The 288,358-nt window shown below is 37.7% G+C and overlaps 1 protein-coding gene and 1 long non-coding RNA gene across 2 annotated transcripts; one reads left to right on the plus strand and one right to left on the minus strand.

The window, feature by feature from the left end:
• Nucleotides 1-47,300: 47,300 nt before the first annotated feature.
• On the plus strand, nucleotides 47,301-214,754 carry COL28A1 (collagen type XXVIII alpha 1 chain). Its single transcript, XM_081286546.1, has 37 exons — nucleotides 47,301-47,431; nucleotides 50,255-50,415; nucleotides 51,264-51,817; nucleotides 57,489-57,509; nucleotides 59,091-59,147; nucleotides 60,600-60,653; nucleotides 62,457-62,498; nucleotides 66,133-66,159; nucleotides 69,563-69,607; nucleotides 71,782-71,826; nucleotides 72,812-72,865; nucleotides 85,971-86,039; nucleotides 87,141-87,209; nucleotides 99,032-99,100; nucleotides 101,814-101,882; nucleotides 105,484-105,552; nucleotides 110,842-110,910; nucleotides 111,975-112,043; nucleotides 117,299-117,370; nucleotides 118,102-118,170; nucleotides 121,374-121,445; nucleotides 124,885-124,953; nucleotides 125,585-125,653; nucleotides 129,617-129,685; nucleotides 130,034-130,102; nucleotides 148,920-148,988; nucleotides 151,982-152,050; nucleotides 180,869-180,937; nucleotides 181,463-181,543; nucleotides 181,629-181,664; nucleotides 187,436-187,472; nucleotides 189,068-189,616; nucleotides 191,153-191,310; nucleotides 210,265-210,297; nucleotides 211,019-211,208; nucleotides 212,729-212,901; nucleotides 213,968-214,754. The coding sequence occupies exons 2-36, from the start codon at nucleotides 50,292-50,294 to the stop codon at nucleotides 212,899-212,901; spliced, it is 3,459 nt and encodes a 1,152-aa protein (XP_081142672.1). The 5' UTR covers nucleotides 47,301-47,431; nucleotides 50,255-50,291; the 3' UTR covers nucleotides 213,968-214,754.
• On the minus strand, nucleotides 122,317-134,632 carry LOC308644859. The gene is made up of 3 exons (XR_014021096.1): nucleotides 134,508-134,632; nucleotides 122,993-123,172; nucleotides 122,317-122,405 (listed from the first exon to the last, which is right to left on the minus strand). It is a non-coding gene; the product is annotated as an uncharacterized lncRNA (long non-coding RNA).
• Nucleotides 214,755-288,358: the final 73,604 nt, after the last annotated feature.

The raw sequence follows: 288,358 nt of genomic DNA on the forward strand, positions 1-288,358 counted from the left end.
TCACAAGTTTTAATTTCAGAGTAGTGTGATGAAATGTTCCAGGTCCTATTCAGTGCCTTCCAGAACGTGAATCATTATTTGTCCAGGGTCCCTAACTGTTTAGGCTGTCATTATTCATCTATTAGCTTTCTGGGTTTATCAGATTGACCGTGGGTGCTTATGTTCAAATGACCCTCATGTAATTAATCTAACATCACATCACAATGCCCAAATCATTTGCAGAGAGAAGAAAGATACAGCAGGACTCATCGCTTCAGCACCATCTTGTTGAATCTTCTCAGTGATTTGGGTCTTGACCCCAAGTCTCCCCACACCATCTCAGATCAATACAAATGTCTGACTTATCCACTCCTGCCATACATAACTGAGGAAACCTGTCCCCTTAATCTCGGGAGATGACTTTGCCTCCTCTGTCAGAAAGGAGGGGGAAAAATTATTAGGTAGGAATCCCCACAGCCTCCTCCTACTTCTTTCCCTCCTCCAACATCTTCCTTCACTTCCATTTGTATCTTCTTTTAGCTGCCAAAGAGAAAGGAAAGGAGCCCTATATATTTCTCCTTTTCTGAGACCTGGTAACATTTGCTTTCTCCTCTCGCATATATATGCAACCTCTTAATTTCTACTGGTTCTTTACCTTCATGTGCTCACTCCCATGTTCCCCTCAAGAGAGGACCATACTTGCTTTCTCTAATTCCATTTTCTTGTGTATTCCCAGAATTCATTCTCCTCAATTTTTTAGAGTTGCCATGCCATTTGTAAAGGTCACAGTGACCTTTGTGCTGCCAGTTCCAATGGCCAAAGTTTCATCCTTGCAGCTTTTAACACTGGAATACTTGCTCCCTCTTGAAATAGTTTCTTGACTTGGTTCCGTTTCATTAGCTTCTTTTTGTTTGTCTTCTGTGATTGGACTGTTTCTTGAACTTGGCAAGTGTACTCTTGCCTTAGCACCTCTGCACTGCTGTTCCCTCTGCCTAGGTGCTTTTTAGCAGAAATCTGCATGACTTATATTCTCCCTTTATTTAAGACACTGCTCACTTGTCACAGAATACATATAAATGGGCTCCTCTCAGCCATAATTTCCTTGGTAATACTTACCACAATTTCATATACACAGTCATCTCTTTCCTTACCCATAGTTGTCTTCTTTCAGAATTATATGCCCATGTGCCTAGTTTTCATTGTTTTTTTTTTCTTTTTCGTAAGAGGATATACCTATACCTGCAAGTTTTAGCAGTGCACTTGGTGACCCAGTTAAAAAAGAGATTTCTTGGGTCTCCCCTTCAGCTACGTGTGTGTGTGTGTGTGTGTGTGTGTGTGTATACACATACACACATATATAAAATTGTGGCCACTGAGATGCCAGTAGAACTGGATCATGTCCCTTAAAATGGAAATTTCTTGCCATCCATTTCCTCTTCTCACTTTCCTGCTGTCTGGCAAGTGGTAAAAAGAAATACTGATTAGAAATGGGAGCCATCTAGTAAGGGAGGAAAAGCTGAGCCATTAGCCTAAGTCCCTGTATATTTGGGGAAGCTGACGTACCTCCTCCCTTGAATCAACTACAAGCTTCTGGGACCATTCCAAAAAGAAAATAAATGTTGTTCTTTTAAAATTATCGGTTTGGGCCTGTTTTAGGGGCTTAGAATATTCCCTAGTACAGAGACCTTTATTTTCTACTTAGTTATCAGGGTCTAAAACAGTGAATAGCACAGAATATGTACTCAATAAATATTTGTTGAATACATCTTAAAACGATCTTTTTGTATTCTACACATCTTCCCCCAGTACATTCCTTTTCTCTCCTTCCTTATTCGTCCAAGATTTGCAAAAGTGTATTCTTTCCATGTTGTCCTCAGTTACTTGCACTGGAAAGCCCCTTATAGGGAAAAGTGACACTTTCATTCTTCTTGGAAATTGACTCCCATTCTCCACATTCTTCAAGGGCAGCAACCTTTTAGTGCATCACTTTTGGTTTCCTGTAGCACCTGCTGCATAATATGTTTTCAAAAATACTGAGTGGGAGAGAGCATTTTTATATTTGTCAGAAAGCTTAAACTGTATTAGAGAATTTTCTTTTTGATACTGGGGATTGAACTCAGGGGTGCTCTACCATTGATCTATATACCCATACCCAGGCCTTTTTTATTTTTTTATATTTTGAGGCAAGGTGTTGCTAAGTTGCAGAGACTGTCCTTAAACTTGCCATCCTCCTGCCTCAGCCTCCTGAACTGCTGGGACAAGATATCAGAGAATTTGACAGATTGGTCTGAGGATATACTACTAGTTTGGCTTTACAAAATATGAAATTTTTAGGGGGGGTACCAGTGATTGAACTTAGAAGCACTTGACCACTGAGCCACATCCCCAGCCCTATTTTGTATTTTATTTAGAGACAGAGTCTCACTGAGTTGCTTAGTGCCATGCTTTTGCTGACACTGGCTTGGAACTCGTGATCCTCCTGCCTCAGCCTCCCAAGCCGATGGAATTACAGGCATGCACCACTGTGCCTGGCCAAAACATGCATGTTTACAATGGATCCCTGAATTGCTATAATTCAGTTTCAATATTTTCTTTTTAAACTTAAATTTTTTGTGTCCCAAACAAGCTGTTTAAGCATCTTCATTTTTGTTGTGGTGATCCAGAATGTGGTTTTGTTCTGGTTAATAAAACAAAACTTTTTCTCATGTGGCTGCCTTATCCCATTCCTTTTATTTCCACATGCATAAAATTAGTCCTGTACCTGATAATAGTATTTACTCTTAGATTGAGGCTGAGGGGGCATTAAGCTGAAATTAAGGTCCTGTAAACATATGACCTGGCTTAGGCAATCTTTAATGTTTTCACCAAGGTTGAGGAAAAAAAAAAAACATCTAAAAGTTTATATTACTTTAACTTAAAATAGTGATCTTCAAAAAAATTTCTCACATACTCCAAATAAATTTTCTGGATCAATGCACTTCTTTACATATCCTTGGCATAACAAATGATACATAAATTTATGTACTTACCAAGGTTATGATTTCTAATACATTTTAAATATTTATATTGCAAGTAATATTTAAAATGTAATCCAAAGAGATTTAAATACCGAGTAAAAGATTTTATTATTCTTTTAAAATTTTTGTGAATAAACTGTTCTTTAATTTTAGGAAATTTTATGTTATTTTATTTTTTTTCCTCCTTAAGCGTACATTTCCATACTATTTTCTCCCACTGCATTGTTTGTTTAACAAACAATTACACAGCATCTGGACATGCCAGATATTCTACCATGTAGGCTTATTTAAGATGCTATTTGAAACTGGGTTTCCTGGGAAACAGATTTCAAGATGAAGGTTAGGATGTAGGATATTTTGGAGTGATTACTTGTGGAATCAACACCTATTGATAGGAATAAGGAGGAACAGAACTTTATAGAGGGAAAAACTAACCTGTGATGAAATAGCAACAAAGACTTCAGCCAACCCACAGGAGACTCTAGAACTGGATAAATCCTTCAGAATCATCCTGAGTTGGGGCCAAGGACCCAGGTCTTTCTAATACCCCATTGATGTGAATGTATCATTGGATGTGAGCTGCCCCATGAAAAAGAAGTGATTTTGAATGGGGCAGTTTCCTCAGGCAAGGCAATTCCCAAAGAAGGCTGACAAATGAGGGCTATCTACTGGCAGAACTCTCAGCTGTTGAAGGAATAAGTCATTCATGTCTGATGAAGGATCTGGAGATACATCTCAGAGTCGACCTCATCTTCATCAAGGCTTGTGTGGAAGATATTATTATTTTTCCTATTTTATGGATGAGGAAAAATAGTACAGAAGGGCTAAATGAGTTACATAAGCTCATCCATTTTAAATGGTGAAGTGAGGACACAAACCTAGACAATCTGGGTCCAATATCGCACTCATAAACACTGGCCCATCTGCTATAAAATGAGATAACTATTTGAGCTAATTCTGTGGAGTTAGCAAACATATTTGGTAAAAGGCCAATAGTAAATGTTGTCATCTTAGCAGTCTATAACACTTCTGTCACAGCCATTCAGTTTTGCTGTGGTAATGAAGAAGGACTGTGGTGAGTGTTCATAGGTGTGTTACAGTAAACTTCATTTACAGAAACAGGTGATGAGTTGGTCTGGTTTGTTACTCCTGTAAAAGAAAAAATATTTAAAGATAAAGGAAATAGGTGGTTTCAAAATGGTGTAATAGAGAAGGTTGCTTTGCTGGCTGCTCCATGGTGTAAAATCAAGAAAGCAGATAGGCAGCTTATCAGCAAAGTGAGCAGACAAAAAGGAAAAACCAGGGGGACTTTATTGGTATTTAATATTGGACATGCAAAGCAGACCAGGGACTCAAAAGTGGGCTATAATAAAATAAGGAAGAAATCCCCAGCCCCACAGCCACTGCCATGGCCAGAGGTACCAGCCAGAGTGGTCCCTCTGCAAGCAAAATGGAGGCCTGAAGCATGTCTGGGTATGGAAAGTTTAGAGGTCAAAGACATTGCTAGATTAAGCTGAAAGGCATGCTGCAGAATATCTTTGTGTGTGTCTGGGTGTGTGTGGCGGGGCACATCTCTCCCAGCTGCCTGCGCAGGACAGAGGAAGGAACCATTTAGCCCTGAAGCATGGGGGCCAGCAGCTGGTGGAGCTGATTCCTGGCAATCCAAGTTTGGTCCAAAATACAGGCAGGCAAATCTACACTGCATGGTATAGAGTGTGCCTAGTGACCAAGAGAAAATCAAATGTGGAGAGGGATTTACACAGGGGAATATTAGTCACTGGTGGTAGAAACTTACTTCACACCACAACCCCCAATCTAGTTGCTTGGAGGACCAGCTGGGAAAGGTTGAATTTGGAGACTGAACCAGAGACTAAGAAGCATGGGGTTCACAGGTGACATAGTAACTTAGAATTGGCTCCTGCACTTCATGAATAGAACCCAGGGGAGATACCTGGGGTGCAGTCTTCCAATGTGGACTAGCAATTAATGGACCCTGGAGGTACATTGACTTAAAATCTCCGGAACAAATGGCATTCATTGAAGAACCTGGAGCCTACCTAAGCCTAAACCCCAACTCTAGAAGTTCCACCTATTCAATAACCTCTCTCATTCCAGCAACTCCATCACACTACAGACAACCCCACCTAACACTGCTGAAAAGGACAGCTGAGAATCTTTTGAATTCCAATGGAAACAATTCTTGAACTTTTCATTGAGATATTTTTCTTTTCTTTTCTCTGTTTGATTGTGATTTTAATTGTTCATTGATATTTACACATATTCACATTTGTTTTTTTTTTTTCTCATTTCCAGCATTGTTCAAGAGTTACTTTTCATGGATAAGTATTTTGAGATCTAGGATGTTTATTAGTATATTTCAGTTTTGTTTTGTATTCTTTTATTTTTATTTTTAACTTAAAAAATTTTTACTTTATGTATATTTTATTCTTTCACATATCTCTTTCCTTGATTCTCTTTCTCTCTTTTATTCTGCTAACAGGTAAACTCTATTGTACTTTCACTCTTCCTTTAATTTTCTACTTCTATCTTCTCTCCTCCTCTATTATAATCATCATATCCTATATCACTTCTGTTCTCTCCTTGTCTACCATTCAAAATTGTAAAACTTTTTACAAATGTAAGTTTGTATTATATTTTAAGCAATAACTGATTATACTATTTGTATCTATTGTAAGAATTACATTGTAGACATCATAACAATAACTTTTGGTTTAATGCTGTATACTGTTTGCATTGGTTGTTGTCTCCCCCTAAATGGTGAGGTACTGGAAACCTGCAGGGACACTATAATTCATAGGGTAGAAACTCTACCACCTCAGATCCATACTGATAGATGGGTAGACACACAAACAACATGAAAAAGCAAGGGCTAACAAATTGCCTCAAACAAAACAAGATATATCAGTAATAGAATCTATCAACACTACAGTGGAAGAAATGTCACAGAAGGATTTTAGAATGTACATAGTTACACTACACTGTGAGTTAAAGAACAATCTGAGGAGTGTAAACAGAAAGCAAATACAGGAAGTGAAAATCACTTTAATAAAGAAAGAGAGATTCAGAAAACCAAGCAGAAATCCTCAAAATGGAGGAATCAATAAGCCAAATTAAAAACTCAATGGTGAGACACTGAGTTTGAGCCTCAGCACCACATAAAAAATTAAATAAATAAAGATATTGTATCCATCTACAACTAAAAAAAAATTAATAATTCAATGGAAAGCATTACCAACAGACTAGACCAATTGGAAGACAGAATTTTTGGCAATGAAGACAAAATATATAATTTTGAAAATATATTAGACTATGGAAAAAAGATGTTAAGAGACCATGAACAGAATTTCTAAGAAATATTCAATAAAATGAAAAGACCAAATTTAAGATTTATTTGGTTAAATGAAGGCTTAGGGATACAAACCAAAGGAATGAACAATCTTTTTAACGAAATAATATCAGAAAAATTTCCAAACTTAAAGAATAAATAGAAAATAAAATACAAAAGGCTTACCAGACCCAAAATATACAAAATCACAACAGAACCACATCAAGGCACATTATCATGAAAATGCCTAACATACAGAATAAAGCTAGAGTATTAAAGGCTGCCAGAGAAAAACAAAGGTCACATTCAGAGGGATACCAAGCCAGACCTCAGCTGATTTATCAAATCAAACTGTCATAGGTAGGAGGTCTTGGAATAATATATACCAAGCTCTGAAAGAAAAATGGATGCCAGCAAAGAATACCATAGCCAGCAAAATTAAGCTTCAGAACTGGCAATGAAATGAAAACCTTCCATGATAAACAAAAGAATTCACAACCATAAACCCTGCCCTACAGAAAATTCTCTACAAAATAACTCATGAAGAAGAAATGAAAAATAAATGTAAAAACTAGAAAAGGGTGGAAATACACTAGAAGAATAGTCAATCAAAAAAGAAACTAATTCAAAGTAAAAACCAGAACTAATTCAAAATGACAGGGAATAAAAATAATTTTTGAATAATAACATTGGATGTAAATGGCCTAAACTCATTGATAAAATGGCATAGACTGGAAAACTGTATTAAAAAACTAGACCCAACAATACACTGTCTCCAAGAAACTCAGCTCATAGGCAAAGGCATCCACAGACTGAAGGTAAAAGGATGGAGAAAACATCATTCATATGGATCTTATAAATAAGAAGGGGTTTCTATACTCATATCAGGTAAAGTGAACTTTAAGCTAAAGTTAATCAGAGGGACAAAGAAAGACATTTCATACTGCTTAAAGGATTTATATATCAACAGGAAATATAATCATAAATATTTATACCCCCCCAAAATGGAGCATCTATGTACATCAAACAAACCCTTCTTAATTTCAAGAATCAAATAGGCAATAACACAACAATACTGGGTCATTTTAATACACCTCTCTCACAACTGGATAGATCCTCCAAACAAAAACTAAATTAAGAACCTACAGAACTAAAAAATACAATTAATAATTTAGACTTAACAGACATGTATAGAATATTTCATCCTTCAATGACTGAATACACTTTCTTCTCAGCAGCACATGGATCCTTCTCTAAAATAGACCTATCTTATGCCATGAAACAACTTTTAGCAAATACCAAAAATTAGAGATAATATCTTGCATTCTATCAGATCATAATGGAATGAAATTAGAAATCAACAATAAAATAAAAAATAGAAGCTACTCTAACACCTGGAAACTAAACAATGTGCTATTGAGTGACCAGTAGATAGTGAAAGAAATCAGAAAAGAAACAAAAAGTACTTAATTCTAAATGAGAATATCAATGCAACGTATCAAAATCTCTAGGACACTATGAAGGCAGTGGTAAGAGGAAAGTTCATTGCATTGAGCTCAATCATTAAAAGGATAGAAATTCACCAAATAAATACCCCCAATATTACATCTCAAAGTTCTAGAAAAAGAACAAATCAACACTAAAAGCAGTAAAAGACAGGAAATAATTAAAATCAGATTTGAAATCAATGATATTGAAACAAAAAATTTTTAAATAGATGAAACAAAAGTTCATTCTTTGAAAAAAATTAATAAAATTGATAAACCCTTAGCCATACTAACAAAAAGAAAATTCAAATTACTAAAATTAGCAAAGAAAAAGGAAATTTACTGGGATGCAAGGCTGGTTCAACATACAGAAATCAATAAATGTAATCCACCACATCAATAGACTTAAAGATAAGAACTATATGATCATCTCGATAGACGCAGAAAAAGCATTCGACAAAATACAGCATCCCTTTATGTTCAAAACACTAGAAAAACTAGAGGTACCAGCAACTTACCTCAACATTGTAAAAGCTATCTATGCTAAGCCTCATGCCAGCATCATTCTAAATGGAGAAAAATTGAAGGCATTCCCTCTAAAATCTGGAACAAGATAGGGATGCCCTCTCTCACACTTCTATTCAACATAGTTCTTGAAACACTAGCCAGAGCAATTAGACAGATGAAAGAAATTAAAGGCATAAATATAGGAAAAGAAGAACTTAAACTAGCACTATTTGCTGATGATATGATCCTATACCTAGCAGATCCAAAAAGTTCCACCAAGAAACTTCTTGAACTAGTAAATGAATTCAGCAAAGTGGCAGGATACAAAATCAACACACATAAATCAAAGGCTTTCCTGTATATCAGTGACAAATCCTCTGAAATGGAAATGAGGAAAACTACCCCATTCACAATATCCTCAAAAAAATAAAATAAAATACTTGGGAATCAACTTAACAAAAGAGGTGAAAGATCTATACAATGAAAACTATAAAACCCTAAAGAGAGAAATAGAAGAAGACCTTAGAAGATGGAAAGATATACCTTGCTCATGGATAGGCAGAATTAATATTATTAAAATGGTCATATTACCAAAAGCACTCTACAGATTCAATGCAATTCTGATCAAAATTCCAACAGCATTCCTCACAGAAATAGAAAAAGCAATTATGAAATTCATCTGGAAAAATAAGAGATCCAGAATAGCTAAAGCACTTCTAAGCAGGAAGAGTGAAACAGGTGGTATAGCTATACAAGATCTTAAATTATACTACAGAGCAATAGTAACAAAAACAGCATGGTACTGGCACCAAAACAGGCTGGTAGACCAATGGTACAGAATAGAGGACACAGAGAGCAATCCACAAAATTATAACTACCTTATATTAGACAAAGGTGCTAAAAGCATGCAATGGAGAAAGGATAGAATCGTCAACAAATGGTGCTGGGAGAACTGGAAATCCATATTCAACAAAATGAAACTGAATCCCTTTCTCTCACCATGCACAAAAGTTAACTCAAAATGGATCAAAGATCTAGGAATCAAACCAGAGACTCTGCGTCTAATAGAAAAAAAGTTGGCCCTAATCTCCATCTCGTGGAGTCGGGCTCAAATTCCTTAATAGGACACCGATAGCACAAGAGTTAAAATCAAGAATCAACAAATGGGACGTATTCAATCTAAAAAGTTTTTTCTCAGCAAGAGAAATAATAAGAGAGGTAAATAGGGAGCCTACATCCTGGGAACAAATTTTTACCCCTCACACTTCAGATAGAGCACTAATCTCTAGGATATACAAAGAACTCAAAAACTTAAACAACAACAACAAAAAAAAAAAAACAAATAACCCAATCAACAAATGGGCCAAGGACCTGAACAGACACTTCTCAGAAGAGGATATACAGGGCTGGGAATGTGGCTCAGCGGTAGCGCGCTCGCCTGGCATGCGTGCGGCCCGGGTTCGATCCTCAGCACCACATACCAACAAAGATGTTGTGTCCGCCGAGAACTAAAAATAAATAAATAAATATTAAAAATTCTCTCTCTCTCTCTCTCTCTCTCTCTCTCTCTCTCTCACTCTCTCTTTAAAAAAAAAAAAAAAAAAAAAGAAGAGGATATACAATCAATTAACAAATACACGAAAAAATGCTCACCATCGCTAGCAATCAGAGAAATGCAAATTAAAACTACTCTAAGATATCATCTCACTCCAGTAAGAATGGCAGCCATTATGAAGTCAAACAACAACAAGTGCTGGCAAGGATTCAGGAAAAATGTACACTCATATATTGTTGGTGGGGCTGCAAATTGATGCAGCCAATTTAGAGGGCACTACGGAGATTCCTCGGAAAGCTGGGAACGGAACCACCATTTGACCCAGCTATTTCCCTTCTTGGACTATATCCAAAAGACCTAAAAAGAGCATACTACAGGGACACAGCTACATCAATGTTCATAGCAGCAGCACAATTCACAATAGCTAGACTGTGGAGCCAACCTAGATGCCCTTCAATAGATGAATGGATAAAAAAAAATGTGGCATTTACATACAATGGAATATTACTCAGCACTAAAAAATAATTAGATAATGGAATTTGCAGGGAAATGAATGGCATTAGAGCAGATTATGCTAAGTGAAGTTAGCCAATCCCTAAAAAACAAATGCCGAATGTCTTCTCTGATATAAGGGAGGTGACTCAAAACAGAGTAGGGAGGAAGAGCATGAGAAGAAGAGTACCACTAAACAGGGAAGAGAGGTGGGAGAGAATGGGAGGGAGAAGGGGAATTACAGAAGATGAAAGGAGACCCTCATCATTATACAAAATACGTATATGATGGTGTGAGGGTGAAGGGAAAAAAAGACAGAGAGAGAAATGTGTCACAGTAGATTGGGTAGAGAGAGGCAATGGGAGGGGAGGGGAGGGCAGGGGGGATAGGAAGGGCAGCAGAATACAACAGACTCTAGTATTGCTGTATGTATATACGTGGCTGTATAACCAATGTGATCCTGCAATCTGTACACTTGGAAAAATGAGAATTCATACCCCATTTTATCAAAATGTATGATATGTCAAGATCATTGTATTGTCTTGAGCAGAACTAATAATAAATAAAGAAAGAAAAGAAAAAAAAAGGAAATTCACAATGGACACTAATGAAATACAGTTGATAATTAGAAACTATTTTGAAATTTTATACTCTAATAAAATAGAAAATCTTGAGACATTGATAAATTTCTAGAGACATATGACCAACCCAAATTGAATCAGGAGGCCATAGAATCTTTGAACAGAGGAATTTCAAGCAATTAAATTGAAAAAGCCATCAAAAGCCTACCAAGAAAGAAAAGCCCCAGGACCAGACAGATCCTCAGCTAAGTTCTACCAGACTTTCAAAGAAAAACTTATACCAGTCCTCCTCAAATTATTCCAAGAAATAGAAAAGGAGGGAAACCTTCCAAACTCGTTCTATGAAGCTAGTATCACCCTGATACCAAAACCAGACAAAGACACATCGAGGAAAGAAAACATCAGACTGGGGGGAATCCAAGATGGCAGTCCAGAGGGAGGCAATATGCTGTGTTGCTTCGTGACCTGGGACTCAAGAAATGGAATACTGCTTCTTTGTGAGCAATATTCCTGTTTTCCACACAGGAATCATGACCACTGTGCTCATCTATGGTTCCAGGCCTCGGTGTCAGAGTAGGTCTTTCAAGCCCTCGCCCACACAGAACTACCGGGTGCCAAGTAGGACCATCAGAATTAGCACCTGCACAAAATCTTTGGCCACTCAATTGAGCAGAAATCCCAGATGCAGCTCCCATTCAGGACACTTGGCAGCTACCCGCACACAGTAACTCCAGCCACCACTACTGTGTAGATCTCCCATCAACTAATGTGGGGTTCTCCTGGTCGCCTCCATCTTGGGACTCTGCAGCAATGGAGATAGTCCCCTATGTGCTGTAGCCCTCCTGCACCAGGGAACTACTCACAGGCTTTGAAGACAGCCACAGCCACACGCTGCACACTACAGACCCAGTCTCTGAATTCATCGTTTAATGCCACTGCCTGGTTCCCCTCACTGGACCTGAAACCCCATCAATGAAAGCAAACACCTCCATCTTGGGTCACCTTCATCACCATCTTTAGTGGGGGCAACTCCCAGTTTGGAACTCTGGCTGAACAGGTGCCCAGTTTCTAACTCCCCCGTCACCTCAGCAGCTGCTAACCCTGCACAGTGACTGTCAACACAATACAGCTCTCACTGGGGCAGGTGCAGAGCACGCCCAAAGCACCACACACAACAGCCCTGGAGAGAAAGGTCACTTATTAGGAAGCAGAAGGGAGAGGGTGAGAGTGATACAGTTTAGAGATTAACACAGAGACCAGGAACTTGGAGGTCTTCAGGTGAGATAAGACCAGGCACTCACATCACAGGAGCAGGCCCAAAAAGAGATCCCAGAGGTTCAGTCTCCTTCGGGGACTTGCAGGTGCCACACCCCACTTCTAGGTGCCCTCTACCCAGGAACAACCCTCCCTCCCTGGTTACCTTCACCAACGTGAGGGCGGAGATACCAGCTAACAATAGACAACCCCACTTATTGGATGAGATGGGAAGCAGGAAAGATACTGATCTCCAACTGAAACAATCCTTGGTTCTTTCTTCAAGATTTTTTTTTTCATTTTTCTCTCTCTGTATTCTCCTTCCCTCTCATTCCCAACATATGTGAAACCAAGTACTTTACATAAATTAGGATATTGAGATTTGAGACAACAGAATAGTATATTACAGTTGTATTGTATATTCTCTTTTTTCTCCAATTTTTACTATTTTAACATTTTTTATTTTTCTTAATATATATGTGTTTGTTTTATGTACTCTACTGTCTTCCCTCTAACTTGTCTACCCCAAATTACTTCCTCTCTATTCTCCTGCTACTAACATTCTTCTTTAGATTTCTCTTTCACACTTTCTAAGATATAATAACTCTAAATCCTCACCTCCTACCTCCTCAGCATATATTCCTATACCTCACCCTCGGTTCTTTGTCCACCATCAGAAATTGTAAACACTTTACAAACCTACAGAGTACATTGTAGATAATAATTGAGTTCACCATTTCTATAAATGTCTATTAGCAACTATGTGTTTTTAGGTGGTACCTTGTTTATATTGGGATCTATTAACATTGTCCTAACCCTCAAAGTAGAGGTTTTGGAACCCTGCAGGGGCACTATAAACCTATAGGGTAAAAATGATAACACCTTGGATCCACAGTGCTAGAAGGGAAGACACACAACCAATATGAAAAAGCAAGGGAAGAAAACAAATCAAGAAACCATATTATTAGAATCCATGGACAGCACAGCAGATGAAATTACAGAGAAGGAGTTCAGGATGCACATAACTAAAGTGTCCTGTGAATTAAAGACTGATACAGAGGAGCAAATACAGGCAGTAAAAGATCATTTGACAAAGAGCTACATAAACAAATACAGTAAACAAAAGATTACTTCAATGGGGAGATAGAGGTTCTGAGGAAAAACCAAACAGAAATCCTTGAAATGAAAGAAACAATATACAAATTAAAAGTTCAATTGAAAAAATCACCAACAGATTAGACCACTTGCAAGACAGGACCTCAGACGATGAAGATGAAATATATAATCTCAAAAAGTATGTAGACCACACAATGAAAATGATAAGAAACCATGAGTAGAACATTCAAGAAATATGGGATAGAATAAAAAGACCAAATTTAAAAGTTATTGGTATAGAGGAAGGCAAAGGAATGAACAATCTATTCAATGAAATGATATCATAAAACTTTCCAAACATGAGGAACAAATTGGAAAACCAAATACAAGAGGTTTACAGGATGCTAAATGTACAAAATCACAAGAGATCCGCACTGAGGCACATTATAATGAAAATACCTAACATATAGAGTAAGGAGAGAATATTAAAAGCCATGAGAGAAAGGAATCAGATTACATATAGGGGGAAACCAATTAGGTTATGTGCAGATTTTTCAACACAGACCCTGAAAGCCAGAAGATCCTGAAACAACATATATCAAGCTTTGAAAGAAAATGAATTCCTACTAAGAATGTTCTATCCAGCAAAATTAAGAATTATATTTGATGATAAAATAAAAACCTTCCATGATAAACAAAAGTTAAAAGAATTTACAGCTAGAAAACCTGCACTACAGAATATCCTTGGCAAAATATTCTATGAAGAGGAAATAAAAAAACAACAAGGAAAATCAGCAGAGGGAGGTATTACAATATAGGGAAAACAAAGCAAAGGAGAAACCAAGTCGAGTTCAGTAACAAAACAAAAAAGAAAAGAAAGAAACAAAAATGGCTGGGAATACAAATCATGTCTCAACAATAACCCTGAATATTAATGAACTCAACTCATAAATCAAAAGACATAGGCTAGGCTGATTGGATTAAAAACAACAACAACAACAATAATAATACGCTGCCTCCAGAAGACTCATCTCATAGGAAAAGGCATCCACAGACTGAAGGTGAAAGGCTGGGAAAAATCATACCACTCACATGGAGTGCAGAAGCAAGCAGGGGCTTCCATCCTTGTATCAAATAAAGTAGACTTTAAGGCATACTTAATCAAAAGGGATAAAGATGGACATTTCATACTGCTCAACGGAGCCCACACTAACAAGACATAATAATTATAAATATATATGCCCCAAACAATGGAGCATCTATTAAATATATAGAATATTTCATCCATTAACGAACTAATACAATTTCTTCTCAGCAGCACGTGGGTTATTCTCTAAAATAGACCATATGTCATGCCAAAAAAAGTAACTCTTAACAAATACAAAAAAGTAGAGATACTACCCTGCATTCTATCTGATCACATTGGAGTGAAATTAGAAATCAATGATAAGATAAAAAATAAAAACTACTTCAACACCTGGAGACTAAATAATATGCTACTAAATGAACAATGGGTTGCAAAAGACATCAAGAAGGAGATTAAAAATTCTTAGATGTGAATGAGAACACTGATACAACATATCAAAATCTCTGGGACACTATGAAGGCAGTTCTAAGAGGAAAGTTGATTGCATGGAGTTCATTCCTGAAAAGAAGAAAAAGTCAATAAATAAATGACTTAACATTACATCTCAAAGCCCTAGAAAGATCCACACCAAAAGCAGTAGAAAGCAAGAAATAATTAAAATCAGAGCTAAAATCAATGGAATTGAAAAAATTGACAAGACAAAAAGTTGGTTCTTTAAAAAAATAAATAAAATTGACAAACCCTTAGCCATGCTAACAAAGAGAAGGAGAGAGTAAACTCATATCACTAACATATGTGATGAAAATGAAAATATCACAACAGACACTACAGAAATACAGAAGATCATTAGAGATTATTTTGAAAACTTGTACTCCAATAAAATAGAGAATATCAAAGGCATCAACAAATTTCTAGAGGCATATAATTTGCCCAAATTAAATCCAGATGATATATGCAATTTAAACAGATCACTTTCAAGCAGTGACATAGAAGAAGCCTACCAACCAAGAAAAGCCCAGGACCTACTGGATATACAGCTGAATTCTACAAGACCCTTAAAGAAGAACTAATAACTCTACTCTTCATATTCATTCATGATAGAAATAGAGGGAACACTTCCAAGCTCATTTTATGAGGCCAATATCATCCTGATTCCAAAAACAGGCAAAGACTCATCAAAGAAAAAAAAAATCTTTGGACCAATATCTCTGGTGAACATAGATGAAAAAATTCTCAATAAAATTCTGGCAAACCAAATACAAAAACACTAAAAAGATGGTGCACCACAATCAAGTAGGATTCATCCCAGGGATGCAAGGTTGTTTCAACTATGGAAATCAATAAATGTAATTTATCACATCAATACACTTAAAGATAAGAATTATATGATAATCTCAACAGATGCAGAAAAAGCATTTGACAAAATACAGCACCCCTTTATGTTCAAAACACTAGAAAAAAACTAGGGATAATAGGAACATATCTCAACATTTTAAAAGCTATCTATGCTAAGCCCCAGGCCAACATCATTCTAAATGGAGAAAAATTGAAAGCATTCCCTCTAAAAACTGGAACAAGACAGTTCTATTTAACATAATTTTTGAAACACTAGCCAGAACAACTAGACAGATGAATTAAAGGGATATGGATGGGAAAAGAAGAACTCAAATTAGCACTATTTGCCAATGATATGATTCTATACCTAGAAGACCCAAAAAATTCCACCAGGAAACTTCTAGAACTAGTAAACGAATTCATCAAAATAACGGGATACAAAACTAACACTCATAAATCAAAGGCATCTCTGTATCAGTGACAAATCCTCTGAAAGGGAAACAAGGAAAACTACCCCGTTTACAATAGCCTCAAAAAATAAAATAAAATAAAATACTTGGGAATCAACTTAATGAATGAAGTGAAAGACCCCTACAATGAAAACTATGAAATGCTAAAGAAAGAAATTAAAAAGACCTTAGAAGATGGAAAGATCTACTTAGTTCTTGGATAGGCTGAATCAATATTGCCCAAATGACCATACTACCAAAAGCACTATACATATTTAATGCAATTCCAATAAAATCCCAATGGCATTCCTCATAGAATTAGAAAAAGCAGTCATGAAATTCATCTGGAAAAATAGGAGACCCAGAAGAGCTAAAGCAATCCTTAGCAAGAAGAGTGGAGCAGGTGGTATCACTAAACCTGACCTTAAACTACACTGCAGAGCAATAGTAACAAAACACCATGGTATTGGCACCAAAATAGACTGGTAGACCAATGGTACAGAATAGAGGACACAGAGACTAACCTACATAATTACAGTTATCTTATATTAGACAACGGCACCAAACACATACATTAGAGAAAAGAGAGCCTCTTCAACAGATGGTGTTGGGAAAACTGGAAATTCATATACAACAAAATGAAATTAAACCCCTATCTCTCTCCATGCACAAAACTCAACTCAAAGTGGATCAGGACCTAGGAATTAAACCAGAGACCCTTCGCCTATTAGAAGAAAAAGTAGGCTGAAATCTCCATCATGTTGGATTAGGCCCCAACTTCCTTAATAAGACTATAGAGCAAGAATTAAAACCAAGAATCAATAAATGTGATGGATCCAATCTAAAAAGCTTCTTCTCAGCAAAAGAAACAATCATAAGGTGAGGTAAATAGAGAGCCTACATTTTGGGAGCAAATTGTTACCACATGCACATCAGATAGAGCACTAATCTCTAGGGTATATAAAGAACTCAAAAAGCTAAGCACCAAAACAAAAACAAAAACAAAATAACAACAACAACAACAAAACCCAAATAGCCCAATCAATAAATGGCCCATGGAACTGAACAGACACGTCTCAGAATATGATGTACAATCAATCAACAAATATATGAAAAAATGTCAACATCTCTAGCCATTAGAGAAGTGCAAATCAAAAGTACTCTAAGATTTCATCTCACTCCAGTCAGAATGGCAGCTATTAAGAACACAAACAACAATAAGTGTTGGTGAGGATGTGGGGGAAAATGCACACTCATACATTGCTGGTGGGACTGCAAATTGATGCAGCCAATATGGAAAGCAGTATGGTGATTACTTGGAAAGCTGAGAAGGGAACCACCTGGCTATCCTACTCCTTGGTCTATACCCAACGGACTTAAAAACAAAGTGCTTCGGGGACACATCCACATCAATGTTTATAGCAGCACAATTCACAATAGCTATACTGTGGAATGAACCTAGATGCCCTTCAGTAGATGAATGGATAAAGAAAATGTGGTGTATATACTCAATGGAATATTACTCAGCAATAAAAGAGAATAAAATCTTGGCATTTGTAGGTAAATGGATGGAGTTGGAATATATAATGCTAAATGAAGTTAGCCAATCACAAAAAACCAAATGCCTAATATTTTGTCTGATATAAGGAGGCTGATTCATAATGGGGTTGGGATGGGAAGCATGGGAGGATTAGACAAACTCTAGATAGGGCAAAGGAGTGGGAGGGAAAAGAAGGGGCATGATGGTAAAAAAGATGGTGAAATGAGGTGGATATCATTATCCTAAGGACATGTATGAAGACACAAATATTGTGTATATACTTTGTAAATAACCAGAGATATGAAAAATTGTGCTATATATGTGTAATATGAATTGTAATCATTCTTCTGTCATATACAACAAATTAGAATAAAAAATTTAAAAAAATTCAGACTAATATTCCTGATGAACATACATACAAAACTTCTTAATAAAATACTGACTAATTGCATTAAAATATATTAAAGAGATAGTGCACTATGATCAAGTGGGGTTTATCCCAGGGTTACAAAGTTGGTTTAACATATGGAAATCAATAAACATAATTCTTTACATCAATAGACTTAAGGACAAGAATCACACGATTATCTCAATAGGTTCAGAAAAAGCATTTAACAAAATACAACATCCATTCATGGTTCATGTTCAAAACACTAGAAAAACTAGGGATAGTAGGAACATACCTCAATATTGTAAAAGCTGTATATGCTACATCCCAGGGCAACATCATTCTAAATTGAGAAAAATTTAAAGCATTCTCTCTAAAAACTAGAACAGGACAGGGATGTCATCTTTCACCACTTCTATCCAACATAGTCCTTGAAACTCTCTTTATCAAGAGCAATTAGAAAAAGGAAAGAAATTAAAGGGATACTAATAGAAAAAGAAGAATTTAAACTATCCATATTTGCCAATGACATGATTCTATTTTTAGAAGACCCAAAAAACTCTACCAGCAAACTTCTAGAAAAATAAATGAATTCAGCAAAATATCAGGATATAAAATTAACACTCACAAATCAATTGCATTCCTATATATTAGTGATGAATCAACTGAAAGAGAAATCAGGAAACTATCCAATTCATAATAGCCTCAAAACATAAAATAAAATAAAATGAATCTAAAAAAAGTGGCAAAAGACCTCTACAATGAAAACTACAAAACACTAAAGAAAGAAATTGAAGAGAAAATCATAAGATGGAAAGACCTCTTGCAAACAGAGAAACGCAAATCAAAACTACTCTAAGATTTCATCTCACTCCAGACAGAATGGCAATTATCAAGAATACAAGCAATAAGTGTTGGCGAGGATGTGAGGGGAAATTTACACTGATATATTGCTGGTGGGTTAGCAAATTTATGCAACTGCTATGGAAAGCAATATGGAGGTACCTCAGAAAACTTGGAATGGAACCACCATTTGACCCAGTTATCCCATTCCTCAGTTTATACACAAAGGAATTAAAATCAGCATACTACAGTGAGGCAGCCACATCAATGTTTATAGCAGCTCAATTCACAATACCTAAACTATGGAACCAACTTATAGGCCCTTCAACAGATGAATGGATAAAAAAAAAAATGTCTTACATATACACAATGGACTTTTACTCAGACTTAAAGAAAAATAAAATTATGGCATTTGCATTTAAATGATGGAATTAGAGAATATCATGCTAAGTGAAATAAGCCAATCCCCAAACACCCCAAACTGAATGTTTTCTCTGATAAGCAGATGCTGATCTATAGTGGCACAGGGAGGTAGGGAAGAAAGAGGGAACTTTGGTTTGTATAGACGGAGGGAAGTGACAGGAGTGGTGGGGCTGTGGGGATGGGAAGGACAGTAGAATGAGACAGACTTTAATACCCTATTTCATGTATGATTACAATACTGGAGTGACTTTGCACCATGTACAACCAGAGGAAAGAGAAGTTGTGCTCCATTTGTGTACAATATGTCAAAATGCATTCTACTCTCATGTATAACTAATTAAAACAAATAAAAAAAGGAAGTAAAGAAAGATTTCTCATGTTCCTGAATAGGCAGAATTAATATTGTCAAAATGGCCATACTACCAAAAGCACTTTATAGATTTAATGTAATTCCTATTAAAATTCCAATAACATTCTTCACAGAAATAGAAAAACAGTCATGAAATTCATTTGGAAAAATAAGAGGGCCAGAATAGCCAAAGCGTTCCTTAGCAAGAAAAATGAAGCAAGAGGCATTAAAATACAGGACCTTAAATTATACTACAGAGCTATAATAACAAAAACAGTACTGCATCGGCACCAAAACAGACATGAAGACCAATGGTACAAAGTAGAAGATACAAAGACAAACCCACATAAATTCAGTTATTTCATAATAGACAAAGCTGCCATAAACATACATTATAGAAATAAGAGCCTCTTCAGCAAATCGTGCTGGGAAAACTGGAAAGCCATATGCAGCAAAATGAAACTAAATCCCTATCTCACCCTGCACAAAACTCAACTCAAAGTGGATTAAGGACCTAAGAATTAGACCAGAGACCCAGCACCTACTAGAAGAAAAAGTAGGCCCAAATTTACATCATGTTAGCATTAGCTTAGAAACCAACTTCCTCAACAAGACTCCTAAAGTGCAAGAAGTAAAATCAAGAATCAGTAAGTGGAATGATATCAAACTAAAAAGCTTTTTCATAGCAAACAGTCAAGAATGTGAAGAGAGAGCCTACAGAATTGAAGAAAATCTATGCCACCTGCACCGCAGAGCATTAATCTGTAAGATATATAAAAAATTCAAAAAACTTAGCATCACAAAAACAAATAACCCAATCAATAAATGGGCAAAGGAACTGAATAGACTCTTCATAGAAGTATAAATATTATTGGCCAACAAATATATAAAAAAATGTTCAACATCACTAGCAATTAAAACTACACTGAGGTTCCATCTCACTCCAATCAGAATGGCAATTATCAAGAATGCAAGCAACAATAAATATTGGCAGGGATGTCGGAAAAAAGGTTTGCTTATACATTGCTGGTGGGACTGTACATTGGTGCAACCACTTTCAAAAGCAATTTTTCTTCAGAAAACTTGGAATGGAACCACCATTTGACCCAGTTATCTCATTCCTGGGTATACAGCCAAAGGACTTAAAATCAGCATAGTAGAGTTACATGGCCACATCAATGTTTACAGCAATTCAATTTACAATACCTAAGCTATGGAACCAATCAAAGTGCCCTTCAACAGATGAATGGATAAAGAAACTGTGGTATATACTGTGGAGTCTTATTAAGCCATAAAGAAGAATTACATTATGACATTTCATGGTAAATGGGTGGATCTGGAGGCTATCATGCTAATTGAAATAAGCAAATCCTAGAAAAACAAAGGCTAACTATTCTCTCTGATATGTGGATACTAATACACACTGGAGGTCGGGGGAAGAATAGAAGTTCATTGGATTATACAAAAAGGAATGAAGAAAAGGGATGGGGGATGGGAATAGGAAAGACAGCGGAATGAATCAGACATACTTTTCTATGTTCCTATATGTACACACAACCAGTGTAACTCCACATCATGTATAACCACAAGAATGGGAAGTTATACTGTATGTCTGTATAATGTATGAAAATACACTCTACTGACAGGGATATTATAATATTATAAACATGCTTGTGATTTACCCTCATTTTAACAGGTGCCATTTTAATGGTAGATTTTTCTGTGTCTTACATTTACATATCATTTTCATTTTCTTCATCATACACTTTGTGTCTTCTACAATAAATATGTATTTTTTGTTTATGTGAATGTATAATGAGAAAAAATAAAAGCTATTGTAAGATTTCAGTTGGAGAGATTGTTAAATTCTATAATGATAGATATATCATAATCCTGCACCTCCAAAGTTCAGGAGAAAATAAGGTGAAAAATTGGGTGCCTTATTAATAGGTGCAGTGTTAGGATGACCATCGTGACACAAATGAAGCTTACATTTTCTGCTTTGCTTATTGTTCTCACCAGGTCTCTGTTTAATTTGTGGTAATTTGGCTCATCTCTTCTGATGAGCTCAGAAGCACTAAAGTAGTAGTTTTCCAAATTAATGTCAAATTGAAACATTATTCCAGTGAAATTACAGCAGTCTTACTACACGCTCTTTACCCCGTATTGCACAGGATTGGAGTAAATGACATTTACTCAGTGGAGAGATGATGTGGCTGCCAGCTTCTGCTCCCATCACTACTGCCCAGGTTTAGGTCTTAAATACTCCTCAACCAGTCTAATGTCTCCCCCATGGTCTCTGATTCCCATTAGTCTCGTCTATCTCCTATGTGTGGCCAGATTGATCTTTCTGAAGCACACCTCCAGTGTTTATTTACTTAGAACTTTTCATTGGTTTGCATTTCCTATAGGTCAACATTTAAATTCCTCAGCCTGGACTTACCGTGTTAGTTAGTATTATAAGTCATGATGGTTGATGAGAAAGAAAATTTGTAAGCTCAATGAATCAAATGAACTATAGAATAATCTAAACCAGACAAAGTCCAAAGAAATTGTACATGTAGTCTTATGTTGGTAGTAAAGTGAAAAAAAAAAGATTCCAAGAAACAGCTAGAAGGTAGAAAAAAATCAACCTGAAGATACAACATTCAGAATCATCATCCTTTTGAGAAAAAGATTAGATCCCATCAAAATCAAATCACATCTATTTGGCTTGAGTCAATCATTTGGGCTATTCCTGATGTAATATACAAGATATAAGAAGAAAACTTTCAAATGGATAATGGACTTGACTCAAGGCAATAATGACATGGAAACAAATTTAACTCCAAGCTTCAGCCTCCTTTTTGTCACTTTTGTACCAGGCAGTTTTATAATCATTGCTCTGTTGGGTGTATTTTATTTTCTTTTGAAAAACATTTAAAAGAATTTGGAACTTTAATATTGAGAGGGGGATTCGGTTTTCAACTATGTGTAAGAGTTTGGGTAATTCTGACTTATTAAGTTAGTAGATTTTTAATGTGTTAGTTGTATAAATGAGGTATATATACATATATTTATTATTTGAAGATTAATAAGTCACATATATTGGTGAATATTCCTTTCTATGTAACATGCACAAATGTTTTTGGTATATATTTTAAAAGTTATCAATATGAAACTGTCTCCATTCTGGTCCAACATATTTTTCCCAGTTGATGCCTGAAACCATACTAGCTCCAGCCCAATTACTTTTCCATAGCACTTTTCTTATAACAAGCCTTTGCTCCATTCCCCTCCCACCACCCGCTGAAATACCCTCCTTCAAGATTAAGAAAAATTAAATTCTGTCATCTCTCAAGATATATCCTTCCAGCCCCTCCTTGAAGGGTTTGGCTGCTAGAAGTAATGTTCATCCAGCTGGACTCTTTAGCATTTTGTTGCACTTCCCTTAGACTCTTAGTCTCTACACACACACACACACACACACACACACACACACACACTCAAACTGTCTTATAATACTACTATCTTATAGCTGTATTGGAAATTCTGAATGTGAGGTACATGTTCCATTCATCACCATTCTCATTATCTCTTGAATCAAATTCATGAATGTATGATGAATAATTGTCAAAACATATAAATGTGTCCATTCCAACTGGAAACATTAAAAAATATTGTTGTTAAAATGATATTAAGAGGCATGTCTTAAAATTAAGGTATTTCTACCCTGCATAATTGTTTTCATTTTTCTGTATCTCTTTCAGGATTTATCCATGCTTATACCACATATTGTTTATATAACTGGATATTAAAAATAGGATTTGCTGTCTGTAGGTTTGGGTAAAGCCCCATTAGACTGGAACAGAACTATAGGTAGTGAACATTTGTACATTCTAAAATGAGATGCTTCCATCTATGCAGAGATGGACAAGATTTTGCAATATTAAGATAAACCCTCTTAAAGATATGAAGGGCTTGCAACTGAAGAGTATAGGAGAGGTTTTTTTTTTTTTTTTTTGTTTGTTTGTTTGTTTTGAGAAATTCTTTCCTGTGAGTCTCATAGCAATCTCCTAGGAGAGGTCTGGGGTGCTGTTCTCAGTGGAACAGTTAAGACACGTGTCTTAAAAAAGGGAGGTGGGTAGGAAGTCGGATGGCTGCTATTGGGAGTGGGGGGAAGTATTATGGCTGGCTAGTTCTGAAGGGCAAAAAGTGAGAGGTAGAGGTGTGTTCACTAGAAACAACCTTCATTCCCAGAGTTTGTCAGGATAGAGGATACATGAACATACCCAATGAACCTGATGGGATCACAAGAGTGAGAGAATCAGTCCGGAAGAGTCAATAGGACTTTTTGGCAGGAATAAGTTTTCTGTAGCAGAGAGATGTTAGAGGTATTCCAGTGGGAACAGGATGATATGAGGTGGAGATTATATTTGATAGCCACAAGGAAAGAGGCCTCGCACATTACAGTTGGTATAAAGGAGAATTTAGATGAGAGAATACCAGTGAAGCAAAGTCTCTAAAGAACGCACAAGAGTTCCGTCATGACAAAAGATCACCCAAATACTTTTCCAAATCAAAGCAAGACAATAACCAGTTAAGTAGGTCTTTTCTTTTTACCAGGAAGGGCCTGAAACTGCTATTCATGAGTTTGGGGAAGGCAGAGAGGCACAGAATGGGAAGGTAAAAGACTTGACGATTGTCCCTTTCCTATTGCCCACTTCCAGTGTGAAGTAAGCCTGAGCTGAGAAACCTCAAGCTCTATTTTGGCTATTACATGGAGCAAAAATTCTAATTATGAGAATGAAATGGTTTTTATGACAAAAAAATAAATTATTTTTATATCAAAGACCGATTCAAAGACTTATAACTCCTGACTGTGATTTCATCCAAGTGGCAAGGAAAATCTGCCCCCTAAAAATAGAAAGGGATAACTATATTTAGTGGGATAAACTAAAGTTGTATTATGATGCTCTTTCAATGAAAGGGTAATACCCGCTGTAATCAGGGTGAACAAACATTTTTATGCAAATAAAAATTTAAATCTTCAAAAATATAATACAAATAAAAATATAATAATAAATACATGAAACAATTTTCCAACTCCACACAAAGACCTTAATTGCATAAAATGTGTGATGTTACCAAGGGCAGAGACCCATAGTTCTGCAGGTTGCAGATTCAATGCCTCCAGGAGGGACATTACATCATCATCCCTCTGATAGTTGCCATGTAGCAAGTTTTAAGAAAGAGGCACTTTTCCAATTTGGGGGAGTAAAGGGAATGGTGCTGTGTACCATGAAGGACATTCACACATGGTGTATAAATTAAACAAATGCTCAGACTATGAACAATATTATTATATGATGGATGTTTATGTAGTAGATTCAAAAATAACCTCTCCAGAAAGCAGTTTAGTGTCTATTAATGTAAAAAAATAAAATAAAATAAAAAGCATCTCTGTAATGGTTTATTTAGTGCCTTAAAATTTAATTCCAATCTGTATTTGTTTTTAACATGTCGGCCAAGGACATACATATTTATCATATTGTTTCTTTGTAATGATGCCAAAAATAAGTGCATTAAGCATAAACTGAAGAGCCCCAAGAGATTGAATTAAACTGTGAGAGTCTTTTTTTCCCCCATAAGAGACTTTCAAAAAAGGAAGATAGTCAACAATGTTCTGTGAAGAAATTTAAGCTATTTTTATTTTTTTCATTATTTGGGAACAAGGTAAGTTCATATTTAGAATAGAAAGTGCTCTTTTTTTTGGTGCATGAGTTTTTACTGTGTACATTTTTGCATTCCAATTTCTTTGTCCCCAAATACATGTTAATTCTACATGTTTGATTGAAGAACTAAGGCATTCTCCATTTACATAGAAATAACTCTTTGTATTAATACCTATAAATATTAGAATTGCATTTAGTGAATGTCTATTGCCAAGACTTTTTTGTACTTGTAATTTTATATGAATGTATGGGAAATAAGACTCCTATTCAATAGCTCATAAAAGAGACTGATGTATCAATGATTGCCTTGACATTATTGGATATAAGTAAAACCTATCCTGACTGTTAAAAAGAATTAGATAAAATTACTTATTTTAATAAAAACATTGACTCCAGAAGCTTTTGTGGTTGAAGTTAACATTGTAGTTTTTACAAGCTCTTTAAAATTTTAGTCACCAAAAATTATTCCTTTTACCCTGGTTTTCTCTGATTTGTATTTATTTTACAAGGTAGAGGTTGGAGAGAAGAGTGCATGGCGAATGAAATAATATGTAGTCATTTTAAGCTACATATATACACAGGGAAACGGGTGTTAAGAATGATAATTATTCATAATATTCTTCCTCTGGGTTTATATTTAATTGAGAAATATAAATAGCACCACAGTCAGAGACATAAAGATCAAAATATCAGTGTTTTTATCAGTAGCGCTGAATGTGGCTTAGGTTTCGGATTCAAATCTAGTCTCCTGGCCCATGTACATGTATTTAGACTTTGGGCTTTCTGTAGTACTTTTTCTAGAGTACTACAGCTGCAAAGGGTGTCACTTGCTGTCTCCCATCCTTAAATCTGAATAATAAGTATGAAAATGATAAAGTCATATATGCACAGGACTTTTCACATATTAATTTGTCCAGTTCAAGCAAAATGAAACAATGAATATTAGACTCTCATCCCTGTTATTCCAGATAAATCTAACTCCTTCCATGGGGAGGAATAAAGAAGGGACAGAGAGATGCCAAAATTTATACACTAGCAGAAGTACCATAGAAATATGAAGGCAGTGGCATAGGGTTCCTATGAAATATTTTGAGGAATTTTTCACGTTTGTTGTCACAATCTTTAGAAAGGTAAATCTATTTAGAAGATGGCCACAGAAGACACAATAATTTCAAATAGTTATTCATTCTACAACTGCTATTGATGAATGACCATTTGTACATCATCATGGATATCATAAGATGAGAAAAATAACAAAAATATTTACATCTCTGTGTCAAACACAATAAGTATTATTAGATGAGTGGTACCATAAATATTGCTGGAAGGATTCAGAATAGGGAGTAATCTCTATGGGCTGCATACCAGTTAAGAGTTTAGGGATAGAACGAGCTTTAAGTTTACTTTGATTTAGTGGATGAATGATATTAATAAGGACCATGTTTCTTTTTCTTTTCTCCTGCTCTGATTAGCTTCATTAAAAGACTGACTTTCTATTATTAAAAAGGTTACCCTTAAATGCACGAACTTCTTTTTTGTGAAAGATCATTTCTGAAAGCTATCTCAGAAGAGCAAGAAAGCTTCATTCCTAGAAATCATCAGCAAACAGCTGTATGATCTCATTGGCCTGAACTGGGTATTGTGTCTACCTCTTAATGAGTTACTTTAGCTAGGCCATTGGATTATGTTGATTTGTTTAATCTGAACTGCATGCGTATGAGTCAAACGTATATCAGTTGTCTGGTTAATACCTGAACAAACGTCTGAGTAATAATCAAGAGATGGGTTAGTGTTAGGGTTGTTAGATTTAGGGAAAAAAATACAGACCATCAAGTAAAATTTAAATTTCAGATATGGAACGAATATTTTTTATAAGTATGTCCTAAGTATTGTACGGGACATACTCACACTAAAAATTATTCATTGTTTATCTAAAATTCACAATCGACTGGATGCTCTTCATGTTATCTAGCAAGAAGTCAAGGTGAATGATTATTAGGAAGATAATCACAAGAAAAGTTGGGGAGGCTGTCATGGAGATGAGACACATATGGGATTTAAAGCATGAGTAAGATGTAGGTAGGAAGAACAGATTGAGAGAATATTTAGAAGGGGAGCCCAGTATGAAGGTGGGTTCTAGTGTGGTAGAAATAGAGAATGTTTGACTAGAGCAGGATCCACTTTGGCTTGCAGGGAATTTAGATTAGGATTTAGAGAAGGGCAGATGGAATGTTTTTAGAGATTATAAATAGTTTTAAATGTCAGTATAAATAGTTCCAATGTTGTCTTGAAGATCAGGAGTTGGCAACCTTTTCCTGTAAAGAGAGTAAGTATTTTAGATTTGAGGGACTATTTGGTCCCTGTTGCAATTATTTATTTCTGCTAGAAAACAGTCACCAAATGGGCATAGTTGAGTTACAATAAGCCTTTACCTACAAAACAGCTAGTTGGCAGATTCGGCCCACACTGGGGAAGTTTGCTGGCATCTCTTGTAGAAGATGGGAACATCTACATTGTTGACCCCAATTATAGATAATCTTATTTTTGTCTGAAAGGAACCTTTCTTTCTTCTGGGAACCATCCGGTTGGGTATAGTTTTGATAAGGCTATTAGCATCACTACCTCTAACAAAGACAGACAGTGATCTACAACTGGCCAATCACAGAACAGCATTCATCTGGCGGTGGGGATTGGATCAGAAAAAACACATGATCCTGGGACTCTTGCACTATAGGTCTCAAGAGAAATGGTCTCTTCTCTTTCATGGGATGGTCCTAGTGCTGGAGTGATGGGAATGGGGCTGTCAGTGGATAGTGCCTCTGAACTTGGAGGAAGCTTGTTTGTAGTTAGACTAAGCACATCAACACAAGAAAGCAAAACTGAGAGATGGACAAGAAGAAAGTGCTGACCAAATTAGTTATCACCTAGATTCAGTTATCTAAAGCTGTGTTTGCCCTGGGATCAACAGTATTTGTATTACCTTTGGGCATAGAGTATCTCAGGCCAACTTTCAGTCTTTACCAAAAAGAATCTGCATTTTAACAAGATTGTACAACTTTTATGGTTTTGCTTTTGTTTAACTTATTTTGAATTGTCCATCTGTTACTGAGTTGAAAGTGTTCTGGGTAGAGCCTAATGTCTTCAAATCTATACAATTTAATTTAAGACTTGCTTAGAGTTGTGTGTCAATTATATTTCGCATCCAGGATGGATTATGGAGGGCTTGGGGTGAGGAAGATGAGACAAGAAATCCTACGAAGAAGCATGAAAATCTAATGGGAGTTAGAACCTAAACCATGTTCCTTACTGAGGCTTCTACTGTCCTGGGTTGACTAGTGAGTTGATTGGATCCTTCTAATAGAAGTCCATATACTCTCATTTATTTATTCTACAAATAGGTATTAATGTTTTTGAAATGTGTGAGATATACACTATTTTCTGGGAGTTGTGATGTGGAGTAGAAATTAGAAAACTATAGCCCATTGGCCGAATCTGTCCTGCTGCCTGTTTTTTTAAATAGAGTTTTACGGGAATACAGACATGCTCATTTGTCTGCATATCATCTAAGGCTGATTTGTACTCCATTGGTACAGTTAGGTACTTAAGATAGAGGTCATATGATCTACAAAGTTGAACTATTTGATGACTGGACCCTTAACTGAAAAAATTTACCAGTCCTTGAATTAGACTGATGAAATTCCTGTTTCCTAGAAGCTACATTGTAGTGTAAGAATATAAAAATAAAGAGGTACACAAAATTATTTTAGTTCATGAGATGAGGAAATATGATTAAAAGATAATCGGCAGGAGAAGATGCCAGTAGATGAGGAAGGCCTCTCTGAGGTCATGAGATGTGAATGATAAGGAGCCCACCATGCAAAGATCTGCAGGTGAAGCCTTCTGGGCAGAGAAATCTGTAAGAACAAAAGCTCGGAGGTGGAAATAGAGTTTGGGGTTAAGAACATAAATATAAAAGTGGGCTGGGCAGTAGAGAGAAAAAGGGTGGACAATTTGGAGAGATGCCAGCTCATGTGGAACCTTGCGTAGGATACCATGGTTGGGGAACACCCTTTTATTTATTTATTATTTTATTTATTTATTTTTATTGGTTGTTCACAACATTACAAAGCTCTTGACATATCATATTTCATACATTAGATTGAAGTGGGTTATGAACCCCCAATTTTACCCCAAATGCAGATTGCAGAATCACGTCGGTTACACATCCACAATTTTACATAATGCCCTATTAGTACCCCTTTATCTTTTGCTCTTGTATTTAGAACCTCTGCATCACAGACTAGGCGTGGTAACTTCTTTGCAGGTCTCTCTCCCTTTTCTAACATTTTGTTACGAACATTTTCAAATATACAGAAAAGTTAATACAATTACACAACAAACTTACTACCCACCAAATTGACATTGAATTTGCCGTAAACATTTGCTCTATCACATACCTATCCATTTACTCATTCTTCTATCCAATCTTTTTTATTTAATTTAATTTTTTAATTTTTTATTTGTTGTTTTTAAATAGTGTGTATTTTGACATATTATACATATTATACATGGAGTACAGTCTATTCCAATTAAAATCCCATTCTTGTGGTTGTACATGATGTGGAGTTAAACTGGTCATGTATTCATTTATGAGCAAAGCAAAGTTATATCCAATTAATTCTACTGTCTTTCCTCTTCCCATCTCCTCTTCTTTCCCCTTTGTCTAATCCAATGAACTTCTATTCTTCCCCTCCCTCCATTCCCTTGTTGTGGGTTAGCATCCACATATCAGAGAGAACGATCCGTCTTTGTTTTTGGGGGGATTGACTTATTTCACTTAGCATGATAGTTTCTAGTTCCATACATTTACAGGCAAATGCCATAATTTCATTCCTCTTTATGGCTGAGTAATATTTCATTGTGTATATATATACCACATTTTCTCTATCCATTCATCTGTTGAAGGGCACCTTGGTTGGTTCCATAGCTTAATTATTCACAATGATTCAGCTGCCATAAACATTGATGTGGCTATGTCACTAGAGTATGCTGTTTTTTTGTTTTGTTTTGTTTTTTGTTTGTACCAGGGATTGAACTCAGGGGCACTCGACCACTGAGTCACATCCCCACCCCCACCCCCCTTTTTTTGTATTTTTTAAATTTAGAGACAGAGTCTCACTGAGTTGCTTAGTGCCTTGCTTTTGCTTTTGCTGGCTTTAAACTCTTGATCCTCCTGCCTCAGTTCCTCTTGCTTCGAGATTACAGGTGGTGCCACCGCGCCCTGCTAGTATGCTGATTTTAAGTCTTTTGGGTATAGACTGAAGAGTGGGGTAACTGGGTCAAAAGTGGTTCCATTCTAAGTTTTCCAAGGAATTTTCAGACTGCTTTCCAGAGTGATTGCACAAATTTGCAGTCCCACCAACAATGTATGATATTTCCTTTTTCACACATCCTTGCCAACATTTATTGTTACCTGTATTCTTGATAATTGGAGGTGCAGGATTTTTTTATGATGCATTTTAAAGTAAGTTGCAGACCAGCATACTTTAATTCCAAACACTTTGGCATGGTATAAGTAACTAGAATTATAATTCGCTTGCTTTTCAAATTTTTTTTGAAAGAAATTATAAGACTTGAGGACACAGGAATGCTAGCTATTTGATCATTGTGCATTATATACATGTATTGGATTATCACACTATAGACTATAAGTGTATTCAATTTTTTAAAATTCAGATAAAATTTTCCATTGCCTGTTTACTTGCCTATTGTCTCTTCTTGATTGATGCAATGGTGTATTATGTTTGTTTTCGATCAGTACCTCATGAATAGAAGGAATTAAATTAATGAATTTTGTATATAATTTCTGTTTTTGACTTATTCAGTAGCTACTTATTGAGCATGTAATATCAGCAACTTTTCAAGGACTTGAATACTATTGTGAACAAAATTGACAAATTCCATGCTTTCGTTAGCCTTACATGGTGTGATACAATAGAAAAAAACATACTCAGGAAATTACATGGTATATTCTCAATGGGTAAATACTGTGGAAATATATATGCATATATATGTATATAAATTACACAAGGGCAGAATTGAGGAAGCTTCTGGTGTGGAGGAAACACTTTTGAGTCTAATCTTCTGGTGAATCCTCAGGTGATGGTGGTATGTAGATGATTGGTGGTATCTTCTCTGGCAAAGGGAGCTTGTATAGGCTTCTTTCCTGTGTGACTTCTCTCCTGGACCCTCAGGTTGGTTTTGTGGATGATGTATGTGAAAGGTTATTCCATGGTGTAAATCATCTGGTGCACCTGTAGATCTGATGCTTAGAAGTGTTTTGACACTCAATACAAACAAATGGCCTCTCATTCCTGTGTCTTCTCTGGTGGGCTAAAAAGTAACAAGGATACCTAAAGACGTTGGGACATTCCTCACATTTCTATGATTTGGGGGCTTATGCAATATTTTTTTGATGTCCCTCACACATGGAGTTTTTCTTATTGCTCTGGTGGGTAGGGAGAAACTCAGAGGAGGACTGGTCTGGTCTGAGGAGAAACCCTGGTTGCATCCCCACAGAGACATTTTGATAAGAAAGTCCCTTCCTGGGAATTAAAAGTCTTGACCCTTGCTCTTTCTGAAGTTGTATTGATTCTCACAAGAAGCATCTTCCTCTTCAGACCTAAGACAGTTCTCTTCCTGAATAAGGAGTAGGGAAGAAATTTGAGTTCTTTGAGTAGAAATGTTGTAATTTATTATTTTTCCAGGAATGGTTGTATCCATCTTTTTTATCTTCATTTCCTTGTCTTGTCTCCAAGGGAATATTTTGAGGAGTTGGGAAGGATATCCCTATGTCCTCTCCAGTTATGGTTTCTGCTGACAACTACTTTTTTTTAGATGAACAATGACTTCTTTGAAGTCATTTGAAAATCAGAAATGATCTCTCCTTTCTGGACAGCCAAGCTTTGAGTTGGTCTAAATTCTATATTTTCTAATTCAAGATCCTTCTGGGGCATTTCACACTGAAATGGGTTGAGATCTAAAACCATTCTTCCCAAAAGTTCCAGAAAGTCTCAACTTTGGTGATTCAGCCTCTGAAGATCCGTTTCAACAATTATGGATGCTTAAAGGTTGTAAGCCCCTTCTCAGATGAACTTTAAATGGGGGTAATCCTGGGTTGTACTCTGAGCTGATCTGAATTTCTGACTTCATCAGATGTTACTTTAGAGAGGTTCTTCATCATATATAAAAGTAGTTTTACCACTGTTTTGATTCATCCTCTTGTTCCTCTGTCCAGAGAATTTGTAGAAAGTAATTTACACTCCACCTGGTTATCATTGTAGGCCACTAATAATTTTGATCTGTTGATGGTAGGAGACAAGCTGACTCTCACACTGTCTTTCTACAAAGCTCCACAAGGTGGTGCCCAAATATCTTTTTTTCAAACAATAGTCCCTCCTGACTGATCAGTCCTAATTTATGTTAGTATTTGACATTTCTGAAGTTTCTATTTCTAGCAAAATAGAAAATGTATAATGAACTAAAAGTTACTTATAGTAAATAAAACTATCGTGTAATTTTATAATATATAGTTCTGGATATAAACAATGAATAATGATTATAGTAAATACCTTTTTGTGTAGAGTTTAACTTTAAGTTTTTATATTTTAAAGTTCCCAAATATTAATTCACCTTGATTTCACTGTAAACTTTGTCTACAAATAATTTACACTTAGTACAGAGTTCAAAAGAACAAAAGAAACAAACTATATTGTATAGGAAGAACTACATAATTTATATGTAACTAAAAAATAGAGGTGACCTTATTACCTTAATTAAGGGCAATGTTGTATAAAACATCATTTTAATGGGTTCACAATATGGGATAATAATTTACTTAATGTTATTAAAACATTTTTGTCCCAGGAATTTGATGATTATTTGAAAACTTCCTTTTGCTAGATATTCTTATTAAATCTCAAATACGCTAATCACAAACTCAAGTTGGTGGTGAGTTTCTGCAACTTATTATCCATATGATGATATTTACCTATGTATCTGGCTGAATTTTGGTAAGGGATCAATAGCATGGACCACAGGCATGGGAACTGGTGTGAAAATTCAGGCAAAACTGTCAAAACCTTGAAGAGACAGTTCTTGGTTCCAAGAAGGGTTATTCATCACATTTGATAGTCCAGGAATTTAGATTTATACACAGTGAGATATTAGACATATCATAATGTGCTGAAACTTAGCACATGATGATTCTTTTCCTGAGTCATTTGTCACTGAAGTTAACCCCACATTTTCCAAACATACATTGTCGACTGTATAGCCTCCTTTTTCTCCTGCTCTGACATTAGACTGAACGATAAAAAGCCCTACAAACCTCCTGCAGTATTTAGGGAATAAGAAAGATGCCAGTTGATGCACAAAGGTCTAAACTTCCTTTCCTCGCTCATGCAGGTTTGACCTTTGGGTCTTAACACTTGTCCTCTATTTTATCAAGTATGAAATGGAAAGATTAAATAAATATCATCTCTATATTAAGTTTTGAGATTCAATGCTATGGTTTGTTCCCAGTACAAGGAAAGTTTAAATACCAACCAGTGGGGAATTGAAGAATTCAACAAGATATAGGACAACACTGTCTGACCCCAGAAAATAAAATTAGCTAACTGAAAATAGCAAGTGTTTTCTCCGTTAAAAGCCAGGATTAATCATGATGTGATAGATCTGATCGTTCTCTTTTGTTGAGTGTCATGCAAAAAAGCTAAGGCTGTTTTACCTGCTGAGTGACAGAAACAATTAAAGAAAAAAAATTGAACATTTAACCCTTTGAGATACCTAGACCAATCTACTTTCTGATATTTATTAGAAAGGAAAATTGTAGATTTATCCTAGTGAGTTTCCTGATTTTTTTTTTGGGGGGGGTGTAACATAATTGCTCCTAGGAACAAACAATATGGAAAGAAGAAATATTAATATCAGAGGAACATTTTAGAGAAAAGAACATTTTTGTAGTCATAATGTTAACACAATGGGAACTTATTCTATGACTGTGGTCTAGGAGACAATATGTGTCAACTATGTGACCCAATTTTTCAAGCTGGGGACCAAATAACAGATAATGAAACAAAATATATTATGACTATATATAAACAATGTAAACAATAATGGAGTGAATATTGCTGTAAATCTAAACTTATTCTAAAAATAATTTATTAAATAAGAATAACAATAATATAAAATACAGGGTACGTTGGAAGGGTCAACTCAATCAGAATCTGGCGAGGGGCAAGGGGCATGGAGTCCCACTGTTCCAGAACTTACCAAAGTCACATTTCCTAAATTTTATTATTAATGATCATTTTGGTTCCCTATTGCCTTTGAATGCTTTAAATCTTTCCCTTTGCTGATAAATAGGACCAAACTATTTTGATATTCTTCTAATATACTGAAAGATATGAGAACATGTCCAAGTCATACTCTTGGGACCAAGGAAAAATAATGAATTCCAGAAGTTTCAGAGCTTTGGAGCAAGAGTTGGAAATTCTACTATATCAAAATTTTATATTGGAGGAAAAAAAAAGCCCCCCCAAACACAGAAAGGTACTTCTAGCACCAAATTCTCCAAATTGGGTAGGTAAGAAAGTCATTCACTGAGTGCACCCTTCACTTTGATACGTTTCAGCTGTTTTTGGCCAGCGTGCGTGCGTGCGTGTGAGTGTGTGTGTGTGTGTGTGTGTGTGTGTGTGTGTGTGTGTTTATGACTTCATGCAGATAAAACTTTCTGAGACATGTAAGTCATTACCATCTTTGATTTCTTTTTAATGATCATAGGATCCCAAAATACCATCTCACTACTGAAATGACGGTTTTTGGCACTGATGCCCAAACAAATGAAGTCAATATAGATAATGCCGTGGTAGAGTATTTGGAGAAAATGAAAAAAAATTGAAAAAAGATTTTCAAACTAATAGTGCTCTAGCAGACAGCAATCTGTGTTATCATAGTCCTTAGGTGATTAATGAACACTAAAATATCACTTCTAATAGCTATTTGTTCAACTCAATACTATTGAGTGCTTACTCTATGCCATATATACATATATAGTAGCAATAATAAAAAAAATAGTGTGCTTTTTTTTTCTATAAAGACTATAGAACAACTCTTAGAAGGGCATGGGTTCCAGGTTGTCTGTTCCCAGGCTACACAATTATCCACACTATCTTATTTGGCCTGGTATATGTCTGATTATGTACTAATTCAAGACCATCAGCTGGGATTAAGGTTAGAGTCTTCAGCTAAAGCACATTGTTTTTCAGGGTGCAAAGTCAACTGCTCTAATTGACAGAACTCAGGATTTTCTTTGGAGTCATCTACCCAGTGCTGATAGATAAAGTTTGGGTTTGGGTTATCCTATTTGACATTGTTAGATTGGAGGAAATGCTAAACAGAATTCTAATCTCTCACCCACTTCAATAAGAACAGCTCCAAAGCACCAAGACTTTAGTCCGTTTGTTTCTCCCCTCCATGAATTACTGGTTTGCCTTTTAGAGGTATTATTATTCTGCATATTGTGAATTAACGCCAAGAATAAGAGAGTTGACCTGAAAACAAATACCACTTCCTATGCCTTGAACCATGTCTCATGAAGTGAAAAATGTGGCTAACAATCACAGGACAACAAGTAAATACATGGTTGTTCCCTGGGAACTTACATTGTTACTTAAGGCCTCAAGAAACTTCTGTAGGCTGGGCGCAGTTGTGCACACCTGTAATCCCAGTGGCTCAGGAGGCAGAGGCTGGAGGATCTCAAGTTCAAAGCCAGCCTCAGCAATTTATCGAGGTGCTAAGCAACTCAGTGAGACCCTGTCTCTAATAAAATACAAAATAGGGCAAGGGATATGCCCCGTCCGGCGAATGGACCGAGTCTGGCGAGAGACGTCGGGGTTAAAAGAGTTCACAGGACACCAAGGTTCTTCATCCAGGGAAGAGAGAGTTTATTATCTCAGCTCATACTTATATATTTCTTGCAGATAGAATGGAAAATTACTGGTAGGCGGGAGCAAGGACGGAGGGGAACAAATGGTTCTTGTCGACTCATACTAAGCCTTCAACCAGGAACCTTATCAGACCCAAGCAGGTCAGGACGTTCCCACATGACCGTTATAGGCTGAAATATGAAAACAGAAACCACAAGTTTTTCAAGGTCTTGTGAGCTGGCCTCTTTGGCGTGCACACAAGAAACCAGGGCTGGGCCCAAGCCCTGGGGGCCAGGGGGAATCTGAGCCAGCAGTTCCCCCTCTTTTGTTTGTTGCACGTCAAAGGGAATCAAGTAGCCCCTGTCTTAGGTCGTTCACTGCCCTTACAGTGCTTACCCGTCTCTGGGGAGGCCCCATTCCCCTGTCTTAGGTTGCAGTGCAAGCGTGAAAGTTGCCCGTCTCTGGGTACTACAAGATCAGCTCGTTCTTACCAAGACATTTAGTGGTAGCGATCCAGCCAGTCATTATTAGGTCTTTAATTGGTTCCGGTTCTATAAGGCATAGAGTCAGAGGAGAGGAATAATAAAAATAAAGAAGAAAAAAGGGGGTAAAAGGAGGAAGGCATGAAGCAGGGATCATTGTAGAAAAGTCATCTTCGAATTGGTCGGAGACAAACTTCAGCAAGATCATCCTTGGTTTGTAGGTGTTGATAATGGACCTGTATTGGCTTAGAAGTCAGAATGTTAATTTGGTCTTTAATAAATTGTGTCATTCTCTTGACAAGGCAGGGGCCTACAGCAACTATAAGGAGGAGACCGAAAAGCGGTCCCATTACAGTGGATATCAAAGGGGTTACCCATGGGGTATTTTTAAACCATTGTTCAAACCATCCTTGTTGTGCTTCAAACTCCTTTTGTCTTTTAGCCAATCTTTCCGTGACCTTTTCCATAGTTTCATGGACTACCCCAGTGTGATCTGCATAAAAACAACACTGTTCCTTTAAAGCTATACATAGTCCTCCTTCCCTTAGAAACAATAAATCTAGTCCCCTCCTATTTTGTAACACAACTTCTGAGAGGGAGGTGAGGGACTTTTCCAAGGCGGTAATTGACTTAGCCATGGCTGTTAAATCTTCATTCATAGCCATTTGTAGGCTTAGTAATTGACCTCCCTGGACATAGGCGGCTGTCCCGGTTCCTATTCCAGTTGCTATTCCGCCTATGCCCAATAGGAGGGCAATAGTCATAGTTATGGGTTCTCTGGGGAACCGAGTATGTCCCTCAAGGTGTCCCAGGACGTAGTCTGACCCATGATAAGATATCCTCGGCCATAGTTGTACCAGCACACAGAAATCAGTAGTTGTATTTAGGACTGCCATGGAAACACAGGGAGTTAACCCAGTATTGCAAGCAAAATAGGATCCTTTGGGACCCCACAAATAGTCAGTTTGGGATTGATTTATAGGTCGGGTAATGTTGCAGAGATGTTGGCGTGAAAGCGGTACCTTTCCCAAGCAAACCCCTTGTCCCATGACCTCCGTGATAGTTAACTTATAACTGGGCAAAGAATAACATTTAGGATCTGCGGTGGTATTAAAGGATAAATTAGACAGCATTGCTACCCCTTCATAATAGGGCGGCCTGGAGGTCAAGCATAGCCAGCAATCTTGGGTCCTGTTAGGATTAGTGGCATTGAGAGCGAAAAAAGGCTCCTCGGACCAAATTAAGAAGGCGATCTCCAGTTCCAGGGTGTATGGGCTCAGGGGTATAATCAAAGGTTTGATAGCCCATAGTTGTTGCTTGACCGTTGGGGGAAGGTTTTACTGTTGGGGCCATGGGCTGCTTGGGTCCGGATGGGGCCTTTTGGTCTCCAAGCACCTGATTGGGTCCTATTAAACTTCCAGTAGGCTGTTCTATGGTCAGTTTGAGCCGAAAAAGCAGGCCAGGATTGTACTGTCTGGGGGTATAAATACGCAGCCCCCAGAGATATCCTTGAGTCCAATTTGGTTGTTGTTTTCCATTGGAAGTGAACTGAATAGTAGTTTTTGATTCTCCCTCTATTGTTTGCCAGAAGTGGGCATAGTCATTCCTGGGTGAATTCTTAAGCCAATACCCATTACTAGAGGTTTCACATCCCCACGAGGCACAGTAATAGGCCTCAGGTCCTCCACACTTCCAGGTACGTCGTCGTCCCGGGCATATATACCATGATTGGAACTGACAAGGGGGGTAGGAATCCTCCTTGGTTTTTTCTGTATCTGGCCATGAATCTTGGGCGAGGTGGCATAGGTCAAAAGTAATATTCGGCCACCATCCTGGTGAGGGATAATGTCCGGTACCCTGGGCCAAAACTGCAATTTTTCCCGTTTCCACATTTTGTATAGTCCATTTCAGATTCCTAAGAATATGGGGACTTGTTTGAAGATTTGTGCCTACTGGGAGGCCGCCATGGACTAACTCACCCAGAGGGAACATCACCAACAGAATCCATCTCACGGTTCGGAAGATCGGCGGCAACGGCGGGCTCAGGCGTCTGGGGGTCTTCATCCGGAGCCTCATGTTTGTCGTTCACCGGTCTTATGCAGCGTTCCGGGACCCAAATGGGCTTTTCTGCTCCTGGAGGGAAAACACATACAGCTCCTCTCACTCTCGCTAAGATTGGAGCCAAAGGCTGCCACCTTCCGGTGGATAGATCTTTCCACCATACTTGAGCATTTTGTGCAGTGGGAGGGGAGAAGTGGCGTTGTGCAGCCGTCCGTCCCCTAGCATCGGTCAGCAAAAAATTCAAAGTAAACAAAGTTATGGATAATAGCATTTGTGGTCCCTGGCAGCATCTATATATTTCCCCCTCCTTTATTTTTTGTAGATAAATTTTTAAATGTTGATGGGCTCGTTCCACAATTGCTTGTCCCTGGGGGTTATAAGGAATTCCTGTTTTGTGTTCAATCTCCCATTGGGTGCAGAACCGTTGAACTGTTTGGCTTATATATGCGGGTCCATTGTCTGTTTTGAGACAGCGTGGACTGCCCATGCAAGAGAAAGCTTTTAAGAGATGTCCAATAACATCTTTGGCCTTTTCCCCAGTGTGTAATGTAGCAAAGATATAGCCAGAATATGTATCAATAGAAACATGTACAAAAGACAGCTTACCAAAACTAGGGAAGTGGGTAACATCAGTTTGCCAGATATCATTGGGGTGTAAGCCTCTAGGGTTAACACCTAAACTGGGAAAATGAAGAAATGGAGCACATACTGGGCATAGGGAAACAATTTGTAAAGCCTGATCACGCGAGCATCCTGTGCGGAAGCGTAAAGATTGTGCATTTAGATGAAATTTAGCATGGAGTTGTGAGGCCTCATCATATTTGGTTATGGTGTATACTAGGCCCATATAGTGAGTGGCGGTGTCTGCTTTAGCATTACCCTCCGCCAGAGGCCCAGGAAGCTCCGAATGTCCTCGGATATGTCCAATGAATAAAGGATCTCGTCTAGCACAAACAAGGAGCTGAACCGTTTGTAATTGTTCCATGATAGTAGATTGCCTGCCAATATAAGGGGCTGTTTCAATAACTAAGGCTAAATTGGCAACATAGAGACTATCAGTGTACACATTAAGTGGGATGGAATTGTATAGTTTAAGGGCCATAATTAGAGCCTCAACTTCTGATCTTTGGGCAGACAGCTTAGGTACAGGGTGTCGGATTACTTGAGATCCGTCAAAAACAACAGCAAACCCCCCTTTTGCTCCGTCTGTATAAACAGTCTGAGCTCCCGGGATAGGTTCCCCTTTAATAATTTTAGGAAAAATAATAGGACATTTTTTAAGGCCTTCTAGAAGTTTATGTCGGGGAAAGTGATTATCAATTTGACCTTTGAAATTACAAAGGAAAAGACACCAAAGATCATGTTCTTGTTGTAATTTTAAAATCATATCCTGGGTATAAGTTTGAATGAGAATGTCAAAAGTTTTCCCAAACAGTGCATCACCCAAATATTTGGCTTTCCAGATCAGATTTATCACTAGTTCATAAAAGGGAGTTATTACCCGAGAGTTAGTAGCGGGTAAATGGACCCAATAGATGGGACCTGTTTGCCAAAACACTCCAGTAGGAGTTAATTTTGATGGCAGGATTACAAATGATAGGGGTGTAGAATAATCTATCTGAGTAACCTGCATGTCTTGTAGGGCCTTCTCTATCAGTTTTAGTGATTGTAAAGCCTCAGGTGTGGGTTTCCTGACTGAGGTAGGGGAAGGGTCCCCTTGGAGGAGATCATACAGAGGCTTAAGCTCCCCTGTAGTAATATGGAAAGATGGACGTAGCCACTGTATTTCTCCCAAGAAAGTTTGCCATTGGTGCAAAGTCTTGAGGTGATGTATTTGGAATTGAGGCTTCTGGGGATAGATCCCGATATGATTGATAACGTATCCCAAATAGTGAAAAGGGTGTTGGAACTGAACCTTTTCAGGGGCTATGATCAATCCTGCTCCCTGTAGAAGAGATTGGAGGGTCTCATAAGCCCGAAGGAGTGAGTCTCTCTGCGGCCCTGCTAATAAAATGTCATCCATATAATGAATAAGATACAGCTGAGAGAATTGGCCCCGAAAAGGTTGTAAAACTTCGGCTACAAAATATTGGCACATTGTGGGACTACTAGACATTCCTTGGGGTAGGACGGTCCACTCAAACCGTGGTATGGTTCCTTAAAATTTATGGATGGTAGGGAGAAGGCAAAGCGTTTTCGGTCTTCTGGGTGTAAAGGAATAGAGAAAAAGCAATCTTTTAAGTCTATGACAATAAGGTGCTAATCCTTAGGGATCGCAGTCGGGTATGGCAGTCCTGGTTGTAAGGGCCCCATGGGCTGCATAGTTTTATTAATCGCCCTTAGGTCCTGTAATAATCTCCATTTTCCTGATCCCTTTTTTATGACAAAAATAGGAGTATTCCAAGGGGAAGTGGAGGGTGCCAAATGTCCCAGGTTGAGTTGTTCCTGAACTAGTAAAGAAGCGGCCTGTAATTTTTGTTTTGTCAGGGGCCACTGTTCTACCCACACTGGATTGTTCGATAGCCATGTAATGGCTAATGGGGGTAGCCGCTCCTCAGTGGCCCCTAAGAAAAATTTCCCAGTCCTCGTCGGTCCTTTCCTTTTCTAATGACTCGACCCATTGGGTCTATGGGAGAAGTTCTGCCCTCATTTCCCTTTCCTAAGCCCTGTCCAGGCAGCCATCCCATGTCCAGCATTACATTATTAACAAAATGGTTGTTTTCTTTCAAGGTCCGGGTAGTAAGGATAGCCCCCATCTGTTGGAGTAGGTCTCTTCCCCAAAGATTTGTGGGAAGCCCAGCCACCACATAAGGTTGGAAGAAACCACTGTGACCTTCATTATCTTCCCACTTTAAGAAGGATGCACTCCTTTGTGGTCTAGTTTGACCTATCCCCTGTAGGACAGCAGAAGGACTCTGGAGGGGCCAGGCGCGAGGCCACTGTCTATTGGAGATGACGGAAACATCCGCCCCCGTGTCCAATATTCCCTCAAAAGTTTTATTTTGTATCTTTAATGTAAATTTGGGGCGTGAATCCAAGTGAGCCACCCAGTAGGTTTTGGGAATCCCGGTGGAGCCAAATGCCCCCCCTTTTCGGGATCTAAGAAGATTAGGTCCAGGGACAGATACCAAGGGCAGAAGCACCAATTGGCCTATACGCTCTCCCGGGTGGATGACAACAAGTCCCTGTGTAGCCTCTACCAGAATCTTTATTTCTCCCTGGTAATCAGAATCAACAACTCCAGTAAGGACTCTCAATCCCCGCTGAGCAGCGCTACCTCGCCCCAGTGCTAATGCCACTGTCCCTTCAGGAAGGGGTCCAAACACTCCAGTAGGTAATATCTGGGGTCCCATCTGTGGGGTTAGTACCGCTCGGGAGGTGGAACTGAGGTCCAATCCTGCACTTCCTGGGGTTCCCCGGGGGAGTTGGCTGATAGAAAGGGGTTGGTTACTGGGAGGCGGCGGAGACGCCTGATCCCTAAGGTTTGACTCTGTCTCGGCATTGCCCCGTACACTTTGGTTTCGGGGGCCCAGGGCGGGCCCCTGTTCCCGTTTCCCGACGGTATGGGGTTTCCATCAACGTCCCATTTGGACTGGCAATCACTACTCCAGTGTCTGCCTTTACGGCAGCGGGGACAAAGTCCAGGTTTTCCTCCACCAAGATTTTTATGAAATTCCGGGCAATCTCTTTGTATGTGACCCTTCTTGCCACATTTAAAGCACCCCTTTGGGTTAGTCCCTTGATTGTGAGATTTTTGAAAACCAGTTTTAAGGGCCGCGGCTAGGACTTGACCGGTGATATGGGGCCCATCTATATCCTTACATGCCCTAATCATATCATCAACACTTTTAGCTCGTGAGGACTTTATAGCATTTTGGCAGTAGGTATTAGCGTTTTCATAAGCCAATTGTTTAATCAAAGGCATAGCCTGTTCTAGGTTTGGGAATATTTTACCCGCTGCCTGCATTAGGCGGGCTATAAAGTCTGAATATGGCTTGGAAGGTCCTTGAGAAATTTTTGAAATTTTTGTCTCTGTTTTGGAGACAGGTAGGGCCTTCCAAGCATGCACAGCAGCTGAGGCAATCTGAGCGTAAACTCCTGGATCAAAATTTATCTGTTGATCAATGGTGGCATATTGCCCAGTCCCCGTCAACATTTCTGTATTTCTCCGTGGATGGCCTGCATTCAAATTAATTTGGGCCAACTCACGGCATCTCTCATGGTACTCACTTTTCCATAACAAAAAATCTCCTCCTGATAAAACAGCCCTACAGAGTTGTTGCCAGTCACTAGGAACCAATTGATTAGCTGAGAAGGACTCAAAGAGTGTTAACGTAAAGAGAGCATGAGGCCCATAATTAATAACTGCCTCCTTAAGTTGTTTGATATCTTTAAAGGCTAAAGGGACGTGGGCCCGGGTCGGTTGTCCATCAGTGTCAACGTTCTCTATCACAGGAAAAGTTTGAGCTATTTTAGGGTTCCAATGGACCCCAGCCCTCCTGATTGGGGTGTCTCCGTTTCCGTCCCAATAAGGATTATAAAGAGGAGGAGGGACAGGTGGGGGTGCACTAGGCGCTTTTGAGATAATTCTTTTTAAGCGGCCCTCCATTTCTTGAATTTCCTTTTCTAATTCTTCTTCCTCTTCAGAGAGGCAACAAGCATCTTCAATGTCCTTCTCTAAATTAACCTGAAGGTGTCTCTTATTTTTCCCAGTAGGGACTTCAGGAGGGTCCTCCTCCTTAAGAGAGGCTGCCATCTGTTCTTCCTTTAACGTCGGGGTTAAAAGAGTTCACAGGACACCAAGGTTCTTCATCCAGGGAAGAGAGAGTTTATTATCTCAGCTCATACTTATATATTTCTTGCAGATAGAATGGAAAATTACTGGTAGGCGGGAGCAAGGACGGAGGGGAACAAATGGTTCTTGTCGACTCATACTAAACCTTCAACCAGGAACCTTATCAGACCCAAGCAGGTCAGGACGTTCCCACATGACCGTTATAGGCTGAAATATGAAAACAGAAACCACAAGTTTTTCAAGGTCTTGTGAGCTGGCCTCTTTGGCGTGCACACAAGAAACCAGGGCTGGGCCCAAGCCCTGGGGGCCAGGGGGAATCTGAGCCAGCAGGGATATGGCTCAGTGGTTGAGTGCCCCTGAGTTCAATCCCTGGTACAACCCCCCCCCCCCCCCCCCGCCAAAGAAAAGAAACTTGTGCAGTTCTTTCTTTTTTTTAAAGAGAGAGTGAGAAAGGAGAGAGAGAATTTTTAATATTTATTTTATTTTTTTTTGTAGTTCTCGGCGGACACAACATCTTTGTTGGTATGTGGTGCTGAGGATCGAACCCGGGCCGCACGCATGCCAGGCAAGCGCGCTACCGCTTGAGCCACATCCCCAACCCCACTTGTGCAGTTCTCAAAAGCTTCAGTTTGATGATGAAGTAGTTGTAGGTGAAACTCAAAGGTCAGGTTGGCCTGAGTTAAAGTCTCATTCTGGCATTTGTTGTTGTTGTTATGGGGGATTGAACCAAGGAGTGCTTTACTACCGAACTCCTTCCTCCATCTTTTTTCTTTTTCTTTTGAAATGGGGTTTCATTAAGTTGCTGAGGGTCTCACTAAATTGCCAAGTCTGGCCTTGAACTTGTGATCCTACTACCTCAGATTCTTGAGTCGCCTTAGCAACTCAGGCATGTACTACTGTGCCCAACAAACATAAATTCTTAAAAAACAAACAAGCATTTTTTTTTCTTTGAAAGCACTTATTTCATGCTAATTTAAATTTTTTTTAAATTTTGAGATATCTGTAGATTCATAAGCTGTTGTAAAAAGTAATACAGAGATACTCTGCTCTTAGCTTAGTTTCCCCCAGTGATTAGCACCCTGCAGGACTGCAGTATAATATCTGAACTGGGGTGTTGACAGTGATAGTCAAGATACAGACTGTTTCCCTTATCACAAAGATCCCTCATGTTGCCCTTCAAAAACACACGTGATTTCTTCCCTCTACCTGTCTGCTCCTTAATCCCTTCTCCCCACTCCATTCCTATGTTCTCCGTTCCTAAGATGCTCAAATGTGTACTTGTAGAGGATGAAATGACAAGAAGAGTGAGAGGCTTCACACTTAATAAACTATCATGAAGCGGAGGCTATTATTGTTATAATAAGGAAATCCATAAATGTGAAAATGCCTTCCTAAGAATGCTGATTTTAAACAATTATAACACAAACACTTCTATTACTTTCTTCAATAACCATGCTATTCTCTATCTCAGAGGCAATCCATAGAGAAGTCAGCCTGCCTGTTGTCCAGGGGTCAGGTGGCTTCTGAGGGTACATCTGGCACTGATAAACACTGACATGCTTCTGTAACCACAAGGTAGAAAACAGGAAGAAAGACAACGGAACAACTGCTGTGATATCCTTTCCTGGATGGAGACCTCAGAATACTGACCACTGTAAAACTACAACCACAAACTGATGTTTGGTTTTCACCAGTGACTCAAGGCCAAACTGTTGGGGGCAAGGAAAAAATTTACTTGGAAAGGTAGCAAACCAGAGAAGATGGAGGCCATTGCTAACAAAGACCGTCTTGCTGAGGGGTTGCAGGTGTAAGGCTTATGAAGGGAGTTTTGAGCCTACCAGGTGGGAAGCAGGGTAGTTACAAATTCCAGGGTAGTCTGGAACAAATTTCAGGTGGTCTGCTTTTCTGGCGCTTGGGCTGCTGTTATCTATAGGTCACCACATGTTCTGGGTTCAATAAATCTAAAGAAAAGTTACTGATTAGAAAGTTTTGTAACTGTCTTCTTAGTTCTGTTTTACAGAAATAGCTAAGACTGCAGTTAATCATTAGTATACAAAAGGCATTTTTCATCAGAGAACAGGGTAGGGCAGCAAAAGCTAACGATGCCCTGGAGAACAGGGGAAGATAATTGAAAGACCCTGTTGCAGGTCAAGGTAGTGCAATGCAAATCTATTCAGAGAACAGTTTTAGCTGGTTGGGAGGCTTCAGTCAGAGCTGTCACCTACAGAGAAGCTAGTGGAAGACTGTATCCTCCCTAAAGAGAAGGGATACAGTAAAACACCCTGTCCCTGAATGCCCCCTTTCTGATCCCCCAAACCTAGACAAGTTGAGGGAAGAATGAGAGCAAGTCCAGGCAGGAAAATCCAGATACATGTGATCTTGAAGGACACTGGCTTTCTCTTATCCACACGGGGAACTAGGACAAGTTAGTGTTATTTATAGGAAGCTATTTTCTTGAATATGTGCCAGGACAGTTGCTCCTTTGGATGCAGATGGAATAAAAGAAGTGAACAAAATTATGCTGACAATATCACTGCTTCTGCAACCTAACATGTACAATCCCTTTCTTAGTGGAGATGGGAGCAGAACTGAGGGGACTATGGAAAGGATATACATCACTCATTCAGTCAGCCACCACTGGACAAAATGTTATGAGAGAAAGAAGGAACTGCTTGTTGAAGCACTGTGAGAGATGGAGGTGCCACCTATTTAGCTTATTGTCACCAGGCTCTTCTTGTAATACTTTCTGATCTCTTCTAAGCATTCACATTTCCCATGATGTTTCTGGGCACTTTCTTTGGCTTTATTGCAACCTACCCCACAGCTCTAGCACAACTGGGCTGAGACTTATAATATTTTGCTTAGCTGCATGACCTCCAAATTAGACAAAGACTATCATTATATCGCCTAGCTGCATGACCTCCAAAATTAGTGGTTTTTTTAAAATCAACTAAAAGAGAGTGGAATTAGAGTGTTTATTTAGGCTTTAACTCACTTACAAAACTGCCTCTCTTATAGTTTGAAAGGATCTTAATGAATAAATCGCTCATTTCCTAAGTGGAAAACTAAGGCTCTCATTGAAGCTAGGGCCAGAACCAGGACTAAAGTCAGACCCCTCTTTCACTAGCACTATATATATTTTTTATTATGAAAAATTTAAAAAGTCATAGAAGTAGAATGATTAGAATAATGAACTTCTATATGCTCATCGTTCAACTTCCATAATTATCAATGTGTGATCTCTCTTGAAAAGCAATATCTTATCATATCCAATCCCCCTCCCTAAAAAAAGAAAGAAAAGAATTAAAAGAGAAGGCAGAGCAAGAGAAACAAAGATTGTCAATGAATGCCTGAAATGTAGAAAATTTGTTTTGAGTTGTTTTTATAATAGTCTGAAAAACAGATTTATTCTGAAAGGACACTGTTCCTTTAACTTGCTTACTGATCCCACCCAGACTTTGCACCCTGGCCAAATGCCTGACCACTCTTGCTTTAACTGAGTCTAATAAGCATGAATAAAAGATTACAAAAGATCCAAAAGCAAAGACAATTTTTATTTCCTACAGAACAGATCAGTATCAAATAAGCTACCTCCATCCCTAACAGTAGTCCTTGCTGTGGACATTCAACCAGTCTTTAATTTTTATTTGACAAACTTTATAAGGTAAGACATAACAACTTTGTTTTAATCACTTAACTCAGATAGGACCATCTAGGAACTGTGGAAAATTAAATGGTTTACATATTTATTATATGAAGAAAGCTTTTCAAAATTTTTCATCTTCTGCTATTACTTGAAATAAATTATTAGATAAATATAACTAATTGTTAAAATGCATAAGTTTAAACTTTATTTTAAAGTTATTTTAAAATGTATTTTTAATTTAGTCTACTAAATTGCATTAGAATAATGTTAATGTCTTTTGGAACAAAAATTCTATAATTCAGGATTAATTATAGAATACGTTCTGTATCTAATAAGCTAGTTTGGCAATTTGAACAAGGACTTATGCAATCATTTTATCTTCATGCAGAAATCAATGAGAGGCAAACACTATGAATAAAATCAGCAAACTCTACTGAAAGATGATTTTTGTATCTGAAACATTATAAAATATAAAGTCTCTGTAATTTATTGATTCTGCTATTTATATGAAATAATTTTTCGGCCAAAAGCAAAAAAGTAACATTTGACTAAAGACCATCCTTGTTTATGCATTTATAAATGTAACCTATAATAAACATATGGATTTACATTTCTTTCATTTAACTAATGACATTTTTCATTCCTGAAACCTATTTTGCTTGTACATGGCATCTAAAAGAAAGAAAGTTGAGAATTATTAAAAAAAAAAAAAGAGCAGAAAAACACAGCAAAAGAGATTAGATGTGAGTGGGATTCCACAAAGCCAAACTAAGAGGAAGAAAGAGAATTCAGGAAGGCAGTAAAACTAAAAAATTAGAGGAAGAAAAGTAGAAGAAAGTATACCTTGTACTCCAGGAAAATGAAAAGGAATAGGAAAACTTTGGTTTGAAAGGGCTGGATAAAAACTTTCAGAGCAAATAATAATAAAATGTGAGGTAGTGTGGTTATTGCTATTGAATAAATTGTGTAGAATGTCATATATATAGGGGTTGGTATGAATTTATGATTATATGTCAATAAAACTGTATAATAATGTGCTTATTTGGGAGAAAACATAAGTCTTGAGTTAAAGTCAGTATGTCTAATTGAGCCCTGTGCATGAGAAGACTTTTCAAATTCTTAGTATCATGCATGGGATTCATCTTCTTTATGTCTTTGATGTATTGTTTGATAAAATAGCTTATAAAATCTCTTATTCTCAATGAAATTTAGTTCTCAGTCTCTTATTTCCAGAAATTCTGAGATGTTCTTTATGGTATGGACTCAATCAAAGAGAAAAATCATAGGTGACACAAGACACATAATGTTATTCCTTTACCCCTTTGTAAATGCAAAAATAGCTATGTTTATCTATACAGGCTTATCTTTACACTAATCTTCAGAATCTAAGTTGTACATACTTTATATTCTTCTCCTTGGTTAACCAGAAGATTCCTGGAGGAGGACTATCCTTTGTGTGTTCTATTTCCTTAGCACACTTCTTATTTTTTCCCAAATACCTAGTTATCTTCAATCTTGGCATACCTGGTCTGATCAGCTGGCATTTGGCCAATTGCACTTGACGCACCTGCCAGCAGAGGTGCTTGGTTATGTGGGAGCGAGGTTCTCTTAATGACCTTCCTACAGGATAATCTTATGTGAAGAGCAGACAATGGAATGGAGCCAAATATTGCTCTGTCTTCAACCCACCAGCTTTGCTTCTCTGGGGTTTGTCCATCTGGCAGTTATGAAAGAAATCAGTGTCCTGTCTCACTCCTCACTACCACTGTGTGTATTTCCAGGCTCTATTCAGAGCCTGGAAATATCATGCTCACGATTTCCCAGTTCACATTCCTTGAAGGCAAGGTGCCAAAGAAGGAAAATGTGATTCCTTTTCCAGAACTTTTGAAGTCAATATAGTTTAAGCAGGCAAACATTTCAAAACCATGTTGAATATTTGTTCCAAATAAGCTTTCTTGTTCTCATACTCTTGGGTACACTGAGCTAGCAACATATCAGCCTTTTCTTGTCAGGGAATTCTGCAGGCTAAAAAGTCACTCGATGTGTAAATGGGCATATTGACTGATGATGACTGAACAACAGAATTATAATTTTTCTTTGTTAATCTATCTAGAAAAATGGTTTCACAGGGTTGTTCATAGCGGGATACTTCCTGACTGCAAACCTGTTTCAGTTCATTAGTTCTTCCAGCTAACTTTAGTTCTTCCAGCTATCATTGGAAGCTTTAAAGTAACTCTGTTGATTGGCTCTCATACTCTTTTAATTCATTGGCTCCAACCCTGGTGGAGACAAAGTTTCCAAAGTGAGAGTAGAAAAGGGAAGTGGGGTTCTATAAAAACCGAAGGGTAGATTAATTTTTGACTTGACCTCTGGAACAACTGAAGTTATGTGTATAATATTAGGACTGAAATGGAGGTAGTGTTCTCCAATCCTGCAAAATGTTGGATTGGAGAACAGTTACAATAAAAATGAGTGAATCTGAATTCACTCAGAAGAATCTGGGAATGTCAAAGCAGATGCTGTGATTGAACCATGTCCACCATGAGGGGCCGGGCTGAAATGTCTTCAGTTGCTCTTCTCACATCCTGCTCCTCATAATATAATGGGAAATTAAGACTTCTTGAATATATAGAAATATTTATTAATAAATATTTGGTTATGGGTGCCATGATTTACTTGGGTTAGAAACTTAAAATCTCAATGTGAATATTTTTTCTAGAAATGCGTATGAGAAACCCTTTCTCCAGTAACATGCCAGTTTTTGACTCTATAAGCTTGAAATTAAAAAATAGCAAACCTTATTTTTATTGAAGTATTTATAACTAATTTCTCTGTTTCAAGGTGCTACCAGGCAGATGAGTTTTCACCGTCTACCATAATGTGGAGCAGATATTTTGCCTTCTGTCTCTTGCTTTTGCCAATTTTTATGAGTCAAACAGTATACGGACAAAGAAAGAAAGGAGCAAAGTCAAATTTACTTGCAAGGAAAAATGACCTCCAGGGTAAAAACAAGTTTGCTTATGTTCTTAATTATTAATTTCAGCTGGCTAAAACACTGATTTCACATTTTCTAAATAACATTTAAGGTAAATAATAGTACATCACATATATGTATATACATGACATTCTACTTGGATATAATTATGACAGTAATACATCTTACACACTTAGAGCACATCGAAGTTTTTAGAGCACTTGTGCATTTGTTATCTCATTTGAGCCTCACATGTAAAATAGGCAGGACAGAGACTGTCACTTTCATGTTATAGAGAAGTTGAGACTCAGAGAAATTAAATGGCACATTTAAGGCACAGGCAAACTAGTAAGAAACAGAGCTGGGATTCAAAGTTCTCTGTTTTCAAAATAAGTTTATTTCTCCCTTGCTGTTGATGAGTACAGTCATTTTGTCCCTTAGTTTCAACAAAGTTGATGACAAAAATCAAAACCAAATGGGGACTCACTGATATGACACACAACCTAAGAAACAACCTAAGAAATAAAGCATTGTGGTTTTTTTTTTTTTTAACTTCGAGAAAACCTCACTTGTTGAATTTTAAAAATGTGCCCTCCTTTCCTCTTACTTTAAGTTGGTTTAACATTGAGAATATGCTGTGAATATATGATCTTTTGTTTACTTGTTTGCTCTTCATTTGCATGATCCTACAAGGGGAAAGTCTTGGAAAGAGATTTAGATCTTTACAAGTTAAGCCTTATCTCCAACGTGATCTTTCATATCTACTTCACTCCCTTCTCAAAACCAAATACAACAGCCACCTTCGGGGGCTCCTATACAATTCAGTTTGATGAGTTAGAACAATTAAGTTGCCTAATCTTTTTTGTTCTATTTCAGACTCTGTTTGCTTCATAGATGTGCTCTTCATTGTGGACAGCTCTGAAAGTTCTAAACTTGTCCTCTTTGATAAACAGAAAAATTTTGTGGATAGCTTGAGTGACAAGATCTTCCAATTGACCCCGGGTCACTCTTTGAAATATGACATCAAACTGGCAGCCCTTCAGTTCAGCAGCTCAGTCCAGATCGATCCACCTTTCTCTTCTTGGAAGGACCTGCAGACGTTTAAGCAGAGGGTTAAGTCTATGAATTTCATTGGACAAGGCACCTTCTCTTATTATGCCATTTCCAATGCCACTTGGCTACTTAAGAGAGAAGGACGTAAAGATGGTGTGAAAGTGGTTTTGCTAATGACTGATGGCATGGACCATCCAAAGAATCCAGATGTTCAAAGTATTTCTGAAAGTGCTAGAAATGCAGGAATATCATTTATCACCATTGGACTTCTCACTGTCAATAAAACCAAACTTCATTTGATATCTGGGGATGCACCCAGTGAACCTATTCTACTGTTGAGTGATCCAACCATTGTAGATAAAATTCGGGATCGCCTGGTAGGTACCAAATGGATATGCTAAGTATTTTGCACCATAATGTTGATATCTTGGTTATAAATTCTGTAAGGGTTGATACTGGGAAAGAAACATGAAAAAAGTATATACACAAATTTCTTTGGAATTTTCTTTCTATAAGAAAAATCTGAAGTCTCTCTTCATTTCCTTATACCAAGTAAGCTGGGAAAGTACAAGGCTCATTCCCTGAAATTGCATTCCTAACTTTATTATTAGTCCAGACTGAGGATTTGGGAGGATTACTTTCCAATCATACACCTCAGGCTTCTGTTTATATATCCTAAGATTGTGAATGCTGCTTACATATATTAATTTTGTGGTCAACTTGTGGTCTGCTGTATTTATATCAAGTTTGTCTTTTCCCGGTTCCACATCTGCAGAAATATTTTTGGCTCTATTTCACCTATTGCCACATTATACTACTTAAGCAAAATAGAATTTTATAGTAGTAGAACTCCAATTTTGAAAATTATTTCTGTTTCTTAGATAAATTAAATAGGCCCATTTAATTTATAATCACCTGAAGTCAACCAACAATTTCTCCATCAAATCAATGAATCCCACTTGATGGGTCTGGTTAGATGCCTCATTGCTTCTCTGTATTTTTTGCTTAGCTATGTGTGAAAGTCTCTCCTTGCTGCTTTGGAAAACATGAGGCATAGCAATCAAAAAGAAATCCCTCTTGACAACATTTCTCAAAAAGAAAACTCCTGAAGATGAATTGGTTGATTTTTTAAATGTTTTAAAAAAATCTATTTCCTTAAAAATACTGATTTCTTTGATTTTCTAAGAAGGCAAGACAGCCTAGTCCTTTAGGCACTGAGCATGTGGATATCTTCTCTATGATGCAAAGAAAAGTCAGGTCCTACTCTGAAGATCGTTTTGATCCTTTTGTCCTTCCTCCAATGCTTTTCCTAATGTTACTCTTATCTTTTTAGTGTCAATTGTTTTCAGCATGAGACCTGAGTTTTTTTTATCTGAGTAATATCACATATTGTATCTAAGTAATATCTAAGTGATATTGTAATACCATATATTGCCAGTTTTTATGAGTCAAACAGTATACAGACAAAGAAAGAAAGGAGGAAAGTTGAATTTACTTGCAAGGAAAAATGACCTCCAGGATAAAAACAAGTTTGCTTATGTTCTTAATTATTAATTTCATCTAGTTAAAACACAGATTTGAAATTTTCTAAATTGAGGTAAATAGTAGTACATCATACACACACACACACACACACACGACATTCTACTTGGATATAATTACATATTAGGTGTGTATTTTACTTTATTCTGTGTTTGCCAAAATCTTATGATATGGGTACTGTTATTATTTCTATTTTATGGTTGAAAATTTAAGGTCAGTCAAAACCCCAAAGTGTGCATGCTTAACTCTATAAAGGTGTATTCAGAGAGGAAATAATAACTGTTTAAAAGTATTTTTTTTCAATCAGAAATGTCCTGAAACAGGTAAACAACATCTCTACTATTATTTTTAGTCTTTGCTCCTTGGGGATTGAGGATATATGGGAAGGGTTCTGCCTAGACTTGAGAGAGAGATGACACCTAGCTCCCTAGTGCTTGGGGTGAGTGTGCATCCTGAACAGTTCTTTCACATGAGAGGGAACCTTGCCATGGTGCTGGGATAACATTGAACCCTGACTGTACCCATGGCCCAAGGTGTCCTTACCACTTAAGACAATTCTGGCATGTGCAGAAGAGAATCCTGGGACTGTAAACATGAGTGTCCTGCTGCTACTTCCCTGTCATTATCCTGTGAGAAGAGTTGAATATAGAAGATGTGGGGCAGGCAAGTCCTTGTTTGGCCAGATGTGCAGGCTCAGGATATTCATACTTCCTCTTGACATTCCTCTTGTTGAGAAATTCTACCTCAAAGGGCACACAGGCTCTTGCCAGGAGACTGGAGGCAGGACTGTTGGTCTGTTTCTAGGGAAATCAGAAAATGACCAACAGTGTTGCTATTCCTTAGCATCCTGTGATTTCAGCTTGTTTGTTCAGATGGAAGCTTAATGAATAAGACTGTTCTTAGAAGAGGTCCTGCTCCCCAACCATTTCCTGGGTCCAGAGCAGAAGTCATTTTTTTTTTTTTTTTTTTTTTGTACTGGTAATTGAACCCGAAGGTGCTTTACCATTGAACTACAACCCCAGTCCTTTTTATTTATTTATTTTTCCCACATTTTTTATGGGTGTGTTATAAGTGTGCATAAGGATGGGATTTGTTACATAATCTTTAATGCACACAATATAACAATATACTTTGGACAATATCATCCTTTTATCTTGATTTTGAGATTGGGTCTCAGTAAGTTGCTGAGGTTGGCCTTGAACTTGCCATCCATCTGTTTTAGATTCCTGAGTCACTGGGATTGCACATGAATGCCACCACACCCAACCCTCCCGAGTGTTTATTTAAGCTCTTTAAAGAACAATACTCCAGGATTTATGTTTCTATTTCACCATCTATGAAGTAGAATTTGACTCCTGATCAGGTTATTGGAAACATTCCTCATTTAATCTATTTGTATTATATCTTTAATTGAATTTTTACCACTTTATTTTGAAATGATTTCATAACTATGAATTTCATAAAAACTATTTCATAAATATCATAAAAATGTTAGGTATAGTTTAACTACAAAACTGCATCTACTTAAAGTATATAACATATGAGTTTTAAAAATGTATACATCCATGAAACCATCAATGCAATTGGAATACAGAACATTTCCACCACCCAGCTTCTTCCTTACACCTTTGGGATACTTGCCTTAATACTGATATGACTTTTGTTGCTCTAGGTTAGTGTACATTTTCTAGAATTTTATAAGTAAACTCATACAGTGTGTGCTCTGTTTGTGGCAAACTTTTTTTACCCAGCCTAATGATTTTGAAATTAGTCAGAGTTGTTTCTTTGGATTAGCAGTGTATTCCATTTTATTGCAGAGTAAACTTAAGTTGAATTTAATTGACACAATTGTCCAGAATAAGTCAACTCTGCAGGAGTCAAGATGAATTGCAGAGTCAGTGTATATGCCTTGATATCTCTAGTAGACAGTTTCATGAAAGAATCTCATGAAAACATTTTAATTCTGAATTACCCACGAGGGATGTGGTGATTCCGAATTGAAGGGGATAAGTGAAATATTTTTATTGTTAGTTTATTATGGTTCATATAGTAGTGTTGAAACCTAAGAAACAAATTCAACCAATGTCCCATATATATTACTTGGTCCTTTAGAAGAGTAAAAAAAGAATATGTGAAAACAATTTTTTTCCTCTATCACTTTTAATGTAAATATTTAAAAAGCCTTTATGAGAATAAAAGTTGTGACAAATTGGTCTCTTTTAATGAATATCATCAGAAAGAACATAAACTTTAGGTATTCCCTCCTTCACATAAATAATCATTTTGGTAATTTCCATATCATCTTCAGAATTATATGCTTTATTTTTAAATAATGATCCACTTCTCTTTTTCTCAGGGATTCCCTTGCTTGGAGTCTTATTTCTGCTCTAATGTATTTCAGATTTTGTTAGCAATTTTACTATTATGTTAAGCTGTAAGTTTTGTGCTTTGTTACAGTGTTCGTCATCCTTGCCTACTGAGTGCTTTAGTCTCATCCCATTTGCTATGATGCTAATAACGTTGTCCATCCCTCACATTTCCTCTGTCTCCTTCTGGTAGCATTGACCTTGTAACTCTTCTCTGTAAAATAGGCACTTCCCTCTCACCCTCTTCTTTGACATATACATATATCATCATAAAAATCCAGATCTATTAATAAAACGTAGGCCTTAGCTCTAGTGAGGGTCTCTATTATTTATCCTTTATATTGAAACTCAAATTCCACCTAGACTGTAATTGATGTGACTTTCCCTCTGGCTTTGACCACGGGCCTCAGCTGTTCTCACACAATGCTTCTCTGCCCACTTGGAAGCCCTCGATACTTCCCAAGGCATCCAGTTGTGTTCACGTGGGCCCTTCCATCCACTCTGGTTAAATGTCCCTCCTCACTGCTTCCTTTGTCTTATTGCCCACACTCGTCTTTATGACTTTTTTCCTCTTAAACTTTGACATATAGCATGGCATGCCATCAACAAGTTGGTCCTTTGCATTCCTCTCTTCGAAATCATCCAGAAACCCCACCTATTCCAAGAAACCATCTCGTTCCTGCCCTTCTCCCTGACCCCCTGCACTGTTGGCTGTGTGTTGTCCTCTGTCCCTGGGGCCTATAGACTATAAGTGAGTGCCCTTAGGGACGAGGCTTTGTTCTTTGTTTGAAACAGTCTTTTCTATTCTAAAGTTTTGTATTCATTTTTGTTTCCATAGCAATATAAATTCCAGCAAACACATAATCAAATGAATTCCAAAAATAGTTACTTGTGTTGTTATGATTTTAAGCTTTATGGCACATATTTTCAAAGAACAATACAGCAAGACAGAAATTGAATTTTCTAAAGAAGAGCTGATGTGTAGAATTTCACATCAGGCACACTAACAGCTAAATTCATGAATTGGAAAACTGACAACGATATTGCTTATTGTTAAAAAGGTTGTAAAGTGACAAAACTTTGAGTTTTTCTTTAGTAGTTGTTTTAAAATTTTATAATTTGGCTTAAATTATCAGGGTTTTAAAAATTGTCTCTCAGGAGCTCCTTTTGAATTTTTTTTCCTCTCACTTTCCCAGAGGACACCAAGCTTCTAATGTGTGTTTTGAATATTTTATAATTTGGATTATATTGTACATATCCATTTGCAAAACGCTTTTTCACCTGATGTTTTTGGAAACTTAACTATGTTGAATTACATACATCCAATGCATTTGTTTTAACTGCTGAATTTCACTTATTAACCCATTCTACTATGTTTTTTTTTTTTTTTTTTTTTTTTTTTTTTTTTTTGGTACCAGGGATTGAACTCAGGGACACTCAATCACTGAGCCACATCCCCAGCCCTGTTTATTTTATTTAGAGACAGGGTCTCACTGAGCTGCTTAGAGCTTGCTTTTGCTGAGGCTGGCTTTGAACTCATGATCCTGACCGGTGGATTTTCTTAATGCATATGTCCAATGTCTCCCCTTCATTGTCCTTTCCTCTGCCCACCTGTTCATTATTCACTAAGCTAACTAACAACTATCTAAAGCCCACTTACATTTCACAAAATTATGACTTTAAAATGAATGTTTTGATGCCAAAGAATAAATTCACACATGTATAAGGCTGGAAAAAATGGCAGAAAGGAAAATACACAATTATGTATTCTGCCTTAGTCTTTGTAAGTAAAAGTAAGGACATTCTCATTATGACTGATTAAGTTTGTAGCTAAATTATAGAGAGTATAATGCTGATCAAAGAAACAAAAGATAAAGCACAGAATGCAAAAGGGTAAAGATCCTAGGAAAGCATAGAATAATTTTTAATGTTAGTGCCCTTCATGTCTCCTATTATTACATGGCTGAGAGTGCTCCTTGGGTGGTTGGCTGGCAGGCTTTATTGCTTTTACAAGGTTAAAAAGGCTCAATTGCTATTCTACTTGGAAATTGCATATCCCATAGGGAATAATTAAGACTAATAAGAAGCTGGAAGCAGAACCATTAATTGAGTTAATGTTTCATTCTTTTTTCCCTCCTAGGATATTTTATTTGAAAAGAAGGTAAGCACCACATACTTTGATTACTATGAATGACTCTGAAAGCTTGCATTATCAGATCAGCATTATAATTCACATTAGAAGCTTAGGTGTGACTAAACAAAAATGCTTAATTCTTTTCGAACCACTCTCTTTTGAAATAGTCATCTGATTTTTCTGCTACTCTACCCACTGTAGGTTGAAAATTTTAGGAAAAGTAGGGACTATTTAATATGATTAAAAATAATTTTAGAAATCAGTGATAACCAAATGGCATAGTTTTTGCTTACTTTGACATGGCTTCTTTTATTCTAAACTCATCTCTGACATCAGCTACTCATGGAGTTCCTGTACTTGGGGAGATGTTCCCAGTATTGGCTAGCTTATGGTTAGTGCTAAGAGAAAAGAGCTTAGAATCATCCCCTGCTGCTGGTTGGTTGACTATAAGCTCATTGTCTTTCCTATTGTAGAGAAAATTGAGGATCATGATGGCAACTAGGGCATAGGACAATGGAAGCTGGCCAACAGCAATAGATTGGATAGGATATTGCACAAGAGATATTATGAGTTTGCTGAGGATTCCTGAACAACGTGGGTATTTCTTAAAAGAAAGAGTTTGGAACATTTGAACTTTTTTCAATAAACTGTTTAACATCAGGACATTTACAGTTATCATTGCATAAGATAATAGAAGTCAACCAAACCTTGTAAAATATCAGGTTTCATTGAATTATGCACAGATACAACATCATTTTATGTCCCATCAATAAAGGAAACATCTTTGCCCATTAAACAGTGATACAAATGCCTTCTCATCAATTGCAACTTTTATTTTACATTTATGGAAAGAATCCTTTTACATTTATTTAGATACAGACTTTTAAATCCTGTATTACTTTTGTGCATATATATGGAGAAAAATATAAGCAAAATAAATTGTGTTTTTTTTTCCCTAAAACTTCACCTCAGTGTCTAAATCTTGAGTCAATGCCCTTGTTTTTCCACATAATCCTGGCCTCCACCATCAAAACCATTGTCAATGAAGCATGTTTTTTGGTGTTCTCTGGCATTTTCTTTCATTTCATTCTGTAAGTCTTGAAGTGCATGTGCAGAAAACAAATACTGTGTCATATTTGACTTGTTAGCTATGCTGAGACTCATTTTGATTTCAGAGGTGTTAATATGAGGAAAAATGTGCTTCTTAGGATTGACAAAATGTGGTATACGTTAAATGTTTTCTTTTGCTGAGTAAAGGAGAACTTAATATTTCTCTATAATGAAGCCGTCATGTGTTATATAGAAGAGTAGAGCAGATATTCCAAAAGTCCACTGAAAATGTTTATTTTCCTATTTTAATTGGCATCTATAAATCTTTGACAGAATATCTATTTTATTTAACCATAGCAAAGTTTAATAATACTTTAGTAGTTGGCTCTTAATCGACCTGAGTTTGCCTGGAATAATTTAATAGAGCAAAATCTCCATGAATTTGCAAGGTCAGCTTTCTCTAACGGAGTGTTCCAGTTGTGTATTGGATAATATTTGAAATGCTATCCTAACTATATTTCACTGTGTGCTTAATACTGTGTTTCATTATTGATTTAGTGTGAACGCAAGATCTGTGAATGTGAGAAGGGGGATCCAGGCGAACCAGGGCCTCCTGTGAGTATACTATTACTTCAGACTTGAGGCTGATGAAGACGGTGATGGCACAGTGATGAAACTGCTTTCAGAAAGGGCTTTTCAGTGTCATTGCTTATTGGATAATGGGGGCCCATGATTTCTGAATAATGAAGTGAAAATACAGAAAACGATAATACAGGTCATCAGTACTTTAGGAAAGCTTTGTTTTACTAGAAGCAAGGACACAGTCCTCTTGGGAAGCTCTTACCTTCATAGCAATGCAGCAACAACTTAGTGTGGTCTCCTGGAGAGGCCAGTAGGGCATTTTGGGAGATTAGGTAAATTCTGTCAAATGGAAGCAATCACTGGGCAACCAAAGATAAATGGCGGGATTTAGTATGACGATTCGATATCTGATACCATCGTCCATTCTAGCCTAGGATCAAAAGTGCCATCTGTGTAGCTGGAAACCATTTGAAATGACATTAAGACTGCTAGAGATGCTGAATATTTTTCTGACTGATATCAGAAAGCATCCAAGCTGCTTAACACGCATTTCATTTATTGATGGGATTGCAAACTTTATCCTTAGAGTTCAGAAGCCTGGGGAGATGTTTCACAAAATACATGGATTCGATTTTGAACTAATGCTCCTATTTAGGGGTGGGGAGGGGAATGCATTTTGTGAATATCTGAGAATATGACACATTTTACCTTGAGACTTGGTTCCAAAGCTTGTTCCTTTTCAAATCAGTCTTACCACTGAAGGTGTTAAGAAATGAACTTGTTTGTCCCCACAACCCCAATAAAAAGTTGCCAGAGGAAAGGATATTCTATTATGTTTTAAAATGAACAGTGCGAGTAAGAAAGTTTACAGTTGCTAAACTAAGCTGACAATTTCAGCCACTTATGTTTTAATAGGGGTAAACCATAGAGCTATGCTGTTTAATATTTATTAAACTCCCCCAAAACAGTTTTCAGAAAAGCAACGTTTTGGGTGGCTTGAGCCTAGTAAAACAAAGTGCTTTTCTGGAACAGGATTGGGGAGCTCCCTTCTCCTATCTTTTGAGGTTGTCCCCTATTAGAACCTCTGTGACCAAAGACAAGCAAGCTGGTCTGGTTGTTTAAAAAGTGACTCAGAGGTGGGGGACTATAGTGGTCCACAATTAAGTGAGGATAGGAATAATTCCTATATTTTTGCCTGTTAAGTCATTCCTTTTAATCTTTGAGTTTGATTTTGTTTACAAGCAACTGAAAAGTAATTATTTGGGGAAGAAGTAATTGTTGGGAAGAAAGAGATATTATGCTTTTAAACAATTGCAGAATTTGTTCATCTGAGATAGTACAGTAGTAAAAGGGATGAAAGAGTTGAATCTCTGTGAAGGTTTTATAATCTTCCTTTGTTTTGTGGGATGTGGCAGATCATAAATTATGATAAAGAAAACTAATAGAATACTTGCTCAAAATAATTTTTTCTCTCTTTGCCTTCAGGGTAGACATGGAAACCCAGGTATTAAAGGTGAGCGAGGACCAAAAGGAAATCCGGTAAATGAATAGACTGCTTTCTTTTAAATCAGTGTATATCTGTCTAGACTTATTTAAAGAATAAACATAAAGAAAATAAAGAGCATTGCAATATATGGCAAGAATCTGATGAGTTTTAAGAAGAATATAGGACATTGACTTCCTGTATTATCTATCTTGTTTTTGTTTGCTTGCTTTTACAAATTCTAAATAGAATATGAAAGTTTTAGACTGTAAGTTTAGAAAATCTAGGGACATTAGCTAAGCAGAATTTGTTACTTGAATAATAATGGCCCAAATTAATTAGGACAATGTTTCATGAACCACTAATACATGTGCCATATCAGATTCACATTGGCACTTGTGTTTTTTATGGATCTGCATTATGGATAACTGACCTATACCAGATGTTTTCTCTGTCCTAGAACATCATCTGTCATTTCTCTAATTCTTTTTTTTTAAATGTGTATACCTATCCAAAAAATCACAGATTAAAAAAAATTACCTATTTATATTACTGTTGGGACAAAGTGTTCTAAATTCAAGAAAGACTGAAGGAATCACAAAGAGAGAGAATAGAAAATATAACTATGTGAAAACTTAAGGCAAAATTCTGTACAGTGAAAAATAATAGTTAAAATGTGAAGACACCGAATACAAGGGACATTGGGTTAACTTCTATAGTACATAAAAACTTGTAAAACTGATGAGAAAATATAAAGTTTTTAATAATTGAGTGAGCAAAGGACACAATTTTCAAGAGAGGACATAAAACCAATAAAGAAAAAAAATAGAAAAAAATTTAATTTTATTAGGTAATGAAAGAAACTGAAATAAAGACAATGAGATATCCTTTAACACTAATAATTCACATTTTAAAAACTTGGAATCCAGAGGCTCATTAGAAGTAGTTTTCTAGTTCACCTAGTTTGTTTTTTGGGTGTTTTGAATTTTAAGAACATTTCTTTTCTTATAGCAACTAACATGGCGATTTTAAAGTAATAACTAACGATAGTGATATGGTAGTGAAGCCGGTTTGCTCTTCATTGCAAAGATAACTTGGCACAGATATTTTGGAATAAATTGGGCAATAAAGAGGAGACATTCAAATACTTGAAATTTTGACTCAATCCTATTTCTGAGAATACTTTTAGGAAAGTATGAAAAATATAATGTTATATGCATGAAAGTATTTTTGGCAATTGCTTGCTTGCCAAGGAAAGGGAATGTATAGCGTCTTTGGTTCATTCTAAATCACACACACACACACACACACACACACACACACACACACACACCCTATATTCACTCATATTATGTAGGCTTGAATTGATGCCATCATGCTGTTTGTTGTTGTTTTAAATACCTGTTATAAGTTAATGTGTACCAGTCATGTATTTAGTTTGTAATTTCTTGCTCCATAATTTATTTTCCTAAATCTTGCTGACATCAACCAATCACTCCTAAATACATTTTGAAAAACATTCCATAGCCCCTTGGAGAAAAGCAAGGGTGTACGGCTCAGAGCAAATACAACGCTCTATTTGAGAAAAAAATGACCATGTTGTGAAACTGGGATGTGTCCTAAGCTGCAAAAATGTATCTGAATCCTGTATATTTAGCTTTATTCTCAAAGGGCAAAGTTTATCTGAGCTGCTGTTTTCTTCCTTATATTGTATATGATAGTGCCAATAGTAGTCTTAAGATTTTTCCTAACTGGGTTAACCTATTAGTCTGAGACTTCTGAATTGAATGCATTCATTCAACTGAGCAATAATCACTCTGCAAGCCTGTGGAATTTTGACTGATTTTTGTTTGTTGTAGGGTGATGCTCAAAAAGGAGAAACTGGAGAAAGAGGTCCTGGGGTATGTACACAACTGGAATGCCTTCCTGTGGAAGTGATCTCGGGATGCTAACCTTCTGGGATTGACCATTTTGATCCCCTCAGGAGGGGACTTTCACCTACCTGTGCTCTGATGACTCAGGCAGGCAATCAGACATATATGACCTTGGGAAATGGAAATGTGAGGAGAACATACTTTGATGGAACCAGGGGTTTTCAATCCTATGACAGTCCCTGAAGCTTAACTGGACAATTGTGAAAGGCTCAAATGACAAAAGCATTTTGATTTATTTCTTGTGTCCTTTTTCATGATGAAGAATAAGTTGAGTTTCAATGTTATAATAATTACATGGTCTAAACTATGCTGTTGTCAATACAATCTACAAACAAAATAACATTTATCATTTTAGTTGATTTCTTATCTCCCAAATTAAAAGATAACAAAGATTGCTTGACAAATAATATAGTGCATGTCTTATTTTTCATTTTCCTGAGCATTTTGGTAAGGGTAGCAAATAGCAGAGAAAGTGAAAAAAAGGAGGCCTTGTTGTGTGGTGCCTCTCTGCTTGTCCCCTTGGGTATAAGCCCTGGACTCAGACCAAGAGATTTAAGTACTGTTCTCTTGGTATTTTTAATTAACTTTGTGAAAGAATCTGATAGAAACTCTGACAGTCTCATTAAGCAAGCATTCATTCAGAAATTTGTGTTATTTTACTCAGGAAACATTTCTTAGGATTCTTATAGATAGATGCAGACTAGTAATAAAAATAAAAGTATATTTTTTAAAAGCTTATTGTGTCTTAGGAGAGATAAGATATTCCAAATAGCTACAGTTTGAAACAGAATATCAAAATATTGTTAAAAGGTCATGAACAGGTACTGAGAGGAAACTGGAGTCATCCAGGTATATTTTACAGAATGATTCCTGAAGATACAAGGCTGCGACAGGCGAAGATAGGACAAGTTGGGGAAAAGACAGGCAGATGGAGAGAAAGCCATGAACACCAATCTGAGGGAGGATACTGATGGGGAATGGTGAGATGGGTTACTTGTCAGACTCAGTGTGAAGGGTGGATTGGACAAAATGCCCAATCCTGCTGCAAGGTCTGGGGTCTACTAGGTGATGAGAAGCCCCTGAAATTTTAATGAGGTACAATGACCCAAAAGCTGTGTAATGGGGTGATTAATCTAATGAGACTCTAAAAAGGAGAAGGAGAAGCACTTAGAAGAAGGTCTGCTACTGTAGTGGACATTTGGCTCAATCTGCTCTGGCCAGTATGAAAACCACCAATCAAATGTGGCTATCGAGCCCTTGACACATGGCTACTCTGAATTGAGGTGTGCTGTAGGAGTAAAATATACATTGCATTTTAGAGCCTTAGTTCAAAAAATTATCTCATTGGTAATTTAATTTAATATTAAAATGACAGTACTTTAAACCTGTTGGTATAAACAAAATATAATATTAATTCCACCTCCTTATTTTTACATTTAAAATGTGACTATTAGGACATTTAATATTATATATGTAGTTCACATTTTTGGCTTGCATTACATTAAACAATATCAGGTTACAGCAAGGACAAAATAGAAAAGAAGAATATTGTGAGAATCCATGAAGTCGTGGAAATGACCACATGTGTTGACTAACTCTAACTCAAATATTCAACAAATATTTATTGAGTACTTGCTATATGCCAGGCACTCTGTTAAGTGCTGGGGATTCAGGCGTGAGTAAGACAGTCCCTGTCTTAGCAAGTGTTTCAGTGAGGTAAACAAGAAATACCCATAAAAATAGATAATTTCAGCCAGAGAAGTACTATGAAAATATAAAACAAGGTAAGGAAAGTAGTCTAAGAAGAAGGAGCAGAGACAAAGGCCCAGAGATAGGAACATGCTTGGTAGACTCAAGAAATGGAAAGAACCCCAGAACATGTTAACGAGTGATGGGCGACAAGGCCTCAGAGATAGGCAGGGGCTAATCATATAGGACCTTGCAGGCCAGGATCAGAAGAGTGGGTTTAAAGTACAGCAGGAAGCGGTTACAGAATTTTGAACAGGTTGGATTAAAGGGATATAATGGTAAAACAAGGAGAGAAAAAACAAATGATTATAAAATTTTGATTCTGTGTGATTTGAAATGTGATGGTATCATTACTAGAAATAGGAAAATGAGAAAATTTGCAGTTTGGGTGCCATTTTGGATATTATAAATTTGACTATATAAAAACTAGCAATTAAGATGCCCTGAATAAAAGAAGTTAAAAAGAAGAGCTAATATAACAACCAAACAGTAAATTGACCATGATTTTCAGAAAGAAAACAGGAGGAGAAAGAAAGAGAGAAAGAAAGAAAGACAAGACTACTTAAAAGCAATATTTCTTTATTTTGTAAGGCTATATGGCTCCTTCCAAAATATAATCTTAATTCTTTTAATATAAAGTGATGACAGAATTATAAATATGGATATGTGTTATAATGGGTGGAGAGTGCCCTAAGGTTCCTGAGATTAGAAGAACAGGCTTTTTTAGCATGAATGGTTTTAATAGGAATTCCATTATAGGTGGTTATCTATAATATGACCTTTAATTTTAAGCACACTCCTAAAAATTAAACAACATGAACAAATAAATATTTCTAAACTGGATTAAATTGTAGTTTCATCATGTCTTCCACTAATTCTACTTTTATGTTCTATTCCTCAGGGACCACTCATTTGGAAAGAAGGTTTATTTCCTTAATGAAGTTTCCTTTTGTTAAAAAGTCATAACAGGACAAAATGTTGTAGTCTGACTCACATGTAACAGCAATAATAGCTTGTTTACGCCATTGGTTTCTCCAGCTTGATTTAAATATGCCATATAATTTTGTTTCTGTGCTTGAAAAATATAGTTGTATGAAAGAGGTGTGAAATCCAATTTGGAAAAGATTAATTTTGCTTAGAGTGGATAGCTTCCTGGTTCATTTAATATTCAATACTGCATCACTTAAAGGGCTTATGGGTAGAGTCACAGTGGAGAAGGCTGTATGGGATTTCCAGGACTGACTCAGAAGACAGCAGAGGTGCTGGCCCCGTGTCCAGCTTGATATAAAAGACAATAACTTAAAAGGCCACTGTCTCATCATGTTGATAGAGGAACCATTCATTTTCTCAATGTTATATATTTGAAACTAAATTTGAAAGGAGGGCCATAATAGATACAGATATTTACCTATATTCCAAAGGCCATTATCTCAGCTCATTTTCAAAGACAATTTCTCTAATGGCCTCTGAGAGACATTCTCAGCTGCCATAGTTCACAGTTTAAAAGTAAATATAACAATTTTGAAAGAACTGTTATGGGTCATCACTTTTACAATGACTTTCAGTATAGCTTCTCTCCTTCAGTTTGACGCCAAAGGGTAAGAGATTAGGGTTGGAAAAAAATGTTTGAAATAGAATAGAAATAGTAGGGAAACATAGGTTCTTTCCTTCTCAATAAATGCGTGCTTCCCAAGCATAAAGTAAAATAGTTCACATGTGTATTATCTTATTTTCTAAGACTGCATAGATATGTATAGGTATGTTTTTATTATACCTTATATATGAAAAACATCTAACTCTTCCTCTAATTCTGCTTTATAATGGTTTACTTTTTTATTTATTTTTTAACTAGGGAATTCCTGGATACAAGGGTGACAAGGTAAGAATTGTCTATGGGTTCCATTTGACCTCCCCACTTCCCACAGAGTCTGCAGGGTGAAAAGACTGCTCCTCTTCTAGATCGTATTTTGAGTAACCGATACCCCAGAAATTCCTGCAAAATGGCCCAAACCTGCTTGGAGGGCACACATAAACATTACATAAAATCATTCCTGTATTCTATTTTCTTCCCAAGCCTGAGAGGGAAACAAGTGGTGGCTGTTTCTAGGGTCAGGAGGAATCAAGATATGTACTTAGTATCTATAAGTCCTTGAACAACTCAAGATCTCTGGTAATACAGTCCTGTCTAATTTGCAGGGTGGTTGGAGAATAAATGGAATAATGGGTGTGATAATGTATTGTAAAGTGCTTGCAAGACTATAAATGTAAGGTTCAATTATGAAGAGGCAAGGAAAAATCTTAACATAGGAAAGTTGAAATTTTTTATAATTATAAAATTATAAATTTATCCTATATACAGCTGAGTAAAATATGAATTCCCCCATCTTGACTGAAACAATGAGGTAGTTATCAACACCAGAAAGCTCTACACATGCACGTGCACGTGCACACACACCCACATATATTTAAAGATTCATATAACCTTCTGGAGAGTTTTAGATTCACTGAAAGAGTTCTCACTTGGAAAATACAGTTTTTCAGAGAAAAGTGACCCTGAACCTTCGACATTCAAACCAGAATTTCACTAGGAGAAGTAGCATCAGAAATCCAAGGCTAGGAACAGAGCTAATCTGTTTATAGTTTTCTGAAGTACTTGCTCCCTAGAACTATATAATTGTGACCATTCCACAGGGACTAATGATCCTACCAAAAAAAGAAAATGCCTTTCTGAGGCAAATTACATGAATACAATATTTTCATTGATGGGAATCTGCCCCCAAAACAAATGCTGTTCCTCAGGACCCTAGAGCTAACAAATTTGTCTGGACAAATGGAATGTGAATTCTAGCCAAAAGGATTTTTGAATGTATTTTTGGTACTTTTCTGTTTTATATTTTAGTGGTTGACTCATTTTGTTTCCATCTAACATTACTAAATTAATTGCTTTCTAATTGGGTCTTTGAGAATGATTTTCTATTTACATTCAGAAGTTAATGTTCAACTTGTTCTGAGTGAAGACTCAATTTTCCCTGAGTTAGTCATGTTCAGCAAGAGGAAGGAGAATTTGTGGTCCATTTGTGTGCCATGTGTCAAAATGCATTCTACTGTCATAGAAAACTAATTAAAACAAATTAAAAAATAAAATAAAAAAACAAAAGTTGAAAAAAAATGATGTAGAGAGAAAGCAGATTGCTTTTTAACAGATAGCTGACTCAAAGAATTACACCGTTTTCTTTTATGCTCCTGATGTCAGTGAAACTCCAGGTTGACCTTGGGTAGAAATGCCAGGTCAATGGAAATAACTTATATCCCATGATAAGGTGCCCTGTTTGGCTATGGTGACTGATACATGAATCTGGAAGTCTTACGGACTCAAGTCTGTGATTATAGGCAAAGAATTTAATCTTTCTGAGTTTCATATTCCTTATATATGATTGGATATATGAATATATGTGGATATATACATATATCTTATATATGTACATTATGTACTGTGCAAGGTGATATACTTATGGAGATAGCAATCATGTAAAGGCTTTGGCACACACTTCGCATCCATAATTGGTGATTACAATTGTTATTTCCTTCCTTAGGGGAGTGCTATTCTACATGTGGTCTTCAGGCTGGCTGCCAGTCTTGTTACTGTTTGCTGGTAGCAATGAGAAAAAGCTTAAACCAGAATATAAGTTTACTGTATTACTATCAACACTGTTAAATTCAGCTAACAGTTATTTCCCATGACACAACTTCCTTGATGAAGGAAGCAATGCATTGAATTACATTCTGGTGCAATTTCCTTATGTTAATAGTGACACACCAAGTAGCATGTCGTAGAACAGCACATAGATAACAAAATTGCAGCAGAAGCAGAAATTAATATTGAAGGCACTGGGTTAGGAGATATAGGCTAGCATGTATGTGTAAGTAAAACTTTTAATCTCTCCAATTGTTCCTTTTTCTTAAAAATAAGAATTTATTTGAGACTCAGAGTAAATATATATGAAAGCATTTGAAAATGCTAACATTTTATAAGTAAGAGATTATTTATTATGATTATGAAAGTTTAGTCATTTTTCTAATTGGATGTGACTTTTTACTTTTAACTCCTAGAAGTCTTCAAAGTCTGATATGATGAGTTAGTATTCAGAGATCCTAATTCTCATCTGGGCAAACCACTTAACCTTTTTTAAAATAAATATTTACTTTTATTTTAAAATAATTTTGATTGACAAACATTTTATAGTTTGTAAAATACAATATGTTGTTTTGAAATATGTATGCATTGTGAAATGGTTAGATTGAACTAATGAACTTATGTGTTACCTAACATAGTTACCATTTGTGTGTGTGTGTGTGTGTGTGTGTGTGTGTGTAATGAGAACACTTAAAAATGCGCTCTTCTAATGCTTTTCAAGAACACAAGATGCTGTTACTAATTACAGTCACCATGTTGTTCAATGGGTCTTTTGTACTTATTGCTCCTCTCTAATTGAAATTTTATATCCTTTGAGCAATTTCTCCCAAACTCCAACCTGTTACCCCTGGTAACCACCATTCTACTCTCTGCCTCCGTGAGTTCAACCTTTTTAGGTTCCCCATAGAAGTGAAATCATGAAGCAGTTTTCTTTCTGTGTGGCTTATTTCATTTAACTTATGTCCCCTAGTTTCATCCATATTATCATGAATGATAGGATTTCCATTTTGCAGGCTAAGTAGTGTTCCATTAAGTATATAGACCACATTTTCCGAATCTTTTTGAATTGCAATTTTTCAGTCTGTAAAACTGGATTAATAATATCTATATCAGACAGGTAATGTCATAAATGTCTGTTAAAACCATTAATAATTTCTAAAGCATAATTTCAATGTTAGTTTTTTTAATCAACATTCTAGAGAAGAGAGTAGAGTAGAGCATAATAGTGGAAAATATGTAGCATGCTCACTGCTATGCCCCTGTCTCTCAGCTGACCTTGCTCACTTATCATGGTACCCCTCTAATACATGGTGGATGATCAGTTACTTTCCTTTTAATTTCATTCCTCTAACAATATGTCACAACTCATTAGGTGGCATCACTGGTTTGATCCTGTCAAGTTAAGGACAACTGATGGAGAAAGGTTTTCAGAGTTCAACGCCCATGCAAATCTCAGTATTGAGGATAAAATTGTAGAGAATTTTCGTGGAGCGCTCATGTCATAAGATTTTGCTGGGAATCTTAAGAAAAATCCTACTCTTGACTGTCTGTAAATGTCCTCTTATTCACTTTATGCATTTATTTTTAGGGTGAACCTGGAGAATGTGGTAAACCAGGAATAAAAGGTGACAAAGTAAGGAGGATGTTTTATAAATATTAACAGCTGTGATACCTTTTGGTCTGTTTTCTTAAGAGGAAATTCCTGGGGTGAATTATGTGGCTCTAAAAGAGATGGAGAATCAATGGATCAATTTTCACATATGTGGATCATGAAGTAGCAAACAAAAGGAGGCCTAACCTAGGGAATGAAGGCCCAATGCCTTTCTTATAGGGCATTAAGACTTTGTTCTGCAATACCTTAACATTTGAGGTCAGATCTACACAAAGTCATGGTGGGAAGAATGAGATAACCAGTAAAGTCAATTCAAACTCCAACACTGCATTTTAATCTATTTTCTCTCTAGATGTAAACACTGAGATCAGACACTTTCCAAAGAGTGAAGAACTCTGTTAAATTAGAGAAATACTTAAAAACAGTTTGGAAGAACTAAGCATGGATAGTGGCTTGAAATTTTGAATTTATTTTAGCTAAAATAAAAACACCGATGAAGAATTTAAACTAGAGACAGTATTCAGTATGTTAAAAAGTTTCTTAATAGAACAAGAATATAGAAAATATTTAAAAACATAACGATAAAAGATCCAAGAAAGTACAGAGTAAAACTAAATAGCTTTCATTATCGCTAAGAACTATTAACAATAGGTCCCCAAGATACTAACTTTTAAAATATCTTTAATTATGGGAGGAAGATAAGGAGAAAAAGTAAAGCAGAAAGTTAAAAGAAGAGGATAGAGTAATGACACCGGTCCATGGAATTAAACACTTGAAATAGCTTGAGACTCTCTGGAAGCTTTTAAACTACTATAGAGTTAAAGGTCAGGTGGATCTGCAAAGTGTAGGCTTAGTAATTATCTCTGGGCAAAATGAAAAGTTTAATGATGAAGAGGTTCTTCCTAGAGGACAACTGAAAAATGTGAGATGAACATGGGGTCATGGAAATACAGAAGAAAGGACACTCAGGACAAAAACCAAAGTCAAACATTACCTGGAAAAACATGAACTAAAAATGGTGGACAAATAATTAATATATTTTCATTGAGTAAGATGCCAGATATTATGTATTTCATTGTTTTCTGTACCAAAAAGAAAGAAAATACTGCCAATCTGATGTGATTGTATAAATATATGATGTGATTGACTAAGAATCTCCAATGTTAGAGACACAAAAATATGAAAAAAATGTGTCTTATGTTCAATGAAATAGGGTCCTTGATACAAAGAGTTCACACAAATTTATAAGAAAATTTATAAGAAAAATATATGAAGAGCATGAAGAGATACAGAAGAGAAATGAGAAAAATGTCCAAGCATAGTAGCTTTCAGATAAATGAAATTAAGACATTAAAATATTATTTCACAAATCAGATTAGCAAACACTGAACTAGTATATGATATTCAGTCTTCATGGATATTCTATAAGATAAAGATGTGCTTTCTATATTCAGGTGATAGGAATGGACAACAAACTTCACAGAGGAAGTTTCTTTCTATATGTGGTAGGAGAGGCAAGGGAGAGTGATGCAGAACCCTAAATGTGTTTCTAGTCTCTGCCTCAGTTTATCTTCTTCTAGGAAACTATTCTTAGGAATGAATCAGAAGTCGGACAAAAATTTGTACACAGAGATGGTTGTTATACTACTACTTAAAATAGCAATCATAAATACTTCAATGTCAAAATGAGGCAGATGAGTAAGTAAATTGATAGTTCTCTATTCATAACAAATGGGAATCTGGGAAAGGAGAAATTAGATATTATTCGTATAATATCTAAAATAACAGTATTTTGCTAAGTTCCATGTCTTGAAGAGGGACAAAAGAGCAATCTAGATACAATGATAACTCACTAAATTGTTAACTAGTGACATTCCTTATTGGAAGGAAACTATCCTACCAAGCATGCTGCTTTCTAAAGGATTTTGTGAAGTAATTGCTTTACTCTGATCAAAATGTCAATGTGTAGGCTAAAAACTGACATGTACAATTGGATTTTCATGGAATTTGTTTATTAAGACAAAGTCTGACCTGAGGTCTCTTGTTAAATAATCATTTCAACTTGTTGGCTTTGGTGTTTGGATAACCAGGGAAGACTGGCTGTTGCCACATGACATTCCCTTTCCTCCCACCTAAAATAACTGCCCTTAGGAGATAGATATTTATAGATACTTACGATTAATTTTATTACACAGGGATCTCCAGGGCCATCTGGACCAAAAGGACCAAAAGGACTTCAGGTAAGGTTACTAAAACCAGATCTAGGTTTGGATTAGAATCACCTGGGAAACTTTTTTTTAAAAATCCCTTTACCCACTTGTACCCTCTTCCAATTAAATCAGAATGTCTGCAGATTGGAACCAGATATCAATATTTTTAAAGATCCCTAGATGATTCCAATTTTTCAGCAAAGTTTGAAAACAACTTTCCTAATGTTTTGATTAGCTAACTCAGGCTCCCTAAAGACAGGTACTGGCCAGCAAATCTACTTACTGAGCACCTTAAGGAGATGAAAATAATTCAGAGTATTTTTGCATTGCTGCTATAATTGGAAGAGTTGTGCTTTTCTCTAAATTATAATATTTGTATTTTTCCATTACTATAAGTACTTAGTCCTCTATAACATGGAATGATCATTTAAGGAATTTGTTTAATTTAGACAAATTACATGGATTTCAGAAAATAATCTGAATTTGTTTTTCCAGCCTAGGGACTTGTCTCTTCTAAAGTTACACTTTAGAAAAGTTAAACTTTTCAGAAAGTTTTCTGAAAGTTGTTCTTTTACCAAAGATTTCCTACATAGAATCTAGTTAGCCAACAACTTCTTTGCTTTGGCCTGAAATCGTCAGAGCAAGCCAGTATTTCTGGTTATTGGAAATGATTAATTTCAATTATATGGCTTAGGTACTAAAAAAAAATTGCTTAATAGGAAAGAAAATTTTTTTTTTCAAAGTCTGGCATTGGAATAAGTTTAGAAACACAGGTTTAGGTAACAAATACCTCATTAATAAGATGCTGAGAGCAGCATATGTGCTATTTTAGAAGCTGTTCATTCAACTCAGAATTTTACGTCATTCAGTTTCTTGACTGAATCTGATGCCAATGTAACTCTGAGCTATATGGTCTGACTTCTAACTCCAGGATATCTAGGAACCTTAAAGAAAGGCTCATTCTTGGTTAGCCTTTTGTATACAGAACTAATTCTTTGTTTTCATCTTGGAGCAGGGCATTGGTGGACCTCCAGGAGATCCAGGCCCAAAGGGATTTCAGGGCAATAAGGTAATCTTACCCTGTGATTAGAGACAGGCAGAGTGCCTTCCACCCCATGGCTTTATGGTAATGCATGTTTTTATTAGACTGACATCAATGGACTCTTTGAGGAAGCATCTTTGGAAATACTTAATAACCTGCAGGTGTACACACAGAATCAATCAAGTAAATGCAGGAAGCCAGTGGCATAGCTTTATCATTTATTAGTCTATTACTCAAGGGGGACATTGTTAAACATAAACCATTATCTAGATTCTTCACCGTATTGTTTTCCTACTCCTGTCCTTTAGTCATTTTATGGCTCACTAGAAACTAAAAAACACTACAAAATAACACAATTCAAATATTCTCTTGTCCACATACAATGCCATCTTAGTATACAGTTTATTAAGGAATGGAGCTTATAACTGTTATACCAACAGAGATTAAGCAACCACAACTATCAGTACCCTGCTTGTAATGTCACCCATTGATCATAAGGCAAGACAGACAGGGAGGGGTTTAGTGAGAACTAAATACAAAGTGAGGATGCCAAGAGGGGTCTATAAAAGACCTGTTATAAGATTCCCTTTCCCAAAAGAGTGACTTTGATTTGTTAAAAACAATCCTTTTGGTTTCTTTTTAACTGTTCTCAATGCTTAGTACATTTCACAGATGTAGTAAATATTCCAATAAATGGTATTGGCTTCGTGACTGAAGTTGTGTGGAATTTGTAGCGATTGTTAGCTACAGAAGCTGCTCTCCCAACTGACCCTAGAAAAAGCTAATCTTTTAAGGGTGCAATATTGGATTTAAGTTGTAGGAGCAGTTGGGCAATTTAAGTGTTAACTTTTCAGAGAGAAGAAAGGGAGTGACAAGTATAGTATTTTAATGAGATAATGACAGTTTGAGATTTCCCAGGCCACTTTTAATTGGCAAATTAAAATAGAATGGGCTTCTCAGAGGGAGCAGGCTCAAGCTTCATCTGGGGAGATTGTCTTTTCCAGTGCTTGCCCCTGATTAATTTTCTCTGGGGGAAAGAAATGCCTTGTTGAATACTGAGTAGAAGTTCTCATGAAATTGCTTTGACTATAGGTGAAATCCCACAACAAGCAAAAGATCTATATTTTGATAGCACGTGCATGTTTCTAGAATTCATTGGTTACCTAAGATGATAATGTTCATGTTTGTGAAATAGAGGCTTAAAATCCGGGATCAGAGCAGGAGATTGTAACAGCGATAGAATTATAGAATGTTTGAGCCATAAATGATTTTAGAGATCATACCAGCCCAATACTTTTATTTTGGAAATAAGAAATAAAGCCTGGAGATCAAAGGCTTGCCTTAGAAGCACAGGCCACTCCATCAGCTCCTGAGGGCTCTGGGAGGTGCTGGGCTGGGAGCAGTGTGTGTGTGTGGTAATGGTGACTGTGCAACAGTGGTGATGAGGACAGGTCCACAGAAAGCTGGCATCATGTGATTATATCTCTTTGTGTTTAGTTGACTTACTTACTACTTAGGTGGTTTTTTAAAAATATTTTTTTAGTTGTAGATGGGTACAATATTTTCATTTTATTTATTTATTTTTATGTGGTGCTGGGGATTGAACCCAGTGTCTTATGCATGTGAGGCAAGTGCTCTACCACTGAGCTACAACCCCAGCCCCAGTTTTTTTTTTAAGAACAATTTATCTGAATAAAATTTGGTTTTTAATTCAGACAATGCATTAGTTCTTAATAAATAATGAGTCAAGTGGGTTTTTCAGGGAAGGAGGAGTGGCTATGATTTTTCTGACATAATAGCACTTTGTGTTTGAGTTTTATAGCATAGGCATAAAAGAAGTAATTTTTTCCAAAAGTATTGGAAGAGTTCGTCTGTTTCCTAAGGGCATCTCTTTAAATTGAAATTTTAATTGTAATAAAATATACGTGACATAAAATTAACACTCAGGTTTGAATCACAAAGTTCACTGCCAAGTGAACACAGAAGATCATTGCCAATTGAAAAGGTGTCATTTCTAGGCAATGTCGGGAGTTGTTAGGAGGCTGGAAGGAGGGCATGTGAGCTTCCCTGTCTCCCTCTAGTGCTATTTCTGGTTTAAGGTCACAAGTGTAGATAGAGGTCTCTCAACTCTTCCTTTCTTAGAATATTACTGCTTTCTATATGATTTCTACTACACTTTGGATCCATTAGCTAGAGATCCATGTCACGTTGATCATTAGTGGACCCTTATTTTGCATTTCATACATTTATTAGTGTGTTGTCTTAAAAGTCAGCTTTCAGGGAATGATTTCATCTTGCATCCCAGAAAGTACTTCTACATTTTGAAGGCATAATAAACAAATCCGTTCCTTGGCCTGTAAACAATGTTGTATTAGATAGTGGCTTCTTTATTTTCACCCATTATCATTTTATTAGAAAATGTTTTCAAGAAACTGATATTGTAATTTATGTAAATAATCTCTAAAATCCAGTAATTGTGCATTTTAAAAATATATTTATTTTTTAGTTATAGGTGGACCCAGTATATTTATTTTATTTTTATGTGGTACCAAGAATTGAACCCAGGGTCTCACACATTCGAGGTGAGCGCTTTCTCTTGGAGCCACAATCCCAGCCCATAATTATGCATTTTCTAATGAGCATAGGGAGGATTATTTATTTTGTAATTTCTGTAATACTTGTTGATATCTTACAAATTAGGCTACCAAGGCACAAGGAGTTTAAGGAAAGGGTCCAAGTCTATGAAATTAGTAAGGGACAGAATCAGAATTCAAACCCAGAAGTATGTTCTTAACTACCCTGTGCTATTTATCCCTTTACAAAAAATGGCTGAATTTCCTGAATATTTGTTCTGAGATAAATGCTTTACTTTTGAACAGTATGGAAGTTGCATATTTTCTCTTCTAGTATATTCTGGCTGAGCACAACACTCTGTTGAAAGGTGCATTTCTACTTGACTATATTGTTCATCTGAAAGTAACAGGAAAAGAAGGAAGGGGATCACTTGGGGAAAAGAAAACAGCAATTCTAATTTTGCATTTTCAAATACTGTATTTCTTATGAGACCTTAAAATAGAAACCTTAGGCTTGTAACATTTGCAGATTCTGTGAGTTTCTAGATGGTATATGCCCATATTTTTGAATTTATGAATGGTCTCTCATCAACTACAGTCACTTTCTGTTGCTCTGGGAGTAGAATGTTCTTCATCAAAGGGTTTTTCAGAAAAGGTGGCCAAAGGACAAAAGGAAAAAACAACATGGGTTAAATCAAGGGAATATATGCTTCTGGCCATTTTACAAATCATTTCTGTCATTAATACTTTCCACATGTAAAGTAGCTCCTATTCTGCACTGAATGCCCTTGTTGCCTTAGCAACAAAACATAGATGTTTCTCAGAATGACACATTGGCTCAGAGGCCACCTCAACTTCTTTCGCACATAAGGCTCACGTGGAGGTATTCATGAGAAGAATATCCCAGTAGTCTGTATGTGAAATAAATTGGAATTATAATCACATCGGTGGTCAAGAAGCTTTATACCTAGGACCAAACTGAAATGTAACTCAGGAGACAGCGCTCTCTGGGCTCTGAGGAAAGACTGGAGTCCCTGTGAACCCAAGACTACCAACTTCCATGGGGCTGCAGTGGCAGCCCAGGATGCAATCACATCTGGCTGCCAAAGGAGCTCTCATAAATAGAAAAAAAAATGTCTCACTGCGTAGACCTTTCAAATCACAGAGAACAAGTTACCAAAATTAATTGTGAACAAATAAACCCAGTGGAACATTGGGTGGGTCCAACCCAAATTAGGTCATTTTTGCCATTTCTTGATGTCTTTCTGAGGTTATTTCTGAAGCATACTTTCTTCACAAGCCTCATGCAAATCTGCTCTTTCCAAGATAGCCTTTGTGTTCCTGGGAGCTAGGGATGGACTGTGGCATGGATAGAAGCAGCTGTGACACTCAGAGGTATCCTAGCGTTAAAGCTGTAGAATTAGGGCCAAAAGAGCATAAGGAGATATCCCTGAAGTCTTTTCCCAAGATGAAGTACCTTATGTAAATCCTCAAATAGTTAAAAATACTGTGATATTGTATTATTTATCAATTGATCTTTATAGATAAATTGCCTTCTTCTTCCCCTTCCATTGTGCTATTTTAGAATGTTCATATTTCCTGTAAGTTTTTTTTCCTGTTTTCTTCTTCTGCCTTCAAGACTTGAAGTCCTCTTACATATGAAATTGGGTCTTGCTTTATGTTCAATTTAGCTTCTTCAATGTTAAGAAAACCCATAGAGAAATTGGAATATGGCGGTGGAATCAGAGGGAGGGAGGTAGCACTCAGGGATGTTGACCATTTTCCCATCCTATTTGGGTAATACAGAGTAAGTGAAGCGCTGATGTGACCCATTAAAAGCTTTTCATGCATTAATAACATAATAATTATTAATAATAACATAATAATATTAATAACACATAATAACCTAATGTGTTATTTCTACTTGTACTTTCTTCTAAAAGTGTCATAAAGACTTGGGATTTTTTTTTTGTTTTGCCTATATAATTAGTCACTTTTTCATAGTTACTATTTTCACTAGAGCAGAAGAATCACTACTGAAGATTTGGTTGTTTTAAAGACACATTTCTGTTTTGATAATTACTTAAAAACTTAAGTTGGTCCAAAGTTTAGCTTAGTAGCTTTAGTAGGTTAACCTATTAAATATCACTAATATTTCCAAATTGTGGTTTGGAAATAGCTCAACACCACAAATTCGAATACCTATACAGAATTTTAAACTTTCTCCTCAAACAGGCATCTTGTATAGATTTATTTCAGCTCTCATATAACTCAAATACCTAACAATCTCCTAATATCATGATGTTGCTTTCAACCAGTTAAAAAATCAGGATTTGTTACAGGATATTTAATTCCTCATAATGTGAGGTGGAGTAAATAAGGTGAAACATATGTAGTACCTGTAGTTTCTAGTAAAGAATAATTAATCAAACAGAAAGATCTTGAGTTCACAACTCTGAGCAGAATTGACTACCTGCAAACCATTTTTAAAAACAGGGTTGGGGCTGGGGATGTGGCTCAAGCGGTAGCGCGCTCGCCTGGCATGCGTGCAGCCCGGGTTCGATCCTCAGCGCCACATACAAACAATGATGTTGTATCTGCTGATAACTAAAAAATAAATATATTTTTAAAAAATTCTCTCTCTCTCTCCCTCTATCACTCTCTCTTTAAAAAAAAAAACAGGGTCCTTGAACGTGTCAGCTTTTCTAGTTATCAAAACAATAAGGCTTTCTGGTCCTTCTGACAGGCTAACAACTTTGAACAGAGTTGTGACTGTTCAATCTACAGGAAGAATCCTTTTATAACTGTAATTATAAGTATCCATTAAAGGAAGATCATAGCCAAATTACGTGAATGTTTTTCCTTCAGAGATGTCAAAGTCTAAATGCTATTTCTGTACTGGGCCTAATTAAAAGGAAAGAGTCATTAGTAATCTAGCAATTCTTATTGTGGAGAGTGCTGTGACCTGTACACACATCTGCCCACCAGGACTCTAAATGAGCTTATTAACTCATTTGACATGAGACAACTGATACAGTGACAACGAGAAGTGGCTGCCAGAACATGTGGAATGTCAGCCAGTAGCTTCAAGGTAGATGATTTCCATGCAAATCTCTGATACATATGGTCCTTAGCAGCTGGGCTATGATGTGTGTGTGTGTGTGTGTGTGTGTGTGTGTGTGTGTGTGTGAGAGAGAGAGAGAGAGAGAGAGAGAGAGAGAGAGAGAAGGTAGACATATGTACCTGAAATGCAAGTGAGTACGTTTGTATAGATCATGTTTCATCTTGGCTCATATTTTTCCTTTTAGAGAATCTTTGTCTTCATATGATGGGCCTTCAGTTATAAATAGATTACAACTATCTGGTTTTGTAGTTTTCATCCAATTCCAAAGAAATGAGTTTAGTCTGTAATGAAATTATTTTCGAAATTCTTTAAGAATAGAATGGAAAAGTCTCAAGAGGCAGTTTGTCATTGTTTTAAAGCCAAACTGCTGGGATGGAAACCAGGCCTTGGCTTTATTAACGCTGTGATTTGGGCAAGTTCCTTGACTTTCCTATGACTCCATTTTCTTGTCCATGTGGCAAGTTGATAACAGCACCCAGCTCTTACAGTTGTGAGGATCAGATGAGTTAAAACACAAGATACTCTTTCCTGGGAGTTAGGGATGGACTGTGGCATGGATGGACCATCTGTTAGCGTTAGAGCTGTGGAGTTAGGGCCAAAGAGCATAAGGAGATATCCCTGAAGTCTTTTCCCAAGGTGAAGTACCTTATTTAAATCCTCAAGTAGTTAAAAACACTGTGATATTGTATTATGTATTAATTGATCTTTATAGATAAATTGCCTTCTTCTTCCACCTTCCCTTGTGCTATTTTAGAACATATAACACTGAGCACCTGTCTCATAGTGAGAACCTTGTGTGTGGGTAATTTTTATGAAGCAGTTAATTCGACAATATATATTATTTTACAATAATGTAGACCAAGTTTATTCTGATGTTTTCTGAAAATAGCCTTTTATTACACACACTTCCTCTGAAACGAGAAATTAGGTACAAAAATGGAGCCTGACTTAAGAAGTACTTGATAAATATTATCTTCTTATCCCCTGTTCACATGCTCACTCACTAGCTCGCTCACTCCCTTCCTTCCTTCTTTCTGAAAAGGGACTTTTCTGATTTTTCCTCCAAAGCCTCTGTATGTACCCATGACTTCATGGAGTTTCAGCTGAGGATGGAACCTGGCTGTGCTCAAGCCACTCTGCACTTACAAAAATACTGTCCCTCACTTTCTTCCCTTTGGAATGCATGAGCATCAGGGCCACAAGACTTAGCATACAGTACAGCTGGTGTCATCCATATCTGAGAAATGGTTTGAATATATCTTTATCATAATGTTAAAAAGATCCCAAGGAATGATTAAATTATTCATAATTGTATTATCCAAGAAAAGGTAAATTTCTCTTCTTAAACAACTCAGTATTTCAATAAATTGGATAACCATTTATTGTCTTAGAAAAAAAGAAGATTGCTTTGGTTACAGCTAGTTCCAGGAATGGGGGGGATTGGGTTTTCTTTTGCCTAACTGTTCTTTAACCTTAAGCTATTTTGTGATTTTGTTACTTTTTCAGCTGGAAAAGAGACTAATTTTATCTTAGGTGAGTTTGTAGAAGAAACTGTTTAATAGGCCCTTGATATCATTATGTAATTTATGTACAACTGCTCCTGATTGAAACTTATATGACCCTAAAGAAGCATTTACAGACACAACTTCTCCTGGTTTAGACCAAGTTTTCCTTTTGTTTGTCTTAGACAGCTAGCATGATCCTTACTCCCTAGCTGATGTTCAGTAAATGTTTAACGCATGAGTGGTTGAGTGAGTGACAGTAGTTAGCTTTGCATTGAAAATGCAAAGCAAAGTGAAATTACGTGCATCCTGCCTATAGTCTAGTGGAAAGGCTTTTAACACACTTAGAAATGCAAAAGCTCCAGGCTCTTTAATTTCTATGAAACCGTCTAACAAAGTAGCCACATATAACTACTGGGCAAAGTTGCCAATGTAGTGTGTATACAGAAAAAGAGAAAAATGGTGCTATTTATACTGTAGTGTCTACAATAGAGATTTCACCTGATCAGAAAAACCCTCCTTCAAGCCATGGTTCTTAAATTAGTATAAGAAAGATGAGAAAGAATAACCAGATAAGAGGGAGGTAAGAGCATCCCAGACAGAGTGTCATGTGCAAATATCCTGTGGCAGGAGGGAGTAAGTCAAGGGCAAGGAACCAAAGAGACAGTATGATCATACCATGTAAATAGCTCTGTTTATATCCTATGAGCAAAGGAAAAAGCCTTGAAAGGTTTTGTTCAGACTAAAATTAAAAGATTTATCTGATAGCAAAGGAGGGAACAAACTGGAGTGTGCAGGTAAGATATTATAAGGACATTGATGGTGTTTGAACAAAAGGTGTTTTGATTTTGGTGTAGACTATAGAGATGTAGATGGAGAAGGGGATAGTTTGAGACACATTTAGGAAGCATACTGACATGTACTTGGGATATAATCATTACACATGGTGGGAGGAAGAGAGGAAGAATAGTCCCCTCAATTCTGGTTTGACACAGGAGAGATTGTGAACCCCTTCCTTAGGTAGAAGAGACTGGAGGATGACCAAGTCTGTGAGTGAAAGGTACTACGTCTGTCTTTAGAAATGACTTTTGAAATGCTCCTTTCCTCTAGCCTCCTGCAAGATGTCTTGCTAGAACTTCCATGTTTCCTCCACCTAAATGTTGTTACTGTCCATGATTCTGACCCGATGCTCCAGGCTCTTTAATTTCTATGAAACTGTCTAACAAAGTAGCCACATGTAGCTACTGAGCATTTGAAATGTGGCTCATCCAAACTGAGATTGCTGTCAGAATAAGACTGGGTTTCCAAGGACTTAGTATTAAGACTAGTGAAAAATATAAGCATCAATGCTTTTAAAATATTGATTCCATGTTGAAATAATAACATTTTAGATATTTTAAGTGAAATATATTTATTAATTATAGTCCACCTGTTTCTTTTTATCTTCTTAATAAGACTATTGAAAAATTTAATCTACATACATAGTCACTGTGTATTTCCACTGGACAGTGCAGCTCCAGATAGTGACCCAGTTGTCACTCTGTTTCTGGCTCCTTGTACTTACTTTCTGCAGAACATTTCATGTCATTTTATGCCTCACAGTTTCCTCTCTTTGAACTTTTGCTCCTTTTCTTTCCCACCAGGTTCACTATGATTGCTACCTCTTCATTCAGCTCAAGTATTCCCTCATTATCATGAAACTTTCTCAGTTCCTTGAGGCAGAATTAAATATTTCTGTCTCAGAGACTTGTATGCTCTGTTAATATCTTTATTATAGATAATTTACATGCTTGTATTTTGTTTCATATTCATTTGTATCTCCAGCCAGATTGTACACTTCTGCAAAGTGCAGGCGCAATCTGATTTATGTCTCTAATTATGCAAACTGGTACTCAATTATAGGTATAGATTTTTATTCACCAGACCTTTTATTGAGCACAAAACCTGGCGTCAGCTTGGTCAACAAAGACATGGTGAATAACAATTGAATCTACATATATTAAACAGCTATTTTACACACAATATCTTGAATCCTCTCAACCACCCTGCAAGGCAGATATAATCATCATCATTTTTCATTTGGGGATCTTGCAAAAGTTCAAATTATTAGTAAGTGATAGAACCAGGGATAATTCCAAAGCCATACCTCCCACATCCCATAGATTCCCTGCATGCTGAAAAGTCAATTAAAAAATAAAGATTATATTCCTACAGTATAAATGGAATCAAACCCTATTTTCTAGGATTATCATAAGATTAAAAGAGATAATGAAATAGTTGGTCTCATTAAACATGGGCTTCCTCTGCTCTTGAGGTCCATAGAAGTAGGGGTGTTCTTAGTTTCTGAGGAGGATTAAGGTGGTCTCATTGCTCCCATACCTGTTCACAGTCACATTCATGTATATTCACAATCACAGATATTATGAAACAAGACTTTCTTTGGGGTTATTTTAACCCACTCCTCTTTGTTATCTTCACCTGTTGACCCTGGTCATCAAAGAAAGTGAAGTCAAGAAATAAGTACAGTTGGTACTGTAGGTATTGTGGGTATGCAATCTCTCTCTCTCTCTCTCTCTCTCTCTCTCTCTCTCTCTCTCTGTGTGTGTGTGTGTGTGTGTGTGTGTTGGTGAGGGTTGGGGGCAGGAATAATAGCAGGAAAGGAATCAAGCCTATAGTATTACCCAGGGTGTGTTGTTAGTAAATTTCCAGAAAACTATTCCAAGTAGAGTGCTGCCTCTCCTACCATGCTTGGTCTCGTCTCAACATCATCTTTTACAATGAGGATCATCTCCATTACTACCACAAGAGTTTTTATAGGAAAGGTCAAGGGAAAACAATAATTATGTTGGTCAGTGGGTCCTACATTGAGATTTTAGGCTCCTGAGAAATCAATATAAGCAAAGGAAATGTGAAGATATGTTTCTGAGGACTGTGTTCAAGTAAGGGAAAGCCTTCACTCTAAAATCTTTGGATCCCTGTATTTCCCTTGAAAAAAGTAATAATAAAAAATTTCTCAGTTGCTTTTGGTACTTGGCCAAGCCTAAGGGGAACCCATAGACTCAGGAGTAACAGAGTTGCTTCTCTTGATTTCTTGGTTCACACATTTAATATAACAACCAAACCATGCCTTGAAAGTAGTCAGAAGAAACTTTGTCACAGACCTGTGCTGTTGGTTTGTTTCTGATCAAACCTGTAGTTAAGTACTGAGTAGGGAAGAGCTCCCACTAATCAAAAATCCTCAAGCTCACTACCAGATGCATAGTTTAAATACCTTATCACCTCTTACAAAACCAAAAGTACATATAGGAAGTATAGAAAAGAAAATAAATGAACTTAGGGTTTAAAATTATTATTGCAGTTTTTTGATGGTGCATCTCTTGAGCCAGTTCTCTAAGTTTAGGAACTGTATTCTCTAAGTTTAGGAACTGTATTCTCAGTATTTACTTCCTAACCTTCCACAGAACAAGTAGTTGTGTTGACTTGCAGAGTGATGGCAACAGGCCCTCATGTGGGACTTCTACAATTTACAAGGAGATTTCAACTTGAGTGGAGAGCACAGAAGTTGTAAAAGAAAGAAAGAAGAAATAAAGGTTCCTTGAAGCAAAAAATTTGCTCTAGAAAGTTGAATAATTTCTAGCATTTACTTTTACTTTGATGTTAAGAAATCAGCTTCAAATTTATTGCAAATTTTTATGTCTGATATTATAAAAAGAGAGAAGAACATGTAAAATAAGAATGGCTGTGGTGTGTCCACTCTAGATTTAAACTACACAGAAAATCAAGTACAACCCAAGGATTTTTTTAAAAAGTAAATTCTAGTTGATTTATCAGCCAGATTGACTTGTCCTAAATAGCATGATCAGTAAATACATTTATATCAAACCACTTATTTGCCAAAAAATCAAAAATTCTGGCAACTGATTTTTTTTTTTGATACCAGGGAATGAACCAAGGGACATTTAACCACTGAGCCACATCCCGAGCCCTTTTTAAATATTTTATTTAGAGACAGGGTCTCATTGAGTTGCTTAGTATCTTGCTTTTGTTGAGGCTGGCTTTAATTTGCAATCCTTCTCCTGTTTCAGTCTCCTGAGCCACTGGGATTATGGTTGTGCACCACTGTGCCTATCTCAGGCAACTTATTTTAAGACATATTTCTTTTGTTTTAATTTATCTTGAGTTTGGGTATATATTTTGGGGAGTTGATTTCTTCTTGTCCCTTCTCATTCTCCTTTGCAATGCTCAAAGTTAACAACTGCTCTAAAATAATTCCCTTACTAACAGCATATTGCTCTGATTGTTAAGTGTCCCCTGCAAAATCACAAGTCTCCAGGGCAAAGGGAGATTTTAACATTAATGAAAAGTTTTTTATTTCCCTTAATCTGAGAGAAGGCTAGTCTCAATTTATGTTCCACTTTTCTGTTTGCATGCACAAAGAGATAAATCTTTGGTTTTATGAAAATTTTATTTTTTGTTGAATGAAATTTTCAATAGCAAGTATTCATTAACTCAAACACAAGAGTATTCAGAACTCTTCCTTAGCATAAATTAAAGATTCATGTGTATTTACAAAAACTAGAAAGAAACACACAAAAAATTAATAGGAATTATAGATAAGTAATTTAAAAATTTCTTTAAATGTATGCTTTTTAATACATGACAGGTCTTCTACAATGACAATATATTATTTTAATAAGTGAAAAAAACTTAGCAGTATTAAAAAGGACAATTGAAATCAATAGCAATTGGAATCCTTTTTCCTATCATCATGTTATAGGGCCAGATGCCTGAGAGACTGGAAAAGTCCTATCTGTAAGTGATGTTGAGGTGTGAATTGGGACAGACCAGGTAACTGTCTGGACTCAGGTTCACCATCTGGGAAATGGAGAGGGTTGAGTGTCGTGGTCCCATCTAGTTCTGAGATGCCTGAGTTCTATTACGGGCCTGCCCCATGGTAGTCTGAATTAATTAAAAATGTTTTGGCTTTGAGTTACAACATCTTGACTAAGAGTGGCTTAAATCAGAAAAACTGTCACTGTTGAGTGAAGAGAATGTTTGCAGTAGGTAGTCCGGGACAGGACTGGCTGCTCAGCAAGGTTATCCAGCAGTCAGGCTCTTCTCCATGTGCTCTGTGTGGTCCTCTTCTGCTCTTGGCTCCTATAGTAGAGATTGTTTTATCATGGATACAAGACATTACCACATCTCCATGTAGGAAAGAAAAGACAGAGGCAAAAGGTTTTTCCTTTACATCCAGCAAGGTCCCTCCCATCTCATTTGTCAGAACTGAGTCACGTGACCAACCTAGACTAATGGGTAGCAATGGGAAAGGGGATCCCAGGCTTGAGTTAGATTACTTATCATTCATCCCATACCTGTGAGAGCAAAGAGCAGCTGCCCTTGTCATGAGCAGATCAGGGTTCTTCTACCAGCAGGCAGGAGACAGGGAGAGAGGGTAGCCATTGGAGTCTGCCAAAGCACCGAACAAAAATATTAATGAATGAGTGAGGGCTACACTGCGGCTTTCATATTTCCTAAAAACGTTTGCCTTAGAGGATCACTTCATCCAGGAAAAAATATTTTAAAATGTATGACTGAGTTGATATAAAGATAAATACAAGCCAGGCTCAATTCATTATTACATATTCATTATTATGATATTGATTTTTGTAATAATCTAAAAATTTAAAATGGAAATATGTTCACAGGTTCCTACAAGTATTGTGGGCCCTAGAGACTGTGCCCACTGAGCCTAGTAGGTAATTCAACTCTGGGACTCAGTTGTCTTTCCAAATGGATTTTAGATGATTGAGGGTAGAGGCTGTGTCCTAGGTTCCACTGTTACCCCCCAAACCCCTATCACAACACTATACATCTCAGAGCTGCTCAATGACTACTACTAAGTTGACCTAACATAGCACTCTTTCTCCCTGCAGGGTGAGCCAGGTCCTCCTGGCCCGTATGGTCCTCCAGGAGCCCCTGGTATTGGACAACAGGGTATTAAGGTAAAGATGATTGTTTCTTTGTCTATTGATGACTATTGAATTTATTGTAAAACCTGGGGGAGTGTGATTTGAACCCAATTCAGCCTAATCGTAGTAAACATGAGGAGATTCCCTGCAGAAGTTACTGACATTTGCATCCTTGGACACGGCAATGCTCTGACCAGGGGCAGTTGTCACAAGAATAATCAATTAATCATATTTTGATTGAAATGAAAAATTTGCTTATCTCTAAATATCCACTCACTCATAAAATATGTGTAGCTCTTTTGAGTTTCCACACTTTAAACATTAACATACAAATATGTAATTGTGAAGTGAAATATCTTAACACATCAACTACCACTTGCTCACATTAAATAAGCATAGATGGGCAGGAACCAGAGAAACTAGGACACTGAATAAATAATTGTTGACAGAAAGGTTTGCAGGGAAATAGAAAGTAAGAAACAGCCCTCCTGGGATGCTCTGTACCATACTGGATATAATGGAGTGGAAGTGCTTATTTTAAATGACTCTTCTATGTGTTTGAGACAATAAGGCCTTGATGCAGTAGTAAAATAAGACTTTGATGCAGCACTAAAACTGTACTCTGAATGTAATCAAGTGTCAGCATAGGTAACATTTCAACAATAAGTACATTGAGACTCCAGGGAAAGCAGGGTTTCTATGGGCAGAGTTATTGGAGAAGCATTCTACAGGAGATCAAGTATGAAACAGAGTTTAAGGGAGAGGGGGAAGGGACAGAGTAGGGACAAGGGATGAATACATTCCAGGATCATGGCCAGGAATAGCACAACTATCATTAGTTTGTCCCATTGGTGTCCAAAATGAATTGCCAAGCCATTCATCTTACCATTACTATGGGATAGATTGTGAAAGAGGAAAGTGCTGTATTACATTTAAAGAAGAGATGATAAACATTTGAGGGTAATTTGTTTACTTAAATTTACTTAAATTCAAATTAAATTCATTTTTCTCTCTCTAGATTTTAAACACGTTTATGGATATTAAAAGTTTGGCTATTTTGTATTTATCCTTTTTGAAATCTCCAGATTATTTTATGCTATGTTTTATTTTAAAGTGCCCACTGTACTTTTTCAGGGAGAAAGAGGTCAAGAAGGAAGAACAGGAGCTCCGGGACCCATTGGAGTTGGTCAGCCAGGACAGCCGGTAAGTAGCAAACATACAAGATGGAACAAACAAAAAAAAAAGAGCCACATTATTTTCATGTGTTCTTTTGGGTCAGAAAAAATGATTAAAGCTATAATAACAAAAATAGCATGGCATTGACCAAAATAGGCAAGAAGACCAATGGAACGGAATAGAAGACACAGAGACAAACCCACATAAGTACAGTCACCTCATACTAGACAAAGACCCCATAAACATGTATTAGAGAAAAGATAGTCTCTTCAACAAATGGTGTTGGGGAAATTGGAAATCCATATGTAATAGAGTCAAAGTTCACTCCTATCTCTCACCCTGCACAAGAATCAACTCTAAGTGGATCAAAGACCTAGGAATTAGACCAGAAATCATGCACTTGCTAGAAGAAAATGTAGGCCCAGAACTTCAACATATTGGCTCAGTTACGAACTTTCGTAAAAAGACTCCAAAAGCACAAGAAATAAAATTAAAAATCAATTAATGGGATGGCATCAAACTAAAAAGCTTCTTCACAGCAAAGGAAATAATCAAGAACATGATGAGACAGCCTTCAGAATGGGAGAAAATATTTGCTACCTGCCCCTCAGATAGGGTGTTAATTTCCAGGATATACAAAGATCAAAAAGCTTAACACCAACAAAAAACAAACAAACAAAAACAAAATAACCAAATCAATAAATGGACAAAGGAACTGAACAGACCCTTTTCAAAAGTAGAAATACAACTGGTCAATGAATATATAAAAAATGTTCAATATTTCCAGCAATTAGAGAAATGCAAATTAAAACTATACTGAGTTTTCCTCTTACTCTAGTCAGAATGGCAACTATCAAGAATACAAATAACAATAAATGTTGGTGAGGATGTGGGGAGAAGGGAACACTCCTACATTGCTGGAGGGACTGCAAATTGGTGCAATCACTCTGGAAAGCAGTATGGAGATTAAAAGGAAAGTGACCACAACACTCAGAGCAACCAAGAGATCTTTATTGCAGCAGTGCAACAGAGGAGAAAAGAGAGAAAGAGAAGAGAGAGAGGGGGGGGAGAGAGAGAGAGAGAGAGAGAGAGAGAGAGAGAGAGAGAGAGAGAGAGAGAGCAAGCACAAGAGAGAGACAGAGAAAGCAAGAGAGATAGCAAGAGAGAGAGGGGCCCAGCAGGAGGGAGTTTTTATAGCTCAAATCTAATGAGGTCTCTGGGTCTGCAAGCTGCCTTGTTGGCACAAGGGGGGTTACGTGTTTGGCCTTGAGCAGGGGGTTGAGTGTTCAGCCTTGAGCGTGAGCTTGGGCATTTGGGCTTGAAGCAAATAGTTGATAAAGAACCAGACAGAGGGTTTGAGAGGCCAGGTCATCCTGCAGCTAACTTTGTTTGGCATGCCCTGAAGACAGCTTACTCAGCCTGTCCTGAACCTAACAGATTCCTCAAAAAACTAAGAATGGAACCACCATTTGATCCCATTATCTCACTGCTCAGCATATACATCCAAAGGATTTAAAATCAGCATACTACAGTGATGCAGCCACATCCATGTTTATAGCAGCTCAATTCACAATAACTAAGCTATGGAATAATCTAGCTGCCATTCAACTGATGAATAAAGAAAATATGGTAAATATACACAATGGAGCTTTTTTTAGCCATAAAGAAGAATGACAATGACATTTTCCAGCAAATGGATGGACCTGGAGACTATCATGCTACGTGAAATAAGCCAATCCCCAAAACTCAAAGTTTGAATGTGTTTGCTGATATATGGAAACTAAACCACAATAAAGGGGCTGGGGGAGGGGAATAAGAGAAGTTCAGTAGATTAAACAAAGGGGAATGAAAGGAAGGGAGGGGGGAAAGAATTAGGAAAGAATGTAGAGTGAGTCTAACTCTAAGTGAATCCCACCAGCCTGTCCACTCACAAGAATGGGGTCCTAGGCAGGGTATGGTGGCTCACACCTGTAATCACAGCAGCTTGGGAGACTGAGGTAGGAGGATCACGAGTTCAAAGCCAACCTCAGCAAAAGTGAGACATTAAGCAACTCAGTGGGACCCTGTCTCTAAATAAAATACGAAAAAATAGGGCTGTGGATATGGTGCAGTGGTCAAGTGCCCCTGAGTTCAATCCCCAGTACCAAAAAAATGGGGTTCTAATTAGAATAAGATATATTCCATACTTGTATAATATTATAAAAATGGGTTCTCCTGCCATCTATAACTAAGAAGAACCAACAAAAAAAATTTTAAAAAAGAATGAATAGTTAAATGAATCCACCTTGTATCTTTTTTTTTTTTTAACTTTTCCTAGGTGAATTTTATTTCTTTTTTTTTCTTTTTTTTTAAATTGGTTGTTCACAACATTACAAAGCTCTTGACATATCATATTTCATACATTATATTGAAGTGGGTTATGAACCCCCAATTTTACCCCAAATGCAGATTGCAGAATCACGTCGGTTACACATCCACAATTTTACATAATGACCTATTAGTAATTGTTGTATTCTGCTACCTTTCTTGTATCTTTTTGGATAAAAAGAAAATATGTATGCAAGGACCAGATCCAAGCATTATTTTTTCATATACTTGAAGTGGGGTTATATATATTATCTATCTATATAACATATACAAATATATATATATATATATATATATATATATATATATACACACACACACACACACATACATGTGAACACACCCATATATATGTGTATATGATACTTACATCTGTCTCTTACTATAATCTCTTAAAAATGAATCAGCTTGTTTAAGAAGAAGAGATCTTATATGTCAACATTTCCTAGGAGTTGATAGATGTGGATTAAAGCTTAATATCCATACATTTGTAATGAACTTTCCTATAATCATGAGAAAAATTCCTGAGACTAAGGATATTATTATCAAATCCATGTGTGTGATTTAAAGCTAGGATGGATGATTGTAGAAAGATAAAACCTGTTTTATTCACTTCTGCCTGTGTAGCTTTGAAGTTTGTTACTGTTGGATAATAGAACACAGGTTATCAAAACAGATCTGAAGAGAAAGTGAATGAAACCCAACTATTCTGGTATAAGAAGCTTCTTAACTTCTCAGGTAACCATTATTTTCCTAGAAAATAACCGTAGCTGACTTACTGAGTAGTAAAAACAACCAATTGTGGATACTTGTTGTCCCAACTTGGTTTTGCATGGTATAGTTACTCACATGTAAATAGTATCAGGATCATACGCTTCTTCCTTGCTTTACTCTGAGTGAAATGGCAGCATGTTATTTGTGCGCCTGAGTTTTCACCAATGCCTGGATATGCTAATTTAAGAAAAAAAACTTAATGTGGAGGAAAAATACATAGGATGAAAGTTTTGAAAATAAGTGATGTAGTCTTAATTTCCATTAAATATTGCTCTTAAAAGTGAACCACTAACTTCTTTGAGTATCCAATTTGGTAATGCATTACTGTTTAACAAATCATCTTAAGATTTAATGCTTTAGAACAATAAATAGTTATTTCTCATGATAATGTGGGTGGACTTGGGAGTTTCATATAGTGGGAAGTTAGTTGGAATGGGTGAAGCTGGGTTTGCCCAGAGACCTCAGTTCTCCTCAGTTTGCCTCTACATGTGGTCTCTGGGCTTCCTCACAACATGGTAGCTTAGATAAAAGCAGGAATGTTCCAGCAAGCAGAAACCACTTGTCATGTAAAACTCAGTATCAGAAATCACCTGGTATCATTTCTGTGATGCAGTTGGCTAAAACAAGCATAGAATCAGCTCAGATGTGAGTGGAATAGAGATTCTTCCTCCCTATGAAGATAGAAAACTCATGGATATTTTAATACACCATAGTCTCACATTTTAACTTTTGTAAAATTAAAATATTAATATTGTTAATTTTATGGTTTTTAGAGTTTGAAATATTGAAGAAAGTTCTGTAAATGTTGGGAAAGCAGTTCAGAACTTTTTATTCTTTAAGTTGATGGATATTTTTCTCAAAGAACTGTATTAAGACTTTTCACACTCAGTAATAAACTTAAAAATTTATTTCACTTATTCATTCTAGCATTGAAAACATTTTTATTTTTAAGCAATGAAATATCTTAAGCATATTTAAAAAGAAAAAAAATGATTTAGCAAACCTCCAACAAGACAAAACTACCTATCCTTGATTTAAATTATCTTTAAACCGTAAAATATTGTGGATGGCAGTAAAACTTTCATGACCTCTTCCAGAAAATAAAGATGAGGAAAGAACATTTACCAACTTATTTTATGAAGCCAGTTTTTCCTGACACCAAAACAAAATAGTAACAATACATAAGAATAAAACTACAGACCAATATCCCTCACGAATATCGATATAAGAATCTTTAGCAAAGTATCGTCAAACAGATTTCAACAACATATAAAAATAATTATACAGCTTCACAAAATAGAGTTTATTCAGTGGATGCAGGGCTAGCTTAATAATTGAAAATCAATGTAATATATCATATTAATTCACTAGAGAAAAAAATCTCATAATCATATCCAAAGATATTAAAAAGCATCTGACAAAATTAAATCCCTCCAAGACCCTAATAAAACTTTGACAACACCTCTCAGAAAACTGCTATAAAACTTTCAGCTAATATTATATTTAGTGACTAAAAACTAATCATGCTGTATAATCTTTTTAATGTGATGTTGAATTTGGTTGAAAAGTATTTTATTGAGGATTTTTGCATCTAGGTTCATCAAGGATATTAGTCTGCAATTTTTGGGGGGTTTTTTTGTGTGTGTTGTGTGTGTGTGTGTGTGTGTGTGTGTGTTCTTATCTGATTTGGGTATGAGGGTGATACTTGCTTCGTAGAATGAGTTTGGAAGCATTACTTCCCTTTCCATTTCATGGACTAGTTTGATGAACATTTATATTGGTTCTTCTTTAAAGATCTGGTAAAATTCAGCAGTGGATATATTTGCTCCTGAGCTTTTCTGTGCTGGAAGACTTTTTATTACTGCTTCAGTTTCATTGCTTGTTATTGATCTGTTTAGGTTTTATATCCTTTTGGTTCAATTTTGGCAGATTGTATGTGTAAGTTTTCAAAATAGTTTTTAATGATCCTTTGGATTTCAGTGGTATCTGTCGTAATATACACATAGACAAGTGGAATAGAAAAGAGGATAGAGGCAAACCTATAAAGCGATAGCCATTTGATTCTTACCAAAAAAGGTGCCAAAAACATGCACTGGAGAGAAAAAAATGGTGCTAGGAAAGCTAGATATTCATATGTAAAGAATTGAAACTATCGCTCACCCTGTATAAAACATCAACTCAAAATGGGTCAAAGACGTAAATGTAAGACCTGAAACTTTGAAATTGCTAGGACAAAACATAGAGGAACCACTTCAAGACACAGGCACAGGCAACAACAACTTCCTGAATAAGACTCCAATAGATCAGGGAATAATAGTGAGATTCGGCAAGTGGGAAGGCATCAAATTAAAAAGTTTCTGCATACCAAAGGAAACAACAGTGTGAAGAGACAGCGTATAGGATGGGAGAAAATCTTTTCCAGCTACTCTTTGGGAGAAGATTAATATCCAGAATACATAAAGAATTCAAAAAATCTTCACACTGAAGAAACAAACAACCCAATCAATAAATGGGCAAATGAATTGGAAAGACACAATTTGTATAAGACTACAAAACATTGGTGAAAGAAATTAAAGACTATTTAATAAATTGAGAAGACATGCCATTTTCATAGATTGAAAGATTCAACATCATAAAGATGTACATTCTCCCTAAAGGTTTAATGGAAGTCTTTTCATTATACCAGCAAGATTTTTTGTAGATATGAATAGAATAATTAAAATTTACATGCAAAGACAAAAGAGCTAGAATAGTTAAAACAATTTTGAGAAAGAATACACTTGAAGAAATCACACTTCTTGGATTAAGACTTAATATTTAGCTACAGTAATCAAGAATGTGTGGTATTGGTAATGATCAATGGAATAGAATACAGAACCCAGATATGAACCCACAGAAATATAGTCAATGATTTTTTGATTAAAAAAAATGCAAAACTGATCCAATGGAGTAGCATAGTCTTTTCAACAAATGGTGCTGGAGAAATTGAATATCTATGAGGAAAAAAAAAATCCAAACCACCTCAAGTTAAGTCTCACATCTTATACAAAAATTTACCCAAAGTGAACCATGCATTTAAATATACAATGTAAAAACTATCAAGCTTTACAAATAAAATGTAGGGAAAAATCTTTGGGACTCAGTGCTTGATGAAGATTTCTTAGACATGTCACCAAAACCATGATTCAAAAAAGAAAAAGGTAGATTAACTGGACTTCATCAAAATGGAAAATATTTTTTCCTGTTAAAGATCGTTAACAGGCTAAAAAGACAAGCTACTTACTGGGAGATGATATTAGCAAACCACATATGTGGCAAAGGATTTGTATCTCGAACATACCAAGAACACTCAAAACTCAATGATAAAACAAAGATCTAATTAGGAAATGGCAAAAATATCAAATATTTATTAAGAATATACACATATATGTATGAAGTTACATGGTATGTATATGACTACATAGGTATGTATATTTTTATTTCTTAAGTGGTCTCTGGACTTGTCATGTATTATAAGTTAACAAGTTTGAAATGTCATCAGTAGTACTACCCATTCCTGAAAACACACTGACCACAGAAGGATTTTACTCCAATCATCTCTTCTACCTTCAAAGTATTATTTTCTGTTAGCTTTGTTCTACCTTATTTTATCCCACCTAACTTATTATTTTTTACCAGTATTTAATTTAGTTTTACCCACATATTTGCCAATTTTTTGCTCAACATAGTTTTATCAGTTTCCCTCTTTTCTTTTTTTTTTAAGGACTATATTTCTTAGTTGTTTCCAATCAGATTATGTGTAAACTCTTTCGGTTTTTAGCTGAAATATCATTCTTTTTTTTTAATGATAATGGTTTGGCTGGTGTGAAAATCTTAGCTGTGTACTAATTCCACTGTCTACTGACAACAGTGGTTCATGTTGATTTGTTTGCAGTTCGTTTATAATTTCTTAGTAATTTGCCTTTTATCTTAGGCTGCTTTTGTAATTTTTCTTATTAATATTTTTTCTTAAAGTCATTATGATACATGTAAATATGGATAAATTTACAATTATATGACTTTAGATGCACTGTTCTATGAATCTGAGGATTTGACAATTTTTAAATTTCTTAGCTATTATCTCTTCAAATGCTCACCCTGCCCTCGTTCTATTTATTTTGAAATCCTATTGGACATTTTGAAGCATTTGGGGTAATTTCTTTAAATGTAACTTGTAATGTATAACTTTAACTTCATTAGGTTAATCAGGTTATAAAATGTCTTAACTCATCCATTAAATTTTTAGTTTAATGAGTATTTTCAAAATCTATCTATCATCTATCTATCTATCTATCATCTATCTTTCTATCCAAACTTTTTACCACACTAGACTCTGATTCTTGTGTTTTTTACTCTTTTTAAGACATTAAACATTAAAGTACACATTTAAAAAATTTTTTTAGTTGTAGATAGACACAATACTTTAGTTTATTTATATGTGGTGCTGGGGATTGAACCCAGTGCCTCACACATGCTAGGCAAGCACTCTACCACTGAGCCCCAAGCCCCAGCCCTAAAGTATACATTTTGTCTCCTATTATTTGTCAGTTTGGGGGGATTTTATGTTATCTTGGTTCACTTTTATTCGTTGTGAATTATTTTCTATTATGTTCTGAACATTGGAATCTGAACTGATTTTCAGCAGGCCTTTAGTTGTGAAAACCCCAAGTGTCCTGTGTGAAGGGTGTTTGAGAGGAGTTTGTGTTTGCACCTCTTATGTAGTTCAGGAGTTTTCTTGATGATGAAGCGTTGACAGAAGTGTTCAGAGACTGCTGAGGTGGTGTCAATAGAAGTTGCAAACCCAAACACAGCACAAGTCTAGTTTGGGACTTTCCAGTCATTCAGAGGCCTCGCCAAGGCAGACACAATTCTTGTTGCCCACACCCCTGTGTCAATGTAAATGACTATTTGCTAATGTCCCTTTCATTAAGTTTCACAACTTTGAAGGTCTTCACTTTTTGTGGGATGTCAGCACTGATTTGCTCCTCATTTTCCATTGTCTGAGCCAAAGTCTCTGCTACTGTTTTTTGCTCTAGGCTTCCTTGACTTCTTTCTACCCCACAAATGTTGTTTTCTTTTTCCCCCCTCCCCAGCACAGCCACAGCAGCATCTTAGATGCATACACAGTTTTCATCTCTGTTGTTGAGCCCTACTTTATTTTCTCTGGGCTCATCTATATCTTTATAACTCATTTTGGAAAAAAAAATCATATTCCATATCTTTCTGTCTGGAGCCAGAGTTTTCACAGTATTCTCAGAACAGGAAATTCTTGTTTGTTGGCTTGTTTTCTAAGCCACAATTACACCAATGAGAGTGATGCTGTGAAGTTCTGACTTATTTGGAAACAAAATACTAACAAAGATGAGAAGAATCCCAAATAAAGTGTCAAACTATTGCAACAAAAATGTCATAATAAAAAAAATCAACAAAGTGAGTTTTTTTTTTAATTATTTAGAAGTGACATAAAGAGTTACCTGAGGATTGACAGAGATTCTGCTGAAAATCCTTTACTTTGTTCCTTTGCCCCAATCATTTCAAATAGTTTTAGGTCTAGGGCTACTCTTGCTAATGCCGCAGTAATGTAAATCTACCAATAGATGGAATTAATATTCTTACTCTAAGGCCTGCCTTTGAATAGTTAGCTATCATTTTTGTGTATTACTTGTTTTGTGCTGATCTGATAAATATAGCTGATTTATAAAAAGTAAATCAACTGAGACTCTCAAAGTGATCTACTTTTTATGCAAGGTCATTCAGAGTACTCTCAGGGGAAAAAAGATATCCCCTGAAGTAGAACTCTAATTACTTTGAAGTTAAAAATAAAATAGATGACACTGTTTGAATATAATGGGCAATTTTTATTATTATTTCACATATTTATCTTTAACACTTGCAGAGTATTCTGAAACCATTTTTAAGGTTATTAACACTGTTGATCTTATTAAGGAAAGTAATAAGATAAATACAATGTGCAATCATATTTTAATTTCATTGCTAATGTTTCAATAAAGCATTTCACTGATTAGACTGTGTCAACTGGTAATTGGGATTAAAGTATAAATGGAGGAACCCAATTATATAACTAATATATATCTCTAATAATTAAATATTAATCTATTATATCTAATGATATGTTAAAATATATAGGAATCATTATATAAACAAATATATAATGATTATATATAAATTTATAAAAATATATAAATAAATATATTTTAGAGATGTTTGTTAAAAAACAAACAAATATGCCATAGTTCTAACTGGTTCTCATGGCTTTGAAAAGGGCACTGACATTTTTATAGAAGCATTTATTCTTTTTTAAATGACATACAATTATTATCTGTCAATAAAAATATTTTTTAAAAATGATCCTCTGGTCTTTCCTGACTACTAAATTAAAAGTATGGTTCATCTAACCCAAGTACCTGCTACTTCTCTTCTCTGGTTAATAATCATCTTCTATCCTGACTCTTTAACTGGAAAACTTGAGAACATACTGATGGTATGGAATATTTCTCTGACAGTTCACAGTAATTAAACCTTGGATCACTGATTTTTTAATTCCCCTAAGTGCTGGCCCATGAGCCTTAACTCCATTCTCAACAGCCTTGAACGCAGGATTCCTTAACTCCTCCATTACTTTCACTTTCACCTTCATTGCTGTATTCTACAAGTGCAGAGGAGAAGGGAAGAAAATTCATTTATTCTGTGCAGCCAGAATAAATGTCTGTCACCACTTTGCCTAATGTAGACCAACCTCTGAGATTTCCTTATTTCTAAACACTCCACAAAGGACATTTGTAACAATGGTGGAGCTGAAGTAAAATTAGGTCTGATAATTGCAGCAGGCATGTAGTCATATGTAAGAGCTCTAAATGTCTGTGAATCTTTACAATAATACTAGTGGCTGAGGTAGTACTGTCATCATTCTGAGGATGATGCTGAGCTTTGGAGAGATTGAATTATCTGATCAAGGTGACATTGCTAATACATAGCAAAAGTCAGACTTGAACCTTGGTTTAAAAGACACCAAAATCTCCTTTTAACTAGCATGCAAGACTAAATTCCATGAGACAAGGAGATCTGTCTGCTATTCCTAGTACAATTCCTTCCACTTCTTGGGTGTTTGATAAGTATTTGTTGAATGAATGAAAAAAAAAACTGAGCTGGAAAAAATTCATTATGTTTAATATAAAAAGTTTCATTTTCATTAGTCCTAGCATTAGGGAAGAAGAAAAATTTGCTGTTCTTTGAGAATGTGTATGATTTTAACTTGGCACTTTTCAGTTTAGTTTGCAATCCAGTTTCATGCTCCTTTTTATTTCCTCCCTAGCTGACTGCTCTACCATTAGAGTAAGCTGTCATGGATATTAGTGCTTTGATTAAGATTTTGGATTGTTAAAGGTCACAAGCATTACAATTTAAATTCAATTAGATGTTAGCTTTTTCTTTTAATTAAAGTCTTTACTGAATAGTAAAAAAAGACTGTCTTTTAAAATATGCAATATCAGGGCAAAGCACAAAGAAGTTAAACACTGGGATACAGTTAGTTTTCTTTCTTAAATACAAATTCATAATGGGTCTGCTACTGCTGAACATAATGCTGCAACCTTGTTCTGCCACCAGTCTAATGCATCTCTTAGGTAATCCTGGATTAGTGTACCTAGAGCCCAACGACTTGCAGCCTGCAGTGTGCTGGCTTTCGGCCTTGAGGGAAATTCATTAGACTGTTCCAGGACTTCCCTAGTTAGCTAATCTGAATCATCTGAAGATCATTAGAGGAAATTCTCTGGTTTTTGCTTTTAAGAGGTTTGTTGTTAGTTCCTTTTCAACCTTTTGGACAAGAAGAAAAGGGGAAAATTCGTAGTTTTTAAGTTTTTTTTTCTAGTTTAAATGAAAACCTTGCTATTGTTTTATGTTTTCCAAGTAGGGTGTTTTCTGCCAGTCCATTTCAAAGCCTAGGACCGAGAAGTCCTCTCCTCTTCTAGTGCCTTTAGAAGTGCTCCTCTTCTGAGCAATAGTTATCCAGAGTTAATTTTAATCATCAATATGGAAAACCATGTTTCCCTTCAGTGATCTATCAAGATATCAGCTTATGCATAGAACTGCCAGTGGAGTCAATGGGTTCCTGTAATAATTCAAGTTTTAGTCCAAGTATATCAGGACAGAAATCAAAACACATGTAAGTAGTATCCAATGCTTTGCAACAGCTGTGCAGTGATTTCTTCAATGGGCTCCCTTAAAACTTAACCAAATTTTAAAATAACACTGCATCCTTCTCCAGATCACACCGTCTTGAATTTTTAGCCTTTCCTCATAGGATTTATTTCCTAATCCTTATTCGGAAGCATCACTTCATTTCCATTTTCCTCTAATTTGAGGATCCTAGAAGTGCTTATGCCAATCAAACAGAATAAGTATTTGAATACAAGATGAATTTCTTCTTTACAACTCTACAATTCTGCTGATCAGTGTAAATGGTTTTCCAAAATACTTTGGGAGCTTACTAGAAAGACACTCAGGAAAAACTTAGGAGGACTATATCACCGCCATATCCTTGTGAACTGAAATATAACTATTCTCTTTCTTCCCTCTTCTTCCTTTTCTCTTGCTGCCTTTCTTTCTTGCTCTCTCACCTCCTGTTCCTCATTCCCTCCTACCCTATCCAGGGTCCCCGTGGTCCTGAGGGAGCACCAGGAGAGAGGGGCTTACCTGGAGAAGGATTTCCAGGACCTAAGGTAATAAAAGCTTCTGAACTAGGAAAAAAAAAACCCACAGCACTTTGTCCTGCATAGTCATGAATCACAGATTTTTTAAAACACTGATTATTAGAACTTAAGTATTTCCTGACTATTTGCACTGTATTGTGTGAAGGAATTTGTCAATTTTCTTTTAATGTAAAAGTATGGTGAAATATTTAATTATAAAATAAGTCATCAACAGATTTCTATTTCATGTAATTACCACATATGAAATTAGAAACTCTTAGTTTGCAGTCATTAACGCTCCAGTGATAAATAGCATATCGATGCCCAGAAGTCAAGTTATTCAGTGTAGCTATGGCAACACTGCTCACAGCTTTGTTTTATGAAACACAGATAGGATACAGAAATCTAATACATCAATTTATACTGCCATCAAAATCATAAGAAAACTGATTTTTTACTACAAGGACCAAACTATTATGAATTCAAACTTTCCTACTGCTTCCCACATATAATTCTTGGAGCTCAAGTTCCTCTGCACCAGGGCACGTCAAACTTCTGTAAAGGGCTGGATAGCAAATATTTTAGGCTTTGTAAGACATATGGTATCAGTTGCAATGACTCAACTGTGCTGTTGCTGCATGGAAATAGCCATAAAAACGTATCAATGAATGAATCTGGCTGCTGCAACAAAACTGTGTTTACAAAAAGCCGGCTATGGGATTTGGCCAGTGGGCTGTAGTTTGCTTTCCTGTTGTCTAGGTGGTTTACCCATATCTATAACACATCTGCCAAACACCACATAGGAAATGGTTCTCCAAAATACGTTGGGCACTATTAAAAAAATTTCACAGCAAACAATAATGTATTTCTGGGTTGTTGCTTCATTTCTAAAGTCTTCCCCGCCCCCCACATAGACACACACCCACACAGCCCAGAGAACCATATGTTGCTTTCTCAGACCCTGCACAACAGTTATTCTGTCAGGTCACTCAGATCTGACCTTCTCAATATGGCCTCATACTCTAAAATTGTATCTCATTCTCAGATTCTTTCATTATGATCAATACTCAGTTGTCTCTGAGAAACCCAAATCTCAAAAGAGGAAAAGCAATTGCTGTAACAAATAATTCATACTATGTTGTGAGCTGAATTTTGAAGAGGACCTTGTTAAGACATTAAAGTTGCCACAATAATGTTAGTAATATTTTGGATAAATATAATATCTCATAACTAAAGTATCATTCTTAGAAAACAGGTCAAAGACTTAGAACTACATTTTAGAAAGTTTTATGATACATAGTTTCATTAAATTTTTGGCACATTATAAATGTCTTTTTTTATGTGCAGCCCAAACAATCCGGAAAATTCAAATTGTGAAAATTATTTATCTTTATAATGTCTGTGTGTTTGTGTTAAAGATAAAGAAACAAATGAGGGCTGGGTGTGGTGCTGAACACCTGTAATCCCAGTGCCTCGGGAGGCTGAGACAGGAGGATCACAAATTCAAAGCCAGCCTCAGCAAAAAGCAAGGTGTTAAGCAACTCAGTTAGACTCTTATCTCTAAATAAAATGCAAAATAGGGTTGGGGATGTGGCTCAGTGGTCAAGTGGCCCTGAGTTCAATCTCTAGTACAAAAACAAAACAAAAACCCCACAAACCTCAAAAAACAAAACAAAAGAAAACAACAACAACAACAAAAACAAACAAACAAAAAAAAAACAAATAAGAAATGAATATGTGAAACACTGAGAAGTATATTCCAGGGAATGCCTTAGTGACATGTTCAACATACTTTTATGTTAAATGAAGTATGATGTGATGATACAATCTTTATAATAACCCCAGGCTCTACGTTGGCCTCTGTTTCAACAAGGAAAGAACACATGGTTTTCAGTGTTTCCTTAGGGTCAAGTACATGGGACTTTGCTCTGTGGTAATGATCAGAAGAACCCACCAGTCAGAGCACTTCATTCCCCAGCCAGGCAGACCTGTTGACTCAGTCGATTGTGGTTAATTTGTAGCGAGTAAGTGAATAAATTATGGATAGAAATATATAGCTATATTTTCCTTTTTCTTAGGTTTCTTAAAAATGTTCTTTGATTTTATTCTTGGTTCTAATGAACTTATTAAATGAATGTTGTTTCTGATTGACATATATAACAAAGGCATGAAGTGCTATGACTTCATAGATATAGTAAGAACAGCTGTTCACAGAGATCATTTGATCATAGAAGCAAATACAAGGTTTCCCACGAAGCCTTCTAAACCTAGATTTTCAATGAATGTCTCTGTAAGTTCAGATATAAAACATTTAATAAGTAATCCAATCTTGCGAGTATTGGTTCACATATATGAGAGACAAATTTTCTTGTACCATGGATCCAAGTGTAGCCATGTTAAGGACTAGGAGGCTTGATCCAGGTAGTTGTACCTCATGATTAATTGATTAGGTTCCTGGTTTCAGTATTTCTATTGAGATTGGAAATTGAGCTCTTTTCCAATTTCAGCAATGCTATATATGTATTCTGCTGGGACAGACTCCTTCCTGTGAAAATGATATGACTAATTTTTTTTTGCAAATTGCAAATCTTAGAGTCAGTTAGAATTACTCATTCACAGTGGGCAGTGAATTTGGATACTTGATTGAAAAAATCAATTTGAAGTATAATTCATAGTAACTTTAATGTAAATCTTGTAAAATAATTTTTACCAATGCGCTGATATCCCTTCCATGCACTTTCAGGGTGAAAAGGGTTCTGAAGGACCAATTGGCCCACAAGGGTTACAAGGCCTGTCAATCAAAGGGGACAAGGTACTGTATACAAGGTGTATAATGGAAACAATGCCAGTAAAATTATTTTTGTCATTGCTTTTAATGAGTGTACACTTTAAAACCAAATATAACATGACAATCATGACACATAGGTATTCAATTAATTATAAATCTTGTCTATGCAAGGTATATTTATTATATTGGATGAATTATGATCTGGGAAGTCCCATTATTTAGAGTAATGTGTCACTTATTTGGTTTCTAACTTCCTGTGACTTCAGTCATCAGGAAAGCATCTTTGAAGACAGACATTAGCAAAAAAACACCTGTCCTTAGTGTAATAGAAAATAGTTGTTAAAAACATTTTGGCCTCATTACAGTCCATCTCTACCTTCAGGCATTCATTCAAAAATATTAAAATAATAGAACTCATTTAAGAAAACTAGTGTTGATACCCTATAGCAAGAAACAATAGGAGTCCACCTTTAGTTAAACAAAGGTTTACTGACTCATTGCAACATGGAAACCGTAAACCCTGGGGGACCAACTGCAACTAGGAAGGAAGAAGAAGAGATTTTTTATAGAACTTGGGTTTGTGTTGGGTAACTTTTGGGACCTTTCAAGATAGCATAGGTTGCTTTGCATTGAATGCTACCAGAAAGTGGGAATAATTTTAAGGTTGAGTATTTTAATGAGTCTCATCTAGAAATTGGGAAAAATGGTGTTAGGTTGAGATGTAATAGTCAAAGAAGTAGCAGCAACTCGTTTCAGCTAGTGCAGGAGGATGTTTGGCCATTTCTAGGGATTTGGACAGTGTTTGTGGTTTGTCTGTCTCAGACATGAGTACAGAGCAGTCTTGCTTTTGTCTTGGTCTGTCGCTTTGATGAACTTGTTTATGTTCAGCACTGCAGCCCAGCTGCCAGGGTCAGGTCAGCTCCAGGCCATCAGACGTTGCTTTACTCTTTAGCATTAGTTACTCATTTTCTTTAAAATATCTGAAGATCATGACCCTAATTAGAAGGGGTGGTGAGGCTGGTGACAGAAGTTACTGCAAGCTGCTCAGATTCTAAAGAGCAGTGGGAAGTGAAAGTTGTCAAGGGGAGGAGACAGAAGATATGTGCAAAAACCAGAGACCTCATATCAATTTGGAGTCATTTATATGCCAACCATTAAGCACACATTATATTATTTATTAAATTAGAGTAATAACTGATACTCATGATTATCCTCAATCTTGAAATGACTCATTCCTTTTATTTTCTGGTAGTTATTTCTTCTGGTTGTCTGTATTTGAATAGCAGAGATAATGATAAGTAATGGATCATATAAATTTTAGATGCAATACAATTCTTGCTTCAAAGAGCTCAGCTCTGGTTGTAACTGCGGTTCCAAAATACTTCTAAAATACGTAAGATGTTCTTTTTCCTTTGGAGGCAGTGAGAACTAAGTACAATAGAACCATTGTTTTGTGAGTTCAGTAAATTAACTTTTTCAAGGGTTGTTGTGACATGGCATTTGTGTTTTTACATCTGGAGCTCATGCAAAGAAAATGTTTTGCATAAAAAGCTTTTATTTGCTATCCCCTTCCTAAATCAATACTGTCTTCTCTTTCCTTTCCCCTTTTCTTCCTCTCCTACTCTTTTAGGTGCAGCATCAGATTCAAAGACTTTGGTGTGATTCAAGCGATGACATAAACACCCTGTGACAAGGGCTCACAAATACATATATTTGGAACAAAACAAAAAATTAGTTATGACACAGACTTTAATTGTAAAAAAAACCTGTACAAAAGGATATAATTTTCATGTGTTTATTGAATACATGCAGAATAGTGGTTATGAGTTGGGTTGAGGAGTGAGACAGAGTGTAGATTTGAATCTCATGTCTGCCACTTAATAGGTATGTGACCTGGAGCAAATTACTTAAGGTCATTTGGAAAATGGTGATGCCCACCATAGAGAGTTATTGGGAGGATTAGTGAGAAAAATTATGAAAAGCATTTATCACAGTGACTCTTGCATCATGAACAATCAAGTACTGAATCAGAATAATCGGGTTCTGGATCAGAACTTGAGTCCATAATATTTTCCTTATTTATTTAGACCAAGGTAGAAAATATACTAAGAAGTATATTCCAGAGTGTATCTTGGCACAAGTTTAATACAGTTCAACATTATTTGTATAAAGTATGAGTAGTATTTACTTTTGTTCATAAAAACATATTGACACAGCCTCAGCTGCCTGTCTGTCTGTCTAGGACAACATTATTGGAACACAAGCATACCTGCTGCTTTGTGTATTGTTTATGGCTGATTTCATACTCTCAAAGCAGCATTGATTAGTTACAAAAGAGACCTAATTTTTGTCCTCAGGCCCCAAACATTATTATCCTACTGTTTAAGAAAAAGTTTGCTGACCTGAAGTTGTCTAAATATAGTTGCCATTGAAATAAGTGGTCAGTTCAGTTGTCATTTGACTTGACCTATCAGTACCCTTTCTTGCTCCCTCACCTTCTTGAAACCCTCTCTTTGCTTGGTCTCTCTGGGTGCTCCTTCTCAGTCTCTACTGCTGTTTCTGGTTCATTCCTCTGACCTCTAATGACTGGAGAGATTAAAGGACTCAGTCTTTGGACCTTCTCTTTTTTCCAACTCTTGGTGAAGTCACCCAGTCACACCGCTCAGAGAAGAGCAAGAACAAGTACCATTGTCTCACAGGACTTATTGATCCTTCTGCCTGGCCGCTGCCATGTATCACCTACCACTCCCCATCTCCACCCTTGCCGTTTCTGAAAAGTACAGGGATCATCCTTACGCTGGCTGTGTGCTCTGCCTGGAATGCTCTTTCTCCAGGTTTCTACCTGGCTCATTCCTTGTCATCAGTGAGGCCATCTGGGTTCATTTTCCAATTGTTACTGCCACACCATTTTCTCAATTAGTTTTTCCCCTACAGACTGATCATTATTCAATGTGGCATTTATTTTATCTACTTGTCTTGCTTGTTGTCTTCTGTTTCCTTTACTAATATTGTAAGCTCTGTTAAGGACAGAATTTATTTCATGGGAGTAGAAGGTAGGGTTCTTTAATTTTGTAGGCTTCACCTTAGATTTTTCTTAATTTCAAAATTGAAATACTAAGAAGTACATTCCAGAGTGCGTCTTCGCACAAGTTTAATATAGTTCAATATTATATAAAGTATGAGTAGTATTTACTTTTGTTCTTTTAATAAGATTTGGAGAGGAAAGTTACTTAGAAAAATTTAAAATATCTTCTTCCATTTATCTTTCAAATTCCAGTTTTCTTATACCCCAAGAATTTTAAACTCTTAAATATTTATGTTATGGTCCTAACAGGAAGTTTTTATATTATTATGATAACTATTCAGAAATTCTGGTTGTGAGAAACATGTTTTCTTAATATAAACCCATGCACATACCAACCAGTTTAGACAAAATAGTGAAAATGTCATTCACTGTTTTGGCAAATTTGTTCTAGAGATCTTCAAAAGCAATGAGGTCTTATGATTTTACTTGTTGAATTTTTTGAAGTATAAATATAGATTTTAATCAAGCCTAAATTCAGATTGGAAAGCATAAAAGAAGGAGGTTTTATTTATTGTTGTACTTCTGACATTTTCTATACAGGGAGATTTGGGACCTGTGGGACCTCAAGGACCAATGGGCATCCCGGGCACTGGGAGTCAAGGAGAACAGGTAACTGATGCTTGTTTTCATTCTCATGGTACCAAGCATTCCAACCCAATCCTGGTGTTCACTGAAGGCCAATCCTGCAAACATCTATGAGTACATTTGATAGTCAAATTGCAATGAAATATATGTTAAGAAATGAATGTACAAGGACAGTTTCATGGAAACATTTTTGTTTTACAACTTTCCAAGACTCAAATATAAATTTTATGTTTCTTGGCGCTTTGACTTTTATCACTAAAACCTAATTAACCAGGGTCTGAGTTTGGAGATAACATTTTATATTTTTAGTTCCCCTTGGGAGAGCAGTCGTCTACTTATGTGTCAGTTTGTATGTTATTTCCCCTCAAAACTTTGTGATTATGTCCCACTCGGTCCCAATGCCAGGGGAGTTCTTCCCACCCCTTATCTACACACCAAACTAAAAATGGTATTAAACTTAAAATAGGGACCAGAATTGGAAGTGATCAATTTATTTAAGTGTTATTCTTCCTGGATATAAGCAAACTACAAGTAGGATTTTATAAAAGTCACCTGGCCCCTTTTGGTCAGAAGAAAGGAAAGACCTTCTAAGATCTGATAACTTTTGGAAAAACTGGATAATTGTCTAAATAATGTGAAAATAGTATAACAGTAACTTTACTATTATTATTTACCATACACTTTGAAAATTAAAAAAATAGTGCGTTATATGTTATAGTGGGGTTCATTTTGACATACTGATAAATGCATGTCACACAGTTTACCATATGCATTTATCTACATATCTCATTTAATAAAACGTCAGCAGCAAATACAGATTTATCATCCAGGTTAGAAAGTGACAAGTTGGTTTGATGAAAATTTATAGTTAAGGTTTGGATTATCCTGTGGCCTAGAGCATGAATACTGCTTCCTTTATCGAGGGTATTAAGGAAAGAAGAAAACTTTGGGACAATTCCAAATCTCACTAGACATTTAGCTGTGAGTTTGTTTCTAACCATCTGCTAACTTGTTATTATTATTACATATTTTTGTCATCCCAGGCAACAGTGAAGTTGGCTATTGCTCCTCTTTCCATTTCCTTAATCTTGGCTGTGTTAAGAGGATTAGGGCACAGAAGAAGCCAAGATAAATCTGTAAATAAATATTTAGATAATAATTAAGAGTTGGGTGTTTTGACTCTTGAAGGATCCTGGATTGACTCTTCCACCAGGCCTTCTCAGGATTTCTAGTGTATTTTCTGGTTTCATCAGGGCTCACATTCTGGTCTTGAAAGCTGCTACATGGCACTGCCACATCCTGTGTCTTATGCTGAGTTACCACTCTGGTGGAGAATGAGGTTCAAAGAGAGACGGGTCTGTCCAGATGGCCAGTGGATCCCAGCCCGCCCACCTGTGACTTCCTGTTTCCTTTAATGCTGGTCCTTGATGGAGTTTGTTGCAGCTTAAAAAGCAAACAAACAAACAAATAAACAAAAAACCCCAAACCTCCTCGACTTCCTTCATTTTCTTCTCCAAGAGAAAAAACCAATTTTTGAGTAAAATTGTCCTTATAGAACAGACCCCTAATGGATAGGAAAGCAAATGGAATGTATTCTTTGTAAACTGCTTTAAACAAGAATTTATTTACCCCATTAAGATAAATGACATAAATTCTACTTAAATTTAACCTGTGTATGCAGTTATTCAATTTTCTTCTTATCCTTAATTTAACAAGTTTATCCATTGAATTATTGTGATTATTATTTCTTCCAATGTCACTTATAGAAATGAGTTTTCCTACTCATCTGTTTATGAGTGAACTTCTGTTTCCATCATCATGTTTACAGTTTTTTTAAATGACCTCCAGATTTTCACTAAATATTTGGAGGCTTGATAGCTTCAGATGTTTTACAAAATAAAGTGGAATATAAATAACCACATACACACATGTACATCTACATATGGCACATCCTGTAATTTTTTTGTCCTATTTGTATGCAACTTGTGGACTCCTGTAAAAGTCAGAAAGGGTTATGTTTTGTAACCAGTCAATATTGACAGTGCAACAACCTTAACTTCCCTAAATTGTTTGGGCTGCTTACCTTTGTCAACCAGAGAACAAGGGACTAGCATTTGTATTTTTTTTTTAATTATTTTATTGTTGGTTGTTCATAACATTACATAGTTCTTAACATACCATATTTCACAGATTGATTCAAGTGGGTTATGAACTCCCATTTTTACCCCGTATACAGATTGCTGTGTCACATCAGTTACATTTCCATTGATTTACAAATTGCCTTTCTAGTGACTGATGTATTCTGCTGTCTATCCCCTTCTCCACTGTCCCCTCACCCCTCCCCTCCCCTCCCCTCCCCTACTCTCTCTCCATCCCCTCTACTATAAATCGTTTCTTCCACTTATATAATTTTCCTCCTACTCCTCCTTTCCTCTTATATGTAATTGTGTATAACCCTGAGGCTCACCTTCCAGTTCCATGCAATTTCCCTTAACTCTCACTTTCCCTCCCGCCTATCATCCCTGTTTAATGTTAATCTTCCTCAAGCTCTTCGTCTCTACCCTGTCCTTGGTTACTCCCCTTATATCAAAGAAGACATTTGACATTTGTTTTTTAAGGATTGGCTAGCTTCACTTAGCATAATCTGCTCTAATGCCATCCATTTCCCTCCAAATTCTATGATTTTGTCATTTCTTATTGCAGAGTAATACTCCATTGTGTATAAATGCCACATTTTTTTAATCCATTCATCTATTGAAGGGCTTCTAGGTTGGTTCCACAGTCTTGCTATCGTGAATTGTGCTGCTATGAACATCGATATAGCAGTGTCCCTGTAGCATGCTCTTGTTAGGTCTTTAGGGAATAGACCGAGGAGGGGAATAGCTGGGTCAAATGGTGGTTCCATTCCCAACTTTCCAAGAAATCTCCATACTGCTTTCCAAATTGGCTGCACCATTTTGCAGTCCCACCAACAATGAACAAGTGTACCCATTTCCCCACATCCTCGCCAGCACTTGTTGTTGTTGGATTTTTTAATGGCTGCCAATCTTACTGGAGTGAGATGGTATCTTAGGGTGGTTTTGATTTGCATTTCTCTGACTGCTAGCGATGTTGAGCATTTTTTCATGTACTTGTTGATTGATTGTATGTCCTCCTCTGAGAAGTGTCTGTTCAGGTCCTTGGCCCATTTGTTGATTGGGTTATTTGTTATCTTATTATCTAATTTTTTGAGTTCTTTGTATACTCTGGATATTAGGGCTCTATCTGAAGTGTGTGGGGTAAAGATTTGTTCCCAGGATGTAGGCTCCCTGTTTATCTCTCTTATTGTTTCTTTTGTTGAGAGAAAACTTTTTAGTTTGAGTAAGTCCCATTTGTTGATTCTAGTTGTTAACTCTTGCGCTATGGGTGTCCTATTGAGGAATTTGGGGCCTGACCCCACAGTATGTAGATCATAGCCGACTTTTTCTTCTAAAGCAGTGGTATCATCTAAGGGAAAAAGGGGATAACATCTATTACATTATAACTGTATAAAATAAACATTATTTGCGGGATATAAGCAAAACAGATTTTTTTTTCTCTATATTCATCCTTTAATGTATTTTTCCCCCCTATGGGAGACTCTTTTTCTGTCTTGAAAGAATTTCCAACAGACTATAGACTTTAAAAAACAAACAAATCACTTTTTTTAAAAATTGCTTTTATTTTTTAAATACACGACAGCAGAATGCATCACAATTCTTATTACACACATAGAACACAATTTTTCATATCTCTGTTTGTATATAAAATATGCTCACACCAATTCATGTCTTCATACATGTAAAGCTGCTTTTTCCTTTTTTTTGATAGAATGCTAGAATTCAATCTATATTAAGAAAAATCTGGATTACAGAGGTAACTTCATCCTCTTAAATCAATAACTTATCATTATTTTTTTTGTTGGTCGTTCAAAACATTACATAGTTCTTGATATATCATATTTCACAGTTTGATTCAAGTGGGTTATGAACTCCCATTTTTACCCCGTATACAGATTGCTGAATCACATCATTTACACTTCCATTGAATACAACAAATCACTTTTAAGTAATAGAAAATTGTAGGGTCATTGCAAGTTACCAGTCTCAGATTTAATTCTGTAACAAAAAGTGTTCAGTCAATATGTTAACTTTGCTTTTAGTCTTCATTATCTGGCACCGTCTGTAGGGAGGGAGTATTTCTCAATTCTCTGGGGCTGAGCCAGGGAAGAGGCTGGGTGTGAGGGCCTGAGGACTCTTTCTTGTTTGGTGCTATAGCAGGTGGTTTTGGGCACTCAGAGCTTTGCAGATGTGTGAAGCTGACCTCTTCCTTGTGGGGCTCCTTCATGGGTCTCTTTGACTGTCCCTTCTAGGGTGTGATGAAGAGTCCCTTCCTACAGCTGCTCCTCCCTCTCTGCCTCTGCTTTACTGGGGACTTTCTCTGTTGGAGTTCTGTGATCCTTCCATGTCTCTTGGGCAAGACTGATAATAGTTCCAGGCCAACTCTGTCTTACACTTAGCATACAATTTCTTTGCAGGGACATCTCATGAGACTTTTGCCCTGGTAGACTCTGGATCCACAGACGGCCCCTGGCTTCTTTTGGCTACCACAGGCCATCTTAGCTTTCTCAAGCTTGAGTTGGACTCTGGCCCCTTGGTTCCCCAAAACAAAAATCAAACTGTACAAGTAAGAAATATCCACTGAAGTCCTCTTTCTAGACCAGTATAAAGAGAGAAGTAACTCAAACCCCTTCCATTTTCTAAAAACAAACAAACAAACAAACAAAAACCCTCCTTATAATCTAGACTACTGGAGAACTTTACAAGTCCTCTCTTCCTCCCATCTGCAGTGTGAGGGAGAGAATCAGTCTGGTCATTCTTCAGTTTGGGGTCTGCTGGCTTGTTGCTTCTTAGAGCCCAGATCAAACCTTCAATTTAACATCTCAATATACAATCGGTCCAAGTAGGGGTATAGGGTTTGCTTGCATGTGACAGAGATATGAATTGGGTCAACAATTTGATGAAATTATACTTTTCTTATTTAAAATTCCAAGCTGGCCTGGTGACTCTCCATCAGTGTTGTTAGGGGTTCAGGCTGTTCTCTTCTGTTAGTCTGCCATCCCATCTAGGGTTCAACTAGAAGCCCTTGCCACTCCATTCAAAAAAACGTTTATGTTGTATAAATCATCTATTATGGAATGAGAACTAAATGATTGCGTTAGAGGACTTGAAACTGTTCTTACCCAAATATCTTCTTGATTTCATTAATAACATTCTTAAATTTTTTATTTCAAAGGGAATCCAAGGTCCTACTGGTCCCCCTGGTCCACAGGGACCCCCAGGACAAGGCTTACCTGGTTCTAAGGTAACTTTCTAAATGACAGCAGAGTTTATCTATAGTAGAATTGCTGTTTTCTGGTCAATGTTATTTGGAAGAGAACAGATAGAGTGAACTTAGAAATCAGAGATCTTTATACCAAATATTACTGATATTCCTAACAATTTATAAATTGTAATATATATTCTTTATGTTTTAAGAAGGTTTTACTTATACAGACTTATTTATATTCTTTGATATTTTTGGGTAGTAGACCCTATTCTGGCAATGCAAACTGTAATGTCAGTAGACCGTGGCCTGTGGTTCCAGGCCTCTCTGGGTTTTGGCTAATTGGTTTTCTCATAAGCACTCCCCCAGGAGTGCTGTTAAGGAGACAGTCAGAAATAAGCTGAATGGAACCATTACTTATCATTCTGCAATATATTTATACTTAGCCTTATGTTTTATTTGTGTTTTTATATACCTCTAATTCCATGAACATTGGTATCAAGTTACCTCTTTATTTGGAACTGTTATTTATCTCTGGAGGAAAGGCATGCCACTTATTATTTAGCTAACTACTTTTAATGTTGTTTCAAGGAATCACTAATCATGGTTAAATAAACAAAATGCTTCCAAGAGACTTCTCACCTGAGAGTATACTTCCTACAGCTGTCCATATGAGAAGTAGCTCCATAGAAAACTACTGCTTTCCTTGTGTTTTTTATTGAAGGCTTATCATTGAAAACTCAGGTTGCTCTCTCTGGTTATGATATTGCTCTTGATCAGACAGACATCATCTTGGCTTTCAATGTGTCCGTTTTAGTTGTTCTAGAATGTAACTGCCTATCTTTTCTAGGTGCCTCCACAGGAGCTCTTAACCAATTGTGAACATACTACATACCCTATATTTTAAGTCAGTCCACATTTATATGTTCCAAATATGATAAAAATCCATCTGGCCTAGAGGATCCCAGGCAATACATGTATGAATTAAGCACATGAAACTATTTTATCTCACTTTGTTGAAAGAAGACAACTCTTAGGAGATCAAAGTCAGGAATATGTTGTTTTTATTTTGCTGCAATATTTCAGTACTCTTTCCTTACCAGGGAGAAGTAGGCCCCATAGGACCTACAGGCCCTAGAGGACCAGTGGGGATTGGAGCGCAAGGTCCAAAGGTGAGTTGACTCTGCTGTTCAGATGCTATTATGTCCAATTGCAATACAGATCAGCATGTGCCATCTATCTAACTTGATATAACTTAAAATGTGGCTAATAGAAGAATTCTGATTATATGCATGGCTTGCTTGATGATTGGTATTATACAGTGCCATTCCAAAAGAAATGCTTCACGTGGGGCAGGAGACTTGTTTATCTTGTTGATTATTGAACACCAGTTTTGAGGTCATGATAGGCACTCAATAAATACTACTGAATAAAAGGATGCACCCTTCACAAGTTCTGTAACTCATTTTCAAAGTGTGTAGGGTCTGATGAGCCAGGCTAAGCACTACACTTCACCCTTGTTCTGCTGTCATTGCTGTGATTCCTATAAGCATTTGGGTATTAGAAGAATATATAAGGTAACCCGGGCATGGTGGCGCATGCCTGTAATCCCAGTGGCTTGGGAGGCTGAGGCAGGAGAACCTCGAGTTCAAATCCAGCCTCAGCAAAGCGAGGTGCTAAGCAACTCAGTGAGACCCTGTCTCTAAATAAAATACAAAATAGGGCTGGGGATGTGGCTCAGTGATTGAGTGTCCCTGAGTTCAATCCCTGGTACTACCCTCCCACCAAAAAGAAAAGAATATGTAAGTTGAGGGTCTAAGAATAATTGACATGCTATATGTGTAATTATAAAGAAAAAACATATTAATATAGCATAATAGCTACAGTTTTGTATGGTGTTGATGTGCTACCTAATATGCTAAGTGCATGACATATGTATATATACATTATATCATTTATATATTAATTCCAGAGAGGCAGTCTACAATATAGCAAGGCTAAGCCTTACCACCTAAATTCAAATCCCAGTTTTGTCACTTACAAGTTGTGCAACCTTAAGTTTCTCTCACTTTTAAAAATAAAATATTTCAAATATGCTCACCAGTATACATAATAATACAAAGAATGCACATGTATTCCACTGCCCAGCTTCATCAAATGATAACATTTTGCTGGGTTGACTCAAAATTCAGTTTTAAGAAGCACTACAGATAAAGCAGAGACACAGGCTCCACCCTGTCTGAGGGCCTTTGCTCTGCCTCCCCTCCCCAGACATACCCCTATCATGACTTTGGTGTTTATCATTCCTTCAAATTTTTCTAGTTTCCCACATGTGTTTTTATACATAAACCACATATTACTATTTTGTGTTCTTAAACTATACGTATCCTTCTTCAATACAGTTATACTTAGTCTTGTGTGTTTTATTAGTACTTTTATATGCCTATAATCAATTAATTCATTTTTATTGCTCTATACTATTCTATTGTGTGAAAAATCTCATTTTATGTTTACCCATTTGTTGATGGATATTTGAATTGCCTCTCATTTTTTTGCTTTTGTCAACCATGCTCCATTGACATTGTTCTCTTTTGTATAAGTTAGAGTCCAAGTTTCCCTCACTTATGGAAGATAGAGGTAGGACTAGAAGACTGCACAGTATGCAAGTCTTCAACTTTGCTTTGCCAAAGTCCTGTTCAACAGGGGTGCTACACCATGCTCCTGCTAGCAACAGGCAATGACTTCAGCACAAAATGTGTAAAATATATCTCATTGTTTTAGTTTTTATTCCCTGTTACTAAATGAACAGTTTTTCATGTGCTTAATGGACCTCTAGCTTTTCTCTTTGTAAATTGCTATATTCATTCTTTTTTTGAGGTTAGGTTTTTTCCTTGTTAGAGTTTTTTATCTGGATGTTATTCTTTTGTTATATGGGTTGCAAATATCTTCTCCTAGGCTGGAGCTTGCATTTCCAGTTTGGGGTATCTTTTAGTGTATAGAAGTTTTACATTTCTATTACCTTATGACTTCTGCTTTAAAAATATTATTTTAAAAGTATTTATTGGCTTTATAGTCATAAAGATATTCCTGTGTTTCTGAATATTTTTTAGTGTCTTTTAAAAAAATTTAGTCTTAAATCCACATGGAATCTGTTTTGTGTATGGGCTAATGTAGAATCTATTTTTTTTTCCCTCACATTGATAACCAGGTATTCGTGCTTCAGTTCTTGAAACCATATTGGTCACACAGATTTGTAATGCCATCATGTTCTATGTCAGGATTCTGTATTTGTGAGGAGCGGTGCCTGAGTGGCATATGATGCTTTCTTTGTATATCTCTCTCAGTGCTACTTCTTGCTATTGACCATGACAGATTAAAAATAAGTTTTGCATTTGATGGGAAAAATACTCACATCATCTTCTTTCTTGCTTATTATCTATCGATTCTCACATGTATATTAGGATTAGATTGCAAAATTTAATAAAATGTCCCCTTAGGATAGCATTGAATCTAGAGATCAAATATTGAAACTTTCAAACCACAAGGTAAAATTCAGATTTTTAGGAAAATATTTTATCATTTTCTCCAGAGATTTCATAACTTGTACTTCTTTTGTGAAAATTATTCTCAGATATCCTGGAAAAATGTTTGCAATTGGAATTTTTCTCTTTTTCTGTATCTTCTAGTTATCAGGGATCTATAGGAAAAGTTTTTAATTTGTTTGGTATTAGTTTTGGTATGTTGATTTTTAAATCTATTCACCATGTGAAATCACTTATTCTAATTGTAGATTCTCTTGCTTTTTTATTTAACACTGTGTGTACATGATCATGTTGTCTGAAATTGAAAACAATTTTTCTTTCTTAGTCCTTCTTTCTCTTATTTATTTTTATATTTATTTTCTCTTATTTATTTATTATAGTGCTAGGATCTTAGGTAAATTGTTGAAATGAAGTAACCTCAAAGGAAGTGCTTCTAAAGTGGCACTCTTGTTTGCTGTAGTTTTGGGGATATACCCTCTATTAGGTCAATGAAATTCTCTTTTATTTCAACCATACCAAATGCTGTTTACTAATTATAAATGAATACTAAATTTTATCAAATTCTACATATACTTAAATAATTGTATCTTTTTTTCCCTTTTTACCTATTGAACTGATACATTAACAGAGTTTTTAGATGTTGAATGATCCTTGTACTTTTGAGTTAAATCTAATTGATCATAAGTATACTCTTTCATGATGATAATTCAATTGATTAATATTTTATTCAGGATTTCGCATACATTTAAAATGACTATTATATGATTAGCATATAATAACTATACATGCTTAAACTTCACTATTTGATAAGTTTTAGTATATGTTTGTGCTTGAAACCCTCTCACAACTAAGATAATAAAGGCATCCATTACCCACAAAAGTTCTGTTACCTTCTGTAATACCATCTTTCCCTCTCTCCCTCAATATTCCTGTATACTAATATGCTTTTCAATGATCTCTAACCATTGATCTGCATTTTGTCAGTACATATTAGTTTATGGGTTTTTAGAATTTTGTATAAATGTGATCATATACTATGTATTTTTTCCAGTTTCTTTTCACTTAGCAAAAGCATTTTGAGATACATATTGTAGCATTATGAATAGTTTATTTTTCCATGTTGCTGAGTGGCTTTCCATTGTGTAGATATATCACAACTTATCCATTTGCCTCTTGTAAGTTCATTGTTTCTAGGGTTTGGATAATTTAAATAAAGTTGCTATGAACATTTATTTATATGCTTTTGTGTGGACAACAAGTGCTTTCATTTTTCTCAGATAAGAACTCAGAAGTGAAATTGTTAAATTACTGGGTCATATCAAATTGGGTAGATTTCCTTTTTTTCTAGTTTTTTTCTTTTTTTTAATTGAAAATGCATTTGTTTATTTTTTTACAGAATTTTTTTGGTAGATTTTTAAAAAAATGAATAACCGTGGAATGGATAATAATACTTTTAAAGATTTTTCAAATTAATTTTTCAAAATAATGACAGCAGAATGCATTACAATTCTTATTACACATATAGAGCACAATTTTTCATATCTCTGGTTATATATAAGTATGTTCACACCAATCCATGTCTTCATACATGTACTTTGAATAATGATGTCAAAGTTTTTAGAAATCCTTGTATAAAATTTAAAAATTTTCTTTTTTAAATGTTAAAAATTCCTGTTAGATATTTATTCATTATTATTAGTTTTTAAAACTATTGCCTTTTAATTTTGTTACTCTTTGTACATTTTGTTTTCAAGTTTATTTTTTATTCTTTCATGTTTATCATATTCTTCCACTTTTTTAAAAAAGGTTTACTATGTTTTTTACTCCCAGTAGTTTTCTTTTATATTGGCAGAAATGTTTTTTTGATTAAGTGAATATTTTTTTGCTTTTACTAAGTGCAGCATGAACACTTTTATGCTCTTTGAAATTAACACTTTTTAATGAATATTTTAAAGAACTTTTTTTTTTCTTTTTTTGAGGTATCAGGGATTAGACTCAGGGGCACTCAATCATTGAGCCACATCCCCAGCCCTATTTTTGTGTTTTTTAAATTTAGAGACAGGGTCTCACTGAGTTGCTTAATGCCTTGCATTTGCTGAGGCTGGCTTTGAACTCATGATCCTCCTGTCTTACCCTTTTGAGTTGCTGGGATTACAGGCATGCACCACCACACCCAGCAAGAACTTATTTATAATCACAAATTAAGTTGAAAGCAAATAGAATGATTGAATATGAGAACTGGAAGTGGTGTTGGGGCCCAATTTTTCATTTCATTTTATGTTAGTTTTCCAGAGGTAATGTTATAACAAAGAACCACAAACTTGGTGGCTTAGGAAAACAAAAAATCATTTTCTCATGGTTTTTGGATGCTAGAAGTCCAAAGTAAAAGTGTTCACAGGCCTTGCTTTCCCCCAAGCCTGTAGACAGAATCCTTGCTTGTCTGTGTAGTGTGGTCCTGATCCTTGCCCTACTACTATTTTCACTTTTGTCTTTGTCTCTGTGGCCACATGATGATTTCCCTATATATTTTTCTTCACTTGGAATTTTCCTATTTTTATCAAGACACCATTAATACTTTATTAGGACTCATCTTAATTATCTGATCTTAATTTGACCATATCTGCAAAGACTATTCTAACCAAGTTTACTTTGGGGGGGCTTGCTATTGAACCCATGGCCATAGAATACAAAACTGAGGCCCAGAATGTGAAGTAATGAATGTGCCCAAGGTCAACCAGCTTAGTTACTATTAATTACTAATCAGATTTCTCAGCTCAGAGACTTTTCTCAAACATTGTAAGATGTATCCAATTGCAAGTACCTAGGAATGTAGGTGGTTGGTAAACACAAACTTAAGGGAGATAATATCTTTGTTTATCCACCAGGGGGAGCCAGGTTCAAAAGGTTCCCCGGGTCAAACAGGAGAACCAGGAGAAGATGGAGCTGCAGGGAAGAAGGTAAGAGTAAGGTTTTCATATTATTGGAGTCCAAACCATTGGACCAGACTGGTATCTTGGTCCTGTAGGAGCTCAAATTAAACCATCCAGGACAAAGAGTATCTTTAAAAAGAAAAGTCACACAATTTAAAATTTCCCTTTCACTTACTCTGGATAGAAAGAGCACCAATTTAAAGGCTAAAATAGTGTTTCACATTCTCTGCCTCCTCTCTGGTATTTTGGCCTTGGCATTTTCCAGTAACCTAGTTCCTTCAGGATTTCTAGAAAGCACATTAATTTAAACTTAAAGAAAAATACCCCTTTTACCCCTTCCAAAAGGAGAGTCTGTAAATGCATTCAGGAAGTAAGACCATTGTAAAGATTTCCTGAATAATTTTGAGTTGACATTTGAAATACTCATTTTTCAATAAAAGTACTGAAAAACAGCAGATGGAAAGGCTGAAGGTCTTTCTTGTTAAAAATAATATCCACCAAATGTGAATGAAAAGCCAAAGGAAAGTGAGCTTATTACTTTGGAAATTGGCTGAGAAATTAGACTTTTTCATGATATTTCAGCTGCTCTGGTTGAACTGAAGTTTAATGTTAATTTATTCATTGATATGCTTCCAAATTAATTTTGAGACTAGGGTGGAGGGTCTCAGCTGAATCTGCTGGCAATAAGAGGAGACAAGGTAGAATTATGTATTCTGTCTATGGAACGTTAGCTAAGACTTCAGTGTGATTTCCTCTAGGGAGAAGCCGGGCTTCCAGGAACAAGAGGCCCAGAAGGACCGCCTGGAAAAGGACAACCTGGCCCCAAGGTTTGCAAATGACAAGGTGTTGGGGGAAACAGCCTGTCTATGTTCTAGTCCTGATGCTAAGGAACCAACCTAGGAGAAATTTGCTTTTTATTCTTGCTGTGTCAATTGTATTTACATCTGGCTTTAAATTATGGATACTATCTTGTAAGCTTTTGGAAGACAGCAATGTATTATTCATTTTTATTTTCCTAACATCTATCATAAGACACAGCATAGAGAAGAGTTCAACACATGTTTTCTCAATAAATGGTCACATTGACATTTAAAAAGCACATAGAAGGAAAAGAAGCCTCAGGACACATTGTTGAAACTTGAAAGTCCGTAAATTTTCTTCAGATCTTTATAGAATCTCATACAATAGTAAGAAATATAACTTTTTTAATGGCAATCTAGGGGGGCACTGTGTAAGCTGTGTGCTTGGCCTGTGCAAGGCCCTGGGTTTGCTCCTTGACACCACAAAGTAAATAAATAGATAAGAATTTAAAAATAAAATAAATGGTGATTTTATTTCACAATGTGGTATGTTTTACACCCTGTAGAAATGCTGGTTGAATGACATCTTTCTGTGTGAAGATGAGAAATATAAATTCATCAGTAGGGTGAGGCTAGTAGTGACATAATCGACAGCCTCCAAAGTGCCAGATGTCTCCGTAACTTTTATAAAATAGTCATCAATATGCACATAAAGATTCTTATGGATGATATATGAATAAAGTAAAAATGAAATTTGTATACTTATTAATATTTTATTATAATTCTAATAAAATTATAATTGATAGCTTAAGAAGTCTATGTCCTGTGACACTATAAATACTACAAAATAAACAAGGAGAATGTGCACTGCAGGGAAAGGCCACTAGACTTGTGGCTTTGAGGTGGTCTGTGGCTTCTGGAAGGCCATTGGAGAAGAGTGGCAGGATCATCTTACAGCCCAGGCAGGCCATGGTGCAGTGTTGACACTTCATTTCATTTAGTTATGTTCCTTTCCTTCTGGGGTAATTGAGGTCAATAAGTAGGTTTGGAAGAGAGTGGAAGAAAATAAATAGCATTGGTTATGTTTTGTCTCTAATGACAGTAATAGTGATGTGATAGTGATATTGGACACCTGTTTTTTTAACCTATGTTGCTGCTGTCCGTTAGTATGGACTCTGGGAGTTCATTTCATCTGTCCTTTCCACGGGAGCCCACCTCTTCTTCTTGGTGGAACATTTTCTTTGCTGATGACTGTAGAATAGTCTATTGGTCATCAATATGTGGTTCCAGGACCAGAAACAGTCACATCACCTGGGAATGTTAGACATGCAAATTAAAATTGGGCACCATTGAAGACCTACTGAGTAAGAAATGCTGGGTGTGGGGCCCAGCAATCTACTCTAACAAGCCCTCCAGGTGATTCAGATGCTCAAGTTTGAAAACCATGGTTTAATCATTTATATCATGAGTATTTAAGTGACCTCAACTGCAAATCCCAAAGAGCAATACCTTTGGTGGGGTGGGTCCACATGTGGATTTGGCAGTATTAGGCAGTAGTTCAGGATGCCAAGATGGTGGAGTAGGGTTTAAGAAAGATGCTGCTGAAGAATAGACAGGGGATGCGCTCTCATGTCCCTGTGTAGGGTAAGTCCCATTACCATGACAACTCCTGCCGCAGTCTTGGCTGGGCACAGAATCACGAGCCACTCAAGCAGGAACAAAACTTTATTTTGAAAAAGCCGCCAATACTCTGTAGGCGCCGGCAAGCCAAACCCGGTCCTCCCACGCGGGCGTCTACCGGAACCTCCCGTCTCCCTGAACCGGGGGTCCCCCGGACCTCCCCCGGAATTTCCTCCTACTATCCTTCCCCAACCAATGGGAACTCTCCATGAGTCCCGTAACATGAGTCCGGTAGCAGGCCAGGGTGAACAGCGGGAGTCCAATTTCCATATGAATGTAAATCTTAACATAATCATATCTCAGTGGCTAGCTGGCGTCACTTTACAACCAAAGGTGCCATACATCGTATATTTGCTTGTGGCTCCTAGCAAACTCCCGCCACTGAGGCCTTATAACCACAACAACTTCCGCCACAGGTTTGGTATTTTAAAACGACCAATGGGAATAAAGTGGGCAGTATTATAATTAGGTTTTCTAAAGTAACCAGTGGGGGAAAATTGGACCATATTTGAATCAGGTATATAAGGTAACCAATAGGAGCAAGTGGGGTAAGGCCTTGAATCAAGTCCATCTAGGGAAGACAACATCTCACAGCTCCACATATAAAACTCTAATTTCCAGACATTGGGCCCACTCTGTTCCAACTTAAGGAGTGCTACTTTTACCTTCGCCTTCAATAAATCCATACTTTGCCTGTTACTTCTGTACACTTGCTCAATTCTTTGGGGCACCAGGACCTGAACCCCAACTGGACACCCTGATGATAACAGCAGGAGAACCTTAGTTGAAACAGTGTCATAAAATTGGGAGGCTTCCTGATTGAAGGTAACAACTGCTTTGGGGGAGCCCTGCCCGACACAGCCATGCTGGAAACATCCAGAAGGCTGTTTTTGGATCTGCTTCCGGTTAATGCTGAAATATATATTTTTTTCTGTTTTTTTTTTTATTGGTTGTTCACAACATTACAAAGCTCTTGACATATCATATATCATACATTAGATTGAAGTGTGTTATGAACTCCCAATTTTTACCCCAAATGCAGATTGCAGAATCACGTCGGTTACACGACAGAACCTATGTTACCATGATTTGTCTCCTTGGGAGGAATGAACTAGACTCCCCACTGGGGAAGAAATTGGATTGTAAACAATGTCTTTTTTTATGTTTTAAAACCGAAATAGCATTAAAACAGAAAGACAGGATGAAAAAGCATAGTCGGATCTCTTTCCCGAAACTCTGAATGCCTCAGAACCATCTGTTAATAGACCAAGGGCGCAAAACAAGTATAAATTCAAGTAAAAGTTCTCAAAGATTCAGAATGTAGATTTTTAAAAATATTAAGTTATATTGACTAATTGATGAAGACAGAACAATTCTGGAGTTACTCAGTTTTTCTGAAGAACATTGACAAACCCTGTACAACTAAGCCGGGCTCAGGCATATCGCCTTAAAATTGGTATTTGTTGAGAATCTGGCTTGGAGGTGGTCATTGTTAGGTTAGGAGAGGGTTTGTTACTACAACATCTATATTTTCATAATTATTTTGTCAGGGTGATGAAGGAAAGAAAGGAAGCAAAGGAAATCAAGGACATATGGGATTTCCAGGACCTGCGGGGCCAAAGGTATGTTTCTTATATTCTCATTTATGCTTTCAGGAGATTGTAATTGTGTCTGGTTTCAATAGATTAGAATTCCACTGCAAATTTGATTACTTGTTTCCTTCCCAACAAATACAAAACAAAACCTCCCAAATAATAATAATAAAAAAAAGCCTTTAGAAAACATTCTACTCCCAGACCCAAATAGAATTCAGTAAAGAGATCCATGGAGTATGTAATCTTCACAGGAATATGTATGCTTCTAAGAGTGAATCTGTATGTCAACCTGCTCAATCACCAAACATTCAGAAGTTGAGATAAAGCTGGGGCCATAGAAAATACCAATTCTTCATGATCTCATTTTGCTGAACCAGAAGTTGGGGGACTGAGAGGCAGCACAGCCTGAGGAGGAGCAGGCTTCAGGAGGCCCCTTCCATTGGACTCAGCTCCAGCTTCTCAGAGCCAGTTGCTTCCCATATGGAAAGAACAAAATATGATTAATTTCACAGAGTTATTGTGAATATAAGGAGTTAAAGCATTCAGCATGGTACCTGGCACCTAGTAAGTATTCATCACATGGAGTTATTCAGAGAGAAAAAATCCATACTGTGAAATAGAAAATAGGGGCCTGTGATCCTCATAAATTGTCCAGAACAGGGAGCTGAGGAGGAATTGAAGGAGACTGTAAGGCAAGGAGGTATGTGTCCTGAGTCAGGTGAGAACATTGTGACTGTGTTGAATATGTCAAGAAGTAAACTGCAAATCCAAGAGAATTTATGCCTCTTGGAAGATGCTGATTGTAAGAAAAGAGATAAGGAGTATATTCAAGGATGAGATGATTGAAGAGCAAATTTTAAAGAATGGTATTAGCAAGAGCAGGTAAAAAACCAAAGCCTCACCTGTAGACCAGTGATTCTGAAATGCTAGCGTCCATCAGTGTCACCTGGTGAGTTTGTTACAAATCCATATTTCTTGGTCCTATTCCTAGAGATAAGGATTCAATAAGTGGGTGGGTCCCCGTAATCTGTTTTTCTCCAAGAAAGTCCTCAGACATTGGTAGTTCAAGAAGCACAATTTGAGAAATGTCCACTATATAAGAAATGTGTTGTATTAGTGTGAATAACAGGGTTTACTTTTAATGTTTTTGTTGCTCTTACTCAAAGTGAGTATTTTTATATTTTGAAATAAGGATTTTTTCCCCTTAAGGTGGAGTTGCAGAGTTGCCATATTTTAAAGCATAATTGTATCTTCATCCAGGGGCTTTGTATGCCTAAAAACTGTATACTTTCTGTGATACTTTTTATAGTTTAAAATGAGCCTTTAAAAATTAGAACAAATCAAATTTAGAAGCATAATTTTTCTTTGCCTCTCATTTTAGTGAGGAATTTTAACAGGTATCTTGTTTCTTTGTCACAGGATTGGATAGGGGGTTTATCTGTGGCCAGATCCTGACTGACATGTATGTGCCAGTACTAGTTATGCATTGTGTCAAACCCTACAGGTTTCAGATTTAAGGACTGGCTTGTACATGTCCTCACAAGGACTGGGCCCCAGCAGATTGGTGTTCTTACCTTGTGGGTTGTAATGGATAATTTTACCACCCAGTAGAGGCCTTAGGTGGGGAGATGGACACTGGCTCTTCACTGGTGAATCAGATCCATGGGGTCCCTCCTGGAGGAAGTGGGAAACCCAAGAGACAGCTCAGAGGACATGAATCAGGCAGAGGAAGGATTAGTCATCAATCTGAAGTCCTAGAGGGTCAGATAGAAGCATAGCATCGAAATAGATCAACCGCTAGTGCAGTTCTCCATGGTTTTGTTTTTGTTTTTGTAAAGGGCAGATAGTAAATATTTAAATTTGTGGGCTAAGAAGCAAAATTGAAGACATTGCATCCATGAAAACCCATTGTTATCCCAGTGCTCTTCAAAATCTGGGGGCAGGGTGGCTTTGGCCACATCTACTCCAGAGCAATAGTTTCCAAATTGTTCTGATTGTAAAAACTCTGGCAGTAAAATTCTGACCACACTCCAGTATAGATTTATTTATTTATACGTACTTGAAATTGAACCCAGGGGCACTTTAACACTGAGCTACATCCCTAGTCCCTTTTTAATTCTTATTTTGAATTAGGGTCTCAGTAAATTGCCCAGACCAGTCTCAAATTTGTAATCCTCCTGTTGTAGCCTACAGAATTACTGGGATTACATGTGTGCATCACAATGCCTGTCTTGTTTATTTTAAATCAATTTTATTCCCAAACTATCTTATATGTTATCAATTTTCATAAACAATGGGATTTGTGGTGTGTGCAGTGAAAGTTGCTTTGAAATATGGTTTTCTAAAGTATGGTAATGGGGTCCATGTCAGAGTCATCAGAGGTACTTCATGAACATGCCTGTTCCTGGGCTGCACCCCTAGATCAAATCTGAAGCTCTGGGACTTGAAACCTAGGGCTGCATATCTACTTAACTCTTTTGATAATTCTTATGCTTACTAAAATTTAAGAATTGCTGGTTTACATTTCAGGTGAGACAGAGGAATTACCTCTTGCTCCAAATTGAGTCTTTATGACTTACTATTAAATCCAAAAAGGTAGTTAGAGAGGAAGAGAGCAGAAAGGGGAGGAAAAGAAAAAAAATGCTTTAAGATTTCTATCCAAAGTTAATTTTTTTATATTTATTTTTCAGTTTTTGGTGGATACAACATCTTTATTTTTATGTGGTGCTGAGGATCGAACTCAGCACCCTGCACATGCTAGGTGAGCGCATTACCGCTTGAGCCACTTCCCCAGCCCTATCCAAAGTTAATTTTTTAAAAAATCTATGAACTCTCAACTTCTAAAAAAGGATGTAAGGTAACATACAGTGGAAGATTGAGCCCGGTGCCATGGCACACACCTGTAATCCCAGCAGCTCCAGAGGCTGAGGCAGGAGGATTGCAAGTTCAAAGCCAGCATCAGCAAAAAGCAAGGTGCTAAGCAACTCAGTGAGACCCTGTCTTCAAATAACATACAAAATAGGGCTGGGGATGTGGCTCAATGGTTGATTGCAACTGAGTTCAATCTTCCATACCCCCTGCCACAAAAAAAAAGATATACTATAGGCCATTAAAATGAAACAAAAAAAGGAAAAAATTGAAATTTGAAGTGTACTCTAAAACTTATGTGGAAGACATTGCTATAATTTAACAAAACATTTCTTTCTGAGCTTCCTGGCATACAATACAAAAGGGAAGGACGGTGGATTGCAACATCTGTATTAGCTAGTGAAAAGTTGCACAAGAGATTAAATTTCTTCTAACACTTAGGAATTAACTGAATACATTTAATAAAGAACACTGAAATCTTATGGATTGAATACTTTAGCAATGATTTACAAAAGGTGCTCAAATTATTTTCGCATTAATTTATGAAAGACTAATATTCTAAAATAGACATTGTAGTTTTTTTTTCCCTCTTTTCAAGGGTGAACAGGGCATTATGGGCCCTTTTGGAATGCCTGGACCATCAATTCCTGGACCACCTGGGCCAAAGGTATATATTCTTAGAAATTTTTTCCTTTTACTTGGATCTGTGGCAGTTAGAGGGGAAAAAAACATTTATATTTTATTATCCCAGTGGATTATGATTTAGTGAACTAGAATTTCTATTTTGGGAGATCCCTAAGAAATGGTCTCATTTAACCCTGATATTTCACAGATAAGCAGACCAAAAGCCAGCAGTAGAGTTAGCCACTGCAGTTAACAGAGTTTCCAGTGTTAACTTCATCCTGTACTACTTCTTCCAAATCCTAGACCCCAGGGCAAGCAAGAATTTTATTGCATTTATTCAGAAAAAAATTTACTAGGATCTATAATTGAAAAGCTTGGCAGAAAAGAAATACTCTGAGTTTTAAGAACATCCCCAGGCATTCTTACAGCTTAAATATTTGAGTCTAAATTGCCACTTATTATTTCAGTGGGTTTTCTACAAACAGCTGTAGTAGTCTTTATTGGCAAGTTTTATTAGGATTTGAACTTCCCCTCAAATTTGTTAAAAAAATATAATATTTTAAGACTTGAGTTGGTAGATTAAGCTCTTTCAGATTGGCCAGTCTCTTTTATGCTGTGTGCCTTGTGGTTTCTCATACAACTTGGAGCCTGTGAATGTTATTTGAAATGTACAGGGAGATAGAGGAGGTCCTGGGATGCCTGGATTTAAAGGAGAACCTGGACTTTTTATTCGAGGACCAAAGGTACGCTTTATTCATGTTCTTTTCCTTTCTTTGCATGTGAGAAGTCGACTTAATGCCTGAAGTGTTAGCTTTTCATGGCTATGACAAAATACTTGAAATAATCAACTCCGAAGGAGGAAAAGTTTATTTTGGCTCATGGTTGCAGTCCATGTTTGCTAGGCCTTCTTGCTTTGGGCCTGTGGTGTCATAGTGTATGATGGCAAGAACACATGGTGGGGGCCTTTTCAACTCCAGGCAACCAGGAAGCCAAGAAAGAACAGGAAGAGGCCATGCAAGGTCCCATTGTCCCCTTCAAAGGCACATCTACAGTGATCTAGCTTCCCCACCTCTTAAAGTGTCTACCACCACCCAATTTTAGTGCCACAGACTGGGGTCTAAGCCTTTAACACATGAACCTTTGGGGGACAGTCAAGATCCAAAGCCTAGTACTTATTAAGTGGATTTTTCTACTTGTAAATTCTCTGTGTTGATGAAATAAATTTTAGAACTATATTCTTTAAAAATCATTTTATTTTTTTACACATGTGGAAAACAGTAGTTCCTATGGTTATATTTTTGCTGATTAGACAATTATTTGAAAATGCTGTTTTTTGCAATGTCTGTGATATAAGGGTTTTAATGGCCTCTGGCTCTTTCATTTATTTACCAATGAGAGCATAGCTGTTTGCAAGACACTGTCCAAAACAGCTCACATTTGGAAGCTTTATTGGATCAAAGTTTTGCTTGCTTTGATTTTTTATCCTTTTGAGTTATTTCAGGTGAAAACACAAATAATTATACAAGAGCCTAACCAACTGGTTTTCCATGGTCACAAATCACCATTTCCCTTTTCACACTATACCCAACATTGCAGCAAAATTTAGCATTTATAACATTCCTAGGTATCAACCATCTCTGTTTATGGGAACAGACTTCCAGGCCCCATAATTAATACTTATTAAATGAATAGCGTATTGCCATGGAGCTTTGAGGCACATGAGGCACATTTCTATATTCTCATATCATATGTCGTATCTTATGTCTCATTTAGCTAAAAAGGTTAAAGTACTTAAACTGAAAAAAAAAAAGAAAAGTTGGAGTCGTCTTTTAAATGAAACATAATTCACAACCTATTAAAAACAGACATAAATTGGAGTGTTGAAGATCCTCCATTCTTCTTACTGTTTTAGCACTTCTTCCTGCTGGAGTGCTGAGTGCCCTAGTTTGTCCAAGATTGAGGGTTCTTAGGATGCTAGGCTTTCAGGACTGAAGCTGGGAAAATCTTATGTAAACTGGGATGGGTTCTTCACTCTACCCCAGACTTCGTGTTATATGGAACCTAAGCTATGTAGACAGCTCAAGAAAATAAAATTCCTTTTTTTGAGGGGGGGGTACTGGTGATTGAACTCAGGGGCACTCGGCCACTGAGCCACATCCCTGGCCCTATTTTGTGTTTATTTAGAGACAGAGTTGCTTAGCACCTTGCTCAGTTGCTGAGGTTGGCTTTGAACTCATGATCCTCCTGCCTCAGCTTCCCAAGCCGCTAGGATAACAGTTGTGCACCACCGCCCCTAGATAAAAATTCCTTTTTTCTGGTGAGAAACTGTAGACATGACTTTCTTTAATTACATCAGTGTGACAGTTTTCATCCTGTTTGATAACTGTGTATGCACAAATCCATGATTTATACTTATCTCTCTGGACTTCCTTTGAAATAAGAATAAAGTCTAATTAAATGTGCTGCTAGGGTTTTCAAACCTCACTTCTTTCCTGCTGATGAACATTGGGCATTGTAGGTAATTGTATTTAAAGATATTTGCTTTCAACCAAACATCTTCCTAATCCTTTGAGCTCTAATGATATTCTTTCTGCCATTATTTCCTAATTCATTAGCTTTTACGGTTTGGGAAGGTCACATGCTTCTTTGAATGGCCAATGGAGGTTTTGGCATATTAATTCACTTTTGTGTACTATTTCAAGGAACTCTCAGACCCCTTTCAAAACACCAGATTTCAATTTTCATCCAAATTTCTGTTGAATGAAAGACTTCAAAGTAAATCATTTTTTTAGGACATTCCCTTGAATCCAGTGCAGAAAGGCCAAGTGGCAAAATTCCATATATAAAAACACTGTGAAGAGTTCAAAATAAAAGTCTACCCCTATTCTCTTGATATTTCCTATTAACATTAGAAGCAACCAGCTAAGTAAAATTTTTTTGCAGGAGAGAGGGCAAAGATATCTAGGAAAAGAAAATGTTTGTAAACTGTGTTTCTATGTGGTTTTTTTTTTTTTTGCCCCATACTGTGGGTGCAGAGGTTAATCAATAACAGCTGATGATTGATTATTGCTTGGAACTTAGATGAGAGATTTGAAAAGTGAATTTTGATTCCAATTTATTTTCAGCTTAACCAGGGAGGCAGTTATTGCTTTATTTTGTTGCAGGCCTTTTCCTGGTATAAGGATGGGAAGAAATGGGAATATTATTTGGGGACAAGTCTTGTACATGAATGTTCAGAGCTTAAACCTTAAATGTAATTGAAATAGCATAAAAAAATTGCTTCTGAGTTTTCAAACTCAGTGACCAATTTCCTGTAGCAGGGGACGTACTAAAATTCACCTCCTCTAAAGACTATGTGCTTTTTCTTTATTGTACATCTTTTAAAAAATCATAAGTTTTTGTTGATGAAATAGTGCATTAAGTTTTTATATGGGGCTACACATTTCTTAAAGATGATCATTTTTAAGAAGTCTAATCACATAAAACTAGTCTCTTAGATTTACTAGGAGAAAACAGCTGTTGCATGGTTTCAAAATAAATTTATCATTGCTTTAAAGGTATGTGCTATTTTTCCTTCCCCTAATCAATCATTCAGTCATAGAATTAGGACGTTTTAGAGAGTTAACTTTTGGACAACATTTTGGGTTGGAGTAGTACCAATTTGATCTCAGAATTTGCTTGTATATAAAGAAAATTCTTGGGTATTGTTTATTTTTACTGTTTGAGGAAAATAAAAGTCTACCTGTTTTTAGAGTTTTCTCCTAATGTAAAAAAAAAAACAAAACACACACACACATTTTAAAACATGAGCACCAGGAAGGGTGGTTTACTTTGATTGACAAGGTTGTAGGAGTTGCCACAGTAACTGAATGGCATGGTTTATTAGACTTTATATTTAACAAATCTTCTAAAAGATTCATTTTTTCCTCCCTGTTCCCCCATTTTACTTTATTCAAAAATCTTTTGGATTTCTATTTGTAAGAGAATTACATATTAAATTTTGTGTAATTACAATTACACAAAAATTACCTCTCCCTAAGCTCTGAATGGAAAGTGAATGACTGCTGCTCAAAGTTTTGATGCCTGAGATTGTCACTATTAAGCAATATTTATAACTTTTCCTTAGTTCCCAAGATAGTGAACCACAAACCATCAGTGTCCCATCCTTTCATAACTTAAAAAAAAAAATCTCCTTTTTTTTCGTTTGGGTTTATTCATTCCCCCATGTAATTTGGGTACCATTGATGAAGACAGTAGGTTTAACACAACAGCAAGGAGTGTAGAATTATCTATTCCACCCTGAAATTTTTGCTATGAATTTACTTTGCTTATTTCACATTGTGATTACTGAATTTTTTATGTTCCTCCCAGATTTTTGATATACTATTTGTTATTTTGAAAATTGAAATATTACCCACAAACCATTTTCTAATTCCTGATAATTGTGTTTCCAATCGAGGACTTTATAGTGGTTTCTATATATTCCCTACATTCAAACTGTACTTCTTCCCCCTGAGCTCAGGTGGATAAGGCTTTTGAAGAGGTAACAAATTGCCGAATGTGGTAGGATTATCTCCTAACATTTTTCAAATTATTCCTTTGCACTCATCAAATATTTCTTTGGTATATTGAGTTGGTGTTGCTTAAGTTTTGCCAGTGTTTCATGTTTAGCCTCATGATATCACCTGGTATTGGAATTTACCTAGGGTGCCCAAGGCCCTCAGGGACCCAAGGGTGCTCCAGGACTCAAAGGCGACGGCTATCCTGGTGTGTCTGTAAGTGTGGATATTTCCTTTTTTTCTTTATATATGTATTTTTTTAAATTTTAAACTTAAACATAATTGTACATATTTGTGGAGTACAATATGATAATTTGATAATGTACATAATGTACAATGATCAAATCAGGATGATTTGTATTTCAGTCTCCTTAACTATTTATCATTTCTTCATGTTGGAAACATTCAAACTACTCTCTTCTAGTTTGTTATAAAATATGTAATAAAGAGTGTTAAACTGTGTAATGTTGAAAATATTATTCTCCTACCCTTCTTTCCTCCATTTTTTCTGATCATTGCATTTTACAAAGATGCTCACTGCCCGCCTTTTTGATGTTATCTCAGGGACCTAGAGGATTACCAGGACCCCCTGGACCAATGGGTTTACGTGGAGTAGGAGACACTGGAGCAAAGGTGAGGTTTTTTAGCAGGCAGTATACTAGTTTCTAAAAAATGCACTTATAAGTATGTGACTTTGGTGAAGGTGATTTTAGCATGACAGAAGAACAGATTAGTCTGAAGCAATTGATGAAGTTATTTATCTTTACTTATGGACTTCCTGGGGCACTTGCACCATTATGAACATGCAGATTGTATGTTTTTTCTCCTGCTTCTCTGGTAGCAGCTCTATCATTCCCTTGCTGTTTCCTATTTCTGTTCCTAGATCAGGGTTTAATTCAGAGCCCCCCCCCCCCCCTCACTGTTCTAGCCATCTCTTTCCTAGGAACTTTCACTCAGCCCTGTGTCTTTAACCATTACTCATGTACTGATGGTTTTCATTTCTAAATTCACTCCCTTACGCTTAGGCCTCATGAATCTAGTTTCTTACCAGATGTCTTCTCTTAGATTGGTTATAGACATTTCTAACTTAACAACCAGAATAGAACCTTGGCTTTTATTCCCCCCATAACCCTATCAAAGGCATTTACATCTGCCCCATGCTCAAGCTAGAAGACCTGTAAGTTATCCTTGGTCCCTTCCCTTCCCTCTTCTTCCTCCATATCTGGTCTTTTGGCAAATGCTGTCAGGTCTAGCTTCAGAATGTATCTTGGCTTTTGTTCCTTCTTCCACCAGGCAGACTACCACCATCTTTTGCCTGGGCCACTAACATGGCCTCTTCACTGTTCTTTCCTCTTTCACCTCTGCCCTCCTAACTTAGCAGGCAGAATAATCTTTTAAAACCACAAATCAGATCACATTCCCTTTCTTGTGGGATATGACTTGGTGGCTTTCTTTGTGCTTAGAACAAACTTCAACCACTTTCCCTGGCCTTAGAGGCTCTTCAGGCCCCGACATAGCTTCTGTCCACTTCTCTCTTCTGCCTGTGTCTGGCCAATGCTGCTGGCCTACCCTGTTGCAGCTCCTCCAAGCTTCCAGCCCTTGGCTCTGTTGGGATGGCCATTTCTTCAGGTCTTAGCTCAAATCTCACCTCTCTGATCACGCATACAAAAAGAAACCCACTTTCCTCCCTTCCGTGTATTTCCTGTGTAGAATGGATCACCTTCTGAGATGATTGTGCTCATTTATTGCTTCGCATATTTCATGAGAATGTTACTTTTCCTGAAGGCTGGCTCTTTGTACTGCCCCCTCCTCACTTCCTGGTGGAACTAAGCATGCCACCCATTAGGAGCCCTATGATCTGTTGAATGAATGGAAAATGAATGAATGATCAGTATCATTCCAAAAAGGGAACTTTTCCCCCAATATAATTACTCACTTAGTTTCTTTCATGCTTCTAAGTCTCTTGACAGAGAAGATATTATATATGCTCCATGATGGTCTTTTTGTCTTTTTTTTTTTTTTTTTTTTTTTTTTTTTGCGCCTCTGCTACAGCACTTAGAGATACTGCTCCTCTAAATGGAGCTGGTGACAATGGAGCTATTCCCCTGTCCCAGGTAGAATAAAAAATTGGAGACCCATGGCACTAAACATCATCTCTAAAGGAGATCATAACACTTGCTCCATTTCTGTTTCTTGAGTTAATTATGAGAGTCCAGTGAGAGGATGTATGTGAAAGTACAATATGAACCACAGACAGAGGACAAACGGGACATGGTTTGTTCAATGTTCCAGCTTGGCCTGACTTAGGAGTAACTCAGATCCTTGAGCAAGCCTTGACATTTTCAGTAGATTATACTGAGTTTAGGTATTAAGACACTATTTTTTTTCTTTAAGGTATAATATCAATCAAAATATTTTTTAAAAAAGCCTTTAATAGAAGGCTGAGGTTGTAGCTCAGTGGTAGAGCACTTGCCTAGCACATGTGAGGCACTGGGTTTGATCCTTAGCACCACATATAAATTAATAAAACAAAGATATTGTGTCCATTTACAACTAAAAAATATTTTTAAAACTTTAATAGAGAAATGCAATAGGTAAAATCACAAATAGGTAAAATAACTTTATTTTCTGCTGAGAGTGAAACATCGATAAAAACTTTTTTATACTGAATACTTCTGTAGTGAAGTAGAAGCTTATTCTTATTTAAAATAAGACACAAAATAAAATATTAAACACATACTGGACTGTGTTTGTATTCAAATTGAAACCGGTGATCATTTACATTTTCATGGAGTAGATTTTGAATGTTTTATGTAAGGATGTATCATGTTATATTAAATTGTACTATTATGTTAGTGCTTTACATTTAGTATTAGTAATAAAGGAAAGTACTTAAGCACAGATGAAGAACATTTAAAATTTGGATTCTTGTGAATATTCCACTCTGATTATTTAAGATACAGACCAAAACATTTGCTGAATGATTTCATATGCAGTTCCCTCTAAAAGCTTCCCATATTTGCTTTTCATGTATATGTTTATTTTAAAACACCAAGAAAAAAAAGGTGTTCCTTGCTAGATGTCATCCTGCCTTTCTATTTCTTTTTTGAAAGACTCAATGTATTGCCAGAAAGTGTGTCATGAGTGAGACTCTCTTGCCTTTGTTAGCCCACAAGGGAGGCTGAGCAGAAGCATTAACCTCCACTAGCTTCCAACTGTGGGTAGAAGGGACAGAGGGAGCATTAGCCAGGACTTGCCTCTCTGTTCATTGCCTCCCTCAGAGGTACTTTCCCTTCTCTCCATTACCTCTTGTCTCTTCCTGTGGAAAGTATGATAATCTAGACACATCCAGCCCCAGGAGGTGTTAGGGGAGTGAATTGGTCTTGAAACTTAGGAACTTGGATCATAAACTTGAAGGAAATTCTAAAAGCATGTATCAGCTTAAATAACTTCCAAAATCATCATCTCTTCTTCTTCTTCTTTTTTAACAGAGGCCTTGTGGCCTTTCTTCTGAAGAAAACATTTGGAAACACACACACACCACACACACACACACACACACACACACACACACACACACGGTAAAGAATGGAAGAAATTTTGAAAAATCTAATTCCAGTTAGCTATGTTCCTCTGATAAAGTGGAGGTGAGACTCAAAATAGCAAATATAGTTAATGACGGTGAAAAACTGAGAATTCAAATGTGTGCCAAGTTTCTCTCCTTCCATTTTGAGTTAAAATGACAGAGAAACTAAGTGTGTTGGAAAGGGAGAGCGAAAGGGAAAGAGAGATTATATAGGTATGTATATCCTGGTATGTTTTTCATTTAAACTCTGTGTAGTTACCTTAAAATTTTGGCCTTAAGGCATTAGCTTGCAAAACAAATGTGTTTTGAAATAAGGAAGCTATTAAGGTTGACGATTAATTTATGGTGGGTTTTTGTGATATTTAGTTAAGGTCACATGTGTTTAGCATATGATACAGGCATTAGAATCAAAGTTTTTATGTTTTAAAACATATAAAATGCAAACCCTGACATCTAGCACTCTTGTGGTACTCTACGGCTTTTCCCAAGTGGAAAATTTTTTTACAGCATTTGGTGGTTACAGTCCTTCTACCTTGAATTTAATTCAAATTTTGATAAGACCTTCTGAGATATTTTGAAATTTCTAGTAAGAACTTTCAAGGATAGGGTAGATATAATTTTAAAATCTACTTGCAAAATACGCTGGGAAGAGGAACTGACAGTTGGTTTCCTGTTAAGTGGGAAGTGTTCGTCCAGTGTCCTATGTCTGAGTGCACACTCCTTCCTGGTGGGGAAGGCTAGTTCGGAGATTGCACCCATCACATTCCGCATTTCTTCACTGGAGTCCTGGAGATGTTAGGAGGACTCCCGATGATTTAAGAACAATCATGACATCTCATGTCCTTTTCAGAAGCTATAGATAATTCTTGGCTCTTTAATTGTCACCCCAAAGGTCCGAGAGATACTTGTAGCCCAAGGACCGATTTTCTGTGTCTGAGGCTAAGAGTTTGTTTCTGGCCCTTATTAAAGTGGACTATCAGGCTGTCTCCCTGAGCTCCTGAAGTACAGAAACCTCCCTGTTGTTCTCTCAGTTCTTTCAGCCCTGTCAGTGTCCTAGCTCATCATAGGGAAAGTCATGCCTTGCCCTAAAGCTCTGGAATGGTTTATCTTAGGCCAGTCTTTAAATCTAGTCTGGATGTAGGGGCCTTCCAAGGAATTTTTAACCATCAAATGCTAGGATAACATCTGTGGACAGAAAAGACTCACTGGATTGTTGTTTTTCGAATTATTATTATAATTATCACATATTACCTAAATGTTTCCAAAACATCATGGTATCTGTAACAACTCCCCTATTTTATAGATAAGGAAATCAAGACCAGAAAGGTTGAGCAACTTGCCTTTTTTAACATTTTGGATACTAGGTTTTGCATATGAGAGGTAGACCATGAATATGATGAATGAATGGGAGACTGAATGGGTGAATAAGTCAAAGCAGAGGGAATGACTTACCCTGATCCACAGATGCTCTGTCTCTAATGCAGTCCATCTTCTAACCATCTCAACTCTGTACAGCTGGATTGTTTTCCTTTCTATCCTAGCTTTTCCATGGTCAAAACCTGAATTACATAAGCCTTATAAGCATACACTCAAACCCAAAAGAGTTACACATTTTTCAAAAACTTTAAATGTTTGAATATTGTAAATACATGCTTTATTTAACAAAAGTGGCCCATAGTCATAAATTAAAATGCAAGTCCATGTGAAAATTCCACTGAGTGTCATTATTCTAAAAATGTTCCCAGCGTCTGAATCGCCCCTCTGTTCTCTGCAATGGCTCACATATGTGCACACCACCAACAGGCAGTGATGGAACAGAGGACCGATTCACACAGATGCATTAGGAATTTGTGGATTCCACTGGCAGACATGGACTGGACAAGGAACTCCATTTTGAATAGGCCTGACAAAGAAGGCTGGCTTAATGATAACGAAGTTAAGGGTCTGTAACTCCAAGTGGACTTGAAACCCACCTCCCTCTAATATGCCTGCAAAATTGCTACAGGCCAGACCCATTATTTCAAAAGAGGGCTAATTAAAACCAGAGCCATATAAAGTTGGAATGTCAGGCAATTTGACCCATAGGTTTCAGAAGAGGTCAAATTCAAGACCAGGGAAACTTGACTAGGTGACTTTTCAAGGTTACTCCCTGATTCAGCTCTATGCACAATGCCTGGAGTCTGAGCTCACTCCAGGTTACCTTATGACTTTCAGTGTTCATTTAGTCTCTTCTTGTTATTTCCCTACACTCTATTTTTTTCTCAAGAGTACCTGCATCCTTTCCCTGTAGTCCTGAAGTTGCACATTAAATTCCCTGAACATTCACTGCCCACATCCTGTTAAACACATTTTTGTTTTTAATAATGCAGTCTGCAGAAACTTGCCCCCAGTGGAAAATTATGTTGAGAATGAGTACCAGAGAGCATTCTCTTCTCTTTTCACCGGGAGCACTACCAGTGTTTCTAACTTAACTAAATGAGAAAGACTTTCTCCAATGAGATTCTTGGCACAGGGCAATCATGAGTTGATTTTGAGAAAATGAAGAAACAATAAAAAACAAAAACACAAAAACCCTTTAGCAAGTTTTAAAATTATCAGGGACTAGTAGATATGGACTATTTCGGGTGAATACTATAAAGTTCTAGGAGAGAAATTGATTTGAAGACTTGAAATTATTTTAAATACTTTAAAGTTGGGAAGATACCAAAGGAAACCTGATAGCAATTTGAATACTGTGTTTTCTAGCATCTTCTTAATTATTTCTTCATTCCCATAATAATCATGCTGGTAATTGTCACTGTTTCCCTCTTTATATCAAGGCCTGTCAGTGAGAAATGACCAGGTGATATGACAGCAGGCAGTCATTAGTCAATGCTTATGGCCAGGACCTGGGTTATGTCTATAAACTTAGAATAAAACCTCTAAATTTTCCATTGCCAATTCTGGCAGCCACATGGAGGTATTCAAGAGTTACTAAACTGTGACATATGCTGAATTACATAATTCATTCCAGAGTGGTATTTATGTTTGTGGAAGTTGAGGACTTAGTAGTTATATCTTAATTTTATTTAAAAGCCAGAAAGAAAGAACATCAAGCAGATGTTAATTATCACTTTGATGTCTCCTACCTTATTTTAAAACTCAGTCACTCCTTGGCTTCACCAGTTAGTAGAATTTTCAGAGTACCATTCTTTGAAAACTTCTTAAGAGTGATTTTTTTCACAGTGAGTTTCATTTGGTTTTTATTGTCCCCAAAGTGAAAAAGCATGAAATCTCTTTGTGAACAACTGTAATTTGCTTTCACAGTCCTCTCAAAGAGTGCCCTGGATTTAACTGGCACAAACAAAGGAAGAGATAATGACTAAAAGCTTTGTTAATATGTGTGTGTTTTAGGGTAGGGGGAAATAGTTTAATGGGCTAATTATTTCCTCAAATATTATATTTAAATTTTTATAAAATATGTAGGGTATAATAATGGGTTATTTTCTTATCATTGCTCTGCCCTGAAATCTCTGCCACTTATTCGCTGTGTGACCTCAGCAAGTCATTGAATTTCCCTGAGACTCAGCATCCTCATCTGTGATTGGGGACAATAATGTCTACTTCACAGGGTTATTCTGAGAAAGTAATAGGATAATGTAAATAAGACTTTTTAAATGAAGTCTAATATATGAAAGCATTATAGTCAGAAGTATTCACCTATGCTTTACTCTGCCAAATCAAGCACATTGTAGGATGGATGAAAAGAGAGATTAAGAATTTGTGTAGGTAGGATGCCTGGAATTAGACCAATGAAAACCTGGTGGTAAACCACAGAATTAAGGAATGGCAGTGGAGGGAATATGGAAAGGGAAGACTGAGGCAGTTGGAACTTGTTCAGGTGTTATGGGCCTCATATAATCCCAGATGAATTTTTATAACTCAGGATGTCTACTTCTTGAGCATACAGTTGACTTAATGTAGGAAAAGGACTTTTACAATCACATTGGTGTGGTCTTTGCATTAAATGGCAGCTGGAAGAAAATCTATGGAGAAGTTAGCCTCTTCCATCTAGTTCTAGCCAACATTAAAATAGTAAATGGGCTTGGTATCATACCTGGACTTGACTTGTGTCAGGTGGCATGAGTTTGGACAGTTTATGTATACTATGTAGCCTCAGTTTCCTTACCTATAAAATGGAATAATTTGATATTAATAGGATCAGCTGAGATAATAAATGATGAATACTTGCTGTGTAATAAACTTAATACCTGTTCATTATTATTTATAATTATAGTTTCAATATTAACCAAAGCAGGGATTTGCTAATGAGAAGGTGCATGTGATAGTGTGCCTGATTTCTTTTTCTTTTTTTTTAAAGGTGAAGGTTTTAATATATCTTATTATAACATCATAAAATGTGTATGTTTTTAAAGGACTTAAAGTTAACCATTCTTCAAAGTTATGGTCTAGGTAAGACCTTCATTGATTCATTCACATAAAGAAGTACTGCAGATAATCTTAAACTTGCCCATTTCAAGTGAAAATGAGAGGAATATCTCCCATCTTGAGTCATTTTGTGAGCCCAGAGGAAGTGCAAGTCCATCTAAACAGTTATTCTTTTCTTAAGGAAGTGAAGACAGATAGCAGTGGAACTTAGGCTGTAGTCCTATGGACTTGATGGATGTAGTTACAAATGGAAACTCCAGAATTTGCTCAGTTCTGTCCATTATCTCCTGGTACAAGGGCTCCCTCTGCAGGCTCCAACAACCCTTAGATGTTACATGGGAAGCTAAATCCATGCAAGAACCTATTGTAATTTCCTTTACTTGAGAATGTCACTCTGTCTACTGACAACAAAGTGCATATCTGAAAATATCACAGGTAAACACACTTCGGTTTAGCCATCAAAGGTGCTGTCAAGCGGCAAAAACACTCGCCCACAGTCTTCTTGCTTCTGTTCGTTGGGTATAACGACCTAACATGGATTCGTGGCCTATGAAACAAGAGACTTGACACATTTTCCAAGTGCCCACTATATGGGAGAGCCACTATCTCTGTGTACTTGCAGTCCATTAAGTGCCTGATACTCAATTGAGAGTATGGTACATACACATTGTAGGACAACTCTAGCATCTGTACGACTGTTAAGCCTTGATGTAAGTCTGTCAGTTTCATAAAAGAATAGGTGAATACCATATTAAATTTTTATAGATTGAAATATACAAAAGATTATTTTGATAGATGAAACATAGCTATTTGTCTACAATTATATGGATGAAGCTAGGCAATTGTGTGAGAAGCACCCTGAAATTCCACAGATGACACAGAGTTACATCTTTGAGCTCATTGGCTGCAGCTGCAGGACATAAAGGGCAATAAAGCATCTTCAGGGTCAGCTGCCTTACTGCAATTAACCTTCAGATAACCCTAATGTGGAGTGAGAATAAGAGAATACGAAGAGAAAGTGAGTTACAACACTGGGCACTGGCAGGTTTGGTCTAGGTATACTCATAATTCATTTCAACTGTTTTTCCCACTTGGTTTCTTATCTCTCTCTGTGTTATGTTTTAATATGATTAAACTAATCAAATAGGAGGTTTTAACTAAAATTATCAAGTTTTTCATAAATTGAATAATAGAGTGTTAAATTCTTAAATTCTACTTTCTAGAAAAAAAATCCTGCCTTTTTTCTATATCCTTAGTTTTTTAAAAATTAGGTAACATTTAGCACATACCAAGAGTACATGACATACATGTAAGTTTTACCAATAATGTTAATCTACCTGAGTGTTCCTCTCCTATGGCCATTTAAAAAAATTCTTTAAAATCATGTATTCTTCTTCTTATTAAGGATAAATATTATAGTAGTACTTGGTCATGCTTATTGTTGAGATTTTTGTTGGATGTTGTTCATGGCTTTTAAAATGTTTCTTGAAGAATTTTCTATTATAAAAATTATCAAGTATATACAAAAGTAGAAAGATAAATGAGATGAACTTTCATTTAGTGATCACAGTTCAACAATTTTCAACATGTAGTCCATTTTGCTTTATCTGGATTCCCTCACTCCTTCTCTAACTACCTTATTCTGAGGCAATCCCCTGACATCATCCATCTAAAGTTTTAGTATCTGTCTCTGATACAGAATGACTCCATTCCAAACATAACTACAGAACCATTATCAAACCTAAAAAATTAATTCCTTATTATACCAAATATCGAGCATGCAATTTTTCCAGCTTATCTCAGAAATTTGTTATATTTATTTGTTTGAACTAGGATCCACTTGATGTCCCCACACTGCATTTGATTGAGCTGTCTCTGAAGTCTCTTGTAATCCTGGTTTGCTCCTCCCTCATTTTTTCCCTTGCATTGTCTTTGTGCATGTGTTATTTGTACTTGGGGATTTTGCTGATGGTATGTTGTGGTGTTGTTTAATGTGTTTCTCTGTCTTCTGTATACTTTTGCAAACCAGGAGATCTGAAGGCGGGCTCTGATCCCCGTCTAGTTTTTCTTGGCCAGGCTACACATAGGTGGAGCTGTATATTCTTCAGGAGGCACAAGGTGTCCAGCCATACCCTTTCTAATCTCTAAACCACATCCTGGAAGGTCAGAGGAGAGCAGGAACAAAGCAGAGAGAGAGAGAGCCATCCTGTTTGGGATGGGGTTGGACTGAAGAATTATTTTGGATAAAACATTTAATAATTCTAGGTAAAGTCTATTTAACGGCATTCACTCATGTTCTGTTTTGTTAGGGTGGGTCAGAATGCTTGGAAGAGAAAAGATCTGTCTCTTTTAGGAGATATCAAAGTCTGTGAATCAGCCAGGTGTCATTGGAGGCATCACACAGTGAACATACAGATACTGCCTTTAAAACATTTCAGAGCTACTCAAGAAAGAAGAGATCATAGACATATAGCTCCATGTTCTCACTTGGAGCTCTTGACCTGGGAATGACCATTTAAACAGGGAGGAACTTGAGAGTCCATAGGAGAGAAGTGTTAGAGAAACAATTAGTACCTGGAGCCTCATAAGAACCCAAGCACTGAGTGGAAGGGATGGAGATGGGAGACCAGAATCATTTGCCCCTTGGCAAAAGAGAAGTACATAATTATGAAAAAAGGGATTTAGACAATTAAGTCAATAATAAAGTGTGGTTTTAAAGTAACCCTCATTCTTTTGATTTAATCTAGAAGTATTTGGGAAAGGCAAAGAGCTTGGAAAATAGAGATGCAAAGTCTGGCTCTGATTCTCCTATTTTTTTTTTCTTTGTAACTTTATTGAGGCATATTTCACATTCTAGAGTAAATCTATAGTTTGTGCCTTACCACATTCTCTATCCATTTGCTAGCTAATGGTATTAGGTTGTTTCCAGTTTGGAGCTACTCTGAAAAATGCTGCTAAGATCATTCATTTGAAGGACTCTATATGGACATGTGTTTTTATTTTCCTTGGATATATGCCTAGAAGTGAGATTGCTGTATCATGTGGTAAATATATATTGAACTTTTAAAGAAATTGTCAAACTGCTCCCAAGGAGCTGTGCTAGCTCTTGTGAGGGTTTCTTCTTCTCCATATCATCTAGCCCAGCTTTTTAATAGTTATGCAGAACCGGGTAAACTTTGGTTTTCTCCTGAATAAAGCAGGGTAGCAAAGTGAGCTGCTCCAAGTGCCTACTCCATGCTAGACACAGTGATAGGAAAAGTCTCATGCCTTGTACCACGTCATAGATTTTATCTCCTCATATCTGATAAATTCACTGGGTTGGGTAGACTAATCATCATTGTAATCAGGGTTGTTGTGGATACTAACTAATATTAAATAACATACATGGACATGCCTAGCATAATTTCAGGCATAGAGAAGGTGATTAATGAAGAGGCTTTTATGTCTCTGCTTCTGTCCTTTGTTAGCATTTCAGGGAGACCCTAAGCACAGGGCCTGAACTACGTTTATTGGATCTCATCACTTTTCTGGTAATACTGGTAGTTTTCCCTAATGAAACTGCCACACCTTGGAGAAACAGAAAAGGCATAGAATTTACACTGTGGTCATAATCTCCCTAGGGCACAAATACCATAGAGCCAATCCCTAAGTCAAATAGCATAATTTTTGTTGCTTAAAACAGTATCAGGAACTAGTTCAGGCTGTGGTTATGTCTCCTAATGGCTGCTTTGTATTCTCGTGTGCTCTTTTGTCCTCTGTTCACAATAGCAGTAATTACTTTCCCAAAATCTAGAAAAGGGAGTTATGAAAAAAGTACATAATTAATGTTGCCAAGAAGTTAATTAACTTGATTGACTTAAAGTGAATCTTTATTAATTGCTTTAAATATTGTACAAATGGCAATAAGAAATGAAAAAAAAAGGGGGAACAGAGTGATAGTAACAAAAACTGCATGGTGTTGGCATAAAAACAGACATATAGACCCATGATACAGAATAGAAGACACAGAGATAAATCCACACATCTACAGGCATCTGATTCTTGACAAAGGTGCCAAAAACATACATTGGAGAAAAGGCAGCCTTTTAAAAAAATAATTGTTATATATGACAACAGAACGCATTACAATTCATATTACACATATAGAGCCCAATTTTTCATATCTCTGGTTGTACACAAAGTAGTGTCACATCCTGCATGTCTTCATACATGTACTTAGGGTAATGATGACCCTCACATTCCACCATCTTTCCTACCCTATTTCCCCTCCCATCCCCTCCCTCCTCTTTTCCCCTTCTCTGATTTAAGGATGAATCAGCATCCTTAAGTCAGACAAAAGTTTAACTGGGCATTTGGTTTTTTGGATTGGCTAATTTCACTTAGCATTATCTTCTCCAACTCCATCCATTTATCTGAAAATGCCATGATTTTATTCTCTTTTAATGCTGAATAATATTCCATTGTGTATATACACCACATTTTTTTTTATCCATTCATCTATTGAAGGGCATCTAGATTGGTTCCACAGTTTAGCTATTGTGAATTGTGCTGCTATAAACACTGATGTGGCTGTGTCCCTGTAGTATGCTGTTTTTAAATCCTTTGGGTATAGACCAAGGAGTGGGATAGGTAGGTCAAATGGTGGTTCCATTCCAAGTTTTTCAAGGATTCTCCATACTGCTTTCCATATTGGCTGCACCAATTTGCAGTCCCACCAGCAATGTATGAGTATGCCTTTTCCCCCACATCCTCACCAACACTTATTGTTGTTTGTATTCCTAATAGCTGTTATTCTGACAGGAATGAGATGAAATCTTAATTTTGATTTGCATTTCTCTAATTGCTAGAGATGTTGAACATTTTTTCATATATTTGTTGTTTGATTGTAAATCTTCTGAGAAGTGTCTGTTCAGTTCCTTGGCTCATTTATTGATTGGGTTATTTGTTTTTTTGGTGTTAAGATTTTTGAGTTCTTTATATACCCCAGAGATTAGTACTCTATCTGATGTACATGTAGTAACAATTGGCTCCCAAGATGTAGGCTCTCTGTTCACCTCATTAATTGTTTATTTTGCTAAGAAGAAGCTTTTTAGTTTGAATCCATCCCATTTTTTTATTCTTGATATTAATTCTTGTGCTATAGGAGTCTTATTAAGGAAGTTGGGGCCTAATATGACATGATGAAGATTTGAGCCTACTTTTTCCTATATTAGACATAGTTTCTCTGGTTTAATACTAGGTCTTTGATCCATTTTGAGTTGAGCTTTGTGCATGGTGAGAGATAGGGATTTAATTTCATTTTGTTGCATATGGATTTCCCAGCACCATTTGTTGAAGAGGCTATCTTTTCTCTAATGTATGTTTTTGGTGCCTTTGTGTAATATAAGATAACTATAATTATGTGGGTTAGTCTCTGTGTCCTCTATTCTGTACCATTGGTCCATCCATCTATTTTGGTGCCAATACCATGTTGTTTTTGTTACTATTGCTCTGTAGTATAGTTTAAGGTCTTGTATAGTAATGCCACCTGCTTGACTCTTCCTGCTAATAATTGCTTTAGCTATTCTGGGTCTCTTATTTTTCCAAATAAATTTCATGACTGCTTTTTCTAATTCTATGAGGAATGTCATTGGGATTTTGATTGGAGTTGCATTAAATCTGTATAGTGCTTTTGGTAGTATGGTCATTTTGACAATATTAGTTCTGCTTATCCAAGAACAAGGGAGATCTTTCCATCTTCTGACGTCTTCTTTAATTTCTTCCTTTACATTCTCTAGTTTTTGTTAAAGAGTTCTTTCACCTCTTTCATTAAGTTGATTCCCAAGTATTTTATTTTATTTTTGAGAGTATTGTAAATGGGGTAGTTTTCCGCATTTCCCTTTCAGAGGATTTGTCACTGATATATAGAAATGCCTTTGACTTATGAGTGTTGATTTTGTATCCTACTACTTTGCTGAATTCATTTACTAGTTCTCGAAGTTTTCTGGTGGAATTTTTTGGGTCTTCTATGTATAGAATCATATCATCAGCAAATAGTGCTAATTTGAGTTCTTCTTTACCTATCCATATCCCTTTAATTTCTTTTACCTGTCCAATTGTTCTGGCCAGTGTTTCAAGAACAATGTTAAATAAAAGTGGTGAAAGAGGGCATCCCTATCTTGTTCCAGTTTTTAGAGGGAATACTTTCAATTTTTCTCCATTTAGATTGATGTTAGCCTGGGGCTTAGCATAGATAACTTTTATAATGTTGAGATATGTTCCTGTTATCCCTAGTTTTTCGAACATGAAGGGGTGCTGTATTTTGTCAAATGCTTTTTCCGCATCTATTGACATGATTATATGGTTCTTATCTTTAAGTCTATTGATGTGATGAATTAAATTATTGATTTCTGTATGTTGAACCAACCTTGCATCCCTGGGAGGAACCACACTTGATAGTGGTGCACTATCTTTTTGGTATGTTTTGTATTCAATTTGCCAGAATTTAATTGAGAATTTTTTGCATCTATGTTCATTAGTGATATTGGTCTGATGTTTTCTTTCTTTGATGTGCCTTTGTTTTGGAATCAGGGTGATATTGGCTCATGGAAAGGGTTTGGAAGTGCTCCATTTTTCCATTTCCTGAAATAAATTGAAGAGTATTGGTATTAGTTCTTCTTTAAAGGTCTTTTAGAGCTCGGCTGTGTATCCATCCAGTCTTGGGTTTTTCTTGGTTGGTAGTCTTCTGATGGCATCTTCTATTTCATTGCTTGAAATTGATCTGTTTAAATCATGTAGAATATCCTGATTCAGTTTGGGCAAATCATATGACTCTAGTGATTTGTCGATGCGTTTGATATTCTCTATTTTATTGGAGTATAAGTTTTCAAAATAATTTGTAATTATCTTCTATATTTCTGTAGTCTCTGTTGTGATATTTCCTTTTTCATCAAGTATATTAGTGATTTGAGTTTTCTCTCTCCTTCTCTTCATTAGAATGGCTAAGGGGCTGTCAATTTTATTTATTTTTTCAAAGAACCAATTTTTTGCTTTGTCAGTTTTTTCAATTGTTTCTTTTGTTTCAAATTTCATTGATTTCAGCTCTGATTTTAATTATTTTTCTGTCTTCTGCTTTTGGTGTTGATTTGTTCTTCTTTTTCTAGTTTTTGAAATGTAATGTTAAGCCATTTATTTGTTGACTTTTTCTTCTTTTAAGGAATAAACTCCATGCAATGAACTTTCCTCTTAGAACTGCTTTCATAGTGTCCCAGTGGTTTCGATATGTTGCATCTGTGTTCTCATTCACCTCTAAAAATTTTTTCAGCTCCTCCTTGATGTCTTCTGCAACCTATTGTTCATTCAGTAGTGTATTATTTAGTCTTTAGGTGTTGAAGTAGCCTTTATTTTTATTTTTTCATTGATTTATAATTTCATTCCATTATGATATGATAGAATGCAGGGTAGTATCTCTACTTTTTTATATTTGCTAAGATTTGCTTTGTGGCATAATATATGGTCTATTTTAGAGAATTATCCATGTGCTACTGAGTAGAAAGTGTATTCACTTGTTGAAGGATGAAATATTCTATATATGTCATTTAAGTCTAAGTTATTGATTATATTATTGATTTTTATAGTTTTTTGTTCAGCTTTTGTTTGGAAGATCTATCCAGTGGTGAAAAAGGTGTGTTAAAGTCACCCAAAATTATTCTGTTGTGGTCTATTTGACTTTTGAACTTGAGAAGAGTTTGCTTGATGATGTTTGGAGCACATATATTTATAATTGTTAAGTCTTGTTAGTGTATGGTTCCCTTGAGCAGTATGTAGTGTCCTTTTTTATCCCTTTTGATTAACTTTAGGTTAAAGTCTACTTTATATAATATGAGGATGGAGACCTCTGCTTGCTTCCACAGCCCATGTGAGTGTTATGAGTTTTCCCAACCTTTCACCTTCAATCTGTGAATGTCTTTTCCTATGAGATGAGTCTTTTGGAGGAAGGATATTGTTGGGTCTTTTTAAAAATCCAATCTGTTAGTCTATGTCTTTTGATTGGTGAGTTATGCTATTAACATTCATTATTGAAACAGGATTTGTATTTCTAGACATTTTTGTTTATTTTTGGTATTGAACTTGGCTTGATTTCTCTTCTGAATAGTTTTTCCTTTAATGTAATACCTCCCTCTGCTGATTTTCATTGTTGTTTTTAAATTTCTTTTTATTTATTTATTTTTTTTAAAGAGAGAGTGAGAGAGGAGAGAGAGTGAGAGAATTTTTAATATTTATTTTTTAGTTCTCGGTGGACACAACATCTTTGTTGGTATGTGGTGCTGAGGATCGAACCCGGGCCGCACGCATGCCAGGCGAACGCGCTACCGCTTGAGCCACATCCCCAGCCCCTTAATTTCTTTTTAATGGAATATTTTGCTTAGAATGTTCTATAGTGCTGGCTTTCTAGTTGTAAATTCTTTTAACTTTTGTTTATCATGAAAGGTTTTTAGTTAATCATCAAATCTAAAACTTAGTTTTGCTGAATATAAGATTCTTGGTTGGCATCCATTTTCTTTCAGAGCTTGATATTTGTTGTTCCATGATCTCCTGGTTTTGAGGGTCTGGTTGAAAATCTGCTGAGATATAAATTGGTCTCCCCCTATATGTGATCCAATTCCTCTTGCAGCTTTTAAGATTCTATCCTTCTTCTGTATGCTAGGCATTTTCATTGTAATGTGCCTTGGTGTAGATATGTTGTAATTTTGTACATTTGGTGTCCTGTAAGCCTCTTGTATTTGGTTTTCCAATTCATTCTTCATGCTTTGGAAATTTTCTGATATTATCTCATTGAAGAGATTGTGCATTCCTTTGGTTTGAAACTCTATGCTTTTCTCTAGCCCAATAACTCTTAGATTTGGTTTTTCGATACTGTCCCATAATTCTTGGATGTTCCATTCATCATTTCTTACTTTGTTCACTGTGTGGTCAACTTTATTTTCCAGATTGTATACTTTGTCTTCATTATCTGACTTTCTTTCTTCCAAGTGAGCTTGTCTGTTGGTTATGCTTTCTATTGAGTTTTTTATTTGGTTTATTTTTTCCGTCATTTCAAGGATTTCTGGCTTTTTTTTCAGAGGCTATCTATTTCTTGTAGTCATCCTTTGCTACCTGTATTTGCTCTCTTATCTCTTTGTTGGAGTGTCCAATTTTTGTATTTGCTCATTTAGGTCATTTTTTAATTCGCAGATCATTTTGATTATGAACCTTCTGAACTCCTTCTCTAACATTTCATCAACTTCACTGTCCATGGTTCTGTTATTATAGTATCCTGGGTTTTTTTGGGGGGGCACTTTCCTACCTTGTTTTTTCATGTTGTCTATGTGTCTGCCTTTCTTGCAGTGTGGATCTGAGATATTACAGTTTCCACCCTATATCTTGTAGTATCTGTGCAGATTGTCTGTACCTCACCTTGATGTTGGGCTTCCAGACCTTGCTGGTGTCCCTCAATGTATGCTACTGTAACTAAATGTGGTGGCGGCAATAGCAGAGGTAGCTCCAGATAATAGTGGAGATGCCCCGAGATGGATCCAACACCTTACAGAGATGGGGCTGAAAGGGTGGGCCTTACACTGTCTTTGGGATGCCTGCTCTGAGATGCAGCTGTTTCTAGGCCCTGTCTGATGTCAAAAGGTAGGGGCAACTGTGTGGGGAAGGCTATGGCGATGTCTGCAGTGTCCCAAGATGGAAGTGGGTTAGGCTTGGGCTCCCAGGTGTGGGGGAGAGGGTGGCGGACTCAAACCTACCCTGGCCCTGGGTCTCCAATATATCAGTGTAGGTGGATCTGGGCCAGACCTGGGCTCTGGCAGTGGTCTGCTGATCAGAAGTCGTGGTTCTGTGCCAAAGCCTGAGCTCATATGGGTGTCTTCCAGTGGTGGGATGGACCCGGGCCTACTCTCAAAAGGCAGCCTTTTTTAACACATGGTGCTGGGAAAGCTGGTTATCCATATATAGAAAAATAAAAGTAGATTCTTATCTCTCACCCTGCACAAAAATCAACTCAAAATGGATCAAAGATCTAGGAATTAGACCAGAAACTATGTAACTCCTATAAGAAAATGTAGGGTGAACACTCCAGCATACAGGCACAGGCAATGACTTTCTCAATAGGACCCCTGAAGCTCAGTAAATAATGCCAAGAGTTAATAAATGAGGTAGCATCCAATTAAAAAGTTTTTGCACAGCAAAGGAAGCAATTAAAAATGTGAAGATGGAATCTACAGAATGTGAGAAAATTTTTGCTAGCTACTTTTCTGACAGAGGATTACTACCTAAAATACATAAAAAACTCAAAAAAATGCACATCACAAATCAAATAACCCAATGAATAATGGACAAATGAATTAAACACACACTTCTCAAAAGAAGAAATACAAATGGCCAACAAATATATGAGAAAATGCTTAACACCATTAGCAATTAGGAAAATACAAATCAAAACTATGCTGAGATTTCATCTCACTCCAGTCAGAATGGCAGTCATCAAGAATACAAATACAAATGCTAGAGAGGATATAGAGGAAAAGAAACAATTTTGTGTTGTTGGTGGAATTGTAAATTAGTACAACCACTATGGAAGTCAGTATGGAGTTTTCTGAAAAGACTAGGCATGGAATCACCATAACACAGCTATACCACTCCTCAACCTTTAACCTGAAGAATTGAAGTCATCATTCTATAGTGATACATGCATACCCATGTTTACAGCAGCACGATTCCACAATAGACAAACTATGGAATCAGCCTAGGTATCCATCAATGGACAATGGATGAAGAAAATGTGATATATATATATATATATATATATATATATATATATATATATATATATATATATATACATACACACACACACACACACACATGGAGTTTTATTCAGCCATAAAAAAGTGAAATTATGTCATTTGCAGGAAAACAGATGGAACTAGAGATCATTATGTTAAGAAAAAGAAGTCAAACTCAGAAGGTCAAGGGTCGTATGTTTCTTCTTATATGCAAAAGCTAGATAGGAAAAGGAAAAGAAAGATGGGGGTGGATGTCATGAAAATCAAAGGGAGATCAGTAAAGGAAAGGGACCAAAGGGAAAATGGGGGGATGTGTGCTAGGGAGTGATATTGACCAAGTTATATTATTATATTTTGTGCATGTATGACTGTGTAACAACAAATCCTATCAGTATGTACAACCATAATGCACTAATAAAAAATGTGGAACAAAAGAGAAATTAAACAAAAGGAGATAACACATAGAGTCAAAATAGGAAAGCAATTTAGGAGAAATGGGCTCAATATCTTAGAGAAACTCAGGTGTTTATAAAAATGTTTAAATATATTTTTGAAAATGCATATTTAACATGAGATATACCCTAAACATTTTTAAACCAATAACTTATCATTCATTTTGTCTTTTCAGGGAGAGCCTGGAGTTAGAGGCCCTCCGGGTCCTGTTGGGCCTCGGGGAATAGGAACCCAAGGGCCAAAGGTGAGTTCTCAGGTCTGTGCTCTATGTGAGAGTCAGATGCAGGTTGAGCATCCCTAAAAATCTAAAAAGCAAGAATATGAAGTGCTCCAACTTCCAAAACTTTTGAACACCAACAGGATAATTCAACACCTGACCTCATGTGATGTGAGGCAGTCAAAACCTCGGCCTAAAATTATGCCCAGCTGCCGCAGTCTGGCTGGGCACAATTCAGGAGCCACTTGTCAAAAGAAACTAACTTTATTTTTAGAACTACAAACGCCAAACAAAACAGCTCCTCAGGAAAAAACCCTCAGAGCCCAACTGCCACCACCGGCTTCCCACAAGCCTCTCACCCCCACACAACCCGCACCACCTCCCACAATCCTCCTGTTCTTGAGGCCGATTGGCTGGGTCGTGTGGGCGGAGCCAAAGAAGTCCCCCAATGAGCAGCTCCGTGGAGGATCCAATCAGCTAGATGTTGCTGGGGCCGTTGTGAGCCAATCATCAGCTGGCAGTCTGAAGGGCAGGGAAACAGCCCAATGAACATCACCGCAGAGGAGCCAATCAGCTAGATGTTGCTGGGGCTGCTGTGAGCCAATCATCAGCTGGCAGTCTGAAGGGCAGGGAAACAGCCCAATGAACATCACCGCAGAGGAGCCAATCAGCTAGATGTTGCTGGGGCTGCTGTGAGCCAATCATCAGCCGGCAGCTGGAAGTTTGCTGGCAGCTGGAAGTTTGCTGGCAGCTGGAAGTTTGCTGGGGCCCCTTTGGCTGTGGCTCTCAACACCCAGCTATATGTATAAAGTGCGAATGAAACATGAATGAGTTTTGTACTTATATTTGGATACCATACACAAAAGGTCTCAGTATATATATGTAAAAAGATCTGAAAAATTCCAAAATCTGAAACACTTCTGGTCCCAAGCATTTCAGATAAGGGATACCCACCCTGTACCTGTGCAGTCAGTGCCAAACAAGTGAACAGCAACTTCAGAGTAAGTGTTTGTGTTGGTGTTGACTTATTCTTTCCTTGATTACCCATAACAAGTCTTATTTTTTCACATCATATAAACTTTCAGTAAAGTGGACCATTTAAATTTATAAATCCACATGCTTCCTCAAAAGAAATTAGAAAGCGGCCTCCCGTAAGTAGTTGCCAAGAGCTCAGAATATTTCTAGGTTTCGTATAGGCTGTGCTGTCATCAAGAAGCATGTCTTTGCTTTGGCCAGAGGTGCTTCAGGTGGCCTTTCAGCAGGTCACTCAGGGGCTCATGTATCTACTGTGTCATATGCCATATTCGCTTGGGCAGAGCCTGGGTGCATGGATCTAGATTTATTGTCCCCATAGAAGGTGAGAACTTCCTTTGTCCCCTTTGCCTATTTTTATGTCTCCTTCTTTTTTTCCTCCAGTTTTATGATTATTCATCCTTTTATTCTTTTAATCCAGTATTTCTCAGTGAGGGAGATTTTGTCCTTCCCCCTGACCTCCAGAAGGACATTCTGGGCTGTCATAGCTTAGGGTGCTACTAGAATTTAGTGGGTAGGGCCCAGGAACACTGCTAAATATTCTACAATGAACAGGGTGGCTTTTATAATAATCATCTGATTCAAAATGTCAATAGTGCTGAGTTTGGAAAACTGTTTTGTTTATTCATTTATTTAGGAAATATTTTTGATTTGTTCAAAAAATGAGGTAAGAAGTATCAGACATGTTCATAGGGAAAATAGGTATGAATGAACTGTCATCATAGATTCAAATTTCAAATAGATGTATGCACATCCAAAATACACAGAGTGAATCTGAACCCCATGATCAGAAGAAAAGACTTCCTGAGTCAAAGATTTTACTGAGAATCCCAGAATTACCAGGATTGCAATTTATCCCTTATTTGTCCATGTGGCAGCAAGCTATTTTTGAGCCCTAATAGATCACTTTATATATAAAGATCCCCTACCATCCCCCACCCCCAGATGTTAAAAATCATTATCTCACTGGGTGATGAGAGTATGGATCCACTTATCTTCTTATTGTCATCTTCATTTCTGGTTTTAAATAGTTTTGCAATGAGGAAGTAATCAAATAAAATAAATGTAATGTAATAAATGTAAAATAAATGTAATAAATGGTAATGTATATTAACCCACAATTTCTCAGAGTTTGTTCTATTCAATGTTACTATAGGAGCTTCTGAGATAAACAAAGATAATCCCTATTAGGTGACTTCTTTGAACCTTTCATATATGTGCCATATAACAACCTTTCGTTCCAGACCATACTGCACATATGAGGGTAGGTGTAATGCCTAGTGATGTCATAGCCATCTTAGTTTGTATAAGTACATTGTGATGTTTGTACAAGAAACAGTCACTATGCATTTGTCAGATTATATCCCCATCCTTAAGGGCTGCATGACTGTATTAATGGGCACTGGAGATTTCCATGTGGAGGCACATAGTGTTTTCGAATCTGACTCCACCATTAAAGTCTTTCCTCAATAAACATGGGGTCATCTTATGAATACACCCTGGGAAATGCTGCACTTACTTATGTATCATGTTTTCATAGAAAGTTGAATATGGGCCCACATCAACATTCACTAAACCTTTAGCAGCAATCTCAGCAATCTCGGCAACATTCACTAAATCTTTAGCGCCATATTGAAGCAGAATAACATGTTACAGGTCCCACAGAATCCTGCATCAGTGGTTGTCAGATTTGGTGTGGGGCAGAGGAGCCAAGCAGGGCCTCTCCTTCTGTCTACTCCTATCAGCTCTGCCTTTACCTCTTTATTTATATTTGGATTACATGTAAGATTTTGTTTGCAAACCATTTGAGTAGCCTAAAAATATTTAGAACAACACTGCTTTAAATAAAATATAAAATAGCTTATGGACAGCAAGAAGCTCCTAATTAGGCTAAAGAAAGAATTGAAGCTGAGAGCAGTAATATTTACATTTTTTTCTCCCTCAATCTTCTTACACTTTATTTTCAATTTCTCTCCATTTTCTCACAGGGTGATATTGGGCAGAAAGGTTTGCCTGGCCCCCCTGGTCCCCCTGGCTATGGATCACAAGGAATTAAAGTAAGTGAATGTGATTGTGCTGGAATCCTTGCTCAACTCCACAGGGCGATGAGGAGAAGAGGCTGTGGATAATGCAAAATATAGCTATTATGAAATGGATTTAATGCAAGGTTAGCAGTTAAAATTGCATCTAGTATTTAGAGAGATCATCCAGAAGTGTAGAAATGGTATAAGCACAATAGTTTCATGGAGGCTTAACATTATCAAATTGGTTGGTGGAAAATTCTGGTGGTTTCTTCTTTGTGGTTTCTGAGCTGAATGGAGACTTCATGCCAGCTCTGTGTTCCCTAGTTCTCTCACCTTCCTGACCTGTAAGCTTCCTTTCCTGGTTGGGCACTTCCCAGTCTTAGCTGTGAATGGAATCACATGGGGGAGCTTTCTGAATAGTATTGATATCCTACCCTAGGAGACTAAAATCTGAATCTCTGGGGGGCTAGCTATTGAGTACTGTTCTTTGTTTGCTTGTTTGCAGTACTGGGGATTGAACTCAGGGTCTCCTGCATACTAGGCAAGCACCTCAGCACTGAACTACATCCCCAGTCCTTTTCTAAATTTTATTTTGAGACAGGGTCTTTCTGTGTTGTCCAGTCTGGAGTCAAACTTATAATCCTCCTGCCTTGGCCTCCTGAGTAACTGGATGGCACATGTGGGCCACTGTACCAGGCTGGCTGCTGTGGTTTTAAAACTCTCTGGGTGATCCTCCTGAGTAGCCTGGGTGAGAATTAGTGCACTGATGGCCTGAGTCTTTGTTACTGGGATTCATGGTATTTGTATTCTGCTTTATTTCTACTCAGCAACAATAAGGCAATCTAGAAAGGGGGTATTGCTAGGGTGTCCCATGTCTCAGTAGACAGTTTGATATCTACATGTTACTAGATAATTTCAAACAATTCCCTTCCTTCTTCTAACATATTGGTTTTGTTTTTTAACCATCCCATTCCCTGCAATAAATTGGCTTTTATTTATTAACATGCAAAAACTTTGCGAGTGGGCAATTGAGAATTGATAATTGATATTGACTCTAAAAAAAGTGGAAACATTCAAAACAGACTCTTCCAAGTAGCAGAACTTCTTAGTAAGTAGGAGACAGCAGGGGCCTAAGATAATAAATGTGAAAATCCTGTGATGGAATTAAACCACCTACTCCTGTGTAGAGAGAGTGAGCTAAATCAAGAGCAAAACTCACTGAATCTGTGTTAAATCTTACAATTCATCACACAACATCTAGGGTTTCCATGGCAGGTCTTTTAAATAACAGTTGTTCATCTGTCAGACTAAGTATCTAAGCAAACAGCAGGCCGCATGTTGTTGATAGCACATAAGCGCCGGAAAATAAAGCAAAAACTCTGTTTCCTATAAACAATATCACTCTCATACTTAATCCTTAAATTCTACAGTTAAAAGAGGTTAACACCCTACATAATGTTTTGTATGAATTTTTGTAGAAAACAAACGTGTGTTAGAGCCCTGAGCTTGTTACCAACACAAGCCCAGCTCACATTGTGCTCGGAGTTCATGTACCTTTCTACTTCTTTAAATCTGGTGGTAATTTTTTCCCTTCTATTTTCAGGGAACACTTTTATTATTTTTTTATTTTTTAATTCGCATTGAAGCACCTTGGGTTGCATTAAGTCAGTCTTCACCAACCATGACTCATTTGGCTGGGGGCCTTTCTTATGCCCTCCAGGTTATGCCATATTCAAATCCATCCTGAGTGAAACTAGGTCATGAAGCCCAGCATCATAAGGAAAGAAGCAAAGTCAAAACTGCCACATCACATATTCAGAGATGAGAAGCTTTCTCTCCACGTAGGGCTGTGACCTGATGCTACTTGACCGAGGCTGACTCATAAAACCTTTCAAGACCTGTTGGATTGCCTGGTGCTGGCTGGCAGCAGGCAGAAGTATTTCCCTCAGGACACCTACCTCATCTCCTGACCCTTGGTTATACCATCACCGCCAAAGGGAGGGAACTGGAAAACAGTTGGCGGCATTGCTCTGAGTCATGTTGAGACTACATAATCAGTGAAATTTCATTCCTTACAATTGTTTGTTGATGTATTTCCCACAACTTTCCAAAGGCCTTTTGAATCAGAGAGACTTGGTCCTGCTTTTATTCTGCTTAGCAGGCTTTGATGGGAGCCTTTGTTGCTGCTAAGCTTTAACATTGGCCTGAACTACACTCTGTCTCTCTGGGCCTTCTGAGCCTTGGGGACAGTAGGGGCCAGTGCTCAATCACGGAAGTGATCAGCTTTAGCATGCACCTGACTTCGTTGCTGGAATATTGTTTCTTTAGTTCCAGCATTGCACCCACCCAGCCAACTGACTGAATACCATCTGTGTTAGGCAGGTAGGCTAAGTGCTGACATAAAAGGGTGAGTGAAAAGACATGAACTTAGTCTTTGTGGAATTTACAGTCAGAAGATAATCAATCTTGCCATTGCAGAGAGAATGGAGGGCAACACAGTGTGATGAGTGGAGGTCACAGGGAAAGAACCAATGTCAAAACTCTCACATCACATACAGAGATGAATAAGCTTTCTCTCCACTAATCAGGGTCCCTACAAGATCCTAGAGACCACAATAATAATTTTGATCTTAACCTTAAAAACAATTAAAAGTCAGAGAAGGATCAAGTGATCCATTCAGAAATGACTGACACTGGTTACCATCTGTGGAAGGGATGGACATGACTAGAAGGAATGGGGGGATGGAGGGGATTCCCTTCCTATGCCCTTTCCAATTCATTTGATTCTTTATGTGGAAGAGTGTATTCTTTTGGGATATTTTTCCTCCTGCCTTCCCTGAGATTCTGGGACCATGCAGGTGGCTACTGTGCTAACCTTGGGTACTATGACGGCATTCCAGTGTTCCCTGTAGTCCCTCCTGAGGCCTAGCTGGCTCTGCATAGCAGAGGACTCCAGCTCCTTGAGGGCCTTAGTGCTTTTCCCCAACCACGAATGTCTGCTGATTAAATGAATGAGTATGGGGATGTGGTCTTTGATCCCCAAATGGCCTTGGCTTTTCAGGTCTGTAGTCTGGGTGAGGAGGTTATATAATGCCACCATCTTGTATCATTGTGAGCCTCCGGTATCAACCACTGCCTTAGAGATAGACACTGGATATGTTAATCATCCCATAGATTTTTGGGAGGGAGAAGGGATGGCATTGTGTCTTGAGGGATTCCTTGATATGCCCACGGAGCTCTTGTGAGGCCAGGAGGGATGTCATAAGACAGTGGGACATTTAGCCAAGTATGGGCCACCAAGGTTGCTGTTCTCCAGTTCTTCAGTTTCCTTTTCTTCATCTATTCAAGTCAGTTTCAGTGTTCTCTCAGCCCAGACATTCATTCCCCTAGTATTAAGTAAGGATCAGGAGGTCCTTTCATAAATAAGTTTTCTGATACCCCTCCTTGACTTTAAAGCATTTCTCGGTTGGATTTGTGGACTGGTTTCTATTATTTTTTTTTTTTTAAAGAGAGAGTGAGAGAGGAGAGAGAGAGAGAGAGAGAGAGAGAGAGAGAGAATTTTTTTAATATTTATTTTTTTTTTTAGTTCTCGGCGGACACAACATCTTTGTTGGTATGTGGTGCTGAGGATCGAACCTGGGCCGCACGCATGCCAGGCGAGCGCGCTACCGCTTGAGCCACATCCCCAACCCCTGGTTTCTATTATAACTCTTCTTATTCTTGAATTCTTCATTCATTGAAAGTATTACCTTCTATATAACCAGTTTCAGTTCTTCCTTCAAGCGTGAGTGTTACTTATCCAACCCTGGGGCATTGATGGTACTTGCCACATCATTAGTCTGGGGCAGAGGATGGGTTGACTATTTTAGGCCTGGACAGTTTATTATCAGTGTGTAAAAGTCTTCTCCTTGACAAGCTAGGGAATCTGGTCAACCCTGTCTAACAGAAACCCTAATGTCTCCAAAACAGACACATAGTCATGATTTCAGTGGTGAAATTGTTCCAGAGCTGGCAGACCAAACTCCAGATCAGCTGGACCCATAAATGTAAGGCAATTTAGATTGATATGACCTCTGTCTTGTATCTGCATTCTGACCTCCATGGTGAAAGAGTCTTAGAGCTGCTCAGACCTTGGTTGGATTCTTTCGAGCTGTATAACCTTGGATAAATCATTTATTTTTGTTCAACCTCATCTTTCTTACTTTTAAAACAGGAGAAGGGAGGCCTCATTTACAAGATGCTGTGAAGATAAAATTGTATCAAATGTTGAGTATACTCAGTGGTTGTTACTCAACAACATGGGCTATGGAGTTAACAGATTTGAATCATGACTCTTCCACTTTCTGAGTACTACATCTCTGCCTCAGTTTCCACATTGATTAACAGAAGATAATAATACTAGTATCTTCTAAAGTTGTTGTGAGGCACAATAAAAATCAAATAAGATAGTATACATAATAACTTAACCTATAGTTATGTATGTAGTAAATCTTTGCAGTTATTCACATAATTATCTCTTCCTGCTTTCTTTCCCTTTCTACTAGTTCTTGGAATTTGCTAAGAGCAAGGTTTAGGATTCTAACATTCACGAGATTTAATATTATTAAACACAATATACTGGTTGCATTAGCTAGTGTTGTCCTGACTCCAGTGCCACATAACCCCCAAAATATATAATGACTCACATAACAGTCCACCATGGGTTCCTGGTTGATGGGCAGTTTTCTTCTACACAGAATTTCATGGAACCTTGTCTTTCATTTCTCGCTCCTCCCTTAGCTGGGCCTCTTTACTATTTACACCCTGCAGATAGAAAAAGCATGTGTGAAAGGGGCACAACTACTTCTTAAAAGTCTTGACCAGGAGGAGGCACACATCCATTCAATTTTATTGCATGGCTGCATGGCCATAGTTAATTGCAAGGGATCTTGGGAAAGGTAATCTATGTGCCCAGGATGAAAAGGAATCACCAGTTTGGTAAAGAGCTGGAAATTGCTGCCACACATAATTGAACCCATTTCTAGAAAAGATGGAAAATATAAAGTTATTTGTTGCTTGGAAGTATGTTGGTGCTTCTAGAAGAGAACAGAAAACACAGGTGGTCTCCAAGGCAGCTTCAGCACACTCTCTCATTCTCCTGATACTGTGGGAAACAGACACCGGAGCTTCTACAGACTGAGTTCAGTCCTACCGTTTCTTTTATCCTATTCTATAAAAGAGAATCCTAGATCCTTGATCATCTTATTTCAAGCATCATCAGAGCACCTGATGAATTAGAACTTGTCCGAGGAGGCAGACTGAGTGCCAGCCAAAGAGCTGGTGGAGGCTGGAGGTTGGTAGGACCAGGAAACGAAGAGAAAATACTCATCCATGTCAGTGGCAAAGCCTTGGACAGAGGAGGTGGGACGCCTGACATCTGGGAGGAGAGCTGGACTCATAGGATGGGAAGAGATGGCAGACCTCAGGGAGGGCATAAAGATGGAATGAGGAACACAGTGTTGACGTCAACAGACAAGGCCAGCACTCAGGCTCCTGTGGGGAGTCGGGGAATTGTTGGAGACCTTGGGGATTACTTGGGAGGTCAGTAGCCTTGAAGCCAGCAGGAGTGTTGTGGTGGATGGGTCAGCCCAGTTCACAGAGCCTAACCTGGAGAAAGCCTAAAAGTGGCTTCTCCTACCAAAGCTCTCTGATTCAGAAATTTTGGATGGAACCCAGACTCTGTAAGATTCTTTACTCACTGTTCAAGATTCATGTAATTTCCTAGGTAGGTTTCTTTTGGTTATCTCACTTGTGCTGAAATATCTGTTTATGTTCATCCCAAGCTCTTTATTGATGAAATCAAGTATTTTTGCTCATTCTGGTGTCCCTTCACCAAAAAGGCTGTTTCAAAAAATGTCAGGAATCTGTAGTGGAAACTTCAAGAGTCCACCTGCCAGCCTCCTGTTTGGCTCCTATCTGTGACCTGATTGCTTTGAATGTGTTTCCAGAATCCATTTGACTAGATTTGTGGTTAGAATGGATCTATTATAGTACAGAAAATTGCCACCCTTAGAGGACAAAGAGAAATGGTTTATTCATTGAAAAAACTGATATAAGGGGAAGAAAAGAATTTCACTTATAAAAAGCCAGGGGTAGATTTGATATGTACAGAGTTGCAAATACCTCAAATACCTGCAGAGAGGTTAAGAACTATTTTTTTTTAGTCTCTAAACTCATAAACCACCATAGATGGTGTTAATATTAGTTGGGGAGAAACATGTATACAGACACATACATTAAATTTGGACTCTTTCTTGTTTGAACTTGGAGTTATTTCCTCCTCTTTTGACTACAAATGAATAACAGCATAAAAAAAAACAGAAAATAAAGCCAGCCTTGGTAATAATATGATCACTGCATTCTATTTGCATATACTTCAGAAATTAAATAGAAATGATAAGCAACGTAGTTAACAGCATAGTAAAGACGATGTGGATGTGCTTATGCTAAAACCATCTTTGAATTAACTTCTGATACTTATCCTTTATTGTAACTTTCAAAACCCACACAAAACACAACAATTCTACATAAAAATAAAAGTCGAAACCCAGAAAGCGGTTGGACTTATAGTGGTTTGGTGTTTTGAGCCTATACCTGCCCCAAACTGATACTGGTATGGGAGACTGGCTACAAGACGATCCTGGTTATAAATGTCCATAAATGTTTCTTATGCTCTCTAAATCCCATGCACTGTGTGAAGGCATCCCCGTGTTTTTATACATTAAATTTTAATGTATAAACTGAATACAATTATATGGATTATAAAGCAATCCCCAAAAAGCTGAGTGTGCAGTATTCGGAGGTGTCCAGGTGGCTCACATCAGGGAACGTTGGTGTTATTCAGTGGGACTGGCCTGAGACCAAGAGTATTTCCCACTTGCAGGTTCAAACTTGCATTCTCCTTCTGGGCAAAGTTGTTTTTATTCCTTGAAGCCAGTGAGGGAAAAAGATGCTTCTTCCCCCTCCCCTCTTCTTCCCCATCTTTTCCCCTTCATTTTCTTTCTTTCTACTTCCTGCATTGGGGGATAGAGTAGCATGTGCTCCTCTTTCAATCTCATTATTAAAGTTTTCCTTTTTAATAGCCAATTCCTCAAATCAGAATTGGAATGAAATCTTGAGACTTTGAACTTAGCCAGACTTGAATCATCATTATTAACAGCTTATCCTTTAAGCTGTTTACTGTGAATAAGGACCTGTGCAAAGACCAGTAGCCATAACAGATTTGCTGAGCTTCTATAACACTCCTTACATTGTTATGACCTAAAAGGAAAAACAATCTTGAAATCATTTTTTTTCCACCAAAGTTAATATGGTTCCCTACACCAGGCTTTGTTGTGGTTTCCCAACTCCAAAGGAAAAGTTGAAACAACTACTGACTTAGGAAGAAGACATTATTGTCCAATGCCATGTGCTGATGCTGAATATTTTAAAAAGAGATTGGAAATGTCACCAAAAGCTAGAAAATCATATGAAATATTTCACTTGAGTCCTTATATATCAAAGCTACTCATCATGCTATAATAGCACATTATTTAAATTACAATCATTTGGTTTAAACTGCTCTTTCCTTTCCCTCTCCTTCCTCTCTCCTGTCCTCCTATCCGTCCACTATCTGTCTAATATATAAAGGTAGGGACACACCATATATATACTTATTCCTTTACATTCTTGTAACAGCATCCATATAAAACTCAGTTGAATAAAAGACATGATTAGCTAAGCAACTCAGTGAGACCCTGTCTCTAAATAAAATACAAAATAGGGCTAGGGATGTGGCTCAGTGGTTGAGTGCACCTGAGTTCAATTCCTGGTAACCACCTACACCCCCCCCCCCGCCCCCCGCAAAAGAGACATGGATAAATTAGGTGCTGTTACTGTCTCTATACTCCCTGAATTTCTGTATAAAAATTTATAAAATGCTTTTAATTTTTAACCACCATAAATAATTGTTCAGAAATAATTTTCTAGTATATATTTTCACCCTTTTTCTTTCAAAGTTTAGAGCTCCTAGAAAGAACAAGGACCTTCTTATGCTATCTAATCCATACGTTATTTTATTCAAGGCTCACCATCCTGTGAGGTAGGAAGCCAAACCACAAAGATGTTAAGTAAGACCTCGAGGTCTGAGTGACCTAGGAAGCCAAGGTAACCCAGAGCTACTGTTTCTCCAAGCTCTCTGAATTACCAGGTAATGGGAGCAATCAAGTCAGGGCAGGTTTCAGAGAGAGGAAACATAAATTTGAGCCTTTGAAAAGGAAATGCCACTCAAAATTTTAATCTGCATCTTAAAATTAAAAATTGACACTTCAAGATGTGACATATATGTGATGTCTCCCCCACCCCAACAATGTAAATTAAAAAAAAATTTCCCTCGACAATCTAAATTTTTTTTTATAAAAAGCAATTATTTTTCTGCGAATGCAGTCCCATCAGAATTTAAGGATTGGAGTTAGTGACCTTTTGATTTTTTTGCTAGATTTACTGAAGTCTCAGTGGGATCTGGCTGGATCTGTCGCTGCCTCATGTGAAGCTGTAGCAACTGCTGCAATGTCACACATTTCAAAGGCTTATGGAGTCCCCTCCCAGTTAGCTTGTGGAAGGGTGGACTCCTTTGTAGACAAGCTTCTGTGACAGATCTCTAAGGAGTCTGCAATCCACGCTGGTTTTTATAAACACATGAAGAACATTATGACTGTTGGCTTTTACTGTTAGCACCTTTCTTTATCCAGTTGCAGAATATGACTTGTCATTTTGAATATAAGAAGTGAGAGAAAGTAAAATAAGTTACCTGTTCAGGGTCAGAGAATCCCCAACAAAAGAAAGATTATGAAGTTTTATGAGTATTTATGACTTAAACTGGCAAGCCATAAAGACAGCTCCATAATAATCTTTCCTTCATCTTATAAAAAATTCTTCAACAGCCATTCTTTAGGACTGCTTTTCACATCCTAGTGGGAATCATGGGCCTAAGGGCAATACCAGAACAGATGTCCACCTTGCCCTAAGGATATCCAAAGAGAAGACCAGAGCTCTGAATGAGGAGAAACAGAGGCAGAAAAATATTCCACTTCTGAGATAGAGGGGATTTGAAAGAAAAGGAGAAAGATAAATTTTTTGAAAATCTATATATAAACATTTAATATATATGCATTTTGTATATATACATATATATATACATATATGTGTGTATACATATTAAAATAAAATATATTGAACAAATATTTATTAAGTGCCTACTATTTTGCATTCCGACATCCTAGATGTTAGGGAACTTGAGACAGATAAAAGAAACCAAGTTTAAATATATGTATACACACACACACACACACACACACATATATATGTACATACATATATACACAATAAATATATTTTTAAAAATATTTTTCTAGCTTAGATGGTCACAATACCTTTATTTTGCTTATTTATTTTTATGTGGTGCTGACGATCGAACCCAGTTCCTCACATGTTCGAGGCAAGCGTTCTACTGCTGAGCCACAACCCCAGCCCACACAATACATATTTTTTTAAAGTGGGATTAAACCCAGGGGCACTCTATCACAGAGCTACATCCCCAGTCCTTTTTATTGTTTTAAGACAGGGTCTTGCTAAATTTCCAAGTTCAGCCTTGAACTTGTGATTCTCTCATCTCAGTCTCTTGAATTGCTGGGAGTACAGGCATGTGCTGCCACACCTGGTACAAGTTTATTTTTGATTGTTGCATTTTTTTTTACCACACTATCTTACCTCTACTCCATTCTCCTTTGTTCTATCATCTTGTTTTATGGTTTCATAGTACTTTTATTATGTGAAAACATTTGTCTTTATTTAGTTGGTTAATTATCTGCTGTCTTCTGATTAAAAGAAACTATAAGAACAATGACTTTGTTTCTTTCATCTGTCTCTAATTCCCTCACACCTAGAAGGATGTCTGCAATATAGTAGGCACTTAGTAAATATTTGTTTAGTGAATGAACAAAGTAATGAATATGTGAATGGAAATATGGAGGTTACGGGACAGGTGATGACAGAACTTCCCTGTAACCATGCTCTTTGACCCACAAAAAAGATTTATTCATGTACACTATTCAATAACTATTGAATTCTATCAGTAGAGAGAGCCCTAAACTTGTGAAATGATTAATTCTTTTCTAGACTCTAGTTTTTCATACAATGGGGTTACTTGACTCTTTGGTAGACCTGATTGGCCTAACAGGTAAATATTTACTTAGAAGAATTGGATTTGGCTTTTTGTATGTGTGTCTTTGTAATCAAATTATCTATTGCTAAAATAGGATGAAAAAACAAACAATATACTTGTCTGACGGAAATAAACCTGAGGGTATTGTGTGTAGTGGTTCCTTTATATGTCCAGTGCATTCTGCTCAGTGATAGGGTATGTATTTAGTAAGTTCTTGATTGGTCCTACTTTTAATATAGGTCCTACTTTTAATATAGGTCTAACTCATATTGTCTTAATTAAAGATAGAGGAACCTTAATATATCATTGCCTGTCACTAGATCAGCCAATAATTATGCAATGTTATTACGTTTCCCATGATTCTCTTAGGTTAATAAATTAAAAATAAATGAGACATCTGGTGCTATCCACTCGTTAGTTTTTCACAACTGTGGTTTTTTACCAGGAAGTTTAAGCCTTGGGAATGGACAGATTTTCCTGTGAATTCTTATTTGTAGAGATGATATTTAGAGTAGTACTAACACATTCATTATAATTTATTTTCATTGGCATAGACTATGAGCTTTTATAAGACTTTTTTTTGGTGTATGCAATTAAGGCTTTAAATGGTTTCAAAGCAGAAAATAGATTTTTAATCCATTGGAATACTAATCTTTTAAAAGTTCTCTAACTGGTTTCTGTTGGTCTTGAAAGAAGTAGTTAATGAGTTAATAGTTTCCATTGTGTTTATTGTGCCAGTTTCAGAAAGAAATTAATCTTTCATAGCCCTCGATCTGTCTTTGCTTCTTAAATTACCTTACTATTGTGATTTTTAAAAGTAAGCCATCATATTTGCTATGTTTCTTGATATGAATGTACTTAAATAATGACATACACATACTCTTTGCTAGGGTCATAATGTGCTTCTCAAAGTAGAATGTGCTTTTGTTTTGCATATCAGGAAGACAAGTTAATATACATGTTTACATGTAAATTCATCTGTTCTTTCTGCTTCAAAATGGAATATTGATTCCACTAGTAAGTTTTGGTTAATTGTATCCAAATTTATTTCAAGCAATTCGTTTAATAAATTTTTCTTGAACTCATGCAGTATAACAGGCTGGGTTCTAGATGCTTGGGGTGATATATCAAAACAAAAGAGATAAAGATTCCTGACTCCATAGGAATCGAGTTCCATTGATAATAAGTATAATAAAAATGGAGATAATATAGTATGCTTGAAGATGAGAACTTTTGTAGCAATGACAAGAGCAGGCAAAGGAAGAGGGAAGGGTGTGATGAATCTTTAAATGGATGGTCTGACTTACTTTTTGAAAGAATGACTATGACTACTGGGCTGAGAATAGACTGTCACAGGGCCAGGATTGCACCAAGGAGGCTATGGCAGGAATCCAGGCAATGACAAATGGCATTTAAAAATCTAGCTCACATAAATCTAACTCCTTTGGAACTGATGTGTATCTAGTGGCCAGTGTCTGAAAACTGAAGCATGCAATGGAAAACATTCTATTATGACAGAATTGATGCCAGATCCATAAATCTGATTATAAATCTACTCACAGAATTTTAGGATATTGAAGCATATCAAACTGTATTTGATATCTGGATTGTAGCCCAAGATAATAATCATAACTCTGGATTGTAGCCCAAAATAAAACTCTAATCCTAGATAAATATTTTCATTTTACCTTTGACAAGAACAAAGATGAAATCTGTCCTTTTTCTTTTTTGTTCAATCTATGATTATGACATGCTAAGACATTAGAGGTGAAATTACCAGACCTAGGATATACATTTAACAGACATACCACTTGCCTTCCTGGCATCCCTGACAAAGTCCTACAAGTGTTTGTATTCTGTTGGCTGTTCACATTTTTCAGTATACTTCTGTTTTTGGAGGTGGGGGTACTGGGGATTGAACTCAGGGGCACTCAACCACTGAGCCACATCCACAGCCCTATTTTGTATTTTATTTAGAGACAGGGCCTCACTGAGTTGCTTAGTGTCTTGCTAAGTTGCTGAGATAGGTTTTGGATTCAAAATCCTCCTGCCTTAGCCTTCTGAGCCGCTAGGATTACAGGTACACACCACCACGCCAGGCTGCAGTATGTTTCTTAATGAATTAAAACTTCATCCATAGTAACTGTGGGTGTGAATATTTTATCCAAAAGGCATTATGTAATTTGAAAAAGGCTTTATTTATTTATCAAGAAAACAAGTCTAAAAAATTTTTTAACATGTACCCAAATAATGATCAGCTTTAAGAATTAGCAAGACTCAAATGATCTGGGTGCTTGTTCCTGAGTTTTCTCAATATTTCAGTCCTCTAAGATCAAAGACCTACTGATCTTTACATTCCCTGTGACAGCCCTTACCTCCTGGCCCTTTACCTTATAAGGGCACTTAAACTATACCTTGTTTTGTATCTTGACTTAATATTTATCTAATATCTGGTAGAGTTGGTTCCCAGATGTTCAACTTGTGATGAAAACTATAAGTCCATGTGGTCTGATTCTCTATAAACATTTGTACAAAACAATTATCTTTGAATCTGAAATGTCTGATACATTTTATATTTAGCATGTCTCCTATGCTAATTGAGTAATGGATGGTATTTGTGATCAAGAGTGATATATGAGGTGGGACTGGGAGCTAGTAAGACTGAATTCATATACCATACACTAAAATGAGCCCATCCCTTCTGAGTCACAGAGTACATGTATTTATAATCTACCATTTCTCATTGCATATGGTGAATGACATTGCAACCAGATTTGACAAGCGGAAGCAAAATGTCCTGAGGTTTAACCTTGGTACTTTGCTGATGAGATCATCAACTGGAACTAATCCTAATAATGTCAGCCAGTGTGCAAAAATAAACAATTTCCCAGAGTAACCAGTTTTATTAAAGTGGATTTTAAAGTGTGAATTAAAGGATCAAAAGACTCAGGGCCACACCTTGCTCACTGGGAGAATTTCTTATTTCCTGCTTTTGCTTATTTTGTCAAAAAGACTTCCTTGTTAGCAATGATCTTTGTCCTTTATTCTATGGTCCTGACCTGTGATGTTCAATGCTGCATGTTTAAAAGTGGGGTAGAAGTGCAGGCATTATAGGAGGAAACTGGGGGGTTCTTAGGGATTTGGGATAAAAATCCATGCCTGGATAGTTGGGGAGCATCAGTGACAGCTTGACTGGAATGCGGTGAGCTATGGGTGATATGAGAAGTTCTTAGAGGGTGTCCCACAGAGAAGTGACCTGATATAAATCATGTTAAGTATGGTTCTGGTAGTATGTGACACGTAGACAGTGAAGAGATGAAGAAGTGAGATAGAAAGCCATTGATGAAAAGCAGGTGAGGGGATGGGGATATAGCTCAGTTGGTAGAGTGCTTGCCTTGCGTGCACTAGGCCCTGGCTTCAATCCCTAACACCATAAAAAAAAAGATACAAAGAAAAAGAAGAAAAAATGAAAAGCAAGTGTGGGATGATGATGGCTTAGCCAGGGTGGCAATGATGAGAGCAGCGATTGTATTCTAGGTTGGATGTGGGGTCTAATATAAACAAAGGAGTCAAGGAACATGAAGATTTTTGACTTGAATGATTGGAAGGCTGGAGCTGCCATTTCCTGAGGTGAGAGATATAGAAAGAATGGGGGTAGAAATTTAGACTTGCTCCTCTAAAGCTAAACCTATCAGTGGTGCTATTCCATAGGTATTTGAGAGCAAGAAGTTTACAGTTTAGGGAAGAGGTCAGGATGAGAAATGTAAATTATATTTAACAATATATAGATGGTATTTGAAGTGTTTAGACGAGAACATGTGGTGAGTGAGCATAGAGAACAGAAGAGATCCTAGGACAGGGCTCAGCTCATCCTGTAGTGCTGTGCTGGAGTGTTGCATGATGAGGAGGATCCAGCAAAGGAGGTTGTGAGGTTGGGATAGTAGGGTGGAAAGAAAATCAACAGGAAGTGATGTCCAGAAGCCAAGTAAAGATGTTTTAAGGAGCACTGATTTTGGTACTGCTGATGAGATGAGACTTAAAATATGATCATTAGATTTTTTGACAACATGGAAGTCATTGGTGACCTTGAAGAAAGCTATGGGTACACAAATATCCTCCTCCTATCTTCAAGGATGCAGAGAGAATATGTAAAACAGATGTGGGAGACATTAACAATTGATTAATCTGGATGAAAGGAATCTGGGGAAAACATTCATATTATCCTTGCATACTTTTATGAGTTTGAAATTATTTTAAAAAGAAGTTTTTGAAAGGAGAGAATAGTGAGGAAGGAAGCAAAGATGGAGAGCATAAGCAACACCCTGAAAAGAGGAACATAGAAATAGAGTAATACATGGAGGAAGGTATATGATTAAAGAAGATATTTAATTTAAAGATGGGAGATATTAGAGTATGTTGTATGCTGATGGGAGCAATTGAGGAAACAGGGAAAAAATTGTGATTGCAAAAAGAAAGGAATTGCTAGGTGTGTCTTTGATCTTTCAAATCAGAAAAGATTTCCTCTAAGCCCCCTCCCATCCCACACAAGATTTCATTCTAAGCCTACAACATTTTTTTTTCTTGCAGTACTAGGGATTTACCCCTGAGCTATATCTACAGCCCTTTTTATTTTTTATTTTGAGATAGGGTTCTGCTTAATTGCCAAGGCTGGCGTTGAACTTGGCAGTTCTCCTGTCTGGGTCTCCCAAGTAGGTGGTATTTTAGGCATGTGCCATTGCACCTGGCCATTCTACAACATTTTTAAGAATACCTGACTGTTCAGAGTATGAACATTCCTGAGAATGGAAGCATTTTTCTTTTATTGTATGTTTTCCAAAGACCTTGTAGCTACTTTACAAAACTTTGTTAGTTTAAAATATGGCTATAATGAATCCTTGTATTATGTCTGCATCCCTCATATCATGTAAAGTTGTAAAATTCTCCCCTTTCCCTTCATTCCTATACTATAGAGACAATCACTGATGCAGTTTGGTGTGTAGCTTCCATATTCTAGAGTAGCTGTGTATACATACAGATAGCACAATGTCTTTAAAAAATCATTCTATGCATAGTTTTTCCAACTTCCTTTGCTTCCTCTTCCAGTTGACATAACTTGGATGCCCTCTTAATCAATATAGAATTGATTTGTAATAGCTATATTGTAGTACACTAAATGCTTATAATGTCATTAACTATATATTTTTCTCCCCCTGCCAGAGATAACCTCATATTTTCTCATACTGTACTAACATTTTCACTTCTTTGTGTCTTGAAAGGCTTATTCCTTTAGCTATTGGTAGACTTCCCTCTCCTGTATGCAAATGAAATCTGCCTACCTGCAGATTTTTCTGCTGCTGATAATTCTTTGATGTAATTTATCTATTTCACTTTGAGTATGAGCCTAGGCTATAAAATTTTGAGAATACAGTTTCACTATCCATTTATTTTCCTTTTATATTATACTTTGACTCAGGGGTTTTCTTGATGTGTCCTTGAAGTAAGCATGATGCAAGAAAAACTGAGTTAACTTTGGTAATGAATGACTTTAAAGGTATGCTTTTATAGGAGACTCTGATTCTATGGATGTTTTCATAGTTTTATTTCTTAGCCTTCGATGTGCTATCCATACATGTAATGGTAGAGGAAGACCTACAATTCATTTGTCATTAAGTAGCTTATGAAGAAAATCTAGAGTGTGTAAGAGTTGCCTCTCTGAATCTGGTCTGCATTGTCAGGAATAATTTCTGTGTTAAGTTGGAAATGAGAAAGGAAAACAGGACATATAAATGAGTGAGGTTAAGGTTTGTTTACAGGAAGTGTTAATCATAAGGTTCTCTTATAGAAAGAATTCATAGGACTTTATAAATATTACTTCTTTAATCCCCATAGTATATCCAAAAAAGTGATGCATAAAAGGGCTAATGTTGTGAATCCTCTGCTGAAAGACATTTCTTAAAAATTAGTTGATAGTCCTTTTTGCACTAATTCCTGGTAGAAAATCATAGGTTACAGAATGCTACTGTCTTCTAGTAGCTCTGATCCTTTCTGAAGATGATACAACTATGAGAGCAATGTAGAACTTGTACCTATAATTCATGACTCAAACACAAACACTTAGAAGCAAAATGCCTCCAGAATTTCTGCACAGGCAGATATGTTTTTTTTTAAATTGACAATAGTGATAAGTTTATGTCTAATATGCGGGCAAAAAGTGTGAGAGAGGCCAAGTGCAGTGGTGCATGCCTGTAATCCCAGTGGCTAAGGAGGCTGAGGCAGGAGGATTGTGAGTTCAATGCCAGCTCAGCAACTTAGCAAGACACTAAGAAACTCAGTGAGACCCTGTCTCTATATAAAATATAAAAAACGACTGGGGATATGGCTCAGTGGTTGAATGCCTCTGGGTTCAATCCCTGGTAACTCCCCCTGCTCCCGCCACAAAAAAAAAAGTGAGAGAGCCCGAAATAGATGTGTGTGAATGAGGATTAAGGTGAGATGAAGCCTATGGAGAAGCTGGCTGGGGACACAGGCAGAGCCAGATGGTGCAGGGCCGGCCTTCATGCCACGCTGCAGAGCTTCAGCAGGATCTTGTCCCCTGACAGTTCTCTATGCAAGCTGCCTTTGCCTCTCACCCCACCAGTGTCACCTAAGGACCTGGTGGTAGACATTCGGTTCTTGGGCTCTACCTGAACCCCCAAAGCCAGTAACTCTGAGAGTGGAACCCAGAGAGTAGGATCCTTATTTTCACAAGGTCTACAAATATTTCTGATGTTCATCAAAGTTTGGGGATCACAGCTCTGATGACAGGAGCCCTAGAAAGGGTTCTTTGTTGAAAAAGAGCTCGAATATTATACAGTTCACTCCATGAAGGTAGATACTTTGATAATTTCTTAGAATTTTCTCAGAACCGTGCAAGTATCACCACAACCTAATTTTAGACATTTTCATCATCCTCAAAAGAAAGCTCATGCCCCTGGCAATCACTCACATTCCTTTCTCATTTAACCCTGAGGCCTGGAAAACACTAATCTTTCTGGCACCATAGATTGGCCTATTCTAAACATTTAATACAAATGGAATCATAAAATATGTGGTATTCTGCGTCTAGCTTCTTTTGCATAGCATAATTTAAAAAATGCATCCCTGATATATCAGAACTTCCTTTCTTTTTTAAAATTAATTTTTAAAAATGTATATATGACAACAGTATGAAATACAATTCTTATTATACATATAGACCACAAATTTTCATATCTCTGGTTGTATACAAAGTATGTTCACACCAGTTTGTGTCTTCATACATGTACTTTGGATAATAAAGTCCATCACATTCCACCATCATTTTTAACCCCATACCCTCTCCCTTCCCCTCCCACCCTTCTGCCCTATCTAGACAGAACTTCCTTTCTAAGGCCAAATTATATTCCATTGAATGAATATACAAATGGATAAATATACAAATTTATCCATTTGTCCATTTATGTATATTAGGGTTGTTTCCACTTTGGGGCTATTATAAACAGTGCTGTCTTGAACATTCATGTGCCAGTTTTTGTATGAACATATGTTTTCATTTCTTGTGGGTAAACCTGGACAGGTTTTAAGGACAGAGTGACTTGGTTAGCTGAGTGTTGGACTCTATTACAGCTTGGGAATATACTTTCTTCTCGTTTTTCTTTCTCCACACCATTTGCATGCTCAGTGCACTAACTCAACAATAATTCCTTGTTTGATGGAGGTATGGGGAAGAGGAGGTGGACTGTGTAGTTAGAAATATCTACCTCCCTCAGATTCTCAGGGTCTTCTGAAGTATCATTTCCTGCTTCCTCACTTTTGAAGATCTCTGGAATGGATGGATGTGAGCTGAAGAAAGACATAGATTAAAAAAAAAAAAACTATTGCAACAATTTAGTTCACAAGCAATGTGAGTCTAAACCTGAGCAAGTTTAAAAGAATAAGTGTGATGTTTCTGAACCATTGGTTTTAGTGATTCGTAGTCTTCTTCCAACAGTCTCCAACCATATTGCAAAGGCAAGCCGGTGCATTGAATAACCTTCTCTTCCTCTTAGTGTGAAATATTATTTTTCAGCATTGTTTTTTCTCCTGAAGAGAGAAAAGTCACAGAACACCACTCCCTGAAGAGCCATCTTTGGAGCCAGTTGCCTGTAAAATCCAAAACTACTCTAAACACTGCTGATGGCCTCATTTTAATGTCAGAGTGTGCACTTCTTGGCACTCAAAATATTTTGGAGCCAAATTATTTTTTCAATAATTTAATGCAGAACACTCTTGTTATGGTTTGATCTGCTAAAAGTAAGAGGGATAACAGTATGCATTTACATAAATTTAGTGGTAACAATTCAAAATTTTTCTTTTATAGTTCTGGAGGCCCAAAATCCAAAATGAATCTTATTGGGCCAACATTAACTTGTTGGCTCTGGGGAAGAATCCCACTTCCTTGTTTTTTTTTTTTCATTTCTAGAGACACATGACTTGTATCCCATCATGCATGTTTCCTTCTTCCATCTTTAAAGTCATTATTTTATTTTTTTTATTTCTCTCTGCTGTTATCACATGGCTACCTTCTTTGCTGTCAAATCTCTTTTTCTTCCCTTTGATCTGATGTACCCAGATAATCCAGGATAATCTCCATGTGTCAGGATCTTTAAAAAAATCACGTCTGGGCTGGGGATGTGGCTCAAGCGGTAGCGCGCTCGCCTGGCATGCGTGCGGCCCGGGTTCGATCCTCAGCACCACATACCAACAAAGATGTTGTGTCCGCCGAGAACTAAAAAATAAATATTAAAAAAAAATTCTCTCTCTCTCTCTCTCTCTCTCTCTCTCTCTCTTTCTCTCTCTCTCTCCCACTCTTTCTTAAAAAAAAAAAAATCACGTCTGCAATGACCCTATTTTTATTTAAGATTATATTTACAGGTCCCAGGATTAGGACCCAGCTATATTTGGAGGCCATTATTCAGCCTACCCCACTATTAAATCAGTATGAAGGAGGCTTTGCCCTTTCCACTGCTTCTGGGTCCATTCTTGTCTGGCATATGGGGGGGAAAAAGAGCAGTTTGAAAAGCATACAGCATTTCATGGAATTCTTTCATTCAGAAAATTCAGGCACAAGGATTGAATACTGCACTGAGTCCCCATTTCCTTCTGCTGAGACCGTGGCTGTGTCTGTCCTGGTCAGCATTTCCTGCTGTCTTTGCACCCTTGCAACACTGCTTTAGTGGCATGTGCCCATCAGCAGAATGCTTCTTAAATAAGCCACAGTGGTTTTATAACTTGTAAAGATCCCCTTACCTGTTTTATTCAACTATCTCAGAGGCCAATATGACAGGAGCAATTAATAAATTGGCTTGGACTCATCTCTACAGTCTAAGTCCAAAGAACCTTCTTCAGTTGATCCACATAATGAATGATTGGCTGGCACTTTTCCACACATTCCTATTATCTCTTTTTCACATTGATCCCTGCAAGGTTATCATGAAATTTGCCTTGAATTAACCTGAGCAGCACCTTGACATCTATGGGGTATGCTAATTAAGACAAGCGTTTAGGGTGCCTGGTCTCCAGGTAACTTCTACCAAAAAGAAGGTTAGCCTCTGTTTCCACTGACTCAGCACGACATGCTGTCCAAAATAGGCACCTTAGATAAAAAGGCAGAAAGATAAAATGCATTGCCTCTACTTTGGGAGTTCATGATAAGTAGAAAAGAAACGATGTGAATATCCAAGCATCTTAGGAGATGCATGCTACAAGAGAGGTTCAGGTTGATATGAGGGCATTCATCTGGATTGGGGTGAGGGCAGATCAGGGAAGCCTTCTTAGAATAGTTGCAAGGTCTGGGACTCACCTACAGATTGAGTGAGGGTGTTGGGGGAGTACAGAGGTCAGGACACAAAATCATTAGCATGAGAGACTGAGAGGTAAAGGAAAGAAAACATGGCTCAGTAAGATTATTGTAGTTGACAGATTTGGTTCTGAGATGTTTAGTATGTAGGAAGCTCTAGAAAGTACATAGAAGTCAGGCATGGAGTTTGGAGACAAAAATGGAATTGGGGACTAAAGGATTGGAGATTAGCCTTCTGAGATCACCACTAAAATCATAGATGTGGACAAGATTGTTAAGGATATTAAAGTAAAAGTGAAGGACTATGGCAGACTTTGTGAGGGCACAAGGAGCACCAAGAGAGAAGGGTGGAGGTCATCAAACCAACTAAGGGCATAAGCTGCTAGAAATACAGGGAGAACTGGGAGAATTGTGCTATGCAGATGGCCAGCAAAGGGAGCATTCCAGATGTCCTTGTCCCTAGCACAGTCAACTGCCATTCAACCAACCCTGTCTCTTTGTTTTTATCATTGGCAGTGCAAGTATATTCAAATGCTATGTAAGATGTTCATGAAATTTGGCAGATTTTATAGACAGCTATTTAGACAAGAGGCCAAGACATGTTAATGTATGCAGCTGAGACCAGCTGGTAAAACCCCTCAAAACCACGGCACTCTTTGCACTGTGACCTATCAATGCATTTAATTTTCGGATTTAAACTAAGAATGATTATTATTGGAACACTGGACTAAATTTTGTCAATCAGATAGAAAATCAACAGTGAACACATATTCATGAAACAAACAGTCCAGTTACCTGGCTTGATTTTGCTGAGATTGTTTGCAAATGTTCATCTGCTACTTGTTCACTCATTTTATCACCTGCTAGTAATTATAAATAGAAAAATGGAAATAGAGACTAAAAGTTTAAGAAAAATGATGTGGAAAACTTGACTCACAAAAGTGAAAATAATTTGGATGTAACTTACATGAGCTGAGTGGGACCTAATTTGGATATTTATACTTTTTTACTGTCTTGGTATCAGTGGCCTGTAAATATTTACAATTACCTATTTCTTCCTAGATAAGCCTGCTATCTCAGGTGGTCTGTTTTCATTAAAGCAAGTTTCAGATAGAATTCTATTCTAAGTTTAATTCCTTATTAGCAAATTGGCCCCCAAACAACACACTGAAAGGTTCCAATTCCATGTCTTCTTCAGCATTTTTATAAGCACTACATAAATAATCACTCTGAGGCAAATGCAACCCTATTCCCAGGTCCAGATCAAGTCAGATCAGATGAAGAGTTTCTTCATTGTGGAATGAAGGTATGAGGCACCTGTACTGAAGGGAGTTTTGAAATTGTGGTGCTCTACCAAAAGTATATGGCCTATGGGCTCACCTAACTCTTGGGCCCCATTCATTCAGGGGCAAGTGACCTGCACATTTCTAGCCACCACCTATCTTGAACACCCTGTATTTCACCAAAGATGAATGGCTTCTATATGTCTCTGGAACAATAGATAGCAATATTTGAAGTATGCTTCTTGGAAGTATGGACTACTGATTATGGTACAGTCATGCTTTGCTTAAGGACAGGAAAATGTTCTGAGAAATGCGTCACCAGGCAATTTCATCATTGCACAAATATCACAGAGTATAGTTATGTAAACCTAGATGGTACAGGTCAGTTACTTGATATGGCTTCTTGATGCAATCAAGCAATGCAGTAAACATGAGATGTATGAGGCTCCTCCTTGTGCATATGTTTTACGGTAAGGATGTTATGCACACATACGTAGGAGTATGTTCTAACAATGATAAAAGTATAGTATAGTAAGTACACAAATTAGCACCTAGTCATTTATTATCATTATTGAGTTATGTACTGTACAGAATTGTATTGCTATACTTTTAGATGACTGGCAGCACAGTAGGTGTGTTTTTGGCAGCATCACCACAAATGTGTATAAAATGCATTGTGCTGTGACATTATTGGAATATGATGATGGCAATAATTAATGGTAGCTTTTCAGCTCCATTATAATTTTATGAGACTACTGTTGTATACATGGTCTGTTGAACAAAATGACATTATGCAGCACATGACTATATTTTAAGTTTAAACTCAGCACTCCTGGAGTGCAAATGACATTAACCTGCACATATAAATATTAATCTTTTCTAAGAGAAGTATATTAAATTATAGGCAACATAACAGTGATCTTACTTTTTCGCATGAATGGGACAAAAGCGATTGCGATAGGCTGAATAATGGCTCCCAAATATCTATGTCCTCGTTCCTGGAATTTGTGTATATCACCTTACACTGCAGAAGAAATTCTGAGGTGGGGAAATTATCCTGGATTATGTGGTTGGGCCCTAGTAATTACAATTAAGAAGAAAGCAGAGGAAAATAGACTACAGAAGAAGTGAGGTGGTGGTGGGAACAGACGAGGTGCAGGAAGATGGAGAAAGTGGAAGACTGTGGACAGGTACTAGAAGATGGGAAAAAAAATCAAGGAAACAGATTATCTCTCCAGAGTCACTAGGGGAACCTGGACCTGTCAACAACTTGACTTTAGCTCAGTGGAACTGGTTTCAGACTTCTGACTTGCAGAACTATAAGAGAATAGATTGGTGGTGTTATAAACCACTAAATTTCTGGTAATTCGTTATGGTAGCCATAGAAAATGGATACAGCATTATCTTGGTCCAGCTCATGGAAGTTTCCATGGGAGCTGTTTAGAAAACCCTTGTTATGAGGCTGACTGTTTTCCAGGTTTCAACAGAGGCTCTGAAGAAAGAAATACAAATCACCAGGGTTTTAAACTGTTTCTACAAACAGACTCAATATCAGTGTTTCAATCTGTAAAGAGTAAATGCTTTTCTTGTCTCTCACCAGACACAATGGAGCTAGATCACCATTTGAATGACAATCAAATATATTGAAGCCATGTTTTTGTTCTGTTAAGCCCACTGGGACTGTATTTTGGCCAGGTACCACATGCATCAGAGCTGCAGTCCAGCAAATGCTCCTCTGATAACATGTAACTCACTCATTCAGTCTACTCCCAGCCAAATGGGCTGCTGTATCGAATAAACATTAGCCTGTTCCCATTGGAGAATGTTAATGTATGAAAATGGGACATTAAGTGAGAAGAGTTTAATTCCTCAAAGGAAAAGGATTTTAACAAATTAGAAGCTATTGATTATCAGGTTAAAGAAGGGGAAACTGCTCAGCTTCTACTATACTCTGTTCCAAAAGGAAAAATCAGTGGACCTTTTGTTTTGTTTTGGAGGTATTGTCAGCTTGGAGAGAGAATTACTGTTGAAAACATTGTTATGAAATCAGATATAATCCAGGGTGCTACAGAAGAATTGCAAAAGCCTAGCTTTTCTCGTTTATATGTTTGTTCCCAGGATTATTACAAAAATTAAATAGGAACATAAACTCAGTCCTCTGCACATAGGGATACAATAAATGTTTCTAGATGCAACAGTAGATGATTATGATCAGAATTTCTGGGATAAGGAGATGATGCTAAAGTTTGGTTGTTCTAGGAGTCTGTGGATAAGTGCTTTTGATCGACCTGCATGATTTTATGTATTAGAAAGGCCACAGAGAAAGTCCATTTTCCTTCTCAAGTGAACTGGCTATTACTAAAAAGGAGAAAGCAATCCCTTTCAATACAAAGTAGTTCCTGGATTCCACGTTAAACACCAGATGACTGTTCAGACAGGTCACTGTTCTTTCTTTCTAACTCTTCCATGTCCCCACTAGGTCAACCAGCATCTTAGTTCAACATTGATTACGCTATTCTAGCTGCAGAAGGCTTTCACTCCCCAACTTCAAAATGTATAACTCTTTTTTTTTTCCTTATTAGCAGTACAGTCAGCACCATCAGAAAGGAGGAAAGGCAAACTAGAGAAGAAGCTGAGAAAAGAATTGTAATTTTTAAAAAGTTTGGTACATGTGAGGGCCACTACAAAGTAATGGGGATAGGTTTGAGCTTTTAATAGGTTATATGATTGCATCTTAGCAAAGAATATTCCTTACAAATGCAAAATGCCCCCACTCAGTGCTTCTACAGCTAGCCCTCTCAGCCTAGAGTGCCCTGGTTAACCTGTGGCTGTTTAGCTAGAAGTGCTGTTTGTTTTCAATATGTAACCAGGTCTTGGCAGTTTCTCAGACAGGACTGCAGCCCTTGACAGGAGGAACCTGAATTCCATTTGAACCGGAAATACTGGACTTTGGACATTTTTTAAAATTACTGATTTTAACTGATTTTAACCCTTTTTCTTTGAGCAAGTTATAGAAAATGATAAGAAAACAGCTCAACGGTAAAATTGAAAGTTATAAAGTTTGTTGATAAAAGTGTTGTCACTACATTGAGCCTGGGTTTTGGTTAAAATTCCAGTTGAGTCTGTTTTCTCTCTCCTTCCACATTTCAGTCCAAGACAAAGGGCCTGTGCTGAAATCTTAGAATAACTTGTTTCTAATCTTACTTAATAATGGGCACCTTCATACCCTTTGGTAAAAATGAAGTATGTATCTCTTTAGATATAAGTATTGCTGTGTTGTAAATATCTCTATTATCATCTATGGGATGACAGAGGAAACTTGGGAGATGTGACTCAAACAGGAAGGGAAAATGGCTGTTGAAGGCTCCCTTGTTGCCTTGCAGCCTAAGTATCTACTTCTCTGTTAGCATTGCCCTTATGCCTAGGCAGGCAAAGGTCAGTCTGGTGGTGGTAGATAACCAGTGCTGGGCTTATGAACTGGCCATGTTCAGGCAGGACAATGCCATCTCTGGATCAAGTGGTTGAACTGAAGTCCATCTTCAGTTCAATCCTGGGGAAATACAAAGGTTCTTGATGATGATAGAAGCCTCCTGTATATAAAGAACTGGAGTCACCTCAGGAAATCCACACCAGGGCTTTGTTTTAGGTTTCTTGGTATTCTTTTGGCCTGTGGGTACCCAAAACTTTGGGTAGACAAAATACTTGTATCCTTATATTTTTTAGCTGCTGTCACGATGATAGCTGATGCCTGTGTGCAGTCATTTAATACATTCATTTACCTTTATACTCATTCATTTTATATGCTATTTTAACCTTAAATGTTCTTTGAAGTAATTCACACTTACAGAAAAGTTATATAGTACGAAGAATTCCCATTTCCCCTTTACCAGATTCCATAAAAGTTAACATCACCACATTTGCTTTATCAAAGTATGTGTATGTACCCACATTCATGTTCTTTTTCTCTAACTTTTGAGAGTAAGTTCCAGCTACAGTGTCTTTTTTACCCAAACTGCAGTCCTTTTGCTACAAACACATTCTCTTACATAACACAGTGGTGTGATAAATAGCAATTATTATTGATATAATACTATCAAATCTAGAGGCATTATTTACATTTTCCCAAGTATTTCATTGATTCTTTTTTCCTTAAAAATTATTATTTAGTAAAAAATGATTTATTTAAAGTAACTTTCACCCTCTTTTAAGTGTGTGGTTCTATGAGTTCCAGCAAATCTGTAGAGACCTCTAACGGTCTTGGCTGAGCCTGACTTTATGAACCTCCCCAAGCAGTGGAGCTGCTCTTCAGGTCAGTGCCAGGATTCATTCCCACAAATTGACTCTGTTTCCGGCCTCCAGTGGGCATGGGTCATCCGCTGTGCCCTCAAGATAACAATGTTTGCTGCCTTTCCCTAGAGTTTTAGGACTTTTGTTTCACAGGGAGTGTCGTACCCTGCCCTGGGTGGTATAGTCTGAACATAAAATCCATGTTGAAATGCTGTCAGGCACTAGGGGGCCTCAGGGAGGTAATTAAGAGGTTTGCCTTGCCCCTTCCACCACGTGAGGACACTGCAAAAAGCACCCTCTGTGAACCAGGAAACAGGCCCTCACAAGACAATGAATCCTTTAATGCCTTGATCTGGGGTTTCTCAGCCCCAGAACTATAAGAAATAGATTGCTGTTGTTTATAAGCAACCTATTTCCATGGTATATTGTTATAGCAGCACAGACAGGCCAAGACACTGGAGATTCCTACTTCCCTCTGCCTGCACCAGAAGAGAGCTTCTTCAGACTCTTACTTGCCCCCAGGTTTCTTATGAGCACTGGTAAGGTCCCCAGAGAAGAAGAGCCTGTGATGGGTGCCATTTCCCCTTGTGCCTCCAGCTCTCCTCCTCTCATGGTAGCCTGTATTGGCCTTTAGCAATTTATTAAAAATTTTAGTCAAATCCTCCTTACCAATCCTGGGCTCTCCCCCAGGTATTGAGTGGTCAGGTTCTGCCTCTCTGTGGACGATTCCTGCTTCCTTACATGTGGATTTGGCCGGTTTCCCTGAAACCACAGCTCTATGACAGATTCAAAAAAAGCTGTGACTCCACAGGTTGTAAGTCATTGTAAGAACAAGGGCAGGATTGACTTTTTACTTATCTATATTCTGTGCAGAAGCAAGACATCCCCTTTACATTCTTTGATTATCTATGAATTTTATTTTTTTTAATTACTGCATCTTATAGAACATTTAGAAAAAAACACTATTGTTTCCTGACATCAGTAATAAAAAAAAAATCAGTGAAGCATTCAGGTCGTTGTGCATTACACTTAGAAACTTCTTTCCTGGAGATTAAGCAATCATCTGAAAACAAAACTATCACATTGTTAACAGGACAGATTTAAGAGTCAACAAAGTGGTACAGTGATTAAGCAGCTAGGTTTAAAGTTTGCACTTAATCATACCTTCTGAAAGGTTCTTTCCTGCAGTTGCTTTGACCCACGCTAAAAACATTGTTTATCGTTTCTCTGAGACTTTTTTATAAAGGGAAAAAAAATCTGATTCTATAGTGTTCACCTCTGCCAAGCTAAGATATGGACTTACGTGGTAAGAGACTTTTAGCCCCGTAATCTACTCTGAAAGTTATAGGAAGCCTTCAAGTATTTTGAAGGGAAACTGGTAATTTAAAGTGAGGGAAAATGCCTTCACTATAAGGAAATCCAGGTGCCTGGAATGACTACAGTGCTAGCAATTATATAGAAAATGTTTATATGTGAAGTATCCCAAAATAAATTCCTGAACATAGAAGGATCCAAACATGATAACTGGCTCTCTGAGATTTCCCCTCAGGGTGTGGTGAGGAAGCCACAATAGCTTTTAACTTTGTTAGGAAATTGTGTCATTTCTTAAAAGCAGCTAGTTAGTCACCGACTTTTGTATTAGCTGTTGTGGAGATCTGAGATGTTGTCAAAGAATAATTATTCTGAATAATTGTTGAAAGGTGGACTCCCTTTGTCTAAATATAGATGTCCCAGTGATAAGTCACCACTGCAGCTGGGTCCCACAGTGATTTGCACTCTGGCTGTTCTTTGGGGTTGGGACAGAGCCAACCATTCGTTTCTTTTTAGTGTTCTCCCGTGAACTTTTAATTCCCTCATACCCAGCCAGAAACCCTCCTGGATCTCTGATCTCAATTCTCCCAGTTCTGATCCCAGTGTCTGAGACTCCCTGACAAGCCAAAGCTACCTTCCACGAATAGCTCATTCATCTCATTAAAATCTGAAAAAACAAACCTCCACCAAAGTGTTTTTTACTGGAACATCTTCCTTAAGAGAATACTTCCTTCTCATATTTTTTTTTCTCCTTTACATTTACTTAGAGCAGAGCACAGTAGAATTCTAGGCATGCAACTCCTCAGGGTGCTTCAGGCCACTCTAAGCTCTGGCCTTCTGGTCTGTATGAAGACAGACCTTCTGCCTCCTCCGATGAGGCTGCAGATTCATTCCTGCTGGAGCATGGCTTTCAGTGTGTGTAGTGAGGGTGATCTGTTTCCTGTACATTCCTGCCTGTTTGTCGTCCTGTTACCTATCTGTGGGAGGAGTGCCTTCTCTGAAAAAGAGAACAGATTTTTCTCCTTTTCCTTGAATCTTCAGCTTCACATCCAAGTGTTGGTTTAATATTTAGGGTATATGTAACTGATATCAGTCCCTATCCAGGTTCAGGGCCTCTTAAAACCTCCAGATTCCCTGGTGAGAAAAGAGGATTCTCTCTTGACTCTAAATTGAATAGAGACCAATAATCTTTACCTGTCCACTTCAACCAACTAAGCAATTAATAAAGAAAGCACTCCTTCTTCAAGCATGAGTCTCCTTAGCTGAGCCCAGGATTTGTACAATACTGCGTAAACTTTCCTGGTGGGTTCGCTATCTTATAGCACTGGGCTTGGCTCAAGGGATACCAAGGTGCAATGCCATTCAGAGAGTAAGTTCTGAGTAGTCTGACCATGGTAGGAAACTTATTTTAAGTCCTCTTGTGTTGAATTGAGGAGGCAAGGGTGTAACACCACACTTGCAATCCATTTAGAAACACAACATGTCAGAGGATTAAAAAAAACCTTAGAGTCTAGTTGTGAAAATCCGCTGTTAGATGTTAGGGCTGGGCTCATGAAGAACTGAGTATTTCAGTTCAACTTCAGAAAGTATTTACTTGTGTTCATTTTATTTTGTACTATTCTGTATATTTGTTTTGATGTAAAGGTTTCCTCCTAGGGAAGTGTACAATTGTGCAAAGGTATGTAAAAATATTCTTTGAAGCACTATTTTTAATATAGAAATATTAGAAATTAATGTTCATCCATAGGATAATGGATAAATTATAGTCCTGTTATTTAATGGGATACTATACAGCAGAGAAAGTCAACAAAGTCCAAATATTCTGAGTCATCCTGGACAATTAATAGAAACATTCTTTCTTACATCCTGTATAGGGAGAACAAGGACCTCAAGGTTTTCCAGGGCCAAAGGGCACCAGGGGCCAAGGCCTCCCAGGTCAGAAGGTAAGTATTTCAGGATATTAGAGAAATGCTGTGGCTTGAGCTCTCAATAGCTTAACTTTGACTTTAAATGAGCTCTCACGTATGCATCACACTTCTTCCTAACACTCTCAGACATCCATGTGGAATTGAAACCTTGTGCATAGCCCTTTCTACTTATAAATGTGCTCATTTTACAAAATCTTGCCTTCATTCTTAAAAGCCAGCCGATGAAGGGATAAATCCTTACACATACAGGAGATAATAGATAACTCAGGAATCTGGACAATTATGCAATAGCCTTCCCTGAAGTTGTGGAGTTGATCACATGGCCACTCCATATCTCTGGTTCATTATAAATTGGAATAACTATGGCTGAGGGAGTGTGAACAAATTGCTCTCAATTTTTTTTTCATATTATATATTTGTATCAACAAGAGCTCCAGGTCTTGAAGAGATACCAGTTGCAAATAAACCAAGTTGCAGAGTTTTTGCTATTTGACTTTAATGCTTATACTTTAAACTTGTCTTTTTATCATATTTTTAAAGGGTGAGCATGGAGAACAGGGTGATGTGGGAAAGAAAGGTGAAAAGGGTGAACTTGGAGACCCAGGATCTCCAGGAAAACAGGCAAGATGCAATTTAAAAAGCTGTGATTTTATACTCATGACTGGTTTCAACTATATTGACTGTTAACTCTTCTTGCACTATGTAGGGATTACAAGGACCAAAAGGAGATGCAGGACTTACAGTGAGTATCTGCTCTAGTGGGTAATTGAGGGTTTTGTGCTTGCAAAATTATTGCATTCATGTTTTAGCTTTAGAATTATGAATTCTTTGGATGCAGGATTCTAGTTGGTATTTAAATGATGGTTACTGCTACCAGCCCAGTGTTGAATTAGATGCATGAGGTAATTGCATTCGACCGTGGAGGAGAAATTACACCAGGCAGCCTTGGCTAACTTGTGGTAGAGGTGTGACCAGTCCCCTCACACCCCCTGGTAGAAATGATCACACTGCTATTATTGGCAACAAGGGAGTGAGCTGTTTACAAGAAACTGAATGTCCAAATGATTTCTTATTTTATCTGATCCTTCTCATTTCAGAATGGGGGCTCTTTTCCCTGAATTGGTTTCTTTAAGAAGTGTTCCAAAGAAAACAGCAACACAAAATCAGGATTATGCTTATGTATTGATTTACCTTTCAACAAATATTTGTTAAGCAGCCACATTTTCCTGCTCGTTTCCACACACCATTAAAAACAGAGAAAAAAAAACTGACTCTTTAGTCACACATGGATGGGAAGGTTCTAGAATTTCTGTAGCTAATCCTAATTCTTCCTTTCTGATTCATTCTTGTCTGATCGGAAGATACTACATCTCCTGGAGTAGAAGAGGAAAAGGGACCTTTTCTTTTTGTTGATTTTTCTCTAGGTCATGGTCTGGAGATGCTGATGTTCTGTGCCAGGAAAATCCAAGTGTGAGGGTGTGGGAGTTCAGGTGCTGACAACAAGAGCAGAGAGGCACACATGGAACCTCTTTTCCTACGACCCCAAAAATGCCTACAGTGGATGAAGCAGCTATATATACAATAATTTCCTCCCCACAAAACAAGCAGTAGGGGAAAGTGTACGTAAATGACCAGTGGGACTTCACCATATTATCCCAGCATGAGGAATTGGACTTCATCCATGTATTCTTCATCCATTTATTTGCTCATTATTTATTTCTTTCACTGGTATTTTAGGGGAGTGTAGAGTCAGGCTCTGAGAAAGGTACTAGGGAAATAGTAGAGAATAAGAGTCTGTCTTCCCGTCCTCAAAGAGCTGACAGCCCCGTGGGAACAAAGACATAAGGTTGTTTATCCACAGTGTGATGAATGCCATGACAGAGATAGTTAGGAGAGTCCAGAGTGGACAGTGATGTGTGATATTGATACCACTGGTTACCGGTGGCTATGAGTTCTGTTTCCCAGAGGTGAAGATTAAGCACCAGAGAAATGCCGAGGTAAGCATAGAAAGCAAGTTTTATTTAAAGAATAAAAACAGACTTCTCCCAGGAAGAAGGGGGCCATAGCTGGTGGGAGTGTCCTGTCCCTTTTATACATCTTAGATTTTCTTGTTCTCCTGCCCTCTTCCTCCTTACCTTGCTCCTTCATTTTGCCATCTTGCCTAAGTGACTGGAGGCCAGGAGATGCCCATGGGATGGCCAAAAAAGCAGCCCAGGCAGTATCAATTAACAACTTGTAGGAGGAACCTTGGGGCAGGTCACCTTAGCAACAGTTTGGAGCAGGAGCAGGAGGAAGGGCTTTGAAAGGAGGATGGGGAAAGGGCAGCATTTGATTTTCTTACTGACCAGCCCCCACCTTCCCCATCAGACCCAATTATTTATTATTTACATTGATTATTTTTTTGCCCTCCGGCCTCAAAATGTTTGGAGCAATAGATAAAGGCTCCAAACTTTATCTGTTGAGTGCAGGGTTTTAAACCATGAAGCAATGATCTTAGTAATGGAGACATCATTTTATTGACATTGGTTTTCAAGATTTTAGAACAAGAGGCTAACAGGATGGGAAGAGTGAAGGGAAAGAGAATGTACATTGTTAAAATCTAACAGGTGACAGGCACTGAGCTAGGCTCCTTAACATCAGTATCAGCTTTTCTCAGCCACCTAGGTGCTCAAGCTTTGGAGGGCTGTACTCCTTCTTCTGGTGAGCATTCCTTGGGGCCAAAGGGCATGGTCACTCTATGCATAACCACCACCTCCACCATTTGCCATAGTCTAAATACACCCGACCCTATTCTTCCTCCCACACACCCTGTGTCACAAATTTACTGAAGTACCATAATGCAATGTGATTTGTGTGACTGCCACTCCTTCTGCCTGGAATGTTCCTCCTCTCTCCACCCACCCCACCCCAAAGGACTCATAGTTTGGAAAGTCAACAACATTGGCCTACATGCCTTGGCCCACCTAACAGGTGGCAAAGGGTCATGTATTTTCAGAAAATCTGGGTTAAGTTTGGGAGTAAGGACTGGATTCACTGCATGAATGCTGGCCAAGGCCTAATACAGTGTAGGGATGGTGAGGATAAGGATGTTAAAAAGAAAAAAAAAAAGGCAGGCTGATTGGCAAGGCCTTCTCATGTCTAATACTCCATATTTAATGTGCATGACAGCTCCATGTGGAAGGTAGTATTGTCTGTGCTTCTGATGAAGACATACTAAGTCAGACAGAAAGGTTGAGCAATATACCCAAAGTCACCTAGTGAGCAAGTAAGCAGGGCTTTTTAACTAGAGTTGGCCTGTCCCCTGCCAAATCCAGGCTGCTCCCCCATGAAAGCTCCCCTTGGAAGGCCTCTCTCATTTCCCTACCCTCATTCTCTTCCTGAACAAATGTATCCCCCAAATAGCTACCAATTACAGATTCCTTCCAGACTAACAAACGCTTTTAAGAGGAAAGTACTATTGATGGAGTGAAATATTTTGGATAATTCTCAGCAAATTATGTAAAAAGATTCTGTTATTCCACCTGTCCCTTCAATGTTGGCATTTCCCAGTGACAATCCTTCAGTCTTCTCTTCTCCATCTTCAATCTCTTATAGAGGGACAGCCACGAAAGGCAGGGGGATGTATAGTTTGAAAAGGCTAATTGAACAGCACAGTAAAATCATAGGATAAATTAAAAATTATTGTTTTTAAAAATTATAACGTAGAGTATGTTTGTCAAATGGGGGTGGTTGGTCACATTGGTAAAAGCATGGCTGAGAGTCCCTCTTCCAGGCAATCTAACTGTGGTCCCTGTTTGAACAACTAAATGAACACTAGCATTTCTTCAATCTGTCTCCAGCGGGGACTGCACCAGAACTTACATCTTACTGCTACTGGACTTCTCTAGTTGGATGTCCTGGAGGTCCACCAAATAATTAGCCAGGCCCAATCATTTTCACAATCCCAAACATTCCCCTATTCCACTCCTCCCTACCTCAGAGCAAGGCTCCACCATGTTTGCCTTCTCTTTGACACCTTCTTCCCCTTATCCCTTCTTTCAGTTACTCTCCAGTTCCCTTCATGCTCCATCTGGAATGTTCTTCCAGGCCTGTCTTCCCCACCCATCACTATCACCACTGCCTTCTGGTATCATTTTCTTTACCTGAACTATTTAGGAACTTCAAACCCCTCCACCAGTTGCTGTGATCTTCTTTCTTAAACAGGAGTGAGTCCAGAGCTCTTCTGCTCTTAGGGATCACCTGTACTCAATGTGCAGCTCAAGTTCACACCTTCAACATAACACCAAGGCTCCCTGACTGCTACATTTCTGTTCTTCCTACCACACACCTGGAGTCACCAGCTTACTCAAGTACTATAATGCAGTGTTCTTTGTGTGAGTGCCCTTCCCTCCGCCTGGAATGTGCCTTCTGTCTCCATCCACCCCAAATCAGTCAGAGCCTGCCTCTCTGGACCACTGCCCCAACCCCAGCAGACCTCGTGGTTCTCTGGTTCTCTGAGCACTTATAGAAGTCTTTGCCTATTTGTTTACTGCCTACTAGACTGTGACCTCTTTTATAGAATAAATTTGATGCCTTTGTTGTTGGCACCAAATAGCCAAAGTAGTTATTCAGTGACTTTAGTGAAAGAATAAACTGTTCCAGTCACTTAATAGAAAAGGGAAAAGTTGATATGTATACATCCAATTATACATGCCATAAAAACATGTTGGAAAGAATTAAAATACAGCCTTAATGTATACAGTGCCCTTATAGGCCAACAAAGGACCAACTTTAAAATTAAAGAAAACGGGACAAAATACAGACTGTGTGTTCAAGAATATAACTTGGAAACATTCATATGAAATAAAATTTGACTTCACTAGCAATCCAATAAATCAATTTAAAACAATAAAACGTTTTGGTCTACCAAATTGCAGTGATTAGAAATAATAACAGCTAGCATTGTATGTCTAAAATAAAATCGCTTTTCTTATATAACTCTACCATTTACCCACGAGGTCAGCCAGCATCTTAGTTCAACACCGACTGCTTTATTCTAGCTGCAGAAGGCTTTCACTCCCCATCTTCAAAATGTGTGACTCCTTTTGTTCCTTATATATTGCTATTGGAGATGTCAGTTACTGTAACTTTTGTGAAGGATAAGTTAGCAGCATTCATCAGAGAGCTATACATCCAAAAGTGATCACACATTTGACTTTAGAGATGGAGTTTTTTAGAACATTTAACAATATGAGAAATTAATTATAAGGTCAAGTGCAAACACTATAATCATAAAATTTGGTATAGAGTATTTTCTCTACCTTAAAAAGTTAAACATGAAAATATAAGTTTATGGTTCCCCTTTCTAGTTATACTCAATATAAATTCATACATGTTCCTTTCCATATACATTCTAATTACAAATTTATTAAATGTGTCTCTGAACATGGAAAAGTATAGCAAGTTCTGAGAAAACAGGGTTGACCTCTTCATTTTATATAATTTTGTAATGTAACTCAGCATGGTATTAGAGGGTCTTCTTACATAGTTACTTGGAATCATTGTTTTTTGCTCAGTTTACAATTTTAAAACTTAGATTTAAATGACTGAATAGTTCCCATATACATGTTATCAGATATGTCACCTGTATCCCAATTCTGTCATTTTAGATTTATTCCTTAAAATTTTGCTCCTGAATCTGTTAAATTTTATCTTCTTAGATTAGGTCCACTGGCTCCTTCCTGTTGAAATCCAAGCTTCTGTAAATCCTCCTTTTCAGCTTCATGTCTTTGGCAAATGTGGTCTCCTGTCTTCTGTAGTCTTATCTTAGTCACTTTAAACATGCCATTCAGGGTAGGGCATCACAAATTGACTTCTGGTACCCAGGTCATCTCAGGCCCTTCTGTGGAGCTGACGTACTGCAGGATGAAGGAAGGAGCATTCAGAAACACAGGGATGTTTCCTAGAAGAGCCAAAGTGAGGGTAGTAGGAAACTGAGGTGGGGACTTTCAAAACTGAGGATTGGTACAGAAAAAAACAGAAGGGACTTCAGCCTAGAATAAATTCTTTTAGACCCTGAAGCATACCTTGGTTTCTCAGCACACTAAGCAACTAAGTGGTTTAAGTCACATTACTGAATGCGCATGTCTGCACTTCGCTATTGTGTAGGTAATGCTTAGTGAGGACAGATCTCAGGCTAAGAGCTGTATGTGCATTTACCTCATTCCATCTGCACCACAGCCCTGCAATGCAGACACTGTTAGGTCACCTAATAGCCAAGGTTACAAGCTGATAAATGCTGAAATTGCAATTGAACTCCAGAACTCTGAGCGATTAAGTTTCACAACTCAACTTCATTTCAGTTATGATCTATCATACCCAACTTTTAAACCTCTGTGCTATTTCATTTTCTGCAGTGGAAGGATTACATCAAATGGCTCACTGCTGATTATAGTAAGACAACTTTTAAGACTCTGGGAAAAAAATACTATAATCATACATTTAATGCTAACACATTTTCCTTTTTCTCCCCAGAGAGAAGAAATTATTGAGCTCATTATTAAAATATGTGGTAAGATTTAACTATCAAAGAAAAAAGTCCATCCATTTAAGGTACCATCCTTGCTATGGTCTGTGTTGGTGTAGTAAGGAGTTCCCTAGAGGATGTGTATTATTTAGCTAGTGAGGGGTGTGCAAATTCAGAGAGAAACTGAGAGGAAGCAATGATGAGGCTGAGGGAACCCTGACTGAGCAAAGGAAGTTGTCTTTGCTGTGGTTAGGGAGCCTGAGGTTCCTGACTAGGTGTGTGGGTAGCCTGGTCTTTTGTAAGCTCAGTGCTCATTTATAGTCTGTGACATTTACCTGAGCTAGGGAAGCAAAAAACAAACAAACAGGAAATATGACTACAAAAACCAACTGGTACACCAGTCCAGTCTAGCTGGTGGTTTAATGTCTGTGTTTTTCCTGAAGCCAAGAAGTCTGAGTTGAGTTTTGAACATGATTTCTAGGGCTATCCTTAATCTCAAAGGCAGAAGGACATTCAGTCGTTCATTTTGCTTCACAGTGATATCTAAATGAATCTATGATGGACCACTTTAGACTTAAAATAGGTGTCAGAAAGGGGAAGTGAAGGAAAGAGATCAGCCAAAGGCAAATAATAATAATAATAATAATAATAATAATAATAATAATAAAGATGAGAGAGACTCCTGTGCTTAAAGTGGTCGCAGGCAGGGACATCATTGTCTTTCCATACAGGGAATCCCTGAACTGGCTTGTCCTCTAAAAGACATCTGGACCTAAGAGCCAGCCTGAAACTCTATGATGACAGACCAATATGGACATGGGTTCTGGGTACTAAAAGCCCTGTGAAAATAACACCAGTTTCCTGATGACTTTCTATGGTTGGTTGGTGAGCAACAGGAGGAGAAATATATATGTAAAAGAAAGAAAACTCTGATAATTTTTATCCTCTGGGGACTCTTAGAATTGCTTTGAATGATTGTTTACTGACTTAAACAAACGCTGTTTATTGACCAGTGCTCTCTGGAATCCCTCCTCTCAAACAGTTTCACAGCATAGATGGACTAATGGTCTCTTTGATAACGGGGAAGCCACTACAGTCCTCATTGTGGGTTATTAGACATAAATAGAGTAGTTATGGGAAGCTACTCTTATGTATAGTTTAAGACCTCAATCCTTCCCCCCCACAATTAAAAATTCTCATCCCAATACTTCCTCCATGCCAGAGAGCAAATCTCCAGTTTCATGTAAGGGTTGAAGCTTTCAGATGTAGATTAAGAACAGATGTTGAAATGATGAAGAACAGATTTTGGATAGTAGTTACCTCTTAGAGGAAGAGTAAAATAAAATTGGGAAGGCACACACTGGGCATGCTAGCTTTTAAAAAATATATTTTAATTTAAGAAATGAACACATAGGTGTTTATTATTTGTTATGGAATCTGAGTCAAGTATAAAGCCTGGAGGGAGACGGATGTCAGCTGTTCCCAGTCACAGGAAAGGAAAATAATAGTTCAGGTCCCACGTTAATTCTTTCCCCTCTTCTGCTAATGTGGTGCTAATCAGTGATGGTTTGGTTTCATTTCTGCAGTTTTTTTGTTTTGTTTTGTTTTGTTTTGTTTTGGTCTCAACATTTGTCTTTTAGGTTGTGGTCGCAAATGCAAAGAGACTCCCCTGGAGTTGGTGTTTGTGATTGACAGTTCAGAAAGTGTGGGGCTAAACAACTTCCGGATCATCCAAAATTTTGTGAAGTCTCTGGCTGACCGTGTTGCTGTGGACCTCACCACAGCCCGCATAGGCATAATCAACTATAGTCATAAGGTGGAAATAGTGGCTGATTTGAGGCAGTTCTCCAGCAAGGATGATTTCAAGTTGGCTGTAGACAACATGCAGTATCTGGGGGAAGGTACCTATACAGCCACTGCTCTGCAGGCTGCCAATGACATGTTCAAGAGTGCCAGGCCAGGCATCAAGAAGGTGGCCTTGGTCATCACGGATGGACAGACAGACTCCCGAGATAAAAAGAATCTGACAGAAGTGGTGAAAGAAGCCAAAGACACTGGTGTGGAGATATTTGTGATTGGGGTGGTGAAGAAAAGTGACCCCAACTTTGACATGTTCCTTAAAGAAATGAATCTAATTGCTACTGATCCACAGCATGTATATCACTTTGATGACTTCTTGACCCTGCTAGGTAAGGCTGGGTGCCCCAGGAGAAAGGAATTTGCATTATTCTTTCAAATATCATGTCACTAGATTATTACCAAAAATGAAAATCAGGAGATTAATGAAGTTTATGCCAACATTAAATTGTAACTCATAAACTATCAATGTTCAAAAAAAAAATTTAGTATCCTCCAGTTTGGAGGGTACAATACCATGTCTTTATTCATGCGTAGTAAGGGCTGAGTTGACCTTGGAGTTGTTTAACTGAAGTATCCATGGTCAATGGACAGGAATGAAAAGAAAGACTAGGACTTGGGGATATTGTTAAGATTGGTTAATGTTCAGAAAGTTACCTAACTAGAGTAAGGGATGGAGCAAGGCAGGACATAACCATGGACAAAAAAAAAAAAAAAAAATGTAGTTAAAGATGCTCGTCAAATGATAATGTTACAGTTAGCTAAAGAGATGGGAAACACAAGTAATTGGGATTAGTTAGAGAGCTTGTTCTGCTCTGTGGTTTTATGAAAACGTGCTGATATCAGGAATTTATCTTGGAGAATGGCCTTTTGGATATGCATCATACTAATGCTAATCTGATGGGCTTCCCTGTGCTGAATTTACCCTTGCACATGAACTGATACTTACTAATGAAACTGCCTAATATCCTGACTCATCTCTGTTTAAATTGTATCACTTTACAATGAAATATATTCCAGTTCTTTAGAAACTGATGACTGATGCTGGCAGGGCCCAGACCTGGAAAGCTTGTGATATAAAATTATGCTTAATGCATTTGCAGGCTTCAGTTTGTCGTTATCTTTCCTCCACCATCTACTTGGGAGTGGGGCCTGACATGGCCGGGCACCAACTGTCCAAGTCTTATGCCCTGTCCAGGCCTCATGCCCTGCCCAGGCCTCATGCCCTGCCCACGCCTTAGTGCCAGCACCACCAGTCCTAAGGGTAGCATACCATGCTCAGAAAGCTTATGTTTTCTATTCCTTCCTTCTCCAAGCTTCCTGACCTTAACCCCCTGCTTGGTGACTGGTGGGTCTGATATATTCAATCTCACTGGGCTGTTCATGTGTTAGAATGGCCAGAAGTAATTCATGTTTCAGGAAAAAAATTTCTATTTTAATAACCTAAGAGCTTTATCATCTCATCTGAAGGAGTTTTTACTTTGCTACAGGCAGTGAGGAATATACTTCTTTTGCATTAGCTGGCTTTTTACTCTCCTTAAAACCAGACTAAGTGCCTATATAACTTAATGTGGACAAAGCTAACCCTTTACATAGAGTTAGGTTTACATTCACAGCAAACTGACACTTTAGATAAGTAAGCATTTAAGTTCCTCTTTTGCCTCTTTGTGCTGGGGTGTATTATGAAATTGAATAAAGTTATTTTAGATAACCTCTTATGCATAATGAAAAAAATGAACTAAATCAGTTCACTTTAGCAGTCGATTTCAAAGAATGGGGAATTTCTTATTTTAAGGAAAGTGCTGATTGCTTTAAATGGGTTTTAAGTAATGTTTCATTGCTCCTACTTTCTCCCTTTCTTTTAAAAGACACCCTGAAGCAAAAGTTGTCTACAAAAATTTGTGAGGATTTTCCTTCCTATTTAGCTAAAGTTTTTGGCTCCTCATCATCTCAACCTGAATTTGGAGTGTTGGGGGAAGAACTTGGCGTATCTACTCCAGAGCCCCCAGAAGAAATTTCTGAGTCAGTAAGTAACTGTTTTGCTTACTTTTTGAGCTTAAAATGGTGTATTCTATTTTGTATCAAAGACCTTCTTGCTCTGCGCTGTCAGAATCAGCTGGGATATGGATATTTTCATGTGCTTTGCTCTTGACCCAAGATTTCCAGTTCTGAAAGAGCTCTAGGGCTTATAAACAAGAATATGAGATTTTTTAAAATTCCATATTTGATAAGTAATTTCCCACTAAATATTACAAACAATATTTTTATATCACACCTGTCACTACCAAAGCAATTGCGTGCAATAGAACAGGTTAATAATACACTATTTGTAGATTTGTTTATACCAAGGCCACAACTCTTCTTCTTTCATCTGTGCTTCCACTCCCTGCTTTGTATCCTTTCAAGTTTTGCACATGTCCAACTGGTCACTCTCCCATGTTCCATGCCACATTCTTGCTTACTAAGCTACCAGCTCTATGCTCAAAGTGGGGATGGAAGGGAGATATACATATATGACCAGGGCTTCCTGGTCATAGGGCATGAAAATAACTAGCTCCTGAATGAATTTTGAGGTAAATGTGACTGTCCTTATAGCAAGCTTCTGGAAACAGATTTAAGCCAATTATACCATGAGCAGTTAGTAGGTTATTTTAGGTGCAAACTAGTAAGCAACTCCTACAGTCTCTTCTTCACCAATTTATGACTAAAGCAAGTCTAGACTGGTGTCTGCTACATATACGGACATCCTTTAGCAAGTGGGCAGGCACAGTCATGCCCTGTTCTTTAAGTTTGATGAAGTCCCTGTGTTATTCTCTCTCTCTCTCTCTTTATTTTATTATTTTTTTGGTACTAGAGATTTAACTCATGGGTATTTTACTACATAGCTACATGTACCCCAGTACCCAGGCCCCTTTTATAAAATTTTAAGACAGGGTCTTGCTAAGTTGCTTAGGGCCTCACTACATTACTGAGGCTGGCCTTGAACCTGCAATCCTCCTGTCTCACCCAACCAAGTTGCTGGGATTACAAGCATGCACTACTGTGTTATCCTTTATATACTTGTTTTATTTTTATGTGGTGTTGAGGATTGAACTGAGTGCCTCACACGTGCCAGGCAAGCTCTCTACCACTTAGCCACAACCCCAGCCCCTGTGTTATTGTTTTATAAAGACTTCATTGAAATGAAAGAGCATCATGAACAAGAGTAAAATAGTTGGGTGTGGCTGTGCTTGCTTCTGATTCCAGTGACTTTGGAAGCTGAGGCAGGAGGATCGCAAGTTAAAGCCAGCCTCTGAAACTAAGGGAGATCCTGTCTCAAAACACAACATAAGGATTAAGAAAGGCTGGGGATATGACTCAGTGATTAAACACTCCTGGGTTCATTCCCTAGCATAAAAAAAATTCTAACATCACCTTCTACTTAAACTGAGGCCTCAAGAAACATTAGATCAGTGATGGGACCCAAGGGCATTCAGCCTAGGATACAAATCTTACGGGCACAGACTATAAGTCTCACTAATTTTTATACCCTCTTCCAAAAAGAACAGAAAGGCCTGCAACATATTTTGGAGTCCCATAAACACTGACTTCAAGATGATTAATGCCAATTAGGGCCACAAACTGCCCCTGAATTGTTTTGAAATCAACACACACTTTTATACCATGTGGTCTATTCCAGGGTCAGCACACTTTGCTTTTCATAAAGGGTCATATATTGAACACTGTTGCCTTGAAGGTCATTCCATTTCTATTCTAATTAGAAGTCTTGGAAGTACAAAAGTAATCATAGATAATACTTTAATGAATGAGCATAACTGTGTTCTGATAAAACTTATCACAAAGATAGGCTTTGTGGTGTGGTTCAGTGGCAGAGTGTGGTTCAGCATACATGAGGCTTTGGATTCAATCCCCAGCACCAAAACAAAACAAAACAAAAACTTTTATAAAAACAGACAGAGACTAAGACTTGGCTCAGAGAGATTTGCTGGCCGTGGTCTATACTGAGCATTTTAAATAAATTATAGACAATAATATACACAGTCTATCTTCTCCTGAGTACTATCCGCTGCTGGGATCTTGCCTCCTTGTGTGACTTATCACTTTGTCCCTCATGTCAACCCATGTAAACAATCAATTTTCCAATAGGTATTTAGATGCTTCCCAATGTCTTCCTTAAAAAGATTAAGCTCAGGATTCATCTGGCAAGTAATGTTTAAACTGAACCCTCCTCATAATCATTGAATCACATTTCTGCTGTATAAATACTGATGAATTTCAGTAGCACATATTGATCATTTACTGCTATGCTAGGTTATCCAAGGAGGTAACTCTTAACACAGGGTTTCTGCCTGAGAGAAGGTCACAGTCCAGCAGGGAGATAGATAAATACAAGATGCACTGATACTTTAAGAGTTTTCTCAGAGCTATGGATGAAGCATGAGAGATGGTGCATTTAATCTCAGGGAGAATTGTGGAAAGTGCCTTAATTGGCTTGGGCTGAGGGTAAAAATATCATAAACTGGGTGGCTTAAACAACATTTATTTCTCACAGTTCTGAAGACTGGGGTTTAGGTTTCAATATATGAATTTTGGAGGGATGCAGCATAATTAGTCCATAACTGAAGGTTTCACAGAGGATGTGGCACTGACCCCAGAGTTGACAATAACTGAGAGTTTTTCAAAGGAAAAGTAAAGAGGGAAGAGTATTCCCAGCACAGGGAATATCTAGGAATATCTAGGCATGGCATTTCCAGAAAAGGGGACAAGTTCAGTCTAACTGTAGCCTAGGGTGTATATGGAAGAATGATGAGAGTTAAAGCTGGACAGGTCATTTGAGGACTAATCATAAATGGCTTTATGTGCCAACCCAAGGAGCTTGAACTTTATCTATAGGCCAGCTAGCCTGGAGACAGCAGAGGAATTGTAAAGTAAGGGTCCTATGGTCATATTTGTTCACAAAAATAATAACCCTGGTTGTAGTGCCACAGGTAACTAGGAAGAGGAGTGAAGAAACCAGATATGAGGTCTGATTGTCTGGGCAAGAGATAGCAAGGCCCTAAATTGAGGCAGGGGTAGTAGGAATAAAACAGAGGCACAGCTAGGAAAGCCTTTCCTAGCAGAATTAAGCAATTGAGGGTTAGGGAGAGGGATGGGTTTTGGTATGACAATTGGGTGCCTGGAATGGAGATAGGCTAGATTGAAATATGGTGATTATAGGACAGGGCTTTTAAATTTATAAAATAAGTGTAGTTTATACCATGTAAAGTGCCTGAGGAACATTCAAGAACATTCTGTTGTGGAATGAGGAACATTAAGGCGATATGTCTCTCGTGTCATGTTGCAGGAATTTGATGACTCTGAGAGTCAAGTGACATTAACAGATCATAGCAGATGAAGCATTCTAGTAACTGGGGAGGGGAAGGAACAAGAAGAGAAAATCCAGAATAGTTTGGATTTGTAAAACCAATTGCTGCAAGGAGGGAAACTGAGCATTGGCCAGGTCTCTAGGAGGCCTTTGATTGAGGTAGTGGGAGCTCACAATGCACCCGAGCTTCTTGGATAGCCCCTCTTGTTTCTAGACCTTCTCACACTGGTTCTCTCTGCAGAAACACCAAGTCAATTGTGAATTTTTGAGCAATTAGTTTCTTAATAGATATTTTAATATGAGGAAACATGTATGCATTATTTTCATCTTTAAATCTGAGATATCCATTTATCTGTAGTCTGCCTACATATAAATATTATATATATATATAATGTATATATATATTCACTCCTCTTCCTATTAATATAAATATAAATATGAAAACATTTGTATTTCTATGCCTATGAATTTATCTTTGTTTAATACCTATCAGTTCAGGTTGTTTCCTAGCTTACTCTAGGGAATAATGGAAAACCAGTAAATAATCTCAGAAGTTTTTGTGTTGCTTTTTCCTTTCTCTGTGGTTTTTATTGCTTCCTTCAGATACCTAGCTTCTTTCAGTCTTTCATTCTGTCTTTTCTTCTTCCATTTCTTTTGAAAATCTGTTCTTAGGGGAAAATCTGACATCAGTTATTTACACTTCAGTGTGCAATCTAAGTCTGTGATTTCTGCCTCAAAGAAGGACCAGCATTTTAAGCATTCTATTTAACTGTGGAATGAGATTTGATCCTGATTTACATGTGCTCTAAGTATCTGGGAACAGGTATGTTGGGATATATGGAATGCAGAAAGATCTCTTCCTACTAAAATTTGTGACATTAAGCAACCCCCAGCTCTATTTCACTCACAGGCCAGTTTCAGGAAGCTAAATATGTACGTCCATTAGAACTGTATCTCTCCTGAAATCTCTGGACAATTTATGTTTTCTTCTGGAATCTATTGTGTTTATATTGTTAATAATTATTTATGTGTGTGTCTTAACTTTCCTAGTGCATTTAAATTTTTTAAGGACATGATCTTTGTCTAAACTTTGTGTCATACTTATCTAAAATAGTGCTTTGTTTTACACACAGTAGATGCTCAATAAATGCTTATGACCAAATAAATGCCATACCAGTTGTTGAGTTAAAAGAGAAATCTGAAAATTTTTTTCCAATGAAGGACAACAATTATACTGTAATAAAAAGATTATACTATAATAAAAATATCCTTATTTATGGTAGTAATAATGTTAACACTTTCATGTTCATTTATTCTTTCTGGTCCAGTTGGGTTAAGATTTCCAAGATGTAAATAGGAATAGGGCAATAAAATCAAGTGAACTTCATTTTATTAGGCCAACTGATCATATCCAGTAATGGTCCATTAAGCCCATAAGCATATTAATTTCCTGCATGAAGTCACTTTTTGTCATTCTGAAAGCATTAATAAATAATGTCAGTGTCAGTTTATTTGTAGGAGTTGCTTTCTTATAATAATACCTTAGGTATTTTTTCTTCTTGAAGAAGTAGAAAGAAACCCTATATGCCCTTTCTAAAAGTTTCTTTTTCTGTTATTATGAAAAATTATTCCTTGACTGCAAGTAACTTAGATAAATGGCAGCAAGACTTTTTCCTCTCAGTAGAAAGGAGACTGTGGCATTCCTGTGCAGAGTGATTCCACAGCAACCCAGTGATTGACACAGCCAAGCTGGCGTGGGAGGTCCCTCTGGTTAGCTCAGCAGGAGGAGGCACAGTGGAGGAATAAGAGGGCGTTGTTAGTCTCCTTGTTCTGAGAGCATCCTGATTCTTCCTGCCAGTCTTCAGTCTAGCATGCAAACTCCTCATTTCCATGAAGAAAATGTACATTCTGTACCAACATATATTACAGAAAATTAGCCTAGTGGCTGACTGCTGGCTGTCTCGCCGTCTTTGTCTGACTTCTGTTTTATTTTAGTCCAACATCTCCATTTCCATTTCACTCTCACCATCTCTCCCATCTCATACCTTCTTTTCCCCACAATTATTATTGTTTCTTACTCCATGTCAAGATCCATTTAAGTAAAGCCACTTCTGAGACCAGACTCCACTGGACATTTTTTTTTAAAGAATGGGAGCACTGAGCAGATTCAGACATGATGTTGGAATTGAATGTCTTTTCCTTCCCAAATCTGACTTTGGGCTCCATCCTCAACTCTGATGTGATACCTTTTAATTGTCTACCTGTGCCCTGAAGCCTGTTCCCTTCTACCTCTTGTAAGGTCAGAACTTTGCTCCAATGGTGTACCATTTCCTACTAATATTTCAGACTTCTTCCCTAGAGTCAGTAAAGAGACTTCAGACTCACCCATCTAAAAGATACCCCAAACCTCTCTTAATTTACACATCCCTCTTGCTAATATCCTATCTCTTTCTATCGTTGTATAATAAAATTATTCCTCAGGCCAGTCGTTGCTGTCTCTTTGTCTCTCTTTCTCTCCTGTTCCTTGCTACCTCCCCTCCCTCCATCTTCCATTTCTCTCTCCCCTCTCCCTGTCTCTCTCCTTCCTCTTCCTCTCCCTCTTTCTCTACCTCACAGTCCCACCCAACCAACCACTCCCCCTCAATGTCATTCATTCAAAGCTTTTTGACTTCCCATTCACTCAGGAAACCCTCTGAAGTCAGGCTACTGCCTCTACTATGCCACTGAAATTCTGCTAGAAAGGCCACCAGTGACCTCCTTAATTTCCAGATCCTTACTGGACTGCTCTTCTGCATGTAAACCCGTGGCCATTGTTTCGCTGAACCTGTTTTCCTTGACTGTGAGAGCCCTCTCTTGTTCTCCTGCCACCCCTCTGAGCACTCTGTATCAATCACTGTTGGGGGGTAATCTTTGTCTGCCTACCCCTGAAACATCAGAGTCTTAATTTTTCTGATCTCTGTCCTCAGTCTGCTTCTCCTCTTCTTCCATGTTCTCGTTCTGAGTTCCCGTGTTGTACATGTCAACAACTGTCACATTTGCTTGCCTAGTCCAGGCCTTTTTTCTTGGCCTCATGGTCACACTTTTAGGACTGTGCCCAGGGATTCCACAGACATGTATCATGGAATATATTCACAGTGCTGCTTCTCCAGATGTCCTTTTCTCTCCTTCCCACCAACTTGCCAAGTATCCATAAGAAGACTGGGATGAGGTGGTAAGCCTGACCTCCCAGCACTACTGTCTCCTTCAGAAAGTTCCTGTCATCCCTCTCTCTGCTCGCCACCGCTCACCCTCCCCTCCTCCTTGCCTCTGTTACTTTAGATCAGAACCGCTTCATTTCTCATCCACATTAATCATATCATATGGTCATAATTTGTGTCTTTGCTTTCTTCTCTACATCCTTTCCAGCTTATTTAATACCTGTTAATAGTATCATTTTATTTATGTGTTTCTTCTTTTAAAAATAGCATCATCAAATTATTTCACTTACACACAATTTCATTTTGGTTGAATTTTCTTTAAATACCTATATAAAACACAATGGCATATATTTTAGCTTGGTACTAAGCCTCTGTGACAGGAGAAATAGTATAAAGTTTGAGTGCATCTATATTTTCTTTGAATGTTCTATGCAAGTAAAATTGTGTAGAATGCTCAATCACATTATACTGACTACTAAATGAAGTAGCCTATTCAGAAGCCATAATCAATGCTATTGAAAACCTTAAAAAACATGGAGCCAGGCCTAGCTTAATTTGTCCAATGACCAAAAGTAAAATGGATTTCCAGAAATTAAACCCAATTAAATAAAATGGATTTCCAGAAATTAGACCAAATTAATTATTCACAAATGGCCTTAAGTTAGTCATATATATAGATATGGTTATATTGGTTAATATGATAATTTACTTATTTATAAAATAAAGTTAACATTTTCATTGTGATCAAAAATGCAAATTCTTGATAATACCCTACATAACAACTAACTCTTATTATGTAGAGATTCTGGCTAAGCATCATAAATCACTGAGAATAGATTTATTACCCTTAGAATCTGAGACGCTTCTATACCTGGAAAATTTGGTTTGTAGTCTCAATAATGAAACTAAATACTTAATTCCCTCAGCTCCAAAGACTATATTCTTCCTATTTTACTTCTGAAATTAGGATGCATATATTAAATATGTGTGGTCTTTTTCAAAGATTGTTAAGTTTATCCTGTTATCTCACAATGAATGAAATTCTAGAAGTGAAAACTGATAGCTGCCTGACATCTGACTGAATCATCTCTTCTATTGAGGTCTGTTTTCTTACCTGTAAAACAAGGGATTATTACCAAAATGTTCTTTTTTAAAAAAGTATATGATTACAGCAGTTCAAACTTGTACTGGGCAATGTCATACTGGAGGGCATTATACTAATGTGTGAGAGGGGTTTAACAGAATAAAATCCTGCATTCCACCTCCATGAAAGAAAGCTGCAGTGAATCTGGGAGGTGCAACCCAAGCTTAAGGTGTTCCTGAGGGTCTTGCAACCTTGAAATACAAGTAAAGAACCTTCTTTTGAGTAGTTGGATTTAAGTACTGAGAGTCCTGGCAAAGAAGTGTTCTTCCCTGGGAAGGGTCCACCTGAGAAGCCAGACACCTTGAAGGTGCTGGCTGTGGAGCCATTTGGCAGTAGCAGAATCCTCACACCCAAATGGGAGAAATTTGACCTGCAAGGCTAGGACAAGGCTGAATCTGAACACAAGGGCTAATGCACAAGATAATTAGCATTCATCCAGAGCAGACATGAGCTCAGAGTTGAAGAGCTTGTCTGTGATATATAAAAGATTCTGGGTAATGAATTAGGAGGAAAATGTTTGGAAATCAGAAACCAAAAGACCTTTTGGAATGGTGTGTGGCGTGGTCAGCAGTCCTCATTAGCTCATGCATTCATATTCTGCAGATGTGGCAAAGTCTGTTTTCTTCCTATTAAAGATCAGCGTGAAGGCTGAAAGAGCATGATGATAACAGATCTGCTTGTCCAGCTGCATGGAGTAGTCCTGGACTCCAGGTGTCAGCCCCCACATGCCCCAGACACCTCTTTTGTGCCCTTTGCTATGGTGAGCCCCTGCTTGGAACTGGAACCATCCTTCCCCACTAAGGGAGGCCAGCGCGGCAGGAATAGAAATGTGCGCACCCATAGGCAGGCTTGTGTTTTGAGGTTTAATATGTATAATATAATAAACACCTGAGTGCACACCCTGCCCTCAGAAGTGACCAGTGTTTCCATTTGTTTACTTGCAGAAATCGTTTTTTATCCTCCTCTCCAGAGGCAGCCACTAGCAATGAATCGGTGTTTATTTTGCCAGTTAAATATGAGTGCTTACGTCCCCCTCTTACAGTTGGAAGGTTATGTTAGGGCTGATCTTTTTTATTCTAAAAACTATGACCTTAAAGCCTAGAGGAGTTGAGTACTCCAAAATTATCTTTCCTTCTTTCTTTGCACATCCTTATTAAGTTTGGCCTGAAGACAGTGTAATAGGAAGACTCTAACAGTCTGTGAATTTATTCAGTGCCTTCTCTATGCTATTGAAATAAAAGAAGAGAAAATAGAGAATAAAAGGAAGATACAAAGAAAAAGAACCAATGGCATTGTTCAATATCTCTTATCAGGGCTGTGATGTTTATATATGTGAACTAGGAAATGGTATAAAATAGTGGCAGGGAGGAACATTTTTCTTTTTCCTCTACCCTCTTAAGCTCTAGTCTGGAGCTCTGTAAATTTGACTGACAAAAGACAGATTAACAAGAGGAAAACAAACAGAAGTTTATTAACATGTGCAGCACACAACACATAGGGGCATTCAGTGATGAATAACTCAAAGGGATGTTAGCACTGGGAGCTTGTATAGAATCCTAACAAAAGGACCATAAATTTGTAAAAAAGTGACGAGACAAAAAGGATTTCGAGTTTCCAGGGTAGCAAATTGTGGGAAGGTGAATATATGGGGGAGCGAGTGGAAGATAAGAGCCAGTTATGTAGAGTCCTCTGGTGCCAACTCTGGGATAAAAATCTAGGGTGGTCTTCGGTGATTAACTCTGTCCTTCCTGATAGAGAAAGAAGGACATCTTTATAAATTTAGGTCCTGCTTTTAGGCAAATGGAGAAAGGGCAGATAGCTTTTTCTGTATCTGCTTCTTCTCAGTTGCCTCAAAATAAATCAACATGCAAAAGTGGCATATTTGGGGCTGGCATGTTCTGCTTCCATACAGGGTAGGGCTAAAGGGTACACTCTGTATATTCAGAGCCATGTACAGAAGAGTCAGAAGGTATTGTGCATTATCTAGAAGAGGAGACTCTGTACTGAGTAGTTACTGGAAGTTTTATAAATGGAGAGCAACTCTAAATAGGTTGCAGTGAAGGGTTGGTTTTGAGAGCCTGAGGCAGAATGAAGAGGAAGAAATGAAGGGTCCTGGAACATTATCATCCTACATACAGTATATCTGAGGGTCATAGTGGCAGGTGAGATCGTATTGTGTGGAGGGGGCAGATTATGCCAGGGGTCTATAGATCAGCTGGAGAATTTTTCAACAGTGACACTGGTAATTATATATCTTTTCAATCATAATAGCTAGTAAAGGGTAATAGTTTAGGAAATACACTCGCTGAGTGTTCAAATTTGTAAAAAAACATGTTTGGAGGAGACTTTGTCTCAAAGCCTTAAATATATGTGTTCTTCAGCCCACAAAGTAGACCTGAGGTTTATAACAGAAGAAAAAAAAAAGGAAATAAATTTCAAAAAAGACCATTATCATTATAGATATTCTATATTTAAAATAGTGTTGCAGTCATGGTAAAATATATGGAATGATCATAATATATACTAGGAACATAGTATATATTAAGAATGAGAAGCATAGAAAAACAAACATGCAGCATTTTTTTTTAAAAAAAATATGCATATTAACTAGGAAAAAATTATACCTTAATATTAACAATAATTATCTCTGGGGGGATAGAGTTACTTCTGATTTCTATTTCTTCTTTTTCTTGTTCATGTTTTCTAAAATTCCTTTCAATGAATATTTGATTTTATAATAAGTAAGAAAATTATAAAAATTACAAACCATAACAATTATGCATTTGTTCAAATATCTGAAATATGTTGATCCAGAGGATTGATGAAAATAGTTTCATTTATAAAAAAAAAAGTTATGCTTATTCTAGAATGTGGTGTAAATTACAGTTGTCAAAATTCCCAAATGACCATGTGACTGAGAAAAAAACCCAGACATTCTTAAGCTTACAAGACATAAAGAATAACTTAGGCGGTCTCAGAACAGAATTAGGTAAGGATTTAAAGGCTGAGTTAATTCATTTAAGAAAACGGTGCTCCCGAGCTAATGCGGAGGAGGAAGATGGCGGCGAAGGGAGTGCATCACCCCAGTGCGCCGCATCACTGTGTGGGAGAAAGACGAGGTGAAACAGCTGAAGGCCATCTTGTTGGGAATTTCCAGTGAAATTGAGGTGCTCCAGAATCTAGTGGACGGATTTCCATCGCGCGAGGTTCAGCTGCGGGGGCTTGGACGCGGGCGATTTCTCCGCACGGAGGGTCGCGCCCCGCAGCTGGAGTCTGCGGCGCGCACTGGGAAGCGGCGAGGTGCCGGAGTGGGGGTGCAGCGATGCAGATTCTGGGGGCTCCTGCCAGTGGTGCAATGGCCGTGCTTAGTGCTGAGTTCTGGCTTTGAGACAGAGGAGAGAAGCGGTCCAGTTCGGTTCTCGACACCGGTCGGACCATGGAGGAGGACAGCAGCCGCCATCTTGGAGAGCTGATGTAATCATCCCTGTTTTCTACTGATCTCAGCTCATTCAGCTACGGAACAGGTGATTTCAGGCTGGTATTTGCCTGCGTCTCGCAGACAGATCGCTCAGGCTCGGGGCTGGAGAACCAGTGGAGAATACTCCTAGAGGCTCGCTCTTGGCAAGGTGTGCGCCGGGCTTTGAGTGGCCGGATTCTGATTCCAGGGGCTGCTTTGGCCCAGGGCTGGGGAACCTGCGGAGACTGCGTGTTGAGGCCAGCTCCAAGTGGAGCGTGCGCTGAGCTCGGGGCGGCTGTGTTCTGACTCCCGGAACAGTTTTGGCCCCAGGGCTGGGGAGCCCACGGGGACTGCGTCTTTGAGCCTGCTCCCAGCGGAGCGTGCACCGAGCTCGGAGAGCTTGGAGCGGCTGGGCTCTGGCTCCCGGAGTTGCTTTGGCCTGGGGCAGGGGAACCCGCGGGGGTCGCTCCTTGGAGCCTGCTCCTAGCGGAGCGTGAGCCGGGATTGGAGAGGCCGGGTTCTGGCTCCTGAAGCTGCTTTGGCCCAGGGTTGGGGAACCTGCGGTGACTGCTTCTCAGTCCGGGTCCTGCTGGGTGCTGTGGGGGCCAGGGGGGCAGAGTGGAGCTGCCGCCTGCGCCCAGAGCAGGCCAAGTGACCCGCCGGCATGGTATCATGACACCTCAACTGCAGCTGGGGCTGAAGAGAGTAGCCGCCCACGCCTAGAACAGGACCAGCGACCTGATGGCATGGTAGCCAAGTCACCCCATTTAGAGTAGGGGCTGTGCAGAGCCGCCGTCTGAGCCTGCAAGGTAGGCAGACCTGCGATCCACTGGCAGGACAGGCCCGGTAGCCTGCCAGCATGGTGGACACGTAGCACCGAGGCAGTCACGTCACTCTGGTTGGAGTGGGGGTGGAGCAGAGCCGCCGCCCGTGTCCCGAAAAGGCCCAGCGACCCGTTGGAGAGGCAGTCAGGTACCCCCATTGGGAATGGGGGCTGAGCAGAACTGCCGCCCGAGCCCGCAAGGTAGGCAGACCTGCGACCCACCGGCGGAACAGGCCTAGAGGCCTGCCAGCGTGGTAGACACGTCACACCAATTGGAGTAGGGGCCGAGCAGAGCCGCCGCCCACATCCGGATCAGGACCAACGACCCGAGGGCGTGGTAGTTACGTCACCACAATTGGAGTGCGGGCAGGGCAGAGCCGCCACCCGTACCCGCAGGGTGGGCAGACCTGCAACCGACCAGCGTGGTAGACAGATCACCCTAATTAGAGGAGGAGCACAGCCACTACCCACCCTGCAAGGGAGATTTTCCAACTATACAAGAGCAATATAAATAAATAGGGGGAAAATTTCAAAAACACAACAGTTTCACCAAGCAGAAAGAAACGCGAGCAGTATGAAAAGACAAGGAAAGAAAGGACCACAAGCAATGCAGGTCAACTCAACTTTAGAAGAGGTAATAGCTACAACAGATGGAATGTCAGAAAAAGAGTTCAGGATATACATGCTTCAGATGATCTGGAGTCTCAAGGAAGACATGAGACAGCAAAATCAGACAATGAAAGATCACTTTGACAAGGAACTACATAAACAAATCCAGGAAGTAAAAGATCAATTACACAGGGAGATAGAGGTAATAAAAAACAAACAAATAGAAATCCTAGAAATGCAGGAAGCAATAAACCAACTTAAAAACTCAATTGAGAATACTACCAGCAGAGTAGATCACTTAGAAGATAGAACATCAGACAATGAAGACAAAGTATTTCAACTTGAAAAGAACATAGACAGTTCAGCAAGTCTGCTAAGAAACCATGAGCAGAACATCCAAGAAATATGGGACAACATTAAAAGACCAAACTTAAGAGTCATTGGGATACAGAAAGACACAGAGCTCCAAACCAAAGGAATAAACAATCTATTCAATTAAATAATATGAGAAAACTTCCCAGACTTGAAGAATGAGACAGAATCCCAAATCCTAGAAGCCTATAGGACGCCGAATGTGCAAAATCATAAGAGATCCACACCTAGACACATTATAATGAAGATGCCCAACATACAGAATAAGGAGAGAATTTTGAAAGCTACAAGAGAAAGGAAGCAGATTACATTTAGGGGTAAACCAATCAGGATAACAGCTGATCTCTCAACACAGACTCTGAAAGCTAGAAGATCCTGGAATAACATATTTCAAACACTGAAAGAAAATGGGTTCCAACCAAGAATCGTGTATCCGGCGAAATTAAGCTTCAGGATGGAAGATGAAATTAAAACCTTCCACGATAAACAAAAGTTAAAAGAATTCGCAGCTAGAAAACCATCTCTTCAAAAAATCCTTGGCAAAACATTACAGGAAGAGGAAATGGAAAATAACAATGAAAATAATGAAACAATGAAAATAACCAACAGTGGGAGGTAGGACAGTAAAGGGGGGAAAGTAATCAAAGAGGAAAACAAATCAGGTTTAGTAACATTAATAAACAAATATGGCTGGAAGAACAAACCATATCTCAATAATAACCCTAAATGTTAATGGCTTAAACTCACCAATTAAGAGACACAGGCTAGTTGAATGGATCACAAAACAAGATCCAACAATATGCTGCCTACAGGAGACACATTTGATAGGAAAAGATATACATAGACTGAAGGTGAAAGGTTGGGAAAAATCATACCACTCATATGGACTGCGGAAACAAGCAGGAATGTCCATACTCATATCTAATAAAATAGATTTCAAGCCAAAGTTAATCAAAAGGGATAAAGAGGGACACTACATACTGCTCAAGGGAACCATACACCAACAAGACATAACAATCATAAATATATATGCCCCAAACAATGGTGCACCTATGTTCGTCAAGCAAACTCTTCTCAAGTACAAGAGTCTAATAGACCACCATACAATAATCATGGGAGACTTCAACACACCTCTCTCACCACTGGACAGATCTTCCAAACAAAAGTTAAATAAGGAAACTATAGAACTCAATAACACAATTAACAACCTAGACTTAATTGACATATATAGAATATACCACCCAACATCAAGCAGTTACACTTTTTTCTCAGCAGCACATGGATCCTTCTCAAAAATAGATCATATATTATGTCACAGGGCAACTCTTAGACAATATAAAGGAGTAGAGATAATACCATGCATCCTATCTGATCATAATGGAATGAAACTGAAAATCAACGATAAAAGAAGGAAGGAAAAATCATGCATCACTTGGAGAATGAACAATAGGTTACTGAACGATCAATGGGTTTTAGAAGACATCAAGGAGGAAATTAAAAACTTCTTAGAGTTAAATGAAAACACAGACACAACATTTCGGAATCTATGGGACACATTGAAAGCAGTTCTAAGAGGAAAATTCATTGCTTGGAGTTCATTCCTTAAAAAAAGAAAAAAAACAACAAATAAATGATCTCATACTTCATCTCAAAATCCTAGAAAAAGAAGAGCAAAACAACAGCAAAAGAAGTAGAAAGCAAGAAATGATTAAAATCAGAGCTGAAATTAATGAAATCGAAACAAAAGAAACAATTGAAAAAATTGACAAAACTAAAAGTTGGTTCTTTGAAAAAATAAATAAAATCGACAAACCCTTAGCCATGCTAACGAAGAGAAGAAGAGAGAGAACTCAAATTACTAGCATACGGGATGAAAAAGGCAATATCACAACAGACACTTCAGAAATACAGAAGATAATCAGAAATTATTTTGAAGCCCTATATTCCAATAAAATAGAAGATAGTGAAGGCATAGATAAATTTCTTAAGTCATATGATCTGCCCAGATTGAGTCAGGAGGATATAGACAACCTAAACAGACCAATAACAATAGAGGAAATAGAAGAAACCATCAAAAGACTACCAACTAAGAAAAGCCCAGGACCAGATGGGTATACAGCAGAGTTTTACAAAACCTTTAAAGAGGAACTAACACCAATTCTTTTCAAGCTATTTCAGGAAATAGAAAAAGAGGGAGAACTTCCAAATACATTCTACGAGGCCAACATCACCCTGATGCCTAAACCAGACAAAGACACTTCAAAGAAAGAAAACTACAGACCAATATCTCTAATGAACCTAGATGCAAAAATCCTCAATAAAATTCTGGCGAAGCGGATTCAAAAACATATCAAAAAAATTATACACCATGATCAAGTAGGATTCATCCCTGGGATGCAAGGCTGGTTCAATATACGGAAATCAATAAATGTTATTCACCACATCAATAGACTTAAAAATAAGAACCATATGATCATCTCGATAGATGCAGAAAAAGCATTCGACAAAGTACAGCATCCCTTTATGTTCAAAACTCTAGAAAAATTAGGGATAACAGGATCATACCTCAACATTGTAAAAGCAATCTATGATAAGCCACAGGCCAGCATCCTTCTGAACGGAGGAAAATTGAAGGCATTCCCTCTAAGATCTGGTACAAGACAGGGATGCCCTCTCTCACCACTTCTGTTCAACATAGTCCTCGAAACACTGGCCAGAGCAATTAGACAGACGAAAGAAATTAAAGTCATAAAAATAGGAAAAGAAGAACTTAAATTATCACGATTTGCAGATGACATGATTCTATACCTAGCAGACCCAAAAGCGTCTACAAAGAAACTATTAGAGCTAATAAATGAATTCAGCAAAGTGGCAGGATATAAAATCAACACGCATAAATCAAATGCATTCCTGTATAATAGCGACAAATCCTCTGAAATGGAAATGAGGACAACTACTCCATTCACAATATCCCCCCCAAAAATAAAATACTTGGGAATCAACCTAACAAAAGAGGTGAAAGACTTATACAATGAAAACTACAGAACCCTAAAGAGAGATATAGAAGAAGACCTTAGAAGATGGAAAAATATACCCTGTTCATAGATGGGCAGAACTAACATCATCAAAATGGCGATATTACCAAAAGTTCTCTATAAGTTCAATGCAATGCCAATCAAAATCCCAACAGCATTTCTTGTAGAAATAGATAAAACAATCATGAAATTCATATGGAATAATAAAAGAACCAGAATAGCAAAAACAATGCTAAGCAGGAAGTGTGAATCAGGCGGTATAGCGATACCAGACTTCAAACTATACTACAGAGCAATAGTAACAAAAACAGCATGGTACTGGTACCAAAACAGGCGGGTGGACCAATGGTACAGAATAGAGGACACAGTAACCAATCCACAAAACTACAACTATCTTATATTTGATAAAGGGGCTAAAAGCATGCAATGGAGGAAGGATAGCATCTTCAACAAATGGTGCTGGGAAAACTGGAAATCCATTTGCATCAAAATGAAACTGAATCCCTTTCTCTCGCCATGCACAAAAGTTAACTCAAAATGGATCAAGGAGCTTGATATTAAATCAGAGACACGGCGTCTGATAGAAGAAAAAGTTGGCTATGATTTACATACTGTGGGGTCGGGCTCCAAATTCCTCAATAGGACACCCATAGCGCAAGAGTTAACAACTAGAATCAACAAATGGGACTTACTCAAACTAAAAAGTTTTTTCTCAGCAAAAGAAACAATAAGAGAGGTAAACAGGGAGCCTACATCCTGGGAACAAATCTTTACTCCACACACTTCAGATAGAGCCCTAATATCCAGAGTATACAAAGAACTCAAAAAATTAGACAATAAGATAACAAATAATCCAATCAACAAATGGGCCAAGGACCTGAACAGACACTTCTCAGAGGAGGACATACAATCAATTAATAAGTACATGAAAAAATGCTCACCATCGCTAGCAGTCAGAGAAATGCAAATCAAAACCACCCTAAGATACCATCTCACTCCAGTAAGATTGGCAGCTATTATGAAGTCCAACAACAACAAGTGCTGGAGAGGATGCGGGGAAAAGGGTACACTTGTTCATTGTTGGTGGGACTGCAAATTGGTGCAGCCAATTTGGAAAGCAGTATGGAGATGTCTTGGAAAGCTGGGAATGGAACCACCATTTGACCCAGCTATTCCCCTTCTCGGTCTATTCCCTAAAGACCTAATAAGAGCATGCTACAGGGACACTGCTACATCGATGTTCATAGCAGCACAATTCACGATAGCAAGATTGTGGAACCAACCTAGATGCCCTTCAATAGATGAATGGATAAAAATAATGTGGCATTTATACACAATGGAGTATTACTCTGCAATAAGAAATGACAAAATCATAGAATTTGGAGGGAAATGGATGGCATTAGAGCTGATTATGCTAAGTGAAGCTAGCCAATCCTTAAAAAACATATGCCAAATGACTGCTTTGATATAAGGGGAGTAACCAAGGACAGGGTAGGGACGAAGAGCTTGAGAAGAAGATTAACATTAAACAGGGATGAGAGGTGGGAGGGAAAGGGAGTGAGAAGGGAAATCGCATGGAAATTGAAGGTGATCCTCAGGGTTTTACAAAATTACATATAAGAGGAAATGAGGGGTAAGAGAAGAATAATACAAGTGGAATAAGTGATTTACAGTAGAGGGGGTAGAGAGAGAAATGGGGAGGGGAGGGGAGGGGAGGGGGGATAGTAGAGAATAGGATAGACAGCAGAATACATCAGACACTAGAATGGCAATATGTAAATCAATGGAAGTGTAACTGATGTGATACAGCAATCTGTATACGGGGTAAAAATGGGAGTTCATAACCCACTTGAATCAAACTGTGAAATATGATACATTAAGAACTATGTAATGTTTTGAACGACCAACAATAAAAAAAAGAAAAAAATAAAAGAAGCTAATGCTAGAAAAAGCAGAGGCTACATGGAAAAAAATTAAAAAAAAAAAAAATAAAAAGTGGGAAATGGAAAAAAAAAAAAGGTGCTCCCCAGAGCACTTCAAAGGAACATTATCATCCTACAGACAGTATATCTGAGGTTAGACTAATATCAGTTGGTTTTTAATGTTTGATAAACTACTCTTCAAACTCTTATATTTTGCTTATCATGACATATGCAAGCAAAAAACAATGGTACTTCTTTCCTGATATGGGGCATAGTTCTCCCCAATGCAAGAGACTGAGAAAAATTTCTTCTAGCCTTATTATTCTCAAGTTCTATGATTGTAGCAAAAGCTAACATTCAGATTGCTGTGTTACTCACAGTATCATTCTGAAATAAAGAGGAACCTCAAGTGATACAAAGTTGTACATTCATTTAAACCACTTTGTGTTTTGAAGTCAGTGAAAAGTTACTATCATATCCGAATTAAGTGCTTTTTGTATAGGGCCAGTGACCAATTCTAATAGACTTAATCTGACTCATGTAGCAGTACGTACTTTAATAACTTTAAAAATATACATACATGAGTATTAGAATTAATTAGCTCTTCCACCATGGTGTGTGTGTGTGTGTGTGTGTGTGCACGTGCCTACACATAGGTATGCACACAGCATCAAATGCAGGATAGCTGAGATAGAAGAGAGCAACTGATGATGACAACTGCCTCTTGATACAGTGTAACAAGGGTAAAAAAGCATCCCAGGTAACTATGTTACCTCATTCACAGATATACCTATTTAAATAAATTTTTCAAAAAAAGCAAGCAAGCAAGCAAACAAACAAACAGAATTACAAACAAGTGGGGAGCATGCAAGGATAAATAACCATACTGGACCAGAATTGAGGTGAATTACTGATTCAACTTCGTATAGTTAGGATCCAAATGGGGGGAAAAAGAAAAAAAAAAAGAACATAATTGTTACCCTAAAAGATTTGCCTAACTGCTGGAAATACGGTCAAGAAAACTGACACAACTTTTCTTTTTTTTTTTTTTTCCAGCAAAAACTTTTCTTCCTTGTTCCATTACATAAGGTGAATTTTGATGAAACTTGAAAGTTTTAGTCCCAGAAATTTGCTTTTGAAATTATATTGTTTGTTCCTTAGATGTCCAACATATCTTAGAAATTAAGTACCCACAGCCTTTAGCATCAGCTGGGATCTGGGTGACAGGAAGGGCAGGTGTTTTCAGCTGAGACTGGGCAGCAACAAATTAGATGACAAATCATTGCTATTGTTTTCATCTCAGCTGTGTTATTGTCCTCTACCACCCTGATTTCCATTCTCAAAATTGATTGGAATCATGGCACATATTTTGGAATGCATTGTTAAAATCTCTAGCGTTATAAAATGGATAGAAAAGGCCACGAAAACATTAAATTGGTGGTTATTTTCCCTCCTTATAGCAGTGACTAAGAAAAGAATGAAGTTAACCCCGTCCCAACCTCACATCATTCATACCCTGTACACAGAGCTCTCTGGAATGCATCTGTGCTTGGAGGTGGGCAGTGTGTGTGTATACATAAACACTTAAGCAAAGTGGTAGGGAAATTCACAGCCCAGCTATTCAGAGATGCCTGACACAGAGAAGGGGCCTTATTTCCTGAGCTTTTATTTGAAATAGTAAGTATCAGAAAGTTGGGGGTACATAGCCATGCGGAATTTTTCCTCAAATGTTCCCAGAAGCAAATTAACTTTTTTATTTGATATTATCATAACCAAAAAAAAATATAAATACTTTTGTGTGTGTGTGTAGCTCAGTGTCCCTGGACCCAAGCATGAGGAGAATGAGCCTCTAGAGCCGACGTGGGCTCATAGATTGGTTGTTACTTCCTCATCTGAGGCTGCTGCCACTCTTGGGCCACTGCTCAGCACCCTTGAGAGTATGAAAACCAGAACTCCAAGTCCTGGACTGATTTTACACCAGGATAATTTGGTGCACAAAGGTAAGAGACACCTAGCAATCAACTGCCGTACCTACCACATGAGGCAGGCACAGAAAGATGGTCTCTAAAATCTCATTTAAAAAAGAATGCACTGACTCTAACCAGGGAGGACAAAAGATATTTTTTGCTGGGTTATATATAGACTTGTAAACTGGCTGACTGTGGAATAAATTTTATTATAAAAGTTTTAAAGCTGTTTATTTTATTTTAAATGTTACTTCAAATTGAATGCCTTTAGAGAAGATTGTGTTCTGTTTGCCATAGTCCAGCTGCTCCCTGTTGTCTTACATGTGGCTTCCATACACGTAGGCATTTGAGGTTTTGACCTCTTGATTGCACAAGAAAGAGAAAAAAAGATAAAAATGTAGATTTTTATTTATCAACATATTTTCTTTTTTTAAAAAAAAATGGTTTTATTTTTTAAATATATGACAGTGGAATGCATTACAATTCTTATTGCACACCAACATATTTTCTATGGAGTTAATATATATGAAAAATTATATATATGCATATATATATGCATTTTTTGTGAAATATGCAAGAAAAACAACTTCCCTGTTTAGATTGGCTTGAAAACAAGTTATACAATATACAATATTTAGTTTTTAAGAGCAGAGGTAGAGGAAGTATGTTTCTTCCTATTTGGTCTAAATGTGAATCAAAGTACTATGGAGAATCACAAAATAGAAAGGGATTTAACATTGTTGGCATGGTGGTATGGTCTTGTAGTCTCAGCTACTCTGTTGGCTGAGGTGGGAGAATCACTTGAGCCTATGAGTTTGAGGCCACATGGTGAGACTCCATTTCAAAAAAAAAAAAAAAAAAAAAAAGAAAAGAGAAAACAAAAAAGGATTTAACAGATTGAAAGTTCTGTGATTAGAAGAATCTCATTAGTATAATATGACTTTATTGTTATGACTCGCCTTTGCTTTCTTACAGTGGGTACATTTCTGAAATTTATTAGTAAATTGACTTTAGAATGTCATATTTTTAGCATCCTATAAGAGTTGTCCTTTAGAGGAATTGTGATATAAAGAGCCTCTCATTTTCCTGCCTTTGGTGACTTACAGGGTTTTTCTTTTTAGGCACACACAGTGATACTTTCTATGAATAAACTGAAGGTGTAAGTCATTTTCATTCCAAATATTAACTTGATTTAAAATCAAATCCAAAGTAAATGGAAGAAGTCCTATCTTTCTCATATCAACAAATCCCCACAAAAGTATTAATAAATAAATTCTCACACTTTCAGGGACATGTGCATTTTTATTGGGGTTTCATAAAGATCAAAAACTTTTGTTTTAAATGAATGAATATGTAGTAGTAGAGTTTCAGGTAGTAGGCAGAATATTTGGGGTTTTTTGGATCCCTTGTTTCACTCATTTAGAATCATATTTTCTTAGTTGGTCTGCTAATGTGTTGAAAGCATATTTTAAAAATATAACTTCATAAAGCTTTTACTTTTCATCCCAGTAAAGAAAAACCTCTAGTAATGCATTATCCTTTTCCCACCCCAGATCCTAGATGTTTGGAAGACTTGAAGCCTGGAAACTGTGTTGATTATGTGGTTCGATGGTATTATGACAAACAGGTCAACTCGTGTGCCCGCTTTTGGTATAGTGGCTGCAGTGGCTCAGGAAACAGATTCAACAGTGAAAAGGAATGCCAGGAAATCTGCATTCAAGGATGAGTAAGTAAATTAACCTATCTCTATTGAAAGCCCAGAAATACTCCAATACAAAGAGGGCACCATTTTGTGTTTTTATAATTTAAAAATGTAATGAAATCCTCACAACAACCTTATGATGTGGGTGGTGATGTTAACTTCTTATATAGCCAAGAAAGCTAAGACACTGACAAATTTAGTAGCTTGTCAATTGTCAATCAACTAAAAGGTGGTGGAGCTGGGGACTGGAACTCAGGGCTGTATAACTTTGATACACAGGATCTATCTGCTTCATGACCTGTGATCTGAGTTTGATTCCTGTTAATTCCTGTCATACATATTATGTTAGGTCAAACACCCACCTCTGCCCATGGCCCCACTCCCTCACACCTTCACACCCTTGTCACTAGCAGAAGGTAAGTGGTGGGGAAGGACTTTGGGTAAAATTAGAAGTGATCAGGATTTTTTTTTTCCTGTAAGTGGACACAATACCTTTATTTATTTATTTTTATGTGGTGCTGAGGATCAAACCTAGTGCCTCACACGTGAGAGGCAAGTGCTTTACCACTGAGCCACAACCCCAGCCCAGTGATCAGGATATTTTTATGCATGAGTACTGGTGAGGCATGGATAAGGTGAGGGCAGTGAGATTTTTGCCATACATGCCCCAAAAGTGATAGTACAGAGAAATCAATCTGAATTAAGATGACTATAGTGTATTATAAACTGTTACTTCCTGTTTCTCCAACATGTTTGATAAGACCTTCATTGTATGTTTCAGTTAAAAATTTAAACACAGCAACTTTAAAAGTACGTGAATGGAATTTTTGATTCGATGGCAATGGAATGAGAAGGCACTTGGCAGCCAAGAACTACTTGAAGCCCACATCTACTTTTGAGCAGGATAATTTAAAGATAGGACTCACACTGAAAAATGAGCCATCGAATTGCAATATGAGTAAATGGAGAGTTCAGTCTGTCATTTTATAATAATTTTGTGACATCAAGTCTGGGAAGACCATTAGTTCTGAGCTGAGCTCAGACAGCATTTGTACGTATCATCTGACAGCATACTTTCTCCTTCTTTCAGACTGTGACTCTCATTCAAGTTCAACAATGCAGAAAAGAACTTTCAAGGAAGAAGGAAGTGGAAGAATAGCCATCTTAGCAAAAATAATATTATAATTCTGGGGTGTAATTAAAATTGTATTATGTAATATTTGATACTACAAAAGAGTCCTTGTAAATTTAAAAACATAATAGGATGAACACCAGTGAACACATCATCACCTAGGGAATGAACCAAACATTACCCACTCTATTGAAGTTTTTGAGTGCAATCTGCCACCACAGCCCCCCATTCTATGCTAGGGACATATTTTGAACATATACAACTGTTGCTACTGGTTTTATAGGTACTTTTACATGTAAAACTATATGTATCTCTAAGCCATGTTTAGTCTTGAATATTTTAGAGCTTTGTAAAAGTGGCAGCAGACTTTAGTCTTCATCAACTTCTATTCAATTTATAATTAATCATATATTTTTCCATATAAAATATATTCCTAAATAACTTATTATTTAGTTTTTTGAGCTTTAGAAAATTGGTGTTAAAAATGGATGTGGTAGCATATACCTATAAACCTAATGACTTTGGAAGCTAAGACAGGAAGATTGAAAGTTCAAGAATGGCCTGGACAACTGAGTGAGACCCTGTCTCAAAAATCAATCAAGCAAGCAACAAATTAATTAAGTAATTAATTAATTATATGGGCTGGGGACATCTCTGTGATAGAGCACTTGCCTAGCATGCTCAAGGCCCTGGATTTGATACCTATCACAAGAAAAAACAAATATTAAAATTGTGTTATATAGTTCTCCATTGTTTGCTAGACTATTAATTGTTTATATGCATTTATTTCACAGTTGTGTAATGTTTATGTGAATATACCACAATATATTTAACCATTACTTTGGAATGATCAAGTTGTTTCTATCTCCTTTTTTTTCATTATTTTATCAACATTGTCATGAAAGCTTTTATTCATGTCATATCCACATCAGTGTTTTTCTAGTGTATATTGCTTGGTTGCAGGGCATGTGACTATTCAAAACTAGTATATGTCATACCAATTTTTCCTCAAAGTGTTTGAACCAATTTATTATAAGTTCCCAAGAGTTGTATAGAAGAGTTATCAGAGTGCTTAATTTTGTTAAGTTGAATGAAAATGGTATCTTGTTTTAAGGTAGCATTCTCTGGTGCCATCCTAAAATGCCTAGTCAGCATCTGTGCTGCTGTTTCTGAGAAATGCCTGTTTATAACTGTGGGAAATCTTTTTTTATATTGGACTTTTTACCTTATTGAATTCTTGGAGTTTTTTTTTTAATATAGTCTGAGTTTTAATTCTTTGCTTGGATTTGTTTTGCTGACAAATTTAAAGCTTATCTTTTAAGTTTTCTTTCCCTCCCTTCATTTCTTCCTTCCTTCCACTTTTTTTGTCTACCTTGATTGTAGAGCAGTGAGATTTACCCATCTCCCCTTTTGCAGTTAACACTTTTTGCTCCTTCTTAATGCCTCTCAGCTTCTCAACACTCTTTCTTGGATGAGAAACTTCTCCAGGACAAAAGTCATTGAGTTCCCATCATTTCTCTAGATTCCCATCTTTATACCTAGTTATTCCATTATCTTTATTCACTCCTTGGTAATTTCTAGGTGATATCTTTTCAATTTGTTTAATTTTCTTTAGTTGTCCTTGGCATGAAAGTATGAGCTATATAAATATCTCCCCCCCACCCAGGATAGGGATCTATCCTTGCTAGGTAAGTGCTCTACCAATGAACTATAACCCCTAGAATTCTATCAGTTTTGGGTTAGGGCTTCACATATTTTCTCATTTCCTGGAAACTCATCAATGCATTAAAAAGTATATATTAGCCACCATAGTTTGTTGAAAAGTAGGACACTTCAGGGTATCTAGGCTGTTATTTTTATGGGAGAAAAAGTATTTTTATTCCTCTTTCAAGCTTTTTGTAACTGTACCCCCACAGAAAATTGATATGCAAACATATTATAAGGTTGGTTTGGGTATTTGTCTCTTCTTCTGAAATATCCTTGTTTTTCTTCCGTAACTAGCAAAGTCCTAACACTCCAATGACAACTGGGAGGTTTCTTCCTTTGTGGTTCCTTCTCATCCCTATCTTGTCAACACCAAGGACCCAAAGTACTTGGTTTATGTCTCCGTTCTGCACATTCTTCACAAGCTGAGCCACTTTGTACTTTTTTGAGGCACATCCGCATTAATTTCCTTTTGCTGCTATAACAAAAGACCACAGGTTTGGTATCTTAAACAACAAAAATGTGTTATCTTAAAGTTCTATACCTCAGAAATCTGTTGTGGATCTCCATGGTCTAAAATCAAGGTGTACATAGGGCCGTGATTCTTCTGGAGGCACTGGAGGAGAATCCATTTTCTTGCCTTTTCCAATGTCTAAAGGCCAACCACATTCCTTGGGCTGTGGCCTCTTCCTCTGTTTTTAGAACCAGCAACTGCAGGTTGATGTCCCTCATGTTATCTTTCTGGTTTACAGTCAGCAAAGGATCTTTGCTTAAAGGACTCATATGATTAGATAGGTCCACTTAAATACTCCAGAATAATCTTCCTGCCTCAAAGTCCTTCATTTTGGTTACACCTACAATGTCCTTTTTGCCATGTAAGATAGTGTATTCACAGATTTTGGAGATTAGGAAGTAGACATCTTTGGGTCCCTTACACTGTCTAGTTGCTCTTGGAGCAAAGACATCCATACCTTGTTTGTCTCCATGTCTCTACTTCCTTACACACAGGACAACCTCAATGCATTTTTTAAACATTGAATTCATTTTATAAAAGCCATTACATAAATAAATAGCTACTTGCAAGAGAAATATAGGAAAATTAGGGAAAAAATCATATCAGTTTAAAAGGAGGCTAAGAGAAAAGTGACATGTCAATGAGCGAAAACTATTACCTTCTGATTCACTTTGAGATTAGCACCCACTCTCTCCCTCCCCACCCCATCATTAGCAACCCAAAGGGAGAAGTCAGAAGGATTATTGTCTAACTAGATTAGAGATCAAAGAGAACAAATTGAACTTTGTGTGAATTAATTCTGGACAAGAGGCTGATGGTTTACATTTCATTATTTCCATTTTAGCATACTCTTAAAACTCCTACTGAGAACATTTCTTGACAATTAAAAAGCCAACAGAGATGGGAGAGGTACATGACATTTTGTTTTTCTATTCTCATGAAAAAAGGACAGAATGTGTATATGACATGCTGAAAGCAAGAATATGTATCTAAAGAAGTCTCCATTTAAAATTAAGACATGAAGAAATTTTTAGAATTTTATTAAGTATGAATGATGTTTCACAATTTTACTAATAAAAACTCATTGGTATGTTAAATATCTCAGATGATTATTTCTATTATATTTATTTACTGGAAAACTCAGCTTCAGTAATTCCAAGAAATGCTCTAATCAGGTGTTTGTAGAGTATTCTAAATGTATAAAATGATAGGCTTCATGACTTTAGTCTTAATACTGATCTTAAACACAATATAAGTTAAAAAAATCAATGAGAGAAAGTTATTTGCGATACCGTGTAACAGAAATTTTTATGTCTAGTAAACCCAGAGATCCTGCAAATCAAAGAGAATAAAAAAAGAAAACTAGGAAAATGAAAAGAATTATCAATTCAAAGAAAATGGACAATAAATATATGGAAAGATATTCTAATTAAATTATGGTAGAAATGCACATTAAAACAGGCCCAGATAGGGCCAGGGTATATTAACAAGTGCAAGTGATTCTCCTGAGAAGCCCTGTTGAGAACCACCAATGGGTATTTGAATTCTGCCAGCCTTAACAGACAGCCTAACATTTGACTTGAAATGTTAGCTGTTTAGCTATTTTATGCCCTTTCCTTCTACGAATCAATAATTTAATGTCTTTAGTGAATAGCATTGCAAAGACATATTTTGTTGAAATGTCCAAGATTTTTTCTCCTCCTCATGGCATCTTGAAGTGAAATGTCACTAAAATAGGTTAGAATAGTCCAGAAATGTGTGCATGTGCTTGCTAAAATAATGACAGTCACAAATCATCTTTCACACATTTATTTGTGACATTTCATTTTTTATTTTTTTTAAATATTGAACTGACTTCACTCTAGGCAATGATTATTTCTTATCATTTCATAGAAATCAGTGGTCTTTGAAAAAAAATCTTTAAACAATTTACTTAAAGTCATACCTGATTCTAAAACATTAGAAATTTTGGGTCTTAATTTTAATCTGATTAAGAAAATAATGGCTCTTAGACTCACCCAGATTCCTTCAGAGTCATGCATCTCCTTGGTTGTTTATCAGATTTAGACAAATACCCTGAGGGACTTGTCTAAAACTGCTTGGGTTCTGGTAGAACATTTTCTCCTCCTTCGACAGCCCATTTTCTAGGGAACACTGACTCTCACTGCTGTAACTGGAGCTGGATGCCTCCTGGCTTCACCCCTCACACATTACTGCTCCGACCTCGCGGAGCCATAATAATGACTGTGTTATTATTTTAAGATAGCCAATATTTAAAAAAAAAAAAGATAGCCAATATATCCTCTTTCATCTGACTTTGTCAGCAGCTTCTCCTGTTTCCAGCTCTTTACAGTCCTATCCTCCAATTCTGAGCATGCCCCTCCAGCTTCTGAAGTTATTTTTGGTGACTACAGAGGGGTAAGTTAACACATCCTGTGTTCCAAGTATTATATTCAATAGGGATTCCACCCAAGATGGCTGCCACATCAATTGGAGACAGGAAAATTTCCCTCTATCTTGGAAGCAAAAAGAAATACAAGAATTACATAATAGGGTATGCATCCCCCCCACCCCCGCCACCCCCATAGTAGGGGAAATAGGTAGTAAGGTAGTAGGAACTCAGGGACTTGCACTTGCTAGGTAAACACTCTACCACTGAGCTCCACCCCCAGCCCCATAAAGGGAATTCTAAATAGCAAATTAGGAATTGTGGATTGCAAAGACAGCCAAGTACAGACTTCTCTCCATTCTTTTCTCTGAAATTGACTGGAGGCTTCAATTTTATTTTTACCGTCCTTCAAATTTGCCCTTACACTCCCCACTCAAGAGTTTCTTGACATTATTTTAAAATACTAATGAAATTCTCCAGTTATTTCCTCCTTGGCATATTAGTTGGTGTTATGTTAAATTTATCATTTGGCCATTTTTCCTCTCTTGCATTTTAATGAGGAGAGCTATGTTTTGCCAGTATCTGGAACTTGGGATTTTTTTTCAAACTGATTCTATTATGAATAGCACTGCTCAGACTTGCCTTCAGCTGTTTAAAAAGCAACAATAACAAAACCAGAACATGTCCCTGCTGGAAAACACAAAACCAACTCCTTCCCTTATGTAATTATCTCATTTCTAATCTTCTAAGAAATAAATATTGGAATTAGTGCAGATTTTCTACGTGATGTATTACATGCTTTATTATTAGAAAAACATTGACAAATGCAGTAAAATTGATAAAAATTGTGCTGCTTCAAATTTTGGCATATTATTTAAGCTGTTCCCATGCGAAAAATTTGAAGCAAAGTCTATTAAATTTTGCTTTTTGTCACTGAACACCTTCATTGCAAACCTGAAGTCCCTCTGTATTCCATTTTTACATGAGTGTACAATCCCCAGCCAGTGACCTCATCTGACCACTGAGAAACATTCTAGACTTTCTTCTTTCTCATTCCTCATGTCTGATTGCTCAGTAGGTCTGGACCAACTTACTTCTTCCTGTTCCTCTCCATTGTGGACTCTTCATTGCTCCTGGCTTCCCAATTGGCTTCCTCACCTCCAATCTTACCACTCACCTCCCATCTCTACCCACACAGTGCTGGGGAATTATAGTAATTCAGACCCAATCATCTTCCTCCTAAAAATGTTTTAGGAGATCTCCATTAATGCCGCAGTCTTGGCTGGGCACAGAATCACGAGCCACCACACAGCTTTGTAGATTCAAACAGCAATTCTTTATTCCCGAACTCACACCGGCCTCCACACACACGTTCTCGGGCAATCCCAGTTCTGCTGCCACCCAATTCACCTACTCTTTCCCAAAAATGCTCTCTGAATCTCACGAGAGCTCAATGGGAGCTCAGGCAGCAGGAACGCCCTAATTCCAGCAGCAATAATCCTCAACATCGAACTTCCCTAAAATCCAAGGCCTTAAACTGGGAACGCCCTTAACCCAAGGACCGGGATACTTCCTCAAACCTGATCAGCTCTAAACCCAGATCCGCCTTGGTCTTTGAGCAAGGTCACCTTACATGCAATGTCAACAGCGAAATCATTAACATGGGGTACGCTAGCAAGGAAATTTTGATGCGTCATTTCTACTTGGTAATGGCCCTCAGCACATTTTATTCAAGATAAAGGGCAAGCCTTTTAGCATAGTATTCAGGGCTCTTCAGGACCTCACCACTGCTTATATTTCTAGTTTGTTTCCCTCTGAGTCCTTGGACATGCTATTCAACGCAGCCGTACTCAACTGTAGGCCCTTTTTGAGAGCACCATTCATTCTGTTTTGGAATTTCCTCCTTACTTTTTTACTGCCATTATAGGATTCATTCCCTATCAGAAGACAAAGAGCTACCTTATTTTTTTTAAGAGTATCAGAGCTGGTCTTTTTATTAAGCAATCGATTTTTGCTGGACATCTAAATGTTTCTAATATCTTGCTATGATGACCAATGCTTCATCAAATGCCCTTGTACCCATTAGTCTTCAGGTCAGTATATCTATTGAATATATTTACAAAGACAAATTGTAAGGACAAAGAAATGACCTTTTGACAGATATACCAATTTCCCTCCTTAAAGACTGTACAATGTACATCCTCCAACTTATAAGCATGGCTGGCTTTCCTCCTCCTTACCATCCACGAGTATTATTAGGTTTTTAATTTTTGTCCATTTGATGGGTGAAAAAAGAGTTTCACTTTAGTTTTAATCTGTATGACTCCCATTTTCAATTTTTTTAATATTGTGAAATATTGGATCTATATAATAGAAGTTGCATGTTATATATAAGTAGGTTATAAGTTGTACAGTATATTAGTGTACATTATATATAAGTAGGATATAAATTGTATATAAGTTGTATGTTATATATAAGTAGTCATTTAATCATACAAAATCCTGTGTATCTACCCCCTCAATTAAGAAACAGATCATTACAGTACTGTTGGATTCCCCTCAAAGTTTGCCACCAAGTGGACGAAGTTCAAATTGATGTGAAAATAAATAATGATGATTTGGGATGTCCAAGGATGTGTTACATAAATCTCTAGGGCTTATTTAGTCAGCAATGTGCTATGTGGATCCTGAGGTTACTTATCCCTAGAATACCCTGTGTGGGTCCCTAAAGGTCATTACTTTGGCACAAGACAGACATTAATTAACTGCAACCTGGGGCAGTAAATTGGGCTCCTGCAATGGTTTGGGCTGGGAGAAGTTACTGAAATACTGGTGTAAAAAGGAAGTAGCAGAAAGTGAGAAGGACTGCTTACATGGGAGGTTGCAGAATACCCCTTTCTTGAATCCACTTAGAGACTAGAACATTTTTAGAAAAACAGCAATAAAATAGAAAGAGCAGTCATTTTTCTTAGAATAGACATAAGGAAAAAAACTGGAGCATTTAGAAGTATCAATTATTAACATACCTGGGAAAGAATTTAATGATAAACGGAACCATGTCATTCTAAAGGAGACTATGGCCAGGTATTTTTTTAAGTAACTTTTTAAATTTATATATGACAGTGGAATGCATTACGATGCTTATTATACATATAGAGCACAATTTTTCATATCTCTGGTTGTATACAAAGTATATTCACACCAAATCATGTCTTCATACCTTTACTTTGGATAATAATATCCATCACATTCCACCATCATTTCTAACTCCATGCCCCTTCCCTTCCCCTCCAACCCCTCTCCCCTATCTTGAGTTCATCTATTCCTCCCATGCTCCCGCTCCCTACCCACTATGAATCAGCCTCCTTATATCAGAGAAAACATTCAGCATTTGGTTTTTTGGGATTGGCTAACTTCACTTAGCATTATGTTCTCTAACTCTATGCCATGATTTTATTCTCTTTTAATACTGAGTAATATTCCATTGTGTATATCACCAAATTTTCTTTATCCATTCATTTACTGAAGGATATCTAGGTTGGTTCCACAGTTTAGCTATTGTGACTTGTGCTTCTATAAATATTGACGTGGCTATGTCTCTATAGTATGCTGTTTTTAAGTCCTTTGGGTATAGACTGAGAAGAGGGATAGCTGGGTCAAATGGTGGTTCCATTCCCAATTTTCCAAGAAATCTCCATACTGCTTTCCATATTGGCTGCTGCAATTTGCAGTCCCACCAGCAATGCATAAGTGTACCATTTCCCCCACATCCTTGCCAACACTTATTGTTATTTGTCTTCATAATAGCTGCCACTCTGATTTGAGTGAGATGAAATCTTAGAGAGTTTTGATTTGTATTTATCTAATTACTAGCGATGATGAACATTTTTTTCATATATTTGTTGATTGATTGTATATCATCTCCTGAGAAGTGTCTGTTCAGGTCCTTGGCCCATTTTTTGATTGGGTTATTTGTTTTTTTGGTGCTTAGCTTTTTGAGTTCTTTATATACCCTAGAGATTAGTGCTCTATATGAAGTGTGAGGGGGTAAAGATTTGCTTCCAAGATGTAGGCTCTCTATTCACCTCACAGATTGTTTCTTTTGCTGAGAAGAAACATTTTAGTTTGAGTCCATCCTATTTATTGATTCTTGATTTTAATTCTGGTGCTAAAGGAGTCTTATTAAATAGGAAGTTGGGGCCTAAACCAACATGATAGGTGCAGGGTCTCAGTTTTATTCCTAGGTCCTTGATCCACTTTGAATTGAGTTTTGTGCATGGTGAGAGAGAGGGGTTTACTTTCATTTTGTTGCATATGGATTTCCAGTTTTCCCAGCACCATTTGTTGAAGAGGCTACATACATTTCTCTAATGTATGTTCTTGGCACCTTTGTCTAATATAAGATAATTGTAATGTTGTGGATTAGTCTCTGTGTCCTCTATTCTGTACCATTGGTCTACCAGTCTGTTTTGGTGCCAGTATCATGCTGTTTTTGTTACTATTGCTCTGTAGTATAATTTAAGGTCTGGTATAGTGATGCCACCTGCTTTTCTCTTCCTGCTAAGGATTACTTTAGCTATTCTGGGTCTCTTATTTTTCTAGATGAATTTAATGACTGCTTTTTCTATTTCTATGAGAAATGCCATTGGGATTTTGATTGGAATTGCATTAAATCTGTATAGTGCTTTTGGTAATATGGTTATTTGGATAATATTAATTCTGCCTATCCAAGAGCAAGGTAGCTCTTTCCATCTTTTAATGTCTTCTTTGATTTCTTTCTTTATGGTTCTGTAATTTTCATTATATAGATCTTTCACCTCTTTCATTAAGTTGATTCCCAAGTATTTTTTTTTTTTGAGGCTATTGTAAATGGGGTGATTTTTCTCATTTCCCTTTCAGAGGATTTGTCACTGATATACAGAAATGCATTTGATTTATGGGTGTTGATTTTATATCCTGCTACTTTGCTTAATTCATTTACTAGTTCTAGAAGTTTTCTGGTAGAATTTTTGGGGTCTTCTGGGTATAGAATTATATCATCAGCAAATAGTGCCAATTTGGGTTCTTCTTTTCCTATATGTACCCCTTTGATTTCTTTCATCTGTCTAATTGCTCTGGCCAGTTTTTCAAGAACTATGTTAAATAGAAGTGGTGAAAGAGGGCATCCCCGCCTTGTTCCAGTTTTTAGAGGGAATGCCTTCAATTTTTCTCCATTTAGAATGATGTTGGCCTAAGGTTTTGCATAGATAGCCTTTATGATATTGAGATATGTTCCTGATATCCCTAGTTTTTCTAGAGCTTTGAACATAAAGGGGTGCTGTACTTTGTCAAATGCTTTTTCTGCATCCGTTGAGATGATCATATGGTTCTTATCTTTAAGTCTATTGATGTGATGAATTACATTATTGATTTCTGTTTATTGAACCAACCTTGCACCCTGGGATAAATCCCACTTGATCGTGGTGCATGATCTTTTTGATATTTGATTTGCCAGAATTTTATTGAGAACTTTTGCATCTATGTTAATTAGAGATATTCGTCTGATGTTGTCTTTCTTTGATGTTTCTTTGCCTGGTTTTGGAATCAGGGTGATATTGGACTCATAGAATGAGTTTAGAAGTGCTCCCTTTTTTTCTATTTCCTGAAATAAATTGAAGAGTATTGGTATTAGTTCTTCTTTAAAAGTCTTGTAGAACTTGGCTGTGTATGGCCAGGTATTTTTAAAAGGAGCTCTTGTACCAGGAACAAGAGGATCAGTTGTTTCTCTACATTGACCAGTGTAGTTAAAGATTAATTGAAAGATCATACACATTCTTTTTAGCTAGTGTGGACATTGTGATTCATTTTAACCAGAATCCAATACTACCTGAGAAAAGCAACCTGGTATGAGGAAATACCGGGTTTTTAATATTTGTAATTAATTTGACTGTTTTGTTTGATAAAGATAGATACAAGCTAAATATATTAAGATTATAAAGCTTTTAAACTTTATCTTATAGATAATATTTATACTGTCAGTATCAAAATGCTCTGGAAAATAATTTTTAAGTGGAATTTTGGCACAAAGAGGTGGAAAGTTTTCCTGTGGTATATTTTTATCTGTTTTTTTTCCTCCATAACAGTTTGTTTCAAAATTAATGAAGATACATCTTAAACAAATTACCATTACAAATATTGGCTGTACCTTCAGGTCATTTTTGTTTTACATTAAGCTAAAAGAGCATCTAAAATGAATAGATTTTTTATTATTTTATTTTGAGGAAAACCTCTCAAATCAATTTCTACAGGAAATTGAAGGTTATCATTTGATTTCTGGAACCACAACTGCAAAATAGAGTGGAACAGTTGGAAGACTTGAGAAGTTTTCCAGCACTTTCTGTGTGTTTTCCTTAGCTTCCACTTCTACAATGGAGAATTGTCATTTTCTTTCCAATACAAACAACACTGTGCGGCCATTAATAAACAGAGCTATTTTATTCTCTAGATTCTCATTATTTTAGAAAGCATATGTGTCTTTTTTGGAACTGTTCTCTAGTAAATATGGGTTCTTTTTTTCTGTGGTTCTGGGGATTGAACCCAGGGCCTTGTACATGCGAGGGAAGCACTCTACTAACTAAGCTATATCCCCATTCCTAAATATGGGTTCTTATTTAGGAATCAAAAGCATTTTGAACCTATTTAAAATTAGAGACTTATGTTCCTGGTAATATGCAGAGCTATTTAATTTGGTGAAATCTTTATGCTCTAAATAACTAATTTCTTGAAAAAATAGAGTTAAGTTTAAAAAAAATATATTTTTAAATCCTGAACTTTTCCTCTTAAAATCAGCTAATGGTATATTAAATCATCACAAGGCCCCCAAATCTGAGGGAAAATGAGAAGTCAGAGATTAGTAGAACACTGGAGTTGGTCTTGCCATTGAAAACTCATTATTTCAGAATATCTTAAAGTTTGGTCTCAGTACTTTTGAAGATGAAAAAGACAAAATTTAAAGATCAGGGTCTCACAAAACAGGAAGTTTAACCAGAAGTTTGTGCCAAAGGAATAAGGACTGCAAAGGGACATGAAAGAGCTTCTAGTATAATGAAAAGAGTCTGTACTTAAAGAAGTTGGAATAATTATAGACCTAAGAAGCTAAGGAAACTCAAAAAGGATTCATGCAGAGAAAAGCACACCCAAAATATTGAAAGCAACCAAAGAAAAAGGACACATTACATACAGGAGAACAACAATAGATTCATAATTGACTTTGTTAACAAAAGCAGTGATGTCCAGAAGACAGGGTCTCATTTTCAAAATGCTGAAAGGAACTGTCAACCTGTGTCTAGTGAAGCTATCTTTTAAAAAGTTCAAATTTTAAAAAGGACCCAGAAAAATAAAAACTGCAGATAATTCACTTTCATTAGATATGCACTAGAAAAATCATGAAGGAAGCTCTCTGTTACCTTCAGGAATACTATACCAGATTGCAAGCTGAAATACAGGAAGAAATGAAGAACATTAGAAATGGTAAATATATAGATGAAAGTAACATACAAATTAATTAGTACAGTATATTGGATTGTATCACTTGATTTCCTGAGTCACAAACCACAAAATAGTAGTGAACATATTATTTAAAGTCTTGAATAGATTTTTAGAACTTACTATATGCTTTTCAGTTTTTATTTTTAGTTTCCACTTTCACTATGGAAAATTATTTTTCTCTCAGTACTAAAAAATTGTATGACTTTTAACGAGAGATTTTTAAATTCTCTAAATTCTCACTAGAAAGAATGTGTATATACCTACATATACATATGTATCATGTACATATACATATGTATCATATACTTTAATGCATTTAAAAGATATATGATGGCTTAAATAAAAATTATTGCTCTGTAATTTTGGATTTTTACAGATATATATGACAAATAGCAAAAAAAGATGATGACAGAGATAAATTAATATGTATTGTTGTAAGGTTTATATATTTTATCTGAAGAAATTAAATAATAACTATAAGAATATTGAGATACATTTAAAAATATATATTAATAGTTACTAGATCAACTTATACTAAGAATAATGCAAAGAACAGAACTAACAAGATGGTACAGGATTAGCATGAAATTCTAAAAATAAATCTAAAAAGCAAAAGAATGAAAATAAATAACTTAAAGAAATAACAGATACAACATATGATCCATAAATCTGATTCTTTGAAAAGACTAATGAAATTGACACACTTATGATGCTGATCAAAGGAAAACTTGGAAAAGGCGCAAATCCTATCAAGTCATCCTTCTATAGGAACCTGGAACCCTGGAATTTCTCCCCCAAATGGTTTCAAGTTTGTTTTCGGAGCCTGTCCATGCTTTAAGAGGTCAAGTGGCACTGGTGTGAGGGTTGGCTACATATGCATATGCATAACCTTTTGGGGATATGTATAGACTATGGTAGAAAAAGAAAGGATTGGGCCTTGCTCTGAAGCTGGTATGAGCAGTTTTTCCCATGTGGCCAGATTCAGATGCAACTCTGAGGAGTCCAAGAATTCTAAATTTAAACTTGGCTGCCTAGTTCATTATAATGGCATATTTACCAAGGTGGGAGTCAAGCTTTTATAGTGTGTGGGTCTATGTATTTACTTTTCCCCAGAATGCAAAAGATTATAGATGGGCTTACAGGAAGGACATGTAGCCTGAAAGGAACCAGACAGTATTGTAGGTACAAGGTAAAAGACAGATTAGAGGTCAAGCAGGATCTTGAGTAAAGGGGAAACATAGAAGGGAATTACTTATGCTAGGTGTTAGTGTTTAAGTGCAAATCAGTGATATGAAAGCCAATAAGGAGCCATTGAGCTAACTGCCTAGGATGCTATCATCCCTAGCTAGGAGGTTGCATCTTCAGGTAAGCTAGGTGGTTCACCTGTTCAGGGTGCCACCTATGGGAAAGGAATCATGAAGTTGTTTTTTTTGTTTGTTTGTTTGTTTGTTTGTTTTTGCTGTGAGCTAGAAAAGAAAAACAACAGTAATAGGAATATAAAGAGGCCCTAAGAATTTCATATAGGTTAAACCACACTCTTGAACTGGGCTGGTTTAGCAGGGGTTCTGCTGTATGCCAGCATTATTCACCTCCCCAGGAACCTTGTTGGAAAGTTCAAACAGGAGCATGCTTGATGTGTTTTTCATAAATATTGAGGTGATGCTTTTAAAAATTTTAACTTGTTACCAAAAAACAATAATGGAAGGACTATCAAACCAGCATTTGTGGAGGACTTGCAAATTATTTCTCTTAGCTACTTTCAGATTTTCATGAATGAGCAAATGTTCTTTCCAGGTATTATAATCATTGTAGAAACAATCTGAAAAAAAAAAAAAAACACCCAAAATCCAAAAAGCCAAAAAAAAATTAACTTTCTTACATTTTCTTATTTAATATGTACTACTTTTTCACCACTTGTAAAGTACTAAAATTTGTGGGACAAAATAGCAGGGGGATTCTCATGTGGTAATTAAATAACATATCTTTTTTTTTTTCTTTTTAAATGGAAATTAAACTGTAAAGACTACACGAGGACACAGTGAGAAAATGGCCATCTGCCAGCCAAAGAGAGAGGCCTAAAGCTACTGAGAGACTGATCTTGAACCTCCAACTTCTAGAATAAGAAGATACATTGCTGTTATTTAAGCACCCCCCCCCCGTCTTTATGTAACACTCACTCATTGCAGTAGTCTTTTTCTCCGTGCACATGTGTGCTGCATTCTGCTCTCCTCTTCTTATAAGGACACTAGTCATACACTGCCATGTGTCCTTAGTTTATCTTAATTTACCTCTTTACAAATGGTCATATTTCCGAAGTACTGGGGATTAGAGATTTAACATGAATTTTTGAGGCACACAATTCATTCCTAAACTGATAACTGGAAGTGAAGGTGTTCAGGAGATAGTGGTTTTGCTCAAGTTAAAGAACCAGTGTCATTAGAATAGAAAAAAAAGAGAACTGAAAGAACATGGTTTGTGCATAGAGAGTTGGGTGTTTGAATTTATTGCTTACAAGGAGCAATTGCTCCTCAGATTATGACAAAGTGTAAAGAAGGGCCATGAGAGTGGGTAGCTGAAGAGGAAGGAGTAATCAGGAGCCCAAGAGGACAGAGTCCTGGAAGCCTTTTCACATGGAACTGGAAGAGACTCCAGTTTAGGCAGCACTTGGGGTAGAAGGTAGTGATGACGAGGATGAAGACCTTTGGTGACTATGAAGCTTTTAGGGACTCTAGGCCCCTTGGAAGGCGTCAGCTCCAGACTGGCTTGAGTGTGAGGATGTGAGGACTCAGGACAGAGTTCCTGAGCCCAGGACCCTGGATGACAGGCTCTGGGGTCCTGGCAGCCCTCCAGAACCCAGAGATCTGTGAAATGGTGATGATTTCCGTGGAGAGGGGGACAGGGAGGAAGGAGGCACAAGGCCCTCACACTTTGCCCTCTGAGCTAATTCAGGTTGTAATATCACTCCTTCATTTACCCTTTCCAGTTAGCACACAGCAGTAGAAAAGAGCAGAAAATACTGCAATATTGGGAAAATAAAGATGACTCTACCTATTGTTAAATCACATATTTTGAATTCTAGAGATATAGTTCCTGGTGCCTCATTACTATGGTTACCATATTTTCCAAACCCCAAACCTGAGACACATTGACTGGAAAAAGACAGAAATTCCAAACAGTAGGGTCTGGGACATTTGTTCTGATAACTGCTACACATACTAGCATATATCAAGTTTATGCAACATTCTATGCCAAATTCTACTGTAAACCTGTATTAATTTATTTAACCTTCATAATAATCTGTCTTTTAGATAGATTTGTTTGGGTATTCAATATTTTGGATTAGCATCAGTTATACATGTGTTGGAAAAATCCTTTTCTATGGATTGACTATTCACTTTTAATAATGCTCTTTATGAGCTTAAGCTTACAGTCTTATTTTTCTGGTAGTCCTATTTTTTTCCTGCATTATAGCATTTTCCTTTTTAGTTTAAGAAATACTTGCCTATTCTAAGGTAATGAAGTTGTTCTCCTGTAATTCTAAGCATTGTATTGCTTTCTATTTCACATGTAAGTCCTCAGTACATTTGGAATTGAATTTGAGGAATGATGTGAACTGAAGATTAACATTGGTATCTTTCCACATGGGTACTCAGTTAACTGAGGCCTGTTTATTTAAGTGATCATCCTTTCCTGCTGCACAGCAATATCACTTTGTTATAAATCAGGTGAGTAGATGTGGGTGATGTCTCTGGATTCTCTATTGTTTCACTGCTGTTTGCTGCTATAAGGTTACTACATTAACCTAATGTTACAGATCAGGAAACAGGCACATGAAGGTTGATGACTTGCTCAGGTCACATATTACTAAGTCTATCTTGTTAATCATATAATATATGTATTTCAAGAGCAAATTTATGGAGGTTTCTGAATTGATTCTTCAAAGAATACTTTCCCCTACATTGGGAAATATATTAAGAGCTAATGGCCAGGCATGGTGGCACCTGCCTCTAATCCCAGCAGCTCAGGAGGCTGAGGCAGGAGGATCATGAGTTCAAAGACAGCCTCAGCAAAGGCAATGCATTAAGCAACTCAGTGAGACCCTGTCTCTAAATAAAATACAAAATAGGGCTGGGGATGTGGCTCAGTGATCAATTACCCCTGAGTTCAATCCCCAGTACCAGAAAAAAAAAAAAAAAACACGAACTAATGGAAGAAAGTTCAAGTCAGACAGATATAGGAATAAATCACCATTCCAGCATTTGTCAATAAGAATACAGGCAATTACACCCTCCAAAATATTTCTTTATGTGTGAAATGAGATAAGCAATACCTACCAAGAAAATTGGACAAAACCAAATCATACCATGCATTATAACCTAGCACATAATGTAATTTGTTTCTCAACCCCTTGACAAAACTGCTTAAACCCGAAGAAATTTATAGATGATTTTTTTGACATAATATATTCTGTGAAGTTACATGTGTTTGGTTTGCTTTTGGGGCTGACTTCAATCTGTAATCAAGTATTGGCCTTACTAAGAGAAATAAATGAGTAATTATCATAACTAATGGCAATAAATAAATAAAAATGAAAAGAAAAAAGAGTACAGCTGAAGGAAAAAAGGCTAGTAATTTTGGTTAGATACCGTCGTGGCTAGCTAAAAAGTCTTGATTTTCATTTCCATTTTACTTTGCAAATGTTAGTTTTGTTGGGATTGTGGGTTAAAAATACACAGAAAGTCGGCAACTACCTAAGGCACTACTGTTAGATTGACCTAGGATTAGGATGCATTGCTCGTTTCTCAACTCAGACACTAGTATCACTTAACTTGCTCCCAGGAACCTGTGATCATGGAAGTAGTTTTTTGAAGCAATTTATATCTCCAACAAAAACAGATTCTCTTTAAAAATATTGTTTCTCCTCTTACCTGCCCCCCACCATTTACATCTTCTAATTCTACTCTTTCCCCTTCCAGTTCATCTTTTTTTCCTCCTGTGATTTAACCTGATATTCATAGAATACCACCTGTAAGAATTGCCCTCTGGCCTACTCAAATGCTGCCTCCTGCATCAATATCGAAAGAATTTTGGAGTTAAACGGATCCCAGAGTAGTGAGAATTACTTGTACAGCAACCCAGTCCTACTCACAGTGGTTTTGCAAAATTACTTTTATTCTTGAGATACTCCACTATTCTGAAATATTTGCAAACCAAAATAATTTTAATTCTACCTTAAAACTGCATATCCTGTCCTGGAGGAAGTATGAGGGGAATACCACCACCTAGCTCCAATTGGCATCTGGGTGACCCTGCTGTGGATATCTGTTGTCACAGCCTGATGTTGGCAAATATTTGCATCATCCAAAGTCCTCTTCCTCTGATTCAAGGCTCTTGCGACATCCTTTAACTATAATTTCCATGAGATGTGCCTATGGGGAGAGATGAACCTGATCTTATTTGCCTACTAAAGAATAGGAGAGACTTAAATTTCTTCAGGCAGTAATTTTTTTTTTAAAAGACTTGAGCTAATGTAATCCCTCCGAAGAACTGGGAGAACAAAACATAGAAAAAGAAGCACAAAATTTGCCCTGGAGTCACACTCCAAACTTGTTAATATGCAGAAGTCATCTAAATGGAATAAAACGTTTAATTTCAGAATATATAAAGAATGTGTGAGAACCATTTTAAAAAGCAGAATAGGTCTTACACTAACCATTTTTCTTTCACTTGCAGAATCTGAAGCTGTTTTGTAACTTTATTAAATAGTATCTGCCTCAGGCTTTGCTTTTTAATAATTCCATTTTCTGTGGAACTCTCTGAAACATTCCGGGATCTAATGGTACACTAGAATTTTAAGCATGTGAGGAGAATAATTGAGAAACACAGGTCTGCTTGCTTCCCTCAACACATTAGAAATCAATTACAGGCATGTCTGGAACCATTGAAAAGCCACAGCCCTTGACATTTTGGGTAAAATGCAAGATTTTTCAACCTCTGTGTCCTCACCAGATTAGGGCTAATGCCTGGGAACCAAGCTGGGGGGGGGGGGATGGAAAGAAAACTGGGAGGCTTTTGAGTTAAAACAGAATAGAATGGTCTCAGCTCTAGAAGGGGAAGAATTCACTGTAGCTGTCTTTATTCCCTTGAGGGGATCTAGAAAAAAAAAAAAAAAAAAAAGCTCAGGTCTAGGAAGCAAAAGGTGCTCTCTGAGGTTTATCTCTGAAAGTTCCAGGTCTTGTCCCATCTTCCTTTTTATCACCCCAGCTTCTCTTCCCGCTCTGTGTACTAATGTCACTGAGGAGAGAGAAAGCCTGCCAGGACCTTTAGTGAACAAAAGCTCAAATTCAAGGGGTTATGTTTGTGGATACACCAGTTCCTAGAATTCACTTCCTCTTGGCAGTGGTTTCTCAGCAGCACCTAAAGGATGAAGGCTTAAACTTGAGATGAGTTTAATGCCTCACCGGCTCTAAAAACAACCAGTGACAGGTCGACATAATCTTATTTCCAGGCTACTAGGAGAAAGGAGGTTTTGTCTTGGTCTCAGTGACAGGCCAGCACTCTTGTCTTCTCTGTCCCTAAGATGTAGCTACATCAGCTACAGATGTAACTATGAGGCCTATTTAAAAATGTAGAGTCTAATGAATATAAAACTGGAGGAGATTTTTGTAAAGTTGCAAACAGACATAAAGAGAAGATGCCATTGAGGCAATTTTATCTCCTTGGGCAACTGAAAGACTAAATGTATTTAGCTGTGTGTATATCGGGGAGGGGAATGATGAGTTTACAAAACTTTCTTGGACTTATGCCCCAAGACTCAGCTCCAGGGGAAATCAAATTTCTAATCATTGTACAGTGAGAAGAAGTGTACCACCTGGAGAAAACCAACAGGTCTATGCATGTAGGTAACACCAATATGCCAATTTACTTACTAAATTTTCTTTCTCTGTTGTCCTAGGGAAACTCAAAGCAGAAATCCCCTAGCACCACAAAGGTTTGCACGCTGTTCTCTTCTTACCCCTTGAGGTTGGAAGCAATACTTTCTGGGTCATGCATTTTTTATTTCTGTATAGCCTGACAACCAACATATAATAATCATGGAGCAAATTTCAAAGCAAGATTCAGTGGGAAGACGCAGTAAAAGATGGAAAAAAAAAGTGTTTTTCTTTCAAATTAGAAAAATAATAAACATGAGCACTATTTGTTATTTGAGCACTATTTACAATAACGAAACAAGAACTTGCAAAAGTTACCTAGAATTGTCAAAATCCTTTTTTCTGCTTTGATACGTGTAGTAATTTTTTGTGTGTCACAATTGCCTAAGTTTTAGTGCCCAGATGTTTTGGGCAAACATGAGTCTAAATGTTACTTTGAAGGAATTAGAAATTAGGTAGGATTAGTATTTAAACTAGCAGAAATTTGAATCAAGCACATCACCTTCTACCATGTGTGTGGGCCTTCTTCAGGCAGTTGAAAGCCTTAAGAGAAATGACCAAAGTCCCCTGAGGAAGAAATTCTGCCTCAAGACTGCCTTCAGACCCCAGGTGGAGGTGTAACATCAGCTAGTCCTCAGGTCTTGGGCCTGTCAGCCTGCCCTGCAGATTTTGGATTTACCAACAACAAGTATCCTGTGATACTTCCTTAAAATCAGTCTCTCTCTCTCTCTCTCTCTCTCTCTCTCTCTCTCTCTCTCTCTCTCTCTCTCCTCCCTCCCTCCCTCCCTCCCCCTCTCCCTCTCCCTCTCTCTCTCTCTTTCTTCCTCACCCTCCTTCCCTCCCTACTCTCCAGGCTCTCTCCCAAGAACCCTAATACAACAAATAACAGTTGCCTTTTAGAATATAATCAGGCATTGACAGTGAGAGTGTGGGGTGTTGGGACCCCTCTAGAAATGTCAAAACTTCAAGGATAGCCCACAGGGAAATGTGAGAGGCACCTGGACCTTTTATCTCCCTGATAGAGTATACATAAAATCTTCCTAATAGGATCACTCTGGATCTCATTCTCAGCCATGACCTTCTTGAAAGGGGAAGATGAAGCATGTTCCATGGTTAGTTTGCTGACTGATTAGCTAGCAAGGCAAAAGTGGCATTTAATCAGGGGAATGTCCACACCAGTAGCAATGTCCTTCCCCCCCTGACTGCCGAGATTCAGTCGATAATTAAATTATTGAATGATGACTATATTTAGAGTACAGAGTTAGGTGTTATTGGAACTTAAAAAGAAATAAAAGATATCATACCACCAATGACCCCACATAATAAAGGAGTCAATTTAAGATGAAATCTACATGTAGACAGTCAATACAGTATTTCATAAAATCATCATTGTCAGGGAATGTCAAGTACTATTCAAATGAATTACAATCTAAACATTTTTATCTAAAACTGAAATTTTATTCTAACTTAGACTAAAAATATTAGGGGTTTTAATGAAGTATAGGGATTTTAATGAAGTTTATAACCTATTACTAATGAAATCCAGGGTTCTATCGGTTAAGCATCTTTTAACTCCCAAGATTGACTTAAGTGGAATAATTTTTAAAAATACCTTAGAGAGCTTTAGGTGAACCAAACCTAGAATTTTCATTTTAATACTTACTCCCTAAATTATATAAAGTTGATGTTTCTTGTCATAAACCTGAATAGAATTTTATAGTTTACTAGTTGTCACTGCGTTCAAGACTTTTATCTTGTAAATGCTGTAACTCAGTTCCTGGAAGTGGAATGGTTTGCTCATTTTTACTTAGCTAGTCACTTTAGTTAATTTAGTTAGTCTATATAAAAAAGTTATCAATAAAGTCACTACTAGCTATATACTAAAGTTACTACTCAAATTTATAACTAAGAAATATGTTGCTGTTGCTTTCACTGCCCAGGTTGTAGCTCAGAGTGTTTAGAAATGGGGTAACTGACCAGCTAGACTGGAACCCACTCTTAAAAGCTGATCCAGTTCTGAGTCACTTCTGGTCCACCTCAGGGTACAGTCCACTCTGTGGTTGTTAGGGCCTCAGAGTCTAATGGTGAAGAACTATAATTTCTAGCCTTTCTTGCTCCAGGTCATTCCTGGGTTACAGGTATCCAGAAGGTTTGAGCGGCTATACGTCATACCTGTGGTTTGGTTGAGTTGGCAGCCCAATATGGAAACAGAAACTCAACTTCTTTTTATATGGGAAATGTGTTAGAAATGTGAGTCATAAAGCAGTAGTTACTTGCAATACTTCTTTTTGACCATTAAAAATGCCTCTTAAAGTTGAGTTGGAATTGAAGAGATGTTAAAGGGGTCTCTTGAGTGTATGGTCTAGACCTAGAGTGTGGTGACCTAGAGCTGGGTGTCTTAGAATTTTAAATCTAAACAAACTCCTAACTCCCTTTTCCATGGTACCAACATAAGTCCTTCCCAGTGCTTGATTTTCTGGAAAGCAATTGTAATTTATGAGGGACACAGAGCAAGTATTATCAAGACTATGTCCATTTTCTTGCATGATGCTCTAAGTATTAATTACATTACAATTACCATTGACAACTATTTGTAAAACACCAGCTATTCTTTACATTAATACTGAATCTCAACTGCAATTTTCAGTTAGGAAGTTTTAGATGAAACAAACCTATAATTTTCATTTAATACTTTAATTTTATTTTACTTAATACTTTAATACATTTAATACTTCTCCTAAGAGTCTGACAATGTCCCCATAAAAATTGGACTCATAGCTGGCTCTGATATTCCAGAACTACCAAGAGAGACATGAAAACAAGATCTAGCTATGACTTTCATTTCATACATATAAAAATCACAGGTGAGAACCTATGGATTGCAAAATCAGCAATTGCTTTTCATTCAATAGTCATTCTACATTCCTTAAGATTAGGTTAGAGGTGAGCACTTCAATGCTACAGAGGAAAACTGATGTATCATAGAATGAAACCCAAGTGCCTTAGTAAGTATTAACATAATGGGTGAGAGTGGGCAAAGGTGGCTCACTGAATGTTTTACACTTTCCACCTGGATGTAGTATCAGGCATACTTGTGAGTAGATTGGATGTTTCCTAAGAAGGTATGTTCTAACAAGAGGTTACCACTGAACAAGATGAGGTGTAGTCATCTGTGTATCACCAAGGTATCAGTGGAACTTATCTTCAAGGGAGTCCCAGTACTAATTGTGTTAATTAGTTAATACTTAGAATACAACTCAGATCCTGGTCTTTGTTTTCCATAGGGAATACCTCTATCATCAGATGGTACAAAATCCACATCTTCTTGCTCTTGGCCCATTGCCCTTTCTGTACTGCCTTTCTGTACCATTCTGTCATTCACAGATAGCTCTTTAGTGACCCAGATGTGAAGAGAACAAGGTGACTCCCAACACCATTTGTACAACAACATCATATACAGGCAGTAGCTGAAACACTTAATGCAACCACTTTCTTATGGCAAAAGTGATTTCATGCTTTTTCGGTGGTTTTTGAATTTGTTTTAATTTTATGCTTTTCATGTTCTGCATCCACTTTTTTATTCCCAATTCTCTCATATTCCCTTCAATTATAAAACCATAGACTTAGTCCTCTTCAACTTTTCCGAAAACAGAAGTAGAAAACCATGAGCCTGGAAAATCTACTTTCCCTTACATTCTATAGAAGAGTCTAACCTTGGGGAAAGATAATATTCCTTCTCTTCCCACATACAGGGAAATCTATCCATCATTTGGCCTGCCTTGTGAATAGCGAGATAGTCATGCTTGCTTCTATGGAATCTGGTTCTTTTAAATTATATTATTAGTTAGACTCTTCCAAATAGTGAGGAAGAAATTTGCTGGTGTGATTTAGCTGATAATACCCACAGGGAGAGCAGACAGCATGGAAGCAGTCTCTTGGCTGTTTGCTCCAATCGCAGCACTTCCAAGACTAGGATGTTCAGAGAGCCAGAGGGAGAACAGACAGAGCAGAAACCTCATCATTCAAGTTAGAGAAGTTGTGTTGGTGACCCAGATGTGGTACCATCTACTCATTCATTCCTGCAGCTGATTGAGTAATGATTTGTTCTTAAGTTGAAATCTTAAATGTAATAAGTGGCATTTGAAAAGATAATTATGAAGAAATGAGGCTGATTTTGCAATCCATAGGTTCTCACCTGTGATTTTTATATGTGTGAAATGAAGGTCATAGCTAGACCTTGTTTTAATGTTTCTCTTGGCGGTTCTGGAATATCAGGGCCAGCTATGAGTCCAATTTGTATGGGGACATTGTCAGACTCTTAGGAGAAAAGCCAAAAGCAACTTGAGATTGGAGGGTAAGATTCTGGAGGTTGAGTGACTAAGCTGGCCAGAAGGTGTGTCTGCAGAAGTCCCCAAGTCTTCCTCACAGGGAATCAAGGAATAGTAAGCATTTGGGGCTGGCTATAGATTCTTTGGTTGCAGAAATGGGGAGGAACAAACCAAGTAGGGGGTCACAAGGAAAAAGTTGATGTTCAAGTACTAGAAAAACTTTCTATAAATGGTCATTAAAATTAGCAAGGATAATGGACTCTGCAGATCCACAGTCTAGGGTCAGAATCACACTGATTTGAGAATAGGATGGGAATATGTGAGGGAAATGTGGCAGTTATTGAGGTAATTCCAGAGTTGGTTGTCAGAAATAAGTGGAAAGTGGATTTATTGGAGCTCAAAGAACTAAAGGTAGGGCCACCCAAAACACTCAAAAATTCGATCTATCTCTGGAGGGATAGTGAGTAGCAGCAACGAGAGGAGAGGGGAAACACGAATGTCCAGACAGGCGCAGCTGTTGCTAGGTGGACATTAAGCAATGAGAAGAATGTGGTCAGATACCCCCAGCAGGAAAGACACAGTGTGTGGTCACTAGGGAAAACCAGATGCCATTGAGATCTTTGGAATCTGGGTGGGGATGGAATAAATATGCTTCCCCAAGCTGTGGTTCTCTCTCCTTAGCTGTTGAAACTGCAGAAGGAGGCTGAGGGAGGAATTCCCCAGTTTCCCACAGTCATTCTCTCCTCTCCTCCCTCCAGCCCCAGCACATAATGTGTTCTCCCATTACTGCCCGTGGTCTTGTCCCTCTAACTTATACAGAACCATGGTCCTGCAATGGATCTTTCAGTGCCTCTCATTAAACGAACAAGGCAGTGCCCACGGTGAACGGGTTCCTGCCTACTTGAGTCTCTCCCACTTCTTCGTCTTCATTTTTGATGCACGCCGGCCACACTGGTATCCGTTCTATCCCTTCACAAACATGGCTCTTTCCCACCTCAAATTGCTTACACTTGCTATTACCTTAAATCTGGAAGTTTCTTCTCCAGCTATTGCATTAACTGGTGTGGTCTTCATGTCTCAGGTTTTTCTTGATATCCCATCTAGATTCAACTTTACTACAATGGTTACTTTTTATTACCTCTTTTGAAGACAAGTGCCTTATATGTCTTGCTCACTCTATCCCCCCAAATCGAGTACTGTGTTTTGTGTATAGTAGGTGCTCTAGTGAATTTGTATTAGTTGAATGGATGAATCAAAGAATTCTCATTTAGGAGATGGGCAATAGGTTGAAGAAGGAGAACCACCAGCAGTTATGTTTTATTGAGGTGGTTCTGTAACATTGCCACCTTGTTCTCCCCTGGGGTCATTCCTCTCCCCTTTCCTGTTGTCTCTGGTACCTTAAACCTAATGAACAAGCACAGGGAAGATAGCAGCAGCAGCCAGAGCAGATTTCAAACTAGATGACACCAGTCCCAAGGTTCTATAGGGGAGGGAAGATATCTTTTTCTTTACCCATACTGGGTTCATTGCTAAGGCCCCTATAACACAAGGTCGATTAACAAGAGAAAAGTGCACAAATTTATTTAATGTAAGGTTTATTCGACATGGGAGCCTTCATCAGGAAATGAAGACCCAAAGAAATCTAAATAGGCGGAATATCCCTTATCTAAAATACTTGGAAACAGAATTTTATATTTCAGATTAGTTTGGATTTTGGAATATTTACATAATGAACTATCTTTGGAATGAGACCCAGGTATAAACACAAAATTCACTTATGCTTCATATGTATACCTTGCCTGCATAACCTGAAGGTGATTTTTATTATAATACTCTAAATAATTTAGTGAATTAAACAATTTTGTGGTATAGAATTTTCCATTTGTGGTGTCATGTTGATGCTCAACAAGCTTCTGATTTTGGAGCATTTCAGATTTTGTCTTTTTAGACCAGGGATGCTCTGCCTGCAGTAGGTTTGATGAGGGAGTGTGAGAAGCCATCTGTGAACTATGTGTGAAATAAAGTGATGAAGACATTAGGTAGAAAAGCTGGGTATCAGGAACCCCCAGGAGGAACCCTGCTGGTTTGAGAATGTCATTTGCAGCATCTTGCCTAGCTCCATCTCAAATTCAGTGCAGCACCAGAGATAGGGTGATCCCCTGGAGCCACACAGCCTCTCTGAGATGGGTGTAGCTTGCCAAAAATGCCAATCAACCTGTTTACTGCAAGACCCTTGCCACACTGAGAAGCAAGTACCAAACCAAGATTCCTACCACTGAAATCGTATCCCTGCCTTTGATGTATTCCCCTTAAGTAAAAAATCAGAGCCCTTTTTCAGTTCCAGCTCCTATCAGGACTGGTAAACCTCTCGGGTGCTCACCTTTTCATATCTAATTTCTGGCTCTGTCTTTATTTCTCACTAATTATTTCAGACTTTTTATTTCCCAGGCGGCTCATACCTCCTGAGCAGGAAGCTACCCTGTCGGGGTGATAGTCACCCTGATAGAGGAGTCAAGAGGGGTGAAGAAATATGGGCAGACATAAGAAGTGTGATCTAATGGTAATAAACAGAGAGAAACTCATCAATTCTTCTTGGCATCTCTGTGGGTTCAGTTTGTTTACCCCAGCTATAGGGAAACAACTATCACATGAGGAACTTATTATTTGCTTCTGGAGCTGATCAGAAAATTCTTCCTATGATTCATGAAGGGTAGGGGAGAAGATGAGAGGTGACCTTCTTGCTTCCTCTGTTTTCTTAAATGCCAAGATGCCACATTTGGGGTAGTGTGTCCCATCAGTTCTGTGGGGTTGGTCAGTTCTCTGTGATCTTTAAATATCTATTCCATCTACTTATTACATTATCTGAAGTCCTTTTAGCATGGTATGGTCATGACTTTGAGATAAGACATTGCCTCCTGGGGCCTCCTGTTGTCCAGTTAAAACAGCTCTGGACAAGGAACCACAAAACCTTAACACCAGCTCCCTGCCATCGATTGCACAGAGCATACCTGTGAGCTCCCTGGCCCCAGGGACACTATAATCTTTCTTGGGATCACCAGGTGGCTTTTCTTTACCAAATGTAGTCACGACTTAAGAGACCACCATTCCTGCACTGATGATAAGAACAAGCCCAATAGGGTACAAAAGCATCATTAAAAAAAAATGAAACATTTGAGCTGTAGGAGAAACATAATAGTTCCCAATAGGTTCTTAGTTGGAATAGATCCCTACTGCAAAAGACAGATTAATAAGAGAAAAATAAGCAGAAGTTTATTAACACATATATTTCATGTGTACGTGATAATGTGCAATGAACAATCCTCAAAGTGGTGGCTTCACATCCCAGTTCAGATAGCATCTTCAACAAAGAACAGTGGAAAAAACAAAGGAAAAGGACCTTGAGTCTCTATGGTGATGACTTTGGGGAAGACAAAAAAATGGTAGCTGAAGGGTAGTCAGTTAAGTTTGTTCACGTAAATTCTTCTGGTAGCATCAGCAGGCTGACGAGGGCCTAGAGCTGTCTCCAGTGACTTAAACTTAGTTCTCCCTGGTGGAGAAGTCGGGGTGGGGGATAACTATTGTCTTTGTAAATATGTGTCCTGCTTTGTAGAGGGAGGGCAGAGAACTCTTCTGTATCCATTTCTTAATTGCCTTCAGCTCAGTAATCCTTCATAATCTGGGCAGCGTATTTCCATAGATACAAGTAGAGAAGAGGATCTTGCTCAGAATATAACAAAGCCAGAGTCAGCTCAGCTCTAGAGAACAGGATCTGGGCCCCTATATAGTGACTCCACTGCAGCTGCCACCCAGCTTGAAGAGTGCAGCTACCGGAAACTTCTCTTGCAGGCTGCCCTTCCACAGTGTAAGAGTGATAGGTCTGAATGTGGTAAGAGCCCTGGACGTGCCCAACCTGCCCCACAAGGTAATTAGGAAGTTGGAATGGAAAGGCTGAATTTTGTCCTAGGTTATGCCAATATAAGCATTGATTCTGACATAAGCAATTCTGCCCTTGGGCTGGGACTGTTCCTTTCTCTGTGTCTCAGATAGCTTTGGAGGGTTTCCACCAAGGAAAACACTGACTTGGAAATAGTACATTCTGTGCTGGCATGTCGTAACTTTAGTGTTTGTGGGTGACACTGGAGAGTCATTCTTTTTTCCTCCTTCTACTTTTTCTTGTTTGACACCCCCCCAACACACACACACAATCACACACACACACACACACTACACACACACACAATCACACACACACACACACACACATACACACACACACACACTTACATAGTTAGCCCTATTAACCTGAAACATTAGTCTTGAGCAGGGAAGCCAATACCCACTGAGGTTGACCCCCATAATCCTGCCTTCCCTCTGCGGGGCTGGTGGGGTCCATCAACATTTCAAGCAGTTATTGCTAATTTCTTTTTTCCTGTAAACCCACACCTGTACAAATCACTGAGACCTTTGACAAAGTTTTCTCACTGTGTAATTCAAATCGAGGCTTTTAAATGTGTCAAGCCTAGTATTGTTCATTTACAACTGAAATTTTTGCTCTTGTGTTGTTTTGCTTTACCAGGCAGTCACTAAAAGGCACGAAGCTTTCTATTTTAGTATCTCGGTTTGTATCATTTAGAATCTTGATTTTATTGTAGTTCATGGATTATTTCCTACATTATTAATCCAGTCTAGGCACCAGAGATGTATTACATTCACATTTACTTCAAGCAGCATAACCAGACAAATTTACTGATAAAACTAAGAAAAAACTGAATTTTAAAGAAAAATTGTATAGTCATAAAGGAAGATGGACTCTTCTAATATACCCATTTTGCAGACAAAGAAAGCAAAGTTTAAACATTTCTCAAGCAACTTCACCAAAGACACACAGATATGCAGGACTAGCTGAGAGGTGGTGGAACCACGGCCTGCTGTCTCCAGCCCTGACTTACTTCCATTGTGTAGGATGGTGGGAGCTGCCTGGCAAGGGGACCCACGGGTGAAGAATGTACTACCACCATATCACTTAGGGTTAGGGGTCTGTTGTCATAAAATGGAAAACAAATGTGTCAGAGTATTTAAACAAATTAGGGAAGTTTGCATTTTCCCCATGAAAAAAAAAAAGAAATCAAAAGATAAATCATCTATGACCAGCATGGAGATGCCATAATATCTCTGGGTAATCCAAGCACCTCTTGGCTTCCCAATCTGCCTTCTTTAGGGTGCATCCAGAGTCTTTCTGGTGTCAGGATGAGTTGCTAGCCATCACATCCAGGTTTCAGGTGGGAAGAGGCAATAAACTAAGGGAAATGGGCACTCATGACCTCTGAGTTAGTCCCTTGTAAAGAATGTTTCAAAATTTTGCTTTCTGTGTACTTCTCTCTGGCTAGACCTGTGCCATATGATTCCTTCTAGATTTAGAGGCAGTAGATACATGGCCATCCTGGATAACTGGGATTCTATGAGGAAAAAGAAGAAAAATATTTGATAGGCAAAAAGCAGTCACCCTAAACTGGAGAAGGTCTTGGGCTCTAGGTGCCACAGGGATGAACCTATTTTATCAAACAGGAGGAACATGTAGGAGAGGAGCCCAATCTAGTGGAAACCTTAAGCCTCATTTAATCTTGTGGCAATCTTTGGAACAGTTCATCACTCCCTCCTCCTGTTTTGTATTATTAATTATTATTATATTTTGGTACTGAGGATTTAACCCAGGGGTGTTTTACCACTGAGTCACATCCCCAGCCCTTGTTATTTATTTATTTTTAATTTTGAGGCAGGACTTCACTAAATTGCTGAGGCTGGTCTTGAACTTGTGATCCTCCTGCCTCAGCCTCTTGAGTCACTGGGATTACAGGTGTGCACCACTGTGCCTGGCACTCCTCCTTTTTAAGTGCCTATTTTTCCTTTGGTTTCCAGAAAATAATTTCCTGGCCTCCTTTGACATTGGCCACTTCTCCTCAGTCTCCTTGGCTGCATCCTCTTTCCTTTCCTGACCCCAGCACCAGAGAAGCAGTGGACTCAGCCTCCCAAATGAGTTCTCCCACTTTGTTCTCCTCCATGATAGCACTGCCATTCATATGTTCATGCCAAACACTCAGCCTTAGACTCTTCTATAAAGCCTTCAAAATGGGTGCAGAATCTGACCATCTCTTATCAAGTCTGGTACTGCATTGCTGGCCCAGCTCAATATCATATCATCTAGTTATGCCTCTTAACCAGTTTTCTTATTTCCATTCCTACTCTTTTATAGGCAATCCTGCACACTGCAGCCAGAGTGAGCCCTTTAAAATCTAAATCAGGTCCATTCCTGGTGTGTTGCTTGGAAGTGATTCCTGTCGCTTGCAAAGCTTTCTGTGTGAGTGACATATACTTTGTGATACAAACCTGGAGTGAATCCTCCTCCCTGTGAAAATGTTGGGGTATACCTACCTTATCAGATCACAGGTGTGAATTACTGCCCTCAACTACTGGACTCCCAAACACATACATATTGGGGGTTTTGACAGACACTTTGAGGGCTTGAGCAATGGTAGCAGGGTTACTCTCTGCCAGCCTTCCATCTTTTCACAGCCTCTCCCCACACCCAGCACTGCTCTCTTACTAGGAGAACCTTACACATTGTCATGGCTCTCCCCTGTGTGGGTGAGGCCATCGTCCCAAGAACGTTTCCTAGAAAGTATACGTCAGGACTTGGATTTAATTATGTGACCATAGACGCTGCCTCCTGACTGAGCAACTAGTCTTTAATAATTGGAGTCTAAATGAAATTGGAATTCACTCACTCTGTGGTTAATGTACCTCATCTATTGTGTGTATTCCCTGTGAGATTTGTTCTTGTTATTTTCCCCCACATTAAGCATTGGAAAGGTGGGGGTGGGGGGGTCCACTTTGTATGGCAATAAACTATACGATTCATGAGATCATACTTTGATCCACTCCTTATTTTAGCCATATGAAACAGTCCTGTTGAAAATTGGCTAATGATCCACATTATCTTCTAGAACCACATACCTAGTCTTTTCCTGTTCATACTTGTCCAGCTACACTGACCGGCTTGCTCTTTCTGGAACACACCAAGCACATTACTGCTGTAAAACTTTTGTGCTTGGCTGTTTTCTATTTCTGAAATTCTTTGCCGGCGCTGGGGATGTGGCTCAAGCGATAGTGCGCTCACCTGGCATGCGTGCGGCCCGGGTTCGATCCTCAGCACCACATACCAACAAAGATGTTGTGTCCGCCGAGAACTAAAAAATAAATATTAAAATTCTCAAAAAAAAAAAAAAAAAAAGAAAGAAATTCTTTGCCTTCAGATCTCCACAAGGTTTGTTCCCTGCATTGATCCAGCTCTCTTCTCCGACATTCTCTTTCCAGAGAGACATTCTCTTTCCCCGCTGCCCTGGTCCCTAATGTTCTTCATCCCCTTGCTCTGCATTATTTTATTTTCATAGTAACATTTCTATCAATCTTACAGTACATATTATTTAATTTTTTTTTTTGGCTTCTCCATGAGTGTGTGCACTCCATAAAAATGAAGATCGGTTGTGTTCACCATTTTATCACCAATGGCTAGAGTATAGAACGTGCTCAGTGAAGATTTGTTGAATGAATGAGTAAATTCATAATAGGGGGAAAACCCTTTAGAGATGTTGATCATAGTGTGTTTTTTCAGTCTTTATTAGAAGGTTATATTCTAGCCCTTAGAGAAATCCCAAGAGACAGGCAGATCAAGCTGGCAATAGCCTACCAGGAATCCTCCAATGCAGGACACAATGTGTCCTCCAGAGCGGAATGTGAATTCCTTCTATCTTACAATAAGCACTGCTGACTTTCAACAATATAATCCCCACTCGGCAGGTGATGAAAATTCTGGAAAGTGCAATGTAAAGGCATTGCTTCATTTTCAAAATGGAATTGAAAATTCAAGTCTAAGCCCCCAAAACATGAGCAAAGATTATATTCTGCTTCACTGAAGTTGTTGTTGATCTCAAATTTTAGAAACTGACTGGGTTCCTAACATCAGCCCAAGTCCTGCAGGTGGGATAAAGATATGATGGACTTTCTATCCAAGCCATTCCTTAAATAGAGATTCAGGGTGATGGTGAGAGGGTTTGTGCATGGAGTAGGAATCAGTATATTCATGTGGCAAAGTGAGAAATAAGAGCAATTAGCCAGATGGTGGGGGTTCAAGAAAACCTTGAAAGGCCAAGGAACCACAGCAAATTAGGATGTCAATGACAGGGATTAAAGAACTCAAGTAAGAGTGGAAAAGCCACAGTGTATGTTCTGTCTTAAAGGCTAGTTCACATTTCTCAAAACAGCATTTACAGACATGAGAAGAAAGTACTAGAAGAAATCATGAAGCAGTTGCTTTTACTATTAATTCAGGGAAAGCTCTTCTTAGCAAGATATAAACACCAGAATCCAAAAAGGAAAATAAGAAATTAATTATATAAAAGCACTGTAGGGAAAAATTCGTTAATGACAAAGGGATGGCACACAAATGACAAATGGGGGAAAATATTTGTCCAACACATGATCAAGTGCTAATTTCCTTAGTAGACAAAGAACTCTTAATTAATGAACAGATATAGATAATAAGCTGGTAGAAAAACAAACCAAGGGCAAAAGAGAAATTAAATTGTTTATAAATCTAATTATTGTGAACAAGCAAGCTCAACTTAATGGTATATAAACAAAATATAGTTTTAATTTTTCTAAAAGCTTCAGCAAACTATACTCTGCTGAGCCACCAGCTCCTCCACTATCCACGCTTGCTAACAGTTGGGTAACTTAATGTCTCCATCTATCTCCACAAATTTTCAATCATTAAAATAATCTAATTTCAATTCTGATTATATCAGTTGTATTCATTCATAAAATTTCAATCTCCAATTCAATAAAAACTTTAACTTATAAAACTTCAATATCATAACCCACCACTAGTCCCCCCACCTCACAGCACAGGCTAGACTGCTGGTCAGGAATGGAGGAAGGGGCCATCTGCCCTCTCTATATCTCTGCGGCTCTGCGACGGTTCTCTCTAATACTGATGGCCTTGGTTTCCACAGATGGGATGGTGGTGAAAGCCAGCTCTGCAGGACATGGGTCATTTGTTTTTCTAAGGAGGCTCCTGTCAGGGGCTTTCTTTGCAGAGTCGTGGCTCTGGGAGCTCTGGCTGGGCTTGATCTCTTCCCCCTGCTTTTCACACCTGATGTCCACATCAGTGGTGGTAGGTCTACCTCACCTGACCTTCTTGAGGGGTTACTGCCTCTCTACTCTCCTGTTCCTATTCCAAGGAACTTCCTGGCCCTGAGATGGGAGATTAGCTCTAACTGCTATGGCTAAGATATTTTTAAGGATTTGCATTTTGAAACTTAGGTGTTGCTTAGAATCAGGAACAAAATGTATTAACTGTTAGCAGTTTTGAAGGCCTGAGATGGTAGGTGGTTTAGATAATTTTGATATAAGCCTCAGTTTACAAAGACAAGTATATGAGCATTCCCATCTCTGTTTTTAAAATATATTAATTTCGTTTTTATTTGCATTCCCTTGACCCTAACCTGGCAGCAAATCTACCTCATCTATTCTTAGGCACCATTAAATCCTCTTGTCTGGATGATGTCAAGTTTCCAAGGCTGACTTATTAGTGCAGAGGGGGCTGTGCAAACTTTGGTTCGCCTGTTTTATATCCATAAATAAATAGGTCTGTCTATTGTCCATGGAGGGTATGGTGGCTGGAGGCCGGCCCTTCTTTTATTTTCCTTCTATTCTGAGTCCACAGCAATTATTTTGGTGTGGCCGCTTGGACTCCTGTGCAATCCTTCTTCCACCTACACTTGGCATAGAACCCTGTGTCCTTGCAGCCTCAACACCTCCTTCGATCATTATCCTGAAGCAGAACCACAGCTCTGCTCCTCTGAGATAATAGCTCTCTCTTCTCCAGCCAAGGGGTGTGTCAGGTCTTTCTGAGGTCTTTCCCCACCTCAGCCTTCTCCCTCTGCCTATCCTCTGCAATGCATTGACCTGCCCTTTTGTCTTGAACCGGAATCTTTCAGTAGGCTTAAGCCTCTAGGAGCAAATCTGTAAAAGTCTCCAAGCTTTGGCACACCTCTGCTCTGCAGCCTTCCACATAATCCCTCTGAAACAAAGGAGCACAGGGCATGTGAGGAGGAGGGAAGAGGAGGGAACGGTGGGGTGGAGGAAATAAAAAAAAAAAAATATGGAGAGAATAAGAATTATAAAATTAATTCTCCAAAACATTTCCAACATGTTCTTGTGCTCTATTTTCTCAGTGCTGAAGTCACCCTGATGTGGAGGGTGTCCCTTCACACCTGAAATCAATGCAAAATTCATGGGAAGTGGGTCTGCTGGCAGGCAGTTTCACACAGGGTTACCTTCTGTGTCAATTTTAATATGGATAAAGCTCCTCACAGGATGGAGAGAAGAAAGGAAACTCCATTTCGAATAATCCCTCTTCACTCCTGTGGCTGGTGAATTACTCTACTAAATCTCTACGGTGGAGCTTTGTCTTTGGTTGAATGCACAGGCATTTAATAGTAGAATAATTGGACATAAAGAGATTGTCTGGCTGCATAGCTAATGAGGTTTAAATGCTCTTTTTACACTCTCCTTTCGGCTTGCCTGACTAGCTGCCATTCTTGGTTCAGGATGGGACCTGTTTATAATGGGCAGGTTATAATGTCATCTATGTGTGTGATCTAATGAGTTCAAAGTTTTGAACCCCCAAAACAAAAAGTATAAATTACCCAATCAGACTGTCATTGCTATTAGAAATTTGACTAGTTAACCATTTATTCCTTTGTGATAAGAAATGTCTCTGGAATAGTTACTATGTCTGTTTAAACAAGCAAATATTGTCCTTGGGAGACAGAATACTTTTAAGTGATGTGATTTTTATCTGATGCTTTGAAAAATAAACTGCTAATATCTAGACTCTACTTCTTCTCTGAGGAATGTGGACAATGATTGCTAAGAAAATTGTGTGCACTAATCTATGCCCAGTCTTAATGTACCTGTGGCTATTTTTTTTTGAGTATGCATACTTCAACAACACAAAATCTTCATTCCTTAGAAGAAAATCCATTTTTTTCCTCCCATTTTGTGTCCCCACAAAAATCCCAAAAAGCGATTGGGGAATGTCTACCTGGTCCACAGATTCTTCTCGGCAGTGTGTCACCTCTACTTTCCTCTGAGCTCTACTATCCCAGAGGCTGAAGTCACTTCCTGATGTCTTGTCCTTGGCTTGTGTAGGTTGCTGCCTTTTCTTGTCTTTCTTTTTTAATCACTCTCCTCCATGTAAGGCCCCTTTGCTAACTCCCCAAATACAGCTAAAATCAGGTAGAGGGTTTAGGAAACTTTACTAAAGAATTTAGGACAACAGTAGAATTAAACGTCAAAAAAGAAAATCCAAAATATTCCTGGGCTCTTAAGCTCCTACTGCTTGAGACCTCATACCCTTCCACAAGGAGTATCCCCCTGATGACTGTCCCTCCTTGACCTCTCCCAGTGTTGTAAGAATGACTTTATCTTCCAACAAGAGAAAGCTATTTTTCATGTTCTGCCTACTGCCAAGCCCCACAATCAACATAAAACCAACAGTTCAATTCTGCCACTTTCAAGCAATTCTGTCAAGTTATTATACATAGCAGTTTGGCATCTCATCTCTTAAATGAAATGGATGAATTCATAGAAAGATATGAATTACTCAATCTGATTCAAGAATAAACAGAAAATCTGAATAAGCCCATAACAAGCAAAAAAGTTAATTAGCAATTAAAAATTTTTCTACAAGCCTAAGGCCAGATGGCTATGCTTGTGAGTTGTATCAAATATTTAGAGAAGAAACAATATCAATACTAAACAAACTGTTTTAGAAGATAGAGAATACTTCCCAATTCATTTTATGAGGTCAGTATTACCCTAATCTCAAAGACAGTAAAGGCATCACAAGGAAAAAAAACAAAAACTAGGCCCATGAACATAGGTACAAAAATCTTTAATTAAATACTTACAAACAAACTCAGCAAAATACAAGAAAAATTATATACTCTAAACAAGCAAGATGCATCCCAGAGTGCAAGGTAGATTTAATGTTTAAAAATCAAGTAACGTGATACACTATATTAATAGGATAAAATAAACAAACACATATGACTATCCCAATAGAAGCAGGAGAAACATCTGACAAAACCCAATGCCCATGCGTGATTAAACTTGAACACATCAGGAACAGAAGGAAAGCCTCTCAATCTGACAAAGGACATCTATATATATTAAAAAAAAAAAAAAAAAAAACCTACAGTTCCATCGCTCTTAATGTGAAAGAATGCTTTTTCTCTGGCATAAGGAACAAGGCAAAGATGTGCTTGAGGCTTCATCTTTAAGCTATGTTAAGGTATACAAATTGGAATGTAAAAACACAGATTGGAATGTAAAGTCATACAGATTGGAAATGAAGAGGGAAAATTGTACATATTCACAGATGGCATCATTTTAGGCATAGGAATCTATAAATCCTAAGGATTCTATAAAATGTATTATAAGTACTGAGTTTAGCAATACTACCAGATACACCACCAGTGTACAAAAATCAATTGTATTACTATATACTAGCAATCAGCAAGGTAAAATTTAAGAAAACAAGAGTACTCGAAAATGTGGCTCAGCGATAGAAGAATGAAGTCCTGGATTCGATCCACAGCACAACAGAGACAGGAGAGAGAGAGAGAAAGAGGACAAATAGATTCACAATAGATCAAGAAGAATAAAATACTTAGGAATAAATTTGACAAAATAACTGCAATATATATGCAATGAAAATAATATAACATTGCTAAAAAATTTTAAAGATCTATATGATGAAAAGATAAATCATGCTTACAGAAAAGAGATTACATATTGTCAAGGTTCAATTTCTTCCAAATTGGTCTATAAATTGAACACAATCCTAATTGAAACCTCAGCAGCACCCCCTCTCCTGTTGTTGTTGGTTTTTTTATTTTTTTCTTTTTGGATAGAAATTGACAAGTTGATTCTAAAATCAACTTTGGGATCATGCATTACATGGAAACACAAAAGACTTAAAGTAGCCAAAACAATTTTTTAAAAAACAGACTTTAAACTTATATAAAACCACAGTAATTAAAGTAATATGGTATTGGCTTGAAGACAGACATTCAGACTAATGGAACAGAATACAGAGTTCAAAAATAAATTTATGGCGAGTTGATAATGGACAAAGATTCCAAGGAAATTCGGTATTGAAGAGATATTTTTAACCCTTTGTGCTGGGCAATGGGAGATGTGTGTGTGTGCACATATACATGTATGTACTGAAGGTCACTAATGGTTACCTTTTAGAAGGTAAAATGGTATATTCATTTTGGAAAACAGTTATTTTCTTAGGTTAAACACAGACTAGCACATGATCCTAATTTTAACCCAAAGCAAATGAGAATGTGTCTTCACAAAGACTCATATAGGAATTTTCATTGATAGCATTATCCATAGTAGCCCCCAACTGGAAGCAACCAAATACCCAAGCATCTGGTGAATAACTAAACCATGCTGTCTGCACATGGAATACTATTCAGCTGTAAAAAGGAATGGATTACTAATACTTGCAGGAACATGGGTGAACCTGAAAAGCTTTATGCTCAGTAAGAGGCAAGCCTCAAACAACTACATATTGTGAGTGGTTCCATTTGCCTAAAATTTCTAGAAAAGGCAAAATGACAGAGACAGAAAGCAGATGGGAATGTACATTGGCTGCAAATGAGCATGAGGGAAATTTTTGGGTGACAGAAATATTCCAAAACTCATCTGTGATGGTAGCACAACTGTATAAATTTACTAGAACTTATGAATTTTTTGTGTGGATGCTTCTGGGGCACAATTTGAGGCATTGTGCCCATTGGCCCAGAATAGAAGATTCCACTCTGCTGCACCCTGCATTCATTCCCAGCTCCCGTGCTCTTGCCTCTGAGTTGTCCACAAGGCCTCTCATCCTGAAGGATCTCAGTGGCTCAGAGCATGTCTTTCATCAGTAGTGCTGGCCTCTGTCCTTCAAGACACAAGAGCAAGGCTATCCCCTAATTCTAACAGATAGTGGCAAAACTATTTGTGCTTGCTTGGCCATCAGATATCTTTAGTTTAGCAGATTTTACTCTGAGAATTGTCCTCGTTATCTTTTATTATATGATAATGTGGTTTCTGGTTTAATGATTGATTTAATGATTGTGAACTGCCTCTACTTAAATCTATAGATGATCTCTAAACTGAGACTGCCATCTATGACCATATTGATCCAGGTGTGTTCTACACAGGCAGCATGTGAAGCTCAGCACCACCCTGGGCATTCTTTTAGAGATATTCCCATGTTCCAGGTCACCTCCTGGCCTGGGAGTCTCATACCCACCTTATTTAAGGATCACTGCCTCTGCTTCTCTGTTCTTGTTCCCTGTTAGACACATTTCATCAATCCTTGGATCTCACTTTCCTTCCTTGTCTATTTTCATTCCTTTGTTGTTGTTTTTTTTTCCTCATACCATCTTTTGGGGATCTCCTCAACACTAGGTCCCTCGTGTTTTGAACTACAAAGGAATATTGTTTGCTGATTGGTTTTTTTTTTTAAAAAAAAAAACCACTTTATTTTACTTATTTATTTTTATTGGTGCTGAGGCTCAAACCCAGAGCCTTTCACATGCTAGGCAAGTGCTCTACCGCTGAGCCATAAACCCGGCCCCTGTTGATTGGTTTTTAGTGAGACATTTCAGAATTCAGTGGAAACTCTGTGTTGGTTATCTCCAATTCAATAAGAAGTCATTATTAACATATGATGTTATTAACCAGCCATCCTGGTGAAGAATAGAGTCAAAGACAAGAAAAGACTAGAGATAAAAATACTGGATAAGCAAACAATTGTAACCTGCCAAGCCAGAGCAAATGAGTACCAAAGAGACATTAGGGACTTCTCACAGGTGGAGGATTTGGAAATTCAGTATGAGGAAGGAGGAAAATCAAAAACAACAACAACAAAAATGCTCCTAAGTATCTACGACCACAGCTAATAAGGGAAGTCAGTAGTAGTGTTTTGGGTGAGGTTGGATCTCAATGGTATATTTGGTTTTAAGTTTATATAGTGTGAATAACCATGATAACATAAAGGAAAAGCTGTGTAGCAGGCAGGTGGAAATGCAGATCTTAAGAATATATTCAGGTAAGAGGTCAGAACTGACTTAAGAGTAGAGAGAAGAACACCCATGGTCAGATCCCAAGGAGGGAAAGAACTAAAGGGACAATAACTGGTATAGCAGTAACAGGATTACAAACATTTTTGTGCAAATGGGTAAAGGAGCTGTTAGTTATGCTTCCCATAAGTTTGATGGTGAGAAGAAAGGGCACTGGTGTGGTAGCTCACTGGGGGAGCTGGGTCCTGGAGAAAATTGTTCCAAGTATAGGGGAACTTGATAGTGTAAAATGGCAGTGGGAAAGAAGCAACAGAGAGGGAGAGACTGAGCATACAAAAGGGACGAAGAGTGACTAAGGAATGATATGAGATCAAGGTCATAGACCAAAGAAACTTTCTTAGAAACTATAAATTTCACTTCTTTCTTTCAAAACAGATGAATGAAGACAGAATATGTATGTGTGGAGGGGTGGAGTTTGTAAGGTCTTGTCTATATAAACAATTTAATTGACACTTATTACAAAATTTATGGGCCTATGTGAGGTCTTATTATTTGTTAAAATGAAGATTTAGAATAACAGAAAGAGAAGAGGTACTAGCATATTTATTTATTGTCCAATCAGAGCACATGAAGATTTTTGGTAATGTTTCTCCCTGTTCATGTCCAGGAACCATCTCTTTGTGCTTTTTATTGTCAAATGCATCATTCCTGGCTAATTTCTTACAATTCTGTGGCTCTTAAGAATTTGTTGGAAAGCTGGGGTTGGGGCTCAGGGTTAGAGCACTTGCCTGGCACATGCAGGACACTGGGTTTGATCCTCAGCACTACACAAAATAAATACTGCAGTAAGGATGTTGTGTTCAACTACAACTAAAAAAATTAAAAATAATCTGTTGGAATGGAAGGAGATAGAGAGGTAAGGATATTTTTGCTGCCATGGTTTCCTGATACTCCTGGGGTAATGTTGGTTACATCATCATCCCTCATGCTATCCATGAGCATTGGCTTCCAAAGACTCCCTCAAAGATTGTTACCACTCTTTGCTGATGATGACCATACATGCAAGTCTTCCCTAGGGTATGTAGGGAAATGTGAATAAGTTATCTTCTGGTCTTGTTAAATTTAGCATTTGAAATTTGATAACATAAAAGTAGAACAACACATCTTCCAATCTTGTCTTCTCTACAACCCTTTAGACTGTAATCACTCTGCTCTAGGATATGATCTCTTTCAATGATGACGTTTCCTTCCACATGCTACCACCAATGTGGAGAATAGGAGAGGGACCTGAGGACAATGCTAGAAGGGCAGTTCCATTCATGCAAGAAATATCCTTTGCTCATCTGGTCAGGAGGGTCTGCTGTTTCCATATCAGTTGAAAGCATGAGAGGACCTTGAACAGAGGAGTTCACAGGTATTATGAGGCAATGGTCTCAATGAACCTCACAGCAGATAAACACTGCTATGGCTCTCCCTAGAGGTCTACTGACTTGGGTGCACAGGAGAAGGGCATCTGCCACAGCACCCACCTTCAGGAGCTGTAGACTGGAGACAGAATCACAGTCAGGTCACTGATGGGTGAGAGCCTAGATGTGGGTTCACACACACAGCTCAAGCTCAGGTCAGTAACGGATTTTCAACTTGCCACAGTTGTCCTGTAGCCACAGAGCAACCTCTGCGGGTGAAACTAAGTGACTGTTTACCTGGGAAGTAAGTTTGGTGTTAAATGCTACAACTTCTCATTTAGCTTCTCTAAGGCTATGATCATGCAAATCTCTTGCCTCATATGAGGCAATACCTAGCTGATTTTTCTCTATTTTTGAATGTAGAAACATTACAAGGAATCAAAGAATAATTCTTAATCAAGAGGGATTTTAACAGGAAACTTGCTGTTCTGGTATCTCCTGTATGTGCTGTCACTAAGAGGTGACACACAATCTTATACCTTGCTTAAGAACACCAGACAATTATCAGAGTCCATGAATGCCACCTGTTTTCCAAGGAAAGACAACATCACTTAAAGTGGGTGCCAATAAGTCTCTGGCTCCAGATAGAGATCTTTCCCAAGGTTTTTCAAAAGAGTATATACATGAGCAATGTAAGGGAATCCTATAATTTGACAAGTTTTGCAAAGGATTGTTTAATTAGAGGAACAAAGGTGGGTAAAAGCTAGAGTTGATGGGAGTGGACAGAGAAATGTGTGAACAGTGATAATCTGAAGCAGAGATCTGACTGTAAGAACCAATCCTAAGCGACCTTAGACATCAGACCCAAAAACTCTTTAAAACAAGATTCCTCCATAAGTCTTTATGGTAAATAGACATCACTTTATATTCATGAAAACAAGTTAATTAAAACACACAAGGAAGCAGATTACATTTAGATGAGTGGTAAAGCAAAAACCTAGCACACTTGTCAATAATTTTATAGTCTCTGATTCAGTTCTTTTTTTTTTAATTTTAAACTTGGGATGACATTCTTTTTAACGTTTATTTTATTTATTTATTTTTATGTGGTGCTCACATGTGCTAGGCAAGTGCTCTACCAATGAGCCACAATCCCAGCCTCTGATTCAGTTCTTAAATGAAGAATTAATGTTATGAACAAATAGCCATTGCTTAATTATTTTCTTCTTTGTGCTTCTCTGTTCTTTCCACATTATAAAAAATTAACTTGTGTTACTTTGAATCAGAAAAACACACGATAAATACTATTTTAAAATTTGAAAAAAATATTGATTTCTGTCAAAAGTATAGAGTTCTAATGTTTCTAGATGGTTCATTCATCAAGAAGAAGTTAATTGCACATGCAAAAAAGCACAGCATATGAAATAGTCATATGTTGTCTTTATCTCTGCCACATACACCTGGAATCACCCAGCACTGCGGTAGGAAAGAGAGGATATTGCACACTCTCTAAATTCACAATCTTGATTTTAAATTGCTTTTTTCTTCATTTTGGCACCTGGGTCCATCTGGCTCCAAAGCCTTAGGCCACAGATCTTCTTGTATTTTTTTATCTCACTTGGCATAAATGTTGGTTCTATTCAATTGTCTGTGTCCGATCATTAGCTCTCCTTATGATTTTGTTACCTCTGGCTGTGCCAGGTAAACGTGCCTTCAAGGTTGGCCCAGGTGAATACTGCTTCTTCTGGCTGACCAGTGTGAGTGGCACAGTCACAGGTTCACGGTGAATAAGGGGCAGTTTTGGACAGTAACCAACGTACCTTTTATAAAACTGTCCCTAGGAACTTGCAGGTGAGAAAAATAATTTATACTAAAAATGGTGCTTTAGCAAACAAAACAAGTGAATAGCCAACCTAAGATGACCAAATTCCCAAGGTGGCCTGACACCAAAAGATAAACGGCATGGATTAATTTTCTAGGGCCGTTGTAACAGAGTACCACAAACTGAGTGGCCTAAGATAACAGAAACATTCACTCAAAATTCTGGAGTCTGGAAATCTGAAATCCAAGCATTGGCAGAGCCATGTTCCTTTCAAAGACCCTAGGGAAGTTTCCCTCCTTGATTCCCTCAGTGTCTGGCGGCTGCCAACAATCCTTCTTATTCTTTGGCTTGTAGATGCCTCACTCTGATCTCTGCCTCTGTTCTCACATGACATTTTTCTTGTGTGAGTATTTTTTTTCTCTGTGTCAAATTTGACCTCTTCTTTTAAGGACATCAGTCATATTGGATTTAGGGCCTACACGAATGTAGTATGACCTCATTTTAATTAGATTACATCTGCAAAGATCCTATTTCCAAGGAAGTTCTACTCATCAGTACCAGGGGTTAGGACGTGAGCATATCTTTTTGAGGGACATGACTCAACCCTGAAAACTGGTTTAACCAAGGTCACTCTCTTGGGACTGTGAACTAGAAACACGCCTAGAACTGCAGTTGATAGTGGAGTTCAAAGTCAAATGACATAATGGGCTCTAGTCAGGGCCAAGGCAACACCAGCCATGCGCAAGCAGGGGTTATTTGGGTACAGAAAAGAGGCAGGGTAGAAGTCAAGGAAGCTGGACAGAAAGAGAGGAGGCTCTAGTGGCAAAGAGAGTGAAGGAGAGCCTCCTGAAGGTAAGGATGGAGAGCCTCCTGGAAGCTTCTCTGCACTTTTTCTACTCCCAGTCCTTCTTAGCCTATGCTAAACCTCTTTTCTCAAGATAACTGCTTTAACAGTTTGTTCTTGTGACTTCATGAACTAAGATAAAATAGTTCGAGGAGAGTCTTATTTTAGAGGAAACAAAGGCTCTGAGACATGCAGTGACTATGGCTCAGGGTTCTGCCTCTGAGTGTGGCCACCTTCCAGTGTTATTTCCTCTTGACCTCTAGATCCTGGAAGGAAGCCAGGGTACCAGAAAGCAGCAAATAGTTTTGGTCAGCACCTTCTGGAAGAGCAATAATTACACACAGGCCATCGGGGAGCTGCCCAGGCCTGCTCAGGAAGCCCAAGAGTGCCACAACAGTTGTCCTTCTAGTCTGATTCCCAGATTGCAGGCCAAGTCCCAGGCAGACGTGAAGGTTAGGGTATGCTGACTGCTGATTATCCTGTCAATCTCACATTTGTGGGGATGGAAGCTGATTCTGGGCCTGGAATATGCAGAAGGACTTAGTCAAGAACTTCCCTGCTTACTTTTCAGTCTGGGATTCCTCTGACCTGGATTCTCCCCAGCTGGTAATTTTCTACCACCAATGGAAATTCAACTGTACCACCCCTGGAAGTAAAGGGAAGAGGGGGAAAGAGAAAGAGACAGCAAAAGGGATTATTTGGGATCATATTATACTCTGCTCCTACTTGTTTCCTACTTTCTTTCCTCAAACAAATGTTTTGTGTAAGCATAAGATAAGTTGTCATTTCTGGAACAATATAATAGGTGCTTGTTAAGGACTTCCTTAAACAGCTTTCAACGGTGAATGATTAAATGACTGAGGAGTTTGTTTTATTTTAAATTTAAATTCCAGGTAAGAGGATAAATGTAATTTGGAAGTCAGAGAAGTGGCCTCTGGTACTGCTCTGACAAGCCATGGAGCCCCTGCCAGAGGCATTCTCTCTCTAACAAGGGAGAAGGTGGAAGCACATCTTGAGGGTCCCTGGTTCATTCCCTGGCCCATAACTCTCATGGGACTGATTTGACTATTGCTCTCAATGCAGAAGTACAGTGAAGGGGAGAGTGCGTAGACCACCAGCGTGATGACCATTTGCAGAGATATGAAGGAACTGACTGTAGAGTACCTCATTTCATCCTCAGAACTATTTTTAAAAATCAGCTTTAACAAGCTTGGTGTGGTGGCATATGCCTGTAATCCCAGCAACTCAGGAAATTGAGACAGGAAGATCACAAGTTTAAGTGCAGCCTTATAATTTAGTAAGACCCTCAATAGCTTGGGGAGACCTGGTCTCAAAAGAAAAAAAAAAGAAAGAAAGAAAGAGGACTGGGGATGTTTCTTGGTGGTGGTGGCAAAGTGTTGAGTACCCAGTACCACTAAATAAATAAATAAATAAATATTTTTTTTAAATTAACAAATGAGGAACTGGAAGATCAGAGAGATTAAGAGTTCTGGTACTTGAATTTCTGGTTGAACAGGAAATCCTGTGGAATTGGTATCACTATATATTTTCTATTTGCATTGAACTTCTTCCTTTAGAAGGAAACAGGAAGTTTAAAAAAAAAAAAAAAGAACAAGAGGAGGCATTTTAGCCTTGAAAGACAGAAAGTTAAGTATCAGTCAATAAATGCTTTCTATTAATGTGGGAAGATGTTTATGTTAGAATAGTACATCCAAAAAGCCAAAGGCTAAATTACAAATTATTACCATCTTTGTTTCACAGTCCTTCCTAAAGTAGTGAATCCAAACAGAAATGGAACTGCTTTTCCAGATCTGGAGATAAATAACACCAAAATATTAAACAATGGTAGAGATATGAATGGTCTTTTCTATTTTCCTGATTTTTTTTTATAACAAACAGTATCTTATAGTGAAAAAATGCATTATAATTATTTTAAAGATAATTTCCCCAGACTTAAGGCTTCCAGAAATGACGTCTTGAGTACTTAGAGAAATTCTGAGTATTCTCTATGGCTGGAACCTGGAAGTTTCTATTCTGAAGCTAAAAGAAGCTACTGAAGTGTTCAAAGGGAGACTATTTTATGGTCAGATTTGATTTTTAGGGAGACTACTGTGTGACACTGTTCAAAATGAATTGGAGGTCAGGAGATAAAGGAGCGGTGACCTGTGACATCTGTCATGGTGCATGGGACGGGGTTTCACCTTAGCCCAGGGGGACAACCACAGCATAGGTATTAGAGAATGCTACCCCAAATCCATAGCCACTGCACAGAGCTTTGGGTGGTGTGTGTGTGAGGTCGGTTTGAGGTGAGGTGAGGCGTTAGTTCGGTGAGGTTAGGTCAGCTAAGGGAATAAAGCACCAGGCAACCCTCAGGGGTGAAAGAACAACCAATCAGGCGATGACAGACAAGGAGTGAGTGAACCACCTGTCAATCAGTGGGGTCTCCTGACCAATCCTGGAAGGATACGGATCTCAGTAAGATCCCCCAGACCAACCCCAGGAGGACAAGGGACTCTAAAAACCTCCCTTTCCTGTCCCAAGCCCTCCCTTCCTGCCCTAAGCCCAATAAAATTCCAATCTGGCTGAACCTGAGTGCAATTCCCCTGACCCGCTCTTTCGGACTGGAGGTTCTCTCCTGGAGCGAATCTCAATAAAGCCTCCTTTAGCATCTTTTAACCTGCCTCCTTTTGGTCACCAGCGCCTGACCTTACATCGTGTGTGTGTGTGTGTGTGTGTGTGTGTGTGTGTGTGTGTACATGTATGCACACACACATAAACACACACACATATGCATGCTGGGCAGAGTTTCCAGGACAAGGAGGATGTCACCCCACATAGGGGAAGTTGCCTGCTGCAGATTTTGCTTCTCCCCAAATCTGCCTCTGCACAGCATCCTCATGCTCTCCCTTAGGACCGTGTGCTCTGCAGCCCCTCTGCCCACTCACCTGGTCTCTCCAAGCAAGAACACTGCCTATCAGGGTGTTGGGGTCTTTCAGAGGCATTCTCACCTTCCCGTTTGCATGCAGAAGGCCTGAACTTGCGTCTTTCTGTTTAGAGGTCAGACGGTAGTGTTGTGTGCAAGAGGAAGAGACCCTATGGGACCCCTTTGTGATGATAGTGGCTGTGTCCCCTTCCCCCAAGATAGGTCCAAGTTCTGACTCCCAGTGCCTGCCAATACAATCTTACTTGGAAATAGGACTTTTTCAAGTGTCATTAAGTTCAGGATCCCCAAATGAGATCATTTTGCACTTAGGGTGGGTTTGAATTCCATGATTGGTGTCTTTATAAGAGAAAGGAGAAAGAGTAGACACCGAGAAGCACACAGAGAAGAAGGCCAGGTGAAGACAGACGTTGGTGTGACACATCTACACCAGGAGAAGGCTAAGATTGCAGAGCCACCAGAAGCTGAAGAGGCTTGGAACTGATTCTACCTGGAGGCCTGCAAAAGGAACCAACATCTTGATTTTGGACTTCTGGCCTCCAGAATTTTGGAAATGAAGTTCTGTTGTTTTAAGCCACCGAGTCAGTGAGTTCCAATAGCCCTAGGAAATTCATGTGTGATCTATTTAATGAGAGCATTGCTGAAAGCTTGATCCTTGTTCCCAATGCCAATTCAATAATGAAGACATGGTTTATGAGAAAAAGAAAAAAAAAAAGAAGTTTTATTGCTTTGCTAGCAGAGGAGAAACACAGGGGCCTCTGTTCCCAGAGGCTGTGATTCTGCCCATCAGGGGCAACAGGGGACTTTTAAAGAGGTGATTCAAAGGCTATGTTCCACATGTTCTCTCTCTGGAGTTGTAATTCACTTGTTACTTTGGGAGATAGTCATTTCTGAGATCTTCTGGAGCCATCCCCAAAGTCTAGATTACTTAGTTCCTGTGGTGGGTGTGTATTCAAGGACAGATAATTCAGCCTGGGTTGGGGAAGCAAGGTAATCCTGTTTCCCCAGAGAGTAGGGAGGGGAGAGATTAGGGAGGAGAGGAAGAAATGGCAGAACAGCCAGGGCTTTATGAAGTGGACCACTGTTACAAGAGCAAAAGAAGGGATAACCATCAGACGCTTAGACTGCTAACTAGAGAGAGATTTCCACACAGGCAAGAGACAGTGATGTCTAAAGCAAAATGGGGGCGTGAGAACGGGGAGGAGAGACACTTGAGCGAGGTGTGTTTCCTTGTTTAAAGCAGATTCTCCTCCTTGCACTCTGAGATCCCAGAGTGGAGATACATCTCAGTGTCAATCAGACATGGCACACTGCTGCTTCTCCTCCTTGTCCTTCAAAGTCTCTTCCTAAATTGGTGTTTTAAAAAATGTCACCTAGAATTGAGAGCATATAAAATGCCACAAGGTACTGGAATTGGCTTTTCTCTTTGTCTTAAAACTTCAGCAGAGACCCCAAGTTTCAAGAATAAGACAATAAGTGCCAAGTACTTCCCCATTCCAGAACAAGGCAGTGAGTCACCTGTGCAGGGTGCGTGGAGATGGTGATGTCAGCACTCACCCCTCACCTCCCTCCAGACTGTAAAAGAGAAGGTGAAGAATCACAGAGAGGTGAGTTGAAGAGTCTCCCAAAGGGTTTTTTTTGTTTTTTTGTTTTTTTTTTTTTTTTTACAGAGAGATATTAGAGTGGTCCCTAAAAAAAAAAAGGATTGTGGAGGGGAATGTTTCCTCCTTTTGCTAAGCTGATGACAGGAACTCAGAGAAAAATTGCATTTGGAGGGCTTGAGATTGTGTTTCCTGAAATTTGAGGGTTATTAGAGCCTTGGTGCCTGGGAATGCCTGAGCCAGGAAGCAGGAGGCTGCAGTGGGCACTGGTCCTGTCTGGCAGCATTAGGAGGAGAGTTTATTGTCCAGGGTCAGCCTGTTCTCTGACAGTTTGACAGGTAAGAATGTCGGGTGTGAATGGTGGGCTCTGTGGACCATATGGAGCAGCTGGTTGGGGATAGTTTGAGAGGGACCCCATCCAAACAGACTGTGTTTAGGGACTGGGGTTGGCCATCAATGGGAACAATTGAGTTTACTCTGAGAACCTGGTGCTGAGTGGGAACTCACAAAGCAGACACCAGGAAAAGGCATCGCTTGTATCCAAAAGCTGTCAGGTGAGAGACTCATCAGTGATGGGGATTTCAGAGAACCCACAAAAACACGAGGCTCTGGCTTTCATCATGACCCAGGAACACTGATATAAATAACAACTATGCTTTCAAGAAATTTATGTGTGTGTGTGTGTGTGTGTTTTTAACGCCCATTTCTTCTAATCACCAGTTTTCTGGTGCTGTTTCCCTGGAGGGGCTCCACACAGTATCCAAATGGGGGAGGTAGAACAACACTAAAGAATCCTAAAACTAGAGAATCCTCCGTTGCAGATAGCTCAGCCTGGATTTTTCAGGGAAGACAAGTTTTAAATTAAAAGATACTTATGAGTTTCACTACTACCCTGGCCTTTGGGATGTTTTTGTTTTGGACAGTTTTAATTGGTTCTTTATTCACCTTAGCTCACTAAAAGATCCTATAAAGATCCTATAACATAACCACCAACCAATAAGTGATACACGTTATCTGTCTTAGTATAGTTTTTTTCTTTAAAGTAGAATTATAGTAGTTATAGGCAGTCAGAGGTAATGACAAACAATCTAAACAAGACAGGCTAATTAAGAATTTATATAATGTAATATGCACTTTTGAAGTTATCCCTCTGACAGGTGCATGTAGGGAAAAGAACAGATCGTAAGAAGTTGAGAATCCACTTATGGTCTGTTTGAGATACTATTTGTAGTGAAATTTGCTCTCTTCTCCATTAGAGTAAATAACTTTCATTAACAGATACAAAATTAAGTACACAACTGTCACCTCTATGTTATGGTGACATAACTGACCTATGACATTCCCATGAAAACTGTAGAGTTAACCTCCAACCCCAAGCAGTAGGAAGCATCAAGTCGTTTACTCTAGGTCAAAATTTTAAATTATTCAAGGTTCCTATTAAGCAGTATTCCCCTCCCTATAAGTAATTGTTCAGGCTCAAACCAAATAAAAACTCATTAAGACTGCAAAAGAGGTAAGAAATGCAAATTAAACTATACCAAGATTCTATCTCACTTCAGTCAGAATGGCAATTATCAAGAATACAATGAATGTTGATGAGAATCCCACTCATACATTGTTGGTGGAACTGCAAATTGGTGCAACAAGTATGGAAAGCAGTATGGAGATTCCTTAGAAAACTTGGAATGGAACCATCATTTGATCCAGTTATCTTACTCCTTGGTCTATACCCAAAGGACTTAAAATCATCATACTATAGTGATGCAGCCACATCAATGTTTATAGCAGCTCAATTCACAATAGTCAAGCTATGGAACCAACACAAGTACCTCTCAACAGATGAATGTAAAAATAAAATGTGGTATGTATACACAATGGAATAATACTGGGCCATGAAGAAGAATAAAATTATGGCATCTGCTGGTAAATGGATGGAACTGAAGACTATCATGCTATGTAAAATAAGCCAATCCAAAAAACAAAAAACAAAACAAATAAAAACCAAAGGCCAAATGTTCTCTCTGATATGTGGATGTGGACTCACAATAAGAGGTGGGAGGATAAGTTCATTGGACTAGACAAAGGGAAATGAAGGGAAGGGAGAAGAGATGGGAACAGGAAAGACCCTGGAATGAATTGTACATTCCTTTCCTATGTTCCTATGTAAATACAGGACCAGTAAAACTCCATATCATGTACAACCACAAGAATTGTGAGCTACACTCTATGTATGTCTAACATGTCAAAATACGCTCTCCTGTCATGTATATCTAAAAGAACAGATTAAAAAATACTTCCTATAAGGGATTGGGAACCTCAAACATCACTTCAGAATCAGATTTCTAAAATACATAAACCTCTAAGTACTGTGCTCTGCATCAACTGGTGTGGGAAATGAGCTTTGGGGGGTTATGCTCAACAACGTAGGTTTAAAGAGCCTTTTGAGGAGATTTCTCTAGTTGAGTAGAAGCCTATAAAAAGTTGGCAGGCACTGTGAACCTAAAGAAAAGACATAATGTTTCTCTGAATGACTTTACTGCTTGAATTGCAAATTCATATCGGGAGAAAAGTTTTATTGGCAACTTAAAATGCAAAGTATTTTATTTTCAAACTTCTCAAGCCTAAGTTAAGTAATAAAGTTTTCCAAAGCTGAATGTATTCATTTGGTGCTCAGTTTTTCTACTTGAAATTTAATAAAATGAAAAAAAAAAACTTTCCTAAACCTGTAAACATTAGAACTGCTGTTCTAATGCCTTGTGATTGGTTGAACTATTCAGTTGGTAGCATCCTTTTTTTTTTTTCTTGTTAAGCATTTTAAAAATTCTAGAATAGGGGCTAGGATTGTGGCTCAGCGGTAGAGTGCTCGCTTCGCACAGGCGGGACCCAGGGTTCGATCCTCAGCACCACATAAAAATAAAGGCATTGTGTTGTGTTCATCTACACCTAAAAAATAAATATTTTTAAAAATTCTAGAATATATGCATCTTGCCGGTCATATACCCACATATTCATTCCAAATGTTTTCTAAGAGTCATATTCTACATGCAGGAATCTATCACAATGCTCACCACGTTGTGTCCATTCACCAACAGGGAGAAGGTTTGATGAGCATTCAACTGTAAGCACCTTCTAATTACTTCCATCAGTGGTTCAAGTTGAAATGCTCTGACATAAGAGCATAGTTTTATCCAGCATAGAACAATGCTTCTCACCCTTGTATCTCTGTTATCCCGGGGATTTTGTAAAAATGATCTCAAGGGTAAGTTGGTCATCTACCCTTTGTTCAAAGGCTCAGTGCTGCATGAAGGTCTTCTCCTACCATGTGGCAAGGGGCAGTGGTGCAGTATTTCTGACATTTGTGTCTCCTCAGTTCTGCAGCTGGGTCAACTAATAGCACTCCTTATTTTTTGTAATTTTAGTTGACTTTATTTTTTCTTTTTTACAATAGTTTTTCATTCGCTACAAAACTGAGTGGAAAGTGCAGAGATTTCCCATAAGCCTCCTGCCCCCACCTACCCTCAACCACCCCCATTGTCAATATCCTCCATGAGAGTGGTCCATTTGTTAGCAATCAATGAGCCTACGTGGATACATTATTATCACCCAAAGTCCATCATTTAAATGAGGGTTCACTCCTGGCACTGTGTAATCTATGGGTTTGGGCAAATGCATAATGACATATTTCCACCATTATAGTATCATGCAGAGGTGTCTCACATCCCTGAAAGTCCTCTGTATATTGCACTTTTATATTATGTGACAATGACCAGAAAGGGTTACAGAACTTCCAAGCTGGCCTAAGGTAAGGTTTGAGGGGGACAGGTGAGAAAGAAAAATGTTGCTCTGTGCTTTACCTGCCAACTGCGACCTTCAGTAGGCCAGCTGTCACAGGACTAGGAAGATTTGGAGATTGCCAAATGTCATGCAATATGGGTCTGTTTGTGTTTACCACTTATCATGTTAAGGTCAGAACAAATCCCACAACCTTTTACAGCAGGGCTTTAGAAATGGGCTGTGTTGGGGAAAGGGGGGATTTATTGGACTGGGTCATCAAGGGAAAAAATAGCAGGAGGTCTCCATCCTCCACCCTCCCACAGGGGTGTGCCAGGGCAGGGCTCCCCGCAGAATGTACTCTGGGAGTCTGTATTCCATTGGAGGAATCAGCACCCTTTGTACCCTTCCTTTTTATAGAGCAGATGTAAGGAAGCAGCCTGTCGCAGGGAAAGGCAGCCTGTGACAGGCTGCTGTTCACAGAGCTTGTCTGGAAATGCTGGTTGTCCTGTTGGTGGAAGCTTCATGGGGTTATGTGAGGAAGGGGAGAGAAGGGCCCCCTGAGCAACTGATGTGAGTGGGGCATCTTCTACTGTGAGAAGGAGCATCCCTCCAGTTGGCCCATGGTCTTGGCAACCAAGAAAGAACATCTGAAGTCACTTCAGGATCTTCTGACCATTTTACCACAGTGTGGAGGAGAGAAAATAGCAGGGCAAAGATGAATCCCACCCTCCTGCCTGCAGAATTGAGTGTCTAAGGCTGAAGGAGGAAGGGGTGGGTCGAAAGAACAGGGAGCATGAAGGAAGTTTGTGGGAAAACTTTTTATATAAAAAAGTAGCTACCATTTCCTTAATTGCACAATTGAGAATGTGCTGAATATCAAACTAATAAGCCTGCCAGGTTCAAACCACCTCATCAGCTATTTTCCGATAAAATAGATTAGAAGATGAAAACCTACTAATTTATTTAAGAAAAGAAAAAATAATAATGTGCTCTTTTGCTCTAATCCCACTCTCAGAATAGACGAAGAAGCCCACGGTTTCAGTACTGTCATAAATTTGTTTAATATAGTTGGCCGGCATCTGTTTTTAGTCCTGATATAAGTTATTTGAAACCCAGTCCTCCCCAACTTCCCCTCCCTTTGTGGTGGTTTGCAATAGAGCCCACCTGTCACTCATCCCACAGACACAAGCCCAACGCTTCCCACAGCTGCTGACAGTGATAAACCCGATGGGCAACACGAGAGTCACGTGACTGTGCCCCATGCACGGGCTTGCTTGGAACCCTCCAATCTATAAAACCTCATGGAAGGCTGAGTGATGCCTGGGGACTTTAATAGGGCATGATCCCTCGGCTCCTCTCTATCTCGCTCCCCAGCTGCTCTCTGCGGACTCCCTGTTGCCTCCCTGTGACCATCAGCCTCCTATCGCACTCCTGACCTCTCTGGGATATGTAAGTGATACATTTCTCTCTCTCTCTCTCTCTCTCTCTCTCTCTCTCTCTCCTTTTGTCTCATCTCCTCATTGTGACTCCCCTAATGGATGTTCTCAAAGCTAACCTTTATTGGCCAGGACAGTACTGGAGAGTGGCTATCTTGGCTTATGTTTTGAAATAATAACAGGGTAAAAAGTGTAAATGGTTACTAACAGGGTACTTATTACATAAATGGTTACATAATTACTAGAATATAATGCAGCTGTAAAAAAGATGAATATACTTTTTTATATTTAATGATGCCCAAGTCATTCTTACACAAAAAGGTAAGGTGCTAGTATAGGTTCTATGCTATCATTAATGTATTAAAAGTTGATTGTGGAGGGTATATGTACATATAGTCTTATAGATGCAGAGCACATTTTGCCTTCAGGAAGGAGCACTAGGTGGTTGGGGATACAGGTGAGAGATTTCACTGAAATACATTTTGTTTCCAACCATGTGAAATGTATCATCTGCTTTGGAAAAAAAAAAAAGATTGTAAAAGAGCACATGAAACCTCAGATTTAATACCCCTTCCAGACAAAGACTTTCTGCATTTGCTCATGGCCTTTTGTCAAAATCTGTTATATCATTTTTCTGAGCTCATTTCTGCAAGGCAATAAAGCTTACTTTTTGCTGAGGGCCATTGCCAAGTAGGAATGATGCATCGAAATTTCCTTGCCAGTGTACCCCATGTTAAATGGACTTGCCTTGGAATTTCGCTGTTGACATTGCATGTAATGTGACCCTGCTCAAGGACGAGGGTGGATCCAGGATTAGGGTGTATCCTGCAGGTTTGAGGAAGTATCCCGCTCCTTGGGTTTAGGGCGCTCCCGGTTTAAGACAAGTTTAAGGCGTTCCCAGTTTAAGACAATATGGGTTTTAGGGAAGTTTGAGGTTGAAGATTATTGCTGCTGGGAATAGGGCGTTCCTGCTGCCTGAGTTCCCGTTGAGTTCTCGTGAGATTCAGAAAGTATTTGGAAAAAAGCCTCGTGGAGTAGGTGAATTGAGCGGTGGCAGAACTGGGATTTCCCCAGAACGTGTGTGGAGGCCCGTGTGAGTTCGGGAATAAAGAATTGCTGTTTGAATCTACAAGGTGTGTGGTGGCTCATGATTCTGTGCCCAGCCAAGACTGTGGCAACTTTTAAGTGTTGAGAAGGGAGTGGTTGAAGTCAGGCAGACATATGCTGAGAACTGTCTCCACCACCACCACCTGGCTGCTGTGGGAACGGCTGTTCTACCTTTACAGGAATGTGACAGGAACACATTTCATGGGGCTTATTGTGAAGTGTAGGTCAGATACCCTTTATGAAATCCTTAAGCAAACTTTCCATAGAAATAAGTGCCCAGTGAGTGTAGCTCTTACTGCTGTTAAATGTAATTTAGTGGTGAGTTTTTGCTCTGCCATGCTGAATGGGAACATACCAAGAGGGTTTGAAGTTCAAGCAGACCTAAGGGCAATTTGGTCACTTTATTTTTCAGATCTCTTTGGTAAATATCAGTAAAGTCTAAAGATGAGAACTGCTTGAAACTATAGGTAGTTATCTATAATAAGAATTCTCCATTGTTGCTTAATAAATGACTTCAAAATTTAGCAACACAAAGCAAACATTTACATCCTTGCACAGTTCCTGAAAATCAGGAAACTAGTTTTCAAGCAGCTTAGCTAGATGGTTCTAGCCCAGGGCCTCTCATGAAGCCGGAGTGAGGCTGTCAGCTGGGCTGTAGTCTCTGAAGTCTTGGCTGGGACCAAAGGATCCACTTCCAAGATGGCTTGCTCCAGGGCTGTTGGCAGGCGTCCTGGGTTTCTGGCCATGTGGGTTTCCCAGGGCTGCCTGGGTGTCCTCATAATGTAGAAGCTGGCCTCCTCTAGAGTGAGTGATCCAACAAAGAGCAAGGGTGACTTACATGACACAGTCACTTCTTCCTTATTCTATTCCTAGAAGCCAGTCACAAAATCCAGTTTACACTTAAAGGTTGGAAAATCTGTTTCTATCTCTTGAAGGGAAGAATGGCAAGAAACTCATGGACATATTTTTTAAATGTCCAAAGAGGACGGGGATGTAGTTCAGTGGTTGAGTGCTTGCCTAGCATGCCTGAGGGGCCCTGAGTTCAGTCCCAGCACCCACACACAGCAAAAACCAAAACCACAAAAGAGTAGCCACATAATTTATAATTCAGACTTGGATACTTTTAGGAGTGAAAGTTGGCTTTATTAATAACGAACTGGACAATGAATGTAACTGGAACCGTCCTGGGCAAACCAAGATGTGTAGTCACTGAGGTATGTGTCTTCCCACAACCTCTGATGTACTTAAGTCTCAGACCAAGATACATGTACCAGTATCTATTATAAGCAGGCTAATTCCAAGGCAAAATGAAAACAACTTCTTCTTTTAATTGGAAGAAAAGTGAAGTTCATAATTGAAACAGAAAATAAAACACTCCATTAAGGAGAAGAGTGCAGGACAAGGTTGCAAATTTTAAGAGTCTTTTCTCAAGGTGTTTGGCTGCTAAGCTCCTTGGGTTCTCACACACCTGTTCATCTGAGAGTGAGGAGGCAGCACTCATTTCACTGTGGAAAACGGTCTTCTACTCTCCCTTTACAGCTCTCTAAGTGAAGATTCAGTTAACAATTTTTGAAACTCTTGCAGAAATGTCATCCAGAGTAAGGCACTTTCACATGCAATCCATCTTTCAAGTGTGAATGTATGATTGGAGGACTCTGGGTGTTAAACATCTCCTTGGGTATAGATTAAAGCCAATTTAAACACACACCTACATATCACACTATCTATGCTGAAGTACTTAAAGTTTCAGACAGTATGAAAAAAACTCAATAGCTGGGTTCCTAAGCAACCTTTAGTTTTTAACAATTCCATTATGAAGAACAATCATTTCCAAGGGAAAATGAAAGTTGAAGGCTAGAGAGATTGACTAATAATAACAATTTTTTCTTGCAGAAATTTCTATGCATTTTCTTTAATATGTATATAATCTTTTTCCCCTTCATTGAAGTATAATTGACAAGTAAACATTGTGTGTATTTAACATGTACAACATGTTAATATGAATATACAATGTGAAATGGTTTTCCTAATCAAGTTACTCAGTCACTTTTTTATGGTAAGGACACTTAAGATCTTTCAGCAAATTTCAAGTATATAATAAATAAACTACAGTTGCCATTGTATACATTAGATTTCCAGAAGTTAGTCAAATTGTAACTGCAAATGTGTTCCCTTTGACCAACACCCCACAATTACTGTTCTATGTGCCTCTATGAACTCAACTTCTGTAGATACTGATATTTTTTTTAGGTTTTAACTTAAGTGAAATCATACACTATTTATCTTTCTATGCTTGGTTGATTTCACTTTGCATCATGTGGTTTAGGTTAATCTGTATTATTGCAAATGGCAGGATTTGTGATCCATTTATCAAAGGAAACAGATATTTTCATATCTTGGTGATGGCGAATAAGGCTGCAATGAATATGGGGGTTCAGATAGCTCTTTGAGATATTGACTTTATATCCTTTTGGTAAATACACAAAAGTAGAATATTTGATCATACAGTAGTTTTATTTTTAGGATGTGTGTGTGAGAGAGAATTTTCATATTTTCCATAAGGCTGTACTAATTTACATTCCCTCTAATAGTGCACAGTGTTCTCTTTTCTCTACATCCTTGCTAACACTGATTTTTTAGGCTATTTCTTTTTAGATATACATGACGGTAGAGTAAATTTCTTGACTTTTTGAAAATAGCTATTCTAATGTATGAGATAATATCTTGTGGTTTTGATTTACATTTCCCTGAGGATTAGTGATATTGGACACCTTTTCATATTGCCAATGGCCATTTTTATGTTGTCCTTGGGAAAATATTTATTCAAAGGATCTTTGCCTATTTTGGGGGGTGGGGGAGGGATGACATTGAGTTATGAGTTTTGCTGCATTCCATAAGTTTTGGCATGAGGAGTTTTCATTTTTGTCTATCTTATATATATTTTGATTTCTTCTTTGATCCACTGTTCAGGAATGTTTTGTTTAATTTCTACTTAGTAAATTGTTCAGTTTTCCTCCTTATGATGTTATCATTTTTATCATTTATTTGTATTGCAAATAAAATTGTAAAGCACCCATTCAAACAGAGTAGCTTTTGTTATAGTCCTTGCTTCTGATTATGAAGCACTATCACAAAAGTAGCATGTGCCCTACCTTTTTTACGGTGTCACAACCTCCTCACCTTTCTAAAAGCTAATATTAAGGGAGAAGTGCCTTTTAAACACTGTTATACAACCTAGGCAATAATTTCTTTCTTTTGTACCAGAATTATACCCAAGGGTGCTTTATCACAGAGCCACATTCCCAGGCCGTTTTATATTTACTATGAGACAGGGTCTTACTAGATTGTTTACAGCCTCTCTAAGTTGCTGAGGCTGGCTTCAAACCTGTGATCCTCCTGCCCCAGCCTCCTGAGTTGCTGGGATTATAGGTGTGTACCACTGTGCCCAGCAGCTAGGCAATATAACACAGTGAAACCCAGTAGAAAAATAACATGAGCCACATATATAACTTAAAGTTTTCTAGTAACCATATTAAAAAGGAAAAAAATAAACAGGTGGTTAATTTTTATAATCTAGTTAAGGTATGACATAACATTTCAATATATGAATCAATAAAAAAATGACATTTTACACTTTCAAAATTTAGGTGTTCCAAATCTGGCGTGAATTTACATTTGCTGCAAGTTTCTGTTTAAACTAGCCACATTTTGAGTGCTGAGTATTTCAGTGACTTGTGGCTTGTGGCTAACATATAGGAGAGCAAGCCCTAGCCTACCATGATCCCTTCAGTTCCTATCAACCACGTGATTCTTCCCTGCTCTAATCTGAATGCCTGGGTTCCCCCAGAATTCACATAGTGAAATCCTAAACCTCAGCGTGGTAATATTAGGAGACAGGGGTCTTTGGGAGGTTATTAGATCATGAAGGGTTAATCCTCATAATTGGGATTAGTGTCCTTATCAAAGCGACTGGAGAGAGCTAGCTACTCCCTTCCTTCATGTGGGGATGCAGCAAGAAGCTTCCATCTATAAACCAGAAAATGGCTCTCATCAGACACCACATCTGCTAGTACCTGGATCTTGTACTTGACCATATCTAGAACAGTGAGTAATCCATTTGTTAATTTATGACTCACCCAGTTTATAATGCTTTGTCACTGCAGCTGAAATGACTAAGACATTTCGAATTCATCTGCTTCGTATTTGACACACTTTTTCCTTTCCTAAAAAACTCCTTTCCTTATCTGTCTTTTAAATTTTGCCTACCTTCCAGTGTCATCTCAAATGTAAGAGAAAACTTTTCCAGTTGGATGAGATGTGCTCACACATCCTAATCTTCAAAGATTATAATAATTTATGTATCATTCATGTGTTGTTCCTGTTTTATTGTCTTTAAGAGAAAGTACTGAGACTTATTTTCATTTCTCAGGCCTAAAAAAATGGCCTTATACCCAGTAGGTACTCAATGAGCATTTGTTTTAAAGTGGATTGTGTTGAATTCGTTGGCAAGGATAGCAAAGTGTCTATTGCAAATCACACAACTGATAGTGAATAAAACATTTGCCAAACCAATATGTTTTCCTCTGACAGGGAAAGCAGAGGGCTGCTGTCTTGGTCACTATATCCAAAGCAACAGTTTACTCTGTGGAAATTGCTCACATTTTATGGTGATTCATGGAAATCCTCATCATCAAGTTGATGATTATATCTTATTTAGCTCTTATCACTTTAAAATTGCACAGATCACCCTCTCCTCTTTCGGTCTATTGTCTATTAATCTGAATACTCTGTTATTTCTTAGAAAATGCCACTTAGCCTGAATAAGCACTGAGTATCATTGAACAGATGGAAAGGAAGGGTACCTGCCTTGAATAAATACTTCCAAAGCGGTCAAGTCTTCCTGTTCTAGGAACTCTGGTGGTCAGGAAACACTAGAGCACTGGACTTCCCCCTGGGTTCTGCCTTCCTCCCTCTGCTAGTTTCTCCTTGCGATAAGTCTGTAACCTTCTGAGCTGAGAACTACTTGCAGATTGTATTACAACATTTCCTGTTGCTACTATCATAACACCATCAACTAGTTGACGAAAGAAGTTTGTTTTGACTCAGTTTGGAAGGCTGAAAACCCCCAAAACATAGTGCTGTCTCTTTCAAGGGCCCCTCTTGACTATAGCAACCTCGTGGCAGTTGGCAGGAGTGCATGAGGGAGGAAGAGCTCGGATATCCAACAGGAAGCCAGACAGCAACTCAGGGGTTGGGCTTGACCTTGTAACAACTCACTCATATGAGGGCTCAGGTACCCCAGGAAAGCTATCATAATCCCTTCTGAGGGCAGTGCCCCAGTGACACAAGGACCTCTCACATCCACCACTGAGGATCAACCTCCAACACATGAAACTTTGAGGGACAAACCACTTCAAAATCTTACCAATTTTCTTTCCCAAAGAATATGATGGGTTACCTTAGGCTAAAGAGCTATTTACTAATAGTATGTAAAATATTACTTAGGTTATTAGTAGTGCATTTATTTTGGTAATAGGATGCTCACAAGGGTTTCATTTCTACCTACTCTGAGTCTTACCTACTCTTTCACTCTCTAATTGTATTATAGTTGGGGGTGTGTGGGGAAGAAGAAACCTTTCCTTTACTATCCTAGGTTCCAAACTGGAACCCTGGAAATTAAATTGATAAAGGACATATTAACAGGAGAGAAACATTATTAGCACATGCTGCACAGGCACATGTGGGAGAAACTGTATCTCAATGGGTGTTTAGGACATAGGCTTATGTAGCAACTTAGCAAAAATTGTGGAGGACAAGGAAGGGTTTGGGTTTCTGGTGGGGGCACACTGTGGAGGGGTAAAAGTGTGAGAGATGTGAATGAAAGATAGGGTTGAAAAGTAAAGTTTGTTGCTGAGATTCTTCTCTGTGCCATCTCTAGGCTGGAAAGAGTCTAGAGTTGTCAGCAGTGATGAAGAGTTTGAGCTTTCCTACCCTTCCTCTACAGGAGGAGAAACCACCTTTACAAATGGAACTTTATGGCCTACTTTTAGGCAAATGGTGGGAGAGGAGAAGATTGTTTTCTTTCTACTATTTGTTTGAAACTCAGGATAATCTTTGTGCAAAACTGGCATATTTTAGGCTAACATATTCTGCTTCCCTACAATACAAAGATAGGTTTTTCATTCAAAAATAGTACTTACCAGTAAGTAAGCTTTCTGTTGCTCTTGCAAAATACCTAAGATAAAGGCACACTCATACATTGCAAATTGGTGTAACTAATATGAAAAGCAGTATGGAGATTCCTTGGAAAACTTGGAATGGAACCACCATTTGACCCAGCTATCCCACTCCTCAGTCTATACACAAAGGACTGTAGGGACACAGCCACATCAATGTTTACAGCAGCACAATTCACAATAGCTAAACTGTGGAACCAACCTAGATGCCCTTCAGTAGATGAATGGATACGGAAACTGGTTTCTTGGAACAGGAATATTACTCAGCATTAAAAGAGAATAAAATCATGGTATTTGCAGGTAAATGGATAGAGTAGGAGAATATTATGCTAAGTGAAGTAAGCCAATCCCCAAAAAAACAAATACCAAACGTTCTCTCTGATTTGTGACTGATCCATAATGGAGATGGTGGGGGTGGGGAATATGGGAGGAATGGAAGAACTTTAGATAAGGCAAAGGGGAGGGAGAGGGTATGGGGGTAGGGAAGACCATGGAATGAGATGGACATCATTACCCTAAGCACATGTATGAAGACACAAACCGTGTGACTCAACTTGGTGTACAACCAGAGATATGAAAAATCGTGCTCTATGTGTGTACTATGGATTGAAATGCATTCTGCTGTCATGTATAACAAACTAGAATAAATAAATTTTTAAAAAATACCTGAGATAAACAACTTTAAAGGTTTTGGCTTATGGTCTAGAGATGGTCACTTGACTCCATTATCTGTGTGACTATGGTGAAGGAAAACACGGCAGGGAGCACAGGGTGGAGTGAAACTGCTCCCTCAGGATGGCTGGGCAGCTCTGTGAGAAAGAGGAACAGTCCAAGGAGGAGATATACCCTTCTAGAGCATGCCCTCAATGACCTGCTGCCTCCAAGTTGGCCCCGCCTCCTACAGTTTCCACCACCTCCCAAGATCCTATTAATTAATGAATTCATCAATGCATTCGAGATCTGCCTTGTGAAGAATTGGGCTCTGGAATGAAAACCTCTGGGTTCAAATACTGGCTTAATCATTCACTGTGGGCTGTGAGCAGGTTAATGAACTTTCCCAAACTTACTTTCTTTGTGGATGGAATGCTATTTATATTTTATACTATTCATAAAATCATTGTGAGATTTGAATTGTTATGTAAAGTCCCCAATATATGGTAAATGGCCATAAATTTAAATCCCTTCTTTTGCAGGGGAAAAATATTTCCTAATCAGTTACATGTTTTTTAATGCCTTCTAGAGTCCAGACCCTGCATTGGGATTTTTATATTTGTCATCTCAGTTAATCCTCCAAACATCGCAATAAGGCAGAACTTCTTTTCATGTCACCACCCACACAGAAAATTATAATAGCTTCTCAGCACACTGGGGCAGGCTGCTCAGAACCAGAGGTGAGCAGCCCAGGGGTTACTAACCAATGTCTTTGTGCTTTTATAGCATGTTTGGGATATTTGTTGCCTCAGCAAGTAATGGGGAAGCTTTGCTAGAAAATATTGTCTCTTGCTATACACAGGAGGTAAATTGAGACTTTGGAGAATTAAGGCCATGTAACTCACAAAAAGCTAGGAAATAATGAGTGCTAGGGTCTGAGAGCTAGGGTCTGAACGTGTCCTCCTGAAACTTACATGTTGGAACTCAATTGTCAATGTGATAGCACTAAGAAGTGGGACATTTTAGATGGGATTAGCAGCCTATAAAAAGGCTGAAAGGAACTAAGCCCTCTTGCCCTTCTGCCAGGTGAGGCTACCACAATAAAGCACCATCCTGGAAGGAGGGATAGGGACTTGCCAGACACCAGCACCTGATACTTGATCTTGGATTTCAGCCCTGGGACTGTAAACGGTGCATTTCTGAAATGGGCTCACTTGATGCCTTGACTATATCCCTTGTGGCTTTGAAACTTACATGTTTTTTTTTTCTTTTTCCCAGACTTCTTTTCCCTGAACTTCTCCTCTCTGATCTTCTTTTCCCCAATCTTCTCCTTCCTGATCTCTCCTCCCTAATCTCATTTTCTCTGAATCCCCTCTACAAAAGCATCCTGTTCCTGCTGTTGGGTAGAATCACAGCTTTTGTGACAGGAGTCCCCTGTGTTTCTTCTTTGCTACCAACCAATGAACTTTCTTTATCTTTTCTCAAGACCTTGTCTTCATTATCAGATTGGTGTGGAAGACAAGGACCAAGCTTTCATTTACATTTCCATTGTTTATATGTTCTTCTGTCTCAGGCCCTTTGTTATAGTAACAGGAACAGAATAAGGCACTAGAAGTCAGTTTTTAATAATCCTGGAAATATTTGGTCAAACCAACATATATTTAGTATAACGTGTCAGTCATGTTTTTCATTAAACTTAATTTTAAGGTAATTATAAATTTGTGTACAGATATAAGAACTTGCAGAAAGCAAGAGATTCCAGTTTTCTACCACTGATAACTCCTTGCAAAACAGCACAATATCACAATCAGGATACTGAAATTGAGCAGTTAACATTCAAAACATTTCTCAGTACCATTTCATGACTGTACCCACTTGCCTTCTGCATTCATCCCTCCTTAACCCCTAGAAACTACTGATTTGTTATCTATAATTTTGTCATTTTAAGAATGTTTTATAAATGGAGTGACATGGCTTTCTGTGAATAGTAGAGATATGAATCAAAGCTTATGTGCTCTTTCTGTGAACTACAATGTAGGGTATATATGAAACTTGTAGTCTCTGAAGTTGGAGAGGTGGCAAGTGTTGGATTATATATACCATCTAAAATAATTAGGACATAGTTTTACAGGCCACAAAAAGTTGCTTAAAGATTTTAAATAGGAAAATAACAGTTTCACCCATGTGATTTAAAAATCTCATTCTGGTAGCCAAGAATTGCATTAGTCTTGACTAGAAGTGGGGGAAAAAATAGGACATAATCTCAGTGGTCCATGGAAGAGATTAGGTAGGGCTGACTATACAGTGACAATAAGAGGAGAAGCCACATAGAAAAGATATTTAAGACAAGGCATGGAGGTGGAGGGCTGTAGCATGGGACTCTGGCCTGGGTGACTGGTTGGGTAGCAGGGGATGATGTGCAAGTTCAGAGTTAAGAGGTTGAGTTCAGTTTTCAAATACTAATTTTGTGATACTTGTGTGATATCAATGGACAATGTCCAGGAGTGGGTGGGGTTGGAGCTCTAAAGAGAAGTCTGTATTAGAGATAATGATTTGTCAGTCTTCTACCCACATCAGAGGTTAGGGCCTACATGGTGTGGGAGGAGTCCTGCAGAAAGCATGGCACAGAGAGAAGACGGTGAGCAACACAACATTTTGCTTGTTTTCTAGTATCTAATTGGTTATAATGGTAACCAACAGGCCTACAACATATTCTCAAGGGGAGAAAGTATACATAAGGATACTTCAAAGAATTTTATGCCTTCAAGATATTAATATTGCAATAAAATCATTTTAAAACATAGAAATTATAATGAAATACCAGCAGATTTTTAGCCCATTTTCTTTTGAGGACTAAGCACATTTTTAACCTTTCCCAGTTATGTCATGCTCCTATTTTTGCAGAGCTCAGAGTGGCAGATGTGTAATTACAGTGATATTCTGAGTAGTTGTTCAGGCATAAACAACAGCTTCAACAGCCAGAGTCTTATAATTAGGGCCAAGTCCTCAATCACAATTCCCTAAAGTGTGGGATGGGATCAAGTAAAAGCACCAAAGGAACAAACTCTCAGTGAAAAAGAGGCATCTACATGCGTCCTTTCTTCCACTGGTATATTTATTTCTGAATTCTCGTATATTGTTCTGAATACTTTCTGTCAGCACAGCTGATGGAGTAGAAGAGATAGTCAGGGGAGAGAATCCTCTTGCAAATCAAAATGGATCTAGTCATTCAGAAGGAACTCCCTCCTCTCTTGCCACAGTCTCTAGTCTGACCATGGGGGTAATCTATTCCTCCACTTTTTAAAAATATCTGTCTACATTAATAAGATGCATGGGTATTGCAGTAAAAAGCACGAGAGAAAAAGACGCCAAACTGATAAATGTAAGATGCACAGAAGAACCTAACTGCATAAAATCTGATGCTAAATCCTAACAGGCTCTGCATGTCAGGAATGCCAGATTCCAAATATTCAAGAGAACTTGCATATTCTATCAAATATACACCTCTGTCTACTGGCTTGTTTCTCTCTTGTTAAACTGAGAAAAATAGGAATAATTTATCCAAATTTTCATGTCACATTGATTAATCAATGCTTTTTCAGTGAGGGTTGTGATGAAGTCACTATGTTAAGCTTAGGATGAGGACTGGAGAGAAAAATTGCTCAAATAATTTATAATCTGGTGGATGCTAGTGATTTAATAATATCTCAATTGTAATCCTGTCAAAAATCTATCTGCATTTTAAAAGAATTCTGATTCACTTCAGGAAACCAAAAGCATACCTACTGCAAATTCTCCATATTTCCTACTTCTTCTTTTCTTTTTCTGGATAAAGCTGTCTATAGAGAATTAGCTTATTTTTCATTGCCTAATTTCAAAAAGGTTTGGAGGTAGCAGCTAAGGATCATAGGTATAAGTTGAAAAAAGAAGATCTGCCCAAGTATAATGAAGAATCCTAATTATCTAGACAATGTGCCAAGGCTACAATCTACCACTGGGGGTGGGGAAAAACTAAGTATTCCTGTAGGAAGTCACTCTGCCATTCTAAAGCCTTACTGAATGTAGTTGTGCAGCAAGCTAAGGCTTTAAATCAGGGCTGACGCATGGCTCAATAATAGATGAGCTTCAGGATGATGTAAAGTATCCTCCAGGAAGGCCCTCTCCATCCCTCATCCACATTTTACTCTGCTGTTTTTCTAGGCCTTATCTGTACTGGGAAACATTACTCCCGGTTATTACCTCCCAGTTATCTCAGTGGTGCTGAGAAGAGCTCTCATGTTGAGGAGCTGGACAATGCCCTACCTACCTGTGTGGTTCAAGAGAGATGGGGCAGGAAGTGAGTCATCACTCTGAAGTCTTGTGCTAGGACTTGACATGCACAAAACAGATTCTTTGCAGATAAAAGGGAAAGGAAATAAGTGGTGTTGGGTGTGAAAAAAGAAAACGGTAAGAAGCACAAGAGGGATTTTCTGCTCTTACCTGAACGGGTGGCTTCTAATTCTTTCCAAATCCAGAATGGATTTTTATAGGCTGAATGGCTGCCTCTTCATCTGTCTGATAATGAAAGTGAGATGGAATACTAGCCAGTTTAATTAATCACTTCTTCAGCAAACAGTTGTTGTGCACCTGTTATATGCCAAGCTCTCTGGGAGCTGGGGGATAGGGGGGAACAAGACAAGAACCTCATATTCTGCCCTGGGGTAAGATAGGGGGATGAACATTCCAACAGCAGCCTCCTGGTCATCCCAATGCCCCCAAACACATAGTCAGCATTTACTTGATTGTGTGTCCTGGGCCTCCCATTCACTGGCTCTGCCTACATTGGACATGACGAAAGGTCCTCATTCTCAACTCCCAGACACTTGGTTTTAGCCCATGTAATACTCAGTCTCACTTTCTGCCTTATTCACTCCTATTTATTATCTGTAACAGAAACCCCAAAATGAGCAGTTTTTAGGACTTTAAAAAAGAAACGAGGTTCTACCTTATCCCATTTTTCATTTTTATAGATTTTCCAGATTAGCCATATACTCTGCTCTGCCCAAACTTTGCATCAAGCCCTCAACTTTTGGTATGTGCCCCGCCCAGTGTTGATTTCTGCATACACTGTTTTCTGTATCTACTATCACAATCAACTGAGATATGACTCCCTCACACTCACTATTCTGATGCCCACCACATGTATTGGTCCTGAGAAATAACAATATCCATCTTTCTCTGCACTGCAGGTTATATTTTGCCTATAAACCCCAGTAGGAATGATGCCCATCCATCATGGTCTAAAAAATCACTTAGTCCTATTGGAATTATTCTCACATAGACAACTGCACTCATCAAAAACTAGAATAACCATAGCTCTTTATACTCCAGGGAGGGTGAAGAAGGGGAAGCCAAATCCTCTCAAATCCTGCATAAACTGTCTGGAGCAAACATGAGTTTGTACCCTGGGCTGGGACATTTGTGAAGCACTCCCCCATAACCTCCAATTTGTTATTGCCTCTGAGGATGTTTTTTAGGCATCATCTATCATGAAAATCATTATAATTTGTGCATGAGATAATTTTGCCCCATAGAAAAAGTGGTTGGTGCTGGTTGGTGAGCAGCTCTGTGAGACACTCTGTAATGAGACAAGACCAGAGAGGCAAAGAATTCTTGCCTAGCATCCTTTCCATCTTCAGGGATGGGTACCATGGGCACTGTGACTTTGAATTGGTTTTCATTTCTTCCCACTCCCTTCCTCTTTCCCACTCAATTTAGGACATTTTCTAGGCTGCAAGAGAGTTTGGGGTGGAAACACTGTTCTTAAGACCGTAAACTAAGTCAAAGGTACAATCTCTGGGGAACTTCTCTGTGTCAAAGATAATCGGACCCGGGCTGGGGATGTGGCTCAAGCGGTAGCGTGCTCGCCTGGCATGCGTGCGGCCCGGGTTCGATCCTCAGCACCACATACAAACAAAGATGTTGTGTCTGCTGATAACTAAAAAAAAAAATAAATATTAAAAAGTTCTTTCTCTCTCTCTCCTCTCTCACTCTATCTTAAAAAAAAAAGAATACCCTTTAAAAAAAAAAAAAAAAGATAATCGGACCCTCCTGGAACTTCAATCTACTGGGGAAATTGGGCATAAATTCATAAAGTAAGAAAAAAAAGATGACATAGCACACAAATGCAAATTAAAACCATCCTAGTGCAACTATATATTCTAGAGAGACCTGGAATAGAGATGTAATATAGATATCACAGTGAAAGATGGTTTTCTGATAACGGAATCCTCTCAAGATCATAGTATGGTGCCTCTTGGCACTCTGTCGTAGCATCACAACCGCCAGAAAGGAGGAAAACCAGCCAGGGAAAAAATCCAATGCCTGTGACAAGCTGTCAGACAGTCATTAGCATTCCCCAGACCACAGAGGAGCTCAGATTTGAAGGTCTTGCCTGATCAAACACACTTTCTCAGTAATGAACTATTGAGCCAATCCTTGGAATAAAAATCCTATCAGTCTCCTTGGAACAGCACTGTCATTTGAAATACATCCATCTCCTGCTTATGGGCATAGCCCCACGGGGTCCTTTTTCCTTCTAACATTTCAACTATCAAAACAGAAGAAAATGATTTTCTGTAAGGTGAAACTGACGGCTGATCTGTTCTTTCAAACTGGATAACAAAGGCGTTGGTAGTGCTGATGTAATAAATAGTACTTATGTTGATATCTATTTTTGAATAAGAAACTAATGCAGTTTTGAAACGGGGAGTCTAAACAGGAAAAAAAATTTCTTTATGATAAATTTATTTTGTCCAACTGTGTATTATGTATATACTTTAAATGTGTTTGCATTTTAATTAACAGAAGTCAAACCTTTTTCTGGTATGAATCTTAGCATTTTTTTTTACTACATATTACTGTTAACAAAAATATATCCACATTTCCTAAAAAGAGGTCACTTAGAAATGTGTCCTCTGTCCATACTTGTATACTTGTATTATCACCAATAAATGCCAAGTTTACCTAAGGTAGATTTGAATCTATGAAACAGCACGACTTTGGAATCAGAACAACTGGGCTGCCACACAATTCTTAGATTCTCAAGAGTCCGTAATAGATTCTTCACAATTCACCTAGAGTGTATAGCATTGCAATTTGCCTAGACAACAAAATGATAAGGAACTTGCAGGGTGAATAGCATTATTGGTATTAGTTCCTTATCCAGGTACTAAATTTATTTTTAGGTGTTAAAAGATGCAAGAACCACAGAAATAGGGGCTGAACTGAACTGTAAGACTGTGATTGTTTGATTGTATCCTTTGGCTCAATGACCTAGAGGATTATGATGTTGCTGATATTGACATTAGGACATTATGATATTGACATTATGACATTATGATTTTCAGCCAGATTGAGGATTCGAAACACACCTAAGGAAGTACTATTTAAAGTTGAAGAACTTAAAATCTTCTACAGAAAAAAGACACACTTTGCAGACTCAGGTTGTACGAAAACTTGGGAATTCTCTTATATTCCTAGGTTTTCTAAAATACCACAGACAGAACCCCAAATAGAAATGATAAATTATTTTGCTCATTTTACATAACAATGAGTAACTCGGTTAATTTCCATTTATCATCCCTCATTCGCTGGAAATTTAATGGCAGTCCCTTACCATTTTAGCAAGAGGTAGCTAATAGTTTTATTTTGTTAGATACATTTTCAGGAGTATCGTGTTTTATCTGGTGGGTCTCTTCCCAGATGTGCCATATTCTATCTGTTAGAAATGTGCTTTGTTTCAAATATCAAAAAATGCCATGTACAAGGCTTTCATTGGGAATTCCATTCCTTCCATCTTCCAGCTCCTTCTGTCTTTGGTCTTGGTAGATTTCCTCTTCATGGTTGCAAGACAAATGTCTGGTATACAAGCACCGGACCACTGGGGGCAGAAAGAAGCAAAGAGTGCAGAGGGGAAGAGCACTGTTCTTGGGATGTTTGGGGAGTTTGTTCTTGAGGTTGGAAAGAAAGCCTCCAGGGATATTCTACATCTTTCTGGTGTCATATTGCACCTTTAGCTGAAAGCAAGTTCAGGAAGTTCAGTGTTTTGAACTGATGACATTTCTGCCCTTTAAAAAAAATGAGAATTTTGTTTTCCCAGAACCAGGAGAAAAATAGAATCTAACAGATAACTAGCCATATTTGATGCAATTTTTTTCTGAATTTATAACTCTGCAGTGGTTGACTTGCCTTCTACCTCCCAGCTTCTCGACTCTTCACTTTCTCTCTCCACTTTCACTTCTTCAGGCTTTCATTAATAGGCCTTTCATTATCTCCAGCTGTCATATTTTATCTGTCCAGTATATTCAGCTTTCTGTATCTGTGGGTTCTGCTTCTCAGATTCAACCAACTTCAGATCAAAAATAACCAGGATGGGCTGGGGTTGTGGCTCAGTGGTGGAGCCCTCACCTAGCACATTCGAAGTTCTGGGTTCTATCCTTAGCACCACATAAAAATGAATTAAAAATGTATTGTGTCCAACTACAACTAAAAAATAAATATTTGAAAAAAAAATTACCAGGAAAAAAGTTGTATCCATGCTGAACATGTACAGATTTTTCCTCATTTCTTAAATAATGCAGTATAACAACTATTTATACAGATTTATATTATATTAGGTAATATAATTTGGAGATGTTTTAAATTATAGGAGGGTTGTGTAAAAGTTACATGCAAATACCGTGCCATGTTACACAGGGATTTGAGCATCTGGGAATTTTGGTGTCTTTGGATGAGGGGGTTGTCCTAGAACTAATTCCTTACAGATATGAAGGGACAACAGTACTTCGTTGAACAAATCTCTATTCCTTTCCTGTCTCCTTTCTCTGACAGGAGCTGATCCTGATCCAAAATGTTAGCCAAAAAGACCCCAGAAATAAATACATGTATCCTCTAAGTCTCATTAAATATTTGGAATTGGTTGAATATTTTATATCTATAAAGATTTATTTCTGTAAAGTTGGTGTGAGTTTGTTGGGAGTTCCTCCAAGGTGGAGAGTACTCAGGTAGGTCTTCGGTTGTGGATCGAGGGGCATAAGCTCAAGTGACCCAAGGATATGTTACTGGTCCAAAGACATAGTCCTACTTGAAAACAGGGTGTAAGTGCAGTGTCTTGGAGATTCTGGCAGGAGCAAGACAGTTGGAGATTGAAATAGGATTGTATAGGGATGTGTCTGTGAAGCATTATAGAACATCTTGCAATATTTGTTGATTTATTGATGAAATTGTGAAGAGTGTACACATCCAAACCTGAATCTACTCTGAGCACTTGCTGTGTGTGGGGAAAGGAAAGTGGCCAGTTTGCTGAAGTGTGCACCCAGGCTTGCCCAGAGACCTGAGAAATGATTACATCTAATTGGCAGAGAGGAGCCCCATAGCCACCTGCAGCAGTTGCAGCAATCTGAAAGAACTCTAGTTCCTTTGCTTCCCAGAAGCAAGCTCACACAGTCCAGTGGGACTTAGGGATGTGACTGTGAGACAGACTTTCCTCTTAGGAGAAGCAGATTTACTTGGCAGCAAAACGAATTTTGAATCAGACAAGCTTTCTAATTTGTCCAACTCTAATAACCAATGTACTCTTTGATAAAATGCTACTCAGGTAAGGATTGTTGGCACTACCTGTGTCCTCTCATGGAGAAGACCTTGAAAATGGATCTGGTACCACATTAGAACATGAAAATAACTGGATAAGTAAAGGGATAATGAGGAAGAGAGAGAGGCTAAGATGTTGGGAGTAGGGACCAACATTTTCAAAAAAAGTTGAAATATAGAGGAAGTGCCCACTGGAAGAATATTGCAGGTGAGGTGACACAACTTAATACACTGGACACAGACATGCTGCATCTTCAAGATCCAATCGAGCATAAGAAGAATGTCTATTTGAAATAATTTTGTTCAGCATGTGCTCTTACAATTTAGACCAAGTTACTACATTTGTTTTATATCATTGAGTGATTATGTAAGGCCCTAGCTTTTCAAGTTGCTCTTTAACATACATTATATTTTATCAAAACCTATAAGACATGGTTTAAAATGAAAAGCAAATGAAGGCCTTCATCAGATTCACTTACCTTTATGGCAGAGTTTGTGTTGAATTGCTGCTGTTGGAACTTAAGCACCAGATCTTTGGAAAGCTAGACTTAGTTTAGATTTTGAACCTAGCCCTTAACCTTAGGGAAAATCGCATTCTATTTTTCTCAAACTAGGCTTATACAGCAAGCATTACAAACCTTTGAGAGGAGATCATACTTTTTGGATAAATGTAGAATGAAAATATAGTTTATTATAATCCTAAATTAATAAGAACAAATTAAATTATAGTGATATAAAACAATATATTCTGCAGTTTTGTTCAAAGATATCAAAAAATATGGAAATTTTTTTGGATATAATTATATTCATGCCATCATCAATTTCTAGTCCTTAGTTTGATGTATATGAGTAAGAAAAATTTCAGATTACATAAGATCTACACCGTCTTGCCAATTTGTAGGATATGCTTGTCAAGTTGACTAGAAAGCTCTAATAACTTTTTGCTAAAATTTCCTCACTGAGTTGTAATTCAATAAAATAATCTTTTATATAGAAGACTATCATGGGTAGAATTGGGTTTTATGTTTCCCCGGTAGCTCTAGTATGCTTGGTTTTTCATTTTTTAGGAGAAAAGAGTTATTTGAGAAACCTTTCTCAAGGCAATATCCTGACTTAGAAGACAGTCTTATTTCTTGTGCTAGAATTTGAATAATATAAAAGATGTTTTGTATTCTTTCTTACTATAAATCCCAATTTGTACCACTGTATACCTTCACCTTCAATTAATAAGCACCCAGGAACACCAGCCTCTTGGGTGAGCAAAAGTGAAAAGGATTTTACTGATGTTCATAACTGTTACAAAATATGTTGCTGAGGGAAGAAACCTCATTTCTATGTGAAAATGGCTGATGGGCCAGCTGCCAATTCCTTTACAAAAATCTTAGAAGAGCAAAAAACTCCTGGTGGAGTTTTTGTTACTATATAAAGATAGAACATTCTTCATTTTTATAGACAGCAAGTGCATTATATTGTATTATACAAATAGCAACTCATTTAAAAAATATATATAGGCAGTAAAGCTTGACATTTTTCCAGATATAGCAGGGGGTACTATCAGCACAAATTGATCCACACATCCACGTGTTATCTTGATTCTAAGAGAAATCTTGAATAAGATTGAATACATTGATTCCTGTCATAGTGAACTGAAGCACTTCAGAGAAGGAAGGATTCATCTACACTCTCCCCCTTAGATACTGCAAAAATAACAATAGTTCACTGTATCCATTACCTCCACATGGCTCATTAAGCTGAATACCTACTTTAAGAGGGATAGGTTTTGCATTCTCTATAATTTGCTTCTAGATATCCTGGCTTTTTACCTAAATTTTAAGACAAATTTCATCATTACAAAGGAATATGTTGGTGCTTCTTTGGTACATCCTCCTTTCAATACAATTTTAAAAACACATTTCCAATGCTCAGAAATTTATGCTTAATGCTCTTTTCCTTAGCATAAGAATTTGCCACTTGATAGGACCTGATGTGATGTTTCTATCCAGAGCTTTTTGAGTCACACTAACTCACATGTTCTCAAGGTTTTATTGTGATCAAGTTGCTTCCTGGTTTATTCATAAGAAGTATATCTCCTTACATTAAAAAATTAATATCAGAATTTCAATGTTCCGTTCATATTGCATTTGCTGAGTTCAATCTCTGCTTCATAAGCGAAGTTGAAAGATCTGGTTCTATATGTCTTTATGACAGGGCACAAAAAATGATGAAGGTATTGGATTTTGCTATGGAATAAACCAAGCTACGTATTAACAGCTAATGGCTAACAACTTAAGCAAACCTATCTGGAAGACTGATGTGTCATTATCTGCACATGTATCAGAAAGCACCCCACCAGGTGGCAAAACAGATGAAGACCCAACAGAACAACTCAATGTGAGTCAGCTTACCACCACACACATTATGACTGGCATTTTTTTTGTGTGTGTGTGTATAAACTTTTAACTAATAGTAGTGGGCTGTACTTGATTCAGTTGTATACATTGAACTGGGAACTAGCAAGATGTGGGGTGTGTGAATCCCGCCACAAAGTCTAAATTTGTGTTTTCCATGGTGAAACCAGGCATGTCTCCCTCTCCAGAGAGGAAAGAGTGCCAATAAATTGCCTTTACTGTAGAGGATTGAAACTGAACATGCACGATCAAGATGCAGTGCAAATTCTATGTGTGTCATCTCAGATGATATTTGGAAATATTTTGTAAACTTACAACTATGAGTATCTGGATGCCCTTTAAATTTAATCTCCAAATATTTCTAAATCACTTACTTGTAGTTGCGTCTGGTAGTAGTACACAGCTTAGGCCTCCATCCTTTTAACCCCCAGAATGCTCAGTTAACTGAACACTGGCATTACTCCATTACTCCAGAATGTCCCTGGAGGGCTTAGCTTTCACCCTTAAGGGTCTATCAAAGTATTCCTGACTTACTTAGCGCTATTCCTGAGAAAGTTTAGGTCAGTACTTTTCTGAATTTTTAAAGAAATGTTCTGGGTGCTTTTTCCAGATGCCTCATTGGCTTAATATTTAATCTGGTTTTGAAAACATCTAAACTCAAGAGAGTTTTTCTTCCTGCCTCTGAGTGGTCACATGTTAATTATGTTAACAGGAAAAGTGGTTAACCATGTTATAGAAGGTTACAAACTTCTATAATTAATATTTCATGGGACTGTGGAGTGAATAGAGGAATGTTGAGACCCACAGAATCAGGCAATCAGAGATGGAAAATGGAAATAGAGTACACTTTCTTTTCTCTATTTTTTTGACATGAGTAGATGTCTTTATTACCTAATCACAATCATGTTAATGACATGATCATACATATTGGCAAATGGGATTCTTGGGCTGCATTTTCCTTGCTAAGAAATAAACCCTCAGTCATGGAGGGTGAGGGCTGAGATGCCTTAGCTTGGAGTTAGACCTTGAGCATGAGAATGTAAAACTAGAGTCAGTCTCTTTGGCTATTTTGTGTCATAGATCTGATTGGTTCAAGTATACAACTTAGTCAATACTTATACTTAATACTTCTATCAATTATTAATTATCAAGTATACAAAAGAATTATTATGTTCTTTCATGTTCCAAACACTATGGCAAGTAACTTACTTATATGCTCATATTGCTTATCTCTATTTTATAGATATAGAAAGTTAGGCTCAAAACTTTTAATAAATGTACTTAATATTCTCCAGCTGGTAAGAAGATGCACTGGGATTCACACTCAAGAAAATGAATGTTATCTTCATTAGTAAATTGGATTAATTAAGCTACCTTGTAGTTATTGAAAGTATTCACTATTAATATAGGGAGGACTAAGCATTGAGATCTACATATTTTATCTATTATTAAACTTTGCTTCTCCTAAATGTCTTTTCTACAGACTGAGTTGTCCATTTCATTTCTTTTCCCAACTGTGAATTAAAACTTACTTAATAGTCTCTCTGTTCTGGTTTATTCTTGTGTTAAGTTATTCTGTGTATAATCTACAGTGCACTGTACCTTTACCTATTAGGATTTAAAAATCAAAGCAAGGTAATGTATTTCTTAATGCATTCTTTTTCTTTCAAATTTTGTACCATGAATATGCATTAACTCTTCAAAAAGTAGAGACATTTATCAAACTCAAGAAAAGCCTGTTGGAACATATTTGCCTGCTATACCTTATCAATAATTCTTCTGTCACATTTATTACCAAAATGCCATCCTTGAATTGTAATACAAGCATACCTTGGAGATATTGAGGGTCCAGTTTGAGAATACTGCAAAAAAACAGATATTGCAATGAAG

Source organism: Spermophilus citellus (assembly GCF_964194105.1).
Source record: "Spermophilus citellus genome assembly, chromosome: 3".
Classification (NCBI taxonomy): Eukaryota; Metazoa; Chordata; class Mammalia; order Rodentia; family Sciuridae; genus Spermophilus; species Spermophilus citellus.

Coding starts and splice junctions, on each gene's coding strand:
- COL28A1 (XM_081286546.1), top strand. CDS start 50,292: ATGTGGAGCAGATATTTTGCCTTCTGTCTCTTGCTTTTGCCAATTTTT. Junction 71,827..72,811: donor AAGGACCAAAAGGACTTCAG/GTAAGGTTACTA, acceptor ATCTTGGAGCAG/GGCATTGGTGGACCTCCAGG. Junction 180,938..181,462: donor AAGGCCTCCCAGGTCAGAAG/GTAAGTATTTCA, acceptor ATATTTTTAAAG/GGTGAGCATGGAGAACAGGG.